Here is a 243,793-nt window from a genome sequence, read left to right on the forward strand (position 1 = left end):
GAGGTGATTGATGTCCAGAACTTAGACAACTTTCTAGCAAGCGAAGGGATTGAGCTCACAGAAGAAGAAATGAAGGAGTTGATGCCTCATTTGACATTTAACTGTGAGGTGTATGTTTTATAATTATGTTACCTTCTTAGAAGTGTATTTTTGGGCTGGGCATGGTGATTCACGCCTGCAATCCCAGCACTTTGAGATGCCAAGGCAGGTGGATCACCTGAGGTCAGGAGTTCGAGACCAGCCTGATCAGCACAGTGGAACCTCGTCTTTACTAAAACTACAAAAAATTAACTGGGCGTGGTGGTGGGCACCTGTAATCCCAGCTACTCAGGAGGCTGAGGCAAGAGAATTGCTTGAACCCAGGAGGGGGAGGTTGCAGTGAGCTGAGATTGTGCCATTGCACTCCAGCCTGAGCAACAAGAGCGAAACTCTGTCTCAAAAAAAAAAAAAAGAAGAAGTGTATTTTTGTCATCCTGTACATAACATCCTCAGAAATGATCCTTATCTTTGTAACACCTAGAACATAGCTTCCCAAACTTAAATGTGCATATGAATCACTTGGTCGTCTTGTTAAAATGCAGATTTGGGGGCCAGACGTGGTGGCTCACATCTATAATTCCAGTGCTTTGGAAGGCTGAGGCAAGAGGATCTCTTGAGGCCAAAAGCTCAAGATCAGTCTGAGCAATAGACTGAAACCCTGTCTCTACAAAAAAAAAAAAAAAAAAAATTTAATTATCCAGGCGTGATGGCACATGCCTGTAGTCCTAGCTAATTGGGAGGCTGAGGCAGGACAATCACTTGAGCCCAGGAATTCGAGATTGCAATGAGCTATGATTGCACCGCTGCATTCCAGCCTGGGCAACAGGGCAAGACCCTGTCTCCTTAAAAAAAGAAAAAAAAAAAAAAGCAGATTTTGGTTCAAGAATAGGGTAGAGCCTGAGATTCTGCCCTCCTAACAAGCTCTCAGGTGATGCCAATGATGCTGGTGCACGAGCCACCTTTTGCCTATCAAAGACCTAAAAGATGAAAAAAAGACATGATATGTTAAGATTGTGCCTGACTTGCCGGGCGCGGTGGCTCACACCCGTAATCCCAACACTTTGGGAGGCCGAGGCAGGTGGATCACCTGAGGTCAGGAGGTCGAGACCAGCCTGACCAACATGGTGAAACCCCGTCTCTACTAAAAATAAAAAAAAAATTAGCCAGGCTTGGTGGCACACGTCTGTAATCCCAGCTACTCAGGAGGCTGAGGCAGGAGAATCACTTGAACCCAGGAGGGGGAGGTTGCAGTGAGCCAAGATTGCGCCACTGCACTCCAGCCTGGTGACAGAGTGAGACTCCGTCTCAAAAATAAAAAATGAAAAAAAAAGATTGTGCATGACTTTCATTTCTTAAATCACAAATACAACCAATATGCTAAGTTGTGCCTGATGGTATGATTCCAGCCTGAAAAATAAGGAAAAATATTACAGCGAGTGAAACTAGAAAATAAAATGAGTATTAGGAAGAGATACACAGGGGAAGGAGGGGGAATTTGGGGTTGTTTGTTTATTGAAATTTTATTATTGTTTATTGAGTCTATTTACATGGCTTACTCACTGGCCCTTGTGCTATATAAATACTTTTTTATTTCTACCACTTTCTTTTCTGTTCTGATATCCCAGAAAAAGATGTTCTAAGTGCATCGGAGGATAGCGTTTCTTACTATAATGCTTCAGTGATGTTGTCAGAGAGTTTCTATTCAGCCTGGCCTTGAATTTAAAAGAGTATATTGATTTATTCAAGCAACAAATATTTATTGGTCACTGAATATGTCAGGCCCTATACTAGGTACTAGGAATACAAGGATGAAGAAAGGAGACATACTTCGCTTTCTCTACGAAGCCCAACTGAAAGTAGGAGATGAGACACTGAACCATTAGGTTTCTCAAATCATGGTTTTATAGCAATAAATTTGAACCAATCCGTTGCAAACATATCTCCATGTTCTGTTCTCTCTAGTTTTTCATTTCTTCCTTTTTGCCTATATTTTCTTCCTCTTGTCTCTTCAGTTGAAGAGATTTTGTTTTTTGTTTTGGGGACAGGGTCTGGCTCTGTCACCCAGGCTGGAGTGCAGTGGCATGTTATCAGCTCCTGGGCTCAACCTTGCAACCTCTGTCTCCTGGGTTCAAGCTGTCCTCCTACCTCAGCCTCCCAAGAAGCTGGGACTACAGGCACACACCACCACGCCCAGCTAATTTTTGTATTTTTTGTAGAGACGGGGTACCACCGTGTTGCCCAGGCTGGTCTCCAACTCCTGGGTTCAAGTGATATGCCTGCCTCAGCCTCCCAAAGTGCTGGAATTACAGGCATGAGCTACCGCACCTGGCCAGTTGAAGAGATTCTTTACAACCCTTCTTAATCCACTACTCTTGATCTCATCTACTCTCTTTCCAAAAATTACTCCTTTAATAATTCCTTTCCAACATATTCAGTTTCATTTATCTCTCTGTATCCTGCCTCTAAAAAGGCAGATTGCCTTCAGATCAACCTTTACATAGCAATGGTCAGAAACCTTCATGACTCTTTCCTATGTTCCCAAAAAAGTCCAAACAAAACCCACGGCAACATAGCCCCCATGTACTTCTCAGCTTTCTCCTCCACTACTTCCAACATGTCATGCTCCAAACCAACTGAACTACCCACAGTTCCCTCAAAATACCTTGTTCCTTCTTATTTTTGTCCCTTTGATTAATACAATTTCCTAAAGCACAGAAAAGATGAACTGCTTTTTAAAAAGCAGAGATAGGGCCAGGCACAGTGGCTTAAGCCTGTAATCCCAGAACTTTGGGAGGCTGAAGTGGGTGGATTGCTTGAGACCAGGAGTTCGAGACCAGCCTGGCCAACCTGGCGAAACCCCATCTCACTAAAAATAAAAAAATTAGCTGGCATGATGGCACATGCCTGTGATCCCAGCTACTTGGGAGTCTGAGGCACGAGAATCACTTGAACCCAGGAGGCAGAGGTTGCACTGATCTGAGATCACACCACTGCACTCCAGCCTGGGTGACAGAGTGAGACCCTGCCTCAAAAAAAAAAAAATGTAGAAATAGGTATCTCTTTCAAAGACTCATCCTTGCCAGGCACAGTGGCTCACACTTGTAATCCCAACACTTTGGGAGGCCAAGGCATGAGGATCACTTGAGGCCAAGAGTTCAAGACCAGCCTGGGCAACATAGGGAGACCCCCCATCTCTACAAAAAAAAAAACAAAAAAACAAATTGTTTAATGAGCTGGGTGTGGTGGCACACACCTGCAGTCCCAGCTGCTCAGGAGGCTGAGGCGAGAGTATCGCTTGAGCCAGGGAGGTCAAGGTTGCAATAAGCCATAATCACGCCATGCACTCCAGCCTGAAGGACAGAGCCAGACAGAGCCAGAACAAAAGTTCATCTTTTTTTTTTCCATCATATTCACCTGACAGAAAAATGAATCCAAATTCCAAAGCAAACCAATGTTTCTAGTTCTTCTAACTCATGGAAGAATTTCAGCCTATTATATTGTTTTTAATAATTTCACAACTGTTATGAATTTTTATGTGACTGCCTCTGTATCTAAACCAAAATGTTTTACAGGAAATGGAAAGATTAATGTTAATTCAATAATGGAGGGCCTGAAGAAGTTTAAACGTAAGTGAAAATTTATTATACAATATAAAATTGTAATCTGATGCTATATGTGTATTTTTATCTGTGTTTTCTTGGTTATAAAAGTAATATATGTTCATTATAGAAAATTTCTATATTTACCAAATGAAAAGATGAAAAAAGGAAATTTTAATAATTCTTAATTCTGTCCTCCAATGATAATCCATAATTTTATCACCACAAATTTTTTCCTTATGCATACATAATTTCTGTGCTTTTTTATCCATGTCCAATGTATTTACATTCCCTTTTCTTACTCATATTAAAATCTTACTTTTTTATAAATATAGCTAGGCCGGGCACGGTGGCTCATGCCTGTAATCCCAGCACTTTGGGAGGCCAAGGCGGGTGGATCACCTGAGGTCAGGAGTTTGAGACCAGCCTGACCAACATGGTGAAACCTCATCTCTACTAAAAATACAAAAATTAACTGGGCGTCATGGTGCGCGCCTGTAGTCCCAGCTACTCGGGAGGCTGAGGCAGGGGAATCGCTTGAACCTGGAAGGCGGAGGTTGCAGTGAGCCGAGATTGTGCCATTACACTCCAGCCTAGGCAACATAGAGAGACTCCATCTCAAAAAAAAAATAAATAAATATAGCTAATAATCTAAAGTTCCTTTCTGGATGCCTCTGAAATTTAATACATAATCTCAGTACTTTTTGCTTGTAGGCCCCTTATATTTAATTATTTCTAAAATAAGTTTCTTATTGCCAAAATGCCATGTTCCAAATGAATGGGAGATTTGAACATTATGCTGTGAAATTGATCAACAGAGGCCAGGTAAAACTTGTCTCTGCCCTCTTCCCACACACGTACAACCTCAATCTTGAGTTCATTTTTTAAGTAATCTTGATTTATTCTCTGCATCTGCATTCCTAACAAGTGCGACAAAAAAGAAATTTGCTGTGTCTCTGCAAGCCTGACTGTGTTTCAAAAAGGAGGATGTTGCAGGGCATGGTGGCTCACTTCTGTAATCCCAACAATTTGGGAGGCCAAGACAGGCAGATTGCTTGAGGCCAGGAGTTGGAGAGCAGCCTGGGCAATATGACAAAACTCCATCTCTACACAAAATTAGAAAAATTAGCCATGTGTGGTGGCATACACCTGTAGTTCCAGCTACTCAGGAGGCTGAGGTCGGAGAATTGCTCGAGCCCAGGAGGTTGAAGCTGCAGTGAACTGTGATTGCACCACTGCACTCCAGCCTCGATGATAGAGTGAGACCTTGTCTGTAAAAAGAAATAAAAAAGGAGAAGGTAAGAATAATTTAAGGTATATTATGCAAGTATCTACAAAATGAATTTTAATAGAAAATAAATTTAAATTCTGGGTACCCATGCCTAATATTTCTAAGTTAGTCCTGTTGTATTTTATTTGTAAAAGAAAAAATATCTACCTTTTAATAAGTCCAGTCTATCCCATCTATTGCTGCTTTTGTTGTTGGTGCCAGAAAACTTTCAGGAATGTTCACTTGGTAGTTTTTATCCCCAGCATTTAAAATCATACTGCCAATTGGAGATACTGGAAACCATCTCCCATGGCCATGTATAAGTTCTATGTTCACCAATAAGTATTTTTTGAGCACCCAGACACTGTTCAAGAAAGTTTAGCAATGAACAAAAGATAAAGCAAGGTTCCCACTCTCACAAAAGCTTAGTTTTTGAGTACACAGTATATGCCCAATAAATACTTGTTGATTACCTGATAGAGGTTCTAGTCTCCTGCTTTCAGATAACTGAAGATTCACTAACCGAAGCGGCTGTATCAAGGTCATTCTTAAGATAATCCCTCCTATCTGGGCAACTCAGAACAAACAGTTCTGTAAAACTAACAACCCCAGGTAACATAAGCGAGTCACCCATATCAGAATTGGCTCTTAACCATTTATAAAGCCAGGAAGGCACAACACTTCAGATATCTTTGCTTACTTTTCTATCATTCTTCTTTCTCCTCTTCCACTTCTTCTCTTTTCCTCTTTTATTATCTTCTCCACATCTCTAAAAATATATTTTTTCTTTTGCTCCAGCTTCCCCTTGTTTTTCTAGTGCTATTCTTTCTTTTTCTTCCAGTCTCTTTATCAAACATATACATTTCACATGGCTACCCAGCTCGCCCACATGTTTTCTTCACTTCATAAGCCCCAATCCACCTACTGCCACTGAAATATATTTTATTCTGTGAAGTCTACAGTGCCTTAAAGAAAATTTAGATGTTTTAAAGTATGTTTCATATTTTTAGAAATTTCAAATACTGGTTTCTATTTCAAAGATTCACTCAATAATACTACATTTTCACTTATAAAGTTTTCTTTGGCTGGGCACGGTGGCTCACGCCTGTAATCTCAGCACTTTGGGAGGCCGAGGCAGGTGGATCTCTTGAGATCAGGGATTAGAGACCAGCCTGGCCAACGTAGTGAAACCCCGTCTCTACAAAAATACAAAAATTAGCCAGGCTTGGTGGCACACTCCCAGCTACTTGGGAGGCTGAGACAGGAGAATCGCTTGAACCTGGGAGGCAGAGGTTCCAGTGAGCCGAGATCGCACCACTGCACTCCAGCCTGGGTGACAGAGTGAGACTCTGCCTAAAAAAAACTTTTAAAGAAAGTTTTCTTTATATAAGTATTAAGGGACAAATTTTATTTCTTAATGCCATATTGACACATTTGCCTTCAAATATACTACTGTGATTTAAGTCTTCACACTCAAATTTCAGATGACAGACATAGGCATAATGGCAATGGCATTTTTCACACTTAAATATCTTTTTCTCCCATTTCCATTTCACCATTTCTACTTTCTAAAGAATAAAGGTGAATTTCAGCTACCTAAGCGTGATAACGTGGAAATAACATTCCTATATGAACAACTTCAAGACCTGCTAAAATTTATGTTATTTGATGGTGAACATTCAGAACTTCACTCTGGCCTTCAGAGGCACTGGGGTTGTAAGGTTCCACATGAGAATTTCTAAAACTTTACTTACTAGGGACACAGAGAAAGTCTAACATACATTTAGAAAAAAAGTCGCCATATAAAAATAAAGTCTGCTTCTTGTCATCTTCTAAGTCACATTCTCAACCAGCATGTTGCCATGTGCAGTGTCTAAGAATGGCATAGGGTGCCTCTAGCAAACTAATATCCAGGAAGGGAGAAGAGCCAAGCAATAGAGAGAGAGAGAGTGACCAGATCAGAGGCAGGGAAAGAAAAGGTGCTTCATAGGTGTAGGTTTTTCTGAATTCTACAGATTATGTGTTTTATATTAGAATTAATCCTTTCCCCATAGGAAAGATATTTCTTCTTTATATGTATTGCTTTCTGCATTATATATTACCTTATATAGCCTCTATAACCTAAAGGGATCACCAAGAATTTTCCATGTTTCTGTGTTTCATCATCTGCCATAGACCTTTTTTGATATTAAAATAATACATTATTGGTTTATCTGGCCAGGCCAAACCAAACCAAACATAGGAAACTGAGTTATTATAGCCACACTTTTTTCCTGAGTATTAATCTCCTCATGCTTAGAAAACAAAACTATTCCCACATTTTTAGAGGAAAGAAAAGAAAAAAAGTTAAATCTGTACTATTAAGGTTTTGGTTGGTTGTTGTTCTGGCCATAGAAAGGGGTGGGGTGAAGGAAGATTTTGCAGTTAGTTAATCATACCCACATATTTGATAGGATAATTCACTAGAAAGAAATATCTATCTCATTAAAAGGTATCTAATTAGTCAATACCGTCCTAAACAAAGCATTCATGAAAATGAAGTGGGTAACAGATCATCTTCCTCCTGAATCAACAGATTTTCAAAGTCATTCCACTTCTTTACATCCTAAAAGATGATAAATGAATAGTCTTGATTTCAATGCTGACACTATAGTGCTTTTCAATTTTTGCTTTTGGAGTGCAATGCATTAAGGCACCAAAAGAAACAATATGAAAGAAGATGGATATCCCATATAACCTTGACATTTTCTTAATTTTTTCACTCATCTGGGGAAAAAAATAAGATAAATTATGCCCTCCTAGTCTACTTTCCGTAACTTCAGAAATTCATGTAATTTTGATTCTTAATCTTGTCTTTAAGCAAAAGGAATGGTGACTCTGCATAAGTTGAAAACTGCAAATGATATTAAAGGTGAGTGTGAAAGCTGATGTGAAGCCATTGTAAAGATGGGGCTTAATACTTTGACTTACATTTTTTAATACCTTAGTTACTTTCCCTAATTGTCTTGTCAGTTTCTATCCTCCATCTACTTGTCCATAAAGTGAATGAACACCGTTATCTCTCCAACTGTCTTTCTAAGTTCCTTGTACCTTTATAGTCCACACCACACTGAATCACATGTGATTATCAGGTATTTTATATTCTTTTCTAATGCTCCATTTGTGATTTTTTTTAACCTCTAAGAACACTGTAGCCTATTTGGTATCACAGTACAATTTACAAAGCAGGTGTTCCTGACTCTGCCATTAAGGAAATTAATTCAGTTCATTGGGCTTTAGTGTCCTTAGCAGTAAAATAAAATGGGTGAGGACCTGGAGCACTGGCTCACACCTGTAATCCTAGAGCCTTGGGAGGCGGAGGCAGGAAGATCACTTGAAGCCAGGACTATGAGTCCAGCCTGGGAAATTCAGCGAGGCCCCCTCTCTATAAAAAATTTTAAAATTAATCAGTTGTAGTGGCACTTGCCTACTGTAGTCCTAGCTACTCGGGAGGCTGAGTGGAAGGATCACTTGAGCCCAGGAATTGGAGGCTGCATTGAGCCATCACTGCGCCACCGCACTTCAGCCTCAGCTAACAAAGAAAGAACTTGTCTCTTTTTTAAAAAAATGAAATGGGCATGGACACAGGGAGGGGAACATCACACACAGGGGCCTGTTGGGGGGTAGGGGGGTGGGGGGCTAGGGGAGAGATAGCATTAGGAGAAATACCTCATGTAGATTACAGGTTGATGGGTGCAGCAAACCCCCATGGCACGTGTATACCTATGTAACAAACCTGCACGTTCTGCACATGTGTCCCAGAACTTAAAGTATAATAAAAAAAATGTGGTGGGTTGGGGGCAGAATTAGGTTGATGATCTATTAGTTATCTTTCAGCTTTAAAATTCCAGGACTAACTTCTGTGGCTGAAAGGACATTATCAATAAAGTAAAAAGACAACCCACAGAACAGGGAAAAATATCTGTGAATTATGTAATTGATAAGGATCTAGTCTCCAAAATATATAAAGAATGCTGTAACACAACAATAAGGCTGGGCATGGTAGCTCACGCCTGTAATCCCAGCACTTTGGGAGGCCAAGGAGATTGCTGGGGGCCAGGATTTCAAGACCAGTCTGGGCAACATAGTGAAACCCCATCTCTACCCAAAATACAAAAAATTAGCTGGGCATGGTGGCCTGCACCTTGTAGTCCCGGCTACTGGGGAGGCTGAGGTGGAAGACTCACTTGAGCCTGGGAGGTCGAGACTGCAGTGAACCATGATCCTGCTACTGCACTCAACCCTGGGCAACATAGTGAGACCTCACGAAAAAAAAAAAAAAAAAAAAAAAATCTAAGTAGCCTTTAATATAGTAGGCTCTTAGTAAATAATTGTTGAATTAATTTATAAATTAAGCCTTCCCTTTCTTTCCTTGTGTGTTCCTGTCCAGAATGGGAGGCAGTGTACCAAGCTTAAAAAGATTAGGTTAAAGTCAAATTATGCTCATAATGAACAAATCGCCCTGAGCAGGAATAGGAAACCTCTAGAACTGCTGCAAGTGAAACCTGAAGCACTTTTAGGGGCCCAACTATATAACTAGCTAAGCCTTGGGTGCCAGAGATATCTGTACTTAGCCATGATAGACTAAAGACATGAGTTAGGAGTCCTAACTCCTGCGCTAGAGTATTTACAATGCCATGAGACGTGTCAGATCGTGAATACCTTGGTTTCTGCTTAAAACAATCTTTTCTGTAATTGTTCTTTTGAAAGCACTTTTCCCAATAATAGTAAAGACAGCCTATGAGAGTTTTTTTGCCTCTCTTTCTAGGCTTAAACAATTAATGAAATGATTCTTAATCACCATTCAGTGAAGGCAGCTGAGTAAAATGTTTTAATTGAACAACTTTCAACTGACTGATGAAGACTTTCTCTTTTTTTTTGAGACAAAAGTCTCGCTCTGTCACCCAGGCTGGAGTGCAGGAGCGTGATCTCAGTTCACTGCAACCTCTGCCTCCCAAGTTCAAGCAATTCTCCTGCCTCAGCCTCCTGAGTAGCTGGGATTACAGGTGTGCACCACCACACCCAGCTAATTTTTGTATTTTTAATAGAGATGAGGGTTTCATCATTTGGCCAGGCCGGTTTCAAACTCCCAACCTCAGGTGATCTGCCCGCCTCGGCCCCCCAAAGTGCTGGGATCACAGGCATGAGCCACCACACCCAGCCTGATGAAGACATTAACATGAAAATATATTAATATAGAACTTGAAACAAAAATTCTCCCCCTTCCCTGAAATTCCAACAGTGTCAAAATGTTCAGATTTTATAAATCATACCCTCATATACACCAAGGGTGCTGAATGAACCACACTGAAAACACAGTTGCTGTAAGGTTAGAAGGAGCTCCTGGGTCATTCTCTCCCCGGGCTTGAGCCTGAGCAGTGAATGAGGTCACAGTTGTGTGATGGAACAAACCCTTTATTGGATTCCTGATCTGATTGAAGCCCAGAAGTGGTAGGTAGCACGGCTTAAAAGTAGGTAAATATCGTGATTTTGTAGGATTCTATGCTAAGTCCTTTTTTAAAAATCTATTATCTTTGAGAATTGAAGGTATTTTTTTAAAGAAATGATTATTTTGAGGTATGGGGATGATTTCACAGCACCTTTCAAATGCCTGAATTGTTGAGCCATTCCGGAGTTCCCAGCTCTGTGGTAGGTTTTCAGATTTTGAGGACTTGTAATTGAGTTGTTTAGAAACAACTGCTTTCTGGGCTCTGAGGTGAAGACCTGGGAAAATGGATCAAATTCTAACCAAACATTCAGAGACTTTTTTTCCTCATGGTTGAATAGTATTCAATTATCCATTATTCTTAAGTCAGCAACCTAGTTTTCTTGTCAGTGAACTATCAAATACACTCTACATTTTTTTATTATTATTATACTTTAAGTTTTAGGGTACACGTGCACAACGTGCAGGTTAGTTACATACGTATACATGTGCCATGTTGGTGTGCTGCATCCATCAACTCATCATTTAACATCAGGTATATCTCCTAATGCTATCCCTCCCCCCTCCCCCCACCCCACAACAGGCCCCAGTGTGTGATGCTCCCCTTCCTGTGTCTATGTGTTCTCATTGTTCAATTCCCACCTATGAGTGAGAACATGCGTGTTTGGTTTTTTGTCCTTGCGATAGTTTCCAGCTGAGAATGATGGTTTCCAGCTTCATCCATGTGCCTACAAAGGACATGAACTCATCATTTTTTATGGCTGCATAGTATTCCATGGTGTATATGTGCCACATTTTCTTAATCCAGTCTATCATTGTTGGACATTTGGCTTGGTTCAAATAACAACAGACGGGGAAGCCCTACCAACCCAGCTTCTGGTTCATAAGCCCTGTTTCTCAAACTATGCCAAGTGGAAAGGCGACGGTAATTCACGAGTTCCTTCCAGGGTCTAGGGTAGCAGAACTGCATTGTATCCCACCCCCATTCCTACTGTTAACCAAGACCACCTGGGCTTTTCCTCCCTGACTCCACCAAGATCGCACGCATGGAGGCCTTGCCACCGCCTCCGTAGACGCCCGCCCCCAGTGCGCTCGGTCACCTCCCTCCTGCTGGCTGCCCTCGGGGGCAGCACCTCCCTCAGAGCCAAAGACATCAAGAGGATCCTGGACAGCGTAGGCATCGAGGCGGACGATGACCGGCTCAACAAGTTTATCAGTGAGCTGAATGGAAAAAGCATTGAAGATGTCATTGCCCAGGGTATTGGCAAGGTTGCCAGTGTACCTGCCGGTGGGGCTGTGGCTGTCTCTGCTGCCCCAGGCTGTGCAGCTCCTGCTGCTGGTTCCACCCCCGCTGCAGCAGAGGAGAAGATGAGGAGGAGGAGGAGGTGTCCAAAGAGTCAGATGATGACATGGGATTTGGTCTCTTTTATTAAATTCCTGCTCCCCTGCAAATAAAGCCTTTTACACATCCAAAAACAAAAACAAACAAACAAACAACAAGTGGTTCCCAAGAAGTGACAGGGCAGGGATGAGTCTCCCCAAAAGAAACCCTGGGAAAATCTACTTACTACTAGGCAGGTATCTAAGATGTAAACAAGTAGGCAAATACATTTTATTCTTTGTCAATTATGACTTGAAATGCTCTACTGATTTCATAATAAAATAGCATCTTTAAATAACTTTTTCCATATATTTCCAGAATGCTCATTACCTGTGTCACATGGCACCATTTTTATTATTTAAGGTGTACAACTTGATAATTTGATATATGTATACATTGTTAAACAATCACCACAATCAATCTAATTAACATATTCATCACTTAGTTACTATTTGTGCGTGTGTATGCGTGTGTGTGTGTGTGTGTGTGTGTAGTGAGACCACTTAGGATCTAATCTCTTAGCAAATTTCAGGTATACATTACAGTAGTATTATTACCTGTAGTCACCATGCTGTTCATTAGATCTTCAGAATTTATTCATCTTCAAACTTTGTATCACCAACATCTCCCCATATCTCCTTCCTCAACCACCATTCTACTCTCTGCTTCTATGAGTTAAACTATTTTAGATTATACATATTAGTTAGATCATATAGCGTTGGTCTTTCTGTGTCTGGCTTATTTCACTTAGCATTTATTCTTACATAGGATCAGAGTGACACTAATTGAAGGGGGAGCAGTGACAAGCAACTTTGCTTAGAAATCGGGAACAACGAAGGGGACTTTCCACATGGCATTCCAACTTTATGCATATCTCTAACTTGAGTTTGCATCTATTACCATTCCTTGAGGCCCTAGACTTTTCAAACTCCAGGCTTTGAGCTGAAAAAGTTGCAAAAGAATATAAAGAATGAATCTGTAAACTGATTTCTTAATTGTATATTCTGAATTCCAGACAGAGTCACTGGCCACATGGCAGTTTCAGAAATTAAACCAAAACTTAAGCTGAATCCTCTAACAAAAGTACCCATCTCCCACAATAAAAGGTAGGTAATGAATGATTAAGGGTGATAAATGTATTATGATAAAGAATTATTAGTGTTACAGCTCTTTTAGAATTTTGTCTAGCAGGTTTTCCGATCTTTACTGGGAAGCCCCTAAAAAAAAGAAAATTATTAAGATTATTGGCCGGACGCAGTGGCTCACACCTGTAATCTCAGCACTTTGGGAGGCCGAGGTGGGCGGATCATGAGGTCAAGAGATCAAGACCATCCTGGCCAACGTGGTGAAACTCCGTCTCTACTAAAAATACAAAAATTAGCCAGGCGTGGTGGTGTGCGCCTGTGGTGCCAGCTACTCGAGAGGCTGAGGCAGGAGTATTGCTTGAACTTGGGGGACAGAGGTTGCAGTGAGCTGAGATCGTGCCACTGCACTCCAGCCTGGTGACAGAGCAAGACTCCATCTCAAAAAAAAATTATTAATATATTAAAAGCTCATAAAGATTATGATGAAACAATTAAAATACTCTTCAAATATTTATTATATGATAAGTTTAGTTATAAAACAAAACATCGGAATTGAAGAGAAATATTTTTTATGAAAACAAAAAGATATACATCTTTTTTGATAGGAAGAGCAGAATTCTCCCTCCTGTCCTCCCAAAGGAGAAGCTGTTTTTATGTTAGGATACAAAATACCCTAGGGGGCTCAAGGAGTTATCAGTTATATCTTGAGATATTTTGAGTGCCAGTTTAAAGAAGAAAAAATTTAGAAGATCATAAAGAAGACCTAAACCCATAACCAAGTCAAAGTGTAGAAAAAGGGTCTATATTTCAAATATAGCTGGTAAACGAAAGCTGGTACATTAGCCATGACTGACCCTGGGCTAAAATTGGGAAGGGAGATTTACCTGTGACATTAACAATGGCTTTTTCTCAGTCACCTAACAACAAATTTCAATAAACAGCCACTAATGAGCAAAAATGAGAGCCTGATTTATATTTTATCAGATCATAAGAAGAACATTTTTTTCTCTTTCACAATTATCCATTTACTGTCTATTTTGAGTGTATCTTTTCTAGTGTCCTTGACTACGCAAGCTGTCTTTTGAGGGAGTGAGTTCCTTGTCACTGAAAGTAGTTAAGCAAAGACTAGGCAATACTACATGTAAAGGGAATTCCTACATTACATGGGAGGCTGGATTGGGTTCATTCCAAATGTAAGGTTCTTCAGTCATTTGAAACTTTGAAAAATAAAGTCTTTCTCCAATGTTTGATCCAAGATAAGGTCTGAAATTGTGCCAAGAGTGTCTTTTTAAAGACAGATAATAAGAACTTTACATTGCCTGGCCTGGCACGGTGGCTCACATCTGTAATCCCAGCACTTCGAGAGGCTGAGGCGGGTGGATCACTTGAGCCTAGGAATTTGAGACCAGCCTCTACCAAAAAAGATACAAAAATTAACTGGGTGTGGTGATGCACACCTGTAGTCCCAGCTACTCAAGGGGCTGAAGTGGGAGGATTGCTCGAGCCTAGGAGGCAGAGGTTAGGGCGAGCTGAGATCGCACCACTGTGCTTCAGCCTGGGCAACAGAGCAAGACCCTGTCTTGAAAGAAAAATAAAAGATCTTTACACTGCCTTGAATTCTACTTTCCTCCTGCTTCTTGAGAACATAGTATTTCGCCATGTACTGCATCTTCTACATCATGCAAAAGAAATTTGTTTATATTTAGAAATACAGATGGCCCCCAACTTAACAATGGTTCAACTTACCATTTTTTGACTTTATAGTGGTACAAAAGCCATATGCATCTGGTAGAAACTCTACTTCAAATACTCATACAACCGTCCTGTTTTTCACTTTCAGTACAGGAGTCAATAAATTACATGAGGCATTCAACACTTTATTACAAAATAGGCTTTGTGCTACATGAGTTTGCCCACATGTAGGCTAATGTAACTGTTCTGAGCACATTTAAGGTAGGCTCGGCTAAGCTATGTAGGTTAGGCAAATTAAATGCATTTTCAATTTACAATATTTTCAACTTATGATGGGTTTATAAGGAGGTAACCCCATCATGAATCAAGGAACATCTGTACAATAAATATAAAATAACCTATCTGAATAAGGACAAACCTGAGCTTCAGAAATTACAGGTTGGGCACAGTGGCACACACTTGTAATCCCAACACTTTGGGAGGTAGAGGCGGGAGGAACACTTGAGCCCAGGCGTTCAAGACCAGCCTGAGCAACATAAGGAGATCTTGTCTCTACAAAAAATAAAAAATTAGCTGGGTATGGTGGAATGCACCTATAGTTCCAATTACTCAGGAAACTGAGGTGGAAGGATCCTTGAGCCTGGGCAGTCAAGGCTGCAGTGAGCCACGATCACATCACTGCACTCCAGCCTGGACTGCAGAGGGAGACTCTGTCTTGAAAGAATGAGAGAAAGAGAAGAAATTCAAGTAGATAATAAAGAGGAAGCACCAGAAGAAGAAATCAGTGTTAGTAAAAACTGAGAAAATAAGACAAGTTAGATAAAATTCCACTTTCAAAAGTTAAGAACAGTTTTGAGACTATCACCTCCTTTTCTCCCAGGCCCCTCTTTGAAAATGAGTTGAATCTAATAAGTACTTTAGGGGATACTAAATTAATAAACCATAATAATTTGTTGTTTAACTACAATGTTTAGTATTTCTTCTAGTTTTACTTTTTTTTTTTTTTTTTGAGACAGAGTCTTGCTCTGTCACCCAGACTGGAGTGCAGTGACGTGATCCCTGCTCACTGCAAGCTCCGCCTCCTGGGTTCATGTCATTCTTCTGCCTCAGCCTCCGAAGTAGCTGGGACTACAGGCACCTGCCACCATGCCCGGCTAATTTTTTTTTTTTTTTAATTTTTAGTAGAGGCGGGATTTCACCGTGTTAGCCAGGATGGTCTCGATCTCCTGACCTCGTGATCCACCCGCCTTGGCCTCCCTAAGTGCAGGGATTACAGGCATGAGCCAGCGCGCCCGGCCTAGTTTTACTTTTTAAACTGCTTCTTATAAAGCCACAAAACTATGAGATTTCATATTTTTTAAACTTTTAGTTTTACAAGTATCAAAACTAAATGCACTTTAAATAAATTTATAAAATTGGTTATAATTAAATTTTGGAGTTAAATCACATTTACTTAAATGTAATTAAATTTTATTTATCATATTATAAGCAAACTCAGTTTTACATGATATATTTTTGTGTTCTTAAACTAATAAATTACTTCAGATCTGTACAAAGTATCTTGAAAGTATTAATATGTTCCTGCCTTTTCCAGATTTTACTTTCCTCAATAAATGAAAGGTCACCCAAGGTTTCAAATTTTCAGAGGTGTTCTCTATCTTTATTTCGCTCTCTTATACACCCATACATATGCTGGTAAAAATACAATTTGACGACTGTAAAACAGTTGTAAAAGTTGTAAAAAGAAAAAAAAAGTTGTAAAATAGTCATAGATGCAAAGGTTTCTCTGTAAGGGTATTCACCACAATGTTTATACTGTTTTAAAATTTGAAACTCAAGGCTGAGAGTTGGAGCCAGCAAAAAAGAAAATTGAAACAACTTCTCTTTCTAACAACAGGAATAGTGTAAAGCATTATGGCCTTGATTTTTGGAGTCAGACAAATCTGGGTTTGAATCTCAGGTCTTCCATTTACTATCTGTATAACCTGAGACAAATTATTTAATTGCTCTGAGCTTCTGTTTCTTATTTTGTAAAATGGGGGAAATCGTAACTGGTTTTTTGGGGTTTGTTTTTTTTTTGAGATAGGGTCTCACTCTGTCACCCAGGCTGAAGCATAGTGGTGCAATCATGACTCAGTGCAGCCTTGACCTCCCAGGCACAAGCAATCCTCCCACCTCAGCCTCCTGAGTGGCTAGGACTGCAGGCCTGTGCCACCACACCTGGCTAAATTTTTTTTATGTTTTGTAGAGACAGGGTCTTGCTACGTTGCCCAAGGTGGTCTTGAACTCCCGGGCTCAAGCGATCCTCTTGCCTTGACCTCCCAAAGGGCTAGGAGTACAGGTATGAGCCACCATGGCTGGCCTGAAATTATAATTTTTTAAGGGAAGGGTGATGGGCAAGTTTAGGGCAGAGGAGGATCTCAGTGGCCAACATTTTCTCACTGTTCATCCTGTAGCTATGGGCTATCCTAAACAGAAGATCCCTTAGGATAGTAGACTGGATACATTGAGATGCTACAGTCATTCCAGTAAGCAGAAACTGATGAATAGGACTAATATCTGCTGGTTTCACATATGTAGTAAATCTAAATATTTTCATATCTTTCCTCAGGGATAGAGACTTACCAGGATCTCTTCAATGCCAATTACAACACAAAGAAAAGAAGCTAAGTGCTTCACAAATGGCAGGTAATGAGAATCATCCTCAAAACTGAAGCATAAACAACAGCTCCTTAATATGTCTGATCCTTTCTTCTCTAAGAAAGATCTGAGATTTCAAGGGTGGTCTACACCACCATCATTTGAGAGAAAGGAAAAAAACCCTACATTTTTGTGGGACAGGAGGGAAATTGCTTTTAAATGGACATCTCCCTAGAATTTAGGCAGTGCTCGTCAAATAACTGTATTCAAAGAAGAACTTGGGGGTATGGAAAAGAACAAACGCAAAAAGAACAAAAATAACAAAAGAACAAATATAAATCAAGTAATAAAGAACACAAACACAGCTACAGTCCTAGGATTTCTCAAAGAAAACAATGTAAAATGAGCTACACTGGCTAAAGTTTATTCATCCAAACAACAAATATTTATTTAATGCCAAAAATGTACTAGGCGTGGGAAACAACAAAACAAGTCAGACGTGGTCCCTGCCCTGATAGGAAGTCTAATAGGGAAGACAGGCTGTTAAACCATGAACTTGCCAGGCACGGTGGCTCACGCCTGTAATCTCAGCACTTTGGGAGGTTGAGGCAGGCCAGGCCGATCACCTGAGGTCAGGAGTCCGAGACCAGCTTGGCCAATATGGTGAAACCTTGTCTCTACTAAAAATACAAAAATTAGCTGAGCGTGGTGGCGGGCACCTGTAATCCCAGCTATTTGGGAGGCTGAGGCAGGGAGAATTGCTTGAACCCAGGAAGCGGAGGTTGCAGTAACCCGAGATCGTGCCACTGCACACCAGCCTGGGCGACAAAGCGAGACTCTGTCTCGAAAAAAAAAAGCCATGAACTTGCTGAATAAATCATTTAAATTACAATATAACACAAGTTATGATAGGAAAAGTATGGAGTGTTATAGGAGCTTAAAGGAAAGCCTCCTAATTTGGTCTTGTGAGGGAAGAAAGGGAGTCCCAGAGAAGGCTGAATGACGAATAGGAGTAAATCAGGCAAATAGCGCTGACAGAAGTGTTCTAGGCAGAAAGAACAGAATCTACAAAGGCCAGAGAAAAGGGAAAGCATGATGCACTAGAAAAATTCAAAGAAGTCAAGTGTGGCTGTGTTTGGGTTGCATCTGGTTTCTGAAGAGGCTGATGCTTTACCCCACTAAATTTAGAACCAATTTAGAAATTGACCCAGGAGACAGAAATGAATCAAAGAATCAATCCACCTTGACCAGCCCTGACAGGGGCAGTCCCTCCAGGGCCACCAAGGCCCCAGATAGCAAAACATCAAATATGGAAACTAGAAAATGTGTTCTTTACAGTGCTTAATCCTCAGCTTTCCTATGAGAGGTTAATTTGTTCATTCTATAATCAACCTTTATTGCTGGGAATTTCGGTTTGGAAAACGCAAAGGATTGTCATGATCAGATTGGCATTTTTCATTGTAAAACTGAGCTAAATGCCTTAATAATAACAGCTTATGGTTTTATAGACCTAAGGTTTCTAAAGTGCCTTAAGATACTTTGGTACTCATTTTAAGGGGTCTATTTTAGTCAGATATGGTGAGACATGCAGACACAGAAATGATGGCCACAAAGGAAGTTTTTCATACTCACAGATCCCTAGAAACAGGGCACAGCATGCCAAGCATGTGGGGCCACAAGAGGAAGCACCAGGGTCAGTCAGGAAGTGGGCAGGGGCAGCATGTGGACAAGAAACTCTATTGTGGTTTCTGCAAGAAGGAATGGACAAGGCAGGGTAAGCAGGTATGGGGTTAGCTAGTTTAAACAACTTCAGTGGGCTCTGGCATGTAAGGGCTGTCCCTAGTTGTCTGGTACCTAGCCCTGGGATGACTAGGGCAGGGAAGTAGTGTCCTGACTGTAAGAGGTGGAGAAGGCAGGTGATTGAGGATATGGTCTCTGGAATATGGTCTATGGAATTGGATGGTTTGCAGAGGAAAGACACACTCACAATCTAGTAGTCACTATTTCTAGGAATTGACCAGCCCTGAGAGGGGCAGTCCCTCCAGGGCCAGCAAGGCCCCAGATATCAAAACATCAAATATGGAAACTAGAAAATGTGTTCATTACAGTGCTTAATCCTCACAACCTTCCTATGAGAGGTTAATTTGTTCATTCTACAAATATTTATTGAATACTTCAAGATCCCCAGCATCTCCCATCCTTACTGTCAATTGGTCTGCTTACTTTCCCAAAGAAAACTGAAGCAATCAGATTAGAATTTCCGTAGACCCTCACCTCCATGTCTACCTCCTTACCAGCATCTGTATCCATAACCTCTGACTTCCACCAACTTTTTCTATTTGAGCAATAAAAATTAATAATATAGAATTGATTATAACCCAAAGTATAAAATAAACATCCATGAATCCACACTGATAGAAATAAATGACTAATTTTTTAATTTTTATTTATTTATTTATTTTTTCTGTGCAGTGGTGCGATCTCGGCTCACTGCAAGCTCCGCCTCCCAGGTTCACGCCATTCTCCTGCCTCAGCCTCTTGAGTAGCTGGGACTACAGGCGCCCGCCACCACGCCCGGCTAATTTTTTGTATTTTTAGTAGAGACAGGGTTTCACCGTGTTAGCCAGGATGGTCTCGATCTCCTGACCTCGTGATCCACCCACCTCGGCCTCCCACAGTGCTGGGATTACAGGCATGAGCCACCGCGCCCGGCCATAAATGACTAAATTTTCAATAGGAAGAAGAGACAAATGGCAGAGGTAGCAATAGCCGGAGGGGGAAATGGGGTCACAATGTACTTTTTAAGGGAGAAACAGCAAAAGTTTATACAACAATAGGATTGATATAATAGAAAATGAAAAAATGATATTTCCCTTACCTAAGAGGAGACCCTTTCTTCAGTAAATTCTTTGAATATGAGAGAGGGGATGAGTTCCAATCCACAAGGGAGGGATTGGCTCTGGGTAAGAGCATACAGTTTATTTGCAGCGCAGAGAGAAAGGAAGATCATGCAGGTACAGGTGCTGGTCAGGAAGTAGACATGGAGGTGGGAGTGTGTAGGAATTCTATTTCTCTTCTTTCTAATCATCCACCCAGAATTACTTTTTCTTTTTTCCATGGTACATACCACCTTCTAAAATGGCATCTAGTTTACCTATTTATTACATTTATATGAAGGCACAGATCTTTGTCTATTTAGTGCACTAATATATCCAAAGCACTTGGAGCAATACCTGGTCCATGGAAAGCATGCAATCAATATTTGTTTACTGCCTACTAACATGCAAGAGATAGTGGGAAAAACAGAAACAAGTCAGAGATAGTTTGGTTCCAGCCCTAGAGAAGCCTACCTTTTATCAAGGAGAAAGATGTTACCTTTTACATTACACACTTACAGAGCAGGTATCATTATCTCTGTAGGAGATTAATCACTGTTATACATAGAGACGCTGAGACTTGAATGTGATATGAAGTAAGTTTTATTCAGGTGTCATTTGGGATATATTTTGTTCCAGGTTTATTTCCTCATTCTCTAATTTCAGAAAATACATACCTAATTTTGGCTCCAGTTAGTGCCTTGACTATTTCTTTGAAAAACTTTGGATTATACAAAACATACACACACACATATGTGATTTGGGTCCAATTTGACAAATTAGTTTTCTATTGCTGCTGTAACAAATTGCCACAAACATAACAGCTTAAAACAACACAAATTTATTATCTCACAGTTCTATAAGTCAGAAGTCCAGGTGGGTACAGCTGGTTTCTCTTCTCTGTGTCTTATAGGACTGAAATTAAGGTGTTGGCCAGCCTGTCCTTAGCCAGGATGGTCTCAATCTCCTGACCTCGTGATCCACGAGGATCTCCTGGGCTCCCAGTCTCATTCAGATTTTTGGCAGAATTCTGTTCTTTTCTCTTGTAGGGCTGACATTCCAGTTTCTTTGCTGTTTATCAGCCAGGAGCTTCTCAGCCTCTTTAGCAAGCAGAGAAGTTCCTGGCTGATAAATCAACAATGGTGGGTCAGGTCTTTCTCATGCTCTAAACCTCTCTGATTTCTGCCACGTCTCTCCAGCTTCTAGCTATATAAGGGATCACGTAATTAGATTGAGCCCAGAATAATCTATCTTAATTATATGTGCAAAGTTCCTTTTGCCATGTAAGATAGCATATTCACAGGTTAAGGGATTACGGTGTGGATATCTTTGGAAAGCCATCTTACCTACCAACACTTGGTTTTGCAACAGTTAGTTCATTCCAGTTCAAGTTTCGTGGAAGGATACTGTCCTTTATAAGAAATGTCTATTAAGCACTCATTTTTTTCGCAATCCTTTTTTTAGAACATGATCTCCAGTCAACTATATTGTCTGTCCTAGTCCTATTAGTGTATGTACTTCTTCTTGAACAACTGTCCTGAATAACTTAATCCTATTTCCCCAGCTTTCCAAGATGCCTACAACTTCTTCTACAAGGACAAAACTGGCTATATTGATTTCCATGGACTGATGTGCACTGTAGCTAAGCTGGGAATGAATCTAACCAAGCATGATGTCTATAATGAATTGAAATGTGCTGATATTGATCGTGAGTCCTTTGGCTTCTCATTGTTTTTCTCATAAAAGATTTTTGTGAATATATAGTTTTCTTTTAATGACTGTATAAACATGAGAAACAAATCTTATTTACTTGCCCCCCAAATATATATATATATTTGTGTGTATATATATATTTGTATATGTTAAATATATATATACACGAATATATATAGTACATATATATTTGTATATGTTTGTAGACTATATATTTGAATACTATATACAAATATACATATATGTATATATCCATATATCTATGTATACACCACACACACACATATATATATAGCCTTAAAGGGACACACACATATATGTGTGTGTCTGTGTGTGTATGTATGTATGTCCCTTTAAGGAGATCAGTGAGGTATGTGTACAAGTTGTGAAATCAAATTAATCCTAGAAAATGGACTATTTGAAAAACACTGTGTGGAAGCTAAGAGTGATTGTCTGATTTCAGTATCAAATTCAGGTTACCTGTCCTGATGTACAAAAGCAGTAACAATGTTAATAATGACATGTTACCAAGAGAATTCAAGCCTTTTGTTTCTGTTTGAATCAAAATAGAACAAATCTTTCTTTTTCCATCAAGTCCCACCTATATTGAATTTTAAATGCCACAGCACTTTTGTTGGTATTTTTAAAGCATACAGATAATGTTTTTTTTTGTTTGAGACGGAGTCTCGCTCTGTCGCCCAGGCTGGAGTGCAGTGGTGCGATCTCGGCTCACTGCAATCTCCGCCTCCTGGGTTCACGCCATTCTCCTGCCTCAGCCTCTTGAGTAGCTGGGACTACAGGTGCCCGCCACCACGCCCGGCTAATTTTTTGTATTTTTAGTAGAGACAGGGTTTCACCGTGTTAGCCAGGATGGTCTCGATTTCCTGACTTCGTGATCCGCCCGCCTCGGCCTCCTAAAGTGCTGGGATTACAGGCATGAGCCACCACGCCCAGCCACAGATAATGTTTTTAGTGAATATACTGACCGAATTATTAGTAGCCCAAACTGATATGCTGTGTGAAAAATATATTCAGCATATTATCTCCTCTCACCTCTCTCCACCCAACTGCTAGTCCCCTATTCAATCAACATCAGTTCCACCTGTCATTCAGTGTCACTTAAGGTGTCACTTGCTTCTACTAACTATGTCAAAATTTTCTATTATTTCAGGGAAACATACACATACCCCTCTAATAATACTCATCATCCTTCAATTTTAGAGGAAATGGAATACAGCTTGGGGATGTTATAATAGGAATAATAGGGGTTATATAGGAATAATTGGGTTATAGCATGGGAAGACAGGACAGATTCCTTGCAAACATGGCCAGTCTCTGAGAAAGGAGCAGGTGGACAGACTGCAATGGCTGGGTGCTCCTGGCTGGATGTTTCCAACCACCGTTGCTTCTGTGGGCTGTGGAGGACTCATGTAATGGTGCTAAGACCACTTCAAGAAGACCAGGGCTCACCTGAGCATATTTCCAGCCCTCAAATGCTCTGTTTTTAATATTGAATCATCCAGAGTGTTTTAATTTTTATATTTAATATATACTCTGATAATTAAAATACATCTTATCCTTGTCCTGAGTCTCAGATTTTTGTTGCAGGAGATGGGAAGGTGAACTTCTCAGACTTTATCAAGGTTCTAACAGATAAGAATCTCTTCCTCAAGGCAGTGGGTGAGTAGAGATGTTATGAACAGAAGGCAGTTGGGCAGCTACAACTCACTGCACAGCAAACATCATTCACAGGCTTCCAGTCGGGAGACAGGTCAGGAAGGTGTAGTCTGGGATGTGAGTTACTTTTGTACTGCTTCTCCAGAACGGTATTTGCTAAACAAATTGATACAGTGTTAACTACATCAAGCGGGCACTTGCACTGTCCAAACACCTACTGCAAGAGACACTGCCCTTTGGTCTCCAATGAGAACACTGAAAGAGTGACTGGTGTAGAAAAATTTGGCTGCCTTCTATAATGTCTGAATTATTTTGTCTTTTTTTTTTTTTTTTTTTTTTTTGAGACGGAGTCTTGCTCTGTCACCCAGGCTGGAGTGCAGTGGCACGATCTTAGCTCACTGCAAGCTCCGCCCCCCAGGTTCATGCCATTCTCCTGCCTCAGCCTCCCGGTAGCTGGGACTACAGGCGCCCGCCACCATGCCCGGCTAATTTTTTGTATTTTTAGTAGAGATGGGGTTTCACAGTATTAGCCAGGATGGTCCCGATCTCCTGAGCTCGTGATCCACCCGCCTTGGCCTCCCAAAGTGCTGGGATTACAGGCGTGAGCCACCACGCCCAGCCTATAATGTCTGAATTCTTTACCAAGTGTATGCAGTACTTTGGGAGGCATTCCTTTTATTTAAAAAAAATTTATGTTTCAGAAAAAGAAAAATGTACTCTCTCATGTAAATCTAGGGTGTCGTTAATTTACTGTTCTTGAAAAAATACCTTCCCCACACTGATGAAGCCTCTACCCTCAGTGCTAGGGCTGGAGAGTCTGCTGGAGGTTAGAGAGCATTAAGGTGTCACGTGCTTCCACTAACTAATAGAAAATAATTTTTCTATTATTTCTCCCCCAAGGTTATAAATGATGTGTAGTTGTACTTGAAATATTGTCATTAATCCCCTCATGGTTTGTTTATAAGTTTAACAGGCTGCCTTGGAAAAGCTAACCATTATTCATGTTTTCTAGGATAAACATTCCAAATTCCAAATACTGTATACAGTTTTGAAAATATATTCATTCATAAGCTATGAACTGTTCTTAGGATAAAGAGAAGTTATTTCTTACAAGTAGTACTATAGTAATGGGAGTTTGCCTAGAATCTTTGCCTAGAACCAGATAATAATCATTAACACAAAATTCATGTTTGTGTTAAAAATATTACTATGTTTTCTTAGAAGTTATTGAACTAAAAGTATTTTTTAACATTCCATTTTATTCTGTCTGCTCAATACCCAAAATGGCCTTTCTACCAAATAGAACAGACTTTTAATGTTTTACTGTACCTCTAGTTCCTGACTTGATATTATTATTGTAAATAATCAGTAAAGAGGTGGTCAATTTCTTATTTCAGAAGGTATTTAAAAATCTATCTTTTGTTTTCCCTCCATAGTTCCAGAAAAGGAGACCTGTTTAGATTTAGCTGGCAACCCAGGAATCCTATTGTTTGAAATCCTATCAAGGCTTCTAGAGACTTCAGCCCTACCCAGAAAGTCTATAATAGAAATAGTAAGGTAAGTGAGAAGGAAAGGAGCAAACACAGCCTTCTCAGAAGCATTATGAAGATATTAACATGGCAGTCAGCTCTCACTAACATCCAACTCCACAGGGTCTGGTCCAAAACTAAGGAGAAGAAGGTATCTGGGCAAATGCCCTTGTGCTACAACATGAGACCTTATTCCCTCATCTCCACAGTCCTGCCCAGCTCTAAAACTGCAAGGCTGACCTCAGACCACCTAAGGGCCCCACTGAGGACCTAAGACAACCATGAAATTTTAGCCTCCTCTATCTCAGGCCAAAGAATTCCAGCAGAACAAGACTTTTCCAGGAATAATTTTGGGTGGGCTTAGAAATCCAGTTTGGAATATAAGACACTCTTGTTCATGCTGAAACTACCAGGGGCTCTCAAAAATCTCTGACTCAGAGATGAGGTACAGCAAATTCAGACCTCCGAAAGTAGCCTTTGGACTAGAGCAGAGCCAGAATTAGACTTGAGAATAAAGGATGAAGAAACATTCTCATCCTTTAAACCTTTAATTCTCATCCTTTAAATAAATAACACACACCAACTGCATTATTTATTCCAGCAAGTAGCGCTGAGAGTAAATCACCTCAATCTATTTTTATCATTATCTTAAACAAATGTTGCTATTATCAGTCTTTTCAATTCATACTCCTTCAAAGCATTCCAGTCTCCCACCTAGAGAGACTTAAGAGTGTAGAATTCCACCAACAATGTAAAAATATTCTTCTGCCCCTCAATAAGTTGTCTCTTTTTACTCTCCTATCTCTCTGTCAGATGTAGAATAGAGGATGCACAAAATTCTACTTTTCATTCCAACTCAAAGACACTTAGTAAAGCCTGCTGTTGGTACACAAATTCAACACATTGTTTAACTTCTCAATCTCAGTTTCCTCATCTATAAAAAGGGAACGATAATAATAATACCTACCTTATGGGACAATTGTGGGGCTGATGTGTGACAATACATGTGAAGTGCTTAGCACATTATAAGAGCTCAATAAATGTTAGCTATTATTATCATGTGGAAGTAACTAGACTAAGCATACACATATTATCTTGAAAATTGAAGCTTCAGCTGGGCGCGGTGGCTCACGCCTGTAATCCCAGCACTTTGGGAGGCTGAGGCAGGCGAATCACAAGGTCAGGAATTCGAGACCAGCCTGGCCAACATGGTGAAACCCCGTCTCTACTAAAAATACAAAAATTAGCCAGGCGTAGTGGCAGGTGCCTGTAATCTCAGCTACTCGTAAGGCTGAGGCAGGAGAATAGCTTGAACCTGGGATGCGGAGGGTTGCAGTGAGCCGAGATCACTCCACTGCACTCCAGCCTGGGCAACAGAGTGAGACTTCATCTCAAAAAAAGAAAAAAAAAAAGAAAATTGAAGCTTCATTTAAAAAAAAATTATAGCCAGGCACCATGGATCGCACCTGTAATCTCAGCTACTCAGGGGGCTGAGATGGGAGAATGACTTAAGGCCAGAAGCTCCATACCAGCTGGGCAATATAGCAAGACCCTCATCTCTACAAAATTAAAAAAATTAACTAGGCATGGTGGCGAATACCTGTAGTCCAAGCTATTCAAGAAGCTCATTTGAGCCGAGGAATTTGAGGTTACAGTGAGCTGTGATTGTGCCACTACACTCCAACCTGGGCAACAGAGTGAGACCTTCCTCTAAAAAAATAAAATTAAAATAAAATTTTTTTAAAAAGAATATACATATTATCTAATTTAATCCTCACCTCCCTAATGAGTATATACTATCATCACTCCCACTTTACAGATGAAAAAACTGCAGCACAGGTCAGTTAAATAACTTGCCCAAGAGGGAATGGTACCTATATTTTAGCACCGTCTGATTCCAGAACTCGTGCTCTTATCTATCTCCCTATACTGCCTCTCACACCCAGTAAGTGCTTAGGAAATGTTAGCTGATGTTGGCATTTTTATTGTTATTGTGGTGTGGCTGTTATTTATCTGGTTATCTTATCTGGTTATTATTTATCTTGTCATCTTGCTAGTGCCTGATACCTAAGGAGATTAAAAATGTTTAAGACATAGTATTTAACGTATAAATGGAGACAGTTTGAGAGGCTGAGGTGCATGGATCACTTGAGTCCATGAGTTTGAGACCAGCCTGGGCAACCTGGTGAAACCCCATCTCTACAAAAATTAGCTCTTTCACTCAGGCCCGTGGTGCCAGCAGGATGGGCAAGTGTCATGGACTTCGTGCGGCTAGGAAGCTCCACAGTCACTGACGAGACCAGAAGTGGCATGAAAAACAGTACAAGAAAGCCCATTTGGGCACAGTCCTGAAGGCCAACCCTTTTGAGGGTTGCATGAGAGGTGCTTCTCATGCAAAAGGAATTGTGCTGGAAAAAGTAGGGGTTGAAACCAAACAGCCAAATTCTGCCATCAGGAAGTGTGCCAGCATCCAGCTGATCAAGAATAGCAAGAAAATCACAGCCTTTGTACCCAATGGTGGTTGCTTGAACTTTATTGAGAAAAACGATAAAGTTCTTGTTGCTGGATTTGGTTAAAAAGGTCATGCTGGGCCGAGCACAGTGGCTCATTGTTGTAATCCCAGCACTTTGGGAGGCCAAGGCAGGTGGATCATGAGGTCAGGAGTTCGAGACCAGCCTGGCCAACATGGTGAAACCCCGTTTCTACTAAAAATTTTTAAAAATTAGCCAGGCATGGTGGAGGGTGCCTGTAATCCCAGCTACTCAGGAGGCTGAGGCAGGAGAATCGCTTGAACCTGGGAGGCAGAGGTTGCAGTGAGCCGAGATCATGCCACTGCACTCCAGCCTGGGCAATGAGAGCGAGACTCCATCTCAAAAAAAAAAAAAAAAAGGTGATATTCCTGGAGTCTGCTTTAAGGTTGTCAAAGTGCCCAATGTCTCTCTTTTGGCCCTATACAAAGGCACGAAGGAAAGACCAAGATCAAAACTTTAATGGTGAAAATACTGTAGTGACGGGCCAGGCGTGATGGCTCACGTCTGTAATTCCAACACTTTGGGAGGCCAAGGCAGGTGGATTCCTTGAAGCCAGGAGTTCGAGACCAGCCTGGCCAACATGGTGAAACCCCGTGTCTACTAAAAATTTAAAAATTAACTGGTTGTGGTGCTGCGCACCTGTAATCCCAGCTACTCAAGAGGCTAAGGCACAAGAATCGCTTGAATCTGGGAGGTAGAGGTTGCAGTGAGCCGAGATCGCACCACTGCACTCCAGCCTGGACAACAGAGTGAGACTTAGTCTCAAAAAAAAAGAAAAAAAAACTGTAGTGATAAATTTTTATATGCAAAAGAAACAAAAAATTAGCCACCATAGTGGCACACGCCTGTTGTCTCAGCTACTTAAAGGGCTAAAGCAGGAGGATTGCTTGAGCCTGGAGGTCAAGGCTACATACAGTAAGCCATGTTCACCTCACTGCACTCCAGCGTGGGTAACAAAGTGAGACCCTGTCTCAAAAGAAAGAAAGAAAAAATAATAATTATATATGTACACACACACACACACACATACACACACACATACATATATATAAATGGAGAGAGAAGTCAGAAATATGTGGATATTTAAATAAATGTATGGAAGTAACATAATTCAACATATGTTAAATAAATGTCAAATAAGTGGCAAAGATAATTATTTAATTTCCTGAGAAAGCAGGTCTTGATTTGGTTAATGGTAGAATTTGATAGGTATTCACATAGTTGATACCGTTTATTGAATATGTATTAAATGCAAAGCTCTGAGCAAGCACTTTACATACATTAGTTTTTCCCTGGCTAATAACTGGTCTTCCTGCTTGCACCTTTGACTGCTGCTCCCCTGCTCTGCCTGCTGAACAGCCTACTCACAACACTCCCTGTGCCTAGCTGACTCCTTGACTCCTACAGCACCAAATGAGTCTTCCAAATGCTGCAGATCATATCACTCCTCTGCTCAAAACCTTCAAAACCCTCCCATTTCCCTCAGAGTTAAAGCCAAAGTCTTTTTTGTTGTTGTTCTTTTTTGAGACAGGGTCTTGCAGTGGCACCATGATGGTTCACTGAAGCCTCAACCTCCCAGGCTTAAGTGATCCTCCCATCTCAGCCTCCCAAATAGCTGAGATTACAGGTGTGCACCATCACACCTGGCTAATTTTTCTATTTTTTGTGGAGATAGGTATTCACTATGATGCCCAGGCTGGTCTCAAACTCCTGGGCTCAAGAGATCTGCTCACCTCAGCCTCCCAAAGTGCTAGGATTACAGGCGTGAGCCACCGCCTGGCCCCAAGCCAAAGCCTTTACAACGACATATTGGCCCTCTATGTGCGCTGCATTCCCTTTTGACCTCTTTGACTTTGTCTCTGTTACTGTGCTGTAGCCATGCTGGCCTCCTTACTCTTCCTCATATACATCAAACACGCTCCCACCTTAAGGCCTTTGCACTTGCTTTTCCCTCTATCTGGATACTTTTCCCCTGGATAGACCATGACTCACTCAACTCACTCTCACTACCTTTGGGTCTTTGTTCAGATGTCATCTCAGCAAAGCCTTCTCTAACCACCCTGTTTAAAACTGCAACCCTCCTACCACTCCCTGTCCCCACTTCTCTGCTTTATTTTTCTTCATACTATTCATCACCTTTTAATATGCAATAAAATTTACTTATTTATTTTATTATCTGTATTCTCATGCTAGAATGTAAGTTCCATGAGAACAGGAATTATTTTTTGTGTGTTTTATTCACTGCTATCTTCCCAGTATCTATTATAGGAAAATGCTTGATATACACCAGGAGCTCAGTAATTATTTGCTGAATGACCTCCATTTAATCCCCAAATCAAACCTGTGAGGTAGGTCCTATTACCTCCATTTGTATACAGGCAAGGAGAATGAGGCACAGAGAAGATCACACTGGGATCTCCAGCCCAGATCTTCCCTCTAGGGTTTCCATCTGCCTACTGGGCATCTCCATGTGTAAGCCCCAGAGCCACCTCAAACCAAAGGTAAAAACTTAATTTATCTCTTTGTCCACACATACTTCTTTTTTTTTCTTATTTTTTTATTATACTTTAAGTTCTAGGGTACATGTGCACAACGTGCAGGTTTGTTACATATGTATATATGTGCCATGTTGGTGTGCTGCACCCATTAACTCGTCATTTACATTAGGTATATCTCCTAATGCTATCCCTCCCTCCTCCACTGACCCTACGACAGGCCCCAGTGTGTGATGTTCCCCACCCTGTGTCCAAGTGTTTTCATTGTTCAATTCCCACCTATGAGTGAGAACATGCGGTGTTTGGTTTTCTGTCCTTGCGACAGTTTGCTCAGAATGATGGTTTCCAGCTTTATCCATGTCCCTACAAAGGACATGAACTCATCCTTTTTCGTGGCTGCATAATATCCCATGGTGTATATGTGCCACATTTTCTTAATCCAGTCTATCATTGATGGACATTTGCATTGGTTCCAAGTCTTTGCTATTGTGAATAGTGCCACAATAAACATACATGTGCATGTGTCTCTATAGCAGCGTGATTTATAATCATTTGGGTATATACCCAGTAATGGGATTGCTGGGTCAAATGGTATTTCTATTTCTAGATCCTTGAGGAATCGCCACACTGTCTTCCACAATGGTTGAACCAGTTTACAGTCCTACACAGTGTAAAAGTATAAAACTACAGTTTTACACAGTGTAAAAGTGTTCCTATTTCTCCACATCCTCTCCAGCACCTGTTGTTTTTAATGATTTTTAATGACTTTAATGATTTTAATGACTTTTTAATGATTGCCATTCTAACTGGTGTGAGATGGTATCTCATTGTGGTTTTGATTTGCATTTCTCTGATGACCAGTGATGATGAGCATTTTTTCATGTGTCTGTTGGCTGCATAAATGTCTTCTTTTGAGAAGTATCTATTCATATCCTTCACCCACTTTTTGATTAGGTTGTTTGATTTTTTTCTTGTAAATTTGTTTAAGTTCTTTGTAGATTCTGAATATTAGCCCTTTGTCAGATGGGTAGATTGCAAAAATTTTCTCCCATACTGTAGGTTGCCTGTTCACTCTGGTGGTAGTTTCTTTTGCTGTGCAGAAGCTCTTTAGTTTAATTAGATCCCATTTCTTAATTTTGGCTTTTGTTGCCATTGCTTTTGGTGTTTTAGACATGAAGTCCTTGCCCATGCCTGTGTCCTGAATGGTATTGCCTAGGTTTTCTTCTAGGGTTTTTATGGTGTTAGGTCTGACATTTAAGTCTTTCATCCATCTTGAATTAATTTTTGTATAAGGTGTAAGGAAGGGATCCAGTTTCAGCTTTCTACATATGGCTAGCCAGTTTTCCCAGCACCATTTATTAAATAGGGAATCCTTTCCCCATTGCTTGTTTTTGTCAGTTTTGTCAAAGATCAGACAGTTGTAGATGTGTGGTATTATTTCTGAGGACTCTGTTCTGTTCCATTTGTCTATATCTCTGTTTTGGTACCAGTATCATGCTGTTTTGGTTACTGTAGCCTTGTAATATAGTTTGAAGTCAGGTAGCTTTGTTCTTTTTGCTTAGGATTGTCATGGCAATGTGGGCTCTTTTTTGGTCCCACATGAACTTTAAAGTAGTTTTTTCCAATTCTGTAAAGAAAGTCATTGGTAGCTTGATGGGGATGGCATTGAATCTATAAATTACTTTGGGCAATATGGCCATTTTCACGATATTGATTCTTCCTATCCATGAGTATGGAATGTTCTTCCATTTGTTTGTGTCTTCTTTTATTTCGTTGAGCAGTGGTTTGTAATTATCCTTGAAGAGGTCCTTCACATCCCTTGTAAGTTGGATTCCCAGGTATTTTATTCTCTTTGAAACAATTGTGAATGGGAGTACACTCATGATTTGGCTCTCTGTTTGTCTGTTATTGGTGTATAGGAATGCTTGTGATTTTTGCATATCGATTTTGTATCCTGAGACTTTGCTGAAGTTGCTTATCAGCTTAAGGAGATTTTGGGCTGAGACGATGGGGTTTTCTAAATATGCAATCATATCATCTGCAAACAGGGACAATTTGACTGCCTCTTTTCCTAATTGAATACCCTTTATTTCCTTCTCCTGCCTGATTGCCCTGGCCAGAACTTCCAACACTATGTTGAATAGGATTGGTGAGAGAGGGCATCCCTTCTTGTGCCAGTTTTCAAAGGGAATGCTTCCAGTTTTTGCCCATTCAGTATGATATTGGCTGTGGGTTTGTCATAAATAGCTCTTATTATTTTGAAATACGTCCCATCAATACCTAATTTATTGAGAGTTTTTAGCATGAAGGGCTGTTGAATTTTGTCGAAGGCCTTTTCTGCATCTATTGAGATCATCATGTGGTTTTTGTCTTCGGTTCTGTTTATGTGATGGGTTACGTTTATTGATTTGCATATGTTGAACCAGCCTTGCATCCCAGGGATGAAGCCCACTTGATCATGGTGCATAAGCTTTTTGATGTGCTGCTGGATTCGGTTTGCCAGTATTTTATTGAGGATTTTCGCATCGATGTTCATCAGGGATATTGGTCTAAAATTCTCTATTTTTGTTGTGTCTCTGCCAGGCTTTGGTATCAGGATGATGCTGGCCTCATAAAATGAGTTAGGGAGGATTCCCTCTTTTTCTGTTGATTGGAATAGTTTCAGAAGAATGGTACCAGCTCCTCTTTGTACCTCTGGTAGAATTCGGCTGTGAATCCATCTGGTCCTGGACTTTTTTTGGTTGGTAGGCTATTAATTATTGCCTCAATTTCAGAGCCTGTTATTGGTCTAGTCAGGGATTCAACTTCTTCCTAGTTTAGTCTTGGGAGGGTGTATGTGTCCAGGAATTTATCCATTTCTTCTAGATTTTCTAGTTTATTTGCATAGAGGTGTTTATAGTATTCTCTGATGGTAGTTTGTATATCTGTGTCCACACATACTTCTATAGTTCTTCCACTTGAGTTTCAGATCTCAGTGCATGGTTTTGCCATCTCAGTGTATTTACCCAACTGTCTGAGCCAAAGGCGCAGCATAATCCCCAGTTGTCACTGCTCTCTCATTCCCTACATCCAACCAATCACTAAGCCCTGTCTATCTTACCTCCTCAACATGAAAGCAATGCATTTCTCTTTATCCCCACAGAAACACCCTAGTGTAAGTAAGTACTATCTTCTTGGACTTAACTGTAGTATCCTGCCTTGTCACTCTGTTTCCATTTTTGCCATCTCCATCCACTTTCCACACTGCAGCCAGATCATAACTGAATATATTAGAAAATATTTAAGTGGCCTACAATGCCAAGCACAAATCTAATCATATCATCACATCACTTACCTTCTAAAAAGCCTACAGTGACCTCTCATGTTTCCTATGAAAAAGTTCTAACTTAACGTGACATTTTAAAGGTCCTTCATAATATATCCTTTGCTTAACCTCCAGTCTCATATATCTCTCTCTGTCTCTCCACAGAGTCTTGCTCTCTTATCTCCCAGGCTAGAGTGCTGGAGTGCAGTGGTGCGATCAAGGCTCATTGCAGCCTCTACCTCCCAAACTCAAGCAATCCTCTCATTTCAGCTTCCTGGAGTAGCTGGGACTACAAGCGTGCACTACCATGCCTGGCTAATCTTTGTATTTTTTTGTAAAGACAGGGTTTCACCACGTTGCTCAAGCTGGTCTTGAACTCCTGACCTCAAGTGATCCACCCCCATCAGCCTCCCAAAGTGCTGGGATTATAGGCGAGAGCAGCTGTGCCCAGCCCTCATCTCTTGTAACTTCCCCTCTCACACCCTAGATTACATTTAACTCGGGTCCTCAAATACTCCATGCTCTCTCACCTCCTGGTATTTGCCTAAAACAGTTTCCCCCTTTGTGAGTCAGTTTCCTAGGGCTGTCATAAAAAATTACCACAGCCAAGAATGGTGGTGCAGGCCTGTAGTTACAGCTACTTGGGAGGCTGAGGCAGGAGGATCCCTTCAGCCCCAAGGGCTCTGGGCTATAGTGCACTATGCTAATCAGGTGAGATTTAGATTATGCCACATTAGTTAAATACTTGCAATCCCAAGGCTTTGGGAGCCCAAAGCAGGAGGATCATTTGAGCCCAGAAGTTCAAGACCTGCCTGGGCAATGTAGGGAAACTCTCTACAAAAAAACTTAAAAATTAGCCAGGCAGGGTGGCTTGCACCTGTGGTCCCAGCTACTCAGGAGGCGGAGGCAGAAGGACTGCTTGAGTCCAGGAGTTCAAGGCTGTAGTGAGCCTTGCACCCCTGTACTCCAGCCTGGGAGACCGTGAGACTCTGTCTCTAAAATAATAATCATAAATAGCAGGCTGGGTGCGGTGGCTCACGCCTGTAATCCCAGCACTTTGGGAGGCCGAGGCGGATGGATCACTTGAGGTTGGGAGTTCAAGACCAGCCTGACCGACATGGAGAAACCCCGTCTCTACTAAAAGTACAAAATTAGCCAGGCATGGTGGCGCATGCCTTTAATCCCAGCTATTCGGGAAGCTGAGGCAGGAGAATCGTTTGAACCCAGGAGGTGGAGGTTGCAGTGAGCCAAGATTGTGCCATTGCACTCCAGCCTGGGCAACAAGAACAAAATTCCATCTCAAAAAAAAAATAATAATAATAATAAAGACAGCAAATACAAACACAAGCCACTAGTTTTGGTATGTAATATACATGAAACAATTAGTTATAAAATATAATGTGACATAAATTGTTAAGCAAAGATTAGAATTTCAAGGAAGAAAGGAAACTATAGACTAGAGCAAAAGTTCTCAAACTTGCACTATGTCAGAATCAGCTGGAGTGATTGTTAAAACACATTGCTAGGCTACAGGATTTCTAAGTTAGTAGGTGTGTAGTCAGGGCCAAGAATTTGTATTTCCCACAATTTGTATTTTCCCAGTGGTGCTGAAGACCACATTCAGAGCCACAGAGTATATAGAGAATACTCTGAGGGAAAGAAAAACTGAGGCTTGAAGGACCTGGTGGGAATTAAATTACATTATGCCATTTTCACAGGCAAGTGATGACATTGTGGATGGTTGAGTTCAAGGCTAGGGAAGAAAGTATCTGATCATAAGTCAGACTCTAATCAGAGCACCATAGGCACATTTCCTACCAAGCACTGCTTCAGCCCCAACATTTAGAATGAGTCCTTTCCATCTTCCTGAGAGGAAAGGAAAGGTCGTCTGTCACCATCCCAGAGAGTAGTGAAGCCTCCCATTGCTGTAACAGGAAGAAATCAGCCTATGTATTAATGAGAAGCAAGGTCCTACACTTTGTCCTCTGAGACAGCATGAAGTGATGCTCTTCTGCCCAGAACACTGAGATGTGAGAGGTTCCACTGCCAAAGCAGTGAGAAGCAAGTCCTTCCACCTCAGCAGCAGTAAGCAGATCCCTACCATAGCTGCAGAGAGAAGTCCACTGTTCTGGCAGCAAGGAGGAAGCTGATCACCACAGTCACTGATATTCGAGGCATGCATGTTTGTAAGTCAGATGTTTATACTATGGATCAGAGTCCTTTATCACATACAGCCTGCCAGCTGTACTTATTCTTAAAGAATGTATAACCTAAAACACCCAGTAACACATCTTCTAAGTCTGTTCATACACATACGCTCCAAAAAAAATGATAGGAAAGAAATGCAATCAATAGTGATTTACTCCAGATCATAAGCTTACTGGTAGTATTTTCGTTTCTTTTTTATACTTTTCTATGTTTTCCAAATTCTCTGCAATGAGAATTTCTTTTAATTTAAAACAAAAGTTGCATTTTTAAACCTAACACAAAGTAATAATAATCAATGTTTGCATTCAAGCTGGTACCACTTAAGTGTTTGTCAAGGATCATAATTCATAAGTATTTTTCTAAACAAAACAGGGAGGTCAGAGCTGGACATGATAGCAGGTACCTATAGTCCCAGCTACTCAGGAGGCTGAGGAGGGAGGAGAATTTGAGCCCAGGAGTTCCAGTCCAGCCTGGCAACATAACAAGACCTCATCTCTCTCTAAAAAAAACAAAAACAAAAACTCTGGGAAGCCTTGGGGAAAAAAAGGAGACCAAAAGCCAAGGAATACAGATATAAATAGTCAAATGGCCTGTGGAAGGTATCAGTAAATATTCTATAAATATCACAGAAATAGGCACTCAAATATTATTGAATGAATATGCAAATTAGATTTAAAATAAGTTTCTTCAGCATATGTAACTAGCAACTTGACTTTTTAAAATTTTTGTCCTATGTCTCTTTGTATCCATTTCTGAACTACTTTTTTTTTAAAGCTATTTCCAAAGAAAATTCCAGCATACTGGCCCAGGAATGTTGTGGAGTCCCTACACTATGGGCTATGGAAAAAGGACGCTTAAGCCAGACATATGCACACCTCCAAGCTCAAGCATGGCTGCCTTTGCTAATGCTGCCCGGATTGCAATAACGAAAGAAAAGGATTTATTTAAATTTCTTGAAGAGCTCAAGAGTAAGAGCCATTTGTTCTCTCTCTACTGTTGTAAAGGATTTATTTGTGTATGACTGGTCAGAAAGAAGTACTAGAGCCCAAATGCCATAAGAACAGGACCGCAGCCTATTCTGAGTGACCACTCTCTGTCACATAGATGTCATTTGAAAGCAAATGTAGATGTAACTGAATCCTCAGACACCTGATGAAGCCTAGAGTCTGTGGATGGGTGGGGGGTGGGAGCAGGAGAGTGAAGAATGAGGGCCATGGCCACTGAGAAGAATAGACAAAGCAAAACAGGCACCACATGCTGGTCTTTTATGTGAACTTCTTCTTACATTGTTTGTGATACCATTTTTGTTTTTATCTTTTTAGGATGCAATTCCGGTTCAGACAGCCCATATTCAAAAATACCCATCTTTCCATTGTTCCCTAATGTGGATGGGGTGGTGATGGGAAAGCCATTCAAAGACATGCAGAAATTAGAGATGCTAAGAATAAAGGAGCCTTTGCATTTCTTTGAGGATTATTTTTTCCATAAAAGAGACTGGAAAACACAGGTGAGATTTAGATTATGTCACATTAGTTAAATACTTGGATTTTTAAGCACTAACTTAACAGAACTAATGACATGCTTTTTACAACAAATAGTTTTAGTCATTATTTTCAAACCAGATGCCATAACCATGTTCCTAAATTTAAGTCCAGGTATTAACATTTCATTTAATTTCAACAAATAGGTAAACTTGCTAAAAAATACAGCTTTGGGGTTGGGGATGGGGAATATAGGAATAATAACAATAAAAGTTTCTCCAATCCTATCTCTGACTGCTCCCCCAACCACTCAGGGACCAGAAGCTGCACTCTGGACACGCTCCATCCACTCTAGATTGTGGTTGGGCAAACACCATGAGATGAGAAGACCAGGCCTGCAACCCAAAGGGGCAGTGCTGTGATGGAGGGGCCATCCTGCCCTTGACTAGATCCCCATTTATGGTCCCAGCTGCACCTTCTGGCCTTGCTTCAAGTTCTGTTGACTCTAGTCTTTTTGCCCCCCCCTCCCAGGATATACTTTTGTCATCATAAGTTTTAAGGTCTCCAGCAACTATGCCCAAGTTTCTAGATAAACTCTCAAGAGGCTCTGGCCTCACCCCAGGTAAGGCCTCTAGGCCTAAGAAACAGAATGGAAACTTAACTGGAGGCCAGCCCACCCTGTGGAGCTCTGGGTTCCAGAGGTCCATGTGTTGTTCACATCACTATACAATTCCTAGAAGGCGCCTCCCCACATAGAGTTTAAGAGGCCCAGAGGGGTATCACTGTCACAAATGACCTCAAGTTCAGACTTTATCTTTCACCAAATGAAGTAACACCCACAGGCAAATATCACTGAGAAGATGGAAATAAGAGGACATTTATCCTCTTTTAAACTTATGTCCCAACATTCAACTACTCCTCCACCCCAGATGCTTATCTGTTTATTGTCAATCTCTCCAACTAGAATATAACATTCACGTACACAAGGGTTGTATTTCTTTCACTAAGGTATCCCTATCATCTAAAATAGAATTTGGCCCACAGGTAACTCAGTATTTTTTGGAAGAAAGAATACTGTAATACAAATACTTTATTTCCTGAGAGCATACTATATGCTAGATTGTCTCTAATAATCTCAGCAGAAATAATGTCAATAGCTTCCTAAATGGTCCCCTTGCTTCTACTATTGTCCCCTTCAATCGATTCTCAACCCAGCAGCCAAAGTGGTTCTGTTAAAATCAGATTGAAACCCTCCAATGGCTTTTCATATCACGCAGAATGAAAACCAAAATTTTTATAACTTGTTACAATGTCCCACACAATCAAAACCTGAGCCTTCCAATAATTATAGCCACTAGTAGCTGTTTAAGTTTCAATTAATTAAAATTAAATAAAATTACAAATTCAGTTCCTCAGTCACACCAGTCACATTGCAAATGCTCAATAGCCATATGTGGCTAATGGCTACTATACTGGATGACACAGAAATATAGAAAATTTCCATTATTGAGGAAAATGTTATAGGCCATCACTGATCTAGGCTCTCATTGCCTATCCAACAATCTCATCGTCCACTGCTCACCATCCAGTGCATTCCACTCCATCCTCAAGACCTCTTTACTCTTCCTCTTACAGACTAGACGTGCTCTCACCTCATGGTCTATGGCTTTGCTATTTCTTCTGCTCTAATGTTGTTCCTCAGAGAGCTGCATCATAGCTCTCCCCTCACCTCTTTCAGGTCTTGTCTCAAATGTCACTTTAGGAGGCCTCTCTAACAACCCCATTAAAATAACAATCCCCACATTGTCATTGTACTAAATGCCACTGAATTGTTCACTTCACATGGTTCATTTTATGTTACATGAATTTTCACTTTAATAATTTTTTTTTGAGTCAGAGTCTTGCTGTGTTGCCCAGGCTGGAATACAGTGGCATGATCTTGGCTCACTACAACCTCCACCTCCCAGGTTCAAGCAATTCTCCTGCCTCAGCCTCCCAAATAGCTGGACCACAGGCATGCGCCACCACACCTGGCTAATTTTTGTATTCTTAGTAGAGATGGGGTTTTACCATGTTGGTCAGGCTGGTCTCAAACTTCTGACCTCAGGTGATCCACCTGCCTCAGCCTCCCAAAGTGCTGGGATTACAGGCATGAGCCACCACGTTTGGCCAATAAATTATTTTTTAAATAAGTATTTAAATAGCTGGGTGCAATGGTACATACCCCTAATCCCAGCTGATTAGGAGGCTGAGGGAAGAGGATCACTTGAGCCCAGGAGTTCAAGGCTATAATATGCTATGATCATGCCTGTGAATGCACTGCACTCTAGCCCGGGCAATATAGTGAGGCTCCATCTCTAAAAATAAATGTTTTAATTAAAAATAAATTTAAAATAAAAATTTTTGAACAAATAAATATATATATATGTATTCAAATAAAATCACAACCCCCAATACCTTACCCCCTTTCCTGATTTTTTTTCATAACACGTTACCATCTATTACATATTTACTAGTATATTACCTCTAATACACTACATATTTATATTTATTATACTACATGCATACACATGTATATTTACATCTATACCTACTGTATATGTACTATATTTACAAATATTATAATATACTACATTTAATGCTATTTCTATTAAACTATATGTTTATAGTTATATACATATATAGTATATCTAATATACTATGTAGTATATTACATCTAATCTAATATAATTGTATATTTATAAATGTTCATTAGAGGCTGGGCGCAGTGGCTCATGCCTGTAATCCCAGCACTTTGGGAGGCCAAAGCGGGTGGATCACCTGAGGTCGAGAGTTCAAGACCAGCCTGACCAACATGGAGAAACTCCATCTCTACTAAAAATACAAAATTAGCTGGGCGTGGTGGCACATGCCTGTAATCCCAGCTACTCAGGAGGCTGAGGCAGGAGAATCACTTGAACCCGGGAGGCAGAGGTTGTGGTGAGCCAAGATCGCACCATTGCACTCCAGCCTGGGCAATAAGAGCAAAACTCCATCTCAAAATAAAATAAAATAAATGTTCATTAGAACCAAGAAATAGGCTGGGCACAGTGCCTCATGCCTATAATCCCAGCACTTTGGGAGGCTGAGGTGGCTGGATCACTTGAGCTCAGGAGTTTCAGACCAACCTGAGCAACATGGTGAAACCCCGTCTCTACAAAAAAGAAAAGAAAGAAATGGTACTTTCAAGTTTCAGAAAGTAACTGAGTTACATGAACACTACTTGACCCCACACATAGACTCCCTATGACCACGTTAAAATATTGGATAGGGCTGGGTATGGTAGCTCGTGCCTGTAACCCCAACACTTTAGGAGGCCAAGGAAGGTGGATTGCTTGAGCCGAGGAGTTCGAGACCAGCCTAGGCAGCATGGTAAAATTCTGTCTCTACAAAATATATATATAAATATATATATGAATACTGGACGAAATAAAATGACAAACATTCAAAAATGTATTCAAAAGAAAGGAAAACCCCATGTTTCAGAAAGCAAGAGAGAGAGAGAGAGAGCGCCTAAAGCCAGAATAACAAGTTCACAAGTTAACAAGTGGTAATAGATCTCGGCCCTGATGAGTTGGGATTGGGGTTTAGATGCCCATTCAGGGTCAGGAGATGTGGATCCCCGGAAGTAAGCAACTGGAATTGAAACCAGTATCTGTAAGGGTTGCCCTCTCAGTAAAAGGAGGGGTAAGAAACTGAGTCCATAGCCAAGCTTGGTCTGCTCAAAGCTCTGAATAGAGAAGAAAGTATTCTGTGAAGAAATTGAAACTCAGGATTGTAGGATGCATGGATTCAGAATCTGAATTTATAGTTTCCACATTGGATGAAATCTCCAAGCAGTAAAATTACCTTAAAAACTGGTTTTAGATTGGTATTACCTTGGGAGGTCTGCCAGACACAAACATAAACACATCCATATCCTAGGTTTGCACAGCTTATATCAAAAATCTTTTAAAATCTCTTTTAAAGATAGGTTCACAAAAATTACAAGCCATACAAGGAAATAATCTACTCTCAAAAAAAGTCAGTAGGTAAACAAGAGGAGTATCATAATTTGATATAGCAGATCTTTAAAAGACTGTAAAACATGTTTTAAATTATTAAAGAGAGGTGTTTAGTAATGACTGAGTATTTTTAGGAATGACTGAGAATTTTTTAAAATTGATAAAAGATATGAATTCTTAAATTGAAGAAAACACCCTGGAGCAGCATATATAAAAGAAAATACAACTTCAAACATTGCAGTTGAAAATGAAGACAAAGAAAACACTTCAAAAGCAACCAGAGGCCAAGCACAGTGGCTCACATCTGTAATCCCAGCACTTTGGGAGGCCAAGGCAGGTGGATCGCCTGAGGTCAGGAGTTCAAGACCAGCCTGGCCAACATGATGAAACCCCATCTGTACTAAATACAAAAATTAGTCGGGCATGCTGGCACATGCCTGTAATCCCAGCTACTTGGGAGGCTGAGGCAAGAGAATCTCTTGAACCCAGAAGGCAGAGGTTGCAGTGAGCCGAGATTTGCACCACTGCACTCCAGGCTGGGCCACCAAGCAACATTCTGTCTCTAAAGAAAGAAAGAAAGAGAGAAAGGGAGGGAGGGAGGGAGGGAGGGAGGAAGGAAGGAAGGAAGGAAGGAAGGAAAGAAGGAAGGAAGGGAGGGAGGAAAACAGACAGAAAAAATAAATAACTTACAAAGGAACAAAAAGTAGACTAACAGGAGACTTCATGCATGCAAAAATAAAGGCCAGAAGACAATCAAATAATATCTATAGATTGAGGAGAGAAAAGTATTTCCAGCTAAGCTATCATTCAAGAGGGAGAGTAAATAAAAACACTTTCAAGGCCGGGCATGGTGGCTCACACCTGTAATCTCAGCACTTTGGGAGGCCAAGGCAGGCGGATCACCTAAGGTCAGGAGTTCGAGACCAGCCTGGCCAACATGGTGAAACCCCGTCTCTACTAAAAATACAAAATGTAGTCAGGCGTGGTGGTGCGTGTCTGTAATCCCAGCTACTAGGAGAATCACTTGAACCCGGGAGGTGAAGGTTGCAGTGAGCCAAGATCCCACCACTGCACTCCAGCGAGACTCTGTCTCAAAAAAAAAAAAAAAAAAAAAAGAATGTTTGACATTATAAGGGTGTTGTTCTTTCTTACTTGTCTATAACTTTAATGTGATTTTTCAAATTTTCCCCAAGGGTTTTTGTTGTTGTTGTTGAGACAGGGTCTCAACTTTGTCACCCAGGCTGGAGTGCAGTGATGTGATATCAGCTCACTGCAACCTCTGCCTCCCAGGCTCAAGCAATCCTCCCACTTCAGCCTCTCTAGTAGCTGGGACTACAGACACGTGCCACCATGCCCAGCTAGTTTTTGTATTTTTAGTAGAGATGGGGTTTCACCATGTTGGCTGGTCTTGAACTCCTGGGCTCAAGCAATCCACCCTCCTCAGCCTCCCAAAGTGCTGGAATCACAGGCATGAGCCACTTTCATGACTCTGTCTCAAAAAAAAAAAAAAGTCTCAATCATTAAAACAGTATGATATTAACAGACAGACCCAAGGAAGAAAATAGAAAGTCCCAAAATAAATAGAGCTATGTGGAGAATTTTAACTTAAGGAAAACGTGACATTTCAACACAACAGGAAAATGATAGATTATTCAACAAATAGTGCACTGAGTAGGCATCTGAGGAAAAAAATGAGATTCACACTTCATATACAAATTGCAAATGGATGAAATGTAAAAGGAATAAATGGAGGGTCAGAGAGAAAGAAAAAGAAAAGAAACCTTAAACATACTGAAATAAACTCTGGGAAAGCCTCCCTAACTGTGATACAAAAGTCAAATGCATTTTTAAATAAAAAGATATTAATTCCACTGCTTCAAGATCAAAAATCTCCATATGGCCAAAAAAAATCACAGTTGCCACTCATAACACAAAAGGCTAACTTCAAAGAACTTCAAATTCATAAGAAAAAAATAACCTATATAAAAATGGGCAAAGGGTATGAACAGACAGTTCTCAGAAACATGAAATAATATTCAACCTCATTCCTCATAAAAGATCCAAGTTAAAACTCTCCTCAGATATTTATCTTTTCATATTATATTGACCAAGATGAAAAAACATGGGTATACTCATAAGTTACAGATAGGTTTGTAAATTGGTTCACCCTCTACAGAGGAAATTTGGCAATAATTACCAAAAGGACAGACCTCACACCTTTTGACCTAGCAATTCCAGTCCTAGGGCACCATCTAGGATATACAGATATTTTTGCACATATGCCAAATGCCACTCCTGAGGGACCCAGAAAAAAGTCTAAACAAACAAACAAATGGTTTGGCAATAACCTTATAAATTATATACAAATCCTTCTATAATAAAATATACTTATTTATTATGTCTTTTTGTTGTATAATTCAAATTAAAATGTATTACTAACCTTCTTTTTAAAATATGCATAAAGGCAGCAAATATAAAGTCTATGGACCCTGCCTCAGGTTATTCAAATAACATCCTCACCATTGATCAAATGCTCAAGAAAAAGCAGACTTGTACAGTGGCCGATGCAACTGCTATTAAACAACATGTGAGTATTCCTTGTTGAGTTCCTTCCCAGAAATCACTGACAAAAATATTGTCCACTTCAATACTACACCGTAAAACCAAGAGAATTTTTATCTGCTCTATGTCTTTAAAATGAGACAAGGTTGTTTCTCATGTTTACCCATTGTAATAACACCATTTCTTTCTCTATAATCAAATGGATTCAAATGTTAAGTGTTATGATTCATCCTGCTATTCACCTATGCAGCTATACTCACTGTTATTTCTGGGACATTCATTTGTGTTATTCCAGAAATATCAAACTAATTAAGGTAGTTAACCAACAGTCACAGTGAGTAGTGTACTCAGAGATTCATGGTGAAAGAATCTTACATCCTGAGGCCTCTAGCCCTGGGGCACCAGCTGCACCAGGGCTAAGAAGCTTGAGAAGATCAATAGTTTGATATTAATGCATTGGAAATCTTGGCATTAGGTAAAGAACAGCTGGGGCAAGTATTCTTTGGGCTATCTCAATTTATCCTCCTTGGTTCAGCTGCCACCTATGTACTGATTACTGTTAAAGTTGTCACTAACCTAACTTCTTTCCTCTATGTCTGTCCTATCTCACTGACCACCTGATGACTATTTCTACCTCTACGCTGGGTCTCATAACATAACAAACTCAACATGTCCAAAACAAAACTCATCATCTTCTGCAGCCAACTGCTTCTCCCCTGGGAATTCTGTATCTCAGGTGTTTGTTTGTTTGTTTTGTGTGTGTGTGTGTGTGTTTAAATAAGGTCAACTTTTATTTTAGATCCACGGGGTACATGTGCAGGTTTGTTATGAGAGTATATTGCATGCGTCTCAGTTGATAGCATCTACTCAGTCACTGAAGCTAGAAGGCCAGGAGCTATCCTTAACTCGGGTTTTTTCCTCATTCCTCACATCTGCTAATCCCCAAGTCTGGCTGATTGCATTCTCTAAAAGATTTCTCAGGGCTGGGTATGGTGGCTCACACCTGTAATCCTAGCACTTTGGGAAGCTAAGGCAGGTGAATCACCTGAGGTCAGGAGTTTGAGACCAGCCTGGCCAACATGGTGAAACCCCGTCTCTACTAAAAATACAAAAATTAGCTGGGCATGGTGGTGGGCGCCTGTAATCCCAGCTACTCGGGAGGCTGAGGCAGGAGAATCCCTTGAACCCAGGAGGCAGAGGTTGTGATGAGCCAAGATCGTACTACTGCACTCCAGGTTAGGCAACAGGGCAAGACTTCGTCTCAAAAAAAAAAAAACAAAAAAACAAAAGAAACCACATTTTTCAAATCTGTCCCCTTCACTCCATCCCCATTACCACTGCCTTAGATGAGGCAGTCTCCAACCTGGTATCCTCGAACCATTCTCCACACAGCTGCTAATGATCCAACATGAAGAGCCAACCATGGCACTGTCCTGCTTAAAAGTGAACACGTCCGTCTCAATGATGGCAATTTCAACTCTGTTTTCTGCTTAAGGGATTTATTTCACTTTCATTAGAAACAGTGGGTCACTACAGCATGATTTTCACTGAGGAACAGGCTTTTGCTAGCCTCACAGAGATTACTGACTTATAAGATTAAGTGTAAGGGCCTGCCTGTCCTTTGTCATTATTTATTCCTCCCACTTTAAACTTGACACTCCAGCAATACCAAGTGCCTGAACTCTCCTACCACACCTCCAGGATATTTACTGCCTTGGGGTCTCTGTTTATGCTGTTTATGCTGTCCCCTCTCCACTTACCACTTACTCCCCTCACCACTTACTCCCTCAATTTGATCACATCCTTGAGGACCTACTCAGCTCAGCATCTTCTCCCAGTCAGTTCTCCCTATCCTAGGCTGAACTGAGTGGCTGAATTGGCCCTCCTGTTATATCCCTAGCCTATCTCCATACCATACTTCAGCCTATTTTAGTCCACTGTATTTTTCATATCCTTATAAAATTTCTTATTACCTCATTATTCCCAAGCAGTACATTTTGATTGTCCATCACCTCCTAGCTCACACGTCCTCACGAGCCACCACGTAATGTATAGATTCAGTGACTTTCGAGTAGCCCAGGGACATAACTCTTGGGGTATCTATCATTGTGGTCCACAAATCAAAGCTACTTTAAGGTAACTACAATAAACTTCTGGTCTCTCACTGCAGGTGAAGAGAGCTACTGATACCTATAATTTAGGAATTGCCCTTGAACACCGAAAAGAAATGCTAAACCTCTGGCAGAAGATCCGAGGGGATTTGATTGGGATAGACTCTAGAAATGAGTCCTTTTATGACACCTTTTCTACTTATACATGGTCCTGGAATGTTTGCCAAGAATTACTTTCTCCTAAGGACTTAAGGTTATATGATGCCTATGTGAATAGAAATTCCTCCCATAACTGCAGATCCTCTTCCTCATCAGATACCAGTGAATGTGACACAGACTCAGGAAGAAAAAGAAAACGGAAAGGTTTAAAGGGATTTCAACAATGAAATTTCTACATTTTCTAAACAGCTCATCACAAACTACTTTTTCATAGTTATCAAAATTATTGTTTCTTGCTTTTGTCTAAGTACATTCTTAGAAGCTGGAAATTTTGACATCTTTTGGATTCTGACCAGTAAAAAAGTTTAAGTCATAAAATGGTTTCCCTTTCCTAAATCTTTTTTTTTTTGAGACAGAGTCTTCCTCTGTCACCAGGCTGGAGTGCAGTGGCATGATGTTGGCTTACTGTAACCTCCACCTCCTGGGTTCAAGCCATTTTCCTGGCTGAGCCTCCCGAGTAGCTGGGATTACAGGCACCCACCACCACACCCAGCTAATTTTTGTATTTTTAATAGAGATGGGGTTATCACCATGTTGGTAAGGATGGTCTACGATCTCCTGACCTCGTGATCCGCCCGCCTCGGCCTCCCAAAGTGCTGGGATTACAGGCGTGAGCCACCGCGCCCGGCCCCCTTTCCTAAATCTTTACTAGTAAATAGATGCTGGGCTGTTAGTTCCCTAGCAACCAGCTGCACTCTGCTGCCCCTACCTGGCTTAAGACTGCCTAAGCCTCATCAGGAAGGAGAAAAGTTGGCCTGAGCTAAGGGCCCTCCAAGCAATAAACCTCTGAGTTTATGGTGAGTGTAAACTGGGTTAGGTTTTCAATTGTTTGTGAAAGAGACTAGAGACAGCAGCTGAGGATGACCTTTCAGTTTCAGGGAATAAGATCAGCAAGCCCTAAATGAACCTTGATTAAATTTGGGTATTCCCAAGGCTCCTTAGCTACACACCTGCACACTTAGAGTGCTCTTACAAATAGCTGAACACAGCCAGGTGCGAGGGCTGATGCCTGTAATCCCAGCACTTTCGGAGGCTGAGGCGGGCGGATCACCTGAGGTCAGGAGTTCAAGGCCAGCCTGGTCAACATGGTGAAACCCTGTCTCTACTAAAAATACAAAAATTAGTCGGGCGTGGTGGCACACGCCCATAATCCCAGCTACTCTGGAGGCTGAAGCGGGAGAATTGCTTGAACCTGGGAGGTCGAAGTTGCAGTGAGTTTATGGTAAGTATAAACTGCGATTATGCCACTGCACTCCATCCTGGGTGACAGAGCAAGATTCTGTCTCAAAACAAAACAAACAAACAAAATGAATAGCTGATCACATCCATTGTATTTATTGTTGCTGTTCTTTAACGCATTTGATAAAGAAGCACATATATAACTATATTACAAGTTTGGGGGATTATAATTCTTTATTATGGTAAAATACACATTACATAAAATTTGCCCTTTCAATCATGTTTAAGTGTGTATCATCCATTACTGGGTTTTTTGTTTTGGTTTGTTTTGGTGTGTGTGTGTGTGTGTGTGTGTGTGTGTGTGTGTTTAGAGACAGGGTTTCACTCTGTCACCCAGGCTGGTATGCAGTGACACAATCATGGCTCACTGCAGCCTCAACCTCCTGGGCTCAAGCAATCCTCCCACCTCAGCCTCTCACGTAGCTGGAACTACAGGGGCACACCACCATGCCCAGCTAATTTTTTTTTATTTTTGTAGAGACGCGGACTCCCTATGTTGCTCAGGCTGGTCTCAAACTCCTGGGCTGAAGTGATCCTCCCACCTCAGCCTCCCAAAGTGTTGTTATTACAAGTATGAGCTACTGTGCCCAGTCCCATTGGGGTATTTTTCTGTGGTTCTCAAGGGTTGCCCACAGAGAGACAGACCACTTTTGGACTCAGGAAATCTGGATGTACCAAGACTAAATCTATATTAACCTTCTGATCTACTGTCAGGATGGCAAAATGTTTTATTTCTTGTGCCAATTCTGATCTAAAAATGTAAGGGATGAAAAAAAATATAAGGGATGAGATCAGCTATTTGTAAATGTTGTCCGAGAAGCTGGTTTGCAGGTGTGTGGGTGCAAACCAGTCCATCACACTCAACATATAGAACAAATGCTTTTTAAATCACTATTCTAGAAAAATTTTGACCCAGAAAAAGGAAAAGATATGTCCAATATTGATGGGGACAATGCCTCATAATGTAAAAAAAAAAAAAAAAAATTGAGGCAGAGTCTCACTCTGTTGCCCAGGCTGCAGTGCAGCAACGTGATCTCAGCTCGCTGCAACCTCCACCTCCCCAGGCTCAAGCGTTTCACCTGCCTCAGCCTCCCAAGTAGCTGGGATTACAGGTGCGTGCCACCACATCCAGCTAATTTTTGTATTTTTAGTAGAGATGGGGTTTCGCCATGTTGCCCAGGCTAGTCTCAAACTCCTGAACTCAGGTGATCTGCCAACCTCAGCCTCCCAAAGTGCTGGGATAACAGGCATGAATCACTGCGCCCCGCTGTAAAATTATAAAATGCCAGGAAAAAGCAATGAAGATAGTGCCCCCAAAACTGTTTATTGAAATGGCCTTGAGGTAATTTTGTGAGTGTTAACATGAATAGTCAAAAGAGTCTAAATACACCTGCTATTATTTATAAAGATACAATGTTGGAGAGAAGAACTAACCTTATAGATAGATAAGCAGCCATATTTTCTAGCTAAAAACAAGATTTATGACTTGACAAGAGACTTTTCATATGGCTGTGGGTATAACAGGGAATCTAGGAGATATAATTTGGATGCCAAAATGTTATAATTCCTGGAATATTTCCTTGCATCAGTGAGATAACAGGGCAGAATATTTTTAATAGGACCTGTCCTGGAAAATCTAAAATGTACAGCAATACATTCTTTCTATTAAATTGTCACACACTGATGATGACAGTGTAAATTGGCATCTCTGTGCTGAAATATGGTATAGCAAGAGGGTACTCACCCATCCATTCATTCATCAATTATCTACTGAGTTGCATACTGTTTGCCAGACCTAGTTCTAGGACCTGGACATATAACAGTTAACAAACAAGTAAAATGACTTAACCTCACAGAGCTTAGTGATGGAGCTAATTATAACCATTGACTCAGCAATTCCTCTCCTAGAAATTAATCATAAAGAAATAATCATGAATGTACAAAATTATTTCATTACAAAGATGTACACCATGTTGAATTTCTTTTTTCTTTTTTTTTTTTTTTTTGAGACAGAGTCTCACTCTGTTGCCCAGGCTGGAGTGCAGTGGTGTGATCTCGGCTCACTGCAACCTCCGCCTCTAGGGTTCAAGCCATTCTTCTGCCTCACCCTCCCGAGAACCTGGGACTACAGGTGCGTACCACCATACCTGGCTAATTTTTGTATTTTTAGTAGAGACGGGGTTTCATCATGCTGGCCAGGATGGTCTTGAACTCCTGACATCGTGATCCACCTGCCTCGGCCTCCCAAAGTGCTGGGATTACAGGTGTGAGCCACTGCACCCAGCCGTTAAATTTTTAATAGTATGAAACTTAAAGTGACCTAAATGTCCAATAAAGCATGATATAGCTATACGAAACAATACCAGAAGGACATTAAGTGATGTTGTAAAGGAATATTTCGAACAAAAGAATAATGTCCCCAAGTTATTATTAAGTTAAAAAGCAGACTACAACTGCTAAGTGGCATGGGAGAACTTCAAGGCGTTGTTCTAAAACTAGATTGTGACACTGATTACACAAATACAGATTTTTATGAAAATGTATTGAACTGTACACTTAAAATGGATGAATGTAATTGGGTTTTCTTGTTGTTGTTGTTGTTGTTGTTTGAGACGGAGTCTTGCTCTGTCGCCAGGCTGACCTGCAGTGGCACGATCTCAGCCCACTGCAACCTCCGCCTCCTGAGTTCAAGCGATTCTCCTGCCTCAGCCTCCCGAGTAGCTGGGATTACAGGCACCCACCACCGTGCCCGGCTAATTTTATTTATTTATTATTTATTTATTTATTATTTATTTTTTGTGTGTGTGAGAAGGAGTCTCACTCTGTCGCCCAAGCTGAAGTGCAGTGACACAATCTCGGCTCACTACAACCTCCAACACCCAGGTTCAAGTGATTCTCCTGCCTCAGCCACCTAAGTAGCTGGGACTACAGGCGTGTGCCACCACGCCTGGCTAATTTTTTGTATTTTAGTAGAGATGGGGTTTCACCATGTTGGCCAGGATGGTCTCGATCTCCTGACCTCGTGATCCGCCCACCTCGGCCTCCCAAAGTGCTGGGATTACAGGCGTGAGCCACCACACCCGGCCTAATTTTTGTATTTTTAGTAGAGACGGGGGTTTCACCATCTTGGTCTGGCTGGTCTCGAACTCCTGACCTCGTGATCCACCCGCCTTGGTCTCCCAAAGTGCTGGGATTACAGGTGTGAGCCACTGTGCCCGGCCAGATGAATGTAATTGTTTAAAAAAAAAAAAAGCACAAAGCATTTTGTTCTGAAACTATTTTAATGTAAAGTCACTTATATAACTAAATTAGAAAGAAAGAACTGGGATGATATAAGCCAAAGCGTTAATGAGTCAAATTAATGGTGGGAAGAAGTATTTTCTTTTGTTTTATCGATATCTTCTAAATGTTCTATAATAAAAAAATCTATTTTGCAATAAGAAAACACAGGCCAGGTGCAGTGGCTCATGTCTGTAATCCCAGCACTTGGGGAGGCCGAGGCAGACGGATTGCTCAAGAACTCCTCAGGAGTTTGAGGCCAGCCTGGGCAACATGGCAAAACACTGTCTCCACAAAAAATGCAAAAATTATCGGGGTATGGTGGCACAAACCTCTAGTCCCAGCTTCTCTGTTGGCTGATGTGGGAGAATCACTTGAGCCTGGGAGGCAGAGGTTGCAGTGAGCTGTGATCGTGCCACTGTACTCCAGCCTGCGTGACAGAGTGATGCCCTATCTCAAAGAAAAAAAGGAGAAGAAAGGCCGGGCGCGGTGGCTAACGCCTGTAATCCCAGCACTTTGGGAGGCTGAGGCAGGCGGATCATTTGAGGTCAGGAGTTCAATACCAGCCTGGCCAACATTGTGAAACCCATCTCTACTAAAATACAAAAATTAGCTGGGTGTGGTGGCGATGGCCTGTAATCTCAGCTACTCAGGAGGCTGAAGCAGGAGACTGGCTTGAGCCCAGGAGGTGGAGCTTGCAGTGAACCGAGATCATGCCACTGCACTCCAGCCTGGGCAACAGAGCTTCGTCTCAAAAAAAAAAAAAAAAAAAAAAAAAAAATTAACTACCCTTGTCCTTGGCTAACAACCTAAAGCAATAATCCAGAATGAGAGTTTTTAACCTTTACAAGCGTTAAACCCATGCCACCCACTGAGCTAGAAGAGTTCTCCTTACTTACCACCAGAGGGACCCTTAGTTCCTCTGAAACGTGGCGTTTCTGAAGCTACAATCCGGTATAAAGTCTGACACCAGAGAACTCACAGCCATGTCAAACTTATGAAAAATTATTTTAGGTGCTTCGAAAAATAGGTTTTACAGGCCAATCAAATATAATTGTATAAAATTAAGTTTAGGCCGGGGGCGGTGGCTCACTCCTGTAATCCCAGCACTTTGGGAGGCCAAGGTGGGTGGATCATGAGGTCAGGAGATCGAGACCATCCTGGCTAACACGGTGAAACCCTGTCTCTACTAAAAATACAAAAAATTAGCCAGGCATGGTGGCGGGCGCCTGTAGTCCCAGCTACTCGGGAGGCTGAGGCAGGAGAATGGCGTGAACCCGGGAAGTAGGAAGCTTGCAGTGAGCCGAGATCACGCCACTGCACTCCAGCCTGGGAGACAGTGTGAGACTCCGTCTCAAAAATAAATAAATAAATAAATAAAAATTAAAAATAAAGTTAAGTTTAGGATACTTTAGCACATTTCACAGAAAAAAGGCCAAAGCTGTTTGACATTTAAAATGTCTCCACTGGAACTAATATAGTAAATTAGAGTGAAGACAATGAGCTGTCTGCAAGAAAATATGCAGTGGGACTGTTGATTGGGAACACTAACAGCTTTTAGTGAGGGGAGAATAAAAGCCCATAGATGAGAAAACAAGATGCCAGAAATAAATGTAAATCAACCACCATATCTGCAAACAGCTGGCCTTGAGAAAAGATAAAAATTCCTTGTACTTGTTTCTGGGTATGGAGCTTGGGTTCAAAATGTTTCCGAAGACCACAAGAATGGCAAAAGCATATTGTCTTCAAATGAAGTACAACTTCTTTACTATCTTTTTTATTAACTTGTGTATTTTTCTTCCTGATTAGAGAGGCTTAGAGCTTGTTCCCATTTCTTTGGAGGAAAAAGTATAGAATCATTCATTGCTCCCGTAGTTTTACCTACAGAAAGAATTTACAATGGAATAAACAATTACTGGCTGGGCGCGGTGGCTCACGCCTGTAATCCCAACACTTTGGGAGACCGAGGCGGGCAGATCATTTGAGGTCAGGAGTTTGGGACCAGCCCAGGCAACATGGTGAAACCCCATCTCTACTAAAAATACAAAAATTAGCTGAGTGTGGTAGCGCGCACCTGTAATCCCGGCTACTCAGGAGGCTGAGGCAGGAGAACCACCTGAGCCCAGAACATGGAGGTTATAACGAGCTGAGATCCGGCTACTGCACTCTAGCCTGGGAAACAGAGCAAGACTCCGTCTCAAAAAAAAAAAAAAAAAAAGTACTAATTACCCATGTGCTATGTCTAGCACTGCACTAACCCTTTCCTTTTTTTAAAAAATTAATCTTTCCCTTTATTCTGACATTATGACATTAAATAAAGTCCAAGAGGTATTGGGCTGGTCCTTATTTGGTCTCTGCCCTTTCCTTCTTTTCCAAGTGGTATTCATCATGCTTCTCTTGGAAGTCTTCTCAAATAACCTTATGTCTATAACATACTTTCTTCTAGATTCTTTTGAGAGTCTATTTGTATTAGATCTAGAAATAGAAATGTAAGGCTGAAATGTATTACTATGACAAACTGTTTGTATGTGTGTATTACAATCTTAATTGTGCTAATAAGGATAATTATAATAAATATAATATGCATGATTCAAAAAGGTTAGATGGTTATAATTTTAAAAAAAATTGTCCTTGGATATTCCATTTGAGTTGCTAAGCCTCGTGTTCTCTAATTTCATATCTCCATCTCCCCCTACCCCAACCAAAATATATATACACACTGTGTATACATATACACCCACACTATGAAGAGCTGAATATAGAAGCTGGAAATTGCCCTGTTTCTTCCCGCTGCTTGCTACCTTCTTCAGTTCTGGACATCGGCTCCGCAGTGGAACTAGGTAGCCTCAACTCTTATAATGATTCAAAATTTTTCCTGTTTTACAACTTGAGGGAAGCTGGGGAACCTGTTAAGAGGATCCCAGCATTGAACTGGGTCTCAAGTGGAATGTCTCCCACTTTCTGCCTAACCTGCACGTCCATCAGCACCTCATCAATGAGAAACTACTCCTCCGGGGAGAATTTCCCCCTGCCTGGTCCCCTTCCCTAGAGAGCCCTTCGCCAACCCTGGGACAGCCCCAAACGACAGCTCCCGAGCGCCACCCGGACCAGACTCCAGGGCCGCCCGGTCCCGCCACCCTTTTTCCCGCCCAGACTCCGCGTCTTTTGAAAGAGGGCGTGACCCGCAGGAAGTTCTCGCGTTACGGAAAGTAAAGTGTTTCCGGCTCCGGTGTCATGGCCGGCTCCTACCCTGAAGGTGCACCTGCAGTCCTCGCCGATAAGAGGCAGCAGTTCGGAAGCCGGTTCCTGAGCGATCCCGCGCGCGTCTTCCACCACAATGCCTGGTAATCACTCTGCCCCTTCGCCCGGCCTGTCGCTGGCCCTCTGTCCCGCCGCCTCGGAGCACTCCGAAAAGCCCCTGACCGCCGGCCACGAGTCAAGCTGCCCTACCCGAGGCAGTCTCCAAGGGGAGAGAAACTCCTAGGCCAGCGACTCACCCTGCCCGCAGCCAGGACGTGAGGCCCCTAAGCTGCCCGTTTGATTTTCTCAGGGACAATGTGGAGTGGTCGGAAGAGCAAGCCGCGGCGGCGGAGAGAAAAGTCCAGGAGAACAGTATCCAGCGGGTGTGCCAGGAGAAACAAGGTGCGCTTAAATGGGCTCTCATTGGTATCAACAGCCAGCGTACTGCCGAACGCGCCCTCCCGGAGAGGCCAGGGAACCGCGGCCGCCCAGGAATCCTTTATTCCTGGCCTGATGCGGATCTCAGGAGTAGAGCGGGACAGGGAGGGGATGAGCAAGGAGAGAAAAAGGCTGCATTGTAACAAAATCTTAAGTCGTAGAGGGTTTTTTTATATATAGTTTTACTTTGGAGGAGGGTAATGTTGTCTTTAATTGTGTTTAGTAGATCCACGTTGATATGGCTAGCCAATGACAACTGTGTGGTCACGCGATCATCTTAGAACCTGTACTTTTTACTTGATTTGCATTTTCCATGAGGAGATGTTTCCATTGAAGCTTCATTTAAGTGATTAGATTCTAAATATTGTTGGGAGGGGGGCTAATGACTGGTGACTGTGTGTCGATTACTTGTGTGATGGTTATGAGAATTTAGGGCTTTAGTCAAGGAAAGGTGAATGCAGCAGAGTGGAGATAAGTCTGGCCAAAGAAAAGGAGGCCCCTGCTTGAGAGGTGGATGATTTCACTGCAAAATATCCCTAGATAGTAAAACTAGGACTGATTGTTCCAGACAATTGAAGATAGGACTACAAATTTAGTACCCGCTGAAAGAGTTCTGTACAACAAAAAGATTCCAGTTACAAAACATTCACCCTGCATATTTTGACAGCAACTAGATCAAAGCAAGTTAATAGTTAAAAGGGATTTTGAAAATCACGTGGTTCAATATTCTCTTTTTATTGTTAAAGACACTTGGACCACAGGACATTAAGTGCTTTTCCCAGAGGTAAGCAGTCAGTAGTAGCAGTAGTGGAACTAAAATCCTGTTTCTTAGGGAGTCTTGGTTGATTCAGTAGGTGAGTTGTGAGTTGTTAACACACTTCTTAGTGGATTCCAACTTCTGTTGTCACTGTCCTGCTCAATTTGTTAGGTTTTTATTCTTTCTACTACACTAGTCAAGGCCCCCTGAATTGGCAAGAGCAGTAAACTGAAATCTGGGACTGTCTAAAAACAGCCTTCATTTAAACTGTCCATACTTTTTTTTTTTTTTTTTTTTTTTTTGGAGATGGAGTCTCGCTCTGTCACCAGGCTGGAGTGCAGTGGCATGATCTCAGCTCGCTGCAATCTCCTCCTCCCTGGTTCAAGCGATTCCCCTGCCTCAGCCTCCCGAGTAGCTGGGACTACAGGTGTGCACCGCCACGCCTGGCTAATTTTTTGTATTTTAGTACAGACGGGGTTTCACCATGCTGGCCATGATGGTCTCAATCTCCTGACCTCGTGATCTGCCTACCTCAGCCTCCCAAAGTGCTGGGATTACAGGCATGAGCCACTGCACCTGGCTACTTCTAGGATTTTTTAATAGTTAAAAGTCATCTGGCTGGGCGTGATGACTCATGCCTGTAATCCCAGCACTTTGGGAGGCCGAGGCGGGTGGATCACGAGGTCAGGAGATCGAGACCATCCTGGCTAACACGGTGAAACCCCGTCTCTACTAAAAAATACAAAAAATTAGCCGGGCGTGGTGGCGGGTGCCTGTAGTCCCAGCTACTCAGTAGGATGAGGCAGGAGAATGGCATGAACCCGGGAGGTGGAGCTTGCAGTGAGCCAAGATTGCACCCCTGCACTCTAGCCTGGGTGACAGAGCGAGACTCTGTCTCAAAAAAAAAAAAAAAAAAGGCATCCAAAGATGTAGGAGGACACTTGATAGATAGAGATAGTAAGTTCTCTGGTTGATTGTTCAAACAGAATTTAGACTCTCCTATAATGACGGATAGGGGCATTCGGGTATAATGCCAGATGGCAGGACTAAATGACCTCAGAAATGCCTTCAGTTCTGGGACTGTGGCTCTACCTGAGGATACTTTTAGTATTAAAGTGACATTTGGTAAAGCAGGATAATTGACATTAGATATAAATAAAATATTTGAGAGCTGGTTCTTAAAACTTTTTCTTAAATATTTACAGTTGATTATGAGATCAATGCCCACAAATACTGGAATGACTTCTACAAAATCCACGAAAATGGGTTTTTCAAGGATAGACATTGGCTTTTTACCGAATTCCCTGAGCTGGCACCTAGCCAAAATCAAAATCATTTGAAGGATTCGTTCTTGGAGAACAAGAGTGAAGTATCTGAATGTAGAAACAATGAGGATGGACCTGGTTTAATAATGGAAGAACAGCACAAGTGTTCTTCGAAGAGCCTTGAATATAAAACACAGACACCTCCTATGGAGGAGAATGTAACTCAGAAAATTAGTGACCTGGAAATTTGTGCTGATGAGTTTCCTGGATCCTCAGCCACCTACCGAATACTGGAGGTAACCTTTTATTGTCTTGGTAGTGGGATATGTGAAGCTATTATATTTGTGCACATGAGGTAGCATAGAGAGGCTGACAACAAAAGTAACTTCTGTTGGATGATGCTGACTAGACTTGACCCTTATATTAGCCTGGAATCACCTCCATTTTTGAACTGATAAAATGCCCTTAATGCAGACCAGATATCTGGTGGTCATGACGGACAAAGATCACACGAGAACAGCATGTCACTTCCAAAAATTGTATTAATAGCATCATGCTGTACCTGTCACATGCCACTGCATCATACAGGTGAAAGAGCTCAACATGATCATGCTATAAGTCTGGAAAAAAGTCCCAGATCAGAAGAAATTGTTGCTTCTCTTCTAATACAGTTACAGGAATGGAGAGGGTAGTTAGGATGGTGCCTGTTTCTTAGGCCTGGGATAATTCTCTTCCTCTGCATTTGGATGGTGTTGCAGAGTCTAGACCTGGAAAAATGTCTAGATTGGTATAACGTAAATTCATAAATGGGGACTGCGCACATTACTGGAAGCTGGTTCTGGAACTAGTTAGCCTTGGGATTGAGTCCTATGGTGTGATCTTAGACAATTTCCTTACCCTCTCTGAGCAGTGAGACTGCTGCCTCTGCACCTTGTAGTTATGAGGATGGAGATAATGTACGTAAAAGGGCTAAGAACAGTATCTGGCACATAGTTAAGCCCTTAATAAATAGTTGCTGTCTTCATTACCACGCAGCACTGTGTTTAGGACAAGGTTGTCAGGGTCCCCTTTTCATACATTTTTCAGCACAGTCTATTACAAATATTTTCACAATAATAATATAAGCTCAGTAAGAAAATACTTCATCTACAGGACTATTTGCTAGAACTCAAAAGATAAAAGCAATCCTTGCCCTTTTTTCTAGACCACCTCGTTTCTGCTAATAAAAACCCATGCTCTTGTCTTTTAAGGGTTCCTGAAGTCAACATCAAAATCAACAAATGTCATGGGTACTGTTTAGCTCTGGTCACTACACCTTCCCTAATACAATTAGGCCAGATTCTTGTTGATTATTATTTTTCTAGCTTTTCTAGCTTTAGGGAATTAACTCTGGAAAGTTCTGTGATTAATAGTTCATTTCTGTCTGCAGGTTGGCTGTGGTGTGGGAAACACAGTCTTTCCAATTTTACAAACGAACAAGTAAGTATGTTGTAAAAGTTTATGATAGCAAAGAAGATAAAAGTGAAGGTTGGCTGGGCGCATTGCTTCACGACAGTAATCCCAGCACTTTGGGAGGCCAAAGCAGGATTGCTTGAGGCCAGGAGTGTGAGACCAGCCAGGGCAATGTAGCAAGAAAAAAAAGTAAAGGTTTTTTCAAAACTTGCTGCATCAAACTATCAATAATGGTTATTGGAAAATATGGATTATGTCAGATTCAGATTTCTACATTGTTCATTTATGGATTGTTTTAATTTGATTATCTTTGTCGTTTGGAAAATTAGACTTAAAACTTGCTAGTGTTAACATTTAGTGCCTTCTTCTTCTTCTAAGGAACAAATGTGTTAAACTTTTCCATTCTCATGATCTCTGAAGAACAGTCAGTGGCTGAGTTGTCATCACCCCCATGGTAGAGTTGAGAAAGCTAACATACATGAAGATGTCTCCTGTTCTGATGAAAACACACTGGTTTTGTGTACTTAAACAGAACGCTTCTGACACCAAATGTGCGGGGTTTTTGCCAACTCTGACCAATTCAACAACAGCTGGGTGTCCTACAATTCAATTCTGACACTGTCTACTTGGAGTTGGTATCAGATCCCACAAGTTAAGGGTTCGGTCCCAGAAGACTGCCCCCCACTTCAGATGCCAGTTGTGAATCTGGCCCTCCGTGTTTCTGCCCTACAGGCTGTAAATCAGGGTAGCCCTATCTCCAGTTCAATAATTTCCTAGAATGGCTCACAGAACTCAGGGAAACACTTTACTTACATTTATGTGTTTGTTGTGAAGGATACAGATGAACAGCCAGCTGAAGAAGTAATTAGAGTGGGGTTCAGAGGATCTCACGCTCAGGAGCTTTGACCCTGAGGAGCTCAGTGCAGTGTCCTCCTATCACACGGATGTGTTCACCAACCTGGAAGCTCATCAAGGGGTTTTTTTTAGTTTTGAGCCAAGCTCTTGTTCTGTCATCCCGACTAGCACACAGTGGTGTGCCCATAGCACACTGCAGGCTCAAACTCCTAGGCTCAAGCAATCCTCTCACCTCAGCCTCCCAAGTAGCTGGGACTACAGACACATGCCACCATACCCAGCTAATTTTTGTTTATTTTTTGTAGAGACAGGGTCTCACTTTGTTGCCCAGACTGGTCTCAAACTCCTGGGCTCAAGTGATCCTCTTGCCTCGGCCTCCCAAAGTGCTGGAATTACATGCATAAGTCACCGTTCCCAGCCTCAAGAGTTTTTATACAGCTAGGACACAGACTCATGGGAAAATTAATTTTAAAAGGAGAAGAAGAAAATAGTTTTCATACAACATAATCTGCATTTCTATTCAGGACATTGGTGGGTGAAGCTGAAAGTTCCAATCGGTTTGCCCTTACTAGTGTTGGCCCCACCCCAGGTCATCTCATTAACATAAATTCAGTGTGGTCCTGAGGGAGATCATTATGAATAACAAAAGATACAGAGTCTTGCTTCATCACCCAGGTTGGAGTGCAGTGGCACAATCTCGACTCATTGCAACCTCCGCCTTCCGGGTTCAAGTGATTCACCTGCCTCAGCCTCCCTAGTAGCTGGGATTAAGGGTGCATGCCACCACACACAACTAATTTTTATATTTTTAGTAGAGACAGGGTTTCACCACATTGGCCAGGCTGGTCTCAGACTCCTGACCTCAGGTGATCCACCTGCCTCGGCCTCCCAAAGTGCTGGGATTATATGTGTGAGCCACCGCGCCCAGCCTGCTGAGGAAATTCTTAAGGTTTTTGGAACTCTGTGCCTGGAACCACAAAGACCAACACCAGATATATTTATTATACCATATCTGTTTTGTTTTGTTTGAGACGGAGTCTTGCTCTGTTGCCCAGGCTGGAGTGCAGTGGCGTAATCTTGGCTCACTGCAACCTCTGCCTCCTGGGTTCAAGCGATTCTCCTGCCTCAGCCTCCCAAATACCTGGGATTACAGGCATGCGCCACAATGCCCAGCTAATTTTTGTATTTTTAGTAGAGATGGGGTTTCGCCATGTCGGCTAGGCTGGTCTCGAACTCCTGACCTCAAGTGATCCACCCGCCTCAGCCTCCCAAAGTGCTGGGATTACAGGCGTGAGCCATGGCTCCCGGCCCTATAGCTGTTTTTAAACCCCTTGTGGAAATGACATTCCAGTTCTGTATGCATTACTGGAATCCACTGTTTCTCAAAGGTTTCATATAATATATACTTTGCCAATTTAGCCCACAGTATTCATTAACAGGATTAAGTAAAACATTACCCTCATTACTAATATACACTTAAATATTTCTACAATTTGTTCTCAGAAATTTCTAAGAAAATGGCAAGTCCTAGTAGCTAACACTGAAGAAAAGAAATTGTTCTGCTCTTGAAGTTACAGTCTGAGGAACCCACCTCAAATGGGAGATTGACTTAGCTTCAAGTTATGGCCATTAATCATCAATATCATCAATGCATGTAAAATAATGTAGATGGCATCTTTGCCACAGCCTCTTTATGCCATTTAAATAAGATCGCTGTGTTCAATATCTTGCTAGAACCCACTTGTTCACGTAATTCACTGGCTTAGAATTGGCATGTTTTCTACTGCCTGTGAATCAGGTTTAAATTGTTGGACATAGTTTTCAAAGTCCTCTACAAGAGTGTGCCCTATAAAGTATGTCCTCTTATCCCTCAGTGCACTGGTCACACCTTGTATGTCTTCCCCTGACTCCATACCTTTCCAAAATGTCCTTTGTTTCTACTACACTATTTCCTTCCTTCCTCACATTCTAGATCAGAAGCATCTAGAAAACTTCCCTAGTTGTTATCGTCCAGCTGCCTCACTCTGGCAGTCTTTTTTGAGACAGTCTCACTCTGTCACCCAGGCTGGAGTGCAGTGATTCGATCTCGGCTAGCCGCAACCTCCGCCTCCCAGGTTCAAGCAATTATCCTGCCTCAGCCTCCCGAGTAGTTGGGATTACAGGTGCCCACCACCACGCCCAGCTAATTTTTGTATTATTGATTGATTGATTGGTTGATTGAGACGGAGTTTTGCTCTTGTTGCCCAGGCTGGAGTGCAGTGGTGCGATCTTGGCTCACCTCAACCTCCGCCTCCTGGGATCAAGCGATTCTCCTGCCTCAGCCTCCCAAGTAGCTGGGATTACAGGCATGTGCCACCATAACCAGCTAATTTTGTATTTTTAGTAGAGACGGGGTTTCTCCATGTTGGTCAGGCTGGTTTCAAACTCCCGACTTCAGGTGATCCACCCGCCTCAGCCTCCCGAAGTGCTGGGATTACAGGTGTGAGCCACTGCACCCAGCTAATTTTTGTACTTTTTAGTAGAGATGAGCTTTCACCATGTTGGCCAGGCGGGTCTCGAACTCCTGACCTCAGGTGATCCACCCACGTCGGCCTCCCAAAGTGCTGGGATTGCAGGCATGAGCCACCATGCCCAGCCCACTCCGCAGTCTTTACAGCCTTTTTATGTTTCTTGAGTTACCCTATTGCCTGGATCCTTTTTTTTTTTTTTTTTTTTTTTTTTGAGACAGGATTTCTGTCACCCAAGCTGGAATGCAGTGGTGCCATCACAGCTCACTGTAGCTTCAACCTTCCAGGGTTCAGGTGACCCTCCCACCTCAGCCTCCCAAGTAGCTGGGACAACAGGCGTGTGCCACCACCCCTGCTAATTTTTGTCTTTTTTGTAGAAACGGGGTTTTGCCATGTTGCCCAGGCCAGGGTTCTTAATATTTTTTTAATGTATCTGATAAAGCCTTAGGATCATTTCTCAGGCTAATGTATTTTTCATTTGTTTTCTTTTTATATATAGCAGCTTTATTGAGATATAAAGTGTGTAATACAGTGGTTTTTTTGTTTGGTTGGTTTTTGTTTTGTTTTGTTTTTGTTTTGAGATGGCATCTTGCCCTGTCGCCCGGGCTGGAATGCAGTGGCACGATCTTGGCTCACTGCAACCTCTGCCTCCCAGTTTCAAGCGATTCTCCTGCCTCAGCCTCCTGAGTAGCTGGGATTACAGGCGCCCGCCACCACACCCAGCTAATTTTTGTATTTTTAGAAGAAACAGGGATTCACTGTGTTGGCCAGGCTGGTCTCAAACTCCTGACCTCGTGATCTGCCTGCCTCGGCCTGCCAAAGTGCTGGGATTACAGGCGTGAGCCACCGCACCTGGCCGTAATACAGTGGTTTTAAGTTAATTCACAGAGTTGTGCAGCCATCACTGCAGTCAACTTCAGGACATTTTCATCATCCCAAAAAGAAGCCCTATACCCATTAGCAGTCACTCCCCATTTCCCAATTTCCCCCAATCTCTAGCCCTAAGCAACCACTACTCTACAAATGCACAAATCTCTATATAGCTTTATCTTGGGCTAATTTTAAGTATATGAAGTAAAATAGAGAAAACTGATTATTTTGAAATACAGTTCTATCCTCAGAGCCCAATTAAGGACTCTGATTTTAAAAATAATACTCTTAGCCCTTCATATTCACCTTTTCTGCATCCGAGGATTCAAGCAATCATGGATTGAAAATAAATAGTATAGGCCAGGCGCAGTGGCCCATGCCTATAATCCCAGCACTTTGGAAGGCCAAGGAGATAGGATCACCTGAGCCCAGGAGTTCAGGACGAGCCTGAGCAACATAGTGAGACCCTGTCTCTACAAAAAAATTAGCCGCCGGGCGCTGTGGTTCACACCTGTAATCCCAGCACTTTGGGAGGCCAAGATGGGCAGATCACAAGGTCAGGAGATGGAGACCATCCTGGCTAACACAGTGAAACCCCGTCTCCACTCAAAATACAAAAAAAAATTAGCCGGGCATGGTGGCAGGCACCTGTAGTCCCAGCTACTTGGGAGGCTGAGGCAGGAGAATGGCGTGAACCCGGGAGGCGGAGCTTGCAGTGAGCAGAGATTGCACCACTGCACTCCAGCCTGGGTGACAGAGTGAGACTCCGTCTCAAAAAAAAAAAAAATTGCCAAGCATGCTGGCATGCACCTGTAGTCTCAGCTACTTTGGAGGCTGAGGCCAGAGGATTGGTTGGGGCTGCAGTGAGCCATGATCACACCACTGTACTCCAGGTGACAGAGCAAGACCCTGTCTCAAAAATCAATCAATAATACAACAATTTTTTAAAATCTAACTGTTTACATAGCATTTATATTAGGCATTATAGATGATTTAATGTATGCAGGAGGATGTGTGTGGGTTGTATGCAAATGCTACACCTGACACCATTGTGTAAGAGACTTGAGCTGGATACCAAGGGACAACTATATGACCTGTAGAAAACTTAAAGAAAAGCACAGGCCAGGCGTGGTGGCTCACTCTTGTAATCCCAGCACTTTGAGAGGCCAAGGTGGGCAGATCACCTGAGGTCAGGAGTTCAAGCCCAGCCTGGCCAACATGGCAAAACCCCATCTTTACTAAAAATACAAAAATTAACCAGGCGTGGTGGTGGGTGCCTGTAATCCCAGCTACTCAGGAAGCTAAGGCAGGAGAATGGCTTGGACCCAGGAGTGGAGGTTGCAGTGAGCTGAGACCACACTATTGCGCTCCAGCATGGGTGACAAAAGCAAAACTCCATCTCAAAAAAAAAAAGAAAAGTACAAAGAGGCCAGGCACAGTGGCTCATGCCTGTAATCTGAACACTTTGGGAAGCCAAGGTGGGCAGATTACTTAAGGTCAGGAGTTCAAGACCAACCTAGTCAACATGGTGAAACCCCGTCTCTCCTAAAAATACAAAAATTAACAGGGCATGGTGGTGGGCACCTGTAGTTCCAGCTACTCAGGAGGCTGAGGCCAGAGAATCACTTGAACCTGGGAGGCAGAGGCTTCAGTGAGCTGAGATTGCCCCACTGTACTCCAGCCTGGGTGACACAGCTGAGACCTCGTGTCTCAAAAAAAAAAAGAAAAACATAAAGAAGAAAACAACGCTTGCCAGGCGCGGTGGCTCACCCCTGAAATTCCAGCACCTTGGGAGGCCGAGGCAGGTGGATCACCTGAGGTCAGGAGTTTGAGACTAGCCTGGCCAACATGGTGAAACCCCGTCTCTACTAAAAATACAAAAATTAGCTGGGCATGGTGGTGCGCACCTGTAATCCGAGCTACTTGGGGGGCTGAGGTAGGAGGATCACTTGAACCCAGGAGGCAAAGACTGCAATGAGTCTTTGAGAAAGCAGAAGCTGAGTCTGACAGAACTTAGCCCGTGACCTTAATGGGTACTCGGCAGATGCAGCTGCCTGGCTGATTAGAGAACAGGACAGGCATGGACCCTGCTTTTGGAGCAGTGCTGTGGAATAGAACTTTGTGCAGTGACGGAAATGTTCTGCATCTTCACTCTCCCTTATGATGGTCACTAGCCATCTGTGAAATGTATCTAATGGGACTGAGAAACTGAATTTTTAATTTAAGTAGCCACAGGTAGCTAGTGATTACCATAGCAAATGCTGCAGTTCCCCAGGTTTTTAGTCTTGATTATACCTCCCAGAAGTCGTCTGCTCCAAAGGTCAACAGTTCAGCAGGAAGCAGAGCCCATGCCTTTGAGAGGCTGGAGGTATTGCATACTCCCAAAAATCCCAGGGCCTCACTCACAATGAGCCCAACAGTGCAGAAGAGCTCTGGGCTGTTGTTTCTAAAATGCAAGCATACAGCCTTCCTCCTCTCCCATTTTTATTTAGACCTGTACTAACAGAATTCTGGCATTACAAATTGTTTTGTATTTTGATGTCTTCAGAATAAATATATGATGTGCTTCATAATTGAAAGCAATTTTGATGGTTTTAAAATCAACATTTTTTGTGTTGCTACCTTGTGCTGAGACTTGTGCTAGATAGTGAGGATACCAAGAAAAATAAGCACAGGGATTTTGTGTTGTTCATCTTTATCTCCTCAGCATCTAAGATAATACCCAATGCATAGTGGGCTCTCAGTAGTGTTTGGTGAACTAATAAGCGAAAGATGTAATCGCCACTGTCAAAGCACTCACTCACTATGTGGTGGGGGCCAACAGACAGGTACAGATGTGTTCCTGGTGTGGAGAAAGTGCCAGGGTGGCTCAGCGAAGAAAAAAGAATTCTTGTGGTGCTATCAAGCAAGGCTTCATTTGAGGGAAAAGTAGGATTTCTGTAGGTGGAAAACGAGAAGACATTGATTTGAAACTCCCTGGTTGTTTTATAAACTTCATATTAGCTATGTCCACAGAGCCTCCAAAAGGATAGAATTCAAAAGGGATTTTAACCAAAATGAAATATGTTGTGACTAATAGATACAGTTTATTTGAATGAATGATAGTTTTTCCCATTTGATATTTTAACTGTGCTACACAAGAATGAGAGTAGACATAGCTCGATTTGTAGTCTCATTGTTCTGTCTTTTCTGCCCATTTCAGTGACCCAGGACTCTTTGTTTATTGCTGTGATTTTTCTTCCACAGCTATAGAACTGGTCCAGGTGAGTACAATGGGAAATTACCTATTGGTAATTTCCACTGATTAAAGGGAAAAGGTTCTCCTAAAAATCAAGGTCTCTGGCTGTGTTCTTATACGGTCTGTGTTCTTACGGTCTAAAAGTAAAAGATTTACTGATAACGAGCATACCTTGCTTTATTGCAGTTCACTTTATCACACTGTATAGATGTCGTATCTGTTCATATATTGAAAGTTTGTGGCAACCCTGCATCAAGCAAGCCTACCGGTGCCGTTTCTCCACCACCATATGCTCACTTAGTGTCTATGTGTCATGCTTTGGTGATTCTCAGAATATTTCAGACTTTTTTACTGTTATGTATGTTATAGTGTGTGATGTTACTGTTGTACTTGGTTTGGGGTTCCACAAATCACATCTGTGTAAGACGGTCAACTTAATAAATGCATGTGTTGTGACTGCTCCATCAACCTGCCATTCCATTTCTCTCCTCTCCTCAGGTCTCCTTGTTCTCTAAGACACAATATTGCAATTAGGCCACTTCATACTCTACAGTGTCCTCTGTGTGTTCAAGTGAAAGGAAGAGTTTCACCACGTTGCCCAGGCTGGTCTCGAATGATAGCTTACACTTATGTTGTAATTATTAAATTTAATACACAATTGCATAAACTAATGAAATACGATTGCATGCCGGTGCGGTGACTCATGCCTGTAATCCCAGCACTTTGGGAGGCCGGGGTGGGCAGATCACAAGGTCAGGAGTTCAAGACCAGCCTGACCAAGTGAAACCCCATCTCTACTAAAAATACAAAAAAATTAGCCGGGCTAAAAATACAAAAAATGGCGCATACCTGTAATTTCAGCTACTCAGGAGGCTGAGGCAGGAGAATCACTTGAACTCAGGAGGCGGAGGTTGCAGTGAGCTGAGATCGCGCCACTGCACTCCAGCTAGACAACAGAGCGAGACTCCATCTCAAAAAAATAAAAATACATTATTGGTCGGCCACAATGGCTTAACGCCTGTCATCCCAACACTTTGGGAGGCTGAGGCAGACAGATCACTTGAGATCAGGAGTTCAAGACTGGCCTAGGCAACATGGAGAAACCCCATCTCTACTAAAGAAAAATACAAGAAATTATCCAGGCATGGTGGTGGGCACCTGTAGTCCCAGCTACTCAAAAGGCTGAAGCAGGAGAATCGCTTGAACTGGGGAGGCAAAGGTTGCAGTCAGCCAAGATTGTGCCACTGCACTCCAGTCTGGGCGACAGTGAGACTCCATCTCAAAGAAAATAGAGAGAAAGAAAAAAAAATAGTTTATTGCTAAAACATGTTAATAATCATCTAAACCTTCAGCAAGTTGTAATCTTTGCTAGTGGACGGTCTTGCCTTGGTATTGATGGCTGCTGACTGATCAGGGTGGTGATTGCCAAGGGCTGGGGTGGTGGTTGCTAAGGGCTGGGGTGACTGGCAATTTCTTAAAATAAGGTAACAGTGAAGTTTACCATATAATTTGGCTCTTCCTTTCATGAAAGATTTCTCTGTAGCACGCGATGCTGATAGGATTTTGCCCACAGTAGAGCTTCTTTCAAATTGAAGTCCATTCTCTCAAACCCTGCTGCTGCTTTATCAACTAAGTTTGATGCCATTTCAAAACAAAAAACCTTTCTTGCCATTTCTAAACAATGTTCATAGCATCTTTACTGGAGCAGATTTGATCTCAGTAAACCACTTTCTTTGCCCAACCGTAAGAAGCAACTCCTTATAGATAAGGATGCTGGTTTAAAAAAAAAGAAAGAAAGAAAGAATAAGACTAAAAAACAAGCAGCAACAAGATTGCAGCAATTCAGTCACATCTTCAGGCTTCACTTTTTTTTTTTTTTTTTTGAGACAGGGTCTCACTGTGTTGCCCAGGCTGAAGTAGAGTGACACAATCATAGCCCACTGTAGCCTTGAATTTTGGGCTCAGGTGAACCTGATGAGATGATTCCATTGGGGTTCTTTGAGTTACAAGTAACAGAAACGTCTAGACAAACTCAAAGCAATAAGGTAGAATGTCATAGAACTTAAGGGCACAAAATATAGCCCCAAGTTCCTGGTATCTTACCTGTCATTGTCCAGGGCCCATTTGTTTTTTCCCTCTTTGCATACCAGTTTTCTCTAGTCAGTATTTCCTAATTTTGCACGTGGCCCCAACATGCTTGCTCCTCCCAGTCCCTTACAAGCTCACCCTGTTCAGGGGTTCATGGTGCCTCACTAAAATGATTGTGTCCCAGTTCTGAAGTCCCTGGGAAGTCTAGTTAACACAACCTAGCTGATAAATACAGCAGCCCTGTTTGAATCAGCTTTGGCCAATGAGAAACAAACTCACATATTTGGAGAAGATGGACATTGAGGGTAGATGCCTTAAAATGTATCTGTTATGGCTGGGCGCAGTGGCTCACACCTGTCATCCCAGCACTTTGGGAGGCCAAGGCCAGCGGATCACGAGGTCAGGAGTTCGATACCATCCTGACCAATATGGTGAAACCCCGTCTCTACTAAAAATGTGAAATTTAGCTGGGTTTGGTGGCACGCACCTGTAGTCCCAGCTACTTGGGAGGCTGAAGCAGAAGAATCGCTTGAACCCAGGAGGCGGAGGTTGCAGTGAGCCGAGATCGCACCACTGCACTCCAGCCTGGGTGACAGAGCAAGACTCCATCTCAAAAAAAAAAAAAAAAAAAATGTGTCTGTTACAATTGGCCAGGCATGGTGGCCAGCACTTTGGGAGGCTGAGGTGGGCAGATCACTTGAGGTCAGGAGTTCAAGACCAGCCTGGCCAACATGGTGAAACCCTGTCTCTACTTTAAAAAACACAAAAACTAGGCCGGGTGCAGTGGTTCATGCCTGTAATCCCAGCACTTTGGGAGGCTAAGATGGGCAGATCATCTGAGGTCAAGAGTTCCAGATCAGCCTGGCCAATATGGTGAAACTCCATCTCTACTAAAAATACAAAAATTAGCCAGGTATGGTGGTAGGTGCCTGTAGTCCCAGCTACTCGGGAGGCTGAGGCAGGAGAATCACTTGAACCTGGGAGGCAGAGGTTGTAGTGAGCCAAGATCACGCCATTGCACTCCAGCCTGGGCTACAAGAGTGAAACTCCATCTCAAAAAAAAAAAAAAAAAAATACAAAAACTAGCAGGACGTGGTGGCATGCACCTGTAATCCCAGCTACTGGGGAGGCTGAGGCAGGAGAATTGCTTGAACCTGGGAAGCAGAGGTTGCAGTGAGCTGAGATCGCACCACTCCAGCCTGGGCAACAGAACAAGACTCTGTCTCAAAAAAAAAAAAAAAAAAAGAGTCTGTCACAATTATGTATAATGCTGTTAGGGCAGATTAGGAATTGGTAGTGCCATGCTTTTAGAATTATTCATTCAGTTAAAGACCAAATGAATATTGAAGCCTATCTTTACTTCAGTTTTTGATAACAAAGTAAATTTTCTACATCTACAGAAATAGATTTTCCTGAAGAATTCTATGGTTTGTGTAATATTTTCTAGTTGGGAGTTGTTTTAAATCGTGTGCTTTGTTGTTTGTTTTGAGACAGGGTCTCAGTCACTCAGGCTGGAGTGCGGTGGTACAATCAAGCTCACTGTGGCCTTGATCTCCTGGGCTCAAGTGATTCTCCCACCTCCTGTGTAACTGGGACTACGGGCACATGCCACCACACCTGGCTAATTTTTTTTTTTTTTTTTTTTTGCGACGGAGTCTAGCTCTGTCGCCCAAGCTGGAGTGCAGTGGCGTGATCTTGGCTCACTGCAACCTCCGCCTCCCAGGTTCAAGCGATTCTCCTGCCTCAGCCTCCAGAGTAGCTGGGATTACAGGCGGGTGCCACTGCACCCAGCTAATTTTTTTGTATTTTTAGTAGAGACGGGGTTTCACCGTGTTGGCCAGGCTGGTTTTGAACTCCTGACCTCAGGTAATCCGCCCACCTCGACCTCCCAAAGTGCTAGGATTACAGGCATGCACCCGGCATTTTTTTATTTTTTGTAGAGATGAAGTCTCACTATGTTGCCTAGCTGGTCTCAAACTCCTGGGCTCAAGTGATCCTCCTGCCTCAGCCTCCCAGGGTGCTGGGATTCTAGGCGTGAGCCACCGTGCCTAGCAGATCGTGCTTTTGGTTTGTTTGTTTGTTTGTTTTTGTTTTTGTTTTTGAGACAGAGTCTCCCTCTGTCGCCCAGGCTGGAGTGCAGTGGTGCCATCTCAGCTTACTGAAAGCTCCGCCTCCCGGGTTCACGCCATTCTCCTGCCTCAGCCTCCCGAGTAGCTGGGACTACAGGCACCTGCCACCACGCCCGACTAATTTTTTGTATTTTTAGTGGAGACGGGGTTTCACCATGTTAGCCAGGATGGTCTCCATCTCCTGACCTCATGATCCGCCTGCCTTGGCCTCCCAAAGTGCTGGGATTACAGGCGTGAACCACCGCGTGCTTATTTAAAGTATGTGCTGTCTCTCTCCTTACGAATGTTTTTTTTTTCCCTATTGGTCACTCATTTTCATGATCGTTTTCCAATTCTTAGATCTGACTTCATGCATGAGAAGTACAGAAAGTACACAAGAATAAAGAATAAAAGTAGGGGAGTCAGGAATGTTCTATTTTAAAAGCAACTATTAGATTCCTCACTGTCTCCCTTCAATTATTCCTGATCTTTACTCTTTGAGTCCTCCCTGAAATAACATGCTATTAGATTGATGCAAAAGTAATTGTCGTTTTTGCCGTTTTTTTTTTTTTTTCTTTTTTTTAGATGGAGTTTCACTCTTATTGCCCAGGCTGGAGTGCAATGGTGCAATCTCGGCTCACTGCAACCTCTGCCTCCTGGGTTCAAGCGATTCTCCTGCCTCAGCCTCCCGAGTAGCTGGGATTATAGGCATGCGCCACCACACCCAGCTAATTTTGTATTTTTAGTAGAGATGGGGTTTCTCCATGTTGGTCAGGCTGGTCTCGAACTCCTGATCTTAGGTGATCCTCCCGCCTTGGCCTCCCAAAGTGCTGGGATTACAGGCATGAGTCTCCACATCCTTGCCATTACTTTCAATAGCAAAAACCGCAATTACTTTTTCACCAATCTATATAATGAATAGAAATATATCCCCTACTCTGGAGGGTGAGGCAAGTGATCCTATCGCGTGAACCCAAGAGTTTGAGGCCAGCCTGGGCAACATGGGGAGATCTTGCCTCAAGAAAAAAAAGAAAAAAGAAATATATCCCTCTTTGTGAAGTAGCAACAGTTACATTTAAAATTTAAAACAAGATAATCTTTTCTTTAGGCTATGTTAATATTTTCTAACTTACTTGTGTCTTCCACCTGTCTGCAGACAAATTCAGAATATGATCCTTCTCGGTGTTTTGCCTTTGTTCACGACCTGTGTGATGAAGAGAAGAGTTACCCAGTGCCCAAGGGCAGTCTTGATATTATCATTCTCATATTTGTTCTTTCAGCAATTGTTCCAGACAAGTAAGTTTGGGTCCCTTGGCTGGTAGTGTCACAAAAAGAAAGCTTTGGTGAGGGACCTTTTTTTTTAAAATAGGGTCTTGCTCTGTCAGCCCAGGCTGGAGTGCAGTGGCACGATCATGGCTCACTGCAGCCTTAACCTCTTGGGCTTAAATGATCCTCCCTCCTCAGCTTCCCAAGTAGGTGGGACCACAGGCACGTGCCACCAGTCCTGGCCAATTTTTGTGTTTTTAGCAGAGATGGGGTTTTGCCATGTTGCCCAGACGGTCTTGAATTCCTGGGCTCAAGCGATCCTCCCACCTTGGCCTCCCAAAGTGCTGGGATTATAGGTGTGAGCCACCATGCCCAGCCTGGCGAGGGACCTTGATATTAGAGTTGGGCTCAAAGTAAAAAGAGTTTTGTTTATGTTCTGATAGACACAAAGAAGCCACACCATTTGTAGTGATGTGAGCATCTCAGCCATTTTCCTAAATTTGTCTTGATGTCCAACTTCTGTTCTGGCCTCGAAACTTCTGCAGTAGTTGGTTCTTCATTTCCTTGTTGTGGCTCAACATTGGGAAAGAATGGGAAATCAGTCTCTAATGAGTATGTGGGGAAATTCCTATTGATAGTCTCATCACATGCCGTTTTAGAACTGTGAACTGTGGGTGTCACAGCTCTTAGGTAATGTCTCATTATTGGCTTTTTATTTTATTTTATTTTATTTTTTTGAGATGGAGTCTCGCCCTGTCGCCTGGGCTGGAATGCAATGGCGTGATCTAGGCTCATTGCAACCTCCGCCTCCCCGGTTCACACAATTCTCCTGCCTCAACCTCCTGAGTAGCTGGGATTACAGGCACCTGCCACCATGCCCAGCTAATTTTTGTATTTTTAGTAGATGCGAGGTTTCACCATGTTGGCCAGGCTGGTCTTAAACTCCTGACCTTGTGATCTGCTTGCCTCAACCTTGCAAAATGCTGGGATTACAGGCATGAGCCACTATGCTGGCTTTTTTTTTTTTTTTTGAAGACGGAGTCTTGCTCTGTTGCCCCAGCTGGAGTGCAGTGATGAGATCTTGGCTCACTGCAACCTCCACCTCCCGGGTTCAACCAATTCTCCTGCCTCAGCCTCCCAAGCAGCTGGGATTACGGGTGTACACCACCATGCCTGGCTAATTTTTGTATTTTTTTTTTTAGTAGAGGTGGTGTTTCACCATGTTGGCCAGGCTGGTCTCAAACTCCTGACCTCATGATCCGCCCGCCACGGCCTCCCAAAGTGCTGGGATTACAGGCGTGAGCCACCACGCCCAGCCTATTGGCCTTTTAAATGCTTTAAATAAAACAACCTTATTAGCAACATGAAATTTACATTGAACCTTAACTAAGGTGTTCTCTGATGCTTACAGTGTTTTAGAAAAGGGTGATACAGAATTCTATAAAATCAGATTCAGATTAAAGGAAAGTCAAATGCTATATCCTAAAATACACCATTAAAACTTCATATGCATAGGTAACCAGTGGTCCTGTGACACTACCTTCTCTTTTTTTTTTCTGAGATGGAGTCTCACTCTGTTGCCCAGGCTGGAGTGCAGTGGTGAGATCTCAGTTCACTGCAACCTCTGCCTCCAAGGTTAAAGCGATTCTCCTGCCTCAGCCTCCCGAGCAGCTGGGATTACAGACAAGCACCACCACACCTGGCTAATATTTTTTGTATTTTTAGTAGAGACGGGGTTTCACTATGTTGGCCAGGCTGGTCTTGAACTCCTTACCTCAAGTTATCCACCCACCTCGGCATCCCAAAGTGCTGGGATTACAGGCATGAGCCACTGCACCTGACCAAAACTACCTTCTCAAGGAAGCAGAGTCAGATGGTGGCTCAGAGATTCAGATACCATTGACTAATTCCATGGAAGCCCTTGTCACTGCCAGAGTGCAGTGAGTCTGGACAGGCTGGGGGTTGGCACATGTTAGGGTAAACTATACCCATGAAATCATGAGATTAGAGACGTCAAACATCTCCTCATTCTGTGTCATCAGAGTCCTGCAAAGGATGATTAAGTAAATTAGTGTTAAAGGTCAAGGTAAGCTGGTGTTAGGAAGCCAGATTACATGACTAGAGACTGCAGGGACCAGTGATTGAGATCCTGGTTTATCTCCCAGAGTCCAAGGACCCCTCGCTGGCTGCACAGGATAGGAGCTTTGGGTGATTGACCTTCCTCTAGAAGGCCACACTTCCTCTAGAAGGGTACTGAAGTCATCCAACCTGAGAGGATGAGTGTGAAATAAAGGCATATGCAGGATAACTCAAAAGGCCTACCATGGTTTTACACTTTAATAATTGCAGAGGTTGACCAGGCACAGTGGCTCATGCCTATAATCCCACCACTTTGGGAGGCTGAGGTGGGAGGAGTGCTTGAAGCCAGGAGCTCAAGACCAGCTTGGGCAACAAAGCAAGACCTTTATCTCTACTAAAAATAAAAATAAAAAAATTTAGCCAGGTACATATCTGTAGTCCCAGCTACTCAGAAGGCTGAGGCAGGAGTATGGCTTAAGCCCAGGAGTTTGAGGCTGCAGTGAAGTGAGCTATGATCACACCACTGCACTGCAGCCTGGGTGACAGAGTGAGACCCTGTCTCAAAAAAAACCTATGACCTTAGAAGTTTCAATGCTACAAACTTTTTAAAAATTGACATGGACTAAAACAAATTATTAAAATTTAAAATTCAAGCCAGACACAGTGGCACACACTTTTAGTCCCAGCTACCTAGAGACTGAGGCAGGAGGATCACTTGAGCCCAAGAGTCCAGCTGAGGCAACATAGCATAGCAGGACCCCAGCTGTTTTTTGTTTGTTTGTTTGTTTTCTGAGACGGAGTTTCACTCTTGTTGCCCAGGCTGGAGTGCAGTGCTATGGTCTTGGCTCACTGCAATCTCCGCCTCCCAGGTTCAAGCGATTCTCCTGCCTCAGCCTCCCAAGTAGCTGGGATTACAGGTGCCTGCCACCATCCCTGGCTAATTTTTTTGTATTTTTAGTAGAGACAGGGTTTCACCATGTTGGCCAGGCTGGTCTCGAACTCCTGACCTCAGGTGATCTGCCTGCCTCGGCCGTTTTTTTGTTTTTTGTTTTTTTTTAAGTGGGAAACATTCATTATGCAAAATTTAAATAGACTTTGAAATTTTTTTGGTGAAGTTTGTAGCATTTAGACTTCTGAAGTTATGAAAGCTTCAACCTGCACCAAGACTTTTGAAGAACACTGCATATGGAAAGCACAGACCTAAGTGTAAAACCCTCTGTCTGTTATACTCATTTGCATACTGATTGTATTGTAAGTTCTTGAGGACAAGTCTTCATTTAACAAACAGAAAGATACAGCCCCTACATTGAAAGAGCTCAGGTCTAATGGTGCAGGCAGATAAGTCACCTAGCAGAACCCACTGGATGCTCAGGATTCAGCTCAGCCACAGGCGCACAGGGCAAAGATGGCTATCTAGGACAGTGGGGAAGTGAGCCAGGTGGAGAGCAGAGAACTTTTGTTTGTTTGTTTTTTGGAGACAAAGTCTCAGTTACTCTGCGGCCCAGGCCGGAGGGCAGTGGTGCAATCTTGGCTCACTGCAACCTCCACCTCCCAGGTTCCAGAAATTCTCCTGCCTCAGCCTCCTGAGTGTCTGGGATTACAGGCACACGCCACCACACCTGGCTACTTTTTGTATTTTTAGTAGAGATGGGGTTTCACCATTTTGGCCAGGCTGGTCTCAAACTCCTGACCTCATGTGATCCACCTGCCTCAGCCTCCCAAAGTGCTGGTATTACAAGCATGAGCCACCGCACCCGGCCGGGAGCAGGGAACTTTCTTACGGCAGAAGCGGGCTGTCCTCGGGCCCCTTCAGGCTGATGGCAGTGGATCGAGGCCACAGCTGTGAGCAGGCAGCTAATGTCCTTCAGTTCTAACTGAAGCAAGAGTAGAGGAGCTTAGATCTCAGACTTGGTGTGTCAGTTGAGGAAGTCCACTGGCTTTTTGGGATATGCTACAGGGAAAGAGAACCCCGTCTTTAAGGAGACCTGATTGACCGTCATTCCCTGCTGCTCCACAGGATGCAGAAGGCTATCAACAGGCTGAGCAGGCTTCTGAAACCTGGCGGGATGATGCTTCTGCGAGATTACGGCCGCTATGACATGGCTCAGCTTCGGTTTAAAAAAGGTATTTTGAAAGTGCTGAATCCTAACCACTAGAGATCATGTCCTTTGCAGGGACATGGATGAAGCTGGAAATCATCATTCTCAGCAAACTAACACAAGAACAGAAAACCAAACACCGCTTTTTCTCACTCATAAGTGGGAGTTGAACAATGAGAACACATGGACACGAGGTGGGGGGCATCACACACTGGGGTCTGTCTGGGGGTGAGGGGGCTGGGAGAGGGATAGCATTAGCAGAAATACCTAATGTAGATGACGGGTTGATGGGTGCAGCAAACCTCCATGGCACATGTATACATATGTAATAAACCTGCACGTTCTGCACATGTACCCCAGAACTTAAAGTATAATTAAAAAAAAAAAAAGGTATTTGGCCACTATAATCAAAAAATGGTGCTGCCATCAGAATAGAAACTCTAGAATTAGAACTCCTTATATAAAGCCATTTAATATGTGACAGAGTAGTATATTTTTTAAGAAAACTGAAGAGGCTTGTATAATCTAGATATTGAGGTCTTTTTAAGCAAGACAGCTACCTTTAGAAGAGCTTTTATTAGAAAGACATTTGAAAGACAGCCGGGCGCAGTGGCTCATGCCTGTAATTCCAACACTTTGGGAGGCTGAGGCGGGTGGATCGCCTGAGTTCAAGAGTTCAAGACCAGCCTGACCAACATGGAGAAACCCTGTCTCTAATAAAAATACAAATTAGCTGGGCATGGTGGCGCATGCCTGTAATCCCAGCTACTCGGGAGGCTGAGGCAGGAGAATCGCTTGAACCCTGGAGGCAGAGGTTGCAGTGAGCCAAGATCACACCATTGCACTCCAGCCTGGGCAACAAGAGTGAAACTCTGTCTCAAAAAAAAAAAAAAAAGATATTTGAAAGACACAAATAATTTTAAATGTGGCATGACAAAAGATGCCATTAAAAATGTAAAAGGCAAATGACGGAGTAAGAAGGAATATTTTCAGTGCATATAATAGATAAAGACTTAATATCTTTGCTCTTCAAGGAGCTCTCATGAAACTGATAAGGAAAAGATCAGTGACCCACCCAAAAAACAGGTGAGGAGTATTTAGTCAGTTCACAGAAGAACATATCTAAATGGCCAGTAAACAACACTTCAAGGAAATAAAAATAACGAGTTAGTACTTCTTATTGCTGGCCAATTCAAAGAAAGAGGTGCATTCCTTCATTACTGGTAGAAAAAGAAATTGTTACAGCCTTTTTTTTGAGATGGAGTTTTGCCATTGTTGCCCAGGCTGGAGTGCAATGGCGTGATCTTGGCTCACTGCAACCTCTGCCTCCTGGGTCCACCCGCCTTGGCCTCCCAAAATGCTGGGATTACAGGTGTGAGCCACTGTGCCCAGTGTTACAGCCTTTTTTTTTTTGAGACGGAGTCTCGCTCTGTCTCCCAGGCTGGAGTGCAATGGCACGATCTCGGCTCACTGCAACCTCTGTCTCTTGGGTTCAAGCAATTCTCCTGCCTCAGCCTCCCGAATAGCCGAGACTACAGGCATGTGCCACCACGCCTGGCTAATTTTTTTGTATTTTTAGTAGAGACAGGGTTTCACCATGTTGGTCAGGCTGGTCTCGAACTCCTGACCTCAGGTGATCCACCCACCTCAGCCTCCCAAAGTCCTGGGATTACAGGCGTGAGCCACTGCGCCCGGCTTACAGCCTTTTTTTAAGCACCCAATTATTGTTCAATCCAGTCATTTTTTTTAATATAGTCAAGAACTAGCACATAATACATGCAGGAGCAAAACTTTGTAAACAAAGTGAATGTCTCTGGATAGGGAGATGTTGTGCTTGTCACCTGAGGTGGACCCCGTACCACTGAACTTGGAGGGATTTCTGTTCTGTATTCAGTGAGAGGAGAGCAACGTGCAAGGGAGTATTTTAAACTCCATCCCCCATACCAGTATCTGCAGGGAAATAAGTATACACTTGTGTGATGATTTGGGCATTCAGGAAGGTCTAGAAGTATGTGCCAGGCTGGTAAACTGAGGTAAGGTCAGGGAGGTTAGCAGCAGAAGGGAAAGCATGTTCATGATCAAAACAGTATCTGAGTTGTATTTATGATTCTGTAGACATGTGAAGAGACATGCAAAGGACAGTCACCACCAAAATGGTAATGATTGTCTCAAGTTTCCTTAAACTCAGCTATATTGCTTAATTAAAAAAAATAAAAATAGGCCAGGCACGGTGGCTCATGCCTTTAATCCCAGCACTTTGGGAGGCCAAGGTGGGTGGATCACCTGAGGTGAGGAGTTTGAGACCAGCCTGGCCAACATGGTGAAACCCTGACTCTACTAAAAATACAAAAAATTAGCTGGGCATGGTGGTGGGAACCTGTAATCCCAGCTACTTGGGAGGCTGAGGCAGGAGAATCACTTGAACCTGGGAGGCAGAGGTTGCAGTGATCCGAGGTCACGCCATTGCACCCAGCCCAGGCAACAAGAGCGAAACTCCGTCTCAAAATAAATAAATAAATAAATAGTTTGTGCTGTTAATTTAATGGGGTTGGGAGAGTGAACAAGTTGTTTTCATCAAACAATTCTAGAGTTTTGGAGTGGGGTGCTTAGGAACCTCATGTTTTCTGACATTGTGACTTACTCCCGTTGAGCTGCTCTTCCCGAAGCACTGAGGCGGGAGTGCTCTCCACCCAACAAACTGACCTCTCAGTTAACATTCCTTAGCAATGCGAGTCAAAGAAGTGCTTTAAAGTGTCTCTGATTTTTAACACATCACTCTGCAGGTCAGTGTCTATCTGGAAATTTCTACGTGAGAGGTGATGGAACCAGAGTTTACTTCTTCACACAAGGTATGAAACACTCATCTTTTTACACTAAAAGTCCCCAGTACCAGATGAGATGGTCTTCAAGGCACGTTCAGAAGGAAAACTATCTGGCCCCTCCTGCCTTTTAGGCAGGCCGTTTCCTGCGGTTCCCCACTGCTCACACCCTCCTCCACCCTGGGCTAGGCTACCCATGGCAGCCAGCCACTCGGGCCCCCAGGCAGCCCTGGCTTGTCCATGCCTTCAGTCCTGCTCTGCTCTCCCTGTCTGCCACTGTCCAAAATGGGAAGCCTGCCCACTCTGCAAGGCTCATCTCCAGTCCAGCCTGTTTCACCCTCTACATGGGGTTGTGCTTTGGTGTGCCCGGGTCAGGGTGAACCCTGGGTTCTAGGGGTGCTGGGAACTGCTCTTCTCTGCAACTGGCCTATCCACAGGCTTCATCCTTCACCTGGGCCTTCCGAATTCTCCGTTCCTGGGCCCATTTTAGGGTCACCTTCTTTGAGCCTTTGGTTAAGATGATGAAACCACTTTCCTAAAACAATTGCTTTGACATACATAGATATTTTTGCATAAATTTTAAGGTGTTCATAGAGCCTAAAGGCCAAATATAAACCAAAGGTTTTTAAAAAAGAAAAAACCGCGGCCCATACGCAGTGGCTTCCCCTACCTAAACATGAACTTACTGTTACCAAGCCACCACTGCATTTATAACCAAACGGCCATGTAAAAAACACGACAGCAACTTCCCAGAGCCCCTTTTAACAAGGACTTAGTAGATAAAAATGCCTTTTCTTGAGGGGAAAAATGCATAAACATCTTTTATTTTCCACACTAGAGGAACTGGACACGCTTTTCACCACTGCTGGACTGGAAAAAGTTCAGAACCTGGTGGATCGCCGACTGCAGGTGAACCGAGGGAAGCAACTGACAATGTACCGGGTTTGGATTCAGTGCAAATACTGCAAGCCCCTTCTGTCCAGCACCAGCTGAGAGGCACCTGCTGCCAACACGATGCAAGCCCATTGTGTTTCCGGGCTTTTTTAAAAAAAAATTTGTAGCACTGGGCGTGGTGCATGCCTGTAATCCCAGCCACTCAGGAGGCTGAGGCGGGGAGGATCCATTGAGCCCAGCAGTCCAGCCTGGACAAAATAGTGAGAGACCCTGTATCTGAAAGTAATAATAAAAATAAAAAGAATATAAATGAGGTCTCGTTGATGTTGGACAATTCAAGAATTCAGACTTGAACCTTAAACCTAGGAAAAGTTACTTTGTATCAGGATTCTAACAATTATGCTTCGTATTTGTGAAGTCCTTTAAAACATAATTTTCTCAAGTTCTTTCTTTGAGATCTCAATCTGTCTTAGCATTTTGTAACTAATAACTGAAATTTTATTCAAAGGAATTGTAAACCTTAAACCACCAATTTATTTCCATGTGAAAAAGTGTTACATATGACAAGTGTTTTTTGACTGTAATTGCATTAAATCTTTTGAGAACGTAAATGCCGGGCTAGGCAATTGCAGTTAATACATACAGAGGTTAGTGAAGGGCTTATTAAGTTGTAGGGGACGCAAGCTGGGAAGAATCAGATCAGATATTTTCCTGACAAAAAAAAATGACCCTATAGAGAGCATCAAAATGTGGTGTTCTTGTTAAGTAATTGATCGTGGTCTTCGCTTTAATCTTAGTTCCGCCAGGCACGGTGGCTCACACCTGTAATCCCAGCACTTTGGGAGGCCAAGGCAGGCAGATCAGCTGAGGTCAGGAGTTGGAGACCAGCGTGGCCAACATGGTGAAACCCTGTCTCTACTAAAGATAAAAAAATTAGCTGGGTGTGTTGGTGGGTGCCTGTAATCCAGCTACTTGGGAGACTGAGGCAGGAGAATTGCTTGAACCCAGGAGGCAGAGGTTGCAGTGAGCTGAGATTGCGCCACTGCACTCCAGCCTGGGCAACAAAGCAAGACTGTCTCAAAAAAATAAAAATAAAAAAAGTCTTAGTTCCATGGAATTTTAAGCATTGTTCCCCCTCTAACCTGTGTCTAAAGAATTAAAAGAATTTGGCCGGGTGCGGCAGCTCATGCCTGTAATCCCAACACTTTGGGAGGCTGAGGCAGGCGGATCACGAGGTCAGGAGATCGAGACCATCCTGGCCAACACGGTGAAACCTCGTCTCCACTAAAAATACCAAAAAAATTAGCTGGGCATGGTGGCACACACCTGTAGTCCCCTGTAGTCCCAGCTACTCGGGAGGCTGAGGCAGGAGAATCGTTTGAACCTGGGAGGTGGAGGTTGCAGTGAGCCAAGATCATGTCACTGCATTCCAGCCTGGGCAACAGAGGAAGACTCCGTCTCAAAAAAAAAAAAAAGAAAAGAATTTTCACTTTTTGCAAAATTATCTTTTTTAATGCACCCTTAAGTGTTTGACACAAAAGGAATTGAGAGAACTTCTTAATTTTAACCACATCATCACTTCATTTCTGAATGTGATCATTATCAGTGTTAGATGCCTTTTTTTTTTTTTAAGGAGACAGGGCTCTCACTTTGTTGCCCAGGCTGGAGTTCAGTGGTGCAATGATAGCTCATTATCACCTCGAACTTCTGGCACAAGCCATCCCTCCGCCTCAGCCTCCTGAGTAGCTAGGACTGCAGGTGGGCACCATCATGCCTAGCTAATTGTTAGATCCTTTTTTTTATGTTCTGCATTTTTTCAGTTATTTTTACATATTTCTCTCTTGATCCATGCAGTTATAGGATATATCCTTAATTTTAGAAAGTAAGGACTTTTCGACCAGGCGTGGCGGCTCATGCCTATAATCCCAGCACTTTGGGAGGCCGAGGTGGGCAGATCACTTGAGGTCAGGAGTTCCAGTCCAGCCTGGCTAACATAGTGAAACCCCGTCTCCACTAAAAAATAAAAAATCAGCTCGGCATGGTTGTGGGCGCCTGTAATCCCAGCTACTCAGGAGGCTGAGGTAGGAGAATTGCTTGAACCTGGGAGGCAGAGGTTGCAGTGAGCCGAGGTGGTGCCATTGCACTCCAGCCTGGGTGACAAGAGCAAAACTGCATCTCAGAAACAAAGATGCCTAGCTTTCACCTTGTTGATGTTTTTCTAAATTTTGGAATAATAAATTTATATAGGAATACTGCCAGAATAGTCCATTTTTTTCTGATGTCCCAACATCACCAAATATATCCATCACAAGTAGGAATACATGGAAACATTAATGCCAGCCACTAACCATTTATGTTTACCCAGTAGTCCCAATAATAGCTTTGTCACACAAAAACATGATTATGTTGGCTGGGCACAGTGGCTCCTGTAATCCTAGCATTTTGGGAGCCCAAGGCAGGAGTTCAAGACCAGGCTGGGTAATGTAGCAAGACCCTGACTTTTTTTTTTTTTTTTGAGACAGTTTCGCTCTTGTTGCCCAGGCTGGAGTACAATGGCACGATTCCGGCTCACCGCAACCTCCGCCTCCCAAGTTTAAATGATTCTCCTGCCTCAGCCTCCCAAGTAGCTGGAATTACAGGCATGCACCACCATTCCCAGCTAATTTTTTGTATTTTTAGTAGAGACAGAGTTTCTCCATGTTGGTCAGGCTGATCTCGAACTCCCGACCTCAGGTGATCTGCCCGCCTCGGCCTCCCAAAGTGCTGGGATTACAGGCGTGAGCCACCACGCCCGGCCAAGACCCTGACTTTTTAAAAAATGTTAAAAATAGGCCGGGTGCGGTGGCTCACACCTGTAATCCCAGCACTTTGGGAGGCCAAGGTGGGCGGATCATTTGAGGTCAGGAGTTCGAGACCAGCCTGGCCAACTTAATGAAACCCCATCACTGCTAACAATACAGACCTGGCACGGTGGCTCACGCCTGTAATCCCAGCACTTTGAGAGACCGAGGCAGCTGGATCACCTGAGGTCGGGAGTTCGAGACCAGCCTGACCAACATGGAGAAACCCCATCTCTACTAAAAATACAAAATAGCCAGGTGTGATGGCGCATGCCTGTAACCCCATCCACTTGGAAGGCTGAGGCAGGAGAATCACTTGAATCTGGGAGGCGGAGGTTGCAGTGAGCCGAGATGGCACCATTGCACTCCAGCCTGGGCAACAAGAGTGAAACTCCGTCTCAAAAAAAAAAAAAAAAAAAAATACAAAAATTAGCTGGGCATGGTGGTGGGCGCCTGTAATCCCAGCTATTTGGGAGGGTGACTCTAGAGAATCATTTGAACCTGGGAGGCGGAGGTTGCGGTGAGCCGAGATCGCGCCATTGCACTCCAGCCTGGGCAACAGTGAGACTCCGTCTCAAAATAAAAAACAAAAAAAATGTAAAAAATAAATAATTGTATTGAATTTATTAGTTGTGTCTCAGTCTCCTTCAGTCTACAGTTTAGGCTTGCTTTTGCACCTTTGCATTTTAAGGTAAGAGGCTATTGTGTAAACTCGAATTGGGTTTGTTGGTGTTTCTTCATGATTTGGTTCAGGCTCTGCATTTTGGGCAGGAATATTCAGAGGTAATGCTGTGTTCCTCCCATAGGATCGTATCAGGCGACGCATGATTATGAATTTCCCCATTATTGGTGATGTCACTTAGTTGTGTTGTCTGCCGGGTTCTGCCACTGTAAAGTTAATAAGTATTTTGTAGGGAAGTGCTTTGAGACTAAATATCCTGTTCCTCATCAAACTTCTACCCCCTAGTTTCAGTATCTATTGCTGTTTTTTGGCTGAATAAGTATGATAGTTGCCAAATAGTGGTTTCTGATCCTTCCATTCCTTCTACACTGATTGGTTGGTATTTTGTACAGAAAAGCTTTCTCATATCTGATTTACTTGTCTCAATATGGACCCATGGGTATTTGAGTTTCTTGTGGGGTTATTTGTTGTTGTTTTTGAGACAGGCTCACCCAGGCTGGAGTGCAGCAGCACGATCACTGCTCACTGCAGCCTCGACCTCCCAGGCTCAGGTGATTCTCCCACCCCAGCCTCCCAAGTAGATGGGACTACAGGCATGTGCCACCAAGCCTAATTTTTGTACTTTTTGTAGAGACAGGGTTTCATCATGTGTCCCAGGCTGATCTTGAACTCCTGAGCTCAAGCAATCCTCCCACCTCGGCCTCCCAAAGTGCTGGGATGAGCCACTGCGACTGGCCCCACTTAATGGGTTTTCAGAGGTGGGAGCAAAGAATGAAGGGAGGAAGAGAGCTCCTATCTTTTCCATTACTGTATTTACTTAAAACTGGAAAAAACTGAATCACTGGGATGGTATTTCATTTATCTTTTGAAATGAAGAATAGATACATTAATTTAAATGATTCTCTAAAGACTGTCCTTCAGCATCCCTAAAGCATTTCAACACTATAGGTACAGTTTTTATTTTATCTTTCTGGCACCTGGTTTGGGCTTTGGGCTTAGATTAAAAAGACGAGCCTTCTCCTGCCCTGCTCCCTTTTATTCTCTGCCATCTGCTAAGCTCGACTTTTTATCTCTCAGGCCAAATTTGACTCTGCAAGGGACTTTGCATAACGTTTCATCCTCAGAATCGCTAATGATGGGCAGAGGACTGTTACATTTGTTGGGAGGGATTAAAGTATATGACCTCAGTGCCACTTAAGAAATAAATACTGTCTCAACTATCAGTCTGGCTCTGAATGGTATCTCTTAATATGCTTAATGCAAGAATGGTGGGTCGGGCGTGGTGGCTCACGCTTGTAATCCCAGCACTTTGGGAGGCCGTGGCTGGCGGATCACCTGAGGTCAGGAGTTTGAGACCAGCCTGGCCAACATGGCAGAACCCATCTCTACTAAAAATAAAAAATAAAAAAAATTTAGCCAGGCATGGTGGCGGGAGCCTGTAATCCCAGCTACTGGGGAGGCTGAGGCAGGAGAATTGCTTGAACCCAGGAGGCAGAGGTTGCAGTGAGCAGAGATTGCACACCAGCCTGGGTGACAGAGCAAGACTCCATCTCAAAAAAAAAAAAAAAAAAAAGAAAGGTGCTATGTGGGGCTGGAAGGTGGCTCCAGGTGTGAAGCTGCTCAGGAAGTTGTGTGGTTTCAGTGTGAATCTAACAGAAGTGTTTCTGAAACTGATTTACCTTTCTAAGTCGTGTTAATTAGGGTGAGAGATAAATTCAATGTTGTTTGAAAAATGAGAGACAGTTTGAGACAGATGCACTGGAGCTATTGGAGTGAAACCATGTTCCTGAGGGCAGTGATCACCCTGAAAGTGGGTTTTGCACTGTGAAAGGGATTCATCTCCTGGTCTTGCAGGATTCATGCAGAGCCTGGCCTCTGTTAATGCTATCAAACCTATGTACAATGGGTCAGCCACCTCTTTTCATATAAGTTCATATTCTCTTGGGCTCTGGTAGGAAAATTAGGACTTGGAAACTTAGAAAGGGAAAATCTAACGTGCTAAGACATCCTACTTGGATGTAATTGATTTCTATCTTTGCTGAAAGACATACTTTAGTAGGAGTAAGGAGTTCTCTCTGTGGCTTAAAAGATGAGCTCAGGACAAGCAGTTTCTTTCAGTCTGTTCACAAAGGCCTGTTCTTTGGTTTGTGGCTGCAGCTGCTATTTTCAGAGCCTGGCTGCGTTGATGCATTGCAGATTTGTGTGTGCTTCCTACTTTGGTCTACAGGTTGTGATTTGGGAACCCTGGTTAAGGGGTAGAAGAAGTGCTCATGGTGAATTTCCCAGGTGAAAACACTGAAACATTGCATCATGACTGCCTCATTTTATTTAAATAAGTGTCTTGGCTCAAGGTTGGACATTGTCTCTGTAGCCAGTGAAACACACTCCATGACCAGGTTTCAGGACAAATCACCACAGTCCGATTTAATACCCCACTGGGGACCCTGAGACACCGTAGCCTTGACTCCAGCCTCAAGCTTGGCATCTTTACCCACAGATGAGCCTCACACTGCCTTCATTCATTCATTCTCTACTTCCATTCTCTGAATTTGGATTTTGCCATTAAAATTTAATGTTATAGCCAGGTGTGGTGGCTCACACCTGTAATCCCAGCACTTTGGGAGGCCAAGATGGGAGGATCGCTTGAGTCCAGGAGTTCAAGACCAGCCTGGGTAACATAGCAGCATCCTGTTCATACAAAAAAATAAAAAATTAGCCAGGCATGGCGGTGCCTGCGTGTAGTCCTAGCTACTCAGGTGGCCGAGGTGAGAGGATCGCTTGAGCCCAGAAGTTCAAGGCTTCAGTGAGCTGTGATCACACCACTGCTGGGCGACACAGCAAGACTCTGTCTCAAAAAAAGAAAAGAGAGAGAGATAGAAAGGAAAGAAGGAAGGAGAGAGGGAGAGAGAACGAAGGAAAGGTAAGAAAGACAAAGAAAAGTAGCCGGGTGTGGTGACCCATGCCTGTAATCCCAGCTACCGGGGGAGCCGAGGCAGGAGAATAGCTTGAACCCAGGAGGCTGAGGTTTCAGTGAGCCGAGATCACGCCACTGCACTTCAGCCTGGGTGACAGAGTGAGACTCCTTCAAAAAAAAAAGAGAGAGAGAGAAAGGGAAGAAGGAAAGAAAAAAAAAAAGAAGGAAAGAAGGGAGGGAGGGAGGAACATTTATCAGCAGTGGCACGCTTCAGAAACCCTCTAAGGGTGAGCAGAATGGCGAGGGCCCTGAAGAGCCCTGCTACTGACAAGCCCCCGTCACCCTCTTCAGCCTTGCTTCTCATTACCCCTCAATATTTTGTGGATGATTAAGGCCAACATTCAATCGAGCTCATTAAATTATGAGTTTCTGACAGGGTGCAGTGGCTCATGCCTGTAATCCCTTTGGAGGCCAAGACAGGTGGATCCCTTGAGTCAGGAATTCAAGACCAGCCTGGCCAACATGGTGAAACCCTGTCTCTACTGAAAATTAGCCAGGCATGGTGGTGAGTGCCTGTAATCCCAGCTACTTGGGAAGCTGGGGCAAGAGAATCACTTGAACCCGAGAGGCAGAGGTTGCAATGAGCTGAGATCCTGCCATTGCACTCCAGCCTGAGTGACAAGAGCAAAACTCTGCCTCAAAAAATAAAAAATAAAAAAGGCCAGGCATGGTGGGTCACGCCTGTAATCCCAGTACTTTGGGGGTCCAAAGCAGGCAGATCACCTGAGGTCAGGAGTTCAAGACCAGCCTGGACAACATGGTGAAACCCCGTCTCTACCAAAAATACAAAAATTAGCTGGGCGTAGTGGTGCACATCTGTAATGCCAGCTACTCGGGAGACTGAGGCAGGAGAATAGCTTCAACCTGGAAGATGGAGGTTACAGTGAGCCGAGATCAAGCCATTGCATTCCAGCCTGAGTGACAAGAGTGAGACTCCATCTCAAATACATAAATACATAAATAAATAAATAAAGAGTTTCTTGGGGGACCATTGTATTCTAAACACAGCAGACTACCAAAGCCCGCGGCCCATGGTCAGTGCCCAGTAAGTGGGGACTGAATGCCCGAATAGCTTCTTCCTACCCTGCCCGCTGCCCCCCACCACTGCACAGACACCCCGGATACACAGTTTGTATTTAACTTAAAAAAAAATCATACAAGGTTGCAAATATCAACAGCTCAAGGTGGCTTAAACAAAAAACAACAGTAGAAGGGCACAGGGCGCCTCCTGGACCCCACCCTGGGAGGTGTGTGGTTGCTCTCACTCCTGCAGCCTCTTTAAGGACCACTTCTCTGCTCCTTAGTGCACTTGTGGGAGGCAGCTGTAACCAAGCTCCTGAGGTTTGATGTCTCTGTAAAATGGGTGTGCAGCATGTGCATGTGTGTGTGTCTAGGCAGGCAGTTCCCACAATGGCAGGCAGAATCCCCAAAAAGGCATCCGTAAGAGCATGATTTCCTAGACTTCAGCTGGTTTATTTCATCTTCCCAAATATTGATATCCGAGTAGACCATTATTGAATCTTTTTACATTATGTATATTTTTGGCCAGGCGCAGTGGCTCACACCTGTAATCCCAGCACTTTGGAGGCCAAAGCAGGCATATCACCTGAGCCCAGACCAGCCTGGCCAACATAGTGAAACCCCATCTCTACTACAGAAAAAAAAAAAAAATACAAAAATCAGCTGGGGGTGTGGTGCTTGCCTGTAGTCCCAGCTACTCAGGAGGCTGAGGCAGGAGAATCGCTTGAACCCAGGAGGCGGAGGTTGCAGTGAGATTGTGCCACTGCACTCCAGCCTGAGTGACAGACAGAGTGAGACTCTATCTCAAAAAACAAAAAATTTTTTTAAAAATTTATATTTTTACTTAAATGTGTTTATTTATTTGTTTTTATTATTATTTTTTGAGATGGAGTCTTTCTCTGTCACCCAGGCTGGAGTGCAGTGTAGCACGATCTCAGCTCACTGCAACCTCCGCCTCCCAGTTCAAGTGATTCTCCTGCCTCAGCCTCCTGAGTAGCTGGGACTACAGGTGCGTGCCACCACGCCTGGCTAATTTTTTGTATTTTTAGTAGAGACGGGGTTTCACCATGTTGGCCAGGATGGTCTCAATCTCTTGATCTCGTGATCTGCCCACCTCAGCCTCCCAAAGTGCTGGGATTACAAGCGTGAGCCACTGTGCCCGGCCTTAAATTTATTTTTAAGGGATTTTTTTTAAAATCACTGCTATAAAGGTAAAATAAGTACTGGTTGCCATGAATTGAAAGTATTTTTGGGCCATGTGCAGTGGCCAACCCCTGTAATCCTAACACTTTGGGGGGCCAAGGTGTGAGGATCACTTGAACCCAGGATGGCTTAAACCCTTTGAGGAGTTTGAGGCAAGCCTGGGCAACATAGTGAGGCCCCATCTCTATTTAAAAATAAATAAATAAAAATAAAAATGTATTTTAAAGATAAATACAATGAAAACAAAACAATATCTTAAGTTCCAGCTGGATGCCTTTGGGGCCAAAGACTTGGAGCACTAGGTCTGGAAACAGGAGTGAACGCATCAGTCACACCTTTCCTGGAGCTGTCAAATTTGGACAGGGAGATTCCAACAATAAACCCATAAATCCTCTAACACGTGGGCATGTGCCAGGAAGAACCAAGCAAGCTAGGGAAAATAGAGAGGTGGCAGGGATCAGGGAAAAGGCACACTCTGAGGTTGGGAGTGGGGACAAGGAAGGCCTCCTGGAGAAGGTCACGTCTCTCATGGAACATCTTCTCTGTGGGAGAAACAGCCAGTGCAAAGGCCTGAGGCTCATGGTGGATTCTCCACCCAGCCAGTGTGGGGAACGCTGCATCATCAATCTTAAGCTTGGTACCATTGCTCACTCTCGTAATGAATGTATCTGCCTCAAGCACATTTTTTTTTTTTTTCAGACAGAGTCTCGCTCTGTCACCCAGGCTGGAGTGCAGTGGTGCAATCTCGGCTCACTGCAGCCTCAACCTCCTGGGTTCAAGCAATTCTCGTGCCTCAGCCTCCCTAGTAGCTGGGATTACAGGCATGCGCTACCACACTTGGCTAATTTTTTTGTATTTTTTGTAGAGACAGGGTTTGGCCATGCTGGCCATGCTGGTCTCAAACCCCTGGCCTCAAGTGATCCTCCTGCCTTGGCCTCCCAAAGTGCTTGGATTACAGGCCTGAGCCACCACACCCAGCCCTAGCACACTTTAATGAGTACTACCCAAGTGCATTAGGTACTGAGAAATGAGTGAGAATGATTGCCAGCTTCCAATCAACCCTCGTGTGCAGGGTCTGGATTCTTCTCAGTTCATTTAGGAACTGTTAAAGCTGTGAGGTCAGCCCCGCTCACAAGGGTCTGGATTATACAGCAAGATTATTTTGCTTTTCTTTATTTTTCCCCACCCCACTAATCGTGCTCCTAAAGCAAGATTATTGATCTGTAATCTGAAACGTAACTGACAAGCTGAGGGGATCTCCCCAGGAAGGGAAGCTACTTGAGAAACTGAATTTAGATCAGAAGTTGATTGTTCAGAATACAACTGAGCCCAGAGATTGGATGGCACCAAGGGAGGTTTCTGTCAAGCCGTCCCGTTCCGAGATGCCCCATCGCACCAACGAAGCAACTGCTGAGCAGGTTGGCACTAACACGAGCTGGCGTTTGTCCAGACCTTAAGACTCTTTAAATAGCTTTTCATATATTTAATCCTCACATTGCCTCTGTGAATATAAGCGTAATTATCTCCATTTTACAGATGAGGAAATCCGAAGTTCAGGGAGGGTAAATGGTTTACCAAGGTCAGATGACCAGTGTTAATCGTGAGGTAATTAGCCTTAGATTAGGGAGAGGTAGTTTGATATAAATGATATCTGATATAATATACTGGTTTAGACATTTTTGGCTCCAACCAATGATGCCAGTCCAGGAAAATGTTACACCTGCTCAGATGTTAACCCTGCTGCGGGCTGGAGGAGAAGGCACCCTCACCCCAAACCTCCCCAGGAGAAGAAAACCCTGCAGCTATCAGAAGTTTTAGTAAAACAACTATCAACAGTCCATGCAATTGGCTACATAATTTGTGTTTGTGTTGCAACACTGTCCAAATTGCAACATTTTCATCAAAATAGAAAACTGAAATCCCCCATCTTTACCCTATGGGCCAGGTCCTCCTGGGGTGAAGGGGGAGCTGGGATTTTTTTTTTTTTTTTTTTTTTTTTTTGAGATGGAATCTTGCTCTGTCGCCCAGACTGGAGTGCAATGGCGCGATCTCGGTTTACTGCAAGCTCCGCCTCCCGGGTTCACGCCATTCTGCTGCCTCAGCCTCCCAACCCCCAACCGGTAGCTGGAACTACAGCTACCACGCCCGGCTAATTTTTTTAATTTTTAGTAGAGAAGGGGTTTCACCGTGTTAGCCAGGATGGTCTCGATCTCCTGACCTCGTGATCCGCCCACCTTGGCCTCCCAAAGTGCTAGGATTACAGGCGTGAACCACCACACCTGGGCAGGGGGTGCTGGGATTCTAATCCCTCATGTTCAAGGGGTTCCGTGGAGGCTTCACAGGCTGTGGCCTGTTCAGTTACAGAAGGGCCCATGCTTGATTTCATGCCCTGCGATTGCTGTCTTGAGATTCCTTCTCCTTGCTTCTTTCTTTTCCTTTTTTTTTTTTTTTTTTTGTTTTTCCGGTTGGTTGGTTGGTTTGGTTTTGAGACAGAGTCTCCAGTCTCACTCTGTTGCCCAGGCTGGAGTGCAGTAGCACGATCTCGGCTCACTGCAACCTCTGCCTCCTGGGTTCAAGCGATTCTCCTGCCTCAGTCTCCCGAGTAGCTGAGATTAGCCCGGCAAGAATTCATTTTTTTCTTTTCTTTTCTTTTTTTTTTTTTTTTTGAGACAGAGTGTCGCTCTGTCACCCAGACTGGAGCGCAGTGGTGCGATCTGGGCTCACTGCAACCTCTGCCTCCTGGGTTCAAGCAATTCTCCTGCCTCAGCCTCCCGAGTAGCTGAGACTACAGGTGCCCGCCACTACGCCTGGCTAATTTTTGTATTTTTGGGTTTTTTTGTTTTGTTTTGTTTTGTTTTGAGACAGGGTCTTGTTTTGTCTCCCAGGCTGGAGTGCAGTGGCAGAATCTTGGCTCACTGCAACCTCTGCCTCCTGGGTTCAAGTGGTTCTCCTGCCTCAGCCTCCAGAATAGCTGGGATTACAGGTGCCCGCCACCATGCCTGGCTAATTTTTGTATTTTTAGTAGAGATGGGGTTTCACCATGTTGGTCAGGCTGGTCTCGAACTCCTGACCTCATGATCCACCCGACTTGGCCTCCCAAAGTGCTGGGATTACAGGCGTGAGCCACCACACCCAGCCTAATTTTTGTATTTTTAGTAGAGATGGGGTTTCACCATGTTGGCCAGGCTGGTCTTGAACTCCTGACCTCAAGTGATTCCACCCACCTCGGCCACCCAAAGTGCTGGGATTACAGGTGTGAGCCACCACACCCAGCCCAGAATTAATAATAATTATTTTTAACAAGGGGCCCAGCATTTTCATTTTACATTGGGTCTCGCGAAGAACCCAGCCAGTCCTGCTGCTGCCTCTTTCTTGCTCCTTCTTCCTCCTTTTTCCTCTCCTTCACAAAGAGCTGTCTGCTCTTGCCTTTTTTTTTCCTTCCTTCCTTCCTTCTTTCCTTCTTTCTTTTCTTTTTTTTCTTGTCTTTCTTTTCTTTCTTTCTTTTGACAGAGTCTGGCTCTGTTACCCAGACTGGAGGTGCAGTGGCACAGTCATAGGTCACTGCAATTTTAATTTTGAACTTCTGGGCTCAAGCAATCCTCCCCGCCTGAGCCTCCCAAGTAACTGGAATTACAAGTGTGTGCCACCATGCCTGTCTAATTTTTTTAAGAGACAAGAGACTGCGTGCGGTCTCACCATGTTGCTTAGGCTGGTCTCAAAGTCCTGGGCTCTAGTGATCCTCCCGCCTCTGCCTCCCAAAGTGCTGGGATTATAGGTGTGAGCCGTAAGCCACTGTGCCCAGCTCTCTTGACTTTTTTTTTTTTTAGACGAAGATCACTGCACAATCTTGGTTCACTGCAACCTCCTCCTCCTCCTGGGTTCAAGCGATTCTCCTACCTAAGCCTCCCGAGTAGCTGGGATTACAGGCACCCGCCACCACGTTTGGCTAATGTTTGCATTTGTAGTATGCCGGGAGGACATTCCCCTCCCTTCTGATCCTCCTCCCTTTCTAAGCCCCTCTCCACTCTCCTCGACCCCTGGGCACCTTCAAGCAGGCCTTCTAGACATGCCAATCCTATACCCTCAGGCCTTGCCCGTCTAACAGTCCTTCCCTGACCTCCCACGACCCCTCGGTCCCACAGCGTCCCAGGGTTTGTCTTTCTTTCTTGATTGTCTCTCTCCCTCTCTCTTTCTTTCTTTCTCTTTCTTTCTTTCTCCTCTCTCTCTTTTCCTTCCTTCCTTCCTCTTTTCCCTTCCTTCCTCCCCTCCCTCCCTCCTTCTCTTCCTTCCTTCCTTCCTTTCTTCCTTAAGACGGAGTTTCACTTTTGTTGCCCAGGCTGGAGTGCAATGGCACAATCTTGACTCACTGCAACCGCCTCCCAGGTTCAAGATTCTCCTGCCTCAGCCTCCCAAGTAGCCAGGATCACAGGCACCTGCCACCACGCCCGATTAATTTTTGTATTTTTAGTAGAGATGGGGTTTCACCATGTTGGTCAGGCTGGTCTTGAACGCCTGACCTCAGGTAATCCACCCGCCTCAGCCTCCGAAAGTGCTGGGATTACAGGCGTGAGCCACTGTGCCTGGCTTTGCATTTCTTATGACTCCTTAGCAGCATCCTTGTTCCTGCTCACTTCTGCCTTCTGCCTCTAGACTATGGGCTTGCCCCTTGGGTCCGGGGACCTGGTTGATTTTGCTCACAGTTGTATCCTCAGTACCTAGATTTGCCTGGCACATGAAGGTGCTCAGTAAATATTTATTGGGTGGGCAAGTGCTTAGAATGTCACCTACAAGCCATGTCCCTGAGAGTGTCAGGCACCAAAGGGAGAAAAGACAAGTTTTGCCACCCGATCCAGCAGGAAACAGCAGGGCTGGCGATGGACCTCAAAACCTGCAGAAAGGAGGGGCTCCCTAAGTGTTCCTTCTAAGCCACGCATTCCTGGGAAAGAGCAGGACAAAAGAGCCAGCCAGGGAGCAAGCCTGTCATGGGGAAGAGGCTGCATCAGGATGGTTTAGACGTGTGGAAACAATTCTAGGCCCCACAAGATGACAAGAGTGAATGAGCTGATCCACTTTGAATCTCTAAGTGCTACCAATACAAGAATAATTCCCAAATCTATGTCACGAGCTAAGGATCTCTCTTGAGCCTTGAACTAGTTTATCTAAATAACTCCTAGACATATCTCTCCCCTAGCAGGGCCCCAGGCACCTCAAACCCAATCTCTCCAAAGCAACCCCTAAGAGCAGGGGCTGGGGTTGAAACCCTGGGGTCACCATTTGTTCTCTCTGCCATCTTGGCCAAGTTAAAGTTCTCTCATGCTGTTTTCCTCGACTGAAAATTGAGTATAAACAATAGAATAGGGCCAGGCACAGTGGCTCACGCCTGTAATCCCAGCACTTTGGGAGGCTGAAGTGGGTAGATCACTTGAGGTCAAGAGTTCGAGACCAGCCTGGCCAACATGGTGAAATCCTATCTCTACCAAAAATACAAAAAATTAACTGGGCGTGGTGGTACACGTCTGTAATCCTGGCTACTCAGGAGGCTGAGGCAGGAGAATCGCTTGAACCCAGGAGGCAGAGGTTGCAGTGAGCCAAGATTGCACCACTGCACTCCAGCCTGGCAACACAGCAAGACTCCCTCTTAAAAACAAACAAAACAAACAATAGAACAGGCCAGGCGCAGTGGCTCACACCTGTAATCCCAGCACTTTGGGAGGCCGAGGCGAGCAGATCATCTGAGGTCAGGAGTTGGAGACCACCCTGGCCAACATACAGTGAAACCCCGTCTCTACTAAAAAATTACAAAAATTGGCCAGGCGCGGTGGCTCACGCCTGTAATCCCAGCACTTTGGGAGGCTGAGGCGGGTGGATCACGGGGTCAGGAGATTGGGACCATCCTGGCTAACACGATGAAACCCCGTCTCTACTAAAAATACAAAAAATTAGCCAGGCATGGTGGTGTGCGTCTGTAGTCCCAGCTACTTGGGAGGCTGAGGCAGGAGAATGGCGTGAACCCGGGCGGCGGAGCTTGCAGTGAGCCGAGATCATGCCACTGCTCTCCAGCCTGGGCGAGAGAGTGAGACTCCATCTCAAAAAAAAAAAAAAATTACAAAAATTATCTGGGTGTGGTGGTGCACGCCTGCAGTCCCAGCTACTTGGGAAGCTGAGGCAGGAGAATTGCTTGAACCCGGGGGGGTAGAGGTCGCAGTGAATTGAGATCATGCGCCACTGCACTCCAGCCAGGGCGACAGAGCAAGACTCCATCTCTCAAAAACAAACAAAAAAAACCACAAAAATTAGCTGGGTGTGGTGGTGAGCGCCTACAGTCTCAGCTATTCGGGATGCTGAAGCTGGAGAATTGCCTGAACCTGGGAGGTTGCAGTGAGCTGAGATAGAGCCACTGCACTCCAGCCTGGGCGACAAAGTGAGACTCCATCTGAAAAAAAAAAAACCCAGCAAAAAACAATAGAATACACATAATTAATTAATAGAGCAGTCCTAGTGGCCCCCATAGTGAAATTCTAATGCCTTGCACAGAACAGAATCAAATTGTCAACCTCTGTAGGCTATTCTGTATTCACAGATTCATTTGTAGAAGATGCATTTCATTATACGTTGTGTTTTTAGCAGTTACAGTGATGGCATGTTCCTTGGCAACTTCAGCTTGGAGAAATGAGATTTGTAGCAGAAAGCACTCATCTGCATTTCTTCTCTTCCATCTCAAAGAGCAGTGAAGAGGCTGTAAGGCCGTCTGGTTTCTGAGGAACTTCAGCTTTACCCTCAGGCAGGTTCCGCTGCTCCATCAGGCCTATGACACTGTTAGGGGCCCTGGAAATTGTTTTAATTAATTTTAAAATCAGAAGAAAATATGCATATAATAATAATGAATATTATGAGAATGAATCTAGACCAAATGATGATCCCTTACGCCCGCCCTTGTCCAGGTGAATGGAGAAGGCCACGCATGTGTCCTGAGCTGAGCCAGTCAGAGCCCCTGCCCCGGACCCCAGATGGAGAGGACAGCCCGCTCCAGGCAGCAGGATCTGGGTAGGAAGCGCTGGGGAGCTGTGGGAGGTCAGGAAGGTGGAGGGAGGCAGCCACGGGATATTCCAGGGTGACAGCATGGCAGGCCAGGGTGAAAGGAAGTATAAAAGCCCCCAGACAGGAAAATATCTGCATTCAAGCAGCTAAAGGCAGGCCCTGGAGGGTCCCCAGCAAGAATGGTGGAGGAGGCTGGAGATGAGATAGAGGCAGGGTTGGACCACCTGGGCCTTATAAGCCAGAAGGAGCTGAGATTTTTTTTTCACTCCAATGAGCAGCTATGAAAGGGTTTTAAGGGAGGGAGTGACCAGATCTGATTTACATTTTAAAGAGATTAGCACTGTGGAAAGTGTACTGTGGAGGTGGGGCAAGAGCTGAGAGCCACATGGAGGGCCCTGGATACTTCTGGACTCTGAATGGGGGGCCAGGCTTCAGCGATGTAGGTGAGGATGGAGACAGGTGGGTCCAAGAGGACCTGTGGGTGGAGGGGCTGGAGGGGGAAAGGAAAGGCTGTTATCAAGGATAAATGGTGGTGATGGTCGTGCTGTTCTGCTCCTGAGCTGGGGAAGAAGGGAAGACATGAAGACTTCTGTTCAGACCCATTGAGGTACCCATGGCACACACACATGGAAGTGTGGAGAAGGCAGTGGAACATGTCAGTCTGGAGTGGGGGACACAGGTCAGGGCTGGACGCCCCTGGATGCTGGAAGTGTGGGTGGCATCAGTGCACAACTGGTGTTTGAAGCCACAAATCTCTGAGTTAGGGAGGAAATGGGAATGTGCTGTGAACCAGAAACTCAGAGGAAACTGCCCTTGTTGAGTCCCTGCTGAAGACAGAGAATGAAGACAAGATAGAGAAGGATCCTTTCTTTCTTTTTTTTTTTTTTTGAGATGGAGTTTCGCTCTTGTTGGCCAGGCTGGAGTGCAATGGTGCCATCTCAGCCCACTGCAACCTCCACCTCCCAGATTCAAGCGATTCTCCTACCTCAGCCTCCTGAATAGCTGGGATTACAGGCGCCCACCATGCCCAGTTAATTTTTGCATTTTTGGTGGAGATGGGGTTTCGCCATGTTGGCCAGGCTGGTCTCTAACTCCTGACCTCAGGTGATCCGCCCTCCCAAAATGCTGGCATTACAGGCGTGAGCCACCGCGCCCAGCGAGAAGGATCCTTTAGATCTGGTAATGCAAGTGGCTCCTGACTTTGACAAGAGCCCTCTGGGTGGAGGGAGGAATCTGGAAGCCAAATTGGGATGGGAAGGAAGAGTAAAACAGCATGATCACCAGTGCCTGGCCTCATCCCTGCCTGGGCTCTGGATTAAAAAACAGCTATGAGCCGGGTATAGTCCCAGCTACTCGGAGGCCGAGGCAGGAGGATGGCTTGAGCCCAGGACGTTGAGGCTGTGGGTGAGCTACAATTGCACCACTGCATTCCAGCCTGGGTGACAGAGCAAGACCCTATCTCTGAAATAAAAAATATTTATACTTAAAAAAATAGCTATATAGGACATTTTGGGGGCAAATGGGGAAATTGGAAAATGGACTCCATATTAGATAATACCTTTTTTTGTTGAGACAAGGTCTCACTCTGGCATGCAGGATGGAGTGCAGGGAGTTCACGGCAGCCTCAACTTCCTGGGCTCAGGAAGTGATTCTCCAGCCTCAGCCTCCTAAAGTGCTGGGATTACAGGCGTGAGCCACCACGCCTGGCCTGTATTAGATAATATAGCAGCTCTGAATTTGTTGTGTGTGATAATGGTGTGTGGTAAGAGAGAAACTGTAGGAGACACACATTGTAGTATTTAGGGCAGAAAGAGTAGATACTTGAAACTTTCCAGTGCTCCAACAATAACAAAAAATTAAACACATACCCCATACACAGAGAAAGCACAGATGGCAAAATGCTAATTGGAAAAATCTAGGTGAAGAATATTTTAATATTTTTTCAACTCCACTTTCAGCTTAATTATTTCCTTACAAAGTTGGGTGCAGCTGGGTGCAGTGGCTCACTCCTGTAATCCCAGCACTTTGGGAGGCCGAGGCGGGTGGATCACCTGAGGTCAGGAGTTCAAGACCAGCCTGGCTGACATGGTGAAACCCCGTCTCTACTAAAAATACAAAAAATAAGCCGGGTGTGGTGGTGCATGCCTGTAATCCCAGCTGCGTGGGAGGCTGAGCCAGGAGAATCACTTGAAACCCAGGAGGCGGAGGTTGCAGTGAGCTGAGATTGCGCCATTGCACTCCAGCCTGGGCAACAAGAGCAAAACTCCGTCTCAAAAAATTTAAATAAATAAATAAATAAATTAGCTGGGCGTGGTGGCGGGCACCTGCCTGTAATCCCAGCTACTCCGGAGGCTGAGGCAGGAGAGTAGCTTGAACACAGGAGGCGGAGGTTGCAGTGAGCTAGATCTTGCCATTGCACTCCAGCCTAGATGACAGACTGAGAAACTGTCTCCAAAAAAAAACTAAGTTGGGTGCGGTGGCTCACGCCTGTCATCCCAGCACTTTGGAAGTTCGAGGCCGGCAGATCACTTGAGGTCAAGAGTTCAAGACCAGCCTGGCCAACATGGTGAAACCCCATCTCTACTAAAAATACAAAAATTAGCCGGGCTTGCCGGGCACGGTGGCTCACGCCTGTAATCCCAGCACTTTGGGAGGCCGATGGGGGCAGATCGCCTGAGGTAGGGAGGTCAAGACCAGCCTGGCCAGCATGGTGAAACCCTGTCTCTAATAAAAATACAAAAATTAGCCAGGTGTGGCGGCAGGCGCCTGTAATCCCCGCTACTCAGGAGGCTGAGGCAGGAGAATAGCTTGAACCCAGGAGGTGGAGGTTGCGGCGAGCCAGGATCACACCATTGCACTCCAGCCTCGGCAACAGAGCGAGAATCTGTCTCAAAAAAAAAAAAAAAAAAGAGGCCGGGCGCGGTGGCTCACGCCTGTAATCCCAGCAGTTTGAGAGGCCGAGGCAGGCAGATCACGAGGTCAGGAGATTGAGACCATCCTAACACAGTGAAACCCCGTCTCTACTAAAAATACAAAAAATTAGCTGGGCATGGTGGTGGGCGCCTGTAGTCCCAGCTACTCGGGAGGCTGAGGCAGGAGAATGGTGTGAACCCGGGAGGCAGAGCGTGTAGTGAACCAAGATCGCGCCACTGCACTCCAGCCTGGGCGACAGTGAGACTCCGCCTCAAAAAAAATTTTTTTTTAATTTTAATTACAAAAAGGAAGGGTGACTAGCAGGGTCAAGAGAAAGTTTCATACAATTGAGAAATTTTTTGAAGAATGGGAGCATGAATGTGTGTTGAAAGCAATGCTCATGGAAGGGAGGAGGAGAAGGTGATTATGTCAGCCAGGGGTGAGAGGTGCAGGGCACAATCCTGGAGGAGCAGGTGGATGGCCCAGAGTGAGGGCCTGGAGGGTGGCCTTTGCCCAGTGTGGGCGGCCACACGTCAGATGGGCAACTTGGTGGGGGGCGTTCCTGTCTGATGACTTCCCCTCTGTCCTCTACGTAGGATATGGGGCTCTCTGCTAAGAAGGGCCAGGAGAGCAATGGGGAGGTTCCCGCAGGGAAAAACTGGTGGGATTTGTGGATTTGTGTTGACGATCTGGGTGAAGATTGTTTATTGGTTTAGGGAGGGAGACAAGAGGAAAGATTAAGTCCCCACACCTCCAAGACTCAGTTTCTCCATCTGTAACATGAGGAGATTGAACTAGGAGATCTCAAAGGACTCTGAACTCCGGTATGCTCATGGTCCCTTTAGGAAGTGATGGGAAGCATATACTGAATAGCACGAGCCTGGGTTATTTAAGAATTAAGGATAGCAGCTGCTCTGCCTATGGAGTAACCATTCCTTTTTTTTTTTTTTTTTTTTTGAGACGGAGTTTTGCTCGTCACCCAGGCTGGAGTGCAATAGCGCGATCTCGGCTCACTGCAACCTCCGCCTCCCAGGTTCAAGCGATTCTCTGCCTCAGCCTCCCATGTAGCTGGGATTACAGGCATGCGCCACTACCACGTCTGGCTAATTTTTGTATTTTTAGTAGAGACGAGGTTTCACCATCTTGGCCAGGCTTGTCTTGAACTCCTAACCTTGTGATCCACCCGCCTCGGCCTCCCAAAGTGCTGGGATTACCGGCGTGAGCCACTGCACCTGGCGGAGTAGCCATTCTTTTATTCCTTTACTTACTTAATAAACTTCATTTCACTTAAAAAAAAAAAGAATTAAGGATAGCTAGTAAAAACTAGACAATTGCCTAAGACGTTTCTAATTGAGGATTAAAACCAATAAATACAAGAAGGCCAGGCATGGTGGCTCATGCCTGTAATCCCAGCACTTGGGGAGGTTGAGGTGGGCAGATCACCTGAGGTCAGGAGTTCGAGACCAGCATGACCAATATGGCGAAACCCTGTATCTAATAAAAATACAAAAATTAGCCGGGTGTGGTGGCGTGTGCCTGTAGTCCCAGCTACTCAGGAGGCCAAGGCAGGAGAATTGCTTGAACCCGGGAGGCAGAGACTGCAGTGAGCCAAGATTGTGCCACTGCACTCCAGCATCCTGAGCGACAGACTGAGACTCTGTCTCCAAAAAAAAAAAAAACAAAAAAACCAATAAATACGAAGAGGCACGTGAAAGGCAGACTGCTGGCCAGGCATGGTGGCTCACGCCTATAATCCCAGCACTTTGGGAGGCTGAGGCAGGCACATCATGAGGTTAGGAGAGTGAGACCATCCCGGCTAACACGGTGAAACTCCGTCTTTACTAAAAATACAAAAAATTAGGTGGGCGTGGTGGTGGGCACCTGTAGTCTCAGCTACTCAGAGGGCTGAGGCAGGAGAATCACCTGAACCCGGGAGGTGGAGGTTGCAGTGAGCCCAGAGCTCGCCACTGCACTCCAGTCTGGGTGACAGAGCGAGAATCCTTCTCAAAAAAAAAAAAAGAAAAAAGAGAAAGAAAAAAGAAAAAAAAAGAGAGGCGGGTGTGGTGGCTCACACCCGTAATCCCAGCACTTTGGGAGGCTGAGGCAGGTGGATCACCTGAGGTCGGGAGTTGGAGACCAGCCTGACCAACATGGAGAAACCCCATCTCTACTAAAACTACAAAATTAGCCAGGCGTGGTGGCGCATGCTTGTAATCCCAGCTACTCGGGAGGCTGAGGCAGGAGAATCGCTTGAACCCGGGAGGCAGAGGTTGTGGTGAGCCAAGATCACACCACTGCACTCCAGCCTGGGCAACAAGAGCGAGACTCTGTTAAAAAAAAAAAAGAAAGAAAGAAAGAAAGAAAGAAAAGAAAAAGAAAAGCAGACTGCTTAAGGCTTCAGAGCACCCCTGGGGGACTGAGGAGGTGGCCCAGAGGCCGAGGGCTCTGAGATGCATGACGAGGTGCTGTTTGAGTGAACACGGTGCGGGGTCCTTTTCAGAGTATATACTGCTTTCTCCTTGCTCTGGCTGAAGTTCACATCACACAGCATGAAGTGAAACAGCACATCAATGTGATGAACACGGTTAACACTGAAGAAACCTGTATGTGCGAGCAAATATAGCATGAAAGGGTTCAGGAAATTTTTTTTTTTTTTTTTTTTTTTTGAGACTGAGTCTCACCCTGTTGCCCAGGCTGGAGTGCAGTGGCACGATCTCCGTTCACTGCAACCTCCCACCTCCCAGGTTCAAGCGATTTTTCTGCCTCAGCCTCCCAAGTAGCTGGGACTATTGGCACGTGCCATGATGCCTGGCTAATTTTTGTATTTTTAATAGAGTCGGGGTTTCACCATATTGGCCAGGCTGGTCTCAAACTCCTGACCTCATGATCTGCCCACCTTGGCCTCCCAAAGTGCTGGGATTACAGGCATGAGCCACTGTGCCCGGCCGTCCTGTTTTTTGGTGTGTGTGTGTGTGCGTGTGTGTGTGCACGTTTGAGAGGGAGTCTCCCACTGTCATCCATGCTGGAGTACAGCAGTGCGATCTCGGCTCACTGCAACCTCTGCCTCCCAGGTTCAAGCAATTCTCCTGCCTCAGCCTCCTGAGTAGCTGGGATCATAGGCATGTGCCACCACGCCTGGCTAATTTTTTGTATTATTAGTAGAGACAGGGTTTCACCCTGTTGTCCAGGCTGGTCTTGAACTCCAGGCCTCAAGTGATCCACCGCCTCAGCCTCCCAAAGTCCTGGTATTACAGGCATGAGCCAATAGTGCCTGGCCAATAGTTTTTTTTTATTTTTATTTTTAAAGGGACAGGGTCTCCCTCTTTCACCCAGGCCGTAACCCTGAACTGCGAGGCTCAAACGATCCTTCTGCCTTAGCCTCCCAACTCCCAAGTAGCTAGGACTACAGGTGCACACCACCATGCCTGGCTAATTTTTAAATTTTTGGTAGAGACGGGATCTTGGTATGTTGCCCAGGCTGGTCTCAAACTTCTGGCCTCAAGTGATCCTTCTGCCTCAGCCTCCCAAAGTGCTGGGATTACAAGCGTTGTGCCACAGTGCTCGGCCAACAATAGATTTATAATATCACTGAGGGCAGGGATTGTGAGTCATCATCAGCTCCCCAGTGACTGGCAGCATGCCAGGAATGGGGGAGGGGAGAGAGGGAAGGAAGGGAGGCTTCTCGGCCTGACAGTTCAGCCAGGTGCAGGCACTGTCATGTTCATGGCCACCAGGCATCTGCCAAGCACCAGGCTCTGTGCTGCCCACTTTACACAGATGGTCTCATTTGGCCTTGATGACAGCCTGTGGAGGTTGGTATTATTTACTCCAAGAGGAAACTAAAGGCAGAGAGTTTAAGTAACTTGCCAAAAGTCACATGGCAGAATCAGGATTTGAGCTCAGATATGTTAAACTGAAGCTTGTGCTCTTGACTGCCTGGCTGTGCAGTCTTCCAGAAGAGCACGGCATGGACTTCTGGAATTCTTGCAGCCACTCGACTCAAAAGCAGTTAGCATAGTGCTGAGCACAGGTAATAGGGCATTTGACAAATGCCAGTGACTGTAGACCGAATGATTGACAGTCTGAATGAATGAATGAGTGAAGTGACTTCCTGTCTTGTGAGGTTTTTCTCTTCAAATGGAAGATTTCCCCATAGCCTTTGAATGCTCAATCTAATTAAGGCAAAAAGGCATCAGAGAATTGCAGGGCCTTTCCTTTATTAACTGTCAAGTCCAATCTGGAGGCTGTTTACGTGCCAAGGTCAGAGATCAGTCTTTAGCTGCTCTCCTCTCATTCATCTGGCCAACCTCAGAACATAAAGTTTATTGATGCAAAACTGATTGGCAGGCTGGGCTAACGAGCTGGCGGGAACAGGGAGTATCAGAAAGAGTTCTAAGCCAGCGTCGGCTCAGCCCGGCTCCTTTGCTGTCCTAACTTCCCTGTGCTCTAGGTTGCAGGGTCGCACCTTTCAGAAGTGAACCCCAGAAGAGTAGCAAATACTGCCTGGCCTTTTGGCAGTTCTTATGGAGCCCAGTCAAGAGCAGGAGGGGGAGCAGTCCTTTTTCCTGGTTTTGTCTATTAACGTGGAAAGAGCGAGGCATGGAAGATTAGGTAGTATAGTCTTTTTTTTTTTTTTTTTTTTTTTTTAGACAGAGTCTCACTCTGTCGCCTAGGCTAGAGTGCAGAGTGCAGTGGTGTGATTTCGGCTCACTGCAAGTTCTGCCTCCCGGGTTCGTGCCATTCTCCTGCCTCAGCCTCCCAAGTAGCTGGGACTACAGGCGCCCCCCCACCATGTCCGGCTAATTTTTTGTGTTTTTAGTAGAGACAGGGTTTCACCATGTTAGCCAGGATGGTCTTGATCTCCTGACCTCGTGATCCGCCCGCCTCAGCCTCCCAAAGTGCTGGGATTACAGGCGTGAGCCACCCGCCCAGCAGTATAGTCTTAAGACTTCACAAATCAAAGAAATTCCTGTGTAAGCCTCGTCAGGCCTAGGGGTCATGAAGAGGAAGGTAACTGTTATGCCTACAGTTTGCAGCCAACCCATTAGTAAGCAGCGCCTGTCTGTGGGGAGCTCCTGGCAGTGCCTCCTCCTCCATGCCCAGCAGGAAAGAGAGGCTGGGAAGGATGCATGGGCCACATGCCTGGCTCTACTTGCAGTGCCCCCAGGATAAAAGCCAGGAGGCCGGCCGGGCACGGTGGCTCATGCCTGTAATCCCAGCACTTTGGGAGGCCAAGGTGGGTGGATCACGACGTCGGGAGATTGAGAGCATCCTGGCTAACACGGTGAAACCCCGTCTCTACTAAAAATAAAAAAAATTAGCTGGGCGAGGTGGCATGCGCCTGTAATCCCAGCTCCTTGCTAGGCTGAAGCAGGAGAATCTCTTGAACCCGGGAGGCCCAGGTTGCAGAGAGCTGAGATCGCACCACTGCACTCCAGCCTAGGCGACGGAGCAAGACCCCGTCTCAAAAAAAAAAAAAAAAAAAAAAGCCAGGAGGTGGGCAGTCAGGAGAGACAGGTGGACCTGGGAGCTGTGTCTTCTATTCAAGATAGGGAAAGTACAACTCCCCTGGTTATTATCAGGACCAATTGATTTTGCCTGATCTGAGAGAAAACATCCTGACCACAGGTCACTTGAAATGCCCTGTAATTCAGAAACAGTGGCTGTCCACAGCAGACAGCTATCTGGATTTAAGACCCCAAATTCACACACCACACCACAAATTGTCCACTTACAAGCAAAAAAATAACACAGCCAAGTCCCCAACCCACTCTCATTTTATTCCCTTGGTTCCAGGTCTCCTCTGAGCAGGTCATGTCTCCTGGTGTGTTTGCGTACAGGCTGTGGGGCTGGGGGGAAGGAGTCCTTTTTCCTCTTACCCCAGGCAGGGCTGGCTCCAGGTTGCACAGAGCTCCACAGAGAAAACTGCTCACTGCAGAGAAGGGCATGGTCCAGCCCAAGCTCTACTCTGATGAGCTCTGAGATCGGGGGTGGTGACTTCATCTTCTATCTATGGCTTGGAACAATGATGATGACCATGACCCTCTGGTTTCAGTTCAGTCAATGAATGGGGAGCAAATTGCTATTGTCAGGCACTAGGCTAGGGAGGTGATTCAGAAAGGCTCCCAGAGACCCACACACCAATCACTAAACTAATATAACACGCTAAATACTACATCTACAGTAGGGATAAAGTGTTTTAGGTATACAAAGGGAGTTGAGAAAAGCTTCAGAAGTTTTCAAAGTGGTTTCCAGACCATCATCAGCCAGCCTCACCTGGAAAGTTGTTAGAAATACAAATATCAGCCCCACCCCAGACTGGCTGAATAAAAAATTCTGGGGGTGGGGCCCAGCAATCTGTGTTTGAACAAGCCCTCCAGGTGATTATGATGCAACCTAAAGTCTGAGAATCACGTAGAGGTTGGAAAACTACCTTGCAACCAGCAACCTGTTTTTTGCAAATAAAGTTTTATTGGAACACAGCCATAATCCATCATTCAGATATTGTTTGTGGCTACTTCCCTTTTAACCAGCAGAGTTGGTAGTTACGACAGAGACAATATGGCCCGCAAAGCCTGATTCTGCCAAATGACTAGACTAGATTTCCCATACTAGGGAGCATAGCCTAGATTTTTTTTCTTTTCTTTTTTTTTGAGACAGAATCTCACTGACACGCAGGCTGGAGTACAATGGTGGGTTCTCAGCTCACTGCAACCTCCACCTTCTGGGCTCAAGTGATCTCCCAACCTCAGCTTGCCGAGTAGCTGGGACCACGAGCATATGGCAACACGCGCAACTAACTTTTGTATTTTTTTTTGTTAATTATTATTTTTTGAGACCGAGTCTCGCTCTGTCGCCCAGGCTGGAGTGCAGTGGCAGGATCTTGGCTCACTGCAAGCTCTGCCTCCTGGGTTCACGCCATTCTCCTGCCTCAGCCTCCCCAGCAGCTGGGACTACAGACACATGCTGCCTCGCCCGGCTAATTTTTTGTATTTTTAGTAGAGACGGGGTTTCACCGTGTTAGCCAGGATGCTCTCCATCTCCTGACCTCGTGATTCGCCCGCTTCAGCCTCCCAAAGTGCTGGGATTACAGGCATGAGCCACCGCACCCGGCCCTGTGTTTTTTTTTAAAGACATAATTTTATTTATTTATTTATTTTTATTTGAGAGGGCGTCTAGCTCTGTTGCCTGGGCTGGAGTGCAGTGGTGCGGTCTCGGCTTACTGCAAGCTCCACCTCCTGGGTTCATGCCATTCTCCTGCCTCAGCCTCCCAAGTAGCCGGGACTACAGGCGCCAGCCACCACACCCGGCTAATTTTTTTTTTTATTTTTAGTAGAGACTGGGTTTCACCTTAGCCAGGATGGTCTTGATCTCCTGACCTCGTGATCTGCCCGCCTCGGCCTACCAAAGTGCTGGTATTACAGGTGTTGAGCCACCGTGCCCGGCCTAAAAGACGGAAGTTTGCATGTTGCCCAGGCTGGTCTCCAACTCCTGGGGTCAAGTGATCCACTGCCTCGGCCTCCCAATGTGCTGGGATTACAGGCGTGAGCCACTACACCTGGCCTCTTTTTTTTTTTTTTTTGAGACAAGGTTTCAATATATTGCCCAAGCTAGACTCAAACTCCTGGCCTCAAGCAATCCTCCTGCCTCAGCCTCCTAAGAGGCTGGAACTACAGACAGGTGCACGCCACTATGCTTGGCTCCTGTCTATGGCGGAGGTTGCAGTGAGCAGAGATTGTGCCATTGCACTCCATTCTGGGCGATAGAGCCAAACTTTGTCTCAAATAACAACAAAATCCCCTTAGAGCTCTTTCCTAGCAACCAAACGTTTTTCCATTTTGTTAGGAATTGGAAGAAGAGAGGAAATAACTGGCTAAGTAACTACTCTATATCAAGCACGGTTACAAGGCATTTTCCAACATTATTTCAATTTTAATGAAAGCTGCTCATGAAATTAGGTTTACTGGGTCACAGTTTTCAGATGAGGAACCTGGGACAGGTGAAGGGACAGAATTGGAACCCAGTTCTGTCATACCACAGATGCCCCACCTGTTCTACACTGGCCTGTCAAGAATAACAATAATAATTATTATTATTTTAGAGACAGAGTCCTGCTGTGTTGGCCAGGTGGATTGCAGTGGCACGACCTCGGCTCACTGCAACCTTCGACTCCCAGGTTCAAGCGATTCTCCTGCCTCAGTCTCCGGACTAGCTGGGATTACAGGTGCCCGCCACCACGCTCAGCTAATTTAAAAAATATTTTTAGCAGAGATGGGGTTTCACCATGTTGGCCAGGCTGGATCTCAATCTCCTGACCTCGTGATCCACCCGCCTTGGCCTCCCAAAGTGCTAGGATTACAGGTGTGAGCCACCGCGCCAGGCCCAATGATTATTTTAAATAATAATTATTTTTTTTGAGACGGAGTCTCGCTCTGTCACCCAGGCTGGAGTGCAGTGGTGTGATCTCGGCTCACTGCAACCTCCGCCTCCTGGGTTCAAGCGATTCTCCTGCCTTAGCCTCCTGAATAGCTGGGACTACAGGCGCCCGCCACCACGCCTGGCTAATTTTTTTGTCTTTTTAGTAGAGACAGGGTTTCACCGTGTTAAGACAGGATGGTCTCGACCTCCTGACCTCATGATCCACCCGCCTCGGCCTCCCAAAGTGTTGTGATTACAGGCGTGAGCCACCGCTCCCAGCCTTAAATAATTACTTTTATTTTATTATCATTATTTTTGAGACAGGGTCTCACTCTGTCACCCAGAATGGAGTGCAGTGGTGCCATCTTGGCTCACTGCAACCTCCGCCTCCCGGGTTCAAGCAAAATTCTCCTGTCTCAACCTCCCAAGTAGCTGAAAGTACAGGTACGTACCACTATGCCGAGCTAATTTTTGTATTTTTAGTAGACACAGGGTTTCACCATGTTGGCCAGGCTGGTCTCGAACTGCTGGCCTCAAGTGATCCACCCGCCTTAGCCTCCCAGAGTGCTGGGATTACAGGCGTGAGCTACCGCACCCAGCCTACTTTGAAAAATGGGATCATCGGCCAGGCGCGGTGGCTCATGCCTGTAATCACAGCACTTTGGGAGGCTGAGGTGGGCGGATCACGAGGTCAGGAGTTCGAGACCAGTCTGGCCAACATAGTGAAACTCCGTCTCTACTAAAAACACAAAAAATAAGCCAGGTGTGGTGGTGTGCGCCTGTAATCCCAGCTAGTTGGGAGGCTGAGGCGGGAGAATCGCATGAACCCAGGAGAAAGAGGTTGCAGTGAGCTGAGATTGTGCCACTGCACTTCAGCCCGGGCGACAGTGTGAGACTCTGTCACCAAAATAAAATAAAATAAAATAAAATAAAATAAAAAAAAAGATCCTCTAGCCCAAATCCCTCCATCACAGAAGCAGTTGGAGAAGCTTGAAAAGGTTAGATGATAGGCCCATGTAGCTTGTCTGTGGAAAGAGCTAGGCTGCAAGACACCTCTGACTCCATTGAGTGATTTCTCTTACTCTCCTTTCCCGATTTAAGACATTAAATCATTTAAGACATTAAATCATTTAAGACAGTGTCATTTGGTCGAGTGCGGTGGCTAACGCTTGAAATCCCAGCACTTTGGGAGGCTGAGATGGGCGGATCACCTGAGGTCAGGAATTCGAGACCAACGTGGCCAACATGGCAAAACCTCGATTCTACCAAAAAAGAAAAAAAAAAAAAAATTAGCCGGGCCTGGTAGCGCGTGCCTGTAATCCCAGCTACTCAGGAGCCTGAGGCAGGGAGAACTGCTTGAACCCGGGTGGCTGAGGTTGCAGTGAGCCAAGATCGCACCACTGCACTCCAGCCTGGGCGACAGAGCGAGACTCTGTCTCAAAAAAAAAAAAAAAAAATTTTTAAAAAGACAGTGTCATTTGATGGAGTTGCTTTCTTGATCGTTGGCTGCAATTAAAGACCTAGCCTCACTGTCTTTTGTGTTGCCTTGGACCGGCTCTTAGGTTCTACCGCCCTAACAGGCAGTGGAGGCTGGCCTCGAGTGGTAGTCCTCCATCTTGCCCTCTTTTCTTACCCTCTACCCCCAACCCGCGAGCTGCTCTCCTGTCTTCTTCCAACACTGTTCTCTTTGGGAATATGCATGTCCAACTTCCCAAGCAGTCTGGGATCTGGAGTAAGATGACTCTTGGTTTAATGAAGTTTTTCCACAGTGCTTGCATGTGCCCCAAGGGTTTGGAAGGTTGGAGAACTAACAAAAAGCAAAGCGCCATCCTGTGTCGTTTCGGCAGGTCTGTGTTCTGTTAAAATATGGAAGAATTAAGAGAAGAACGAAGAAATAAGGGCAGAAACTCCACTGGGGAGTACTTGTCTAACCCTGAAAAAGTTCAAGGCTGTTGTTCAAGGTCTGAATTTTTCCTTTGAGATTTGCTTGTAGTCCTTAAAGTCATCTTCAGACATCTGATCAAGGCAGCATCCGCGGAAAATTATAAGGTGGGTGGCTGCACTGGAGCCTGTCCTGGCTCAGGGGAGCCGGTGAAGAGTGACTTTTTTCCCTTGGCGTTGGGGGATCAGAGGGGGTGCCCTCTGCTATGCAGGAAGCCCTCCTTGCCCGCTAGATAGTTCTCATTCCTCAGGAGATACTCTGTGAGGGGCCGGCGTGTTTTCTCCATCTTGGCACTTACCCTCAGACCCTCCTAAGTACCCGGGAGGGCCGTGTTTTTCATCGGAGGTTGAAATGGAACCTCCCCCTGGGTGCCCGGGGAGAGTACCTTGGGGGCAGCGCCCCTCCTTCCGGAGGGCAGCATCCCCGCGGGGGCGGGGGCTCGGCTTTGATCCCAGGGCACCTTTTGTCCCTGGAGACGCTCTGCCAGCCAGGTACGTGGAGGGAGTGCAGCCCGCCCTCCCGGGCGACGCGCGGGGCTGGGGCGGGCCGGCGGCTCCGGGGAGTGGCGGCCGGGAGCCCGCGAACGCGGGTGGGCGCCGTCGCCTCACTAACCGGGCGCCTCCGGGAAGTCCGGGCGGGGTCCGCCGCTTGCACATAGGATTAGCGTCCTCTAAACTCCATCCCTGGGAAAAGCCGCCGCACTTCTCACCCAAACTCGCGGAGCCGAGGGGTTGGGCAGGGGTTGGGCGGGCGCGGGGGCCGGCGAGGCGGATCCGGGAACGGGTGGACCCGGGCGGCCAAGCCCCTTCAGCGCCGGCCCAACCGCCCCGGCCCGGGCCAGTCCAGCGGGGCGGGGGCCGGTGACACAAAGGCGGCGGCGGGTCCTCCGGGCCTCCGGCCTCGGGCAGTCGCAGGGCGCCCCGGGCCGCCCGACCTCCCCTCGCGTTGCGGCCCGTCAGCCGGCGCCGCCCGCCGCCCGCCGCCCGCCGCCCGCCCTCAGCCCTCAGCCGTCCGGCGAGGCGCGGCTTCCTCCGCCGGCGCGGGGTCCCCTGGTTAACCCCTGCCCGGCAGCGCGGCCGCTGATTGGAGAAGGCGGGGCGCCGGGGCAGCGGGGACCCCCCCCACCTTCCTCGTCCCCTCCCCCTCCTCCCCCACTGTCGGCGCTTACCCCACCCCCCCAGGACCCCCCCCTGCCTCCCAGCCGTGCAAATCTCGCGAGGAAACACGCGGTTTCACTAGTGTGTTTACACCGATCACTACTAATCCGGACCGAACCGATCCGGATTAAGGGGCCGGAGGCGGGTCCTGGGCACCAGCGGTTCCGACCCCCCCGCCCTCCGCGCCGCACCCGAGTGGCCCCCAGCCGAGCGGGCCCCCACCTCCTGGCCCGGCCTGGGCCCTCCTGCGCCTCCCTTGGCCTTTGTCCGGCGCCAGGAGGCCGGTCCCGCGCCCCCCGCGGCCGCCCGGGCCCGGGCCCGCGTCGGGCGCCTGGCTCTGTACGCGAGCCCGGGGATCTGCGGCCTTCGTGCCCCCCCTTCCCCGCCCGCCCTCTCGTGGAGCCCGGCGCCGGCGGCGGCTGCCCGGGCGGGGGGTTGCGGCGCTCAGGAGAGGCCCCGGCTCCGCCCCGGGCCTGCCCAGGGGGAGAGCGGAGCGGTCCGCAGCCGGGTCGGGTCGGGGCCCCTCCCGGGAGGAGCGTGGAGCGGCGGCGGCGGCGGCGGCAGGTGAGAGGCTGAGCCCCGGGCGGGGGAGGGCTCCAGGCCTGGGGCATTAACCGTCCCGGGGACACCTTTGGCCTGAGGAGCCTGCGACCTGGGCCCAGCTCGGGGCCGGCTCCGGACCGCAGCTCCTGGGCGCTGAGGCGGGAGGGGCTCCCTGAGGGCTGCGGGTCGCTGAGGGGCCGGGCAGAAGATGGGGGAGGCCCAGGCGGCCCCGGCCTGGGATTGGGGCCGGCGGCCAGAGGAGAGACGGGGGCCCCCAGGCAGCTGGAGGCCTCGGCAGCCTCCCGGGCGCCCCCGAGAGCCGGCCCTCCCTTCCTCCGTGACAGGTGGGCCTGGAGTTGGGGAAAGTTTGGAGCCGGCGAGGGGCGCCGGGACCAGGCCCCATCGCTCCTGCTTCCCGGCTGTGGGCTGCAGGGAGGATCCCAGTCCAAGGCCCCGCTGGAATTAGACGGAGTGGCTATTTCCTTAACATGAGTTGACATTAAACGGAATAACCGCCGGGGCGTCATTTTCCGGGCCGGGCCTGGGGATGGAGGTTTGGGAAGTGTTGCGAGAGACCTTGGGGTTTGGGAGAGACTGCAACCTCTGCCATTCCGACCTCGATTAGGGCAGGGCAAGACGCGAGGAAGGCCACGGGGGAAACTCATTCTCCCAGTCTCTTTTTTTTCCTTCTTTTTCTTTTTGTAAAGATGCATTTCAACCTTTCTGAGAATTTCCTAATTCTCTCTCTAACCTGCACTTGCATGTGTGGGTGAAACTTTAATTTGTCACCTTTTCATTCCCCTTTGCCCCAGGCTCTCAATCCAGGAAGGGAAATGAAACTGAAGGACTTGTAAGGGGGTTGTTACTGGAGATTGTAGAGTTGTTGGATTGCAGGGGAGAATGTTCGATTCATCTTTTCAGTAACTTTAAAATCACACCAACCATTCCAACTACTTAATAATGTGTTCGAAGAGGTTCTATGTAATATGTTTCTTTTCCACTGTTAATATTAAAGAGAGGTTTTCAATGGGTCGTGTAGGAGTTGGTCTCTTGCAAAGGATGGACATATTTGCTGAAAGTAGCCTGTGCATTAATTGGTTATGGAAGTTTAAAAATGGTGTCCTCCTGCCCCTCCCTGCTTGGAAGAAGGGCTAAAAGCAGATGTCCAGAATCAAGAGAAAACTACTGCAGGGAGTGGTCAGAAAAAGATCTTTTAAAGGGATTGTTATGGAGCTATATTAATTTACTGAGTGAATGGAGGTGGATGGTTTTACCATGGGCTCTCTATTAAATTTAAAATAATTCCTTTTCTCATGAGCTACTGTGAGCTCTTCAGAGAAAGGAGCTGTATAATAGTGTTTTTGCAGTTATTTGTAGCTTCTGATTCATCCTATATTCTTTTGAAATTATTGTCAATGATTCATATTTTTAGTTTAAGGACTACTTCCTGAGTGGGAAATAAATATCTGAAGATACTTAGCTAGATTAAGGCTGATAGAAGGAATTTTCTTTTTGCAGGCTAGTTCTTGTTTTGTTCTTTCCCCTGTGCTCAACTTTTACAGAGATTATATGAAGGGTTTGAGGGGTTTATTTTTGCTGTTAAAATCAAATCAGAACTAGGGAAGAAAAAGTGGCTGTCATAGAAGAGGACTTCTGAGCTGCTTTAAAACTTTTCAATATATTACTGTTTGATGCAGCACATAGTAGTCTACCACTTGTATGCTATATTTACTTGAGATTTACCTGCATTTGATCTTTCAGTGAAATAATTACTGTGAGTTTTGTTCTACAGAAAATTGCCTCCTCACATTTTAGTGTTTATGGTTTCACAGCCTACTTTTTCTTTTTCAGCAGAAATGATGGAAGAATTGCATAGCCTGGACCCACGACGGCAGGAATTACTGGAGGCCAGGTTTACTGGAGTAGGTGTTAGTAAGGTGAGTAAAATGATGATCATGAACACTATTCATATTCTAATTTAAACACATTTTTTAAATGATTAAGAGCAATTTGGGTAGGCCCTTCTGATAGTTTGCAGGGGAGAAGATTTGGGTCTCAATTTCAGTGAACTTTTAGATCCTACTGGTCATTCCAGTAGTCATTTAACATAGTAGGTTTGAAAATGTTCTATATGGGAATATATATTTCTTCTTCCTTTCTGGTATAGGAGAGGTTTCTCATGGTTCTTGTTACAAGGAAACTAACAGGATGTGTGTGTAGATTCTATGCCATATTTTGTTAAAACTTGTCAGCCATTCAGAAAGAAAATTACAAGGCATTGCATAGCTTTGTTACATTGGACTTTGGAGGTAGTTACATGGTAGAGTATTGAAAAATTGGCCTCTGTGAAGTCTGCAGACTCTTTACTGGTTGCACCCCCAGACTGGTTTGTTGCTCTTCTCATTCTTCCTTCTTAGTTTTTATTTTTGTTGCAGGAGCATAATATTAGATTAGGCCCCCATTAACGGGCACGTATGAAGTTAAGCAATGTTATAGTTTCCTATGCATGTTTATGTACCCACTGGTCCACCCCTCTGCTCTCATAGGATGATTTTACAATGTGTAAAATGTTTGATTTTAATACAGTATGCAAAATATATTTACGATATTTTATTTAAAAGCTTTATTGGTCCAAGATCATATTACTTGGGCTTGAGATGTGTGAACGTATGAGCTACTGAATTTTTTTTTTGAGACAGAGTTTTCCTCTTGTCGCCGAGGCTGGAGTGCAATGGCGTGATCTCGGCTCACTGCAGCCTCCACCTCCTGGGTTCAGGTGATGATTCTCCTGCCTCAGCCTCCTGAGTAGCTGGGATTACAGGTGCCCGCCACCACGCCCAGCTGATTTTTGTATTTTTAGTAGAGATGGGGTTTCACCATGTTGGCCAGGCTGGTCTCGAACTCCTGACCTCAGGTGATCCACCTGCCTCAGCCTCCCAAAGTGCTGGGATCACAGGCAGGAGCCACTGTGCCTGGCTGAGCTTTTGATCTTTAACCAGTGTGATACAACATTTGTTTCTGTGCTTTTCAAGAAATCCTGTCTCATGGTAACCTGGGTGTTGATCTCGTGCTTTAGTTAGTAGCTTCTCCAAGGAGAAGGCCTGTTGAGGTTTAGTTGGAAAAATGGGCTTCTTTGATGGGTCTCACAGTTTTGGTGAGCCGGGATAGCTTGATAGGGTTTTGTTTTTTTTTTTTTGAGTCAGAGCCTTGCTCTGTCACCCAGGCTGGAGTGCAGTGGCACGATCTCGGCTCACTGCAACTTCTGCCTCCTGGGTTCAAGCGATTCTCTTGCCTCAGCATCCTGAGTAGCTGGGATTACAGGCATGCACCACCATGCCTGGTTAATTTTTTTTATTTTTAGTAGAGACAGGGTTTCTCCATGTTGGCCAGGCTGGGTCTCGAACTCCTGACCTCCAGTGATCTGCCTGTCTTGGCGTTCCAAAGTGCTAGGATTACAGGCATGAGCCACCACGCCCAACCAGCTTGATAGTTTTTGTTTATTCAACAAATATTGAGCACCTGCTGTATGCTAGGCATTGTGCAAGGTGTTAGGGCTGATGCTTGAGCACAGTACCTCCACATCTGCAGTATGGGGAGAGAGAGATGATACCGTGATGAGATCTGTATTAGAGCTGTGACAAGGTGCCGTGGGAACACAGGATTTGTTACATATTCTTAATTTCTTTGGCCACTTAAACAGTTTACTTTTGTGGCACTTCAGAGTGGCTGTGCCCCTGGACGTTGTATACTGAAGTTACATTTACAAATGTAAACTCTCTGATCTAGGTGAAGTAGCTTCAAATAGAAGTGAGCAATATATTTGAATACTAAATTGATCTCTAAATGACCTCTGATGTGTCTTTTTAACTTGAAGATTGAGCATAAGGCTAATGTCCAGATCTGTCTGTTTAAACGGTCCCCCCACCCCCGCCTCCCGTAAGTCAGTAAGTTTGTATTCAAATTTTACATAGTTAAGCTCACTGATCTTTGGATTAGGGTTGTTGTTCTGTTTTTAGGTTCGTGATGGCTGTATCCAAGTATACTTTTGATGGAATAGGGCATAAGTGATAAGAATGAGTGACATTCAACATGTTGCTGTCTAGACCCAACTTAAAGTCATGTAACTAAGGTATCAGAAAACTTTAATACAGTAACCTATCTGTTTAATAGGAAATTCTACCTTTAACATAGAAAGAAGTTCTCTGTACAGAAAAAGAAATTTACCTATTTCCAGTTTTTTTGTTTGTTTTTGAGAGGGTCTCACTCTCTAGCCTAGGCTGGAGTGCAGTGGCACGATCTCGGCTCACCTCAACCTCCATCTCCCAGTCTCAAGCAATTCTCCTGCCTCAGCCTATAGATAGCTGGGATTACAGGCGTGTGCCACTACCACCCTGTTAATTTTTGTATTTTTAGTAGAGATGGGGTTTTACCATGTTGGACAGGCTGGTCTTGAACTCCTGACCTCAAATGATCCACCTGCCTCTGCCTCCCAGAGTGTTGGGATTACAGGCATGAGCCACTGCACCCAGCTTTATTTCCAGTTGTTTTTATTCCATTAGTTGTTTTTTTTTTGAGACAGAGTTTTGCTCTGTCGACCAGGCTGGAGTGCAGTAGCACAATCTCGGCGCACTGCAATCTCTGCCTCCCGGGTTCAAGCTATTCTCCTGCCTCAGCCTCCTGAGTAGCTGGGACTATAGGCACCTGCTACCATGCCCAGCTAATTTTTGTATTTTTAGTAGATGGGGTTTCACCATATTGGCCAGGCTGATCTCGAACTCCCGACCTTGTGATGTGCCTGCCTCGGCCTCCCAAAGTGCTGGGATTATAGGTGTGAGCCACTGTGCCCGGCTTAAGTAGTCGTATGTTATTTTGATATTTCCAGTCATGGTAAGTATATTGATTACAATGAATTTGTTATTTGAGGACTAGCAGGAGAGTATTTTTTTTTCCATAACAAAGAAACTTGAAGAAAAAAATTAATTCTGTAGTTTGCAGAGCCGGGAAAAGAAAATCTCCATTTCGTATGACTTCTTTTTTTTTTGAGACAGAGTTTCACTCTTGTTGCCCAGGCTGGAGTGCAGTGGCGCGATCTCAGCTCACTGCAACCTCCGCTTCCTGGGTTCAAGCAATTCTCGTGCCTCAGCCTCCCGAGTAGCTGGGATTACAGGCACGTGCCACCATACCCGGCTAATTTTTTGTATTTTTAGTAGAGATGGAGTTTCACCATGTTGGCCAGGCTGGTCTCGAAATCCTGACCTCAGGTGATCCACCCGCCTCAGCCTTCCGAAGTGCTGGGATTATAGGTGTGAGCCATCGCGCCCAGCCTTTGTATTACTTCTTTTACCAGTAAGACATCGTACCTCTCAGACTATTGATTTGAAATGGGGGTGTGGAGGGGATGATGATACTGGGAGAAAAGGGTGCTTTTGGAAAAACTCCTCTCCCTGGCTTTGAATTCTCATTTCGGATCATTATTTCCCAATAAGAATATCACTGTGTTAGGGCCAGGCACGGTGGCTCACGCCTTTAATCCCAGCACTTTGGGAGGCTAAAGCAGGCAGATCACGAGGTCAGGAGATCGAGACCATCCTGGCTAACACGGTGAAACTCCATCTCTACTAAAAAATACAAAAAATTAGCCGAGCTTGGTGGCGGGTGCCTGTAGTCCCAGCTACCTGGGAGGCTGAGGCAGGAGAATGGCTGAGCCCGGGAGGCGGGGCTTGCAGTGAGCCTGGGCGACAGAGCAAGGCTCCGTCTCAAAAAACAAAACAAAACAAAAAAAGAATATCACTGTGTTGATGACAGCTTTGTTTTTCAAAGATCAAAAAAGATTTCAGCCCCTGCAGCTCCAAATAAGAGAGCAGAGTGACTTCCCTGTGATGGTGCCATCTAGTGGGACTGGTTCAGCCTCTTGGGCTGTCTCTTGAATTTCTCCTAACTATTCATAACATTTTTCAGTACTTTTTGATGTCCATAGAAGGAAGAAAGTCAGTGCCACTGTGGATTCTTTCCTAGTGGACAAGAGTGTTACAAGTAGCTACAGCCTTTGAACTTTCTGGTTGTTGTAAATCTTCTGTTGTATAACTTTCGAGTTTTTTCCACCTGCAAATTAGATATACACTCCATTACTTAGACTAAAACAAAATGGCCAAATCTCCACATCTATTACTTATATTTAAGTTGCTCATTACCTATATTTAGGTTTTTAATTTTTTATTTCTAATTTTCTTGCATAGTGCAAATTTTTAATTTTCTTGCATAGTGTGTTTATAGGTAGGTACTCAGTTTCTCAGCATATTTACTTCATAATAATGGTAAAACAAAAGTCATTTATTTTGGGCTTTGGGATGCACTATTTGGTTTTTGTTTAAAAGATTGACGTTTTCTGTCATGAACTGATGAGGGGAAAGCAGTGTAATGTGCACCCAAAAGTCTATAGCAGGCTCCCTAGTCTAGCTGCCCCTTTTTAGGAGGACCTGGAGCCATCATCTTAGCAGTTTTGAGGTGATAAGGTTAAACTGGGTTGTGAACCTAGTAATTTTGTTTTTTTTTTTTTTGTTTTTTTTTTTTTGAGACGGAATCTCACTCTTTCGCCCAGGCTGGAGTGCAGTGGTGCAATCTCTACTCACTGCAAGCTCCGCCTCCCAGGTTCACGCCATTCTCCTGCCTCAGCCTCCCGAGTAGCTGGGACTGCAGGTGCCTGCCACCACGCACAGCTAATTTTTTGTATTTTTAGTAGAGACGGGGTTTCACCATGTTAGCCAGGATGGTCTCGATCTCCTGACCTCATGATCTGCCCACCTTGGCCTCCCAAAGGGCTGGGATTACAGGTATGGGCCACTGCACCCGGCTGCTAGTTCTTTATGTCTTGTTGACCTGACATGTGAGCTGTCCTACCTCTTTTTTTGAGACGGGGTCTCACTCTGTCACCTGGGCTAGAGTGCAGTGGCGCGATCTCGGCTCACTGCAGCCTCTGCCTCCCAGGTTCAAGCGATTCTCTTGCCTCAGCCTCCCCAAGTAGCTAGGACTATAGGCGTGTGCCACTATTCTCAGCTAATTTTTATATTTTTAGTAGAGATGGGGTTTCGCCATGTTAGTTGGCCAGGATGGTCTCTCTCTCTTGACCTCATGATCCGCCCGCCTCGGCCTCCCAAATTGCTGTGATGACAGGCGTGAGCCACCGCGCCTGGCCTGTCCTACCTCTTTTTTAAGAACTCTTCCTGTAAGCACTGGATAATCTACTTCTAGTAATGTGAAACTGACTATATCTTGAATTCATATGTTTTCAATCAACCTGTTGCAGTTTATATTTCACACCCTGCTCCCTTTTGACAGTTTAAGTACAGATAGTCACAGCAGTTCTGGAGACCATGTAAAGTAGGCAGAATTTCACCCTTGCATGCATTGTTACTTGTACCTAGTTGGATATCAATGGTAATACAGTAGCAAATACTTATAATACTGTGTGCCAGGTACTGTTCCAACAGTACAACAAAAGCAATAAGAAATGAATTTAGATCTTTTATAACAGGGATAATGGTTAACAAATCTGTACATAATCAACTCACTGGATTAATAGGCATTCTCCATTCTCTCTTTATAAGCCATACTGACTGATGCTTATCACATTGCTCCCACCAGTTGAATTATAGCCATGTCAATGATCATTTTACAATAACTTACACTTGTGTTGTAATTATTCTATTTAATACACAATTGCATAAAGCAATGAAATATGTGATTGCAGGCCGGGCGCAGTGGCTTACGCCTGTAATCCCAGCACTTTGGGAGGCCGAGGCGGGCAGATCACGAGGTCAGGAGATCGAGACCGTCCTGGCCAACATGACAAAACCCGTCTCTACTAAAAATACAAAAAATAAGCCGGGCGTGGTGGCATGTGCCTGTAATCCCAGCTACTCAGGAGGCTAAGGCAGGAGAATCACTTGAACCAGGGAGTCGGAGGTTGCAGTTAGCCGAGATCATGCCACTGCACTCCAGCCTGGGCGACAGAGCGAGACTCTGTCTCAAAAAAAAAAAAGAAAGAAATATGATTGCAAAATGAAAGAATTGTTTCCAAGAGAACTAAGTTAACCGCCCTAGAAAGACTAGATAAGTCAGCACGCGCCTGTAGTCCCAGCTGCTCAGGAGGCTGAGGCAGGAGAATTGCTTGAACGCGGGAGGCAGAGGTTGCAGTGAGCTGAGATTGCGCCACTGCACTCCAGCATGGGCAACAGAGTGAGACTCTGTCTCAAAAAAAAAAAAAAAGTAAGTCAGCAAGGAGATATCTGTAAAAATTTATGATATTCTTTTAATCTGCAGGAATTCTTTACTTAAATCCTTGGCAAGTATCTTTTATTTATTTTTTTTTTTTGAGACGGAGTTTCACTCTTGTTGCCCAGGCTGGAGTGCAATGGCATGATCTCGGCTCACCGCAACATCCGCCTCCCAGGTCCAAGTGATTCTCCTGCCTCAGCCTCCCAAGTAGCTGGGATTACAGGCATGCGCCAACACGCCCGGCTAATTTTGTATTTTTATTAGAGATGGGGTTTCTTCATGTTGGTCAGGTTGTTCTTGAACTTCCGACCTCAAGTGATCTGCCTACCTCGTCCTCCCAAAGTGCTAGGATTACAGGTGTGAGCCACTGCGCCCGGCGGCAAGTATCTTTTAAGTTCTCACTTTTTTTTTTTTTTTTTTTTTTTGGAGACGGAGTTTCACTCTTGTCGCCCAGGCTGGAGTGCAGTGGCATGATCTCTGCTCACAGCAATCTCCACCTCCCGGGTTCAAGCGATTCTGCTGCCTCAGCCTCCCGAGTGGCTGGGAGGTGCCCGCCACCATGCCCAGCTAGTTTTTGTATTTTTAATAGAGACGAGGTTTTACCATGTTGGCCAGGCTGGTCTCGAACTCCTGACCTCTGGAGTTCACCCGCCTTGGCCTCCCAAAGTGCTGGGATTACAGGCGTCAGCCACCGTGCCCGGGCCAAGGAACTCTTTTTCTATCTTTTATAAATTTTTAAGTCTGATACATCACATTATATAATCAAATTGACTTCTGAAAAGGTATTTAACCAACTGATACCTTTCTTTTCAGGTAGTTCATTGCAGCAATTAGAAGCTTTCAGTTATGAATATCTAGTGTCAGCTTTTTCACATACCAAAGTCACTTTCATTTTTTAAAAATGTTTGTATGTCTTACATTTAATTACATGCCTGACAATTCTCAACAAGTATGAATGCTGAGAAATGGCCTATACTTATACTGATGCATTTTAAGGAACTGTGGATTAATTTACTTTAGTATTTATTTGATTCCCTCCTTATTTCACATGTAGTCAAGTACCAACACGTGCCTCTTTCTCTGAAATTTCTGAAGTGTTTTTCTGCCCCCATTGCTACTGCCTTAATCCAGACTGTTTTTATTCATAACTCGAAATTCTAGTTTGGAAGTCTTGCACCCTTTCTGTTCTTTTATTGGTTACCACAGAAATTACAACACATATTTTTAACTTATCAAAGGTTAATGTTAATACCTTTGTCTTCCTCTTGGTCAGTATGAGGGCCTTGAAGATTTTTTTTTTTTTTTTTTTTTTTTTTGAGATGGGGTGTCACTCTGTCACCCAGGCTGGAGTGAAGTGGCATGATCATGGCTCACTGCAGCCTTGACCTCCTGGGCTCAGGTGCTCCTCCCGCCTCAGCCTCCTGAGTAGCTGGGCCTACAGGCACACACCACCACACTTGAATAATTTTTGTAGTTTTTCTTTTTATAAATTTTAAAAAAAAATGCCTCCTATCAGCATCTTGCAAATTTTTGTATTTTTTGTAGAAACGGTTTTGCCATGTTGCCCAGACTGGTGACCTTGAAGATTTAACTCCATTTATTCCCCTCACAATTCACATGCCATTGCTGTTCTGTATTTAATTGTATGTATGTGTGTGTGTGTGTGTGTGTGTGTGTAAATTTTTTTTTTTTTTTTTGAGACATGGTCTCACTGTGTCACCCAGGCTTGAGTGCAGTGGTGCGATTTCGGCTCACTGAAACCTCTGCCTTCTGGGCTCAAGTGATTCTTCTGCCTCAACCTCCTGAGTATCTGGGACTAAAGGCATGTGCCACCATGCCCGGCTAATTTTTCTTTTTTTGTATTTTTAGTAGAGATGGGGTTTCATCATGTTGGCCAGGCTGATCTCGAACTCCTAACCTCAGGCGATCCGCCAGCCTTGGCCTCCCAAAGTGCTGGGATTACAAGTGTGAGCTACCGTGCCCAGTCTGTATGTTTTCTAGAGCACTTTTAGGTTTATAGAAAATTGAGCAGCTAATGCAGAGTTCCTATATACTTCCTCACCCTACTTTCTCATTCACATTTTGCATTATTACAGGTGTGAGCTACCATGCCCAGCCTGTATATTTTCTAGAGCACTTTTAGGTTTATAGAAAATTGAGCTGCTAATAACAGAGTTCCCATATACTTCCTTACCCTACTTTCTCATTATTCACATTTTGCATTATTAGTGTCTTTGTTACAATTGATGATACGTTATTAACTAAAGTCCATTGTTCACAGTTGTCTGCTGGCTTCCATTGGGCTCTTTATTTTTATTTTTATTTTTTTGAGATGGAGTCAACTTGCCCAGGTGGAGTGTGGTGGTGCGATCTCATCTCACTGCAACCTCTGCCTTCCAGGTTCAAGCAATTCTCCCTGTGTCAGCCTCCTGAGTAGCTGGAATTACAGGCGCCCACCACCACGCCTGGCTAATTTTTGTATTTTTAGTAGAGATTGGTTTCACCATGTTGGCCAGGCTGGTCTTGAACTCCTGACCTCAAGTGATCCACCTGCCTTGGCCTCCAAAAGTGTTGGGATTACAGGCATGGGCCATCACACCCAGCCAGTTATAGAATATTCTCAGCTGTTATCTTGTCATATATTGCTTCTGTCTTATTCTGTCTTCTCTGGCATGCTAAACATATACTAGACCTTCTCATTGTGTTTTCTCTGCCTCTTACCCTGTCTCTTGTATTGCTTGTCTTTTTGTTTTCTTGTCTAAATACTTGGTAGTTTCTTGTGACCTATCTTCCACTTGATTAATTTTCTCTTTAGATTTGCCTAATCTACATAAACCTATACGTTGAAATTTTATAAGAGCTGAGTCACTCTTATCCTGAGGGTGTAGCCCATGGGTCTTCTAATGGATGGGGTGGCTTTCCCACACTCCCCTCATTGGGCAGGGTCTGGGCTTTGACTTTCTTCTCTCCCTATACTCCCAGGCCTCTTAAATTATAGCTTAATTTCATAGATTTTTCTTTTTCTTTTTCTTTTTCTTTTTTGAGATGGAGTCTTGCTCTGTTGCCAGGCTGGAGTGCAATGGCATGATCTCGGCTCACTGCAACCTCCACCTCCCGGGTTCAAGCGATTCTCCTGCCTCAGCCTCCCAAGTAGCTGGGACTATAGGCACGCGCCACCGCACCCAGCTAATTTTTGTATTTTTAGTATAGACAGGATTTCACCATGTTGGCCGGGCTGGTCTCGAACTCCTGACCTCAGGTGATCCACCTTCCTCGGCCTCCCAAAATGCTGGGATTACAGGCATGAGCCACCATGCCTGGCCTAATTTCAAAAATTTTTCTTTAGAATTTAATCTGCAAATGACTTCAAATTGAAATCATTTTTTATTTTTAAATTTTAACTTTTAGCGACAGGACTTCATCCCCAGGCTGGCCTCGAACTCCTGGGCTCAAGTGATTCTCCCACCTCAGCCTCCTAAGTAGCTGAGACAACAGGCATGTGCCATTGCACCCAGCAGAAGTGATTTTTTTGAGTTCTGGTCTTGTGTCTCTGGATTCTTGACTTCTTACAGAAGTAATTCTTTATTTCATTGCTTTGCAGTCAATAATATAAAACTAACACTTAGTGTGTGTGAACTCTTGTGTCACTATAAAGTTTACCTCCTCGTGACTTTCATTTCTCATCTGCTTCCTTCTTCCTTCCTGCCTATAAGTGGTTGGCATTGGCGTTGTCATCACTCTTGGCCTTTAAAGTCATTTATTTCCTATTCTCTGTTTACTTTTAGTTAAATTCAGATTAAATGGAAAGATTTCTTAAAATTTTATTTTTAAGAAAGGCCATGAGAGGGAAAACAAATAAGGTATATTATCAGTGGTTTCTTATTTCATACCTGGGTCTAGGGATAATTTGACTTAGTTCTATTCTTCCTCTCTACCTTGTCTGGGTCTTAAATTGTTAGGTTCCTCCTGGTGGTATGTTTCACTTGATCCTGGCTACTACTAGATGTGATGGGATTAGTTTGGAATCTACTTCCTAATATGTTGGCCATGGTTAGCTAAGTACTTCATATATTTATTTATTTATTTTTGAGACAGAGTCTCGCTCTGTCCCCAGGCTCGAGTGCAGTAGCGTGATCTCAGCTCACTGCAAGCTCCGCTTCCCGGGTTCAAGCAATTCTGCCTCAGCCTCCCTAGTAGTTGGGACTATAGGTGGGTGCCACCATGCCCTGCTAATTTTTGTATTTTTAGTAGAGATGGGGTTTCACCGTGTTGGCCAGGATGGTCTCGATCTCCTGACCTCATGATCCACCCGTCTTGGCCTCCCAAAGCACTGGGATTACAGGCGTGAGCCCTCACACCCGGCCCCCATATCTTACTCTTAACATATCCTTTTTTTAAAAAACTGCATATATTGCAAAGTATTGGAGTAGGAATAATATAACTTTGATACTAGAATCTGCTAAGAAGTTAGCTAGCTCTAGTTAACTTAGGAGTCATTTCAATTCTCTGGGCACTTCCAATTTAAGAATTTTATGTTTGATGAACTACACAAAAAGAGGAAGCCAGATTTGAGATACAGGATAATAAATTCCAAAAATTCCAGTATTAATAGTGTGAAAGAATGAGTGGTGGTATTAAAATATAAACCTTCAGGAACAAAGGTTCTATAGGATAAAATCTGCCAAAATTATTTCCTTCATTTTGTATATATATAGCCTTTTGGGAACATGGGTTGCATACAATAAAATAACGATATTAGAAAAATACCATAGGAGCAAGAAAAGTACCTTGTTTTGCCCATTAAATATACTCTGAAGACAGCAGTGAGGAAAATAAAGGTGAAACATTTTTCTAAAAATAGTCTCAGAATAAGGATGGTGTCTGTTTTCTAGTCCTAACTAGATGAGGGAGATAGAGATTTGTTATTAAACTGTTTTTTTTGTTTTTTGAGACTCAGTCTTACTCTGTCGCCCAGGCTGGAGTGCAGTGGCACGATCTTGGCTCACTGTGATCTCCGCCTCCCAGGTTCAAGCGATTCTCCTGCCTCAGCTTCCCGAGTAGCTGGGATTACAGGGACCTGCCACCTCGCCGGGCTAATTTTTGTACTTTAGTAGAGATGGGGTTTCACCATGTTGGCCAGGCTGTTCTTGAACTCCTGACCTCTCAGGTGATCCACCCACCTTGGCCTCCCAAAATGCTGGGATTACAGGCATGAGCCACTGCGCCTGGCCCAGAACTTTTTCATCTTCCCAAATCGTAACTCCATGCCCATTAAATAATAACTCCCAGGCCAGGCACAATGGTTCAAGCCCATAATTTCACTATTTTGGGAGGCCGAGGTGGGCAGATCACAAAATCAGGAGTTCGAGACCAGCCTGGCCAACATAGTGAAACCCCAACTCTACTAAAAATACAAAAAAGTTAGCCGGGCATGTTGGTGGCCACCTGTAATTACAGCTACTTAGGAGGCTGATGCAAGAGAATCACTTGAACTACCGGGAGGTGGAGGTTGCAGTGAGCCAAGATCATGCCACTGCACTCCAGTCTAGTCGACAGAGCAAGACTCCGTCTCAAAAAACAAAACAATGACAACAAAAAAACCTCCCAATAACTCCCCAGCCCCTGGCAACTATCATTCTGTTTTTCCATCTCTGTGAATTTGACTACTCTAGGTACTAATGTGAATGAAATCATAGCAGTATTTGTCCTTTTGACTGGCTTGTTTCACTTAGCATAGTATCTTCGAAGTTTATCTGTGTTGTAGTATATGTCAGAATTTCATTTCCTTCCTTTTTAAGGCTGAGTAATATTTCATCGTATGCATATACCACATCTTGTTTATTCATTCATCTGTTGATGGACCCTCGGGTTACTTTTACCATTTGGCTATTGTGAATAGTGCTATGAAAAAACAAATGCTGCTGCTATGAAAGTGGCTGTAGTCTTGCAGTCCCTGCTTTAAATTCTTGTGGCTGCAGACCCAGAAGTTGAATTGTTGGATCATATTAAACTGTACTCTTTTGTTGACCTCCTCTCAGGCCTTATTAATAAGGGACAGCTAGAAAATAGTGGTTCTTTTAATTCACATTCTACAAAAGCTTTAGAAGTCTTAGAAATCCTGTTAACATATGCAGATGAACTAGTAATGACAGTCAAATTGCAACTATTACAAATAGTATTATTGGCCCAGTAAGTAAGAACTAAGCTACCATGTAACTTGGCAAGTTACATAGGATAGTCTTTTTTTTTTTGAGATGGAGTCTTGCTCTGTCACCCAGGCTGGAGTGCAATGGCACAACCTTGGCTCACTGCAACCTCCGCCTCCTGGGTTCAAGTGATTCTTCTGCTTCAGCCTTCCAAGTAGCTGGGATTACAGGTGCCCACCACCATGCCCGGCTAATTTTTGTATTTTTAGTAGAGACGAGGTTTCACCATGGTGAGCCACTACGCCCAGCCATAGGATAGACTTTCATGTTAGTCAAACCGTAGGTTACTTTTAGAATATCACACATTTGCTAATTTGCTATCCAGATTTGCTGTACTAGAATTTTACTGTATTTTATTTTGTTTTGTTTTTGAGACAGAGTCTCACTCTGTTGCCTAGGCTGGAGTGCAGTGGTGTGATCTCAGCTCATGTAACCTCCATCTCCTGGGTTCAAGCGATTCTTCTGTCTCAGCCTCTCAAGTAGCTGGGACTACAGGCCTGTGCCGTCACGCCTGGCTAATTTTTGTATTTTTAGTAGATATGGGGTTTCACCATGCTGGCCAGACTGGTCTTGAACTCTTGACCTCAAGTGATCCACCCGCCTTGGCCTCCGAAAGTGCTGGGATTACAAGCATCAGCCACCATGCCCAGCCAGAATTTTATTTTAAAATTGAGTACATCAGTACCTGGCTGATTTTTGTATTTTCAGTAGAGGTGGGGTTTCACCTTGTTGGCCAGGCTGATCTCGAACTCCTGACCTCAAGGGATCTGCCTGCCTTGGCCTTTCAAAGTGTTGGGATTACAGGCATGAGCCACTGCGTCTGGCCAATATTTTTGATAGAGAAGGGGTTTCACCACGTTGCCCAGGCTAGTCTCGAACTCCTGACCTCAGGTGATCCACCCGTCTCAAGTGATTCACCTGCCTCGGCCTCCCAAAGTGCTGGGATTACAGGTGTGAGCCACCGTGCCTGGCCCAGATGCATTGTATAGTCTTGAGGCATTTATAATCAGACAAACAGGGACTCAGATGCCTATGGCACATAGCTGAGGATGGATATGCTGATGGGAAGGTATTATGATCCCAGAATAAGGGAGTATAATTAACTTGTTCATTGTGTATTGCTCAGAAAGCAGAATTAAGATTACTGTAGATTGGCTGGGTGTGGTGGCTCATGCCTATCATCCTAGCACTTTGGGAGACCGAGGCAGGTGAATCACTGGAGGTGAGGAGTTTAAGACCAGCCTGGCCAACATGGTGAAACCCCATCTTTACTAAAAAATACAAAAATTAGCTGGGCATGGTGGTGGGCACTTGTAACCTCAACTACTTGGGAGGCTGAGGCAGGAGGATCACTTGAACCCGGGAGGCGGAGGTTGCTGTGAGCCAAGATTGCACCACTGTGCTCCAGCCTGGGTGACAGAGCAAGACCCTATCTCCAAAAAAAAGGGAAACGATTACTGTAGATAAACAACCTCATGGCCGGGCATGAGGTGGTGGTGAGCCAAGATCACACCATTGCAGTCTAGCCCGCGCAACAGGAGGGAAACTCCATCTCAAAAAACAAAAAACTCAGAACAATTTTGATACAATATTATTAGGAATAAATTAAAGAATGATTAGTATAGGATAGCTTGGTTTTGAAGCTTAGCAAAAGAGTTTAGAGTCCAGGGCAGAGGCCTTTTTTATTTTTTATTTTTATTTTTAGATAGGGTCTCACTCTGTCACCCAGGCTGGAGTGCAGTGGCGCAGTCTTGGTTCACTGCAAACTCTGCTTCCCAGGCTCAAGTGATCCTCCCACCTCAACTTCCCAAAGTGATGGGATTACATGCATAAGCCACCACGCCTGGCCGAGGCGTGTTTTTAAATAATTAATCTTGATTAGTTTCCTTGAAGTCTAGGTATGTGGTAAAAAATTTTAAAAATTATATATATATATATATATATTTTTTGGAGACGGAGTCTTACTCTGTCACCCAGGCTGGAGGGCAATGTCATGATCTCGGCTCACTGCAACCTCTGCCTCCCAGGTTCAAGCGATTCTCCTGTCTCAGCCTCCCGAGTAGCTCGGATTATGGGCGCATGCTGCCGTGCCCAGCTAATTTTTTTTGTTTGTTTTTTAGTAGAGACGGGGTTTCACCATGTTGTCCAGGCTTTGGTCTCGAACTCCTGAGCTCAGACAATCCACCCACCTCTGCCTCTCAAAGTGCTGTGATTACAGGCATAAGCCACCATGCCTGGCCCCAAAATTAAAATTTTTTACTAGTTAATATATAGTACACAATTCAGAATCTTTCACAGATATACAGTGAAACATCTCTTCTACATTTCTCCCTTATCCACCTGGTTTCCTTCCTAGAGACAACTGTTAAAAAGTTTCTTATATTTGAGAGATATATCTGCAAATACTTATGTATATTCAACCCTTCCATTTTTAAAAAATGCAAGTATATTATATAAACTATTGTGCATTTTGCTTTTTGTGCTTAAGATATTTCAGGAATTGTTTTACATTCATACATATAGAGCTTCTTTGTTCTTTTTTTCAAGGCTGCTTTGTATTTCATTGTATGGCTGAACCGTTTCCTGTTGATGGACACTTAGATGGACAGCAGTGTTTTGTTGATATAAATAGTGCTATAGTGAATAATCTTGTGCATAATGTCATTTAACACACATTCAGATACATTTACAGGATAAATCCCTAGAAGTGGAATTGCTTTTTTCAAGGATGTATGCATTTGTGATTTCAGTAGATATGGCCACATTCTTCTCCATGGAGAGGAGGAATTTGTCTCCCATAGTCAAGTATGGCAAGGGGTGGACAGGCATCAGGGTCCTTGAACTCTGTGAAATGATAGGTAAATATTTGTGTGTGTGTATATACATGGATGTATATTTTTCTTTAGAAAGAGTCCATGGTTTTATTACGTTCTTAAAAAGTTCTTTGGGGCTGGGCACGGTGGCTCACGCCTGTAATCCCAGCACTTTGGGAGGCCAAGGCAAGTGGATCACGAGGTCAGGAGATTGAGACCATCCTGGCTAACATAGTGAAACCCCGTCTCTACTAAAAGTACAAAAAAAATTAGCTGGGCATGGTGGCGGGCGCCTATAGTCCCAGCTACTCGGGAGGCTGAGGCAGGAGAATGGTGTGAACCCGGGAGGCAGAACTTGCAGTGAGTCAAGATCGTGCCACTGCACTCCAGCCTGGGCAACAGAGCGAGACTCCATCTCAAAAAAAAAAAAAAAGTTCTTTGGCCAGGGACAGTGGCAAGGCCCAGCATTTTGGGTGGCCGAGGCAAGAGGACCATTGAGCCTAGGAGTTTGAGACCAGCCTGGGCAAAGTGGTGAAACCCCATCTCTCCAAAAAATACAAATAATTAGCCGGGCATGGTGACGTGTGCCTATAGTCCCATCTGCATCTGTCCAGGAGGCTGAAGTGGGAGGATTACCTGAGTCTTAGAGGTCGAGGTCAAAGCCAGAGTGAGTTGTATATGCACTTCCACACTTCAGCCTGGGTGACAGAGTGAGACCCTGTCTCAGAAAAAAAAAATTCTGTGACTCAAAATAGGTTAAAGAAACCATTGACTTGTAGTTAGTTGACCTGAATTAAGTACACTGCTTTGTTTTTCTCTACACAGTATTTTTCTCTTACAGGAAGTATTTGAGCAGAAGCTATGTACATAATTATTAGAGATGTTGTGTGGAGAATCATTGTGGAAGAGACTGGACTAAATCTAATTCCCAACCTTTTACTGTTATTCCTCCCACTCTTGAGACCATGTTTTGAAAGGCTTTTTCCCCCATTATTAGACTGAATTTATTAAGCAGTACTTTATTTCTCCAATTTTATTAATGAGAGCTTTAGATAGTTTGTGGTAAGTTTTACTACAGGGAGTTGAAATCCTTTCATCTATTAGAGGTTGATAGAAGTTGAGCTAAAGTCAAGCCAATCTGACATTTGTATTGTATTGTATTCTTTTGAGACAGAGTTTTGCTCTTGTTGCCCGGGCTGGAGTGCAGTGGCATGATCTAGGCTTACTGCAACCTCCACCTCCCAGGATCAAGTGATTCTCCTACTTCAGCCTCCTGAGTAGCTGGGGTTACAGTCCCGTGCCACCATGCCCAGCTAATATTTTGTATTTTTAGTAGATATGGGGTTTTACCATGTTGGCCAGGCTGGTCTCGAACTCCTGACCTCGGGTGATCCACCCACCTTGGCCTCCCAAAGTGCTGGGATTACAGGTGTGAGCCACTGTGCCCAGCCCAATCTGACATTTTAACTAGATTGTGTCAGTGAAAAATAATTCAGAGACCCTCATTATTACCTCTTGGACTTACTGAAGATATGAAGAACAAACCTTTATACCTGATAATGTCCATATTTCTTTTGAATTCTGTGTGTGTAAAATAGGTTTAAATGAGGGCTTACATTAAATTCTGCAAGTACTATTGCAAGGAAAATTTCATTCACCGTAACAGATTCCTTAGGGCTTTCAGGTTTTGGGATATTGGAATTAATTTGTAATATACATATTATCAAAAGTTATAATTCCTAGTTTTTAGGTCTTGGAGAGAAAACAGTAGCACCATGTAATGAATTAGAAAGTTAAAAGATTTAGTTAACTTAAACATAGTTGATAGTGTCGTATAAAGCCCTTTTTTTTTTTTTTTTTTTGAGACAAAGTCTTGCTCTGTCGCCCAGGCTGGAGCTCAGTGGCACAGTCTCGGGTCACTGCGACCTCTGCCTCCTGGGCTCAAGCGATTCTCCTTTCTCAGCCTCCCAAGTAGCTGGGATTACAGGTGTGTGCCACCACACCCAGCTAATTTTTTGTATTTTTAGTAGAGGTGGGGTTTCGCCATTTTGCCTAGGCTGGTCTCGAACTCCTGACCTCAGGTTATCCACCTGCCTTGGCCTCCCAAAGTGCTGGGATTACAGGCATGAGCCACCGGGCCTAGCCAAGCCCTGTCTTTTTTACTGTATTATTACTTGGTAGCTCATTTTGAAAGAGGATTTTTCTAGAGATGAGTAGAATATTTTATGTGGGGAAAAGTGAGTTAGACCTGTATGTCTTGCTTGATACTGGAGCAAAAGTTAAAAGGTCTCAGCTCTTGATCAGCTATTTCTTTGGTTTATTTGTTTGTTTGTTTGAGACACAGTCTCTCTCTGTCACCCAGGCTGGAGTGCAGTGGCGCAGTCATGGCTCTCTGCAGCCTCAACCTCCAGGGCTCACGAGACCCTCCCACCTCAGCCTCCCTGAGTAGCTGGGACCACAGGCATGTGCCACTGTCCCCAGCTAATTTTTGTATTTTTTGTAAAGACGAGGTTGGCCAGGCGCAGTGACTCATGCCTGTAATCCCAGCACTTTGGGAGGCTGAGGCGGGTGGATCATCTGAGGTCAGGAATTCGAGACCAGCCTGGCGACCACGGCAAAACCCTGTCTCTACTAAAAACATAAAAATTAGCTGGGCTTGTTGGTGTGCGCTTGTAGTCCCAGCTACTCGGGAGGCTGAGACAGGAGAATCGCTTGAACCCAGGAGGTGCAGTGAGCCGAGATTGAGCTTCTACATTCCAGCCTGGGTGACAGAGTAAGACTCCATCTCACAAACAAAAAAAAAAGGACGGTGTTTTGCCACGTTGCCCAGCCTGGTCTCGAACTCCTGGATTCAAGTGATTCGCCCACCTCAGCCTCCCGGAGTGTTGGGATTACAGGTGTTAGGCACTGTGCCCAGCCTATTTTTTACCTACTAATCGTGCTCAGTAAGGAAAACAAAGAAAATTGTTACATACTCTGGACCAGAACTCAAGGAGCCATTTGTTGTATAGTATTATTTGTTTGCCAGGCAAGGTGGCTCAAGCCTGTAATCCTAGCACTTTGGGAGGCCGAGGTGGGCGGATTGCCTGAGCTCAGGAGTTTGAGACCAGCCTGGGCAACATGGTAAAACCCTGTCTCTACTAAAAATACAAAAAATTAGCCGGGCATGGTGGCGTGTGCCTGTAATCCCAGCTACTCGGGAGGCTGAGGCATGAGTATTGCTTGAACCTGGGAGGCAGAGGTTGCATTGAGCTGAGATTGTGCAATTGCACTCTAGCCTGGGCGACAGAGCGAGACTCAGTCTAAAAAAAAAAGAAAAGAAAAAAAGAATTATTTGTTGTGAAAAACTTATTTTAACAAGTTCTCCAAAGTTTTATTTATTTCTAAAATAAAAGATTAGAACAAAATTCTTATTATGGGCCGTTCTTACAGAACTTTTTAGAGTGCCATTTGCTATAATGGGATCCTGCTTTTACTAGCAAACCTTTTATTACAATGAATTTCCTAGATCGGGTCTTTATTATTATTATTTTATTTTTTAAAGAGATGAGGGTCTCCCTATGTTGCCCAAGCTGGAGTGCAGTGGTATGATCATAGTTCACTGCAGCCTTAAACTCCTGGGCTCAAGTGATCCTCCCGCCTCAGCCTGCCAAGTAGGGAAGACTACAAGTGTGTACTACCACACCTGGCTAATTGTATCTTTATATTTAAAAGAATGGAAAAAGATACTGTATAAACAGTATCACTAAATATAAAAAAGCTAAGTATAAACACTAAGTATAAAAAAGCTAGAGTGATTTTTATTAGACAAAGGAGACCTCAGAACAAGAAAAATATTGCTAGGAGTAATGAAGCACGATTCATCACAAAAGAAGGATCAATTTTTTGAGAAGACACAGCGGTCCTAAATGTATATGCATCCAGTAACAGAGTGGAAGCAAAAACTGACAGTTGAAAGGAGAAATAGACAAATCCACAATTACATTTGGAAATTACAACATTCTTCCTCAATAACTGATAGAACAAGCAGGCAAAAAATCAGTAAGGTTATAGAAGATTTGGACAATACCCTCAATGGACTATACTTAATTGACATTTATAGAACACTCTGCCCACATTCTTTTCAAGTGCACATGGAACATTTACCAAAATAGACCATATGCTGGGCTACAAAACACATTTCAACAAATTTAAAAGGATTGAAATGTGTAGTGTCTACTCTGACTACAATGGAATTAAATTAGAAATGAAAAAGATATCTGGAAAATCTCCGAATATTTGAAAGTGAAATAACATACTTCAAAATAACCTTTAGGTCAAAGAATTCACAAAGGAAATTAGAAAATATTCATAGCTAAGTGAAAATGAAAACACAATATATCAAAATTTGTGAGATACTAGAAAATATTTGTGGGCCGGGCACGGTGACTCACACCTGTAATCCCAGCACTTTGGGAGGCCGAAGTGGGCGGATCACGAGGTCAGGAGATCGAGACCATCCTGGCTAACACGGTGAAACCCCATCTCTGCTAAATATACAAAAAATTAGCCAGGCGTGGTGGCAGGTGCCTGTAGTCCCAGCTACTTGGGAGGCTGAGGCAGGAGAATGGTGTGAACCTGGGAGGTGGAGCTTGCAGTGAGCCAAGATCGTGCCACTACACTCCAGCCTGGGTGACAGAGCAAGACTCCGTCTCAAAAGAAAAAAAAGAAAATATTTGTAATTAAATGAAAATGAAATCACAGTATATCAAAAATTTGTGGGATACAGCTAATACAGTGCTTTAGAAGGAAACTTCAGCTTTAAAAGAAAGGTCTAAAATCAGTGACCTAACATTTTGCCTTAATAGAAAGAGAAATCTAAATAGAAGAGAAATAATAAAGAGCTAAAGTAAATGAGATAGAAAACAAGGCCGGGTGAGGTGGCTCACTCCTGTAATCCCAGCACTCTGGTTGGCCAAGGTGGGCCGATTGCTTGAGTCTAGGAGTTTGAGACCAGCCTGGGCAATATAGCAAAATACAAAAATACTAAAATACAAAAATACTGGAAGAAAAAACAAATAAAAAATAAAAGAAAGAATGAGAATCTGAATAACCCCATATTTATTACAGAAATTGGATTAAAAATCTTCCCACAAGGCCAGGCACGGTGACTCATGGCTCTAGTCCCAGCACTTTGGGAGGCTAAGGCAGGAGGATCACTTGAGCCCAGGAGTTTGAGACCAGCCTGGGCAATATAGCGAGACTCATCTCTACAAAAAATATAAATAAATAAAAATTAGTCAGGTGTGGTGGTGCACGCCTGTGGTCCCAGCTACTTGAGAGACTGAGGTGGGAGGATTGCCTGAACCCAGGAGGTTGAGGCTGGAATGCAGTGGCACAATCACTGTCACAAACAAACAATCAAACAAAGTCTTCCTAAAAAGAAGAATCCAGACCTACATGGCTTTGTTGGTAAATTCTATCAAACATTTAAGGAAAAAATACCAATTTTTTTTTTTTTTTTTTTTTTTTACAAATTTCACAAGACATTTATGAGGCCAGCATTACCTTGATACCAAACCAGACCAAGACATTAGGAAAAAAGAAAACTGTAGCTCAATATCCCTCAACATATATATAGAAATAATTAACAAAATACTAGAAAATTGAATCTAGCAGTGAATAAAACCATAACTAATTGGATTATCCCAGTTGCAAAGTTGATTTAGCATTAGAATTCATTGTAATTCACCATATTAATAGAATAAAGGAGAAAAGCTAAGTGGCTTTGTAATAGTTACCTAAAAAGCATTTGACAAACTTTTAACACTATTTGTGATAAAAGCTCTCAGCTAACTAGGAATAGAAGGGAACTTCTTTAATCTGATAAAAGGCATTTATGAAAAATATATAAGTAACATCATACTTATGGTAAAAGAGTGAATGCTTTCTATATAATACTCCAAACGAGTCAATGATAATTGTTTTCGCAACCTCTGTTAAACATGTTCCAAAGGTCCTAGCCAATGAAATAAGACAAGTAAAAGGAATAATCTTACAGATTACAAAGTAAAAGTAAAACTATTTATTCTTTAGATGTCATGATTGTACACATAGAAAGCCCTAAGCAAGCTATAAAAAAGCTACTAGAATTTAAGTTTAGCTAGAATATAAATCAATTTGCAAGATCTAGTTCTATTTCTCATACTAGCAATGAACAATTGGCAGTTGAAGTAAAAGCAAAAAAGAAAAAAAAAAGCAAATCATTTATAATAGCATCAAATAATGTGCAATGTTAAAACATTCCCCAAGAACAGAAGAAATTATTTTATATTCTTGTTTCATGGATGAAGGCATTCAGGTGCAAAGGATTAAAGAACATTAATTTGTTCATAAGCATGTCTTTATAAACATCTATGTAGTAGATACTGTGCTAGGGATATAGTAGTGAATAAAAACATTGACCCGTGCCCTCATAAAATTTATAATCTAATGGAAATTGAAGGGAGAAATAAATGTAGGACCTCAGTTTCCGGCTTTGGCTTAAATTTTTTTTTTTTTTTTTTTGAGACAGAGTCTCGCACTCTCGCCCAGGCTGGAGTGCAGTGGCGCGATCTTGGCTCATGGCAAGCTCCGCCTCCCAGGTTCACGCCATTCTCCTGCCTCAGCCTCCCCAGCAGCTGGGACTACAGGCACATGCCGCCATGCTTGGCTAATTTTTGTATTTTTAGTAGAGACGGGGTTTCACTGTGTTAGCCAGGATAGTCTTGATCTCCTGACCCTGTGATCCGCCCGCCTTGGCCTCCCAAAGTGCTGGAATTACAGGTGTGAGCCACCGCACCGGGCCTGGCTTAACATTTTTTATTTAGATGAGTGGTTCAAAGCTTTTACTTTTTAGTTATAACCTTTTTTTTTTTTTTTTTGAGACAGGGTCTCACTCTGTCACTTAGGCTGGAGTGCTGTTGCACGATCTCAGCCCACTGCAACCTCTGCCTCCCGGGTTCAGGTGATTCTCATGCCTCAGCCACCCTAGTTGCTGGGATTATGGACGTGTGCCACCATGTCTGGCTAATTTTTGTGTTTTTAGGAGAGATGGGGTTTTGCCATGTTGGCCAGGCTGCTCTTAAACTCCTGGTCTCATGTGATCCTCCCGCCCCAGTCTCCCAAAGTGCTGGGATTACAGGCATGAGCCACAGCACCTGGCCTAGTTATATCTTTTTTTTTTTTTTTTGCGACAGAGTTTCCCTCTTGTTGCCCAGGCTGGAGTGTAATGGCGTGATCTCAGCTCACTGCAGCCTCCCCCTCCCAGGTTCAAGCCATTCTCCTGCCTCTGCCTCCCGAGTAGCTGGGATTACAGGCATGTGCCACCACCCCAGCTAATTTTTTTTTTTTTTTGTATTTTTAGTAGAGACGGGGTTTCTCCATGTTGGTCAGGCTGGTCTGGAACTCCCGACCTCAGGTGATCCACCCGCCTTGACCTCCCAAAGTGCTGGGATTACAGGCGTGAGCCACCACGCTCGGCCAGTTATATCTTAAATATTGTGACTTGTTGAATAATTTGGCCCCTATGGGTGGCAAGTTATTTTGTTGTAATACATGCTTGGTAGTTCATAGGGTGGTTGAAACTGGTTGGTTGGTTAAAATTTCATGTTAAGGATGGTCCATGCAGGACTCCCATATAGGGGAAAAGAAGTAACTAATAATCTTCATTGAGCACCAACTATATTTCAGGCACTGTATTACCCTCATCCCCAACATATAGTACTGTTTTATTTAATCCTTGAAACATCCATAAGGTAGGTGGTTTTTACTCTTGAAATCCACAGATTTCAAGAAGAGCTAATAGAACTTCAGTGATTTGCCCAGTTTCATACAGTGGTTCAGAGATTTAGTTCCACACCTATTGGACTTTAAACTGTCAGGACCAGCTGTTCTCTGTTGATCATACCCTTGGACCATCCCATGTGTTCCTAGTCAGGAGGAAATGCAAGTAAATGAGATTAATTTTTTAGGCAGGGCATGGTGGCTCATGCCTATAATCTGTGCACTTTGGAAGGCCAAGGTGGGTGGATCTGTAGAGCCCAAGAGTTTGAGACCAGCCAGGGCAACATAGTAGGACCCCACCTCTACCAAAAAATTAAATTAAAAAAAGCCGGACATGGCAGCATGAACTTGTAGTCTCAGCTACTTGGGAGGCTGAGGTGGGAGGATTGCTTGAGCCTGGGAGGTTGAGGCTGCCAGTGAGCTGTGATGGCACCACTGCACTGAGCCTGGGCGACAGAGCGAGACCTTATCTTTAAAAAATGTATATATATAGTGCTAATTTTGAGTCTATTTTATTATTTATTTATTTATTACTTTGAGACTGAGTCTCATTCTGTCGCCCAGGCTGGAGTATAGTGGCGTGATCTTGGCTTACTGAAACCTCCGCCTCGCAGTTTCAAGTGATTCTTCTTCCTTAACCACCTGAATAGCTGGGACTACAGGCGTGCGCCACCATGCCTGGCTAATTTTGGAAGTCTTGGTAGAGACAGGGTGTTGCTGTGTTGCCCAGGTCTCCAGCTCCTGACCTCAAGTGATCCACTTGACTCAGCCTCCCAGAGTGTTGGAATTACAGGTGTGAGCCCTCTGCCTGGCCGTGATTTTATTTTAAAAGTACATCACTCACAAGAAAAAACACTGTCAGGATTTCTTGTCATGCACCTCACAGCTGATATGTCAAAATGCCAGTTTTATTTCTTATTTTAAAATTTTGTTTTAGAGGCAGGATCTTGCTCTGTTGCCCAGACTAAAGTGCAGTGGTGCAGTCATAGCTCACTGCTGCCTCAAACTCCTGGACTTAAGTGATCCTCACAACTCAGCCTTCCAAGGAGTGAAGACTACAGTCATGCACTACCATACCCAGATTTTTTTTTTTTTTTTTTTTTTTTAGTAGAGACCGGGTCTCACCACATTGCTCAAGCTGTCTTGAAGTCCTGACCTCAAGTGGTCCTCCCGCCTTAGACTCCCAAACTGTTGGGATTACAGGCATGAGCCACCACATGCAGCTCAAGACACCAGTTGTTTTTTTCTTCTTCTTTTTTTCTATTTTTTTTGTTTTTATTTTTGAGACACCATTTTAAAAATGCTTTTAATACACTGTTTTCAAATTTTTTTGAGACATATTCTTGCTATGTCACCCAGAATGTTGGGTGGAATGTTGACTCCTGCATCTTATTGTTATACCAATTCCAGGCTGGAGCGCAGTGGTGTGATCAAGGCTGACTGCAACCTCCATCTCTTGGGCTCAATTGATCTTCCTACCTCAGCCTCCTTAGTAGCTGGGACTGCGGGTGCATGCCATCATGCCTGGCTAATTATTTATTTTTTTTGTAGAGATGGGGTTTTGCCATGTTGCTCAGGCTGGTCTCAAACTCCTGGGCTCAAGTGATCCTCCTGCCTCGGCCTCCCGAAGTGCTGGGATTACAGGTGTGAGCCTTCGCACCCAGTCAATACACTTTAATCCAAGTCAGTGTCTATTTAAATTTTAAGTTAGTTTAACTCTGAGCCATGAGCCTGTACCTTGGAAATATGTAATTTAGAGTCATAAGTAACAGTTATCTAGCTGAGAGTCATATGTGGGTTATACCAAATGTACTGCCATCATGTGATTATAGGTTAGTAGTGTAATTTTTGGAATTGGCAGGTCACAGATGAGATTGCCATGGCTTGGTGGAAAGCTCTTCCAACTGTCTTCTCCAGACAGATAGGTAGAACCTGGAACCAGTGCTAGGACGTGTGTGTATGTAGGAGGTAGTCATTGGTTATATGAACTTAAAGTTGCTATCTTAACTTCTGGGCCTTGAAGGAAGGCCATATTAGTGACGTCTGCTTAGTTCTTTATAGTAAACTTGTTAACGCTTGTGCCACAGTCAAGAACCAGAACTGGAATGTTGACTCCTGCATCATCTTACACCAGTTCCAGTAGGAATTTTGTTATACAGTTTCTACTGGAGATGGCAGTGGGATTTTTTTTCTTTTTTTTCCTCATATGTGAAGTAATAGTCTCTTCACAACAGAAGAAGCCACAAAACTAAACTTATTGGTCACTGAATTTTCTTCAAGGTTACATACCTCTTGGGTATTTTAAATCTAGATTATGTTCATTTTTATATTTTTGTTCTCATTTTTCTATTTCTTTGTTTTCTTTACTGTGAATGTGCTCCAGGATTTTGTACAGAGCTTCTAGTTTCTGTCTGTAATTGAAATATTGAATTTGTTCTCAATAAAAGAGAACTTTTTAGCATAAAGAGAAAGCTAAAAACATAGATTATAGGCCCCATAATGAAATGTGTAGTAGTTGCATATGGCTAGTGCTTCTCTGTGTATTGGAATTGTACTGTTTTCCCTTAGAATTTGTTTTTTCTTAATGATTAATTTTCAGTTATATAAAGAATGTTTGCATACTTTTATAATAATGAGAACTGTAATAGCTCATTTTCCACTCAGCAGATGATTTTGGAGATCTACTAGGTAGATATTGATACATACAGACCTAGTTTGGGTCATTGTTCTTTAAATAATCATCCTGTAAACACATTTATTTACAGTGTTTTGTCACTTATTGAAAGTGGGGTTTTTTTTTGGCGGGGCGCGCTGAGTCACATCTGTAATCCTAGCACTTAGGGAGGCTGAGGCAGGAGAATCGCTTGAACCCAGGAGGCAGAGGTTGCGGTCAGCCGAGATCGTGCCATTGTACTCCATCCAGCCTGGGCAAAAGAGCAAAACTTTGTCTCAAAAAAAGAAAAAAAAAAAAAAGGTAAACTTTTTTTCACTTGACCTAGAACTCTTCTGTTTATACACATCAAGGAAGAACTTAACAGATTTCACATCTGTTTCACTTCTAGGAATGTTGCAAGGTCTCTGGGAGTCAAACTATTTTGATGGCTATTTTGACTCTGGTATGGTGTGAAAAGGTAGTACTACAAGTGACTAAAATAAAAAGCATAGAGACCTTTAGTTTTTTTAAATGGCGTTATCTTCTTTACTGGAGTATGGGGTAGTTTGACTTTGTTGGCAGCTATGCTTCTTTATACCTAGGCAGGCGTAACTTTTGTCTTCTGTTCTCAGTCCCTTTTAAGCAGCCAATTTGGTCTAAGGAGGAAATGAAAACTTTAGAAACTCAGTAAATGTTGACATTTAAACTTTTACAGGAGTGAAAGATTAACCTTTGGCCTCTATTCTACAAGTTTTTCTTAGTTTATATGAGCCTCCTTCGTGGTGCTAAAGGGCTGGTAGTCAACATTTGCATCTTAACCTCAGTGTTCATGGATTTATAATTTATCCACAGAATTTTCTCTACGCTTGTAACTAAAGTATTTTTTAAGATCCCCCTAGGAAAAAAGTACATTTTAAGTATATTAGAAACATGTTTTATTTTTGCAAACTGTACTCTTTTAAAAACAAGAAACTTGACTCTTGTTCATCTTCTAAACTGTCCATTTGATTTTTTACTTAGAAAATTATTATCAGCAGGAGACAGGGGAGGTAGTTTAAATGTTGTCATAGACAATATAACTTTTATGGAGAGATCTTATCAAAATTAGTTTTGATTTAACAAATCAGACTAGTTAAATTTGTTTAAATTTGTGAAATTAACAAATTTAAACTAGTAAATTAAAAAAATTTCCTAGTTTTTTTTTTTTTTTTTTTGAGTCTGTGGGTGGCTCTTTTAAAGGATAATTTTCCCTCCCAAGTGATACGGATATTAGTAAGCATTCTCCCAGATAGCTATTATATAGCAAATGACAAGTAACAGACTATTTTACTAAGAAAATAAGATAAAATACCACATAGTTAAACTTAAATAATGTGGACAAAGAAGCATTTAATGTACAAGAGTATGAATTTACCATTCAATTTATGGTTTTAGGAAAACTAGAAAAGAGGAAAAAACAATAAATATGCAAGAAGAAATAAATACATTGCAAAACAGAAGAATGGGAAATAATCAAGAGTTGGAAAATTAGGAAACAAAAGGCAAAATGAAGGAGAGTACATCGGATATAACAAAAGGTACTGAGGACTTACAAAAAGAAAATACTGGAAGTGAATGTTGTTAGTTATATGAAAGTCTCAATGAATAAATAATTTCAAAGATACTAGGAATTAATACTGATGAAATAAGACATAAAAATCAGAATAGGGGCCGGGCGTGGTGTTTCACGCCTGTAATCGCAGCACTTTGGGAGGCCGAGGGCAGGCGGATCACCTGAAGTCAGGAGTTTGAGACCAGCCTGGGCAACATGGTAAAACCCTGTCTTTACTAAAAATACAAAAATTAGCCAGGCATGGTAGTGTGCGCTTGTAATCCCAGCTACTTGGGAGGCTGAGGCACAAGAATCGCTTGAACCCGGGAGGTGGAGGTTGTAGTGAGCCGAGATTGCACCACTGCACTCCTGCCTGGGCAATAGAGTGAGACTCCATCTCAACAACAACAACAACAAAACCAGAATAGACTCCTGTAACCAAGAAAAAAATTGAGGCGATTATAAAACTACTTCCTCCTCTCTAGGTGTTGGTGATTTCTCCTAACCTTTTATTTTATTTATTTATTTATTTATTTTTCGAGACAGGGTCTTGCTCTGTCACCCAGGCTAGAGTGCAATGGTACAAACATAGCTCACTGCAGCCTCGACCTCCTGGGCTCAGGCAGTTCCCCTACCTCAGCCTCCCAAGTAGCTGGGACCACAGGCATGGGCCACCACACCCGGGTAATTTTCTAATTTTTTGTAGAGATGGGATCTTGCTATGCTGCCCAAGCTGGTCTGGAACCCTTGGGGTCAAGTAATCTTCCCTCCTCAGCCTCCCAAATTGTTGAGATTATAGGTGTGAGCCACCACTCCTGGTCTCTCCTAACCTTTTAAGAAGCGGATACTTCTCATGTTGAATAATATGATAGAAGTAAACAACTCTGACAGCAAAATGACAAACATGAAAAAGTAAAAGTGAATGTATAGATGTTTAAAATAAAATAAAAATACTAGTAAATGGCTACAGCAGATTATTCCTTTGTTTTGTTTCAAGTAGTTTATCCTAGGAATGTCAAACAAGTTCGTGTTTAAAAACTCAGTAATATTTCTAGAGTCAGTGCTGTGGTTTGAATGTGTTCCTTCCAAAATTCAGGTGTTGCCAGTGTATTAAGAGGTGATTAGGTAAAGAGAGCTCCTCCTCTCATGAATGGGACTAGGTATCCTTTTAAAGGCTTGATGGCGTAACCTTGTCTGTTTTTACACCTTGCCATGTGAGGACAGTGTCCGTCCCCTCTTGCCCTTCTGCCTTCTACTTTGTGAGGATGTAGGATTCCTTCCCTCTGGAGGACACAGTGTTGAAGGCACCATCTTGGAAGCAGAACCTGGACCCTCACCAGACACCTAACCTGCTGGTGCCTTGGTATTGTACTTCCCAGCCTCCAGAACTGTCAGAAATTAAATTTCTGTTTTTCATAAATTACCCAGTCTGCTGGGTGCAGTGGCTCATGCCTGTAATCCCAGCACTTTCGGAGGTGGAGGCGAGTGTACTGCTTGAGCCATTCGAGACCAGCCTGGGCAAAGTGGTGAAACCCCGTCTCTACATAAACACAAAAATTAGCCAGACGTGGTGGCATGTGCCTGTAATCCCAGCTACTTGGGAGGCTGAGGCAGGAGGATTGCTTGAGCCCAGAGGTCAAGACTGCAGTGAACCAGGATTGGAACACTGCACTCCAGCCTGGGTGACAGAGCGAGACCCTGTCTCAAAAAAAATTACCCAGTCTCAGGCATTCTGTCATAACAGCACCTACAGACTAAGTATGGCTTAATGGTGAGAAGTACTTTTTTTGAACCAGATAGCCTTGGTTCAGATCTTGGCTTTGCTTCCTAATGACTGTGTGACCTTGAATGAGTTTATTGATCTTCTTATGCTTTCCTCATCTGTAAGTGAGTAATAAGAGCAGCTACCTCACAAGGTAGGGCAACCATAACAGATACCACAGACTGTGTGGCTTAAACAACAGAAATTTATTTTCTTATAGTTCTGAAGACTAGAAGTGCAATAGCAAGGTGTCAGCAGGTTTGGTTTCTTCTGAGGCCTTTCTCCTTGGCTTGCAGATGTCTGCCTCCTTCCTGTGGCCTCATATTGTAGTCCCTCTGTGTGCATACATGTCTGTGCGTGCTCACTTGCTCTCTCTCATTCTTTGTCCTGATCTCCTCTCATAAGAATACCAGTTTTATTGGATTTACGCTTCTATCTCCAAATACACTAAAGTACTGGAGATTAGGGCTTCAACATAGGAATTTTGGGAGGACACAGTTCAGCTCATAACAGGTTGTTATGAGGGTTAAATGCCCTGATATACCTGGCCCTAGCAAATGCTACCTAAGTGTTGGTTATCATTATTATTACTTTACAATAATAAGTAATACATAAAACCCCAAAAACTTTAGAAAAATCTTTTTTATTTCAGAGTAATTAGAGATTGGCAGGAAGTTGCACAAAATGTATAGGAAGGTTCTGTTCATGCACCGTGCATCTCTCCTCATGTATAATTCTAGTACATTATTAAAACCAAAAAATTGACATTGGTACAATCCATAGGACTAATTCACATTTCAAGTTATACATGAATCATTTGTGTGTGTGTATTACACTTCTAGGCAATTTTATCACATGTGTAGCTTGTAACCACTACAGTCAAGATGCAGAACTACTTCATCACAAGGCTCTTTCCTGCTACGCGTTTGTAGCCACACCCACTCACTCTCCCTTGAAAACTTAATTCTTGACAACTACAGATCTATTTTCCTCTATAATTTCATTATTTCATAATTAATATATATAAATGGAGTCACAAAGTACACAACCTTTTATTTTGAGACAGAGTCTAACCCTGTCACTCAGGCTGGAATGCAGTGGTGCAATCTTAGCTCACTGCAGCCTCTGCCTCCTGGGTTCAAGTGATCCTCCCATCTCAGCCTCCAGAGTAGCTGGGACTACAGGTGCACACCACCACGCTAGCTAATTTTTAAATTTTTTGTAGAGACAGGGTCTCACTATATTGGCCAGGCTGGTCTTGAATTCCTGGGTTCAAGCAGTCTTGCTGCCTTGGTCTCCCAAAGTGCTAGGATTACAAGTGTGAGCCACCGCACCCAGCCTACAGCTTTTTGAGATTGGCTTTTTTTCACTTGGCATAATTTCCTTGAAGTTCCAAGATTTTGCATATATAAATAGGCCATTCCTTTTTATTGCTGTGCAGTGTTCCATGGTGTGGATATAGTACACTTTGCTTAACCATTGCCTCCATGAGGACATTTGGTTTGTTTCCAGTGTTTGGCTATTATGAACAAAGCTACTCTGAACATTCCTATAGAGGTTTTTACACCAACATGTTTTTCTTTCTCTGGAATAAATGTTCAAGAGTACAATTGCTGGGTCAAATGATAAGTTTTAAGTGCATTTTTAGTTTTAAAAGAAACCGTCAAAAAAGGCTTTACCTTTTTACATTCTCACTAGCAATATATGTAAGTGATTCAGTTTCTCTACATCCTTGACAGCATTTAGCGTTGTTGCTATTTTTTATTTTAACCATTCTTAAAGGTGTGTAATGAAATCTCATTGTGGTTTAAACTTTTATTTCCCTAAAGGCTAACGTGTTGAACATCTTTTCTTGTGCCCATTAGCCATCTTTACATCAGCCCTCCTTTTTTTTTTTTTTTTTTTTGAGATGGAGTTTTGCTCTTATTGCCCAGGCTGGAGTACAAATGGCATGGTCTCGGCTTACTGCAACCTCTGCCCCCTGGGTTCAAGCAATTCTCCTGCCTCAGCCTCCCGAGTAGCTGGGATTACAGGCATGCACCACCACGCCTGGCTAATTTTGTATTTTTCAGTAGAGACGGAGTTTCTCCACGTTGGTCAGGCTGGTCTCGAACTCCTGACCTCAGGTAATCCGCCTGCCTCAGCCTCCCAAAGTGCTGGTGAGCCACCGCCCCCGGCCTACATCCTCTTTAGTAAAATGTCTATTCATATTTTTTGCCAATTTTCTAATTGGAATTCTTTAGATAGTCTAATCTCAAGTTCTTTGGTAGATGTGTGACTTGAAAATATTTTCTTCCAGTCAGTAATTTGTTTCCTCATCCTGTTTACAGGGTCTTACTCTGTACTTTTGATGAGCTTCCATTTATCAGTGTTTCCTTTTGTGGATTAGAGCTTTTGGTGTCAAGTCTAGGAACTGTTGGCTTAGTTCTAAGTTGTAGAGATTTTCTCCCCTTTTTTCCTAACAGTTTTATGTTTTATATTTAAGTTCTTGATCTATTTTGTTTTTTTCTCTTTTAAAAATTTATTTATTATTATTATTATTATTATTATTATTATTATTATTATTAGAGATGAAGTTTTGCTCTCGTTGCCCGGGCTGGAGTGCAATGGTGCGATCTCAGCTCACTGCAACCTCTGCCTCCCAGGTTCAAGCGATTCTCCTGCCTCAGCCTCCCAGGTAGCTGGGATTACAGGCACCCGCCACCATGCCCAGCTAACTTTTTGTATTTTTAGTAGAGACGGGGTTTCACAATGTTGGCCAGGCTGGTCTTGAACACCAGACCTCAGGTGATCCACCTGCGTCGGCCTCCCAAAGTGCTGGGATTACAGGCGTGAGCCACCACACCCGGCCGAGTTAATATTTTATAAGGTGTAAGCAAGGTGTTTTTTTGTTTTGTTTTGTTTGTTTGTTTTGCCTATGCATCTAGTTGTTCCAGTAGCATTTATTTAAAAGTCTCTTTTTTTCAATTTATGTAATTTATTAAATTGCCTTTTTTTTTTTTTTTTTTTATTTAAAGAGACAGGTTTTTACTCTGTTGCCCAGGCTGGAGTGCAGTGGTGTGATCATCATTCACTGTAACCTTGCACTCGCACTCCTGAGCTCCCGCCTGAGCCTTCTAATTAGCTAGGAGCTAGGACTGCAGACAGTGCCACCATGGCTGGCTAACTTTTTCATTTTTTTTGTACAGATGGGATCTCGCTTTGTTGCCCAGGCTGGTCTCAAACTCCTGGGCTCAAGTGATCCTCAAGCTATCCTCCCACCTCATGCTCTCAAAGTGTTGGGATCACAGGGGTGAACCCTATTAAATTGCTTTTATACTTTTGTAAAAAATCAGTTGGATATATTTATGTGGGTCTGTTTTTTTTGTTTTGTTTTGTTTTTTGGGATGGAGTCTCGCTCTGTCACCCAGGCTAGAGTACAGTGGTGCGATCTTGGCTCACTGCAACCTCCGCCTCCTGGGTTCAAGAAGTTCTCTGCCTCAGCCTCCTGAGTAGCTGGGATTCCAGGCACCCGCCACCACGTCCAGCTAATTTTTTATATTTTTAGTAGAGACAGAGTTTCACCATCTTGGCCAGGCTGGTCTTGAACTCCTGACCTTGTGATCCACCCGCCTCAGTCACCCAAAGTGTTGGGATTACAGGTGTGAGCCCACCGTGCCCGGCCAAGGGTCTGTTTTTATAAGCTGTGACGATTAAATGTGCTAATATAGAATGTCTTGCCTGTAAAGTGCTACATTATGTGAGCTTTTGAGGATTGTGTTTAAAAAAAGTGCTACGTGTTAGTTATTATTGTTATTACTTTACAACACAGCAAATAAATAATAATTTTTTTTTTTTTTGAGATGGAGTCTCGCTCTATTGCCCAGGCAGGTGTGCAGTGGTGTGATCTCAGCTCATTGCAACCTCCACCTCCTGGGTTCAAGCGATTCTTCTGCCTCAGCCTCCCAAGTAGCTGGGACTATAGGTGTGTGCTACCATGCCTGGCTAATTTTTGTATTTTTAGTAGATATGGGGGTTTCACCATGTTGGCCAGGCTGGTCTCAAACTCCTGACCTCAAATGATCCACCACCTCAGCTGCCCACAGTTCTGGGCTTACAGGTGTGAGCCACCATGCCCAGTCAATAATAATTAAAAAAAAAAAAAATTTGGATAAACTCAATAGTCATTCCTACTTTGTAATTTTAAAAACAATACAGTTTCAAAAACTTTTTAATTGTGGTAAAATACACATAACATAAAATTTACCATCTTAACCTTCTTTTTTTTTTTTTTCTTTGAGATGGGGTTTTGCTCTTGTTGCCCAGGCTGGAGTGCAGTGGCACGATCTTGGCTCAATGCAACCTCTGCCTCCCGGCTTCAAACCATTCTCCTGCCTCAGCCTCCTGAGTAGCTGGGATTACAAGTGCCCGCCACCACACCCAGCTAATTTTTGTATTTTTAGTAGAGATGGGGTTTCACCATGTTGGCCAGGCTTCTCTCAAACTCCTGGCCTCACGTGATCCACCTGCCTCGGCCTCCCAAAGTGCTGGGCTTACAGGCGTGAGCCACCGCGCCCAGCCCTGAGCCACCGTGCCCGGCCCACCATCTTAACCATTTTTAAGTGTACAGTTCAGTAGTAAATACATTCATATTGTTTGCATCCAATCTCCAGAACTTTTTTTACCTAAGAAAATGAAAACTGAAATGCCCATTAAACAACTCCTCATATCTACCTTCCTCCCCAACCCCTGGCAGCTACCATTCTACTTTCTGTCTCTATGAATTTAACTATTATAGGTGCCTCATCTATCACAAAGTATTTGTCTTCTTGTGACTGGCTTATTCACTTAGCATAATGTTCTCAGGGCTTATCCATGTTGTAGAATGTAGAATTTCATGTATACACCACATTTTGTTTATCCATTCATTTGTTGATGGATATTTGAGTTGCTTCCACCTTTTGGCTATTGTGAATAATACTGCCGTGAACATGGTTACACAGCTATCTCTTTGAGGCCCTGCTTTCAACTCTTTTGGGTATATTCCCAGAAATGGAATTGTTGTATCATACGATAATTCCGTTTTTGAGGAACTGCCATAGTTTTCCATAGTGGCTATGCCATTTTATATTCCCATCAACAGTGTACAAGTATTCCAGTTACTCCAGATCCTCACTAATACTTGTTATTTTGTAGGGTTGGTTGGTTTTTTGTTTTCTTGGTAGTGGTCACCTCAATGGATGTGAGGCGGTGTCTTTTTGTGAGTTGCAGTTTCCTAAAATTAGTGATTTTGAGCATCTTTTCATGTGGTCATTGGCCATTTTTATATCTTTGGAGAAATATCTGTTCAAGTCCTTTGCCCATTTTTTCATTGGGTTTTTTATTTTGTTGTTGTTGAGTTGTAGCAGTTATTCATATATTTGGATTATTAATGCCTTACCATATATGTAAATTGCAAGTATTTTCTCCCATTCCATGGGTTTCCTTTTTATTCTGTTGATTGTGTAGTTTAATGCACAGATTTTAAATTTTGATGTCTATTTTATGTATTTTTACTGTTTTTATCTCTGCTTTTGGTGTCACATTCGAGAAATCATTGCTAAATTCAACGCTGTAACACTTTCTCCCTGTTTTCTTCTTCTTCTTCTTTTTTTTGAGATGGAGTCTCTGTAGCCCAGGCTGGAGTGCAGTGGCGCGATTTCAGCTCACTGCAAACTCCTCCTCCCGGGTTCAAGTGATTCTCCTGCCTCAGCCTCCCAAGTAGCTGGAATTACAGGCGCCCGCCACCACGCCCAGCTAATTTTTGTAGTTTTAGTAGAGATGGAGTTTCATCATGTTGGCCAGGCTGGTCTCAAACTCCTGAACTCAGGTGATCCGCTCACCTCGGCCTCCCAAAGTGCTGGGATTACAGGCGTGAGTCACCGCGCCCAGCTCTCCCTGTTTTCTTCTAAGAGTTGATTATAGTTTTAGTTCTTTTTTTTTTTTTTTTTGGCTGTAAATTTATTCAATGCAAAAGAATCCTCTCCAATTTTACTGAGGTGGCTGACCACGTCCACAACCAAATCCGCCTCTAAACTAGAATTCGGTTGCTGACCCAGCCCCAGCCTCGGCTTTCTTGTCGGCACCAGGTAGCACAGCGCTCCTCATATACAGACCTTTAGGCCGAGGCCTGCCAGTCTCTGGATGGCTACGGCGTAGGGTGGCAGGCACAATCTCTGGGGGCAGATGAAGGTAATCACGGAGATACTGGATACACTCATTGGTAAGGTACCAGTAGAAATGTCTCCAGGCAAAGTGTTCTTTCACGTAGCCTCGGCACTTGAGAGACTGCATGGCCTTCATGACATGAAGGTTGGGCACATTCTTGTCTGCCAGCTCCGGGTGCTTAGGCATGTGGACATCCTTCTTGGCCACCATGACTCCCTCCTTAAAAAGGAGTTCATAAATGGCAATCCGGTTCTTCTTAGGCATCAACATCTCTGCAGCTGCAGGGTCCGGGGCCGGGGCTGGAAAGCTAGTTTTAGTTCTTATGTTTAGGTCTTTGATGTGTTTTGAGTTAATTTTTGCGTGTGGTAATGGTCCAACTTTCATTTCATTTGCATGTACATATCCAGTTTCTCCAGCACCATTTTTTGAGACCGTCTCGCTCTGTTGTCCAGGCTGGAGTGCACTGGCAGTAATCTCAGCTCACTGCAACCTCCACCTTGCAGGTTCAAGTGATTCTCGTGCCTCAGCCACCCGAGTAGCTGGGATTACAGGCGTGTGTCACCATGCCCAGCTAATTTTTGTATTTTTAATAGAGGTTGGGTTCGCCATGTTGGCCAGACTGGTCTCAAACTCCTGACCTCAAGTGATCCGCCTGCCTCACCCTCCCAAAGTGCTGGGATTACAGGCGTGAGCCACCACGCCAGCCTCCAGCACCAGGTTTTGAAAAAATGGACTTTCACCATTGAATAGCCTTGGCACCTTATCAAAAATCATTAGACCATATATGTGAGGATTTCCTTCTGGCGGTCCATTCTTTTCCATTGATATCTGTCTGTCTTTAATGCCAATACCACGATGTTTTGATTACTATAGCTTTGTAATTTTTTATTTTTTATTGATTTATTTATTTATTTTGAGACGGAGTCTGGCTCTGTTGCCCAGGCTGGAGTGCAGTGGCGCGATCTCAGCTCACTGCCAGCTCCGCCTTCCGGGTTCACGCCATTCTTCTGCCTCAGCCTCCCAAGTAGCTGGGACTACAGGCGCCCGCCACTGCACCCAGCTAATTTTTTGTATTTTTAGTAGAGACGGGGTTTCACCGTGGTCTCGATCTCCTGACATTGTGATCCGCCCACCTCGGCCTCCCAAAGTGCTGGGATTACAGGCGTGAGCCACCACGCCGGCCGAATTTTTTAAAATTAATTATTATTATTATTTTTTGAGATGGAGTCTCACTTTGTTGCCCAGGCCGGAATGCAGTGATACAATCTCAGCTCACTGCAACCTTCACCTCCCAGGTTCAAGCGATTGTCCTGCCTCAGTCTCCCGACTAGCTGGGACTATTGGTGTGCACCATCCCGCCCGACTATGTTTTGTAATTTTAGTATAGATGGGATTTCACCGTGTTGGCCAGGCTGGTCTTGAACTCCTGACCTCAGGTGATCCGCCTGTCTCGACCTCCCAAAGTGCTGGGATTACAGGCGTGAGCCATTGCGCCCGGCAGGTAGTAAGTTTTGAAATCAGGAAGTGTGGGACCTCCAACTTAGTTCTTTTTCAAGATTGTTTTGTCCGTTTGGGGTTTTAGCCCATTTATGCTTAGTGTTTCATTATTGGGTTGCTAAGCTTGTGGCAGTTATTGATACCCTACTGTGCAAGGTCATCACCAAGGTCTGATTTTTCACAGAAAAAGTTTGCAACCTCGGGCGTAAATGGGTTAATATAGTTTTTAATGGTAAAGCTTTAGAGGTGTTACCATGAAAATGAAGAACGGAAAAATGTTTTCTATGATTATTATTTCATGTTTTATTCAGTGCAGTAAAATGTAAAACAAATAAGAGGTATAAATTATAGAAAGGAAGATAAAACCTTGTTATTTACAAATGCTATGATTTTATACCTAGACAACTAAACGGAAAGGAACAAACTGGGCCTGGCGCAGTGGCTCATGGCTATAATCTCAGCACTTTGGGAGTCTGAGGTGGGCGGATCACTTGAAGGCAGGAGTTCCAGACCAGCATGGCCAACATGGTGAAACCCCTTCTCTACTAAAAATACAAAAAAATTAGCCAGGTGTGGTGGTGTGTGCTTGTAATCCCAGCTACGTGAGAGGCTGAGGCGGAAGAATTGCTTGAATCTGGGAGGCAGGGGTTGCAGTGAGCTGATATCACACCTTTGCACTCCAGCCTGGGCTACAGAGCCAGACTCCGTCTCCAAAAAAAAAAAGAAAGAAAGGAAAAGACTGAAAATGATTAAGAAGAACAATTCAGTAAAAGTGACTGGCTAAATAAAAACTATGAAAATTAATAATTTCTGTATATCAGCAGTAACATAAAAATAGGAAAAATTGCTTTTAAAATTAAGTAATAAACATGTTTTTATTTTACTCATAACTGTTTTGTTTTGAGACAAGGTCTTGGCTCTGTCACCCAGGCTGGAGTGCAATGTGCAGTGGCGCGATCTTGGCTCATTGCAACCTCTGCTTCTTGGGCTCAAGCGATCTGCCCACCTCAGCCTCCAAGTAGCTGGGACCACAGGTGCACACCAGCATGCCTCGCTCATTTTTTGTATTTTTGGTAGAGATGGGGTTTCACCATGTTGGCCAGGCTGGTCTCTAACTCCTGAGCTCAAGGGATCCACCCACCTTGGCCTCCCAGAGTGCTGGGATTATAGGAGTAAGCCACTGCTCCCGGCCTGTTTTGAGTTAATTTTTATGTTGATGTGAAGGAAGGGTACAACTTCATTGTTTTGCCTGTGGCTATCTACTCCTGGCACCATTTGCTGAAAAGACTATTCTTTCCCTCGTTGAATTGTGTTGGCACCCTTGTCAAAAATCATTTGACCACAATTATGGATTTATTCCTGGACTCTCAATTCTATTCCATTGATCTAACCTTATGCTAGTACTGTACTGTCTTGATTACTGTGGCTTTGTTTTTAGGTGATGAAGTATGAGCCTTCCTACTTTTTCAGGATTGGTTCCTAGCAATTCCATATGCATGTTAGAATTTGCCTACCGATTTCTACAAAGAAGTCAGCTGGGGCCGGGTGCGGTGGCTCACGTCTTTAATCTCAGCACTTCGGGAGGCGGAGGCGGGTGGATCACCTGAGGTCAGGAGTTCGAGACCAGCCTGGCCAACATAGCGAAACAATAATAAATTATTATTGTTTATAATATAAAATTATTTCTTCCTCTTGATGCTACTGTGTATGGAATTATTTTCTTCATTTTCAGATTGTTCATTGCAAGTATAAAAAAATGGATTTTTGTCTATCAATCTTGTATTCTACAACCTTGCTGAACTAGTCATTAGTTATAAAACGAAGGCTCCTTGTGGGTGTTTTATGCCCTGGGTCTCTCCTACTAACTAGCCAGTCTACAGTCTAGGCTGTATCTTCATTACATCCAGGAACCTCTTTCCACTTGCCTAGTACCACAACCCCTGTTGTTTTTGGGAACACCCTTAGACTGAAACTTGTCACACTCTTGCAAGTGAAGTTAGGTCCTTTGAGATACTCTGTGTTCCTGCTTCTTCCCTTAGGCAAAGTATATGAGCCAGGGTTCTAGTGGTAGACTAGGTGGGGACAATAGCAAGCTTTTCTGTGAATGCTACCCCAGCTCTAGGAGGGTATGGGGCAGGTCAGCAGCCTGGGGTCCTCTTGGCTTGTCTCTCCTGTTGTGGAACCACTGTCCCATGAGCTGGGAGAGAGGGTCGTTGGATTCCCAGTATTCTCAGTGTGTCATGCCTATGAAAGAGCCCCTTTTCCACAAGTAGGGATTGAGCAGAAGAAGGGAGCCCCTGCCTCTGAGAGTACTTGCCTGAGACAGCCTCAGCAACAGAAGTCAGGGCAGGATGAGAAACACTGAAGTCGCATTCTTCACAGGAATAAAGAGAGCCCTCAGGGATGGGCGCGGTGGCTCACAACTGTAATCCCAGCACTTTGGGAGGTCGAGACAGGCAGATCACCTGAGGTCAGGAGATCGAGACCAGCCTGGCCAACATGGTGAAACCCCATCTCTACTAAAAATACAAAAATCAGCCGGGCGTGGTGGTGGGCACCTGTAATCCCAGCTACTCGAGAGGCTGAGGTGGGAGAATCACTTGAACCCAGGAGGCAGAGGTTGCAGTGAGCCGAGATCATGCCATTGCATTCCAGCCGGGGTGATAACAGTGAAACCCTGTCTAAAAAAAAAAAAAAAAAAAAATCAGGCTTCTTGTTCAGTTTTGCTATCCTCTTAGGATTAAAATTTATTTATTTATGATTTTTTTTTCTTTCAGGGACCACTTAATAGTGAGTCTTCCAACCAGAGCTTGTGCAGCGTCGGATCCTTGAGTGATAAAGAAGTAGAGGTAAGAAGCTATGTTCATGGCAGGACTTTTCATACTTGTATTTTTGGGCCAGGTTTGGTGGCTCAAGGCTATAATCCCAGCACTTTGGGAGGCTGAGGCGGGCAGATTGCTTGAGGCTGGGAGTTGGAGACCAGCCTGGGCAACATAGTGAGAACTCGTTTCTACAAAAAAAACTTAGCAGGGCGTGGTGGTACACACCTGTGGCCCCAGCTACTTGGAGGTGGGAGGATCGTTTGCACCTGGGAGAATGAGGCTGCAGTGAGCTGTGATGGCACCACTGTACTCCATCCTGGGCGACAGAGTGAGACCCCCATCTCACAGAAAAGATAGCACTGCTTAATTAACTCCCTGGGTGCTGTTAGACTCTGTGTAAATTGCTCCCCTTTGAGTTGTGTGCTCTTTGCATACATACAGTTATGATGTGGCCCTCACGGGTTTTTATTATAATCATGTGTGGATCTTACATGTCTTAAAATTTTTGCATAGTTGCCATCAGTAAAGGATAGAAATTTGCAATATTGTTCCTGTTTAAATGGAAGATAAAATTGATTGACTGATTTTATTTTTACAACTTTTTTCGAGACATGGCCTCGCTCTGTCATGCAGGTCAGAGTGCAGTGGTGCAATCATAGCTCATTGTAACCTGACACTCCTGAACTCAAGCAGTCCTCCTGTCTCAGCCTCCTGAGTAGCTAGGTGCCACCATGCCTGGCTAATTTTTAAAAATATTTTTAGAGGCGGGGCCTTGCTATATTGCCCAGGCTGGTCTGGAACCCAAGCCATCCTCCCACCTCAGCCTCCAAAGTGCTGGGATTACAGACATGAGCCACTGTGCCTGGCGAAGATTTTTTGTTCATTTGCTTAACTATTCACAGCCCTCATGCATGAGAGTTTTTTTTTTTTATTTGGCATATAACCTAGCTGCCTGTAGATGGGTCTAAGTGTAAGTCTGTAGCCACCTACTTTGTACTTTGCAGATCTCTCCTTTTTGGAAAAAAGATTGGATTTAAAGTAGAAGTAGTGTAACAACAGTTTTCTGAGAACTTAACATATGGTGGACATTTGTCCTACATTTGTGCTCTATTAAATATCTTATGAAAGTTTTGTAGCAGCTCTGATTTACAGATGAATAAACTCAAGCTCTGATATTTTAAGCAGTTTGCCAAAAATTGTGTGGATGGTTTGGTTCTAGACCCTAATACTCTTTGTTATACTCAGTTTTAAGAGGAAGACAGTGATTCAGGACTTGTCTGGGCCAGTTATATCTGTTTATATATTCAATATTTTGTGTATACTCGCTGTTTTTCCTAACGTGAAAAATTTACCAAAATGCTAATTGTGACTTATATGGTATTTGACAGACTCCCGAGAAAAAGCAGAATGACCAGCGAAATCGGAAAAGAAAAGCTGAACCATATGAAACTAGCCAAGGTAGTAATAATTTCGTATCAACAAAAGTACTCAATTCTAATGTACTTAGATAGAATTTTCTAACTCATACTAAATAATTAGTTTGTACACAGGGATTCCTGATAAAGGAGGTTTGTGTATCTTAAGGGAATATCAGACTGTTTATTACAGACTTGCCATTTGATATACACCTGACAAAACAGTGTTAGTTCTTTGGGGACTCTTTGTTTTCCCTGTTGTAAGCTAACAATCTTCTTAACCACAGGTTTTTCTTTACACCAAGCATATATTGTACAAAAAAGAGGTTATGTCAGAGTTTTAACTCTGTCTTTTGTTAGATCAGTGATTTGTTAATGACAGCCAGCTAAAAGTGCTTCATTTACATTACTGTCCTTTCTGCCTACTGTTCTTCCATGGCAGTTGTTTAGTTGAATATTGGAACCCATTGGGATAAATCTGTAAACATGATGGTTATAATGCCAAATATCTTTATATAATCAAAGAAAGAAAAAATGGCTTGGCTTTTTTTCCTCCCATTCTAAGGAATAGAAAGCCCAGTCTTGTTGCATCCTTCTTATCTTTTAAAATCTACAGATAATTCATTTTGTCTTTGGGAGCAAAATTCTCCCAAAGTGACAAGAAAAACTACAGAATCTTAAAGCTGTGAAAAATTCTTCCTTTCACTCCTTGTTCAGTCCTTTATTTTATGGAGGAAATAGTCTGTTCTTGGGCTAAGGTATTTTGGCTCATTTGTTACAAGTAAAGCTGACACTTGGGTTTATAGCAATGTATGTAGTTACTGAATGTATAGTACATTTTAGTGAATGATGGTTTATATGTGTATTGGAAAAACTGTATTTACTTTGGTTTCATTTTCAGGGAAAGGCACTCCTAGGGGACATAAAATTAGTGATTACTTTGAGGTAAGTTACATTTTTTGAAAAAACAAACAAAAAAACAAAGCAAAACAAAAAAACTCTATAGTGATTTTTTAAAAAAACCCTAAATCCTTGTGTTCATTTGAGGCTTTAGAAAGTAATATTTTGGCCAGGCGAGGTGGCTTATGCTTGTAATCCCAGCACTTTGGGAGGCCAAGATGGGAGGATCGCTTGAACCCATGAGTTTGAGACCAACCTGGGCAACATGGGGAAACCCTGTCTCTACAAAAAACAGAAAAAATTAGCCAGGTGTGGTGGCACACACTTATAGTCCTGGCTACTTGGGAGGCTGAGGTGGGAGGATCACTTGAGCCTGAGAAGTCGAGGCTGCAGTGAGCCATGATCTACTGCACTCCAGCCTGGGTGACAGTGAGACCCTGTCTCCAAAAAAAAGAAAGAAAGAAAGTAATGTTTTGCCTTTACTGTACTCTTCTTCCCTTTCTCCCCATCTTCATCAGTTAATGCTGCCCCATCTCTCAATAAGAGAAAACTGCTGCTGCCTTCCTAAATTTAAATCTATTATGTGTCTTGTCTGTGATGATATAAGAATTCACAAATGAGGTGATTTTTCTCTTGGCCAGACGAGGTTTTGTGTCTTACAAAGATTGAGGTGGAATGACTTGGACTCTTCTTTTGTCCTGCTCCCTTTAGTACAGTGGAACATGTAGTGAGTTCCCTGACCCATCGTTAGTGGTTACTAAAGACACTAACATCCACTGCACCACTGCATTTCTGCTTCGTGTATTTGGAGACAAGAAGGGAAAACATTCTTCTCTCATGTCCTTTCAAAATCATGTATACCTTCAGCTTTCTAGCCATGTTTTCTTTATATCTTGGTATATTTCTGCTGGAGCTCCTTCTTAAAAATCTCATTAAAAATTAGCAGAATTTGACTTGTGTGGCATTTTCTCTCTAGAGTAAGATGTGTTAACTTAAAGGGGCCATATAATTAAGATCTGTTTGTGTATTAATCTTTTACTCTCCTTATCTGAAGCATAGTACTGTTTTGAATTATTCATATCGGTTTTTCCCTGTTGGCCAGTTTGCTGGGGGAAGCGGGCCAGGAACCAGCCCTGGCAGAAGTGTTCCACCAGTTGCACGATCCTCACCGCAACATTCCTTATCCAATCCCTTACCGGTAAGCATTCACCTGGAGAAATTTGACACCTGTTGTAGGAGACAAGATGCCCAGAAACACTCAAGCAAAGTTTCTCTTTCATTAATTACCCACAGGGAATGAAGCATTAGGGAGAAAAGTTCATAGTTTTACCTATGAATCCCTTACTTTGATTCAAATCTGTTGTCAGTATATTAGCTTTTTACAGAAGAGCCAATCCTAATATCTCTATATAATAAATTACCTCTAATCCTACAGCTCAGTAGTCTATCAAAGAATTGATTCCAATCGAAACATTAGGTTTTTTCCCTTGCCAAATTTGTATGTTCCTGTAGGGTTTATTTTTATTTTAAAATTTGACCAGCTTCTGGCATAATTGAGTTATCTCCAGAGCTTATTCAGTAATGTACTAGAAAAACTAATGCTATACAGATTTGTGATAGGTATGTTTCCAGCCTGTAAAAGAGATCTGAAGGTCTTAAAAACATTATACCTAAGTTAATGGTTCTCAGTTGGTGGCAGTTTTGCCCCTCAGGGACATTTGTGAATAACTGGAGTCATTATTGGTTGTCACTGCTCGGAGGTATGGGGATGACACTATAGGCATCTACTGGGCAGAAGTCAGGGATGCTGGTAAACATTCTGTAATGTTAGGACAGCCTCCCTGCAAAGAAGAATTACCTGGTCCAAAATATCAGTGGTGCCAAGGTTGAGAATTCCTGAGTAAGCTAACATAGGATTATGTTTATTTGCTCCAGTGTCTTCTCATTATTTGTTGATACTGTGTAAGACCTCTTACTCAAGAGTGTGCTCTATCCCCTAATACCTTAGGTATTGCCTCTGGGATCTTGGGAGACAGGGTCTCTGGGACAGAAGTTTTTATTTTAGATCACTGATTTTTAGGAAAGTTGTTTTTCTTTGCCTTGGTAGAGTTGTGTAATAGTACTCATTTCCTAAGCGATTTAGGCTTCTGTATTGTTAAAGTATTTTAAAATGTACTTTCTCCCCCTCTACTGTCTCATAAAAACCTTCATTAGGATTATTGTAATTATTAAAGCACTTATGAAAACATAAGTTAAACTTATGAAAACAACTAAGAAGTTTTGGCTATTACTGTGTCATCCTTGCCATATATATGTAATTTTTTTTTTTTTTTTTTGAGACAGTCTTGCTCTGTCACTCAGGCTAGAGTGCAGTGGTACGATCATGACTCACAGCAACCTCTGCCTCCTAGGCTCAAGTGATTCTCCCAAATCAGCTTCCTGAGTAGCTCGTACTACAGGCATGTGCCACTACGCCCGGCTAATTTTTGTATTTTTTTGTAGAGGCGTGGTTTCACCATATTGCCCAGGCTGGTCTCAAACTCCTGAGATCATGTGTCTGCCTGCCTCCACCTCCCAAAGTGTTGAGATTACAGGCATTAGCCATTGTGTCAGACCATCCTTGGCCATAGTTTAAAATGTTAGAAATGTTTGATGATAGATCCAATTTGGGCAGGTTGAGGTTTGTTAGTTAACTGTTGAAGAGGCCTGTGTCTCTGTTTTTCTTAAGTTTCAAACCAATTAAAGTCTAAAAGATATTAAATGAGATTGCAGATTATCTATTTGGGACAGATACGTTTTGTAGAATTTCTCGGTGTTGTCTATCACTCTTTTCTTCCTGAAATGCCTTTTTCATTTGGTTTTTAATGGTGTGACCACCCATCTCTCATGTGTCAGTTTAGGTTGAATCTTACCTGAAGACAAAAGAGATGAACTCAATGATCTGTAGACATTTTTGCCAGCTATATGAATGTGGCTGAGCCTCATCATCATGCAAATCTGAGTATAGATGAGGTGTTAAAATAGAAACCAAAGCTTAATCCTCCACCTTTTCCTTGCCTGCCTCTAGGCAACTCAGCATGGTTGGAGGAAAACACATACACCAAGGTGACTGACTGATCTGGTCATGAGCACTGGCCTCATGTGTACCTCTCACTGCCTGCCAGTCCTACTGTATTTCTACTTAGTTCCCTTTCCTCCATGAATATGTCCTATTTTTGTCATCTCCTGCAAACCTCCAGCAATTCTTCTAACTGATGGCCTTCCTTTTTTATGTTACTGAGAAAATAGAAACAATCAGAAGAGCATTTCCACATGCTCCTACTGCAGATTTGCCAAGCTCCTTGCATCAGTACCCACATCCATCTGCCTTTGAGATGAATGAACTTGCTAGCCCTTCACATGGGTCTGGTCTCCCCAATAATTATGTATCCAGCTGTCTACTTGACATTTCCACTTGTACTGCTTGAGCATGTCCAAAAAGGAACTCTTGCTTTCCCTTCCCTACCATAACAATAACATTGAACTGCTCTTCCTGTAATCTGCCTTGTCCTGGTAAATGACAGGTTACACCATCTGGTTTTTCAGGTCACAGCCTCATGCCCCAAATGTAATCCATCAGAAAATCCTGTTTTTCCTTTAAAATGTATTAGAATATGACCACTTTTCTATTTTTCCAGTTCACTGCATTAGCTTTCAAAGTAGTCTCCTTGTTTTTGCCCTTGTTTCACCTAGTCTTAATGTAATAGCCCGAGTAATTGTTAAAATGTTCAGATACATCCCAGCACTCGTCTGCTCAACACTTCCTAGACTGAAGTCTTTATGTGACCTAAAAGCTCCTGCGTGATCTGTGCTCCCCATCATCCACCTGATTCTGACATCTGCAGCCATTCTCCCTCTCCTTCATGCCACTGCAGCCACACTGGCCTCCTTGAGCTCTGTGAAAAACGCTTTTGCTATAGGGTCTTTGTACTTGTTATTCCCTCTTCCAGGAATGTTCTTTTCTCAGATATCAACAATCTCTTCATCAGGTTGTTGCTCAAAAATGACCTTAGCTAAGCGGTCTCCCTTAGCCAACTTCTCTAAAATAGCAGTCCCTCATACCTTGTCAATTTGTTCCTAACTGTACTTTATTTTAATTCTAAGTTATTGGCACTTGACACACCCATGTACATACATTTTAATATATATTTAAATTTTTTTGTTGATTCATATTTATACGTACAGAAGAGTACACGTTGTAAGTCTACAGTTCGCATGAATTTTCACAAACTCTGCAAGCACAAGAAATATTACCAGTGCTGCAGAAGTCCCCCTGAGTTCCCTTTCAGTTACTAACCCCCTCCCTGCCGCTGTGGATAGCCACTAGCCTGACCTCTAACAACATAGGTGAATTTTTTTTTGTATCTTGTGTAAAAGACATTCAGTGTATACTCTTGTGTCTAGCTCCTTTTGTTGCACGTTACTTTTGTGAGGTTTATCCATTTCATTGTGTATTTTATAGGTCATTTATTTTCATTGGTGTGTTATAAGTTTAATTTTCATTTAATAATTTATATATTTTAATTTTGAACTATATAATTAGTTAATTGCCCATCTTCCGACTAGATTTTTTTTTTTTTGAGACGGAGTTTCGCTTTTGTTGCCCAGGCTGGAGTGCAGTGGTGCGATCTTGGTTCACCGCAACCTCCGCCTTCCGGTTTCAAGCGATTCTCCTGCCTCAGCCTCCCAAGTAGCTGGGACTACAGACACGCGCCACCACGCCCAGCTAATTTTTGTATTTTTAGTAGAGACGGGGTTTCACCATGTTGGCCAGGATGGTCTCGATCTCTTGACCTCGTGATCCGCCCGCCTCGGCCTCCCAAAGTGTTGGGATTACAGGCATGAGTCACCGTGCCCAGCCTAGAATGTTAATCTCATAAGAATGGGGATTTTGCTTTGCTTTGTTTACTGCTGTCTCTTGTTACATAAAGGTGTAATTTTTAAACTAATTTCCCCCACTTGACATGTAAGCAATAATGTCTTATTTCATTTTCAGTCTCCAGCATCCAAAACAGTGCTTGGGACACAATAGGTGTTCAAAATTGTGCTGACAGGGAAGAATAGATGGATAAAAAATTATTTTCACCTTTTTTCCTATAAAAGATTATTTTGTATTTGTGTTAAATATAAAAAATAAAGTATGTAAAACATGAAAGTTTTCATGCAGGAGTTGGCAAAAGACAGGTCACAGCTGGCAAGCTAGGAATGATTTTTATTTTTTTAAATTTATTTCATTTTAATTTATTTTATTTTTGGAGACAAAGTCTCACTGTATCCCCCAGGCTGGAGTGCAGTGGCGCAATCTTGGCTCACTGCAACCTCAGCCTCCCCGGTTCAAGCGATTCTCCTGCCTCAGCCTCCCGAGTAGCTGGGACTACAGGTGTGCACCACCACGCCTGGCTAATTTTTGTGTTTTTAGTAGACACGAGGTTTCGCCATGTTGGCCAGGCTGGCCTCTATCTCCTGACTTCAAGTAATCCACCTGCCTCAGCCTCCCAAAGTGCTGGAATTACAGGCGTGAGCCACTGCGCCTGGCAAGCTCGGAATGATTTTTAGATTTTTGAAAGGTTTTAGAAATGAAGGATATATGACAGAGACTGATGTGGCCTGCAAAACCTAAAATATTTGTCTGGTCCTTCACAAAAAAGCTCTCAGAAAATCACTATAAAGTTAACTCTATGTAATTGTTACATAGGAAGGTAGACTATTTCCAGCAGCTGGAAACCTACATGCTGTTCCCTGATCACAACTCCCACTACCCTAGAAGTGATCACTTGGCTAGTTTTTGTGGTAATCATTTTCGTTTTCATGTAGTTTAAACTATCCATGTCTGAATCCATAAACAAAATAGTTTAGTTTTGCCAGTAGGTAAACTCAGTGTTTAAATCTTAGGTATTTTTATTTTTGGCTGTTCTATCAATTATTAAGAGCGGTGTGTATATTTGTATCTCTCGCTGTGATTGTGGAAGTTGTCTGTTTCTTCTTATATTTATATTAAATTTTGTTTTATGTATTATGACTCTCTTCATCTCTTTAAAGCTCTTTGCTTTATTTTTTAATTTTAATTTTTATTTTTGAGACAGGTTCTCGCTCTGTTGCCCAGGCTGGAGTTCAGTGCATGATCTCGGCTCACTACAACCTCCGCCTCCTGGGTTCAAGTGATTCTTGTGCCTCAGCCTCCCAAATACCTGGGATTACAGGCATGCATCACCATGCCGAGATAATCTTTTTGTATTTTTAGTTGGGTTTTCTCCATGTTGGCCAGGCTGGTCTGGAACTCCTGGCCTCAAGTGTTCTGCCTGCCTTGGCCTCCCAAAGTATTGGGATTACAGGCATGAGCCCCTGAGCCTGGCTGAAGCCCTTTGCTTTAAATGTGGTTTATCTGATATTTAATATATCCAAATCATTGTGAGGTATAACTATTTCCATTCTTAATACTGTCAAATTTGCATTATTATGTTTTCTATCTTGGGCAAATACCGTATAATTAGATTTTTTTCTCTTAAGTCTAAAATTTTTTATTATCCTATTTACATTCAATATAATTACCACTACATTCAGTTTAGATATATCATCGTTTAATGTGTTTTTTATTTATCTTGCCTGTTCTGTGTTCCTTTTTCTTTAATTTCTTGCTTCCATTTAGATTGGATTTTTTTTTTTTAAGTCATTTTCTGTTTTCCTCCTCTGCTAGTAGCTAGGCTGTCTTTGGTGTTTCTCTTAGAAAGTACCACATACCGCCGGGCGTGGTGGTTCACGCCTGTAATCCTAGCACTTTGGGAGACCTGGGGACCCATGTGGGAGGATTACTCGAGCTCAGGAGTTCGAGACCAGCCTAAGCAATATAGTGAGATCCCTGTCTGTACGAGGCAGGCAAATCATGAGGTCAGGAGTTCGAGACCAGCCTGGCCAATGTGGTGAAACCCTGTCTCTACTAAAAATACAAAAACTTAGCTGGGCTTGGTGGCAGGTGCCTGTAATCCCTGCCACTCAGGAGGCTGAGGCAGGAGAATCTCTTGAACCCGGGAGGCAGAGGTTGCAGTGAACCGAGATCACACCACTGCACTCTAGCCTGGGTGACAGTGCGAGACTGTCTCAGAAACAAACAAACAAACAAACAAAAAACAACATTTAAAAATTAGCCAGGCATGGTGGCATGCACCTTGTAGTCCCAGCTACTCAGGTGGCTGAGGCGAGAGGATTCCTCGAGCCTAGGAGGTTGAGGCTGGAGCGAGCCATGATCACACCACTGTGCTCCATCCTGGAGCATAGAGTGAGACCCTGTCTCAAAACCCCCAGAAAAGAAAAAATAAAAATAAATTACCACATGCCAAAATTTGAAGTCAGTTGTATCTTCATCCTCTACCAAATAAAATCATGTCCCCAGAACACTGTTTACTCTGCTACTGATTTGGTGGTAGTGGTGTATGTTTTTATTTTGCCTTTTTTTGGTCTCATAAAATATTACTGTTCAGTGCTATCAGTGTTCGTTTAGGTTTATCTATATATTTACCTCTTTGTACTTCTTTCCTTTTTGCATCCTACACCTTCCACCTGGGGTCACTTTCCTTCTGCCTAAGTATTCCTTTAGTATTCTTCTAGAATATATCTGCTAGGGATTAACTCTCTAGGTTTTTGTTTACTGAAATAACTTTATTTTGCTCTTATTCCTGAAAGGTATTTTTGGCTGTGTATATTTTTAGGTTCGCTTTCTTTTTTTTTCTTTTAACACAATTGAGCAGTAATTCATTACCATGTTCTAACCCTCCATTGTTACTATTAAGAAATCAGCTGTCATTTGCCTGTTGTTTCTTTGAAGGTATCTGCTTTTTTTCCCCTGGCTGCTTTAAAAGTCTTTAGCTATGGTGTTCTGTAGTTTTATGATGATGTGTCATTTCATTTCTCTTGCTTGTGATTTCTTGGACTTCTGGAATTTGTGGGTTGGTATCTTTCATCAGTTCTGAATAATTAGCCATTGTCTCTTTGAATATTATCTCTGACTTGTTCTTTTTTCCTTCTCTTATGAAATTCTAATTAACCATACATTATACTTTCTAATTTTATTACCATGGCTTTTGACTTTTTTTGTATTTTTGTTCTTCTTGTCTTTATATACTCCATCATGGATAATTTCTTCTTGCCTTTCAGTTCCCAGATCCTGTTTTATTGTTTCTAATTTGCTATTAGCCCTGTTGAATTGGTTACTGCCTTTTGAAGAAAAAGAATTACATTTCCTGCAGATATTTTCAAGCCTGTCTTTTATTTTTTAAAATATGGTAGACACAATTATTTTATAATCTGTTTGATAATTCTAGCATCTGAAGCTTTTATGAATCTGTTTCTGGTGTCCCTTGTTTTTCTTAGTTGTTGTTCATGGCTTTATTTCTTTTATGCTTTGTTTTTTAACTGTGTACTCCTCATTGTTCTTGAAAAATTTTTTGGGGGGTTTCTTCAAGATCTAGGATGAATGAAGATGTGTTAATCCAGGGAAAATTTTTATTTGCTCCTTCCGAGTACCTAGAGATTTTACCTCTTTTATATACCACTTTAGTGAATTTATGGCTTATATTTTGTTTAGTTTATTTTGTTTGCTTATTTCAACTGCTAGGAAATATTGATTTGGATTGTGTCAACATTTCTCAAGACAACCCCCAACTCTTACACTGCCAAGGCAACTTCCTGGCAGCCATCTGAGGGTGGGGGTAATTTTTCTTCTGGTTTAACCTTTCCTTGAGAATGTAGGTAGCTCTTTGGAGGCCCAGCTTGAAGTGGGAAGGGTTTCCTATTGAACCCTCTCCCTTGGGTGGGCTTTGGTCTGTGACTATCTGCTTGATACCATGTTGCCCTGAAAATGGAAATTCAAGATCTGCAAGTGCCCTTAGGCCATATGTGGCTTTGGTACTTCTTTTACCTGTCTTATGTTCCTAATTTCCCTTAGATTTTGCTCTGGCAGATCCCTAATACTTTATCAACTCTTCAGTGCTTTTAATGTTTTTTGTTGTTGTTGTTCGCCCATATTTTATCCTATCTGTATAGTTTTTTTCCCCCCCCCCAGGGAGACGTTGGTTCAAACAGGAAAGGCTGTAGCCTACATAGTATATTTACAGAAATGTTTTTAAATCTTTCAATCCTTGGCAGGTATTTATTGAATATATGGCAGAAGGTTTAATTTTACTGTTGCAGCTCATTCTCCCATGCAGTGAGAATGTTGTCATCAATGGGTATCACAGGTGTTCTGGAGCCTGGGTTTAAACTGTTACATTTGCTGGGGTAGGACTCTACTCATAGATTCAAAAACTAATTTCTTTGTCAGGATCATTTTACTTTTATTTTTTTTGACATGAAAACGTTAAAGAACTATTCCTGATTAAGGAAAATTATTTCCTTTATTCATGCAGATTATGAAAGTTCAACAATTCAGAAATGGTGAAATAGAAAGTTCCCTCCAAAAGAACTGTTATTAGAGAGTATAGTGGGCAAATATTTCTAGACTTTTTGAGATATACATGTATGTTTATATAATAGGTTTTCTTATTTCCATTGTATTAGTTTATTTAACCAGTATCTTGTAAGCATTTATATTCTATAAATAGTGCTGCAATGAACATCCTTATACATACTTATTAACTTACGCATTTTTCCCAGATAAATCCCCTAATAGTAATTCCCAGGTCAGAATATGATCATTTAAAAATGTCATCACATAAATTGCTAGAAGGTTATTAGCAGTTTGAGAGTACCAATTTTTTCACACCCTGCTAATAATACTGAATTTTATCATTGTAACCTTTGGCATAAAGAAAAATACCTTGTTTTAACTTGCATTTGTTCATTAGTTATATATATTAAACATCATATGTTTAATGGCCTTTTGGATTTCTCTTTTAATGCTTATTCAGGTCCTTTGCATATGTCTCTTTTGAAATACTTGTGTGTTTTGGTTTTTGTTTTACTGATAGGTAAAGCATTATTTATTAAGATTTAATAAATTATTTATAGTATTAATTTGTTATATTGTAAATATTTTTGCTTGTTTGTAATCTTGTCTTTTAACTTTATGTTGACTTTTACCATTCAGATGTAAAAAAATTGAAGTAGTTAAATTTATCAGTGTTTTTCCTTTATGACTTATGTGATTTGTCTTATTCTTAGATGTTCCCATGTGGTGTATTCCTATATGGGGGTTGTGTGTGTGTGTGTGTGTGTGTGTGTAATTTTTTTTTTTTTTGAGACAGGGTCTTGCTGTGTAGCCCTGTGTGTGTGTGTGTGTGTGTGTGTGTGTGTAATTTTTTTTTTTTTTTGAGACAGGGTCTTGCTGTGTAGCCCAGGCTGGAGTGCAGTGGTGTGATCTTGGTTCACTGCAGCCTCTGCCTCCCACGTTCAAGTGATTCTCATGCCCCAGCTTCCCGAGTAGCTGGGACTACAGGCATGTGCCACCATGCCCAGCTAATTTTTGTATTTTTAGTAGAGACAGGGTTTTGCCACGTTGGCCAGGCTGGTCTCAAACTCCTGACCTCAAGTGATTTGCCCATCGCGGCCTCCCAAAGTGCTGGGATTACAGGCATGAGCCACTGTGCCCTGCCCATGGTTTATATTTTTAATGTCATGTTTAAAAAGTCCTTTACCACTAGAAAATTCTAAAAGCATTTGTTTATTTTTTCTTCTTGTAATTTTTTATATATGATAAAAGGTAGGAATCTACTTTTCCCTTTTTTTCTAATATCTGCACAAACGTCCTACCATCTTTTTAATAAGTTCCCGCTAATATGAAATGCACATTAATCACAACTTATATATCTATATTATATAGATCTGTTTCTGAATTCTGTATTCTGTGCCACTGGTCAATCTGTCTGCTTCTGTATCTGTATGATACTGTTTTAGTTAATGTAACATTGTAGTATGTTTCACTATCTGGTCAAGTTTCCCTGATACTTTTTCTGAAAAATTATGTGGCTGATTATGATTATTTTTTTAAGTGAACCTTAGAATTTATTGTGAAATTCTACAAAAACAACTGCCCAAGAAAGCATGAGAGAGAACCTAGATGACCACTATACCACCATGAGACTATCCCTTGGAAGAGAAAAAGGCCAAACACAAAATTTAAAACATTAAACTTGGGTTTTAGAGAAATTTGATGTTTGTAGAATCTGAACCCAGGAACATGATATTACCGTTTAACTTAGATCATCTTTTATATTCATCTGTGAAGCTGTATAGTTTTTCTTCAAAGGTGTTCTGCATGTTTCTTAAGTTTGCTTTCAAGTATTTTACAGATTTTTGTTTGCTACTTTGAATCTGCTTTTCCTTCTGTTACATGCTCTGATTAAAATCAGTTGGGGAAGCTATCAATTTTAGTGTATTTATTTTGTATTTGGCCATCTTACTGAGCTCCTTTTAATTGTTATAGTAATTTTTCCATTGATTTGCTTGGTTTCCTTTGTGAATGGTTATATCATCCAAAAATGACACTAAAAATCTTTAATTTCTAATATTTTTACTTCATTTTTTTTCTTTTTTACATTGGCTAAAACTTTCATAATAACATTTAATATGAGAATGTGTTACTTCTGTCTTGTTTTCTAGCTTTAATTGAAAGGGTCTCCAGTCTTAGCACCATTAATTATGATATTTTAATTTTTGAAAAACATACTCTTCGTTGCATTAAAAGTGGATAATTCCAGTCTTTTTTTTTTTTTTTTTTTTTGGAGATAGAGTCACTCTCTGTTACCCAGGCTGGAGTGCAGTGGCGCAATCTGGGCTCACTGCAACTTCCACCTCCTGGGTTTAAGCAATTCTTCTGCCTTAGCCTCCCGAGTATCTTGGATTACAGGTGCCCACCACCACGCCTGGATAATTTTTGTATTTTTAATAGAGATGGGTTTCACCACGTTGGCCAGGCTGGTCTTGAACTCCTGACCTCAAGTGATCCGCCTGCCTTGGCCTCCCAAAGTACTGGGATTACAGGCATGAGCCATTGTGCCTTGCCAATTCCAGTCTTTTAAGAGTTGCCTAACAGTGTGCGTATCCTTTTTGGTATCCAACAGGAGGAATCTTAATTTATCCCTCCCTAAAGTTAATGTAATGAATTACATTAGTAGATTTGCTAATGTTGAATCATTTTTAGGTTTCTGGAGTAAGTTATGCGTAATTGTGATGTATTATCCTTTTAGTATACTGTGGAACTTGTTTTGCTTGCATTTATTTTAGATTTTTGCATCTAAATATAGTACAGCGAGAACAGAATTGAGAGTGAAATAAGCTTCACCTATAAAGTCACGTGACAGGCCAGGCACGGTGGCTCATGCCTGTAATCCCAGCACTTTGGGAGGCTGAGGCGGGCAGATCACCTGAGGTCAGGAGTTCGAGACCAGCCTGGCCAACATGGTGAAACCCCGTCTCTACTAAAAATACAAAAAAATTAGCCAGGCGTGGTGGCAGGCACCTGTAATCCCAGCTACTTGGGAGGCTGAGACAGGCGAATCGCTTGAACCCAGGAGACAGAGGTTGCATGCAGTGAGAGCAGAGACTCTCCATTGCACTCCAGCCTGGGCAACAAGAATGAAACTCCATCTCAAAAAAAAAAGAAAAAAGAAAAAAAAGTTGTGGGACAATGTCTTAATTTTCATTTACCTACAGGATAGAAATAATATTTCCTGTGTAGGGTTGAGGGCATTATGAAGTTGATTTGTAGAATTCTACAAAGTAACATGTAAATTCAGACTCTCATAAATATAGAACCATTAAAATATAATGTCAAAGAATTTGAGTAAGATAGTCACATTTTTAGATAGGTTATAATACAATGATAATGTTGGTATGCTCTCCATAATTATTTTTAGAGAGGCCTTTTTAAATAAACCATTCATCTTATATTTGATAACTGTTTTTAACCCGTTGCATGTTTGGGCAGTATCAGATTATCTTTCTCATGTCATTTGTGTGTTTCTTTACTGTTTTCCAGCGACGAGTAGAACAGCCCCTCTATGGTTTAGATGGCAGTGCTGCAAAGGAGGCAACGGAGGAGCAGTCTGCTCTGCCAACCCTCATGTCAGTGATGCTAGCAAAACCTCGGCTTGACACAGAGCAGCTGGCACAAAGGGGAGCTGGCCTCTGCTTCACTTTTGTTTCAGTGAGTACAAAGCCTAAGTTAATTCATATCCTTTCCATTGCCCTAGTGCTCCTTGATGAGGTTGGATTAATTATTTTGATAGAGAGATAGGGACATTTCTAGTACTTTTTTTAAAAATGTGATCTCCCCTTATCATCATTCCCAAACATGTCTAATTCTACATCACTTCTAAATATATTGTGTTTTTCCCAGTCTCCCTTGGTTCAAGCTCCTGAGGGAGACTGCTTTGTCAAAGCCTGAACCCACAATGGGAAGGAAGGAAAGCATAATCTTAGATTGACAAAGAAGAAAATACAGATCAAATTCCATTAGTAACCAAGATATAATTAAAAATAGAGTCTCTGAGTTCCAGCCATCATCTATGTAAGTTAATACTCAAGTCAGTACAGTTTTAGTATGTAGGCAGGCATTGTCACAGCAAGTTACTGGTCATTTACCCCGTGTAGTATTTGGGCTATGTACACACTTGCTTACTCACCCCTTCAGAGTGTTGGTACACTTAACCTTTCTTAGGAATATTTGGCTACCTGTTCGCTCCTTTCAGCTTACTTCTTTCTCTATCTTTGAAGAACAAGAATTTGAGTATTATGAAAGTTTGACCTCATTTCATAAGGCGCTATGAGTGCAATTTGAACCAAATGTTACTTTTCCTGGTTTTTGGGCCCTGCCAGGTCACCTGTTTGTTGCCAAGGGTGCCAGAGTAACAGAAAGCCCCGTCGCCGTATTCCTATTCCACTTTCAGGGGCATCTTTCAGAACTAAGTCACCACTCATCCAGATTTTGTCCCTCTTACTGGTTCATTTTGTCCAGTTATAATTTAAGTTTCCTGTTTATTTATCCTGTGGTGTCTATAAGTCTTCAATCCACACTCCACCAACTGTGTTCAAAAAGGTGCTGAAAATGGTGGTTGTCTTAAGGAAAGGAAACAGAAATAATAAAACAGTTAACCAGATAGGAAACTATTGTGCATGATATGGAATGTTTTCTTATAGTTATGATAGCTTTACCTTAAGAAAGAGATACAACGCTCCTTGAATAACGTCATTTCATTCAACATGGTTTCGTGATAGTGTTAATTAGACACTGTGAGCTGACGCCACTGTCTGTGTGGAGTTTGCGTGTTTTCTCCATGTCTGTGTGGGTTTTCTTAGGGCACTCTGGTTTCCTCCTGTATCCCAGAGATGTGTGCATTAGGTTCATTGGTGTGTCTTCGGAGTCCCAGTCTGAGTGAGTGTAGGTGTGTGTGTGCAACAGAATGGCTTCCTGTCCAGGTCTGGTTTCTGCTTGCACCCTGAGCTGCCTGGGATAGGCTCTGGCTTTTCACCACTCTGTACTGGAATAAACAGATAAATCATTATCTTACTTGTTTTTATTAATCTTACTTAAATGTATGTAGAGCTCACTTTTATTTCAGTGTTTAATGTTAGAAGTGTTTTGATCTTTAATCATCAAAGGAATGGGGAAACTTCTTGTGTGAAGACAGTATATCCTATCCCCAGGTAACAAAGGAAATATACATACTTTAAAAATGGGAGAATTGACCTATATAATATTGTGAGAGGGACTGACAGCAGTATGGAATAGTTCCTTTGAGAATGCAGTATGCTATAGTATTGTTCTAAAGAATGTATGTGTGTCATTCACACATTTCGAGATTGTTAATGTTTATCGTACACTTACGTTTGTTAAATCTTTGTTTTTTTTTTTTTTTTGAGACGGAGTCTGGTTCTGTCGCCCAGTCTGGAGTGCAGTGGCCTGATCTTGGCTCACTGCAAGCTCTGCCTCTTGGGTTCATGCCATTCTCCTGCCTCAGCCTCCCGAGTAGCTGGGACTACAGGCACCCGCCACCACGCCTGGCTAATTTTTTGTATTTTTATTAGAGATGGGGTTTCACCATATTAGCCAGGATGGTCTCGATCTCCTGACCTCGTGATCCGCCCGCCTCAGCCTCCCAAAGTGCTGGGATTACAGGCATGAGCCACCGCGCCTGGCCTTTGTTAAATCTTTATCTTGGATCTTACTTTTCCAGAAAAAACCTTGGATAATTAGGGAGTTATTTGTCTTTTGGTCATTTTTAAGGCATTAAAATGACCTCTTTTTCACTTGAGAGGAGTTCCCTTTGTTTACTCCACAAATACGTACTGAGTGCCCACTGTGTAATGAGCATAGTTAAATACACAAGATTTGGTCAGCAAGAACTTGTTCCCCTTTCCATCTTCTGTAAAAAGTATGGTTATGTAGGCTTGTGGTGGATGCACGTGAAGGACCACCTACTCAGTCCTATCAGCTGACGCACTCTGTTATCAGAGGAGTAGCAGATGCTATAGCCATGTTGTTCTCATGTGGAAAGAAGTGGCAGAGACGAGTAACAAAATGATCATGTATGAAGAAGGAACATGGAAACAGTATGAAAACCAAAAGTCTAAATGCTCTGGTACAGTTTTGTTTCTCTTTGCTTCTCAGCAGTACCAGCCAGCGTATAAGCTTAGTAGTATAAGGAAAGAAAATAGTAAAAGGGTTAGTATTAATATACAAGTGTAAATCAGCAAAGGAAAGCAGATTCTTAGAAAAGTAGGCAAAGACTGTTTTTGAAAAGAAGGCAAGTGGCTAATAACATGAAATAATGCTCAGTTTTGGCCATAGAGAAGTGCAAAATAAAACAAGATAACATTTTTGACCTAGCAAATTGGCAAGGATTAATAAGTTTGATAGTTCTTGGTGTAGGTGATAGTTTAGAGATACATTCAGTTTTATTCTGTCTATAAATTGTTGAAGTCATGTGGACAACTTGGTAATGTATCTCAATGTTAAGTTGACATATCCTTGGGTCCAGAAATTCCATTCCCATAAAATTACACAAAGATATTTATTGAGGTATTGTTTATTGTTGCAAAAAATCTGGAAGCAGTTTCCCTTCCAGTATTTCAGAGGATATGACCTTCGCATCAGACCTCATCTGACGTAATTCATTAGCAACTGTTGATCACTTCTTTCTTCTCTAAGCATACGGTCTTTCACTCGGCTTCCACTCTTGATTTTTCCTCACATTCTCTGTCTCTGAACATTAGGGTGTTCCAGGGCTCTGTCTTCAGACTCATTTATCTACCTTCATTTTCTTCTTAACCTCCCTCTCTCTTTTTTTTTTTTTTTTCAATTGAGACAGGGTCTCACTCTGTTGCCCAGGCTGGAGTGCAGTGATGCAATCTCAGCTCACTCCAACCTCCATCTCCTGGGCTCAAGTGATTTCCCCACCTCAGCCTCCCAAGTAGCTGGGAGTACAGGCGTCGGCTACCACGCCTGGCTGATTTTTGTTTTTAGTAGAGACAGCGTATTGCCATGTTGGCCAGGCAACATGGTCAACTCCTGACCTCTATGGTCTCAAACTCCTGACCTCAAGTGATCCTCCCGCCTCGGCCTCCCCAAAGTTCTGGGATTACAGATGGGAGCCACCACACCCAGCCTTCTTAATCTCATCTAGTTCCTTTGTTACTAAAATTTAACTCCTATGTGCAGAGGACTTCCAAGTTTATGCGTCTAGCCAGGGCTCTGCCCTGAATTTCAGGCCTGTGTCAGTTGCCTCCAGTCATTTCCTTTTTATGTCTAACAAACATGTCAAATGTAACATGTTCAAAACTGAACTCTTCCTTCTGTTCCCCACCCGAAGCCCGTTTCTCCTACAGCTGCCTTTCTCCTCCTCCTCCTCCTCTTCCTCTTCTTCTTCTTTCTCCTTTCTTCTTTCTTCTTCTTTCTTTCTTTTCTTTTTTTTTTTTTTAATAGAGACAGAGTATTAGTGTGTTACCTAGGCTGTTCTTGAACACCTGAACTCAAGTAATCCTCCCAGTTTGGCCTCCCAAAGTGCTGGGATTTTAGGTGTGGGCCACCGTGCCTGACCTCCACAGCCTTCTACATCTCAATAACTGTCAACTTTTCTCCTTCTAATTGTTACAGCTAAAATCCTTGGAGTCATTCTTGTCTTTCTCTTCTTTTTATATTATATGCCAAATCCAAATCTATCAGTAAAGCTTATTGATTTTACCTTCAAAATATGTTCAGAATTTTTTTTTTTTTTTTTGAGACAGAGTCTTGCTTTGTTACCCAGGCTGGAGTGCAATCTCGGCTCACTGCAACTTCCACCTCCCAGGTTCAAGCCGGTTCTCCTGCCTCAGCCTCCCAAGTAACTGGGATTACAGGCGCGTACCACCATACCCAGCTGATTTTTGTATTTTTAGTAGAGATAGGGTTTCACCATGTTGGCCAGGCTGGTCTTGAACTCCTAACCTCAGGTGATCCACCCGCCTTGGCCTCCCAAAGTGCTGGGATTACAGGCATGAGCCACTGCATCTGGCCTATGTTCAGAATTTTACCACTTCTAATTCTCTTCACTACTGCCACTCCAACTTAAACCATTGTCTCCCACTGAGATAACTGGACCCATTGCTTTGATCTTTGTTTTCTTTTAATCTGTTCTTAACAAAGCAGAGTGATTGTGTTGAAACGTAAGTCCAGTCATGCCACTCCCCTGTCGAAAAGTCCTTAAAGTGGCCCTGCATGGTTTGTTTTCCTCCACCCTGACATGTTTTACTACCATCTACCTTTCTCATCAGATTCCATGCACGCTAGCCACCTTGTTTTCTCAAATACTCTCTCTCAGTGATGCTCTCACCTCGGGGCCTTTGCGTTGGCTGTTGCCTTTGCCCTAACATTCTTCACCCATATATCATCATGTCCCGCTCTCTCAGTTCCCTCTGGTTTCTGCTTATATTTACCCTATTAGAGAGGCCTACCCTGGCCACACTATAAAATAGCAACTTCTCCCCACCCACCCCACCTGTTACTGAGCTCCTAGGCCCTGCGTTGTTTTTCTCCTTAGTCTACACCAGCTGACGTACTATGATGGACTTTTGTCTGACTTCCCCCCACTGGAATGTAAGCTCCATCAGGTCAAGGACTTTGCTTTGTTCACTTGTGTATCTCTAATGCCCAGAACGGGACCTGCTCTAATAGGCACTCAGTGTAATTATATGTTGCATGAGTTAGTAAAAGCATTCTTTATAGAAGGACTGGTTAAATGAATTGTAATACATTTGTACAGTGGAATGCTATACAGCTGGCAAAAGAAGTGAGGTAGCTGTATATATACCAATGAAAGATTTCTAAATATGTGTTGATAAAAATAGCAGGTGGCAGAATATTAAGAATTTGATCTTTTAAATGTTTAAAATTATTACATAATTCTATGTTTTAACATAGGAAATTTGAGGTTTTATTTTTAAGAGAGAGGTCTCGCTATGTTGCCCAGGCTGGGGTACGGTGGCTATTCACAGGTGCAATCATAGCATTATAGCATACTATAGCCTTGGAACTTCTGGGTTCAAGCAATTCTCTTGCCTCAGTTTCCAGAGTAGCTGCAACTAGAGATTGCACCACAGTAGCTGCAGCTAGAGATTGCACCACTGCACTCCAGCCTGGGTGACAAAGTGAGACTCAGTCTCAAAGAAAAAAAAAAAAATTAGTATTTGGACTCACAGTCTAGTGCTCATTCTGTACCACCACACTAGCTCCCAGTATGAAGACTATCTGTTTGTACAAAGACAATATATATCAGGCTAGAGAATAAGATATCTGAGCTGACCTCTCACTTTTAACTTTATGGCATTACAACATACATAAAGATCCAGTAAGAAGGGAGATGTAGAGGGATTAGAAAAAGGTCATTTCCTCTTCTATTGGTGAGAATGTTGTCAGGGAAAATCATAAGCAAATAGTTTCCTAAATTATGAAAATAGAACATGCACATGACCCTCAAGAAATTGAGGAGATGGAGAAGAGTAAAATTCTTCCCTTGGATTTCTCAGAGAGATAACTACTGTTAACAGTTTGTGTTTTGGATTTTCTAAGGATTACCATTTTAATGTCAAATAATGTGTTCCTTATTTAATCTTATTTATTTATTGGTGGAGACAGGGTCCCACTGTGTTGCCTAGGCTGGTCTTGAACCATCCTCCTACCTTGGCCTCTCAAAGTGTGGGGATTACAGGCTTGAGCCACTGTACCTGGCCTTATTTAATCAACTTTAAGTAAGATCTATTTACTCCTCGTTATGAAAGACAAATTTAACATAACTTTCACCCAGTCTTTCTTTCTTTTTCAGTTGTTTAGTTATTGTTACAGTATGAGTGTTTGATATTTAGTTTGTTATTTTAACTACAATTGAGTCTTTTCTGCTTTGTAAATTATTCTAAGACTTGAAAACAAGGAACATTTACAATATTATGATTGTTTCATTGTTGGGCATTGCAAAACCAAATGATTTTATTGGACTCACTGAAAAGAAGAGAGACATTGAATTAGTTTAGATTGAAACAGTTCTGGTTGTCAAGGTCTACTGGATCTTTTTTTCCCTTAATGGCAAGTCTGTTGTTTCCTTAAAACTTGTGTCTTTTAACATTATGCAGATGTTCTTCAAAACTTGATTTTTTAAAAAGGTGGTTTGCTTTTTTTATGCCAAAGTATTTTAAAATACAATTCAGAAATCTTGACCTCCTATCTCTAAATAGTTAAATAGGCATTTTTAAAAAACATGTTAACATTTTGCTAGATAGCGAAATTAGCATTATAACATGTCTATTAGCATCTATAAAATAGAACTTTCTTATCATCATCTGTGCCTGTTGCTCTACACTGACATACATTTCTAGAAAGACAGGCTAAATGCTTAGTTCTTTCCTTTTAATTACTAATGAGGCTTTAAAATTTTTTTTTAACTTTTAAAGTAGGGAGTTGTTCGATAGCTGTGACAAATAGCTTTCTCTTTGATTATCATGGCTTCATGGATTTTCATGGGTGTACATCAGTAAATAGAATCATTCTTTTTTGGTGCCAGTTGGTCATGGCTTTATCCTTTTACCAGTCGATGGGCATTTAGGTTGTTTCCACTTCTTGGCTATTATGAATGATGTTGCTATGAACATTCATGTATAAGACTTTGTGTAGACATACGTTTTTGTTTCTTTTGGATATATGCTGGAGAGTGAAATTGCCAGGTCATATGGTAACTGTTTTTGAGGAACTGCCAGACTCTTCCACAGCAGCTGCACCATTTTACATTCCCTGCAGCAGTACATTCCAATTTCTCCATGTCCTTGCCAGTACTTGCTATTGTCTCTCTTTTTCATTATAGCCATCCTAGTGGGTGTTAAGTGGCATCTCATTGTGGTTTTGATTTGCATTCCCCAAAAAACTGGTGATGTTGAGCATTTTTTCATTTGCTAATTGGGCTTTTGTGCATCTTCTTTGGAGAGATCACTATTCAAATCCTTTACCCATTTTTAAATAGTGTTGCCTTTATTGTTAAGTTCTAAGCATTCTTTATATATTCTGAATATTAGATCTTTGTCAACTATATGATTGGCAAAGGTTTTCTATTCTGTGGATGGTCAGTTTACTTCTTGACAGTGTCCTGTGAAGTACAGAAGTTTTTAATTTTGAGAAAAGTTCAATTTATCTGTTTTTTTTCTTTTGTTGCTTATGCTTTTAGTATTGTAGCCAAGGCTTCACCTAACCTAAAGTCAAGAAAATTTACTCTTATATTTTCTTCTATGTGTTTTATACTTTTAGCTCTTATATTTAGGTCTTTTTTCCATCTTGTGTTAATTTTTGTGTGTGGTATGAGGAAGGAGTTCCAACTTCATTTTTTTTGCATGTGTATATCCTATTGTCCCAGCACCATTTGTTGAAAATACTGTGCTTTTACCATTGAACTGTCGGCACCATTTTCAAAAATGAACTGACTTACAGCAAGAGGTTTATTTATGGACTCTAAATCTGCTCCATCTATATCTTTGTTATGTTAGCCCATTCTCACACTGCTACAAAGAACTACCCGAGACTGGGTAATTTATGAAGAAAAGAGGTTTAATTAACTCATAGTTCTGCAGGCTTAACAGGAAGCATGACTGGGAGGCCTCAGGAAACTTACAATCATGGGAGAAGGTGAAGGAGAAGCAAGCACCTTCTTCTCAGGAAAGAGAATGAAAGAGTGAAGGGGAGAGTGCCATGCACTTTTAAACCATCAGATCTCGTGAGAACTCACTCACTATCATGAGAACAGCAAGGGGGAAATATGCCCTCGTGATCCAATCAGCTCCCACCAGACACTTCCCCTGACATATGAGGAGTACAATTCAACATGAGATTTGGGTGGGGACACAGAAAAAACCATACCACCTGTCTTTATGCCAGGACCACACTGTCTGAATAACTGTAGCTTTGTAATAAGTCTTGAAATTGGGAAGTGCGAGCCTTCCAACTTTGTTGGGTTTCAAGATTGTATTGGCTGTTTGGGATCTGTTGCATTTCCCTGTGATTTTTAAGATCATCCTTTCAGTTTCTATAAATAAACCAGATAGGATTTGGTAGCAATTGTGTTGAATCTGTAGATCAATTTGAGAAGTATTGCCTTTTTAACAGTATTAAGTCTTTCAATCCATGAACACAAAATATCTATTTAGGACCCTTTGATTTCTTTCAACAATGTTTTGCAACTTGCAATATATAGTCCTATATTTCTTTTGTTAAAATTATTCCTAAGTATTTATTCTTTTTACGCTATTGCAAATGGAATAGTTTTCTTAGTTTTATTTTCAGATTGCTCATTGCTAGAGTATAGAAATACAATTGATTTTTGTATGTTGATCTATCATGATGGAGTCTTGCTCTTTCGCCTAGGCTGGAGTGCAGTGGTGCGATCTCAGCTCACTGCAACCTCCGCCTCCCGGGTTCAAGCGATTCTCCTGCCTCAGCCTCCCGAGTAGCTGGGATTATAGGTGCCTGCCACTACGCCCAACTAATTTTTTTGTATTTTTAGTAGAGATGGTTTCACCATGTTGACCAGGCTGGTCTCGAACTCCTGATCTTGTGATTCACTCACCTCAGCTTCCTAAAGTGCTGGGATTGTTTTAAAGGTTTAAGCAAGTTTTAAAACGTTAATTGTAAAGAAAATTCTGTGTGTAAACATATTAGCTAAAGTTAAAAAGGTATCATCCAGTTTTTCTGGGGCATCCTTGTCTTTCTTGTTCATGATTTTTAAGGGAAAATATGAGGTCTTTAAAAATAAATATTACATTAGCCAGGCATGGTGGTGTGCACCTGTAATCCCAGTTATTTGGGAGGCTGAGGCAGGGGAATTGCTTGAACCCAGGAGACGGAGGTTGCAGTGAGCTGAGATTGTGCCATTGCGCTCCAGCCTGGATGACAGAGCGAGAGACTGTCTCAAAAAAAAGAGAAAAAGTATCATGTTTACTGTATGTTTTTCAGAGGTGGTCATTTTTTAGGTTAAGAAAGTTCCTCTCTTTTGTTGTTGTTGTTGTTGTTGTTGTTGTTGTTGTTTAAAGACAGGGTCTCATTTTGTCACCCAGGCTGTTGGAGTGCAGTGGCCTAATTGTGGCTCACTACAGCCTCAACTGCTTGGGCTCAAGCCATCCTCCCACCTCAGCCTCCCCAAATAGCTGGGACTACAGGTGTGTGCCACCACGCCCGGCTGATTTTTTGTTTGTTTGTTTGTTTGTTTGTTTGTTTGTTTGTTGAGCGAAGTCTTCCTTTGCCACTGAGGCTGGAGTGCAGTGGCATGGATGTCAGTTCAGTGCAACCTCTGCTTCCCAGATTCAAGCAATTCTCCTGCCTCAGCCTTCTGAGTAGCTAGGATTACAGGCTCACACCACTGTGCCTGGCTAATTTTTGTATCTTTAGTAGAGACAGAGTTTCACCATGTTGGCCAGGCTGGTCTTGAACTCCTGACCTCAAGTGATCTGCCCGCCTTGGCCTCCCAAAATGCTGGGATTACAGTCATGAGCCACCACACCATGTCCTGATTTCTTTTGTAGAGACAGGGTTTTGCTATGTTGGCCAGGCTGGTCTGGAACTCCTGAGCTCAAGCTATCAGCTTGCCTTGGCCTCCCAAAGTACTGCCATTATAGGTGTGAGCCACTGCACCCGGCTGAGAAAGTTCCCTATTCTGAGTTTGTTGATTGTTTTTTTTTTTTTTTTTTTTTTTTTTTACATAATGAAAAGGGTTTTTTATTTCAGAGAAATTTTGTTTTACTGTTTCTTTGATTATTTCATTTCCTCTGTTCTTTTCTCTAGAAAGCCATTAGATAGTTTCAGGCTCTCTGTGCTATTCATGTTTCTTTTCTTTTGTGCTCCATTTAACCTTTTGTTTTATCTTCTGGGAGATTTTCTTATTTTCTTTTTCTTTCTTTTTTTTTTTTTTTTGAGACTGAGTCTCACCATGTCACCCAGGCTGGAGTGCGGTGGCGTGATCTTGGCTCACTGCAACCTCTGCCACCCAGGTTCAAGCGATTCTTCTGCCTCAGCCTCCCGAGTAACTGGGACTATAGGCACATACCACCACACCCAGCTAATTTTTAAAAATATTTTTAGTAGAGACGGGGTTTCACCATGTTGGCCAGGCTGGTCTCGAACTCCTGACCTCAGGTGATCCACCTGTCTCGGCCTCCCAAAGTGCTGGGATTACAGGCGTGAGACACCGCACCCGGCCTCTTCTGGGAGATTTTCTTGACATTGTCTTTTAGGTTACTGGCTGTGTATTCAGCTGTGTCCATTTTGATATTTAACCCACCTATTAAATTTTTAAACTTTGATAATCTTATTTTGTCAATTTGATTATTCATGTTCTTTACTTTTTTAATTTTTGTAGCTACAGTATCCTTTTGATCCTCTCTGAACCTATTTTATTTTTTTCATCTTAAGAACCTTTAATACAGTTATCTAAATGCAGAGTTTCAGTTTATGAAATGAACCAAAGCAGTGTGTCATTTCATACTATAAACTATTGAAAATCAAGTGCTAAACTGATACTTTACTTTTAAAGTTGTTTATTGAATTATCTTTTAACTCTTATGATTAGGTATTGTTTTTTCGTCTTGGATTTTTCCTTTTGTGCTGTTGGGGTTGTCTTGAAAATGTATTTAGCTTAGTGGAATGAGGGATTAGAGTGATTAATATAGGTGTTGGCATGGATTTTTTTTTTCTTTTTGGTAACATAGTGTCTTTGTTTTCCAGTTTTGCGTTTCTAGATTTTAACACAGGACCAGGCACAGAGGGTCACATTTAATGTTGAATGAATGATCAGTTACAGCATTTTTTTCTCTAACGGATCTGAGCATTGTCACATGAGATCCCTATATTGTGTAGTACCTTTTACCTTTTGAAAACATTGTTTTCATTTTCATGAGGATTTTCTGCTTCCCAACTGAGGAATTTCCTAACTGCCTACGTCCTCAGTTAACTTTTGCATTTTTACTTATCAATGAGCTATTTATATGTGTATTTTTACAGAAAGCTTTAATTTGGAAACATCTAACACCCTTAGTTTGCTGGAAGACAACTTAGAGTCAGAAATAAGCATATTTAAACCCATATACCATATATCAAGAAATCTGTAAAGGGCCTTTAGATCCCTCTTCTATGGGATCTGGCAACACAGAGCCATTCCTACAACTCCCAAAAGCAGATCTCTGTCCAGCACAGACAGACCCGGGTAGGCTGATGATCAATAACCAATGGAGGGGTGTATTTGCTGCATAGGAATAAATGGTAACCTTAGATAGTCTATGATTCCCCTTTGTCTTCTCTATTTCTCTGTTGGTATCTGATTGTTTGTATTATATTCAGAACTTGCATTATGGGTAATTAAAGTCCTTTGGAACGTGCTTTAAGTTTTTGAGGCTTTTCTTTACCCTTCTAGTGTATTGGAGCAGAAATGCTTATACTGCAGCATGGTGTTAAGGAAAGTGTGCACACTGTTTTTTGTTTACGGTATTCCACGGAAGTTAAGTGCACACACTTTGAACTTCCTAACTGCCTACTTCCTCAGTTTACTTTTGCATTTTACTTATCATTGGGCCATATATATATATATATATATATATATATATATGTGTGTGTGTCTTTTTTATTTTTATTTTTTTTTTGAGCTGGAGTCTCACTCTGTCACCCAGGCTGGAGTGCAGTGGTACGATCTCGACTCACTGCATCCTCTGCCTCCCAGGTTCAAGCGATTCTCCTGCCTCAGCCTCCCAAGTAGCTGGGACTACAGGCACGCACCACCACACCTGGCTAATTTTTTATATTTTTAGTAGAGACGAGGTTTCACCATATTGGCCAGGCTGGTCTTCAACTCCTGACCTCATGATCTGCCTGTCTTGGCCTCCCAAAGTGACAGGATTACAGGCATGAGCCACTGCACCTGGCCCTATGTGAGCTTTAATTTAGAAATATCTCACTACATCACTTTCTAACACCCTCAGTTTGCTGGAAGAAAACTTAGAATCAGATATAAGCATATTTAAACCAATATACCATATATCTAGAAATCTGTAGAAGTGTCTTTTAATCATTTGATTCTTTTTTTTATTTTTTATTTTTTGAGACAGAGTCTTGATGTGTCGCCTAGGCTGGAGTGCGGTGGCATGATCTCAGCTCACTGCAACCTCCACCTCCTGGTTTAAAGCAGTTCTCCTGCCTCAGCCTCCTGAGTAGCTGGGATTATAGGTACCCGCCCCCACGCCGAGATTATTTTTTTTGTATGTTTAGTAGAGACGGGGTTTCACCATGTTGGCCAGGCTGGTCTTGAACTCCTGACCTCATGATCCACCCACCTCAGCCTCCCAAAGTGCTGGGATTACAGGTGTGAGCCACTGCACCCAGTCTAATCATTTGATTCTTATTGGCTCTTATTATAAATATAGTTCAGACAGTCATTTGTATAGAAACACATTGTAGGGCCGGGCGCGGTGGCTCACACCTGTAATCCCAGCACTTTTGGAGGCTGAGGTGGGGGGATCATGAGGTCAGGAGATCGAGACCATCCTGGCTAACCTGGTGAAAACACCGTCTGTACTAAAAAAAAAAAATACAAAAAATTAGCCGGGAGTGGTGGCGGGTGCCTGTAGTCCCAGCTACTCAGGAGGCTGAGTCAGGAGAACGGCGTGAACCTGGGAGGCAGAGCTTGCAGTGAGCCGAGATCGTGCCACTACACTCCAGCCTAAGCGACAGAGCAAGACTCCATCTCAAAAAAATAAATAAATAAATAAATAAATAAATAAATAAATAAATAAAAATAAAAAAATAGAAACACATTGTAAAAGGAGAGGATTGTAAAAGCAATCAAATGATAACTGAAGGAAATCTTCAGTTATACAGATGCTTGTATCCTAGTGCATTATAATACTTGAGGTTCATAATGATGACCCTTAATTAGTAAGGAAAGATTGGATTTGCTGCATCCTAGAGTAGAGAACATATTTAGTTATTTGGAATTATATAGACTTGGTGCTCCCCCTGCGAGACCCCCACCGCAAGACGGAGTCTTGCTCTGTCACCCAGGCTAGAGTGCAGTGGTGTGATCTCAGCTCATCGCAACCTCCACCTCCCGGGCTCAAGCAATTCTCATGCCCCAGCCTCCTGAGTAGCTGGGATTACAGGCGCCCACCACCACGCCTGGCTAATTTTTTTTGTTTTGTATTTTTTTTTTTTTTTTAGTAGAGATGAGATTTCACCATGTTGGCCAGGCTGGTCTTCAACTTCTGACCTTAGCTGATCCACCTGCCTCAGCCTCCCAAAGTGCTGGGATTATACGCCTGAGCCACCGCATCCAGCCTCAAATCATAAACTTTTTTTTTGTTTTTTGAGACGAAGTCTCACTCTGTTGCCCAGGCTGGAGTGAAGTGACACAATCTTGGCTCACTGCAAGCTCCGCCTCCCAGGTTCAAGCGATTCTCCTGCCTCAGCCTCCCCAGTAGCCGGGATTACAGGTGTGCGCCACTGCGCCTGGCTAATTTTTTGTATTTCCAGTAGAGATGGGGTTTCACCATGTTGGCCAGGCTGGTCTTGAATTCCTGACCTCAGGTCATCCACCCACCTCGGCCTCCCAAAGTGCTGGGATTACAGACATGAGCCACTGTGCTCAGCCTCAAATCATAAACTTTTTAAAGGTTTATCCCTGACCCTCTAAATTAGGTTATGTGCCTTGTTATATGCTCTTTTAGCACTTATCCTAATTGTGATTGTGTATTTATTATATGATTGTTTATTCAACAGTTTCCTTCAACAAATATTTACCAAGTGTTTAGTAAATCTTGTTTTGGATTGTAAGCTTCATTAAGGCAGAGTAAGGACTGGGTCTGTGGTTTCTCTTACCATGTGCACCTAGCACCTAGCACAGTGCTTAGACATAGGGAGTACTTAATAAATAGTCATTGAATGGATACATTAAAATGGCGTTAATAATGCTGCCTATCTGATGAGGCTGTTGTGAGCCTTCAATGAAATCGTGTGTAGGAAGTGCTAGTTTGCTCACAGGCTGGTGGTAACAGTCTACTGTGGTCATTGAGAGCAGTTATTGTGGACACAACCCCCAGTTCTGGTCACCCCACCCACTAGCTCTGTGAACTCACATAGGTACTTAATATCTCTGATTTTTATTTTATTTATCTGTAAAATGGAACTAATAATTACAACCACCTTATAGGACAGAGTCTTGCTCTGTCACCCAGGCTGGAGTGCAGTGGTGTGATCTCATCTCACTGCAACCTCCGCCTCCCAGGCTCAAGCAATTCTCCTGCCTCAGCCTCCTGAGTAGCTGGGATTACAGGTGTGCACCACCGTGCCTAGCTAATTTTTGTATTTTTAGTAAGATAGGGTTTTGCCATGTTGGCCAGGCTGGTCTCGAGCTTCTGGCCTCAAGTGATCCACCTGATTCAGCCTCCCAAAGTGCTAGGATTACAGGTGAGCCACCTGACCCAGTCTCCTTATAGGATTTTGTAAGAATTAACCTGTGACGATAACAGTGAAACATTTAGGTTACAGTAACTTGTTCAATAGTTGGTGGTTATACCATTGTTAATATGTTAATGAATAAGAACAGTAATCAAAAGAATATGTAGAAAGTATCAGAAGAAATTCACATGTGGAAATGCTGTATTCTCTGATGAGATAGTAGTACTGTATTTTTACCATTCCATGATTCTCAGAATATTGAATATTTTCTACTTATGTCTGTGATGGGTCATACTTTGTTAGCTGCAGTTTTACCTTGTTTTAAAAAGTACTATTAGGCTAGGTGTGGTGGCTCACACCTGTAATCCCAGCACTTTGGGAGGCCAAGGCGGGCGGATCATGAGGTCAGGAGATCAAGACCATCCTGGCTAACACAGTGAAACCCTGTCTCCACTAAACATACAAAAAATTAGCTAGGCATGGTGGTGGGTGCCTGTAGTCCCAGCTACTTGGGAGGCTGAGGCAGGAGAATGGCATGAAACCGGGAGGCAGAGCTTGCAGTGAGCCCAGATCGTGCTACTGTACTCCAGCCTGGGTGACAGAGCAAGACTACATCTCAAAAAAAAAAAAAAAAAAAAAAGTATTATTGAGAATATAATATAATTAACCTGAATAGGTTAATAACCTGAATAGGTTAATTATATTGTGGAACCTAAACTGTATAAATTTAAAATGCCTTAGAATGCCCAGTCAGCAAGTGACAGTATTAGAAATCAACCTGGATTTTAGACCGCTGTGTGTTCATGGATAATGTTTGTGTGTTTAGGAGACTATTCTGAATAGTGGTTCACAGTCCTTTACATGCATCCCCTGTGCATTGGATGCTTCACTAGCCTTTTCTGACTAAAGCATATGAAAATACAAGTGAAAAAGGCAAGTTATTACAGGAATAACTTTTCATTTTCTCTAATTTTCATATTTTAAAAATTCATTTGTAAGCATTTGATACTTTAAACCTGTTTACAGGAACTTGGTATAAACCACCATGTCCAGCCCTTTGTCTCATATTTGAATTGTTTTACTTTCTTCTTGGCCACGTGGCCCTGACTTCTCACTTTCATAAGAAGGGGTTTGTATTGTGGAGATACAAATTATGGAGTTGTTTGCATTAATACAAGTGTTTGTGGAAAAAGATGCCAAACTTTCCTGTGATTGGTAATGCACCTTTATTGTAGGCTCAGCAAAACAGTCCCTCATCTACGGGATCTGGCAACACAGAGCATTCCTGCAGCTCCCAAAAACAGATCTCCATCCAGCACAGACAGACCCAGGTAGGTTGGTGATCGATAATCAATTGAGGGGCATACCTGCTGTGTAGGAATAAGGGCTAACCTGTGTAGTCTGTCATTCTTCTCTGACTTCTCTGTATTTCTCTGACCACCTCATTATTTGTGTGTATTATATTCAGAACTTGCATTATGGGTATTTAAAGTCCTTTGGAAGGTGCTTTAACTTTTTGAGGCTTTTCTTTACTCTTCCGGTGTATTGTAGCAGAAATGCTTATGCTAAAGCATGGTGTTAAGGAAAGTGCACACCTTTTTTTTTTTTTTTTTTTTTCTCCCCCCTACAGTATTCCACAGAAGAAAAGTACCTACGCTTTGAAGGCCTCTAAGTTCAGATTCTGGCCTGGGCCTCAGTTTTTCTTAGTACAAATCATCTGTGAAAATATGGTTGATTCTCATGATCTCAGACAGTGTATACAAAATGTTTATTAGTAGTGTACTTGTAGTAGGCTTTCAATAAATGTTAATTCCCTAATTTATGAAAGTAGTTAATGTATTCCTTTTCCTGCTTACTTATTTATACCTGGCTAAACTTCTCTGAGATGTGAGATACCAACATGGTTTACTCCTTAAATTGTGTTCAGAAAAACTCTTTAATTTAGGTAGTGTTCTGAACATTTGAGGATTGTATCTGCAAAGGATGGTGGCTATAGCTTCCATTTTGTAGTTTTGAGTATACTGGGTTTTCTTGAAGGCTCTTTTGATACTATATATATTACCTTCAAGACAGGATCGTTGGCAATCTAGGAGAATTTCTTAAATCTCAAGAGGTATACAACTCCCTGGAGCACATTCGAATTTTATCTAAATCACCAGCTCTTGTACAGTTCAGTTAGATAGTTGAGCACTCAGGTAGCTTCTTCTCTTCCCTTCTGATTGCTCTCTGTTTCCACCAGATGGCGCATTTGTTCCTTAGAGAGTTGTGTGTCAAGTCTCCTGTGAGATCCTTTTCTATTCAAAGTTAGTTTCATTTCTGGAGTAACGTGTTTCTACATTGTTCAGTGCACAGTAGTGAGAATTCATACATTTGATTCCAGAATTAACATGTGTTTGAAGTGTAGCTGTAGTGGGACATAAGGAACCCAGCAGAGGACTTGAAGAATGAGATGAGACAAGCAGATTTCATTTCTTAAGCCATGTGATTCTAGGCCATTTGTGTGAGCAAGTGCTTTTTCCCACCCCCCCGAGAAAGGTAATGAGAAGAGTGTGATGACATATAACATGTTGAGACTAATCCTAAATTTGTTTTACCTTTGTCTCTGTAGTCCGACCTCACAATAGAAAAAATATCTGCACTAGAAAACAGTAAGAATTCTGACTTAGAGAAGAAGGAGGGAAGAATAGATGATTTATTAAGAGTAAGTATTAAAATGTGGTAAGAGATTTTATAGCAAGCACCATTTGTTATATATATTTGGATTATGTACATATCATAGAAGTAATTACTATAGCCAAATAACAATGAAATAATAAACATTTGGGTATTTTTCTTTAATTGAGGGAATCTGAGTAGGAACCAGGTTCCTGCATTCTAAACACTACCTTTAAATTGGAAATCTTATACTGTAGTGTTTTAATGATTGAATTTATATTGGAGAAATAGATATGTGGAGTGTTATATTTCATCTAGAACTGTGGGAATAAGTATAAAGTGTTGTTTTCCCATTCCAGAGAAGTTATTTTAATATTGTTGAATTTTATAAGCTATTTCAAAGGACTTATTAGCCCATTTTGCTTTTTGTACCTTTTATAACCTACTCACTCAAACTTTTTTGTGCTTACAAAAGAAACCTTTAAAATGCTTCATCTGGAATTAAATAGATACCACTAGAAAATATCAATATATTTTGAATATGCAATTTGGCATGACTGACTCATAGTTTTTAAAGAGTAAAAAGGGCCGGACATGGTGGTTCACACCTGTAATCCCAGCACTTTGGGAGGCCAAGGCAGGTGGATCACTTGAGGTCAGGAGTTTGGGACCACCCTGGCCAACATGGTAAAAAGAAACCCTGTCTCTACTAAAAAAAATATAAAACATTATCCTGGTGTGGTGGCAAGCGGCTGTAGTCCAGCTACTTGGGAGGCTGAGACAGGAGAATTGCTTGAGCCTGGGAGGTGGAGGTTGCAGTGAGCCGAGATTGTGCCACTGCATTCCAGCCTGGGCGACAGAGTGATACTTTGTCTCAAGAAAAAAATAAGAAAGTAAAAAGGACCGGGCATGGTGGCCCATACCTGCCACTTTGGGAGGCTGAGGCAGGAGGATTGCTTGAGATCAGGAGTTTGAGACCAGCATGCATGACACAGCAAGACCCCATTTCTATAAAAGAATACAAAATTTGCCAGGCATGGTGGTGTGTCTGTGGTCCCAGCTACTGGGAGCCTGAGGTGGGAAGATGCTTGAGCCCAGGACCTCTAGGCTACAGTGAGCCAAGTTCACGCTGCTGTGCTCCAGCATGGACAACAGAGCAAGACCCTGCCTCAAAAAAAAAAAAAAAAAAATTATACATGCTCTTTACAAAATACAGAAAAATGTGTCACTCATAATTCCATTAATTGGGATTAAACATTTGGTACATTTTTTTTTCAGTAATTTTGAGCTGTTTGAAGTACATATGTGTGTGTGTATATATATATATATACACACACACAAATGAATATATACATAAATGTTACTGATTTATGAATAACATTGGCTAGCATTTTTCTCTTAGTGATTTAGAAGGTATAGGTTTAATCCTTATTTGTGCTAATGTGGTAGTTAATCTGACTCTTTAGGGTCCTGAAACCTCCAGGGCTACTGTGACACTGCAAGGTGGGGATCGGCAGCCTTGCCTTTGTCAGTCTTTCTTACTAGGCTTTGGGTACAATTTTGTTTGAATATATGTTTAATAATACAGATTATAACAGTCACTGTACTCATGATGATCTGACTTCCAAAATTGTTTTACTTGTATTATATTTCTGTACTTAATGAAAACATAGGGTAAAATAGTGTATTTTGACTCCTTTTTATATAAAACCTGGAATTCAGCACATAGCTAAGCTAAGTCTGGCCTTTATTGTCTGGTGTGTTTATATTATTATTAATTTTTTTTTTTTTTTTGAGACAGAGTCTTGCTCTGTCACCCAGGCTGAAGTACAGTGGCGTGATCTCAGCTCACTGCAACCTCCGCCTCCCGGGGTCAAGCAATTCTCCCACCTCAGCCTCCTGAGTAGCTGGGATTACAGGCGCCCGCCACCACGCCCAGCTAATTTTTGTATAGTAGAGACGGGGTTTCACCATGTTGGTCAGGCTGGTCTCGAACCCCTGACCTTATGATCCACCCACCTCGGCCTCCCAAAGTGCTGGGATTACAGGCGTGAGCCACCGCGCCTGGCTATTATTATTAATTTTATATATTTATTTTGAGACAGGATCTCACTCTGTCACCCAGGCTGGAGTGCGGTGGCTCAGTCTTGCAAGCTGTGCGCTCCCCAGTCCCCGCCTGATGTGATCCTCCCACCTTGGCCTCCCAAGTAGTTGGGACTATAGGCATGTGCCACTACATTTGGCTGCTTATATTATTAATTAATTAATTAATTAATTTTTTGAGACAGAGTCTCACTTTGTTACCCAGGTTCAAGTGATTCTCCTGCCTCTGCCTCCCAAGTAGCTGGGATTACAGGCATGCCCCACAATGCCTGGCTAATTTTTGTATTTTTAATAGAGATGGGTTTTTGCCACATTGGCCACACTGGTCTCGAACTCCTGACCTGCAGTGATCAGCCTGCCTTGGTCTGCCAAAGTGCTGGGATTACAGGCGTGAGTCACTGCGCTCGGCCTATATTATTATTGTTAAATTACCATTTTTAGTGCTATATATGATACTAAGTTCTTATGTATAGAGTATAGGCAGAGGTAGCTTTATGACCAAATTTGTAGTCATTGTTAGACTTGTTTATTCAACTGATTTCAAAACTTATCAGCAGTATTTTTTTATTTATAGTTTTTGTTTTATCTGTTGATGGTGGTACATTTTTAAGTGATTATTTTTCAGCAAGGATTTGTCAGTGTTAAATTTTCTCTGCCTTGCCGACCTGAGAATTCTCTTTTGCCCTCCCATGGAAAGACAACACTGTGTGCAGGATTTTTGTGTCATAACCCGTTGTTCTGTTCGTTCTGCCTCTCAAATATAACACGCATTCTCTCTCTCTGTTTCTCCTTCAGTTTTTCAAGCATTTCGTATTTCAGAGAGGTTCATGACCAAAGCAGCAAACACCATAATTTGTTAAATATTACCCCAGGGTGTATCTATATGTGGGTTTATATATTTTTATTTGGAAAATGTGTGATTATGTCTAACTATGCTTTTATCCCTCTTTATATTGGTTTCTTCTTGACTCTTAGCTTGAATCTCTGATTTCTCTCCTTTATTTCTAACATGTTATGTCTCATTTTAATATGATTGCCCCTTTCTTCTGAATCTCATTAAACACTGTCTTCCATATATTTCTGGCATTTACTGCAGCTCATGTGAATTTTGATTTTATTGTTTACATTTTTATTTTTTGAGACAGTGTCTTGTTGTCGCCCAGGCTGGGTGCAGTGGCACCGTCATGGCTCACTGCAGCCTTCATCTCCCAGACTCAAGCAGTCCTCTCACTTCAGCCTCCTGAATAGCTGGGACTACAGGCATGTGCCACTGTGCTTGGCTAATTTTTTTATTTTTTGTAGGAACAGGGTCTCACTATGTTGCCCAGGCTGGTCTTGAACTCTTGGGCTCAAGCAAACCTCCTACCTTGGCCTCCCAAAGTGCTGGGATAACATACGTGAGCCACTGTGCCAGGCCTATTATTTACATTTTAAATTTCCCTGCTTTTTTCCCTCATCTAATATACTTTCTTACCCCATCTTGTATATTCTCTAGGGTTTTTGGTTCCTATTTCCTAGATTTATCATGTCTTTTTGCATTTTATGAAATATGACAAGAAGTATTCTAAAATGTTCTTTTGATTTCTATGGGTGATCATTTTCATTGTTTTCAAGCTGATTTTCTGTATTCCTTGGACCTATTTTTGTTGTTGTTGTTTTTATTTACTGTTGTTATTTTTATTTCCTTTCCTCCATCTTTGAATGAGGAGACCCATATGTAGTCTCAGCACTGTGTTGTATTTTTCATTGTTCGGATATGTATACTTGCATGGAGTTGCTCTTATTCCTGTTTTTATTCATTTGGGTGCTGGTTGAATTGCCATCGAAGATTTATAATGAAATGGTTTGTGGGTGTAAAAAGCTCCTTGCCAAATTCCAGTATCTGTCAGGGTTTTGTACAGAGAAGCTCTGCTGTACTGAGGAAGAATTGTGGGCGTGCCTTTCTCCATCATCTGACTCTTTAAGATTGAGATGACAGAGTATGAGAAAAACTTGAATCCTAACTTGGTACTGCTTTAGGAGTTTTAAAAAAATGTTTGCTTATGTTTTCTAATAAGCAATATGTTTCCTTCACTCACCACTGCCCCTTCTACTCCGTCGTCTTCAGACTGTTGCAGTCTTTATTTGTATGTAGAGCAGTACTAAAGGAGTAGATAAATAAAAAAGGAAGACACAGAGGGCAGCTGCCTTGTTTTTAGGTTGATTAGAACTTGTGCTTCTAGAAGATCTAGAGGATCGACAGTGAGGGAAAGACTACATGTCTTGTATATTCTTTCAGACGTCATTCATTGAATTTTGCCATTTTAGTAAGATGTTGGGTATGGCTGCATTGGGAGCTACTAGCCAGCTGCTTTTTTTTTTTTCTTTTTTTTAATTAAAAAAAAAGGACACAGTGTCTTGCTCTGTCTCCCAGGCTGGAGTGCTGTGGTGCAATCACAGCTCACTGCAGCCTCGACCTCCCAGGCTCAAGCAATCCTCAGCCTCCCGAACAGCTGGCATCAGAGGCGCATGCCACCACACATGGCTAATTTTCAAAATTTTATAGAGACTAACTTTTTGCCATGTTGCCGAGGCTGGTCTTGAACTCCTGGGCTTAATTGATGCTCCTGCCTCGGCCTCCCAGAGTGCTGGGATTATAGGCATGAGCCACGCGCACCAGCTGCCAGCTGCCAGCTGTTACTTTAAACATGAACTCCTCGAAGACATTAGTGTCAGAAGCCACAAAAACTTAGAATTCTTAAAATTTTAAATAACTGCCAAGAGGTTGATTGATTTCATACATTTGATTATAGATTTCAAGGGAACACTCACCTTATGAGTAGACTGGGTTTTCCGTATACATTAAATGATCTTTGCTTCGTAGATTCTTTACTATGAATTTGGTAATCACACTTACCCAAATGTAGTTACACTCTGCCTTTGATAATATGGTTCTGTACAAAAACTAACAGGAAGAAATTATGCTGATGGGGAGAGGAGAAACATTTGGAGACAGAAGCTGTTTCTCATGGGTTACTTTGAAAATGATGCTATATTATACAAAAGAAAAAATGATAAAAATTTTTAATGAAGCTACAAGGTCTCAAAAATTGAATATCGTGTGATATCTTCTGTTTGTGCCTTTTAGTATTTTAGGAACACATAACAGGTTTTTCTTTTTCATAATTTAAGTGAGTTTTTATGAGGTAACATTATTTGCTAGAAGAGCTGAGATCTTTTTTTTTTTTTTTTTAACACAAAAGGAATAAATTCAGGACTTGCAAGTCAAATTCGTCCTTGGGTTAGTGGTTCTTTCCTTCTCTGTTATTGCAGGAGGCTTTAAGTTTTTAGTCCACACTGTAGGCTTCTGACCACAGCTAAATTAGCTGTATATTTACATTCTGGCATTCTTGAACCAGGACCTTGTTTGTTTGTTCTGTCTTTTGTGGGCATGGGCGTGCCTGGCTTCTCTGGTGAGGAACATTTATACAAATTTATCTTTCTTAAATACGACTAGAAAAAGAACAAAGCAAACATAAAATTCAGTAATTTTTTTCTGTGTGCTTAATCACTCTTTGTATTTTAAACATTCATTGTAGTTTAATTTTTTTTTTTTTTTTTTTTTTTTTTTGAGATGAAGTCTTACTCTGTCACCTAGGCTGGAGTGCAGTGGTGTGATCTTGGCTCACTGCAATCTTCGCCTTTGAGTTCAAGCGATTCTCCCGCCTCAGCCTCCCGAGTAGCTGGAATTACAGGCTCCCGCAACCATGTGTGGCTAATTTTTTTATATTTAGTAGAGATGGGGTTTGACCACGCAGGCCAGGCTGGTCTTGAACTCCTGACCTCAAGTCATCTGCCCGCCTCGGCCTCCCAAAGTGCTAGGATTGCACGCATGAGCCACGATTCCCAGCTTTAACACTTTTTAAATTATTATTTTGTGATAGCTTAGGTGTTTGTGATTACAAGAGTAGCTGTAACTGGTTATTGGCAGGAGCAAAATATGATCAGTAGAAAAACATGCCCAAATTAGTAATTCAATTTATCATTTACAGATAGATGATATGTTATGAGAGAATAAAGGAATGAATTATTTACTTTTTCTAAGACATAGTTACTTCTTACCTGTTTGAACTTTAATTTTGCTTTTGATAAAACAACATATAGAAATGATTTTTTTTTCTCTCCCTAGAAACTGCTTTCCCATTAATCTTCTTCCTTGGAGCTAATTAAAAATTTTTTTCTCATTGAAGGCCAACTGTGATTTGAGACGGCAGATTGATGAACAGCAAAAGATGCTAGAGAAATACAAGGAACGATTAAATAGATGTGTGACAATGAGCAAGAAACTCCTTATAGAAAAGGTCAGTGAATAATGTTGGTCTAAACTCTGTATCCCAAGATACTCAATGTGTGTCATTGTGTGGCTTCTTATTCCTTACTTGAGATGAAAATATTTAAAAGTAGAGCTTTTTAGGAACATGATTTGACAATTAGAATTTTTTCCTTACATGGACACCAGACCAAGCACCCAGAGTGTTAATTTGGGATATGCTTTGTTGCTGTGCATTGCTTTGAGTGTGATATTGAACAGAGACAGTTTGTCCTAGTTGAGTTTATTTGGGGTATTGCTCTCCTATATTCTTATATTCATTCTATCAATTGAAGTGAGTATCCTATTACTATTAGAATCATTAACAATAGTTGCATTTTTGTTTCAGAGATGGCATTTAGAATAACTTATGTATATAATAATGTGATAATTAATGCTTTGTTCATTAAAAAATTAAAGTTGTCATATACCTGCATATGATTACTTAATTGGCTGATGTCCTCTTTATTATATTCATTGGTTAATTATCACTTATCTCTGTTAATAGGTATTAGTAACTATTAGAATTTTTTTTTTTTTTTTTTGAGGCTGAGTCTCATCCAGGCTGGAGTGCAGTGGCATGATCTCAGCGCACTGTAGCCTTCGCCTCCCAGATTCAAGCAATTCTCCTGCCTCAGCCTCCTGAGTAGCTGGGTTTATAGGCATGCGCCACCATGCCCGGCCAATTTTTGTATTTTTTTTTATTATACTTTAAGTTTTAGGGTATATGTGCACAACATGCAGGTTAGTTACATATGTATACATGTGCCATATTGGCGTGCTGCATCCATCAACTCGTCATTTAACGTTAGGTGTATCTCCTAATGCTATGCCTCCCCACTCCCCCCAACCCACAACAGGCCCGGGTGTGTGATGTTCCCCTTCCTGTGTCCATGTGTTCTCATTGTTCAATTCCCACCTATGAGTGAGAACATGCAGTGTTTGGTTTTTTTGTCCTTGCGATAGTTTGCTGAGAATGATGGTTTCCAGCTTCATCCATGTCCCTACAAAGGACATGAACTCATCATTTTTTATGGCTGCATAGTATTCCATGGTATACATGTGCCACATTTTCTTAATCCAGTCTATCATTGTTGGACATTTGGATTGGTTCCAAGTCTTTGCTATTGTGAATAGTGCCACAATAAACATACATGTGCATGTGTCTTTATAGCAGCATGATTTATAATCCTTTGGGTATATACCCAGTAATGGGATTGCTAGGTCAAATGGTATTTCTAGTTCAAGATCCCTGAGGAATTGCGGGGTTTCGCCATGTTGGCCAGGCTGGGCTTGAACTTCTGACCTCAAGTGATCCACCCGTCTCGGCCTCCCAAAGTGCTGGGATTACAGGCGCTCACCACTGCGCCCAGCCTATTTCTTAGAAGTTTTAAGAAGACAGTACTTCCTAATGACAATATTACAAGAACAAACTAGAGGTTTGAGATATACTGGAGATTTATTTTCCTGAAATCTTTGGAATGTTGTTAAAAAGACAGGAAACACTGTCTTTCAGTAAAAGTGAAATGGATTATTTTATTGAGGCCGAAGATACTGGGGGAAATTTTGTTTCATTCTTTGACTCATTAATCAACTTTATAGAAAAGAAACCACTTTTTAAAATTTTTTCTGAGAGTGAGAAAAAATAAAATATATGCTAATCCAGATAATTTCTTTGAAGTTTTAGAATACTTCCTGAAATCAGCATAGATTCAGCCAGTTGTACTAAACTCTAAATAGCATACTACAAAAAGTAAACATAATGCTGTCTCTGAGTTCTCACAGGAAAACAACTTTCTCTTTGCTAGGAGTAGTATATAACAAAATTTAAATTTGTTTCCAAAAGAACTGAAATTGTAGCATCTACTTATTGACTTTCTAAATAGGGAGTATTTATTGAGTATCTGCTACACCGTGATGCAATATAAAGCAGCATAAATGGACTGGGTGTGGTGGCTCACGCCTGTAATCCCAGCACTATGGGAGGCCAATGAGGGTGGATCACTTGAGGTCAAGAGTTCGAGATCAGCCTGGCCAACATGGTGAAACCCCATCTCTACTAAAAATACAAAAATTGGCTGAGTGTGGGGGTGTGCGCCTGTAATCTTAGCTACTCTGGAGGCTGAGGCACGAGAATCACTTGAACCTGGGAGGCGGAGATTGCAGTGAGCCTGAGATCATGCCATTTCACTCCAGCCTAGGTAGTAGAATGAGACTGTCTCAAAACAAAAAACAAGCAAAAAAACACACAAATGAAAATGCAATCATAGAGTGCAATGTTATCTTTCATAGAATTTGAATACTTTAAAAATTTTAAAACTCTTATAACTTAATCATAAAAAGACAACTCATTAAAAATGAGCAAGAGACTTGAACAGATAGTTTACAAAAAAAGAGTGTATAAAAATATGCAAATGGCAAGCATGAAAAGATGTTCAATGTCATTATCCATCAGGAAAACTCAAGGTAAAACCAGCGTGAGATAGTACTATAAACCCAGTAGAATGACTAGAAATAAAAAAAACCTGACAGATCCAAGGGTTGGTGAAGATGAGGGGCAGCCTGATTTCTTACACCAATAGAAATGTAAAATATTACAGCTACTTCAGAAGGTTTTTGGACAGTTTTTCTATTTGAGATAAATATGTACTAAATCCTGTGATCCAGCAGTTCCTCTCCTGGCATTTACCCAAGACAAAAGCAAATGTTGGCTGGGCATGGTGACTCACTCCTATAATCCCAGCACTTTGGGAGGCTCAGGGAGGAGGACCACTTGAACCCAGGAGTTTGAGACTAGCCTGGGCAGCACAGCGAGACCATCTTTATTTTTAAAAACAGAAGAAAGCAAATGTCCATAAAAGTACTTGTATGAGAATATTCATGGGAATTTTATTCATAGCCAAAAAGTGGAAACATCCTAGGTGTCTGTTAACAAGTGAATGTAGATACAAATTATTATATTGTCATACAGTGGAATACTACTCAGTAATAAAAAAAGAATGAATTTCTCATAATAGAACAGCTTGCATGAATCTAAGAAACAAAAGACACAGTTCCTGCCATCAGAGGGGTAACAGTCTACATGAGGGTGGGCGAATAAGACACATTCACATATATAAGGAAACCTATTCAGATGAGCAGTGCACATATTAAGAATTCACTAAAATTAGCTGGGTGTGGTGGCACACACCTGTAGTCCTAGCTACTCAGGAGGCTGAGGTGGGAGGATCATTGGAGCCAGGAGTTGGAGGCTGTAGTAAGCTGTGATTGCACTGCTGCACTCCAGCCTGGGCAACAGAGTGAGACCCTGTCTCTTAAAATAAAAAAAAAGAAAAGAAATTCACTAAAATAAATCAAGGGCAGGGTACTAATTGGAGAAAGCTATAAAGAAGAGGAAAAATGTGTTCTGGGCATGGAAAACTGCAGCTATAAATTGCCTGTTGGTTGAAATAGACAGGACATCTCAAGGACTTTTATCCCATGGTATCATCTCTCACAGTACTTTATTCTTTTCCTTTGAATTCTTTACCGCGTTTGTACTTAGAATTACCAATTAATATATTTAGTGGTTATAACTCCCCCTCTCTCTAGGCTGTGAACACCAGTTTTTTTCTATGTCCTATACTTAACATTCTTACAGTTCATGACGTATGATTGGTTTTAAATAAACCTGTGTTCAATGAATGATGTTCTCAAGAATCAGGAGTATATAAGGTGTTCTGGAGTAAGAATTCTGCAGGGAGGCAGATCTTCTAGCGCATTGAGGGGTTTTTCTTGTCTGAATCCAAAGTTTGGTAGCAGAGACCCATGGAAGACTTGGAACATCAAACTGGAAGTGTGCAAAGTGGTGTTCTGAGAAGATGAATTGGTAACAGTTCTCTAGAAAATATTAGATAGAGAAGAAACAGAAAATAGGGAAACAGCTTAAGAGCTAGGCATTGATGTGGCCCAAATGTGAGATGCTGAACTCTAAGATTAAAAACATGTAGGCAGGCTGGGTGCAGTAGCTTAGGCCTGTAATCTCAGCACTTTGGGAGATGGAGGTGGGCTGATCACTTGAGGCCAGGAATTCAAGACCAGCGTGGCCAACATGGCAAAACCAGTCTCTACTAAAAAATACAAAAATTGGCTGGGTGTGGTGGCTCACGCCTGTAATCTCAGCACTTTGGGAGGCCAAGGCGGGCAAATCATGAGGTCAGGAGTTCAAGACCAGCCTGGTCAACACAGTGAAACCCCGTCTCTACTAAAAATACAAAAATTAGCTGGGCATGGTGGCATGTGCCTGTAGTCCCAGCTACTTGGGAGGCTGAGGCAGGAGAATCGCTTGAACCCGGGAGGTGGAGGTTGCAGTGAGCCGAGATCCCACCACTGCACTCCAGCTTGGGCAACAGAGTGAGACTTCGTCTCAAAAAAAAAAAAAAAAAAAAAATTATCCGGACGTGGTGGCATGCACCTGTAGTCCCAGCTACTCAGGAGACTGAGGCAGGAGAATCGCTTGAACCCGGGAGGAAGAGGCTGCAGTGAGCCGAGATCATGACTCTGCACTCCAGTCTGGGTGACAGAGCAAGACTCTGTCTTAAAAAAACAAACAAACAAAAAACCAACCAAACAAACAAAAAACCACACACACACATAGGCAGATTGGGAAAGCTTTACCTGTGAAGAACCTGTGGTTGTTTCATTATTCTATCTTGTCTACTTTGTTTGAATAGGAATAGTTAGTCATCCGAGGAGTCATTACTGACTGTTCTGAGAAGTGTATGGTTTTCAACAGTATGTTTCCTGATAATGTTAAATGTTTTAGTTTCTAAGAAGTGTCTTTATCCATGCTAATTGGTATTGAATTCCTTTTTTTGTCTGTTTCCCCTAAGTCAAAACAAGAGAAGATGGCGTGTAGAGATAAGAGCATGCAAGACCGCTTGAGACTGGGCCACTTTACTACTGTCCGACACGGAGCCTCATTTACTGAACAGTGGACAGATGGTTATGCTTTTCAGAATCTTATCAAGTAAGTGAATTGTTATGATTAAATGGAGAATTGAAAAGTTCGTTTGGATTTTTTAGGTTTTCTGTAATTGTAGTCATTAATAATCCTAGTATTGGTAGTCATCTTTTCAGTTAGTTTTTTAGTCACCACATGTGGAAAGAAATGTATCGAATGAGGTGAAGTCCTGAAAAAAAACGACACAAGTAAAATCAGGAATACAAAATGAGTTCCAGAAAATAAATAAAGTATGAGTTCAGGCCAGGCGCGGTGGCTCATGCCTGTAATCCCAGCACTTTGGGAGGCCAAGGCGGGTGGATCATGAGGTCAGGAGTTCAAGACCAGCCTGGCCAACATGGTGAGACCCTGTCTCTACTAGAAATACAAAAATTAGCCAGGCGTGGTGGCAGGCGCCTGTAATCCCAGCTACTTGGGAGGCTGAGGCAGAGAACTGATTGAACCTGGGAGGTGGAGGTTGCAGTGAGCCGAGATCGTACCACTGCACTCCAGCCTGGGCGACAGAGCAAGACTCCGTCTCAAAAAAAAAAAAAAAAAAAAAAAAGAAGAATGAGTTCTGCATTAAAACTTAAAAGAATCAGAATTGCTGAAGCTAAGGAAGAAAAACCTAGGGTTTGACTTTCTATCTTTCTAATTATATAATGAATTTTCATTAAGAGTCTATTGAGCATTTCTTCTGGATCCACAGAAAAATGAAATGTGAAAGGACCTGAGAAAGAATTTCCTGAGATAAGTTTAGGTATAAAGCAGAATAAAACCACTGAAGAACTTTATAGGACATGTTCCTGGGATTATTTAAGGAGACAGTGTCCAGTCATCAGAGAGTCACTTCCTGGAAGGCAGTGGTGACCAGCCCCACTGTGTGTGCCTGGGTGCAGCTTGGAATCTTGAACATTCATTGTCTTTGTCATAACTTTTGATTTGAAACATTCAGGTATTTATTCCAATGAGGGAATTAACATTTAAAATCCTCAAATTCCAACTGTGTGACTAGCTACCGTTAGCTTAGATCTTTAAATGTATATAGATATCTTCAGATTGCAGTACCTTTTGGTGAATCTTCTTTTTTTTTTAATCTCTAGGTCATGATGAGTTGGAAGGGTCTATAGACTGCCTTTCTTTCCTGTGTTTTTTTGCTGAAATAGCTTGTTGAGTATGAATTGGAAAGCATGTGACTACTTTTGAGTAATAATGAAACAAATAAGAAACTTATGCCTGAAAGAAAATACAAATATTGATGCTATTTATAATATTTGTTAAAACTAACCTCTGAGTTAGACGTTAGTAGTCCTTGTTTTATGTGTGAAACATTAACCTCCAACTTAGATTAAGCGTGTTTTTGCTTCATGATTATTCCTCATGTATGTATATTTTGGTGTGTGAAGAGGCTTTCAAGTCAAAGAATACCTTGGAAGGAAAGCACAGACTTTTCTTAGGCCGGCACCAGACATTCAGAGCAGCATTCACTCTGCGCTCTTAAGCATAGGTGGCTGGTGATAGCAGAGGTATCAGGGCAGTGTAAACAGCAGTTACATGGAGGTATGATACCTGTTTATAACATCCTGGCCAAGACATGCAAGTTGTCCTGGAAGTGACATACCATCCAGTTTCCAGATTTGTTAAAATGGAATCAGAAGAAGATAAAACTTAAGATCCACATAGTGGCCAAAGCCACCTAATGCTTACACTGACTTCTAGTAGTGGTAGTCACTCTGAGCAGCCCTATCAATGGCTACTATTTAGATAGCAGTCTTTTTAGACTTTGATTCAGGAAAGATGGTGAGTTTGTATAGAGATGTAATTAGTTTTAAGAAGTGCTTTTGGCCGGGCACAGTGGCTCTTGCCTGTAATCCCAGTACTTTGGGAGGCCGAAGCGGGTGGATCAGTTGAGCCCAGGAGTTTGAGACCAGCCTGGGCAACATGATGAAACCCTGTCTCTACAAAATATACAAAAATTAGCTGGGTGTGGTGGCACACACCTGTGGTCCCAGCTACTTGGGAGGCTGAGGTGGGAGGATGACTTGAGCCCAGGAGGCAGAAGTGAGTCATGCAGTGAGCCGAGAATTGTACCACTGTCCTCCAGCCTGGGCAACAGAGCCAGACCCTGTCTCATAACAAAACAAAACAAAAAGAAGTGGTTAAACTTACTGCTTATAGTAGCAATATTTTATCTCTTACTCTAAAAGCAGCTTGATGCCCACGAGGGTCTGGAAATCTGTATGGTAGAGTACAAAATGATGACTTTGCTATAGAGCCACCAGATCAGAGGAAGTGAGACTATGTAAATGAAATCCCTAAGTAGGACTCTTCACTGTAGTTGGATAGCACTGTTTTACCATTTTAAGTCATATAAATGGCCAGAAATCTGTGTCTTCTCTTGGGAAGCTGTTTCTGGCTGATGTCTATTAATTATAGGTATTTTTAGTTCCTGAAATTTTGCTTTAATAAATTAATTTCCTTCAGTATAGAAATTGAAATTCTCTAGTTGTAAAAGGCTATATCTAATAACCTCAGAGGTCACAATTCTGCACATGAGAAACTCCAAGACATGTGAAGTAATTTGGTGGGTGAAGTAGCTGAACACTAACAACATTACTAGGTTTTATGGGAAGAGACAAACCTAAAGGCATTTAAAAAATGAATCAGATAATCAAATATAGCCTCAATAGGACCCTTAGCACCATTTTTTTGTTGTTGTTGTTGTTGTTATTTTTGTTCACTGGTTCTTTTTCTGAGTGATCTTTAATTTCCTAAAACAGAAGATTCATTGTCTAATAGGAAAATTATATCAGATTTGTAATATTTTTTGGCCAGTTTAGTAATTTTTGCTTTCCACAGTATGTTTGAATCTTTTGAAAAAGTAGCTTATTTTATAGTTCTGAGAAAGTAATGTTAAATACTAAATGTTAATGTTATTCAGTATACCACTTTTTGTTTAAAGAAGTCTCAAACAGTCCATGGCAAGGCAATAAAAATTCTTTACTAAGATTTTGTTTATGTTGAAGTAAACAAAATTAAAGTAATGGGATTTGGCCAGATGTGGTGGCTCACACCTGTAATCCCAGCACTTTGGGAGGCTGAGATGGGCAGATCACTTGAGGCCAGGAGTTTGAGACCAGCCTGGCCAAAATGATGAAACCCTGTCTTTACTAAAAATACAAAAATTAGTTGGGCATGGTGACACACACCTGTAATCCCAGCTACTCGGCAGGCTGAGGCAGGAGAATTGCTTGAACATGGGAGGCAGAGGTTGCAGTGAGCCAAGATTGTGCCACTGCACTCCAGGCTGGGTGACAGAGCAAGACCCTGTCTCAAAAAAAAAAAAAAAAAAAGTAATGAGATTTGACCTGTGTACAAAATTGTGATCATTTAAGATGCATATAACTAGAGGAAGAAATTAAAGTTTATAGCATTGTAATGCTAGTCCAGGTATTTATTCTGAAGTGTAACAAGTTCCACTATCCATTTCATTTATTTTATTTTGAGACGGAGCCTTACTCTATTGCCCAGGCTGCAGTGCAGTGGTGCAATCTCGGCTCACTGCAACCTCTGCCTCCCGAGTTCAAGTGATTCTCCTGCCTCAGCCTCCTCAGTAGCTGGGATTACAGGTGCCCACCACTATGCCTGATGAATTTTTGTATTTTTAGTAGAGACGGGGTTTTGCCATGTTGGCCAGGCTGGTGTTGAACTCCTGACCTCAAGTGATCCACCCACCTCGTCCTCCCAACCAGTATCCGTTTTAAAGCAATTTACGTCAAACCATCTGATTCTCAGTCATATGATTCACTCATTTTGTTGATTTTATAAACATTAGATCTTCTTCAGGTATCGTATACCATTTCACAGCTCCCAGTTTATACAGAATATATTCAATCCTGGGAATCTTTAAAAATCTCATCTGGGCTGGTTGTGGTGGCCCATGCCTGTAATCCCAGCAGTTTGGGAGGTCGAGGTGGGTGCATATCCTGAGGTCAGGAGTTTGAGACCAGCCTGGCCAACATGGTGAAACCCCTTCTCTACTAAAAATACAAAAATTAGCCGGGCATGGTGGCGTGCACCTATAGTCCCAGCTACCCAGGAGGCTGAGACAGAATTGCTTGAACCTGGGAGGTGGAAGTTGCAGTGAGCTGAGATCACGCCACTGCACTCCAGCCTGGGTGACAGAGTGAGACTTCGTCTCCAAAAAAAAAAACAACCCATCTGGGATATTGACATGTTGTTTGAAGTTTTGAAGTTTCAGACCTCTCAGAGATGAAATAGATAACAGATTATTTAAAATAATTTTGTTTAAATAATGACTGGAAATACGTGCTTTTTTTTTTTTTTTTTTTTTTTTTTTGAGATGGAGTGTTGCTCTGTTTCCCAGGCTGGAGTGCAGTGGCGTGATCTCGGCTCACTGCAACCCCTGCCCCCTGGGTTCAAGCAATTCTCCTGCCTCATCCTCCTGAGTAGCTGGGACTACAGGCACACACCACCACTCCTGGCTAATTTTTGTATTTTTAGTAGAGACAAGGTTTCACCATATTGGCCAGGCTGGTCTCAAACTAAGTGATCCGCCCGCCTTGGCCTCCCAAAGTGCCGGGATTACAGGTGTGAGCCACCGCGCCCGGCCACATTTTTAAAAATACCTTTACTACTAGTTACTTCTTGTATGGTTGAAGTGTAAAATGTAGTTTTGCTGCTGAAGGTACCCGCATTTCAGTTCCTGGGATGCTGTAACAAATACCATAAACTGGGTAGTTTAAAGTAACAGAAATGTATTCTCTCACACTTCAGGAGTCTGAAAGTCTGAAATCAAGGTGGGGCAGGACCATACTTCCTCAGACCTTTAGGGAACATCTTTCTTTGCCTCTTCAGCAGTGTGGCAGCCCCAGGTGTTGGGCTTGCGGCAGCATAACTCCATTCTCTGTCTCCTCTTCACATGGTGCTCTCCCTGTGCGTCTCTGTGTCTTCTCTTCTCATAAGGATACCGGTCATATTGGATTAAGGTCCTATCATGTCCAGTATGACCTCATCTTCACTAGTAATATCTTTATTCACCCTATTTCCAAATAAGGTCATATCCTCAGGTACTAACGACTTTAACATATCTTTTGGGGGACACAACCCATAATGGTGCAGAAGATTGATTGTCTTGTTTCTCTTTTGCAGGCAGTGGCTTGGTAAATAGAGTTATTTAGATTTGAATGAGATGGATTTATTGGGTCCTCAATACTTCTGTAAAATATAGAAGAAATAGCCTCTTGCTATGGGTGATGAAGGGCGAGCGCTCTCTAAAATTGATGCTATACAAGAAATATTTAAGGATCAACTCTGTGAAAGGCACTGTTAATGCATGCTGGGGGATATACGGATTGCTAAGACACGATTCCTGTTCTATGAGAAGTTACACTTTGACATAATCCAGCCTTTGTACTCCCAAAATAAATCTAAATGAAGTACCACTGATAGACTCTCTTTATTCTTTTCTTCTTCAATAGCTAAACAGTTTCAGGAACATCAAGAATTGATATGGGAATCCTTAAAATACGTAACATTGATCTTTGGTGCATGAGCTTTCATGTTCAAACTTTCGTTCTCAGAATGTGCAGTTTACGATTTCCCTAAAGGTGTTTTGGAATCTGTGTCCCTTGTGTTATGGTTTATATATATGATGGCTGTGGGGAGCATTTCTTGGTGAATCTGAAGAGATTAAACATATGAATTGTCCTTGAAAATAATAGATTATTTTCATGTTTGATGAAGGTGATTGCTAAAATCTCAATTTTGCAAAACACTGTTAATCTTCAAAGACAAAATGTTGTGGCACTCCACTAAGCTACTCTAGTTTATAGTTTAAACTGTATATTGTATGTTTATCTGTAGGGAGTTCAGAGTGTCTTACATTCATGGCCCCTGAAAAGGGTAGAAATGAGCTAAAGATGTTTACTAGTTTTTTAATTGGGAAATTCATGTTCAGTTAAGGTAAATGTTTTCTCCAGAATAAAGATTGTGATTTTTTACTTAAGGATTCTGTGTCTCAACCCAGATTTCTTTCAAGCCATGAATTATATATATAGTTGTCCCTTGTGGGGAATTGGTTCCAGGACCTTCCTCAGATACCAAAATCCATGGATGCTCAAGTCTCTGATATAAAATCTGTAGTATTTGCACATAGCCTATGCATATCCTCCCATATACTTTAAATCACCTCTGGATTACCTATAATACCTAATAAATGTAAATGCTATGTAAATAATTGTCATACTATATTGTTTATGGAATAATAAGGAAAAAAGTTTGTACATATTCAGTATAGATGCAGCCATCTTTTTTTTTTCGTGTATTTTCAATCTGCAGTTGGTTGAATCCGTGGATATGGAGAGCCAACCTTATATGTGTTCTGTGAGTAGGGATGAGGAGGTCTAGCTAATGATAATCAAAAAGAATTTTCAGGCAAACAGAAAACTCTTGAATTATCATTTTCATTTTGCTGTTCGATTGATGTCTAATCAGTGACCTGGCTCATCTTGAAGCCAAGGGCATAGTATTATCAAGTGACTGGCTGTTTCTTTGTAATACTCTGATTAGGTTAATTTTGCATACAGCATTGCCCTTCTAGATATGTTCGAATAAACTGTATTGTGGGTATCTACCTTAGAGTAATCTTGGTTTTCTGCTTGTCGTTCTTCCACAAAAGATACTGTACTGAATCTGGAAAAGATCTGACAGCAATGTTCAGGGAAGAGGGTAGAGCAACTTCCATTTGAGTGTAGGTTTTAAAAAATTAGATTTTGCCGGGCACGGTGGCTCATGCCTGTAATCCCAGCACTTTGGGAGGCTGAGGCGGGTGGATCACTTGAAGTCAAGAGTTTGAGACCAGCCTAGCCAACATGATGAAACCCCATCTCTACTAAAACAATACAAAAATTAACTGGGCGTGGTGGCGCACACCTGTAATCCCAGCTATTAGGGAGGCTGAGGCACGAGAATCACTTGAACTTGGGAGATAGAGCTTGCAGTGAGCTGAGAGCTGAGATTGTGCCACTGCATCCCAGCCTGGGCAACAGAGTGAGGCTCTGTCTCAAAAAAAAAAAAAAAAAAAAAAGATTTATTATTCCACAAAAATGAAGGTTGGTTCCACAAAAGAGAATGTGTGGAAAAGCACAGTAGAGGAAGAAGGAGAAGGGAGCTATCATTTGATTGTCAATTATAGTGGGTGACTTAAAGACTAACCTGTTAGATGGTTAATCTCCAATTTTGTATGTTTTTATATACCAAGTCTGTAAACCTTAATATCTGTTAGGTGGTAGGATACATGAGAGAAAGTGTTTTTTTTTTTTTTTACAATGGAGTTTTTATTGGTCCCTAATTTGTAAACTAGTTAATCACAGAAAAATGTGACATCTTATTAGGAAATACTCTAATGGTAATGGTGTTAGACTAACTGCAGTTGTAAAATATGTTTTATACTAATTCATTTTGTATACTGTTCCCTAAGGAGTTCTTACTAGTTGGAAGACTTCGTTGTGCTTTCTCCAAATGTATTTTTCTTTTAAAAACTTAATCTAGGTGTCACTGTATCAGTGGGCGGGGTTGACGTGTAGAGTAGTAATGGCTCCCTTAGACTAGAATAAAGGATAGGTCTAAAAAGAAAATCTTGTTTACTTTCTTTAGCATCCTACAAACTTGGTATCTTTTTACGTAAAACTGAGAAGCTTTCATCCAAAGAAAAATAAAATAGAACTTGGAACTTTTTACAACTTTTAAAATACGATTTTTACTTTTAATGGGTTCAGATCAGAGAATTGTTTCCTTAGCTGTTAAAAAGGAATCAGAAAATTGTTCCTTCTGAGTCAGAAAATAAGGTCACAATAGAAATTAGATATGTTCCTTCCTGTCCACTCTGAAAATAGTAATAACTAGTGTCTTAAAGCACAGACTCATTCCCAGAAAACATCTATCACCAATTATTTGGCCCTTCCAATCTGAAGTTAAAATCAAATCTCTACTTGACTTAAAGGGGCTTATTTTTTCTGAAATTGGATACACAAGTGACAAATTGTGTGTGTTCCATAGCTGTGGTAAAACTTTTGACTTTCTTTCTTTGTACAACGTCTTTTATATCTCTAGGCAACAGGAAAGGATAAATTCACAGAGGGAAGAGATAGAAAGACAACGGAAAATGTTAGCAAAGCGGAAACCTCCTGCCATGGGTCAGGCCCCTCCTGCAACCAATGAGCAGAAACAGCGGAAAAGCAAGACCAATGGAGCTGAAAATGAAACGTATGTTCTTTATTGACGTGAACGCTGAGACACCACACCCTGCCCCCAAATACAAATGTTGATTGTCACCGGCAATAGTTTTAAATTCTTGAGGTCACTCAGGTTTAAACCTTCTTTTCAGTTATATTAATGGATTTGTTCAACTCATATAAATGCCATATAAAATTAATTGATTTTCTTAAACCTGCTCTTTAGGGCATTTTGAATGAGAGGGAAAAGTAATGTCACTTGACATCATGACTTTTGGCCACTCCTGGTTAACAAATAAGATGTCATTGTACTGAAATGATATTATTGCTTACATGTGGCTGCAGGGTGTGGTACACTAGTGTCATCTTATGGGAGTTACCTGGCTGTTATTTCAGACTGAAGAATGCTCTTTACTGGTCAAAAGAGCACTTAGTTAATAGTCACAAACTTAGGATAAGCCCCCCAGAAAGCTGTTATGTTAGAAAAGGACATTGTCCCAATAAGCCACAACTTGATCTCATCAGAATTGTTTCCTGTTCTGGGAATCTAAGGAAAACACCAGTATCTTAAACTGCAGTACAGTCATCTTTTTATCTGTCACTCAACAATATTTACATAGCTACCATGTATAGGAAGAGTAGAAAATTCTAAGCACAAATGCCTGCCTTCTCCATTCTTTTCTTCCTTTCTGTTTAACTGAAAGTAAGTTTCATGTCCAAAGATAGCTGCAGATAAAAGATATATAACTTATCAACTAATATGTCATTTGCTTTATGTTTTCATATTAGTTCACAAAAACAACACATAATCCACTTCAGGTATAATAATACTTGTATTATATTATTGTTAAAAGTCTGTGGCATCCTAGAAGTGCATCTTCTTTCATTCTAGTGAGATAGATGGCTTAACACCAATCCTCACCCCATACATATCTGATGTTTTGGGAAGTCTCTTCCTTGATGTTCGTTTAGTAAGTCTATGTTAAATGCTTATTTTATGCTAGGCCCTCTTCTGGGAATACAGAGCTAAAGGATACAGCCCCAGCCTTAGGAGCCCACAGTTTACTTAGGTGAGATGAACAGACGAATAAACTAATAATTACATTAAGTATAGCGATAAAAATGTGCATAATGAGCTTGGAAAACATCTTCATTCATATAACTCCAAATTTTGTTGTTGTTGTTTTTTTTTGAGACGAAGTCTCACTCCGTCGCCCAGGCCAGAGTGCAGTGGTGCTATCTCGGCTCACTGAAACCTGTCTTCCGGGTTCAAGCGTTTCTCCTGCCTCAGCCTCTTGAGTAGCTGGGACTACAGGCGTGCACCACCATGCCCAGCTAGTTTTTGTATTTTTAGTAAAGATGGAGTTTCTCCATGTTGGCCAGGCTGGTCTTGAACTCCTGACCTCAAATGATCCACCCTTCTCGGCTTCCCAAAGTGCTGGGATTACAGGTGCGAGCTACTGCACCCAGCCCAAATGTTACAAAACTAGAGTCTTGTTTTCCCTTGATTTTAAAGACTAGTCAAGTGCAATAATGAGAATGAGAAGAGGGGAAGAGTATTGAGTCTTAAATATAAAGTATTTTCCTTTCAGCAAGTCCAAGTAGGGGCTCAAATTTGAAAGATTGTCCAGGCTAATTAATCTGACCAATGTTTTCTTTCATGACTCCTGTGTGCATTTTGTGAAGGGACTTTCCCTCTAGTATTATTTGAAAATTATTTAATGCTAATGCACAAAACCATTGGCTTAGGAGTGATAAAGAAGGCATAGGTTGTTTCTTTGCCACAGAAGAATAATTAGAATGCAATCTAGGCTAGTAATGTGTAAGCAGTTGCCATCTGGTGTCCTGTGTAAAATCCAATCTGGAAGACTTTCAGTCCAGTTTTTAATTAGAGTATCTGTGACTTGGCTCTTACTTTGACCAGAAGCCAGAAGTAGGCCTCTGGGGTCTTGGAGTGAGCCATATTATCCTTTCTTGGCCCCGAACCTGTTTCAGACAGAGAATTCTTAGCCATCATTTTTAATTTTTCTGTTTTTCACTGGTGTGGAATGGAGTAATAGATACAGGTATTTCTGCATCTGTAAAGAGATAGCCCTAGTGGGTGAGTTTCTTCTTCTTTCTATTTTTTCTTGTGTTAGACCTCAAAGGCTCTGTTCTGGTTGATAGGATAGATATTTCCCCTTTCTTCTGCTATTTAGAATATATCTAAACAGTGATATCTAAAAATATTAAATATCTGTATATGCTTCTAGAATGCGAAGAAGGTAGAGATGGAAGAAAAAATAATTCTCACTTGTTCATCTTTTTTTCTTTTATTTTCTTTCTTTCTGTCTTTCTCTCTCTCTCTCTTTCTTTTCTTTTCTTTTCTTTCTTGAGACAGAGCCTTGCTCTGTTGCTTGGGCTGGAGTGCAGTGACATGATTATAGCTCACTATAGCCTCAAGCTCCTGGGCTCAAGCAATCCTTCCATCTCAGCCTCCTGAGTAGCTGGGACTACAGGCATGTGCCACCATGCCCAGCTTCTTTCTTCTTTTTTTCACAGAGACAGAGTGTTGCTTTGTTGCCCAGGCTGGTCTCAAACTCCTGGCTCCAAGTCCTTCCCGCTCAGCTTCCCAGAGTACTGGGATTACAGTGAGCCACCAAGCCTGGCCACTTGTTCATTCTTGAGATATAAGGATGCTGTTGGAGTAGTTGGAACATGAAACACATGACTACCCATCAAGTCAGCCCTTTGAGAGTGGATTTAAATAGCATTTTCAATATTCTTTATACGTTGTCATTTAATAGTCACGCTTTCTTAGATAGGTATTATCACTTGCTGCATTTCAGGAAACTGAGTTAAAGAGGTTAAATTTGCTTGCGCAAGGTCACATGGCCAGTAGCTTAGTAGTGCTTTGAACCCTAGTCCTCAGACTCCAAATCCTAGACTCTAATTTGCTGCTATATCTTTCTCTTTGTTGTTACAGTATCAAGGTTTAAGTGTTAACAAGAATAATCAAATCCATTGGCTTATTGTTTTGCCCTCTAAAAAGTTTTTAGAGAATTTTTGGCTGTCTCTGAATGAGTTTTTATCTTAGTAATATATGGCAAAAAACTCATTTCAAAAATAATATAAAAATATGGCTCACTTTTTTTTCTTTTTTATGTTTTGCAAATTAGACTTCTGGCTTTGAAGTTCTTCCCTCACATCACATCTGGTAAATCACAGAAGTTTTCTCTTGTCAGAGGACTACAAGATAACCCATCTTTCAGTCATTTTAACTGAGACTGAAACTGAATATGTCTTATAGTATATTTGAGCATTTCTCTTTAAACAGGCAAACTATGATTTCTAGTAGTTTACTGAAACTTTTACCACTGTTTTTCAGGTTAACGTTAGCAGAATACCATGAACAAGAAGAAATCTTCAAACTCAGATTAGGTCATCTTAAAAAGGTAAGTATAATGAGAAAATCTCCCTGGAGAAATGTGATACCTAGTTTAAATTTGGGGTTGAAGCTATTTGGTCATTTGGATGAATGTAATAGTAGCTGCACATAGCAGCAGAAAGCTTCAGTGACTGCTTTCACTGTCATGTCTTATAGCCTAATGGTAGAACTCATATTCTTCCGTTTTCTTTCTTCTTCTTCTTCTTTTTTTTTTTTTTTGAGTTGGAGTCTCACTCTGTCTCCCAGGCTGGAGTGCGGTGGCACGATCTTGGCTCACTGCAACCTCCACCTCCCGGGCTCAAGCGATTCTCATGTCTCAGCCTCCTGACTAGCTGGGATTACAGGCACATGCCACCACACCCAGCTAATTTTTGTATTTTTAGTAGAGACGGGGGTCTCACCATTAGGCTGGTCTCGAACTCCTGACCTCAAGTAATCCTCCTGCCTTGGCCTCCCAAAGTGCTGGGATTACGGGTTACAGGTGTGAGCCACCATGCCTGGCCTATCTTTGCATTTTCAAGTCAATTCCAGCAACCCAATGAGAGTGTTTTTCCCTCTAGTGATCTATCAGCAGATAATTCTGTACACATCATAAGGCTTCCCAAGTGGTTATCCTTGGAGTAAAATTTAAATATATAACAAGAGCAGATGGTTTTGAAATTGATGTGAAGACTCCTATCATATTTTAAATCACATAGCAGCTCTTATTCCTTGCCTAAACTAGCTAAAAAGAGAAAGTCTTATGTGAACCTTATTCAAACACAAAGGCACATAACATAGAATTTGTTATTGATGATGTTCACTGAGATATCTTAGATGTGGATTACTCAGCTCTTAAAATTCAGAAGCCCATACATTGGTCGATGCTCTTTATAGGTGATAATGGTCAGTAAAGATTTACTAAACTGCTTTTGGTAGGTGTGCTTTTGTTTTTTATTTCACATATTAGTTTTCATGCTGTTTTCCCACTGGGTTCTCAGAGCTTGTTAAATAAGTAGAACTTGCTGGGGATGGTGGCTCACACCTGTAATGCCAGCACTTTGGGAGGCTGAGGTGGGTGGATCACCTGAGGTCAGGAGTTCAAGACCAGCCTGCCCAGCATGGTGAAACCCCGACTCTACTAAAAATACAAAAAATTAGCTGGGCTTGGTGGCATGTACCTGTAATCCCAGCTACTCGGGAGGCTGAGGCAGGAGAATCACTTGGACCTGGGAGGCGGAGGTTGCAGTGAACCGAGATCGTGCCATTGCACTCCAGCCTGGGTGACAACAGCGAAACTCCATCTTAAAAAATAAAAATAAGTAGAACTTAAGTCACCAAGTGTAATCCATACTTAAAGATGAGAACCAGATAGATAACCTGATTTTTGTAAAAAATGTTTCCATGTCTAAATGTATATGCACAAAACATTCCTGAAAACTTATGTAAGAAACTTAATAGTGGTTATTACATCTCAGGAGTGGGCATGGAGAGGAGGGAGGAGGAGGGTAGGGAACTTTTACTTTTCTTACTGAACTCCTCTGTATGGTTTGAATTTTATTATTTTCTATGGGCTCATTTTTATGATTAAAATTCTTATCGCTTAAAAAGAAATCTTTCAATGCAAAGCACCTTCCTTTAGCCTTTCATAAGATAAATGTCTGCTATTGTTTTTGAAATAAGATCCCAAAAAGGTAAAGTTCCCCCTATTTTGTGCTATTTCTTTCCTTTTCGCTTTAGGAGGAAGCAGAGATCCAGGCAGAGCTGGAGAGACTAGAAAGGGTTAGAAATCTACATATCAGGGAACTAAAAAGGATACATAATGAAGATAATTCACAGTAAGCTACTTCGGGGCATATTGGGTTGGAGATTGCTAAGCATTTTATGATATGAATTGAATGGTCTAGAATAATGTGTTTGCTTAATGTAAGTTACATAAATGATTCCATAGTGTATTTAGCTCTTTTGTAGCATCTAATACAATTTTGTGAACAAAATTATGATTTGCCTTGGTTTAAATATACAATTGTATTAAATTTATATATTAAGTATATATGTGTATACATATAGCATTTTTACATGAATAAAGATTACTAAAACAATATGGCTTTGTAATTGTAAATGGTTGAGATATGTTGCATATTCAGATTTTCCTACAGAGCCTTAAGAAAGGGAAGATGGGTCACAGTGTGGTGTTGTGGAAAGAGTATTGGGTTGAGATGACACTCGGTTTCTGAATGACCTTTAAGGGCTATTCAGGTGTTGAGATTTTAAGTAAGACTCTTAAGTTCAGTACATTAATTGTAGATGAATTGAAACTGGGAAAAGTAGGTTGAAAGTAGAAGGGGGTTTTTATAAGTAATCTGTTTTTTCCCCATATTTTTTAGACCCTGAAACATTTTTTCATAAAGCCATAGCTTGTATATTTTTGTTTGGCTTATATGAGCTTTGGACCTGTCTTTCTGTTAAAGTGGCAGACAACAGCAGGTACCACTTCCTGAGAGCTCTCTGTGTATCAGGCTTGGTCCTAAGTGCCCTTAGTGCTCTCATTTAATCCGCAGGATAACCCTGTTATCTTTAATACATTAATCAGAAAACAAGCTTAGAGAAATTAAATTAACTTGCCCAGGGACCCATAAATAATGTGACCAAAGAGTTCAACTTGGATCTTTTTCATCTAAACCATCATGCAGTAATGTCTCTCCAGATAGGCATCCTACTTTCTTAAAATCCATGTAAAGTAATTTCAGAATTAATAGTGAGGTTGTTTAAGATCAGGAACTAGGTAAAAATATTTTTAAATTTGTTTTTGCCAGAACTTGTCATTTCTTTATCATATTATTAAGAAACTACCCAAGGTAGAGTCTAATATGGGGAACACAGTTATATCTGTCTTAAAGAGAGAATAATGAATGCACATAGAACATGTGACTCACTTTAAAATCAAATCTGTTTTTAAGGAAATAGCAAGTGTCTTGGAATTTTACTGTATGTAGTTTTGAAATGGTGGGAACATGTGGCCCTTGAATAGTTTGGAGGAGCCAAATAGCACAATCTAAAAATCTCTAATCTACCCTCCCTCGTTGTATAGCAGGGCAGAAAAAAGGAGGAGGAGCAAGAAAGGTCTAGTGTAGCTACACTGAGACCAGCACCCAAGTCCTGTGGCTCTATAGCTGGTGCTGTTCATTGTAATTACGCTGCCTCTTTGAACTGTGTAACTTTATACTCAGTATTTGCCATGTTGATGTTGATTGTCAAACTACCAACAGCAGCTATAATTATATGTATAATGTGTTAGATATTCTGGGAATTTTGCAAGCGTGGAAGACTGTAGTCCATGATCTCAGGGTGTTACATGTTCCCTGTTTCCACAGATTTAAAGATCATCCAACGCTAAATGACAGATATTTGTTGTTACATCTTTTGGGTAGAGGAGGTTTCAGTGAAGTTTACAAGGTAAGTATAAGGAACTGGATACAAAGACTGGGGGTTAAATTATCGGCTCCTACCAACTTGGAGAACATTAAGTATACTGATAATTGTAGGTTGATATCCATTGGTTGAAACTCAAAAACTTTAAAAACCTGTATCTTTGGGAAAACAGCTTTCAATAAACCTAAGTGACCAAGTAGAATACAGTATTGCCATTTTCAAGTTTGAAAAATAAGTAATTATAGATTTAAAAAACAAGAAGGAAATATACTGGGTCGTGGAATTATGATGATTTTTATTCTGGTTCTGTACTTCCTGCCTCATACATATTTGTTAGAAAAAAGTATGTGCTATCTTTCTTTCTCTTACAGAATAGATGTGTCAAACCTGTTTCCAATAAGAATAGGTTTTTTTCCATTGGAAAAGCTGCTTTTTGTTTTAGAAGTGTTCTAATATCATTTACTAGCACTGGCAGTCTGAAAGAGTGTCCTGGCTTAGAGTGCTTCAGTTGGGCTAGCGAAGTACAGGCTGCTGAGCTTCCAGGTTGATTTTTACCAAATGAGGGATTCAATATGTTTTAAATATAGCTACAGATCCATAACATGTGGGTTTAATTTTTCTATGTGTTTCTGGCACCTGTCTGTAAAGTACAGAATTGTTTATTAAGTAGTCTTTGTTGCATAGCTGTCCCTTTCAGAAGTACAGCTTTCACTGTTAGGATTTATGTTATGCTCATATGAATTTATATGTGATAAATCTTTTCAGTAAAATAGTTTTCATTGCAAATAAAAATGGTAAAACTAGTTCTACTGTTTTCTTAATTTTTTTTAAATTGTGGTTTTATTTATTTATTTATTTTAGAGATAGGGTCTTGCTGTATTGCCCAGGCTGGAGTAAGGTAGCACAATCATAGTTCATTGCAGCCTCAAACTGCTGGGCACAAGCAAGCCTCCTGCCTCAACCTCTTGAGTAGCTGGGACTACAGGCCCAGTGCACTAATTTTTAAATTTTTTCTAGAGACGGGGTCTTGCTACATTGCCCAGGCAGGTCTCAAACTTATGGGCTCAAGCAATCCTCCTGCCTTGGCCTCCCAGGGTGCTGAGATTACGGGTGTGAGACACTGCACCCAGCTGTGATTTTATTAAGTATATGTTTCAGTGGCATTAAGTACTTTCACAGTGTTGTGCGACTGACATCACTACATCACTGTTCATCTCCAGAACTATATTACGATTAGTGCACTACTGTACTGGTTTTGATATTCTAGTATCTTTTTTTTTTTTTGGAGACATTGTCTCACTCTGACACCCAGGCTAGAGTGCAGCAGTGCAGTCTCGGCTCACTGCAACCTCCCACTCCAGAGCTGAAGTGTACTCCCATCTCAGCCTCCCAAAGTGCTGGGATTACAGGTGTGTACCACCATACCTGGCTAATTTTTGTATTTTTTTTATAGTGACAGGGTTTCATCATGTTGCCCAGGCTGGTCTTGAACTCTTGGGCTCAAGTGATCACACCTTGGCTTCCCAAAGTGTTGGGGTTACAGGCATGAGCCACTGCACCTGGCTTCTAGTATCTTATTTGTATTTTTTAATCTGTGTTTATAAGTAGGATTGGCCCATAGTCACCTTTTGTATGCAAGCAGCTTTGTCAAAATTTGATGTCATAATTATCCTAGCTACTTAGATAGAGTTGTGAAGTCTCTTTTTTTCCATGCTCTGGAACCCTTTTCATCACTTGGGAATTGTTGGCTCCTTGAAAGTTTGTTAGAGTTGACTCATAAAAATTCTTGGGCAGGACAGACTCTGTGGCTCATGTCTATAATCCCAGCACTCTGGGAGCCGAGGCAGGAGGATCACTTGAGCACAGGAGTTTGAAACCAGCCTGGGCAACATAGCAAGACCATGCCTCTACAAAGAAAGAAAAGAAAAATCTCCTGGGAGATGTTGAGTTAGTGGAAAACATTTGGCTGTGTTTTCAATTTCTTCTACAACTATTGATATATTCAGATTTTCTCTCCCTTCTTAAGTCAGTTTTGGTAATTTAATTTTTCTAGGAAATCTATTTCATTTAGATTTTTTTTTCTTTTTTAATAGAGACAGGGTTTCACTGTGCTGCCTAAGCTGGTCTCAAACTCCTAGCCTGAGGTGATCTTCACCCCTCAGTCTTCCAAAGTGCTAGGATTACAGCCACCATGCTTGGCCTAGATTTTTTAAAAATGTTTTCCACATCTTAGTTACTTCTCTGTTCTTGTAAAATTTTTATTTTTGTGTTTCTTGATTGATAGGCTAGAGATTAGTCAGTGTTGTTATTAATTTTTTTCCTAAGAATCAACTTTTTTGTTGATCAAAACTATTTGGTTAGTTTTCTATTTCATTAATGTCTGCTTTCATTCCTTCTTTCTGCTTTCTTCATTTTTATTTATGTTCATTCTTAAGTCAATGCTTAGTTTATTTTCTTTGTAATTTTTTATTGTAAAAAGATAGATAGAAAATTTACCATCTTAACCATTTTTAAGTGTGTAGTTCAGTAAAGTACATTCACACTTTTTGTGAAATAGATCTCAAACTTTTTTTCATCTTCCAAAACTGAAACTCTGTAGCCATTAACCAACTTTCCTTTCCCCCTCCTCCTTGTCCTTGGAACCATTTTACATTCTGTTACTCTGAATTTGACTATGTTTAGATTTCTTACAGAAGTGGACTCATACTACGTCTTTTTATAATCAGCTTATTTTACTTAGCATAATGTCCTCAAGGTTCATCTGTGCTATAGCATGTGACAAGATTGCCTTCCTTTTTAAGGTCACTTAATATTTTATTGTATGTACCACATTTTGTTTATCCTCCTCTGTCGATGGACACTTGGGTTGCTTCCATCTCTCGCCTACCGTGTATAGTGCTGTTTTTGTTTTTGTTTTGTTTGTTTGTTTGTTTGTTTGTTTTGAGACAGAGTCTTGCTCTGTCGCCCAGGCTGGAGTGCAGTGGTGCAATCTCGGCTCACTGCAACCTCCATCTCCCCAGTTCAAGTGATTCTGCTGCCTCAGCCTCTTCCAGTAGCTAGGATTACAGGTGTGCACCACCACGCCCAGCTATTTTTTTTGTATTTTTAGTAGAGACGGGATTTCACTGTGTTGGCCAGGCTAGTCTCGAACTCCTGACCTCAAATGATCCGCCCATCTCTGCCTCCCAAAGTGCTGGGATTATAGGCACAAGCCACCGCACCCAGCCTATAGTGCTGTTTTGAATTTGGGTGTCCAGTTATCTCTGTGAGACTCTGCTTTCAATTCTTTTGGATGTATACCTAGAAGTGTATGTAATTTTAAATCATCAAAATTGGTTCTTGGTGCCTCCCAGTTACTTTTAGTAATTTGATCATCCTATTTTTTCCTAATGTATTTCTTCAAACATTTTATTTCTTTTTCTCTTGAGACAGAGTCTCACTCTGTCGTCCAGGCTGTAGTGTAATGGTGTGATCTTGGCTCACTGCTGCAACCTCTGCCTCCCGGGTTCAAGTGATTCTCCTAGCTCAGCCTCCGGAGTAGCTGGGATTATAGGCGCCCGACCCCACACCTGGATAATTTTTGTATTTTTTAGTAGAGATGGGGTTTTACTATGTTGGCCAGGCTGGTTTCAAATTCCTGACCTCGTGATCTGCCTGCCTCGGCCTCCCAAAGTGCTGGGATTACAGGTGTGAGCCACCACCCTAAGCCCCACACATTTTGTTTCTGAAATCTGAATACTTCTTACAGTGATGTGTGCATTTAATATAGTTTTTCTTTTGCTGTTCTCCACTCTCCAAAATCCTTTCTTAAGTCAGTGGTAGGTCACAGTGTCTTGGATTTAGAATAGAAGTACAGTGTAGTAGTTAGAGAAAATTATGCTTGAAATAGCATTGGTGCTCTTATAAATTGGGTGGTATTTAATGTTTTTTTCTTTTGTGTGGTTTTTTTTGTTTGTTTGTTTTGTTTTTTTGATACGGAATCTCGCTCTGTCGCCCAGGCTGGAGAGTGCAGTGGTGCTATCTCAGCTCACTGCAACCTCTGCCTCCCGGGTTCATGCCATTCTCCTGCCTCAGCTTCCCAAGTAGCTAGGACTACAGGTGTCCGCCACCATGCCCGGCTAATTTTTTGTATATTTTTTAGTAGAGACAGGGTTTCACCGTGTTAGGATGGTCTCGATCTCCCGACCTCATGATCCACCTCCCTCGGCCTCCCAAAGTGCTGGGATTACAGGTGTGAGCCACCGCGCCCGGCTTATTTAATGTTTTTAAAAATTATTTGAAATGGTTTTCTACTGAGAAGCCATAATGGTATTCATGATTGTGAATGGACTGAAGATTCTTTAAGAAAAGAAGTTCAAAAGTTTCCATTTTTGGCCGGGCATGGCCTCTACTGCCTCTAACCCAATATTTTGAGAGGCCAAGGTGGGAAGATTACTTGAGGCCAGGAGTTCAAAAACAGCCTGGCAAACACATTGAAGCCCTGTCTAGATAAAAAAATAAAAATAAAAAATGTTGCAATTTTTGTGAAATAAGATATTATGTCTGAAGTGAGTGGTTTTTATACTTTAAACATACTGGTTTTAATTTGGTATAAATGATGGAAGTTTCTCTATTTTATAAGCAGCTCTCTCTACATGCAGTGCTTATCCAGAGAAACTTAGGTTTAGATAGATCTGTAAAGTAGTGATCACCCTATTTATGTACTGTTTTCTGCACTTGTTGCCTTCATCTATTTGTATATTTGTGGAAATTAGCAGATGGGTGATAACAGTGTTGAAACTGAAGTAGTAAGCTTTTAATCTAAACTTTACAAACTAAGAAAAACTATTCTAAAGGAGCTATGCAATAAATTCTTTTGTTTGGAGGGAAATCTTCAATTGAATTGTAAGATTACTTTATCAAATTATGATTTACACCCAGCTTCCTCAAAAATCCATGTTATCTTTTTCACTGTGCTATAGCAAGCACTACCTAGCTGATGCAGGACTTGCTGGCAGTGGTGGCCACTGGGGAAAGCTGGTTCCTGCCTCTGGACAGTGCTGGAGAAGTGACTTGGGGTGACTAACTTCAGCCATTTTTGGGATTAGAAACTGCTTTTCGGCCAGGCGCAGTGGCTCACGCCTGTAATCCCAGCACTTTGGGAGGCCGAAGCGGGGCGGATCGCCTGAGGTCAGGAGACCAGCCTGACCAACATGGTGAAACCCCATCTCTACTAAAAATACAAAAATTAGCCGGGCGTGATGGTGCATGCCTGTAATCCCAGCTACTCAGGAAGCTGAGGCAGGAGAATCACTTGAACCCGGGAGACAGAGGTTGCAGTGAGCCGAGATCGCACCGTTGCACTCCAGCCTGGGTGACAGAGCGAGACTCCGTCTCAAAAACAACAACAACAAAACCACTTTTCATTTACCCAGCATATAGAGATGGGACTAAAGGCAGGGCTGTTTTTTGTTCTTGTTTCTCTTTTTATTTTAATAAACAATATGCCAAATTACAGGGTTGTTTTGTAAACAATCATACCAAAGAAGTATATTGTGAGGGGTTATTTTCTCCAGGAGGCAGGCAGTGTGTGTCCCTGGAATTTCAAAAGTGACAGGATGTTTGAAGCTTGTAAAGTCCCAGTGTCAACTGAAGGATAAGAGACAACCTAAGGCAGACGGGTCCCAGACGGGAATAGATGGTGTCCAGAAAGAGAATGGTTGGGAAATGATTCTGAAGGCAGGGGCTATCTTTCTGTTTGTGGTGTTGGCCTGGTTTTATGTTCTAAATCCCTTGGTGCCAGTGTGTCTGGAGACTTCTAAATTATCTAATCACAAGTTTCAAGAAGGTGGTTGCAACACTGATATAAGTATGTGATGTATTTAATAATGTATTTTGGACTTTGATTATGTTGTATGTTAAATTAAAGCTTCACATCAGTTACCTGTAATTTTTCTTAACATTTACCCAGTATATAATTTATTCTCTTTATAGGCATTTGATCTAACAGAGCAAAGATACGTAGCTGTGAAAATTCACCAGTTAAATAAAAACTGGAGAGATGAGAAAAAGGAGAATTACCACAAGTAAGTGATACTTGAGTGTCTGACTTTTTAAAATTAAATAATACCTGTAGTTTGAGCATTATGCTACAAGCTTTACGTGCATTGTTGTTGGTTTTGTTTTATGTAATCTTCATAACTGCCCTGAGAGAATAAATACATTCTCAGTGTTACGACGAGGAAACTGATGCTTACAGAATTGGAGTAACAGGAAGTGGCTGAGCTGGTATTTAAATCCAGACTTTCCTGAATCCAAAGCCCTAGGTACTCTTAACCTTCCCTTCCTTTGTGGCTAGAAATAGCTATAGTAAATAAAGCCTTAGAAATCATTTTTGCTGGCCGGGCACGGTGGCTCACACCTGTAATCCCAGCACTTTGGGAGGCTGAGGCAGGCAGATCACGAAGTCAGGAGATCGAGACCATCCTGGCTAACACGGTGAAACCCCGTCTCTACTAAAAACACAAAAAATTAGTTGGGCGTGGTGGCAGGCACCTGTAGTCCCAGCTGCTCGGGAGGCTGAGGTAGGAGAATGGCGTGAACTCAGGAGGCAGAGCTTGCAGTGAGCCGAGATCACGTCACTGCACTCCAGCCTGGGTGATGGTGCGAGTGCGAGACTCCATCTCAAAAAAAAAAAAATTGTTGCTTGTCTATAGAAACTAGACCCTAGGGAGCTGCTGGTGGGCTGTTTCTGCTACTTCAGTCATTTCCTTCTGGAAGAGACTGGGGGCACCTGGTGTGTCTTGGTGGCACCTGTTTGACTTGTTCAGCCTCTCTGTGCTATGTTCTCCTCCCGGTCACAGTTTGCCCATCTCAAAGTTCTTGGTCTTCAGGGTCCCACTTCTGTGCTTGCTTCTCTATAGAATAGTACTAGTGGCAGCCTTCATCTGTACTTGGGGTTTGAGGTAGAGAGGGGGGGCTTCTTTAAAATGAATTGTTATAATATGCACAGCTGTGAATTGCTTTGTTCCACTGATGTCAGGTTTTGCCTATATCTCCCCAAGCTTCTGAACGTTGGAGTTCATGGCTCATTTGCTTTAGAGGCTATGCAGACTTAATTTGCTATTAGGTTCCCCACTGGGCTTAGTTTTGTTTCCTTGTTGTTGGTACAAGTATTGAATCAGACAAGTCCTGCCCTTGAAAGGAGGGGACAGGCTTTTTTGACAAAACAAACACCTCCTTTCTATAAAGGCAGTCTTGGTTTTTTTTGGTGTTTTTTTTTTGTTTGTTTGTTTGTTTTATAAATAATAATTTGGAAGGGGAAAAACAGTGGTCTTTGAAGTAGCCCTTTAGTTGGCTTCTAGCCTGGTCCAAGGCAACTCTTGCTCTATACCTCTTGTTCATCAGGGACCCAGAAGTTCTTCCTGTTCCAGACAGATGGGCAGTGGTGCTCAGCACTGGAGAAGGGAAGGTTCCTGCTACATTAAGAGCAACAGGGCTTAGCAGAGGGAGAAGGGATGACCTGTGGCACCCTGCGTGTGTTTCTTAGGTGACAGGCAGCTGCAGTCCAGATGCTCCTGAGGAGCAGTTACATTATTATAAGAACATTCCAGTCACTTGATATGTAGGGATGAGTGGCACACCGTAGTGAGTGCCAGGAGCACTTCAGAGAAGGAAAGCACATGTTGTTCTGACCAGTTATAAGTGAGCAATGCCACTACTGTATTGAGACCCTAAGAATGCCTAAGGGTGTTGGACCAGTACCTGCTTCTCTTTAAAAATGCCCTGTAGGGACCAACCTTGGTTAACCTCGAGAACATAGTTCCTGTGCTGAGACGTATATGTATTTTGCCTAGTCTCAGTATCCAGGTTTCTGGCTGACCTTGCAGAGAGCTCTAGTGTTGGATACCACAGCAACTGCAGGTGGGCGTTCTGCCCATCTAGCCTTTTGAAACACTGAGGAGTGGAAGCCGGGCCTTGTCCCTCCTTCAAACAGTTGGCAAGCACTCTGAGGCCTGGTGGGTATGGATTGGGTGTTTTCTCACATATGTCTCTACCAGACAGAATCAGAGAGCACGTGAAGGGGATGGTCCTATTTGTCTAAGTTCTTTCCATTCAAGTTCCAGGCTGGCATTGGTGCCTTTCTACTCTGTTTCCTCATCAGAGGGGGGATCATGGTGCCTGAGCTCATCTGAGGAGGGGGCATTTCCTATTTGGCAGACACCTTGGGGAGAGGGTGTGTGAGTTCTTGTGACCTTCATTCTTGCTTGGGCAGCTGGGGGGAGTTCTTTTTTTTTGTTTTGTTTTGTTTTCCAATCAGGAAGCAGCACTGAGGAGACAATTCTTAAGTACCTCCACCTTTCTTTTGAAAGAATTGGCTTTCTCAGTGATATGAAATCATACTCATGCATTTCAGGCTATAGAAAATGGCGAATTGACAAAATGTCATTAACTGCTTTGAACTAAAAAGAGACTTACATCAAGCACATAACGGACATTGATGAGTGCTTTAAAAAGTCAGTATTAAACTAAAAAGTAGTACACTTCAGTGTTGTGACATTATAAAATATGAAAATGCTATAACCCTGCTAGTAAGGTCTGTTAGTTGCGTTTCCATTCATGGGGATGACTTCCCAGTCCCATCTGGAATCAAGACATTTATTCTGGTAAAAAAGAAGGCAGATTTCAAAAGAAAATAAAAGGTGTTTGTTTTGTTGTATTTTGAATTTTGTTCTGTCACTTCATTCCTCTCCTCCTCCTACCATAAGCAAACAAAAAGTAAACTGATTGTGTTTTATTTATATTATAAAAACAAATTTTATTAAAAATTTTTATTTTAAAAATTTAGTATTACGACTGCTTTAACTCCCTCAAATAACATATTAAAAATTCTGCCGTAGGAAAAATTTCACTTAAAATTATTTGCAGAAGTAATTTGTATCGGAGTTAGTATGCTTTTGTATGATACTCTATTCTAATTTTTTAAAGATAAAAGTAAGCATTTTGAAAAATCTAAATATATGTTAACTTATAAGAGAGTAAAAGACATTTTGGTGGATGAGTTTCTTCCAGTTTCTCATTAAATTCTCTGTATTTGTAGTGCATGGATCTCTTAGATTATAAGTTGAAAGTTGAACATGGCTCAGTCATTTCCTTGCTGATGAAGTAAGAGATGCGGTTTTAGAGCTGGGCACAGGTTCAGCGACACTCTGCAAATTCCCTTAATTGGCGAGAACTTTGAATGACATTTTGATTCTTAAATTTTTGCTGCCTTTTGTTTCCTGTGTTTTCTGTACCTCAACAAGAGAAATTGGTTTCTGCTGTAAAATGCACAAAATCAAGAAGTTAAAACCAAAGGGTAGAGCGCTATACATTTATAGCATGCTAGAGTGAAAAATAACTTAGAACAGTGATCTGTTTAGTCCCTAGATTTTTAAACTTTTTGTTTGTTTTTTGTTTTTTTGAGACAGAGTCTCACTCTGTCGCCCAGACTGGAGTGCAGTGGCGCGATCTCCACTCACTGCAAGCTCCGCCTCCCGGGTTCACGCCATTCTCCTGCCTCAGCCTCCCGAGTAGCTGGGACTACATGTGCCTGCCACCAAGCCTGGGTAACTTTTTTGTATTTTTAGTAGAGACAGGGTTTCACCGTGTTAGCCAGGATGGTCTGGATCTCCTGACCTCGTGATCCATCCGCCTCAGCCTCCCAAAGTGCTGGGATTACAGGCATGAGCCACCGTGCCCAGCCTGTAACCTTTAAAAAAAAAAACAAAAAAACCCCACAAAGAAACAAACAGCAGCACCGGCTGGGCACGGTGGCTCACGCCTGTAATCCCAGCACTTTGGGAGGCGGAGGTGGGTGGATTGCCTGAGGTCAGGAGTTCAAGACCAGCCTGACCAACATGGTGAAACCCCGTCTCTACTAAAAATACAAAAAAAGTTAGCTAGGCATGGTGGCAGGCACCTGTAATCCCAGCTGCTCAGGAAGCTGAGGAAGGAGAATTGCTTGAACCCAGGAGGCAGAGGTTGTGGTGAGCCAAGATCGCGCCACTGTATGTCGCCTGGGCGACAGAGCGAGACTCCGTCTCAAAAACAAAAACAGCAGCACCCTTATTTTATCAAATGCAATATTACAAGGAATCTTAATGTATTTAAAAATGCAAGTGTGCTGGCAGAAAGGGGACTGATGATTCTGTGACTCTGCAGTTGCAGAAGCTCCGTGTAGGAGATTATTTGGACATAGCGATTACCTCTCTTAATCAGGTGCCACCTCCTTCAGGGCACATGAGATCATATTAAATTCTTTTTGAGATAGGGTCTCACTATGTTGCCCAGGCTGGTCTTTAACTCCTGGGCTCAAGCAATCTTCCCACTTCAGCCCGCCAAAGTGCTGGGATTACAGGCATGAGCCACCACACCCAACAAGATGGTATTAAATCTCTTTACTGTTTCTTGAATGTATTTTTCAGTCAGTTTTGTAAAATAAAAACGTACATACTTTTTCCTCTCCTGCTTATTGCCCTTAAGCCTTTAAATTCTAAACAAATTGTAATGCATCCTATTTAGGAGCTAGATTTGGTGATGTGCTATTGTATGATTACTAATAGAAAATCTGGGCAGGGCGTAGTGGTCCATACCTGTGATCCCAGCACTTTGGGAGGCCGAGGCGGGTGGATCATGAGGTCAGGAGTTTGAGACCAGCCTGGCCAATATGGTGAAACCCGGTCTCTACTAAAAATACAAAGTTAGCTGGGCATGGTGGCACGCACCTGTAATCCCACCTACTTGGGAGGCTGAGGCAGAAGAATCCCTTGAACCCAGGAGGCGGAAGTTGCAGTGAGCCAAGATGGCACCACTGCACCCCAGCCTGGGCACCAGAGCAAGACTGTCTTAAAAAAAGAAAAGAAAAAGAAAATCTGTATGTTTCTAGCCCTTCTGTAAAATATGAAGAAAAGTGCTGTTAGCACTCTGTGTAAAACTGTACTGTTAAATATATGTAATTTAAAAAAAAAAAACCAGCATGGAGCTACTTTGGAATTGAGGGTTGGGGAGGCCAAAGCTACATTTGCTGAGTGTCTGCAGCAAGCTCACTTCAAAACATCCAGTCCAGTGGTGCCGAAACCGAAGCTCAGAGAGGTGGAGCCACAGAGCCACAGCAAGGAGCCAGGCCTCTGTGTTCCCAGGGTAGTGTGTGTTCTAACACCTGCCTCAGTGCTGGCAAGTCGTTTTTTGGAAAAACGTAAAGATGATGAAATGAAGCGTCAGGGGAGGCAAAATGGCCAAAAGTGGCAGCTTGAAAACTAAGCCCAAATAGTTTCCATTGGGGAAAAATATATGTAATTACTTTTAGATTCCTATTTCTCCCTTTCCCCACTTCCCCTAATTTTTTCCTCAGCTTTTCTTTAGTTAGTGCTTTCTTTGTATTTTTGGTATACTGGAGTTTACCAGTTTCTGAAAACATCACTGTTTTTTAGTTTTATTTTACCGTACTATGGAAAGTGTGTCTTTTCCAACTAGCCTTATAACAAAATGTCCTAAGCCAAATAGTGCTGAATTACTTAAAATATCAGTTACTGTCTTTGTAAATAAGAACTACATTCTTTCTTTTTTTTTTTTTTTTTTCCAAGACGGAGTTTCGCTCTTGTTGCCCAGGCTGGAGTGCAATGGCGCAATCTCAGCTCACCACAGCCTCCGCCTCCTGGGTTCAAGTGATTCCCCTGCCTCAGCCTCTTGAGTAGCTGGGATTACAGGCATGCGCCACCACCCCGGCTAATTTTGTATTTTTTTTTTAGTAGAGACAGGGTTTCTCCACGTTGGTCAGGCTGGTCTTGAACTCCCGACCTCAGGTGATCTGCCCACCTCAGCCTCCCAAAGTGCTGGGATTACAGGCACGAGCCACTGCGCCCGGCCAGAACTACATTCTTAAAATAGTATTGGTAATTATATTGTGTAAGCATATTCTGTTCTTCTAAAATTCAGAATATGAATATGTCAGACTATACAGTACACTTTTGTTCCTTATGAAATGATTTAAACTAGAAAAGTACCTTAAAAATGCTAATCATATTAGTCGTATGTTGCTTAACAATGGGGCTACATTTTGAGAAATGTATCGTTAGGTGATTTTGTTGTTGTGCAAACATCACAGAGTGTACTTAATGTAAGCTTAGATGGTATAGCCTACTACATACCTAGGCTGTATGGTATAGCCCATTGCTCCTAGGCTACACACCCGTATAGCATGTTACTGTACTGAATACTGTAGGCCAGTGGTTTCCAGCCTTTTTGGCACCAGCGACCGGTTTTGTGGAAGACAGTTTTTCCATGGACTGGGGACAGGGGGACATGGTTTCAGGATGATTCAAGCGCATTACATTTGTTGTGTACTTTATTTCTATTAGTGTTACATTGTAGTATATACTGAATTAATTACACAGCTTACCATAATGTAGAATCAGTGGGAGCCCTGAGCTTGCTTTCCTGCAGTTGAACGGTCCCATCTGGTGGTCATGGGAGACAGTGACAGATCATCAGGCACTAGGTTCTCATAAGGAGCACACAACCTAGATCCCTGGTGTGCACAGTTCACAGTAGGGTTTGCACTCCTATGAGAATCTGTGCCACTGCTGATCTGACAGAACGTGGAGCTCAGGCGGTCATGCGAGCTACAGGGAGCAGCTGTAAACACAAATGAAGCTTTGCTCACTCACCCACTGCTCACCTCCTGCTGTATGGCCCAGTTCCTAACAAGGCACGGACCTGTACTGGGTTGGGGACCCCTGCTATAGGCAGTTGTGTTACTAATTGTGTATCTAAGCATATCTAAGCATAGAAAAGGTGCAGTAAATATACAGTATAAAAATGGTACACCTGTACCATTAATAGTATTTGCAAAACTGGAAGTTGCTCTGGGTGAGTCAGAGTCTAGGATACTGTTGTACACTACTGTAGACTTTATAAACACTGTACACAGAGGCTACACTACATTTATTAAAAATTTTTTCTTCAAGTATAAATTAATCTTCACTTACTGTAACCTTTTTGCTGTAGAAACTGCCTTTTTTTAACCTTTTTGACTCTCATAATAACACTTCGCTTAAAAAAATCACATTGTACGGTTGTATGAAAATATTTTCTTTCCTTGTATCCTTGTTCTATAAGCTTTTTTCTATTACAATTTTTTTTTTATTTTTAAACATTTTTTGTTAAGAACTAAGGCACACAACTCATTAGCCTAGGCTTGCACAGGGTCAGGACCATCAATATCACTTTCTTCCATCTCCATCTTGTCCCACTGGAAGCTCTTCAGGGCCAATAACATGCATGAAGCTTTCACCCCCATGATAACAATGCCTTCTCCTGGGATACCCTCCGAAGGACCCGCCTGAGGCTGTTTTGTAGTTAATTTTTTTTTTTTAATAAGTAGAAGTGGTACACTCTAAAATTTTTTTTTTTTTTTTTGAGATGGAGTCTCACTCTGTCGCCCAGGCTGGAGTGCAGTGGTGTTATCTCAGCTTACTTCAACCTCTGCCTCCTGGGTTCAAGCATCTCTCCTGCCCCAGCCTCCCAAGTAGCTGGGATTACAGGTGCACACCACCGCTCCCTGCTGCTTTTTGTATATTTAGTAGAGACGCAGTTTCTCCATGGTGGCCAGGCTGGCCTCAAACTCCTGACCTCAAGTGATCTGCCTGCCTCAGCCTCCCAAAGTGCTGGGATTACAGCCGTTAGCCACCGCCCCTGGTCTCTAAAATTTAAATAATTAAAAAGTACAGTGCAGGCCAGGTGCCGTGGCTCATGCCTGTAATCCCAGCACTTTGGGAGGCCATGGCAGGCGGATCACTTGAAGTCAGGAGTTCAAGATCAACCTGGCCAACATGGCAAAACCCCCTCTCTACTAAAAATACAAAAATTAGCTGGGCGTGCTGGGATGTGCCTGTAATCCCAGCTAGTTGGGAGGCTGAGGCAGGAGAATCACTTGAACCCGGAAGGCAAAGACCACAGTGAGCTGTGATCGCGCCACTGCACTCCAGCCTTGGCAACAGAGCGAGACTCCATCTCAAAAACAAAAAAAATGCAGTACATAAGCCCTCACTTAGTAGCAGTGATAGGTTCTTGGAAACTGCAACTTTAAGGGAAACAAGGTGTAACAAAACCAATTTTACCATAGGCTAATTGACATAAACAAGAGTTAAGTTCCTGTGGCATATTCCTGGTCACAAAAACATTACCCAGCTTCTAAATAAAGACTAAAACACTTCTAATACTAAACGTTGAAATGTATATGAGCTTTATATACATTTAAGAAAGTTTAATAGAAACAAGGTAACATTTACCCACTCATTCCCCACTCAGGGTTGAGGGTGGCCAGAGCCTAAATCAGCAGCTCAGGGGCAAGGTGGGAGCCACCCTAGACAGGATGCCATCCCATTGCAGGGCGGGTACACACACACACACACACACCCCATGTGGGTATGCCCGTGAACCCAACACATGTGCCTTTGGGATGTGGGAGGAAAGCAGAATAACCTGAGAAAACCCACACAGATAGGGGAAGAACAAACAGACTCCACATGGACAGTGGTGCCGACCAGGAATTGATTTTTTTTTTTGAGATGGAGTCTAACTTTATCACCCAGGCTAGAGTGCCATGGCGCAGTCTCGCCTCACTGCAACCTCCACCTCCCAGGTTCAAGTGATTCTCCTGCTTCAGCCTCTTGAGTAGTGGGGATTACAGGTGGCCACCACCACGGCCAGCTAATTTTTGTATTTTTAGTAGAGACGGGGTTTCACCATGTTGGGTCAGGCTGGTCTCGAACTCCTGACCTCAGGTCATCCAGCGACCTCAGGTGATCCACCCGCCTTGGCCTCCCAAAGTCCTGGGATTACAGGCATGAGCTGCCGTGCCTGGCCCTTTTTTTTTTTTTTTTTTAAATCAGCGTTATAACAAAATGATGTTATTTAAGGGCCTGCTGTATAGTAAATACATAAACCAATAATGTATTCGTTTATTATCATTATCAAGTGTTATATACTGTAGATAATTGTTAGGTGCTAGACTTTAATATGGCTGGCAGCACAGTAGGTTTGTTTACACCAGCATCACCACAAGCGCGAGTAATGCATTGTGTGGTGACATCATGACTGCTGGGTCACCAGGTGATAGGAATTTTTCAGCTCTGTTGTACTTTTTTTTTTTTCTTCCTCAGTTCATGGGAAGCTCTGTTATACTCTTATGGGACCCCTGTCATATGTGTGGCTTAGCATCATTGACCGAAGGGTTGTTATGCAGTGGATGACTGTGTCAAATTCGCCATTCTAAGAAAACTGGGGTTCCATAATTTCACATTTCATATTTTATTAGAATAAAGTAAAGCTAGTAGCACTTAAATTGTTTTTGTAAGAAGGATTTAAAAACAAAAAATACAAAGTACTGCTAATTGATTTATGTAACAGATAATGCTTTAACCTAAGGGGTTTACATGCTAAAAATGACCCCTTCGATGTTACCCGAGCATATATACATTTACAGATATGATGTATCAGCTTTAGAGGAGGGGGAAAATAACTGTCCTTGTTATTTTAAAATCTATGATACTTGAGTATATGTGGAAAAGAGGTGTGATTATCATAGAATGAACTTGAAAGGGATGAAAAGGGTTGACATCCATTCACTTAACAAATATTTGAGCACCTGTTATTTTATTTTATTTTATTTTTGGAGATGGAGTCTCGCTCTGTCACCAGGCTGGAGTGCAGTGGCGCGACCTCAGCTCACTGCAACCTCCAACTCCTGGGTTCAAGTGACTCCTGCCTCAGCCTCCCGAGTAGCTGGGACCACAGGTGCGCACCACTATGCCCAGCTAAGTTTTGTATTTTTAGTAGAGACGGGGTTTCACCATGTTGGCCAGGATGGTCTCCATCTCTTGACCTCGTGATCCACCTGCCTCGGCCTCCCAAAGTGCTGGGATTACAGGCATGAGCCACTACGCCCAGCCAGAGCACCTATTATTTTCTCAATGGCTTGGTAGATTCCAGCGGAGAAAATAGGATGAGCAAAGAGAAAAGTCAGATGAGGGACCAGATGGACCTGAATGGAATTAACATGTGGAGACAATAGAGAAATGATTGAATATTTAGGAGGATCTTTGAAGAGTTCTAAAAGGCAGACCAATATACCTTCTTGTTAATTTTCCCTTTTGTTTACAGGCATGCATGTAGGGAATACCGGATTCATAAAGAGCTGGATCATCCCAGAATAGTTAAGCTGTATGATTACTTTTCACTGGATACTGACTCGTAAGTGCTGTGCCGTTTTACCTTAACAGTTATATTATTTTCTTGCAATGCTGATTGTTCATGGAATAGAGCTGAACTCTGGGTCCAGGACATACCCTCTGAGGGAACCAAATAATTTGTGACAAATGATCAAACATAAATTCAGATTTGGATCAGCAAGAAACCTCTAGGCCAAAGGACATGTGCACTTGTGTGCCAGTAAATGTTTAACAGCCAGCTTGGTATGAAGAGAGACAGGGCTAATTTATAGTGTTTGCCAGTTTCCGTGGTGCAGATATTCCTCCTGTGTCTAATTTTGATGTACCACCTGTTTATTTTTGTTTTTTTTTAAACATCTTAATTATAATTCACATACTGTATGATTCACACATGTAAAATATACAGTTTAGTGGTTTGTAGCATATTCATAGATACATGCAACCACCAGAGGCAATTTTAGAATTTTTTCACCATCTCAAACCCCATCATACCTTTTACTACTATTCATCTATTCCACCATTCCATCCCTCTGCCCTAGCCCTAATCTGTCTGTTTTATCTTTATAGATTTCCTATTCTGGACCCTCATATGCATGGAATCATATAGTATGTGGACTTTTATTACTGGCTTCTTTCACTTACCATGGTGTTGTCAAATTTCATCCTTGTAGCATGTGTCAGTACTTCATTCCTTTTTATGGCAAAATAATATTCCATTGTGTGGATATACCACATTTTGCTTATAACGGTTTGATAACCAGCTCACAAAATTCTTGAAAATTTAAGTCAGCTCTTGGAAACTGGCATGAGTTGGTGCCAGCATGCCACTGACGTGCACTAGTGAGTGTAGACTGTTCAAGAGAGTTTCTGCTCACCCCAGAGACTCTTATGAACATTGACAGACCTTTTTAAAAAGTACTGGCTATGTGATTTTATCCTAGACTGAGATAAGAAATGTGGCATTAATGAAGACAAGGCTCAGTGCTACATGTTGAAATACAGGCCTCATAGGCTTATAGGATGTTAGAATAGGAAGGGATCTCAGAGTCCAGCCTTTTCATTTTATAGGTGGATTTTGAGGACCAGAGAAGTTAAATAACTTGTCTGAGATAGTTATTAATTGTGGGCATTGCTATATTTTGTTACTTGGTATAGGTAACCTCCCGTGCCTCTGGGTTTATCCAGTAGTTTAGCTGGATATATCTCAGCATTTGGAAATGTTTCTCTGTAGAAGTCTGAACTGAATCAGAATATACCCTAGGTCTAGACTTCAGGTTCCCTCAGCCTCCCAGGGTAATTCTAGGAGTTTTGGTCTGTTCTAGCCAACAGTCTCAGATATGGCTGTGCAGACAGCTGCCTTACATTTAGAAATAACCCCAAAGAGGACTATAATTCCCTTTGGAAACATGACCTGGGCCGTTCTCTCAGGGATTTCTTCTTCTCATTTGGGTAGCCCTGGCACTGAGCTTAGCCATGTGTGTTTCACGTGGAGTGGAATTTTTTTAAAAAGATCTAGTTAGAAGGCAGGATTGGGAAACAAGGAGCGGGGCATGACATTACTGTTTTGCTTTGAGTAAATTTCTTGAATACTAGGTAGACCCCCCTCTCTGAACTATTAAGTTCAAGAACTATTTCGAAGTTAAATATCAGGCTCAAATTATCTGCTGTTTTGAATTGTATACACACTTTTAACTAATGTGAGAAATTGAGTTGGTTCTATACTATTCTTGAGTTGATTACTTTGTTCTTCCTATTGTATGTATGATGAATTTTCACCAAAAATAAGTCAGACCATGATTTTTAGAACATCTTCTGAGAATTGTTTGGGTATTAAAAGTGAGGCTTTATTTTCTTTTCTTTCTTTTGTTTTGGTTGTTTTCCTTTTTTTTTTTTTTTTTTTTTTTTTTTTTCCTGAGATGGAGTCTCACTCTGTTGCCCAGGCTGGAGTTCAGTGGTGCGATCTTGGCTCACTGCAACCTCCACCTCCCAGGTTCAAGCAATTCTCCTACCTCAGCCTCCCACGTAGCTAGGATTACAGATGCACGCCACCATGCCTGGCTAATTTTTGTAGTTTTAGTAGAGACAGGGTTTCACTGTGCTGGGCAGGCTGGTCTTGAACTCTTGACCTTGTGATCCGCCCGCCTGGGCCTCCCAAAGTCCTGGGATTACAGGCTTGAGCCACCGCGCCTGGCTGAAAGTGAGGCTTTATTTTCAACTTGCATTTGGGTGAAAGAATCATTCCATTGAGCATGAGTCTATATTTCAGATTTCAGAATCTCAGATCAGAGGAATCTATAAATTTCAGACATTTCTTTTTTTAATTTTATTTTATTTGAGATGGAGTCTTGCTCTGTTGCCCAGGCAGTAGTGCAGTGGCATGATCTTGGCTCACTGCAACCTCCACCTCATGGGTTCAAGCAATTCTCCTGCCTCAGCCTCCCAAGTAGCTGGGATTACAGGCATGCACCACCATACCTGGCCAATTTTTTGTATTTTTAGTAGAGACAGAGTTTCACTATGTTGGCCAGGCTGGTCTCAAACTCCTGGCCTCAAGTGATCCACCCATCTCTGCCTCCCAAATTGCTGGGATTACAGCAGACATTTGTTTTCAAATAGGGTGTTAGCATGCCCTGCTATGTTTCTTAAGATACGTAAGATATTGTTCAGTTTGTGGTGTCCACAGGACCATGTGTGTCCATGTTCAATTGCAGTGCTTTATGAAGGCCTCAAATTGCTCAGTGGCCCATAGTGCTAGTCCTGAGTCTATTTGCTCTCAGTTCTGTTCCTCGCCCTTTCGCTGCTCTGTATCTTTGGGGGGTTAGCCTGTGTAGGCTGTGTTTATCAGGCCCATGTGTCCATTGGTGTTCTGCTGGTTTCAGCCAATGGGAAGGCAGAAATGGGAGGGGGTCTCCACCTCCTCTCCCTCCCCGCAATTCTAGTTTCCCCTGATGACCCTGGGTTCTGGTTTCACCATCTCCTCCCTTCTGGCCTGCTTGCCTGAGGGTGCTAATGGCTTCCTGCTATAGATGATCTCTAGGGTGCCTCACTGACCAGTTTGTCTTATCAGCTCTTCCATCATCTGTATGATCAGTTCCCTGAATTAAAGTCTCTCTGTTTTAAATGTTCAGGTGGTTTTTTTTTTTCCAGGCTAAACTGACTGATACACCCACATTGTCACAACTTAGAAAACTTCAAAACGTATTCATCCCTCAGGAATATTCAAACAGTTCAGGACACCTTACTTCAGAGTATAATGCCTTGGAAGATAGACACGTGACCTGTGATGCCACCAATGGCATATGGTTTTATGTTTGGGTCTGTATGACATATTGACATAAGGGAAGGAAAGAGAACCCACATATGTTTGTTAGAACCATAGATACTATACTTTACAAGCTCTTTTACACCTTGTGTTTAAGAGAAATTGTAGTGCAGTATTGTGCCAAGCTGTCAGAAGACGTAGTATGCAGTCAGTTTTTGGGACGTGGGCAAACTCTAGATTCTTACTCATTGCCAGCACTCAGGGTTATATAAAATGTTTGCAGTGCGAATTGTGTACCTAGCCAAAATTGCGCCACTGCACTCCAGCCTAGGCAGCAGAGTGAGACGGAGTCTCAAAAAAAAAAAGAGAGAATTGTGTACTTGATCACATTCTGGTTGTTTAGACGTGGATGTGTGGCATGGGTGTGTAAAGGAGCCCCTTCCAAGAAGATACCTAGCTTAAATACATTATAGTTCTTATCAGTATTCTTATAGTCTAGACTCAAGAAGAGGTCTGCCATGGGTGAACTTGAGCACAACAGATTCCAACATTGAGGGTGTGGAAACTCTTCAAGAGAATAAGCAGTTTCTTACCAGAAATCCATCAGCTAATACTGAATAAACAATTGAAGAGTATTTTAAGGAACAAAGAAGAAAGGAGTGAGAAGCTGATGACCTGAAGTTTTCACGTGGGACTAATTTAGGTAGTCTTAATCTGCTTGCTCTTATTCCATGGTTAAATATTGGTTTATTTGTCTTTAGGTTTTGTACAGTATTAGAATACTGTGAGGGAAATGATCTGGACTTCTACCTGAAACAGCACAAATTAATGTCGGAGAAAGAGGCCCGGTCCATTATCATGCAGATTGTGAATGCTTTAAAGTACTTAAATGAAATAAAACCTCCCATCATACACTATGACCTCAAACCAGGTATGTCTAACTTTTAGGAGACAGTATTAGTGGGTTTTCTTTGGTCTTATAAGTGACTTTTAATTTGATAAAGTTAGAGAATTTCACAGCAGCCAAGAAAGGCTAATAACATCTGACTTTTGATTGCCTGGGTAGGTGTGGGAAAAAAGAGTCCTGGCCAAGCAGCACTGGGTTTAGGAGGGCGTGTTGGATTAAATACTCTGGAGAAACAATACCTTTATCTTTGGAGCCAGGGCAGTTCATGATGTAAGTCTCATTAAGAAAGAACTGTTGCAGCAAGTTCAGTTTTGTTTTTTTCCCATGACTCCTACTACATAACAGTCCCTCTGCTTCAGGTCTCTTTGATAAGAGCCCCCAAATTAGTAACTTATTTTTACTTATATGCCTCTCTTTTCAATAAATTTCAAGCAGAATTTTTCATCTTTTTGTATGGTTATTATCTAGCTTTGATGTTCATCAGCAAAGAGTACAGGGCAGCTAGAGTCCTTACCTCTATTTTTTATTGTTATCTTCAGCTGTGTTTTAGAAATCTGCATAGTTCTATAGACAACTCTAACAGCTTAGCTTGGGCATTAGGAAGATGGTCCACATTTACCTTCTGGTGTTGCAAAATTGTAAACTTTGCTTTACTCTTCTGGTAGGTGCATATTGCGTCTCATTGACTATTCTCTAATGTTCTAATACAATTCAGATGACTAAAACATTAATTATGATGAAGAAATTTTTTAAAAGATGGCTATTTTGTGAATGAATTTTCCATAACTGAATTCAACACTTTCTTGCAATGGGAGCTGTAGGCGGTGCTGTGGTGCTAGCTTTGGTTTCCTTACATGGTTTCTTTGATTCCTCCCCCACACCCCAAGTGCTGTTCTAAACAGGGTAGTTTAGAGATCCTCACTGAAAGTTCAGATGAAAGTTACCCGTCAGTTTTGACCAAGTGAACAAGGATATTTTACTTTGGCCAGTTATTTTTATTTCCAGAGCTCATCATAGTGGTGGTTTTGGCACATTAAGCAGGTGATTCTTGGAAAATAGAAGTTTCAGCAGATGCTGAGGACTCTCCCTGAGTATCCAGAGTCCAGATTGCTTGATTCCCAGGATTTGGATGTTTGCTTTTGCAAGAGTTTGAGTTCAGTTGTCCCCTTCTTATCTGCTATTACTTTGGGTTTTTCTCTTAAATCAGTAAGTCTCTGCTTATTCATGAAGGTTTTTATTTTTTAGGTAATATTCTTTTAGTAAATGGTACAGCGTGTGGAGAGATAAAAATTACAGATTTTGGTCTTTCGAAGATCATGGATGATGATAGCTACAATTCAGTGGATGGCATGGAGCTAACATCACAAGGTGCTGGTACTTATTGGTAGGTATCCAGGAGCTCTGCCAGGTTGGCTATAGAGATGTGGCTCTGTTATGCTGAAGTGTTGATAATGAATTAATTGCTATATGCTATCTGCTAGGCAAAAATGCCAAAAACCAAAGCAGACTTTCTCCCCAAATCATTACTGTCTTTTCAGCAGTTTGACTCTTGGTATTTATATTAATTTGTCTTAATTTTTCTTTCCTTTCTTGAAAATCCTTAAGAAGGAGAGCTTATATGTGTCCAGGTATTTGAAATGTATGTTTTTTGTACAGAGTTGGCCTTGCAAGTCAGTAGAGAACAAGGTTGCTCATGTGGTGTATATAAAGAATGGCCCCAAAATCTTTCCGTCCAAATACGGGTCTCTCTTCATGGGTTAATGGGATAAGGGATTTGTCTCAAGAGTTGCCTGAGGATGTTGGACTGTAGGGAGTTATGAAGATCAGGATGAAACATAACTATAGCGCATATGAAATCTATATAGGAAAAAGTGACTACAATTTACCAGAAGTTTATCCATGTCTGTTAGCCATGATCTAAAAGTTTTTGAGGCACATTTCTTCACATCTCTTGTCACCTGTCTTCCCCTAGCCACCCGCACCCAAGCTAGCTCTGCCTGCCAGTTTTATGCTTCTATTTCTGCCTACTATTACCTTTGGCCATTAGAACCATAAAAGATACCTGAAACTCAGGCCTTTAACTCTATGGTTGTAAAAGTGTGTTAAAGCTTCCTCTTCCATTTTGAGGTGGTCACACAAGCCACATATTGGTGTATATAAAGAATGGCCCCCAGTTTTTTTTAGTCCAAATACAAGTCTCTCTTCATGGCTTAATGGGATGAGGGATTTGCTTCAAGAGTTGCAAGAGAAGGCGCTATAGCACCAACGGAGGGGCAACACATGTTATTTGTACCCTAGGGAAGGTGGTCAAATCACTTTATCTTTGGAACTGGAAGGTCCTAGGCCTTAGCAGAGAGTACTGACTGTCTGGGAATCAGAGGTAGAGGAGGAAGCAGAGGGGCATGGCGTTCACAACACAGCATCAGCCCTGTGCTCATCGTGAAGCCTGCCAATAACACCATGGACACAATGCCCCGGTTTCTGTTGCTCCTTACTGCTTGTGGAAATGGTACCTGTTGTAAAAAGTCAGTCCCTAAATTAAAACTTTGAAATTATAGGTTTAAAATAGAAGCTGCATTTACAATGTTTATTCACTGTGGTGGTTATTGTGGGCTAGTGTTCCTGTCACTAAGTGATACAAAAATATCTGCTGCTGGAAATTCTAGAAACAGGTCTATACCTCTGCTATATAAATTCACTGGAATTTGGATTTGAGCTTTGTGTTTGATCTTTTTTTTTTTAAGGCACAGTTTTTTTTTGCATTTAAAATAGTTACTGCTGTAGTTGCTTACCTACAAAAATTCAGTGATTAGAATTTAAGTAAAAATTATGTGATGCTAGGGATTTTGCTTCAGAGTAGTCTGTTGGGAGAAATGGTGGAGATTGGCCACATGTTGATAATTCTTGAAGCTGGATGGTGCTTACTTAGGGGGTCATTTTACTGTTCTTTCTGCTTTAGATTATAGTTGAGATTTTTAATAATTTAAGACAGGGCTTCTGAGAAGATTAAGTGTTACAGGTTTCTATGAAGGTTTGAAGAGTCTCCAAATTGGTAGAAATACTGTTGTAATCACTATCTTCAGTATGTCAGATAAAAATAATCCTGAGGGGTATAACAAATTATAAGTAACTATTTGCAGTATTTACTGGTTACAGAATTCTTCTACATTGAATACTTTATTTATTTAATTAATTAATTTATTTATTTATTCGAGACGGAGTTTCGCTCTTGTTGCCTGGGCTGGAGTGCAATGGTGTGATCTCAACTCCCTGCAGCCTCCGCCTCCCGAGTTCAAGCGATTCTCCTGCCTCAGCCTCTCAAGTAGCTGGGTTTACATGCACCCGCCACCACGCCCAGCTAATTTTTTTGTATTTTTAGTAGAGATGGGGTTTCACCATGTTGGCCAGGCTAGTCTTGAACTCCTGATATCAGGTGATCCACCCGCCTCGGCCTCCCAAAGTGCTGGGAATATAGGCGTGAGCCACCACGCCTGGCTGAATACTTATTTTAAAGAAGTGACCCATAGACTATGCCTTGAGAATAATTGTTTTTTTGTATGGGGATTTTGATTGTGATGGAATATGCAACTATATATATATATATATATATTTTTTTTTTAGCACAGTTTAGTATCATAGAGCTGTCTTTTACTCTCCTCTCAAAATCCTTGATAGTAAGTTAGAATGCTTATTATTTTCAGTATTATTTGGATGAAGAATTAATTTCATTCACTTACAGGTGGAGAAACTGAGACCTAGAAAGGGATTTGCCAGACATGTACAATCAAGTGACAGGTCTTTTTATATTCTAAAAATCTTGCTAGCCAGGTGTGGTGGCTCATGCCTGTAATCCCAGCACTTTGGGAGGCCAAGGCGGGCGGATCATGAGGTCAAGAGATCGAGACCATCCTGGCCAACATGGTGAAACCCCGTGTATACTAAAAATAAAAAAATTAGCTGGGCGTGGTGGTGCACGCCAGAAATCCCAGCTATTCGGAGGTTGCAGTGAGCTGAGGTCGCACCACTACACTCCAGCCTGGCAATGGAGTGAGACTCTGTCTCAAAAAAAAAAAAAAAAAAAAAAAGTCTTGCTAACTTATTTTTCTGCATTTGGATGAGTTCAACAACTCCTATTCTTCCCTGCCACTGCCATAAAAAAGTCACAAATACATTTAAATGGTCATTTTAGAATTAAGGTTATACTTATCCAAGATCATATTTAAGTTGTGTATATTAAAAAATCAAGAACTGGCCAGGTGCAGTGGCTCACGCCTGTAATCCCAGCACTTTGGGAGGCTGAGGCGGGCGGATCACGAGGTCAGGAAATCGAGACCATCCTGGCTAACACGGTGAAACCCTAGCTCTACTAAAAATACAAAAAATTAGCCCAGCGTGGTGGCACACGCCTGTAATCCCAGCTACTTGGGTGGCTGAGGCAGGAGAATCGCTTGAACCTGGGAGGCAGAGGTTGCAGTGAGCCGAGATCGTGAGTGAAGTGGGACTACTGAGAATATTTACCACTCTTAGGAAATTGAGAACTATTTTGATGCCCTATAGGGACATTACTGCCTCCCTAAGTTAGAGTGTCTTTTCTTACTTTGAGATGGGGGTCTCACTCTCTTGCTGGAGTGCAGTGGCATGATCTTGGCTCACTGCAGTCAACCTCCCCCAGGCTCAGGTGATCCTCCCGCCTCAGCTTCCCAAGCAGCTGGAGCTACAGGGGTGTGCTACCAGGCGCAGCTAATTTTTGTATTTTTAGTAGAGATAGGGTTTCGCCATGTTGCCCAGGCTGGTCTCGAATTCTTGAGTTCAAGCGATCTGCTGGCCTTGTCCTCCCAAAGTGCTGGGATTACCACACCCCGCCTAGAGTGTCTTTTCATTGACTTTCCATATAAGTCTAAGTTGACTGTTAAAATTCATATATTTTGGCCAGGTGTGGTGGGTCACACCTATAATCCCAGTACTTTAGGAGGTCGAGCTGGGAGGATCACTTGAGTCCAGGAGTTTGAGACCAGCCTGGGCAACACAGTGAGACCCCACCGCTACAAATTTTTTTAAAAAACTACCCAGGCATGGTGGTGCCTGCCTTTAATCCCAGCTACTTGGGAGGCTGAGGTGGGGAAACCACCCGAGCTCGGGAGGTTGAGGCCGTAATGAGCCATGATCACGCCACTGTACTCAGCCTGGGTGACAGAGCAAGACCCTGTCTCAAAAAAAAAAAAAAAAAAAAAAAGATATTTCTATTTTCAACAAGATATTTTATTTTGTCTTTTTGTACATGTCTTAAACTTATATGATCATTATTCTAATAATTTATATTTCTTTTTTGTCCCAGGTATTTACCACCAGAGTGTTTTGTGGTTGGGAAAGAACCACCAAAGATCTCAAATAAAGTTGATGTGTGGTCAGTGGGTGTGATCTTCTATCAGTGTCTTTATGGAAGGAAGGTAAGTTAGAAGGTTGATGGAGAAGCTTGATCTCTTTCTTGGGTGGCACACACACACATAGTGCCTTGGTATGGATTAGTCTCTTGGAGTTAATTATTGGGTTATACAAAATAGAATCCTGAAAGGAGTGGTTTAAAGAAAATACAGACTTAATAATACAAGCCTTATTCGTAAGCAGAAATCCTCAACCCTAGGGCACCTAATGAGTTCTGCTGGGCTGTTAAAAACATGCACTTTTGCTGTTCTCAATTAGATCTGGAACATGTATTTATTCTGATAGTATGTATAGGGATTTACAAAAATCGTTTATTTATTAAAGTATACAATCTTCCCAAGAACCTGGGGGCCCCAAGAACCAAAACTCAAAATATCCCCAGAATCTTTATCGCCAGCCATCCCATTAGTTGAACCTATTATTAATGAAAGCGTGCTTTATATTTCTATACTGGGGAGATGGTGTCAGGATGTATTCATTGTTACCTCTGATCAAGGTGACATATTTCAACAAGTGGTAAACTACACCTAATGAATTGTCACATTTGTTTTTCCTTGTGAACATGCCTTATAAATGTATATATTAGGATCCATTTGTGTATTTATGTTCCTGTTGCTGTTTTTGTGTGTTTGTTTGTTTCAGTGTTTCCCAGTAGGCTGTGGGTATAAGCCAGATGGGAGTTCTGTGTCTCCTTTGAATTCTTAATATTTTGATTACATTCCCCAGACCAGGCTCTTAATTCAGATTATACCTTCCTCTTTAGCTTCTCCTTGGTCTTTCTTTTTTTTTTTTTTTTTTTTCTATCTCACCTCTCTAAAACAGGGAAACTATTCAGAGGTAGTAGGTTTAATTATTATTTACATTCCCTGACAATGTTGAATTGCTGCCGATAACAGCAGTAGAAATTATCTAGAAATAACTGTTTGAGAGAGATCTCAGTAGAACCAGTATAGAGAGACTTGAGTTGAACTTGTTTTTAAGAGTTTATTAGAAAATGGCAGCTCGGTGACCAGGCGTGGTGGCTCACACCTGTAATCCCAGCACTTTGGGAGGCCGAGGCAGGTGGATCACGAGGTCAGGAGATCGAGACCATCCTGACTAACATGGTGAAACCCCGTCTGTACTAAAATTACCAAAAAAAAAAAATTAGCCGGGCGTGGTGGCGGGTGCCTGTAGTCCCAGCTACTCGGGAGGCTGAGGCAGGAGAATGGCATGAACCCGGGAGGCAGAGCTTTCACTGAGCTGAGATCGTGCCACTGTACTCCAGTCTGGGCGACAGAGCGAGACTCCGTCTCAAAAAAAAAAGACAAAGGAAATGGCAGCTCGGCATAGTTGAAGCCATTAAGTAACCCCAACTCTTTCTTTTTCCCACTCTGTCCTTACCCCTCTTGGTTTTGACTTCCTTTCCTTCTCTTTTTCTGTTTTTTGAGTTGGCCTGAGGCACAGGTGTGTATTTCTTAGGGCCGCATGTATCCCTCAGAGCAGGTGAGGTTGCTGGGTCCTGCTCTAGATCTCCCTTTTCTCTGGTGTGAGCAAAGCTTAGCAGAGCATTAGGATATAGGAGATGCTGCTTCTGGTCCCCACTCTGCTTTGACCTGGTAGTTGAACTGTGAGCAAGTTACATATGCTCTGAGCTCTCAACCCCTTTTATCTATAAAGTGAGAGAACTAGAGGGGATTGTCTCCAGAGTTCCTTGCAGCAATTCAAATTAGAAGATGTCTTATCCTTTTCCTTCCCTGGGGTATTGAATTGTTTTCTCTATAATTTTCATCAGAGGCCCACATTATTTGTTTGTTTTTATGTGACAGCCTTTTGGCCATAACCAGTCTCAGCAAGACATCCTACAAGAGAATACGATTCTTAAAGCTACTGAAGTGCAGTTCCCGCCAAAGCCAGTAGTAACACCTGAAGCAAAGGTAAGTTTTGTTTGACCCATTGGCCAACAGAAACGACTGTTTTGCTTTCTGTATTACTTTTTTGGGTAATAGTGGATGGATTCTTCAGTGTGAAATTCAGCAGTTAATAAAAATATTAGGATAGGCATGAATTAATGTTCCTAAGAACACTTGACAGAAGAACATTGCTTACACCCTGACCACCCCATCCCCAGTTCCAGTAGAAGGAATGTTGATAGGTGGGTGTTTTAATCTGGAAAGGCTCCCTAGAGTCAGAAAGGGAGGGAGAGCAGACTCCAGTTGAGAGAGAACAGGTGTGTGGATGTCACGAAAGATACCCAGCTTCATCTGTATTCAGGGATTATGATTAATTTGGGGAGCTAATGCCCATGTAGGAGAAATTATATAAGAGTACTAAGGCATTTGTATTAGTCTGTTCTCATACTGCTAATAAAGATATACCCAAGACTGGGTAATTTATAAAGGAAAGAGGTTTAATTGACTCAGCTCAGCATGGCTGGGGAGACCTTAGGAAACTTAGGTAACCACCCCCATGATTCAGTTACCTCCCACCAGGTCCCTACCATGACACGGGATTATGGGAACTACAATTCAAGATGAGATTTGAGTGGGGACACAGCCAAACCATATCAACATTATAGGGTTAAATGTCAGGTGAATGGTAAGCAGTAAATTCTGTTGCAGTTGGTGAGGGCATAAAAAACTCAGTGAGGCAAAGGAAACATGGAATGGGAAGTGGTGAAAAGGAAGCTATAAATAATCACTCATCCTTGCCACATCTGTAAACCAAGATTCTAGTAGCCAGCCTACTTTTTCCTTGCTATTTTATTTATCTCTATTTATTAACCAGTTCTACTTAGGTGAGTGGTAGCCAGCCCCATTGGGTGCTGTGGTCATTTAGCATTTTTAAAGTCAAAGTGAGCAGTTATAAGTCTTTTGTTGTTGTTGGTTTGAGACAGAGTCTCACTCTGTCACCGTGTCTGGAGTGCAGTGGCATTATCACGGCTCACCACAGCCTCGACCTCCCCAGGCTCAGGTGATCCTCCCACCTCTGCCTCCCAAGAAGCTGGGACTACAGGTGTGCACCACTGCTCCTGGCTATTTTTTTGTATTTTTTGTAGACAAGGGGTTTCGCCATGTTGCCCAGGCTGATCTCGAACTCCTAGGCTCAAGCCATCCGCCTGCCTCGGCCTCCAAAGTGCTAGAATTATAGGTATGAGCCACTGTGCCCAGCCAGTTACAAGTCTAATCTCTTTTTTCGGTGTTTGATCTCTGCTGTTCCCTCACAGTGTAGCTATGTGACATAGGTTAGGAAAGAACCTCTTTTCCAAGTGGTTTAGCTGCCATGTCACAGGGTAAGAATTAACATCTTTAGCAGTTGTTTATAATTCCTGACTGATGGCTCCCTGTCCCCATTGTTCAACAGTTTAAGTACTGCCTAACCAAGAAATCAAATCTGCAAGGGAGAAGTCCCATGACACATCCCTAAGGCAAATGCTGATTTCCTGACTTGTCCTAGGAGAGCTGGAGAGAGGCTCAGCTTTGAAGCCTGGTTAACCTAATTTTGGTGTCAGCTCTACACTCAGTAGTAGCTGTGTAACTTTAGGCAAGTTAAACCTTTTAAGCTGCTTTTCCTTATCCATAAAAACAGAGACAAAAACATCTTCCTTAAAAGGTGTTAGTAGCTAGGTGCAGCGCTGTGCACCTGTAATGTGCTATGATCATACCTATGAATAGCCACTGCACTCCAGCCTCAGCAACACAGTGAGACCCTGTCTCAAAAAAAGAAAAAGAGAAGGGTGGTTGTGAGGTTTAAAAGGACTGGTAGCACCTAACCCTTGGCAGATTCTCTAGCTAGCTGCTCTCACTACCCATGCCACAGCTGCCACCCAGAGTCGATACTGAGGGACTTAAATACGTTATCTGGTAGATGTTTAATTCTCCTAATCTGTCAGGTTTTTCAAGACTATTTCTTTATATAACTTTTGTCAAATTTTCATGTTTATTCAATAAATAGGTGAACAAATGTCTCCAAAACTTTAGAGTCTGTTAGATGAACTTGTTGTGAAGAATACAGAAGTATCTCCAAATGTTTCTGTGCATTATCTCCTGTGTCCCTGTTTCTCCTAATCCTACCCTCTTCTCTTCCTGTCCTCCCACAACAAATATTTACTGAATGCCTGTGAAACACTAAGACACTATTCCGGGTAGTGGAGATGGAATCGAATATGTAGCAGTGAACTCTGCAGAACAGTTCCCTACCCTTAAGGAGTTTATATTCCACTTATGAGAAAAACAATAAAACAAAAAGTGGATACATTTCAGATGGTGACACATGTTATGAAGAAATAAATCAGAGTAGGGGGATGAGGAGGTGGAAACCTCTTTTTTTGATGGCATGGTTAGGGAAGGCCTCAAAGATGAAGTGACAGTTTGAGCAGTATCTTGAATGGTATGAAGGTGGGAGCCATGATTTGCAGGAGCCGTTAGATCTGCAGGGGAAAGTATTTTAGCATAGAGAAGCTCAGATATGAGAATGAGCTTTTTGCAGGTCCACAGAGCAAATGGGAAGGTGGTAAGAGAGGAGGGTGAGGGTAAGTGTGAGGGAAGGCAGTTGCAGGTTTTAATCAGGGCAACTATATGAGTTGATTGCTGTTTTAAGAGCTGACACTGGCAGCTACAGAGAAAATTCAAGGTAAATGAAGTTTACTTGGCTGAGTGCCATGGATCACACCTGTAATCCTATGGGAAGATGAGGTGGCAGGATTGCTTGAGGCCACAAGTTTGACACCAGCTTGGGAAACACAGTGAGACCCATTTCTACAAAATATTTTAAAAGTAGCTAGATGTGGTGGGGCACGCCTTTGGTCCTAGCTACTTGGGAGGCTGAGGTAGAGGATCACTTGAGCCCAGGAGTTTGAGGGTACAATGAGCTATGATCATGCCCGTGCACTCCAGCCTGGGTGACAGAACGAGATCTTGTCTCTAAAAAAAGTTTTAAAAAACAGTTTGACCAGTATTTAAGCCAAGATAACCTGTTTAACTCCAATTCCTTGTCTTTCACCTAGAAAGGCTCATTTTTAAAGGCCAAGGATCATTATGTTCATTTCTATGAATTGTTTTTATCTTCCAAATGCTTTAACCAAGCCAGTACCTGTAAGTCTTTAATTTTGAAAAACCAGGATTGGCATTGTATTATTAATTTGTTTATCAAACATGGGGGAAAACCAAAAAATCAGTAGCTTGATTCATGTTGTAGATTTTGTTTCAAATCAACTTTGCTTTTTAGAGCAGTTTTAGGCTCATAGCAAAACTGAAAGTATAGAGTTCCCTTATACCGCCTGCTGTACCCATGCACAGCCTCCGCATCGACATCCCCTGCCAGAGCAGTCCATTCGAGAGAGCCAATGAACCTATCTGTACCGACACATCACATCCTTGTCACCCTCATGTAAAATACTGAGTTTCTGTAATAATGACGTTTTAGATTTTTTAAGATTAATTTATTTAAAATAGTTATATTGAAACTGATTAAACAGAACTAGCTAAAAAATAGGAAGAAAGCAAGCAGGAAAAGACAGATAATCTATATAAGGGCCTTTATGCTAAGACTTACAGAAACTAAAACTACATGGCCTCCATATTGGTAGTCAACTGGAATTCCGTGTGCAACCCCACTCACTGCATTTTTGGGTCTACAGTATTATTGCAGATGCAAGTCCTTTTCACGTTTCCCTTTACGACATAGGGAAATAATTTTATAACCTGTGACACATCATAGTGTTAGTCGTTGTGTGTCTCCTGACACTTCATATGGTGACAGAATTTTCGCTTCCTCAGGAAGTTCACATGAGGCCATGGTTTGTAGATGGAGGACCGTGAAGTTAGATCGTTCCCATCCAAACCAGCGAAGACAAAGAGAGATTTTTTTTTTTTTTCTGTTGGTCTTAGTGCTTTGGGGGCAGGAGTATTTAGAGGTCATGCTTCCTTTTTCCTCCCTTCAGTAATGGCTTGGCCCTTTCTGTCTGAGAAGGGATCGGTGGCAGCAGAGAGGTACTTCTGTTGGTGCTTCTCCTTCCCTTGTGTTCTTTGGGTCTGCCTGGTGATTTCTGAGGAAGGCCTTAAGCCCCTTCTCTTTAGTTGATATTTGCTCTGGGCCCTGGCAGCCGATAGAGAGCCTTAGGGTTCCCTCCAGGGGTGCCAAGACTATCTGCCTCTGTCTTCAAGAAACTCTCCTTTGCAGGCGTTTATTCGACGATGCTTGGCCTACCGAAAGGAGGACCGCATTGATGTCCAGCAGCTGGCCTGTGATCCCTACTTGTTGCCTCACATCCGAAAGTCAGTCTCTACAAGTAGCCCTGCTGGAGCTGCTATTGCATCAACCTCTGGGGCGTCCAATAACAGTTCTTCTAATTGAGACTGACTCCAAGGCCACAAACTGTTCAACACACACAAAGTGGACAAATGGCATTCAGCAGCGGGTTTGGAACATAGCGAATCCGAATGGATCTGATGAAACCTGTACCAGGTGCTTTTATTTTCTTGCTTTTTTCCCATCCATAGAGCATGACAGCATCGATTCTCATTGAGGAGAAACCTTGGGCAGCTCCGGCCAGGCCTTGTAGGAAAAGGCCCCGCCCGAGGTTCCAGCGTCAACGGCCACTGTGTGTGGCTGCTCTGAGTGAGGAAAAAATTAAAAAGAAAAACTGGTTCCATGTACTGTGAACTTGAAAACATGCAGACTCAGGGGGGTCCCTGATGCAGTGCTTCAGATGAAGAATGTGGACTTGAAAATACAGACTGGGCTAGTCCAGTGTCTATATTTAAACTTGTTCTTTTCTTTTAATAAAGTTTAGGTAACATCTCCTGAAAAGCTTGTAGCACAAAGGCTCAGCTGGGGATGGTGTTTGACTTCGGAGGAAAAAAGTTGCTATTGCCCGTTAAAGGCACTAGAGTTAGTGTTTTATCCCTAAATAATTTCAATTTTTAAAAACATGCAGCTTCCCTCTCCCCTTTTTTATTTTTGAAAGAATACATTTGGTCATAAAGTGAAACCCGTATTAGCAAGTACGTGGCAATGTTCATTCCAATCAGATGCAGCTTTCTCCTCCGTCTGGTCTCCTGTTTGCAATTGCTTCCCTCATCTCAGTAGGGAAAAAATTGAGTGGGAGTACTGAGATGTGTGGGTTTTTGCCATTGGACAAAGAATGAGGTTAGAAGACTGCAGCTTGGAGTCTCTCTAGGTTTTCAACTATTTCTTCACAATTTGAACACTTGACGGTTGTCCCTTTTAATTTATTTGAAGTGCTATTTTTTTAAATAAAGGTTCATCTGTCCATGCAGTCCTCTTGGATTCTCTGAATGTAGTAACTATGAAGCTATGCCAAAGGTAGGCAGAAAATGGGCTTGGGAGCCAGACACTCCAGGGATCAGTAGTTCCTACCCATAGTCTTTGTGTGCTTGCTAAATGGTGTACATTTCTTGTTAACCACGTTATTAAAACTTGATCAGCACATAAGCTTTCTTCTGTTAGATCTTTTGGCAGCAAACAACCTTCCCCCCAAGCCTCTGAATTTTGTGGGTGTGTGGTGGTGTGTGTCTGTGTGTGCATGTACACACACACTTTGTCTAGCTCACTTTAAAAGATTCATCAAATGGAATTTTAAAAATAATCTGAAAAGAAATAGATATTTCAGGCCGGGCCTGGTGGCTCACGCCTGTAATCCCAGCACTTTGGGAGGCCGAGGTGGGTGGATCACGAGGTCGGGAGTTCGAGATCAG

General features: G+C 42.4%; 4 protein-coding genes, 1 non-coding gene and 1 pseudogene across 30 annotated transcripts; 5 read left to right on the plus strand and 1 right to left on the minus strand.

The window, feature by feature from the left end:
- The first annotated feature begins 10,838 nt into the window (after positions 1–10,838).
- On the plus strand, positions 10,839–46,788 carry EFCAB3 (EF-hand calcium binding domain 3). Its single transcript, XM_055102236.2, has 10 exons — positions 10,839–10,928; positions 12,790–12,880; positions 17,163–17,239; positions 21,632–21,775; positions 23,389–23,460; positions 24,894–25,014; positions 36,299–36,492; positions 36,847–37,031; positions 43,513–43,635; positions 45,781–46,788. The coding sequence occupies exons 1-10, from the start codon at positions 10,880–10,882 to the stop codon at positions 46,105–46,107; spliced, it is 1,383 nt and encodes a 460-aa protein (XP_054958211.1). The 5' UTR covers positions 10,839–10,879; the 3' UTR covers positions 46,108–46,788.
- Positions 11,298–11,841, plus strand: LOC117976684 (large ribosomal subunit protein P2-like; annotated as a pseudogene).
- Positions 12,931–12,993, plus strand: LOC112437626 (U7 small nuclear RNA). The gene has a single exon (XR_003026188.3). It is a non-coding gene; the product is annotated as a U7 small nuclear RNA (small nuclear RNA).
- A 6,420-nt stretch (positions 46,789–53,208) lies between the features above and the next one.
- On the plus strand, positions 53,209–80,683 carry METTL2A (methyltransferase 2A, tRNA N3-cytidine). Its single transcript, XM_034942649.3, has 9 exons — positions 53,209–53,802; positions 54,009–54,100; positions 56,099–56,454; positions 57,588–57,637; positions 65,045–65,105; positions 70,433–70,572; positions 74,639–74,745; positions 77,504–77,569; positions 78,378–80,683. Exons 1-9 carry the CDS (start codon positions 53,693–53,695, stop codon positions 78,530–78,532), a joined length of 1,137 nt encoding a protein of 378 aa, XP_034798540.1. The 5' UTR covers positions 53,209–53,692; the 3' UTR covers positions 78,533–80,683.
- A 17,660-nt stretch (positions 80,684–98,343) lies between these two features.
- On the plus strand, positions 98,344–243,354 carry TLK2 (tousled like kinase 2). 25 transcript variants are annotated; one of them, XM_055102238.3, is made up of 23 exons: positions 98,344–100,915; positions 111,015–111,100; positions 150,726–150,797; positions 152,159–152,228; positions 153,087–153,130; positions 154,188–154,283; positions 166,092–166,259; positions 182,291–182,386; positions 183,664–183,756; positions 190,043–190,153; positions 195,033–195,169; positions 203,276–203,428; positions 204,402–204,467; positions 206,765–206,831; positions 208,544–208,641; positions 210,178–210,259; positions 216,209–216,300; positions 226,418–226,507; positions 230,509–230,678; positions 231,900–232,038; positions 235,990–236,101; positions 237,905–238,012; positions 242,256–243,354. In XM_055102238.3, exons 1-23 carry the CDS (start codon positions 100,900–100,902, stop codon positions 242,427–242,429), a joined length of 2,340 nt encoding a protein of 779 aa, XP_054958213.1. In that variant the 5' UTR covers positions 98,344–100,899; the 3' UTR covers positions 242,430–243,354. The 25 variants fall into 25 exon arrangements, with proteins under 25 accessions (XP_054958213.1, XP_054958214.1, XP_054958220.1 ...); XM_055102239.3 differs by having other exon boundaries at positions 111,018–111,100; XM_055102252.3 differs by lacking the exon at positions 98,344–100,915 and adding an exon at positions 108,753–109,184 and having other exon boundaries at positions 111,018–111,100.
- LOC117976580 (small ribosomal subunit protein eS10-like) lies at positions 126,443–148,894 on the minus strand. Of its 2 annotated transcripts, XR_010110696.1 has the most exons (2): positions 144,771–148,894; positions 126,443–127,377 (listed from the first exon to the last, which is right to left on the minus strand). XR_010110696.1 is itself a non-coding variant. In XM_063599318.1 (1 exon), the coding sequence occupies exon 1, from the start codon at positions 146,833–146,835 to the stop codon at positions 146,320–146,322; it is 516 nt and encodes a 171-aa protein (XP_063455388.1). In that variant the 5' UTR covers positions 146,836–148,894; the 3' UTR covers positions 142,078–146,319. The 2 variants fall into 2 exon arrangements, 1 of the variants encoding a protein (XP_063455388.1); XM_063599318.1 differs by lacking the exon at positions 126,443–127,377 and having other exon boundaries at positions 142,078–148,894.
- Positions 243,355–243,793: the final 439 nt, after the last annotated feature.

Source organism: Pan paniscus, chromosome 19 (genome assembly GCF_029289425.2).
Source record: "Pan paniscus chromosome 19, NHGRI_mPanPan1-v2.0_pri, whole genome shotgun sequence".
NCBI classification, from domain to species: Eukaryota; Metazoa; Chordata; class Mammalia; order Primates; family Hominidae; genus Pan; species Pan paniscus.

Bases quoted from the DNA above. Each gene is read 5' to 3' on its own strand.
- EFCAB3 (XM_055102236.2), top strand. From the start codon at position 10,880: ATGTGCCATGTTGGTGTGCTGCATCCATCAACTCATCATTTAACATCA. The intron at 23,461-24,893 runs GTGAGTAGAGAT...TTCCCTCCATAG, and splicing joins TCTCTTCCTCAAGGCAGTGG to TTCCAGAAAAGGAGACCTGT. The intron at 25,015-36,298 runs GTAAGTGAGAAG...TTTTTTTTAAAG, and splicing joins TCTATAATAGAAATAGTAAG to CTATTTCCAAAGAAAATTCC.
- LOC117976580 (XM_063599318.1), bottom strand. From the start codon at position 146,835: ATGAAAGTTGGACCATTACCACACGCAAAAATTAACTCAAAACACATC.
- METTL2A (XM_034942649.3), top strand. From the start codon at position 53,693: ATGGCCGGCTCCTACCCTGAAGGTGCACCTGCAGTCCTCGCCGATAAG. The intron at 65,106-70,432 runs GTGAGTACAATG...ACCTGTCTGCAG, and splicing joins CAGCTATAGAACTGGTCCAG to ACAAATTCAGAATATGATCC. The intron at 77,570-78,377 runs GTATGAAACACT...TTTCCACACTAG, and splicing joins AGTTTACTTCTTCACACAAG to AGGAACTGGACACGCTTTTC.
- TLK2 (XM_034942650.4), top strand. From the start codon at position 109,372: ATGGGGGAGGCCCAGGCGGCCCCGGCCTGGGATTGGGGCCGGCGGCCA. The intron at 111,101-150,725 runs GTGAGTAAAATG...TTTTTCTTTCAG, and splicing joins CTGGAGTAGGTGTTAGTAAG to GGACCACTTAATAGTGAGTC. The intron at 166,260-182,290 runs GTGAGTACAAAG...CCTTTATTGTAG, and splicing joins TCTGCTTCACTTTTGTTTCA to GCTCAGCAAAACAGTCCCTC.